Below are 254,001 nucleotides of genomic sequence, written 5' to 3'. Positions count from 1 at the left end.
CATATAAAATGTAACCGGCAGCTGTGATACATGAAAATTGAAAATAATTTATAATAAATAAAAGTTTGAGAATAATATACAAAACATGCGAGTACACACTCATATGAAGAAGCAACGAAGTATATAATATACGCGCCAAGCACACACAACGAAGTAGTGGCAGAGAGTAGAGATGGACAGAGAAAACGGCATGACATGCCTTAACCCCAAGCCGTTCATTGTACATATGTTTCAATAAAAATCTGAACGACTAATTTGGATTACGACGTAATATTCGAAATATGACTTTTCCGCAAAATTATTTGATTATATTTATAGATTAAAATATAAAAATAATACATCAGAACATTGGCCGTGAAGCCAAGTTTTTAATCAGATTCATTAGTGTTTGTTATCGGTGTTTACGTATATGTTGTTTTATTGCAACAAAATGAAAAGCCCAATAAAATGTCGGTTTTATATAGAAATGGCAATAATGTTGAAGAAAGATAACAATATGATTGTCCGCATTTGTGATAGTATATGTTTATAATACAGGTTGATAGAAAAAAATGTATTATAATAATGCCAAAGTTTTATATCCTACATATCTCACAAACTTTCGACGCGGTTTGACGGAGCTTAGGAAGGACATGACATTGGGTTCAATGGTATTAATACTTAGTCCTTCTGTTGCAAGAATTAATTCGCTGTCACAGTAATACATATATCATTTTTAATGGTTTGTTGTCATCAAAATTGTACGGCATCATATCGTACTTCATTAGTAAATATACATGGACAATTTTTGAATATTAATAAATATCAGATTTTTCGTTCAGAATACATAACATAAATACATATTATTTTGATTAGATGTTTATCAACACATTCCATTATCTCTGAGTGTACCGAATACTAATTATTGATCAAAAATGCGTTGATAAGCATTCGTATACGTCATAGTTATGATCGTTAGCCGCACAGATCAAACGGTTAAAATTTTAAAGAATTGCATCATGTAATGTTTATTGAATATAAAGAAGCTGAACTATGTTATCACGCATTAAAGTATACATATTATTTTAATTATAAACTACGTGGTCGAACGAAAGAGTTGTTGCTAATGGTAAAAGTCATTGAAAACATGTAAAGATGCAAATGTTTCATTGTAATGTACTATCGGTCTGACATCCTTCGCTTCGTAGAGGATCATCGATCGTACTAAGCCGATGTTAACTTTTTCTCTCGGTTCAACGCGGTCTAATAAGTCTAGTTATTAGACAGCATTTTACGTATGGCACTTCCTACTATTCGAAGATATTTTCTATATCTTTAAATACAAAGGTGAATGTGGTTTTAGTGCAAATCCTGGACGGTTTAAAGAAGCGATATAGAGAACGGTGCAGGTTGGAGAGTGACCCTGTGGTTGATGATACGACCCGTATTCAAATCTAACCAATGAGCATGTTAATAGACCATAATTTCATTATTACATCTCAATGATCACGCTCAGCAGATTGTGTGTCATTCTCGTATCGTAAATTACAGTAATGATGTGGGAGCTTTATATTTGCCAAGATATATAAAATCACACCAGAAAAAATTCAAGGTACAACTGTACCTTTAACTGTAACTAACTAGTTAGGTATTATCTAAACATCAATCAATTTTCTAAACAACAATTCAATATAATATTTTATTTTGGTAAGTCCAAGGATATCCAAAAAATAATTAGCTATTTACGACATTCCTTGAAGTATTTAAAAAAATATGCAATCTGTCTTAACACAATATAAGAACATTTTAATCACTCATATAAATAAAAGTATATCGGGATAGATATGATCGCCGGTTCTTTACCGATTTCTGACGTCACACTTGCAGTCGCTAATAATAATAACGTATTTTCTTCGCGTTTAGTAAAATCTTATTATATGTCTTATCGTTTAATTGTTCTTTTACAATTTTTATCCTTGTATAATTCACTGGCTCTAACCATCGTGACTCCATCCAAACTATTTAACTGCACTGATAATTTGCACTATATATATTCGAATTATCCTAAAATTATATATTAAAGGCAAGCCAATCAATAAATTAAACGAATTAATGAAATTCTTTTAATAGACTTATTGAGTTTTTGGAAAGTTTGACAGATAGAAATATCTAACACGATACATGGATTTTGTCAAAGCGTTCGAGCTGTCTCTGTAACCCTACTTATATATTTGTATAAAATATAGATTGACGGATGATACAATTCGGTGTAAGAAAATTTATTAAAAAATACTGTATAATAATCGACGTTACTAGTACCGAAACATTGATTATATTTGGTGTACCTCAAGAACGTATCTCAGGGCCAACTTTTTTCATCATTGACATAAACGACCTTGGTGCATCCTAGATCTTTATTGTAACATTATGCACGTGAAACTTTACTTGCCATTAAGATCGATTGATTAACAATAAGTAATTGTACATAATCTCTTTTAAATTTAGGAATTTGATTAAGTTTTGAGCTCCTAGATATAACAATCTCCTTTTACACAGTTTTTATAGCTAACTTATAAAAGAAAGAGGTTATCAATCCGCCTTTTGTGTTTATGACACTCGATATCACCGACGATCATAAATCGATTAAAATGATTCTTCTTGTATTGAATAAGAATATACCTCAAAGGAGTTATTGAAGTAAAATGTTTCACTTATAATAAATATTATATTAATTGAAGCATTTTTTAAACATTATTTTTTCCTATGGTTGATATCATCCAATGTCATTTATATAAATATCAATAAGCAATCAGATTATCAATTGATATCATATCTAAAAAAATATTGAACTTTATTTTATAGCATTGTGTGTCATCGTTGAAATTAAAAAATATTGCGAAAAAATATTAGTCATAATAGTTTAAAACCAGACGTGCAAAACAATGTAAATATTTCCATTACATTGTTACGATAAATATTAAAGTTTTACGCAACATATACACATATGTTATTTATAAAAATCAGATAAAGCTGGTTAATGCGTAGCAAATAGCTCTTTGTAAACAATCATATGACACTAATACAATACACGAGTGGGGTGTAACGCTTTGTGCAGGATCATTCGGGTATACCCGTATACCCATACGTGTAACGTATGACATTCTCACGGCGAAAATCATTACAGGGAGCCAGTATGGATATCACGCACAGTATCATCTTATTTTCTACCGTAATTTCTACGATAATATCAATCTACTGCTTATTTGACGCTTTTAGAAACCCAAACTATCGTAAAAATAGCGTAAGCTGATTTTGTCCCAGTGATTATGGGACGATGGCTGCATATAAAAAAAAACGTTTATAGTCTCATTTTGAAAAATTCCAGCCGTAGATGTGCAGGGAAAAGTCTTGATTGCAATTTACTAAATTGTTACGATTTAACAAAGAATTAATTTCAGAACACGGAAGAAAGTTACTCGCCGGTCAAAGAGCGGTACTACCGCGGCTGTATAAGAAAAAAAATGAAAACATAAACATTCTAACTGAACTAATATATATTTGACTATTTGATATTAAAAAAAAATATTTAAAAGAGGTTTCATCATTTTGGCGTCGAATCTAGATAAGTGACTTGCAGTTCACAATGAAATGAAATCAAAACAAAACCTGTCATAAGTTTCAAATTTCCTAAAAGATCTTTTGAATAAATGCGAAGTTTCGCGGGAGACCCACTAGTTCTTTATTATAGAGATTAAAAAAATATGATAATAAATTATGTTTGATACATAAAAAAATTTGTCCGGCACGTTACTTCTGGCGGATAGGGACCATCGAAATCGATGGTAATTAATCATTAAAGTAAATAGTAAGTAAAATAAATAGTAACATTGAGTTTTCGTTGTTAAATACGAGTACGTGCAAGAGATAGAGAGCGGCGGAATACGCGTCTATAACATTCACATCATAATATGTAAAGATTTTTAATGCGATATTCCGAAATTTGTACTTTGTTATCGATCTCGACTTTCTGATGTTATAATTAGCTGTTTTTTGCGATATTATTTAAAGATTATTTCAATTTAAAAACAAATATTATCAGACATGAATAAAGAAGTATTTAAATGACAAGTGTAATGTTGTTTGGATCTCATTGGTTGTTAAAGTGAAGATTGCGTGTTCAAACTCGGCCAAATACTAGTGGTTTTTCATATGCTAAATTTGGACCGTGTTGTGCAGAAACGGTCCAACATACAGAAACACTCAAACTCAAACTCAATATGAGTTATTAAGATTTAAAAGAGAAAACATTTTAGTGACAGTAGCTTTTACAAAATGCTTTGCAATGTAAATTATGTACTAGCATTATTAGGAATTTCTAATAATCACATATCGTTCATCATTGAGAATGACAGCGGTGGCTGAGATAGGGTAGCGCGGCCGGTGAAATGTAAGAATTACAAATATTTTTTATTTATTTATGAAGTTAAATATTTCCATTATCATTTCAATTTATTTGATTGAATAGTGATGATAAGATTCGATTAAAAATAAAAGATTTCCTTCCTTCGGCTAAAATTATTGAGCAATTCTTGATAGATGTAGGTAGACTATTCTTTATAATTAATTATTATTAATTTTATGTTAATGTACAGTCAGAGTAAGAAAACCTTCGTCAATTTTTTAAATTCATTCCTTTATCAAGTCGTAAACTCTTAGTACCTTTTGAATCTAAAGCACTAAACAGACAACTGCATATAAAATTAAACCAACATAGTATGATAACATGGTTCAAAATAGTGTAACATCTTTGGACTACGTCTAGTGTCATATCAACATAAAAACATTTTTATGGCCTAATTAGTCATTACAAGATTTAAATTATATTGTAGATATGATATCTTAATTGTCAATTGTCAAAGTCTTTGAGTGTCATATATTTTCTTACAATATATTGCAATCTTAGAATAAAAATGATTGTAATGTTATTCGGCCGTTATTTTAAGCGACGGTTAATGTAATGACGTGACGTGTGATGAGTGGTTCCATCGGTACCGGGAAGTGACGGTAATTCGTTGGCCTGCAAAAGCGGCGGATATACCCTATCAAAAATCTATGGGGTTTGATGGTGCAGCGGTGGATAAATAATAACGATAGAATCAAAACAGCTGTCGTAAAACATTGCCGAAGTGTCTGGGAGGGCTTCAGAGGAATCGACATATACTCTCGCCTTGTTGGATCAATGCGACAGCGACTACAAGCTGTGATTGATACGAATGGCGGATATACTCGTTTTTAATAAAATAAATAAAATTTGTTTAAATGAATAAATTTTACCATAATTACTATTTATTATTACTATTTTATTTACTACTTCCGTCTTGTGGTTTCACCCACGTTCCCGAGAGATTTTATGTTTTCCCGGGCTACAAAATATCCTATATGTTATTCCAGTACATATTCTATCTGTGTGCCAAATTTTATCCAAATCCGTTCAGTAATTTTTACGTGAAAAAGATTTTTACGAAACAAGCATCCATCCATACCTCAGAGAAATCAGCCAGATCCATATACACAAACTTTCGCGTTAATAATATTATTAGGAAGTAGGATTACTACTATGCACTCTCTTTTATAAGAGACAAGACAACGTCCTAATCTCCAATGTTACACGAGCATTCACGAAGGCCACATACAAGGCCAAATACACGGATTGTAAATTATTTAAAAAAAAATGATATAATAGCAGAAAATCTATTTAGCTTCCAGACAGGTAAATCAACTGCAGATGCTGTAGAAGCTCTGACATCGGTAGTCGTGAACGATCTGGATGCCAAACGTAAATGCCTTGGAGTATTTGTCGACCTAAAAAAGGCATTTGACACGGAGTGTATCCCTATCCTTGTGAAGAAGTTAGAATGTATAGGTTTTAGAGATACTCCACGTAAACTCATCAAGGACTACCTCAGCAACAGAACTCAGAGGGTTAAAGTTGGTGATGCGATGAGTAATCGGGAGACTATTGACTATGGAGTACCACAGGGCAGCGTGTTAGGACCTATGCTGTTCCTGGTCTACCTCAACGACTTCTGCAACTTAAAAATAAGAAATGCCACTAATTTTTCCTATGCAGATGACACCGCACTGATATTTTCCAATAAAACATGGGATCTAGTTAGAGCTGATGCAGAAGTAGGTCTTGAGGTAGTTGCGGAGTGGCTAAAAAATAATTTGCTCACCCTCAATACCCAAAAAACAAATTACATTTCTTTTTCACTCAACAATAGAACGCAACCGACTAATTTTGATGTCAAGGTACATCATTGCACAAATACCTTGCGAGCCACAGGATGTAACTGTTCTTCTATAGAAAGGATGGATAACGTGAAGTATTTAGGTGTTATGATGGACTACAGGCTCTCATGGCATGCCCATATTGAGCTGGTGGCGGCTTCTAGGTTACATAAATTAATCTGGATATTTAAAATCCTTCAACATGTTGCAACAAAATCATAAATTAACCAAATTTATACTGCTTTGGCCCAATCTGTCTTCATCTATTGCATCACAGTATGGGGTGGTTCAGCCAAAAGCAAATTAATACAGATAGAAAGAGCACAGAGGGCACTACTTGAGGTAGCTTATTTCAAAAAGCGTAGGTTTTCCACTCAGAACCTTTACACCGAAACTGATTTACTCTCCATTAGAAAGCTTTTCGTATTACATATAATATTAAAAAAAACACACAAAATTAGATTACAACCCAAAAAATATGAATAAGCGAAGAAACACTAGTGTTGCTAAGAAAATACAGACACATACATAATTTGCTCAATCACAGTTACATCTTACATGGCACTTGTATAATAAATGCAATGACTCAAACTCCTACAAATATAACCTTTAACTCTGCATGAATGTAAACTTTAAAGGCTTAAAAGTTTGAATTATGAAGATACTGAATTACTACTTTATCATATTTTGTAGATTGAATCGGATGTCTATACAGTTAGCCATTTACAGATGAACATTTAACGCGAAATTCACATACGTACTCACACGCATACACATACACGCACACACATACCCACAAACACAAACAAACACACACACAGAGACACACCCACGCGCGCGCGTTACTACCATTAACTATTTTCATTAGTATTTTTGTAATTCTTAGCTTGTTTTATCTTATAACTTTGAATTAAACTATGAGGGTGTTGAGGAAGAGCGACTTCTTCTGGCGCGGGAGCTCACGGCACTCAAAAGAAGAAGTCAACCTTTGTGATGTTATTGTACTGTGTCGGTTATTGATGAAATAAACATTTATTATTATTATTTTTTTTACAAATTCGAAACTTGTAACAGATTTTGTTTTGATTTAATTTCACTGTAAACTGACGGCGTCTGTTCGCACGTTTTACAATAGTTTTTTTTATACAGCCTTAGCGCCACTCTTTACATGATATTTAATGTGCAGCCATCGTCCCATAATCACTGGGACAAAAATCGGCTTAAGCTATTAATATATAAGATAATAATGTTAGTAATTTTAAACAACAAACAATTTTGACTTGTGACCCATTTTGTGGACGACGGTCAATGTTAAAGGATGCTAACCAGCTGTGCAAAATATATAAAAGTGCGCAGAGTGCTCTTACCAACGGCTTACTGAGCCATGGAATATAAACACTGCTGCACTTCTGCCTACGTATATAAGATCATGAGTGACGTATATAATTATGATTTATAAAGTGAAAAATCCAATAACTAATATTGACCTAATATTGGCCCAATTTAATGTATTTCACCTCTTTGTTGTAATATTTTATTTTTAAATATTAATTAGGTAGACGGACGCGCAAATGAGACCGTTTATAAACATTTTCGCTTTAAGAAATATTACCCATTCCTTGAACCTTGAACGCGAAGATGTTAAGAACCTTATTCGTGTTACATTAGTTCACGCACCGTTCAAACCGGAACCCAACAACACCAACAACTGCTGTTGGCGGTAGAATATCCGATGAATACGGGACCGGACCGTAAGTTTAGGGGGACATGGGCTAAAACTACTCAGGGGCCTACCTAAGACATATCTGAACGTAGACTTGAATTAATTTAATTAAATGGATTTGATTAATTGCAGGACTCGCAGGGCTGCAGACCATACGATCTGTTTAATTTAATAAAGTTATGTTAATTTCTTCGCATTATCGCCTATTTTTGACTTTGACTTGACTGAGTGGGGCCCGCTTGAATCAAGGCTATTGGACTCAAGGCTGAAACCCAAAAAGCCATATGGTAGATCCGGCCCTGGATGAGTGCATGTACCAATGAGATGGGCTTGCAAAAAGTGGTACCAAGAAAAACCTTACCATCAAATAAATCAGTGACAAAACCCTATTTGAATTACGTATGTAAATATCATTATATCGTTCATTTATTCATTCATTTCAAAGACTTGAGACATAAGACTTAAAAACGAAAGCGATAATTGTTACTTAGAAACAATAAAAATTATGTAAACTTCAAAAAAATAGGATATTATGATTAGATACTAATATTATGTATAAAAGTAGTCTATCGTTAATTTGTAATCAAACATAAGTAATTAACTCAAATATTTGCTCGTTAATTGTATTTTTTCTGCAATCAAAATGATACCGCTTTGTTTTTATCTAAAACGATATTACATAAATTCTAAGCATATCAGCAATCATATTTATAACATAGTTATATAAAGTAGTAACTCCGAAATTGTCAGAATGTCATCCTAATATTATATTTTTTATTGTTTTTATTCCGCCAAAGTTAGTGATCCTATTCTCATGAAACCCTTATATTACGAAAACAATTCTTGTCAGAACGAACAAACGATATTATTTATATACCATGGTATCACTCCCATTTATTATTATTTATTGAAGTTAAAATTTCAAATATTCTCTCTTAGTGAACGTCTTCATAACGGCTGGACTACCTATGCGAAATTGCAATTCAATCGAACTATAGTTTTGCTGATCTCGTCATGCCTATATAAAACAGTTTAGAGTAAATAAATTCACATCTGCATTTAAATTTAAATATAGTGTTGTGTCCCTTAAAATTTTCGGTATCTGTTCTGAAACTATTCTGAAATTTATGTCGATGGAAGGACCCTAGTCCTTCGTACTTGTAACACTGGTACTCTCAAACATCATACCAATACATTGGATAGTAAGATACTCGGACTTGGAGTTTGTGTACCAGGGATCACTTATAAGCAATTAATGAGGTTGTTACGGAGAGATTTGGAGACATACGTCTCCTACTACAGAGAACATATTAGAGTGCTTATACGTGATAGGACCGGTCGAGCCTTTATATGCTGATCTACAAAAAATATATCAAAGATGCGTATCTGTTATCAAAGTATTACATATTCACGAATCATATAAAATAAATATTTAATCAGTTTCAATTCAAGTCATGGTAGGCACAATTACCTGTCATAAAATGGCATACAAATCCTTTCTTAAACTAAATAAAAGTAACTTTATTAATAATTTCGTGCAGGTCTACGATAGACCCGTTGAAAACCTATCCACAATTTTAGTTGGTTACAAAATAATGAGTTTTAAGTCGCCAACATCTCCGATCTAAATTTTACGTCCATTGCATCTATGAAAAAGATCGTACTGGGTCACAAAAATTATGTCTAAGCTGATGCATCCTTTCTGATATACATATTTTATATTCTTTATTATAAAGTTGTTTTTTAATTTCTTTTTTTTTTAACATTCATTTTTAAGTAGTTTTAAAATTAAGAAACTACATTAGGTTAAGATGTTGATTTGTTTTCTTTTTGTGCATGCTGCGTTATTCTTTAAGTAATTGTGACACTTAGAATATAATTTTACTTTATACTTTACTTATATTATATTATTTTTATTCACATTGTTGAAGAACCAAACAAAAGAAATAAATAAACATATATCCGCAAAATTCGCATGATCGAGTTATTTCGATATAAAATAGATAAAATTCAATGACATGAATTTCAACAGGCGGCCATATTTGAAGTTTACGGGTGCGTTCAGTGTGTTCCATATAATAATTTCGTGTAAGTGTTACACGCATCACACTACCATCAAATTAAATCAAATCGATTTTTTTTAAGTAGACTTCACGATGAAGCGTTTTTGAATCGTCGGTATTTAAATACTACCATCGTATCCATACGTAACCAAACAAAAAAACGATTATAAAAAATGAATTATAAATGAGTCGGAATATAAAATACAATCATAAAATACCTAATAAAAAGAAAAACCGTCATATAACCATTGTTGCTGTCTTGTTATTATCATTTGTCTTAAAAAGAAGACGGTATAGTATAGAAATTTTCAATACACAAGCAAGTTTTCTGAAAAGTAAACGTTGTAACATTTTAAAATGTTACAACGTTTCAAAATTCACCGGCTTAGATTTTGGTAGATTTTACTTTTATTTTATTTTGCCAATGTTCTATATTTTACTTACTAGTGGTCAAAAGTCACCTCAATATTTATTATTTTAATGTAGTTCTTTAAATTGCAAGTGTTTACCAACAATTAAGTTCACGAGCACATTGAAATGAGAACAATCGAAGATCGGGAAATCGGAGTTTGGCAATTAAATACAAAGAGCGGTTAATCTGTCACCCCAGCAAATTCGCTCGCCAGCTCACCATGGACCAGTATGCGAGACGAAAGTTTTTATCGTTCTGAAATAGGGTCGTCTGCCGAATGTAAGTTTAGATGGAATTTGCAGGACGCCGTATACAAGGCCTTACCGAGGATGTAACTGTAACGGAACCCTAAAAAGGGAGCCGATTATTTCAAATGAAAATCAGGTAGCTGTCATTAACATTCAGATTTTTCAGATAAGTGATTGCGAAAAAGAGATTATTATAAATACATATCAAAGAATTGCATATAAGATTTTAATATATCTGATAATATCAATTTATGAAATTCTAAGAAATCGTTCATTAATAACAGATGTAATAAGATTATGTTTTCATATATAAATCACCGTCTTCGGTGTTTTAGATGTAGTTGTTATTTGTCAGGATAAGTGCACTAGCGTTAAGAGGAAATAATAAGTGATCATAAAAAAATATGAAAGGTATGAATTTTGTTTAAATTTTGTTCTTTTTCAAATTTAATTTAATAGAGTTTTTATCTTTACTTTTTAGTTTATTAATGCGAGTTTTCATTAGTTTTTTTATAAAATTTATTAATTATTTCTCATTTCAAAGAAACTCCTTTTTATTGTGTCGTTCTTAATTTTAAATATGTGTGATCCGTCTCTTAGTTTTCAATATGTATGGGTTGCTAAAGTGCCTATCTTTGGGAGAATAAGAGTTAGGAAAGAGAGTGCAGTGTTTCTGAATACATTTATGCACTGCTATACTTAATATAGGCGACTAATATACTTTAAATATAAGCTTGTAAGACCCCATGAATCTATGATTAAAAATGTGGCTAGTGATTTATGTATTTTTTTATTTTCAGTCGCAGCCTTATTGCTGGTCTGCGCAATCAGTTTAGCTCAAGGTGATGATGATATTGAGCTAAACGAGAATGGCTGCCCAATAGACCACAACATTGAAAAACTTTATCCCCATGAAAATTGTAACAAATTCTACCAATGCACCCACGGAAATCTTGTCGAAAAGAAGTGTGCGTCGAACCTCTATTTTGACATCGAAAAGCAAGAATGTGATTGGTCAGAAACAGTAGACTGTGGTGATAGGTTTGTCCCAGACGAGAAAGAAGATGAAGACTGTGATGAGACCGAAAACGAGGATGGAGACGACAGTGAAGATAATGATGATAACGATGGTTCTTGCAACTGCAACCCAGGCGAAGCACCTTCCATTTGTGCTCAAGATGGTTCTGATGGAGTTTTAATTGCTCATGAAAACTGCAACCAGTTCTATCAATGCTTCAACAGCAAACCCGTTACAATGAGCTGTCCTGGTAACCTTCTTTACAATCCTCACAAAAGACAATGTGATTGGCCAGAAAATGTTGATTGTGGAGACAGAGTAATTTCAGAAAGTGATGAAAATGACAACGATAATGACAACGGTGGAGGTGACGCCGGCGGCGATGGTGGTGATGAAGGTGGTGATGACGGCGAGGATGGCAATGATGGAACTTGTAACTGCAATCCAGGCGAAGCTCCTGAGATTTGTGGTCAAGATGGATCTGATGGAGTATTAGTCGCACATGAAAACTGCAACCAGTTCTACAAATGTTTCAATGGCAAACCAGTTACGCTAAGCTGCCCCGGTAACCTTCTCTTCAATCCATACAGAAGAATATGTGATTGGCCAGAAAATGTTGATTGTGGAGACAGAGTAATTCCAGAAGGTGATGAAAATGACAACGATAATGATAACGGTGGAGGTGACGCCGGCGGTGATGGTGGTGATGAAGGTGGTGATGACGGTGAGGATGGCAATGATGGTACTTGTAACTGCAATCCAGGCGAAGCTCCTGAGATTTGTGGTCAAGATGGATCTGATGGAGTATTAGTCGCACATGAAAACTGCAACCAGTTCTACAAATGTTTCAATGGCAAACCAGTTACGCTAAGCTGCCCCAGTAACCTTCTCTTCAATCCATACAGAAGAATTTGTGATTGGCCAGAAAATGTTGATTGTGGAGACAGAGTAATTCCAGAAGGTGATGAAAATGACAACGATAATGATAACGGCGGAGGTGACGCCGGCGGTGATGGTGGTGATGAAGGTGGTGATGACGGCGAGGATGACAATGATGGAACTTGTAACTGCAATCCAGGCGAAGCACCTGCCATTTGTGGTCAGGATGGATCTGATGGAGTATTAGTCGCACATGAAAACTGCAACCAGTTCTACAAATGCTTCAATGGCAAACCCGTTGCAATGAACTGTCCCGGCAACCTCCTCTACAACCCTCACCAGAGAATATGTGATTGGCCCGAGAATGTCGATTGTGGAGACAGAGTAATTCCAGAAGGTGATGAAAATGACAACGATAATGATAACGGTGGAGGTGACGCCGGCGGTGATGGTGGTGATGAAGGTGGTGATGACGGCGAGGATGGCAATGATGGTACTTGTAACTGCAATCCAGGCGAAGCACCAGAGATTTGTGGTCAAGATGGATCTGATGGAGTATTAGTCGCACATGAAAACTGCAACCAGTTCTACAAATGTTTCAATGGCAAACCAGTTACGCTAAGCTGCCCCGGTAACCTTCTCTTCAATCCATACAGAAGAATATGTGATTGGCCAGAAAATGTTGATTGTGGAGACAGAGTAATTCCAGAAGGTGATGAAAATGATAACGGTGGAGGTGACGCCGGCGGTGATGGTGGTGATGAAGGTGGTGATGACGGTGAGGATGGCAATGATGGAACTTGTAACTGCAATCCAGGCGAAGCTCCTGAGATTTGTGGTCAAGATGGATCTGATGGAGTATTAGTCGCACATGAAAACTGCAACCAGTTCTACAAATGTTTCAATGGCAAACCAGTTACGCTAAGCTGCCCCAGTAACCTTCTCTTCAATCCATACAGAAGAATTTGTGATTGGCCAGAAAATGTTGATTGTGGAGACAGAGTAATTCCAGAAGGTGATGAAAATGACAACGATAATGATAACGGCGGAGGTGACGCCGGCGGTGATGGTGGTGATGAAGGTGGTGATGACGGTGAGGATGGCAATGATGGAACTTGTAACTGCAATCCAGGCGAAGCTACTGAGATTTGTGGTCAAGATGGATCTGATGGAGTATTAGTCGCACATGAAAACTGCAACCAGTTCTACAAATGTTTCAATGGCAAACCAGTTACGCTAAGCTGCCCCAGTAACCTTCTCTTCAATCCATACAGAAGAATTTGTGATTGGCCAGAAAATGTTGATTGTGGAGACAGAGTAATTCCAGAAGGTGATGAAAATGACAACGATAATGATAACGGTGGAGGTGACGCCGGCGGTGATGGTGGTGATGAAGGTGGTGATGACGGCGAGGATGGCAATGATGGTACTTGTAACTGCAATCCAGGCGAAGCACCAGAGATTTGTGGTCAAGATGGATCTGATGGAGTATTAGTCGCACATGAAAACTGCAACCAGTTCTACAAATGCTTCAATGGCAAACCCGTTGCAATGAACTGTCCCGGCAACCTTCTCTACAACCCTCACCAGAGAATATGTGATTGGCCCGAGAATGTCGATTGTGGAGACAGAGTAATTCCAGAAGGTGATGAAAATGACAACGATAATGATAACGGTGGAGGTGACGCCGGCGGTGATGGTGGTGATGAAGGTGGTGATGACGGCGAGGATGACAATGATGGAACTTGTAACTGCAATCCAGGCGAAGCACCTGCGATTTGTGGTCAGGATGGATCCGACGGAGTATTAATCGCACACGAAAACTGCACCCAGTTCTACAAATGTTCCAATGGCAAACCTGTTACACTAAACTGCCCCGGCAACCTTCTCTACAATCCTTACCGAAGAATATGCGATTGGCCCGAAAATGTTGATTGTGGAGACAGATTGATTCCAGAATGTAATGAAAATGACAACGATAACGACAATGGTGGAGGTGAAGCCGGCGGTGACGGTGAGGATGACAATGATGGACCTTGTAACTGCAATCCTGGTGAAGCACCTTTAATTTGCGGTCAGGATGGTTCTGAAGGAGTTTTGATTGCACACGAAAACTGTAAACAATACTACATGTGCGTCCACTATAAACCTGTAGCAATGGACTGTCCCGTTGATCTTCTTTACAATCCTTACAAAAATGTGTGTGATTGGCCTGATAATGTAAATTGTGGAGACAGAATAGAAAGTATCGCCCTGAACAAACATTTGTACGGGGGTAGATTGAGAGCAACACGTATTTAAAGCTTTTTTTCTTTATAGTTAATGAATTATATTATTGAGAATATTTAAAAATTATTTATTTAAAATAAACGATTAAATTTTATGATTCGTTTCCTTCTAATCAACCATCAGGTCACCCATTTGCTCGTCCGTCTACCAATGTCATTAAAAAAGGTAATTAATAGTAAGATATCTGCAATATTACGTCCGATATTATTTTTATTCCTGTGAAAAAATACTGTTGAAAATAAAATTTATTATTATTGCACTTTCTAATATTACAACGAGAAATGAGTTCCATAAGTATATTATAAGTCATTAAAGTTTATATAAACAGCACACATTTTACCATACTTTATTCAAATCCAGTCTTGGCGGTAGGGCTTTGTCCAAGCCCTTCTTAGTAGGTACCACCCACTTATCGCTAATTCTGCCATCTAGCAGCAACACTCAGTATTGTTGTTTTCCGGTTTGAAGGGTGTGTGAGCTAATGTTCCCAAGGTTGGTGGCGCATTGATGATGTAAGTGGGGTTAATATCTCTTACAGCGCCATTGTTTATTGGCGGTGGTGACCACTTACTGTGTTGATAAAATTGATGAAAATCAAAAATGTTAGACTTCATTCATAACTCTCTGATAAGTTTTCGACGAAAATTCGATATCTAAGCCTAACTTACTGGTAGTAAAGAAATTATCTGTTTCAGTTTAACTAGATTATGGACATACTGACTAAATACCATCTAAACCAGCTGAGGAATCAAAGACCAAGGAAGATAACTCAACGTAGGCGCCTTTTATATCAATGAAGAAGTAATTGTCGTAGTGTTCAATACAACATTTTGCCGAGACATTACATTATTAAAAGAAATAACCTCATCAAATCAAATCAATTACATCAAAATATGCTTCATTCAAATAGGCTTTTACAAGCACTTTTAAATCGTCATTTTACAGAACTATATTAAGGAAACCTACCGGAATGTACATATCGAGAAGAACCGGCAATAAACTTAATTATATGTAATAATCCTTTTTGAAAGTCACCAAGTACTCGCACCACGCTTTATTATCATATATACAATCTAGTGTTATGGTTTTTTATTATTGATTTTTTAGCAAATGAGTAGAATTTATGAATCGGAAAAGTTAAAAATATCTGCGCAATTTTATTATAGAAACGTATACATTACCCAATAAGGAGTTATTGACTTTGCGGAATTGGAAACATGGCATTGTAGGCTTATCTTGACGTCTCATGTACAAACAATGACTATCACTGATTCTATCAAATTAGTCAATGTTGCTATGAATATACATAACATTGTTATAAATATATTGTGAAGCTACAGTTAGTATTTTTACTTTGTTAAAAACGTACCGAAAGGAGTTTCTCCCCTCCCTTTTGTAAAATAAGAACAGATTCAATATCAATACCAAGACATAATACTATGAAAATAACTAAAATATACTAGACGAGAGATATTAATATCAGTTAGTTATCTAACTTCTCTAACCGCGTATGCTGCGGAGCTGAGTCATCCTGTTAAGGATAAATGAAGATTTCACTAGCATTTAGAATCTAATGTTATTCCTAAAACTATCATCAGTATCACATAAAGATAGTAACTGTTTAATGATATAATATAATTATGCTTTCTAACATTAGGCAGTAGAATTCAAAACTAAATTATTTTTTCTAAACTAATTGTGAATATTATACTTTATTGAGAAGAAGACCTTATTGATATATATAACAAGTTAAAAATTATCGTGGAATCTTATTATTTTCGAATAATTCTCTATATTTACGAAACCAAGTCCCAGGAAGGACCTATTTAATTTGTGAAGTCGAAATCAGTTTTAAGTTTACTTTTACTTCTCGTTTTTAAACAATGGTTAGTACAATTTCTTTCCAAAAGATAAAATATTTTACTGTATATATAAAATAATTGGAAACATTTTGTGTCGCTGTTAGTATACCCACATCATTAAAAACACAAAGTGAATCTCGAGGTTTAAGGTTATAAATAGACCGGACACCTCTTTTTTGCGGAATGAAAACTGATTCAAAACGGTCACGTTACATAAATCAAAAACTACAAAGGGCCCAAAATTGATCCTTGTGAAAAGCCCATTTTAAAACAAATCTAGAAAACTTTATTCCATTAATGGACACCCGTTGTATTATTTTATTTAGTTTATTAATTGATGTCTGAAGCAATGAGATCGAGAGCTTTTATCGTTATCACCGTAATGTTTTATCTTGTACTAAATAGTTTCGTCCTTCACACAAATGCATTACATAAACACACAATACGCCAATAGAATTCAACACATCACATATAAGAAACACCATTCTAGCATCAGCTGCCGTTGAGTGACCCCTAGAAAAACCAAAATGTTCACTATGAGAAATGGTAGAAATACAGAAAATTACAAGAAGTTGATTTATCCTTATATTTTTCAAATATCTTGCTCAACGACGAAAGTCTTTAAAATTCCTATAATTACACGGATGGGTTTTTGTTTTCAATTTTAAAAATAGTATATGTAAAATAACTACATTTTAATAAATCAGGAAGTGAACACATAGAAAAGTTACTTTAAATAGTATCATCGGTAATATATATATAAAGTCAAAATCTTTATTCAATATAGAAGAGTTAAACTTGCTTATTAACTGTCAAAAATCTACCGCCGATAGACCGAAATAAATACCTCGTATGTAAGAAGAACCGACGAAAGAAACTCAGCGGGCTTTCTTCCATTTCAAATTTAACAAATGCAATGTGAAAAAGCCTGGATGGGGTCGTTGCATATTTATATCTAATGATTCATATTTATAAGTACATTTTTACACTGATATTTATCTTTATCTTTGTGCTATTTAAATAGAAAAAAAAACAAAATATATTAAATTCACTACTCATTTCAGGAGAGCATTATTCACCTCGTCACGTATTGAAATGCGCCTTTTTATTTTTACTAAAGAAGTATCAAGTACAACTATTTCGTTTTTATTAGCTACAAGATATGGCAAGTCATTAATATTAACCAAGAAGAGAAATGGACAAAGAATTGATCCTTGAGATCCTCCTTGGGGATCCCCCACGCTTACTGAAGCCTCGGGAAATCTCTTTCCACTGACATCAATCCTTTGAATCCGATTGCTTAGGTACGAAATCAGAAGTATTAGCTGCACGCTTTTTTATCATCTATATCTATATAATCTTGTTTTGAATAATATGCCTTTTTTTACCAATGTTTTTTTACAAATCATTTGAATTTATGAATCGGCAAAGTTAAAAATATATGCGGAATTTTATTATTGAAACGGATTTATTGACTTTGCGGAGTCGGAAACTTGGAGTTATAAGCTTATCCTTACGTCTCGTGTACATACAATGAATATCATCGATATGCCATATGACATAATACTATGAAAATAACCAAAATATACTAGACGAGCGGTATCAATATCAGTTAGTGTCTAACTTTTCTAACCGTGTATGCTGCGGAGCTGAGTTTTCCTGTCAGGGAAGATAAATGAGGATTCCACTGAAGTATGGAATCCAATACTATTTCTAAAAACACCGTAGTATCGCCTACATCAAGACAGCTACAGTTTAATGATATATTATAAATAATTTTGCTTTCTAACATTTGGTGGGGTAAAAAACTACACATTTAATTTTTTGAGCATTCAAAACTAAATTATTTAATGTGAACCAATCGTGTATCTGTGATAATGCGGGTATTGATTCACACCATCATAGTTCGTTTTTTTTCCTGTCGACCTGAAAAATCAGTGAAGTATCGTCAGCAAACAACACTATATCACAACCTTATATATCACAGCCTTTAACATAGGAATTAAGATTTTTCATATATACTAGAAATAAAAGAGGACCCAAAATTGATTCTTGTGGAACACTCATATAATACTAAGATATCAGAAAATATAATGTTTTTATCATTTCAAAAATTTAAAAGGTTTATTAAGACTAAATTAATCATTTAATCTCAATATTGACAATATATATGTATATGTATTTAAATATATATGCACGAGTGTTCTGAGCTTTAGGCTTTGAGTGTAGCCAAATTGGTCAAGAGAACATCAACAGTTCATGAACCGGATGTGATAGTAATAACAATAATCAGTTATGTTTGGATTGGGATGGAAAAGCGACTCTTAGCGAATTACTTCCATCATATACCACAACTAACAAAAATATGAGTATTCGTTGGCAGTGATGGTGTTTACGTCAGACTTGGCATTTCTGCGCGAATACCATCAAGTTGCATCCTCAGTTGAACAAATTAGATAAGTATAAAATTAAACTGCAGACTATTACTGTTGGTATGGCCTATCCATGGGCAAATACTATCAGATTTTTTCAAAGCATTATGTAACGTTAAAATTTGGAGGGGGGTTTTATTGAGTAAAGTGTCAATAAAAAAAAATTTAAATTTCTTTGAGGCAAAAAAAATTAAAAGTCGGTAGTTATGGAAAAGTTTTTAAACTAAACAAATCCTCAAAAGAAAGTGCTCCGGAAGTCAGATAAATTCTTTTAACGTTACAAATAGATTTACAAAAACAGCAAATCTATGTTCAAAAATATTTTATTAAAAAAAAAATGAAAAGATAATCTCTTATAATATTCTAAATTTATATCTTACATAATCGGGCGCCAGGATGTTTACGTCCGTTTAAATTATGCTTAAACAAATATTTACTTAATTGAAAAAATTTAAAGTTCAACAAAAATATTTAAATACATGTCAAATTTCAACTTTAGGTAAAATTATTCAAAATTGACAACTAAGTTACTTAAAGTAAAGTTACAAAAAAGTCAATTTTATCAACTTGATTAGACCAAAACTCTAAATAATTATAAATTAATATAAAGAGTAAATTTAAATAGTGAAAAATTCTGTTTGAATAAAGTTTCAATAAGGTTTGAATAAAGTTTGGATGCCAAATTTTTTATAAATGTAAATAAATTTTTAATTAAATCTCGCGCGGTTAAGTTTCGGCAAAAATAAATATGTAAAAATTACATACTGAGATCCGGTAATATAAATTAGTGTGATAAGGTTTTACTTCCTTAAAAGTTTCCAAAAATCCATCTTCACCAAGTAAATTTCAAATTATAAGTTTCCCAGAAGTAAACTTCTACTTAATGTTTAAAATATCCAACGAAATGTAGTTGAAATGTTCATCGAAAAGCATTGAAAATATCCAATCGAAGATAATGCCAAAGAAAATAATTCCCGAAAATTATTCAAGAAAATCACCCCAGTAAATAACTGTAGAGATTAATCCATGAAATAATTGAAGAAAATAAATGACGAAAAATATCGTTGAAAAACAACTGTAAAAGGAGAAATAATTCTGATTAGAATCTATTACAAATTTCGAAATCCTATACTTTTAACTTAATATTCCAAACGACTTACTCGGTCAATCCCGGTTATTTTTCACAAATAACAAAATGCATCGTGGAAAATATTCTAAAAATTGCCTGTAAAGAGCCATAGTCGTTGTTACGACACAGTACAATTCGAATAAATTCAAATTTCGAAGAAAGATTCTAAACTTACCACGAGGCGACAAATATCGGAATTAATTTTGATAATCCGACATGGATTTATTTCCAATTCTTCATAATAGAACTCATTGTTCATTCAAACAACTATTTTCAACAATATTCTAAGTTTAAAACAAAATAAAAGTTATAAAAACTTCGAAAATAAATTAGCTTCACATTTCGACTCAAAAAGCGGAAGGAAAGTGAAGCTTTAGACAAATGTCAAAGATCATCTCAAGAATAACATAAAGATAATAAATCACAATTAGTTCAGAAATGCATAATGCATAAAAAGTGCATTTTTATTATAAATGTCAAAATTAGCGGTAATTTTAAATTATGCGTAAACATAACCTTAGAAATTGTTGTCAAAGTCAATTGACAGATGACATCCAATATTTTATGTTAGGAATTGAATCATTTTGTAGAATTTATTTTAAAAGAATGCAACCATGTAACGTGCGCCAAAATTACGTTAGAATTATAAGGAATAAATATGTAATACCTTATCATGATATTATTATTATTTAATTTATTTCCAAAAGTGTTTGTTAATTACAAAATTGAAATTCGACCATACACATTATTGAAAATTTTCGGAAGACATACGTTATCGATTATTTATTTTTGTACGCTTATTAACATATTTTTTTTATGACAACACTAAAGTATATCGATGTCTACATAACAAAAGAAAAATAGGTTTTCTTTTCTTTTTTTTTTTACAAGTTAAGAAAGAAAATGGTGAAATGTTTTGTCTTTGCTTGTATAGATATTTATTCGATTTGAAAATGAATTACCACACACACAAAAATATAACCTATTCTCTTTCCAGATAATAGTAGAAACTGATCAACTTAATTTGCTCGAAGACAAGGATTGTTCGTTATTATATATATTACATTGCACACAATGGCAAACTAGTTTCAATAGCGTAATGGTTTTCAGGCTGCCTAGCGATGTAAAAAGAAGGTTCGATTTTGACTCCGTGGGCTATTGTCACCACTACTAGCTTAAAGCTCCTTAAAGTTTAATTAGAGGGATAAATAGGAATATTAGTAATACCTTAAAATGGTGTAAGTATTAATAAAAAAAAAAAACACAATCCAAGACGAAAATGCCCAACAATCTAAATTGATTTAAAAAAAAAAAAACGGATTAGTGTAACATACTTAGAACTGCCTACAAATATTTAATACAGGATATTTACAATTGCCCGTATTTACTAATATTTTGTTTACGAGAACAAGACATTCGTAGATAATGTCGAAATATCGAGCTCCGTCAAATAAAAATAAAAAAACATGGTAAATATCCCGTATGAAATACTTGTAGTAATAAAAATAACCATGTTAATTTAAAATCTTAACAACTGCCTAATATGAAAATCATAAAATTCATTTAGTTACATGATAAAATCACATTTGTAAAAATTTAGTTAATTATATTTTGCAGATAACATAACATAACTTATCGACATAGTCTAGAAATATAATTAAAATAAACAAAACAAAAAATAGGTAAATGAAGATGTTATGTCCCTTGTGCCTGTAGTTACACTGTCTCACTCAATCTTCAAACTGGAACACAACAATACTGAGTATAGCTGTTTGGCAGTAGAATATCTGATGATTGGGTGGTACCTACCCACATGGACTAGTACAAAGACCTGCCAAGTACAAACACCACATGGTGACTATATCCTCAACTTTTTGAAATTTTAGGACCGCAGTTGTTCTTTAGTCAGTAATGTCATAGTTGTAATGAAAACGGTGAGGAATTAGTAATATATTAGATTAGAGGAGAATTGTAAGGACATATCCTTTTTACTGTTGTTTAATATTATAATGTATATAAGTGAATGATCATTTGTTCATACTAACTTTGAAGCAAATTCTGACGTGCTCTAAACTATTATTTACGTTATATGTCATTCAAAAATACTGCAATAAACAAAAATTTAAAGCATAACAAATTATATCAATAAATCAGTCTAAATTAATCTTGATTTTAACTGATTTTATCAAGCATATCTCTATCACATAGAATCGATAAACGAAATGCACTGTAATTGCATTACTAGATAGGATCTATTTAATGGCAATTTGAATAATGTGATCAGTATCAGTATATATCAGATGCTATCAGCGATTGAAATTTATCGTTGTTGATAGATATTTTTTGGTTATGATGGTGATGTCCTCTTGACCGATTTCATCCACGGCGGAATGTCTTAAAGGAAAACAAGCGGGCCGCTAGCGAACTTCGCGTTTATTTAAAAGATTTTTAGGAATCACGTAACCTATGACAGGTTTTGTTTTGGTTTTATTTAATTGTAAACTGCAAGTCCTACATCAACATTTTGCGTCAAAATTATGAAACATTATTGAAACTATATTTTTAATATCGAATAGTATACATCACTTCAGTTAGAATTGTACTTTGTCGATAACAATTTACTTTAATTTTGTATACGTATTTCATTTTTTATTATACAGCCGCTGTCTCACCGGCCAGTAACTTTTTTCCTCTCTCTAATATTAATTCTTAGTTAAATTAGTAATAATAATAATTTAGTAAATTGCAATCAAGAATCCTCTTTAAATTTCTACACATCTACGGCTGGAGCTCTTCAAAATAAGGCCATAACCGACTTTATGTGCAGCTATCGTCCCATAATCACTGGGACAAAGATAGCCACCCGTGAAAGATATAATGTTCAACTGTATATGCAAACACAAATGCATTTCTATAATCTGATGGGAAGGCGATGCGTCCATTGCAGCTTAGTCGTACCACCAGCAGCTTCATGACATGCTTTTTGAGATGAAATTTTCAAGACCCATAAAGTTTAATTCTGTCATCTTTTAAACTTTGGGCTGCTACTGAGAATTTAATCTAAAGGAAGTCCAAGGCCTATCGATCTACAGCCTCATAAGTTAACCACTTGACCAACGAGGCAGGCTGTGTCAGTTATAATATTTATATACATCTATAAATATAGATATTCTTGAAAGAGCGACATTCGCATTATACATACGAAGTGTAAAGCTAAACTTGTAACACCTAGTTTCCGTATTCGCAAAATCAGTAATCAAACATCCTTATCTATTATCTATGTTAATATATTTTAATCAAAACATAATATAGATTTACAGATGATAAAAAGCTAAGAGTTAGTATTCGATGTTTTTTTTCAAGGTGTACAATAATTAACCGGTATTTAAAATACCTACATATTGTATTTTTTTTTAGCCTGTAAATTTCCCACTGCTGGGCTAAGGACTCCCCTCCCTTTGAGGAGAAGATTTGGAGCATTTTCCACCACGCTGCTCCAATGCGGGTTGGTGGATTCACAGAATTTCGTTGAAATTAGACACATGCAGGTTTCCTCACGATGTTTTCCTTCACCGCCGAGCACGAGATGAATTATAAACACAAATTAAGCACATGAAAATTCAGTGGTGCTTGCCTAGGTTTGAACCCGCAATCTTCGGTTAAGATGCACGCGTTCTAACCACTGGACCATCTCGGCTCCATATATGTATATATTAACGAAAATAAAGTAACAAAAAGTTACTTGGAAACTATATGTGATTATAATAGTTTCTTATAGCAAATTTATTTAATATTATATACTAATAACGTCAGGCTATATTTGATCATCTTAAGTCATCGAAAAATTACTATTCAAAGCGGATTTAAATTTTGCGTTTGCGTCTCGTCTCGTATGAACGAGACTATCGCTGCTTCCTAATAATTTCAATGATATAGGTGGGCCTAGTCCGGTCCTACTCTTCCATAACTTATTAAACTAATGGACCACACTACTTAGTGTAATTGTGTTCGGATTAAAGGGACGAGTGTGTCAATGAGGCATAAGTAACATAACTTGTTAGTCCCCAAGGTTGGTAGCGTATTGATGTAGTTATTATTACAACCAGTATCTGGAGGTTGTTTATCACTTATCATCAGGTGGTCCATTTGCAAGACCTACCGTCTACCCATTATAACTAAAAAGACTTTCGGAAAATATTCTCTAAATTCTCTAAAACCTCTTTTAGTAAAACGCTTTATTAGTATTATTATTTTCACAGACAGTTTCAGTTAAAGTACTCAAGGAAAGCAATTAAATTCTATAAAATAACTTGTAAATGTGTATCATGTTGCGATTTTCGGATTCCATGGAAAGGTTAATAAAGTTTTACTCTACTGGGTTCCGCGATTCAGTTCGAAAAAAAGCGGCGCTGCCTCTAGTATTGAATGACTGCAAGCGTTTGCACGTATATTACAATAATATTTAAAATTATTTATTTATTATATTATTTTTAAAAACCAACGTATTATGTCTCCATAATATATTTGATAAGATAGATTAATACGACCTTATCGTAAAAATCATTATAGGTACATATTACTTTGCATGGATACTATATATATATATATATAGTATCCATGCAAAGGTTAAACTTTTGTGTCTTAGTTTTTTCGTTAAATTGGTTGTTGTGTTATATTTAAACATATTTTATAAATAAGTTAAATAGACTTAATTAATAAATATTTTGTTTGTTAAAAATCTTCGCTAACAATGTTGAGTTAAGCCTTACAAAATATTATTTTGTTTGATTAGTAGAATATATTATAAGGTTAGGTTAGATTACTAATAAAAAAAATCTGTAGGTACTTACATATTATAACTTTGCTTGGATATTCTAGATATATATAGATATATATAGATAGGATAATCTATCTTCTATCTTCTTCTATGTATATAAAATAACAAGTCCTGACTGACTGATTCATCATCGCCGAGCGTAAACTATTGAAGTTAGGGCCTTGAAATTTGGCAAGTAGGATTGTTTTTTTGAGTAGACACCCACTAAGAAAGGAATTTTAGAAAGTCCGTCATTTATTATTAAGTACGATACTGATTAGAAATGAGTAGATACGTATTTAAGCGTTTCTGGATATTCTACCTATAAGGGTTGAAATAGAGGTTGAAATTTCGTACATAGGTTAGTCTTGAAGTCCGTCATTTTTTAAGTTATAATATTGGCCTACCAATAATGTCACTGAGGGATTTAAGACCTCCAAAATTATGCAATGGCATCAGACTAATACGAACGGCACTCCATCGTAATGTCATAGAGGCTACAGTTAACAGTTATCACTGGATGATGGATGGATGAGAAACAGTGAAACGTTTTTAAGTTCAAAAGAGTACTTTCGAATAATAGGTAATTAACGATAAAACGATATAATTTTGGAATCTTGTTATACTAAATGTGATTTTTATCAATAATTATAATTTCCAAGTAGGTAGGAAATCCTAACTTTTAATGTTCATAATAATGTTCTTAGATGATTAGAAAACGCATTTTTTTAGATGATAACACACTTTGGAAATTAAATTATAATAAAATTACGATGAGAAAAAATTTAATCCCTACTCATTTTCGATTTGTAATTGTTTGCAGAACTGGATTTATACTAGAAGCACTCGGGGCTAGAGTCCAAAGCGGTAAATTTTCAGGGGCGATAATTCCTACAATATTGGTATCAATAGAAAGTGCTTGCTGAGAATAAGTCAAAAAATAAAGTGACGTCACTATAATATATATTGCTAATACGGCGGAGTAAGTTTTTAGTGTTTGTCTATAATATGGGTATCAAATGAAAGGATTTACAGAGAATACGAATGCGAATTAAATTACTAAAAAGTAAAAAAAAATTAAAAGTAAAAAATCTTTCAAAAAAGTAAAAGATCTAAGTTTCGTAGGAATATAACCTTACATGGAAGTAGTTTAAGTATTATCATACATTTTCAATAGTTTTTTATTGCCACTTCTGAATTTAAAATTCTAATAAAGTTTATTATCGGTTTATTACCTGACACAATAACTTCTTATAATGTAAAATTTATTTGTTTTCGACTTAACATGTATTTAGTGGTACACGAAAATTTAAACCGAATTACTAGTCTCTACTAAATGACAAGTACATTAAATTAATGTCTGTTATTTGAGTAACTGCGAAACGCAGCAGATAGATAATAATATTTTATACTCTAACATTCTCACGAATGCGCTGCATCTCATCTTAAATTATTTTGGTTCAGTTGTTGTTTTTTAATTTGGCATCACAAGTAAAGCGTCTCCTCATTAACAATCTGTAAGATAATTCCAAGAAATTATGATGTATACGCTAGCATTGATTGCTAAATGCAATTACAATATTATCTTTGATAATGATTTTCCTTGAAATGGAAAATCATGCGAATTATTTCTTGATTTTTTGTATGACGATGTCCTAATAATACAAATTATAACTTTACGCGTTTATCGGGACACTTAAGTATTTTTGATCTTATCTTAAAATTTCCTTTAAAAGTTTATCTACCGCTAATAAATGGCTAGTTTTAAAAAATATCATAAAATAATATTATAATTTACATACATTTTGTATTTCGTTTAAGTCTCTGAGTGAGTCAGCATTGTAATCACGCTTGACAGTACTATTAAGTGCGTTTTTTCTCTTCAATTAAGTTCTTTTCTAGTAATTTTCTTTCCACCATCATCACCTTATCATCTCACTTAATAATAAAATTCCGCAGACATTTTTAACTTTGCCGTTTCATAGATTCAAGTCAATTGTAAAAAATACATTGGTAAAGAGGGCATATTATTCGATACAAGATTATATTGATGACAAAAAAGCGTGGAGTTAATGCTTATTGATTTCCAGGCAGGAGACATAACATACATATATAATTGTATTTAACTAACATGACTGTATTTTTAGATGTTGAAAAAGAGTAACTACTGAGTTTCTTGCCGGTTCTTCTCGGTAGAATCTACATTCCGAACCGGTGGTAGCTTTACTTTAAATAGTTTGTTAAATGACGATTCAAAAGTGCTTGTAAAAGCCTACTTGAATAAAGTATATTTTGATTTTGATTTTGAAAAAAACTTACCTATGTTTCCACCTCATTAAATAAGTATTTAATTATTAAGGTGATGATTACTTATACATAGTACTTCAGATCCCAATAATTATAGACCTATCTCTGTACTACCAACTATTATCATAATCTTTGAAAAAACATTACTAAATCAGATGTTAGTACATTTTAATACGAACAAATTGCTACACAATAAACAATTCAGATTTAACGGGTCGCTCGACAACTGCCGCTGGTGTTGAGCTCGTTAAAAATATTCATATATTCTGGGAGGAGTCACATGTTGTTATTGTTTTGTTATTCATCGAAGGCCTTTGATTGTGTGCAACACGAAACATTGGTCAGGAAGCTACATCATTCACTCAATCTTCTGATTTCCTATCTGAGAAATCAGATTCAGAAGGTTAATGTTAATGATCTCCGGGGCTCCGTTACTATGGGAGTTCCTCAAAGAACAATTTTTGGTCCATTTCTCTTCGTCGTTTATATAAATGACCTGCCACATCTTTATGCCCATAAACACACTATAGTATTGTTTGCTGATGATATTTTTTTCATTTTTTAAAATAAAAAGACGTGTTTCAATATATGACGATGTGAACAATGCTTTCTCTGAAGTAGTAACTTATTAAATGCACTACTCCTAACGTAAGATGTGTTAAAACGAATGTCCTTTTAAATGGGGAAGCATTAGATGATTTAGAAACAAAAGAGTTTCTTCGTATCACAATAGAATCTAAACTCCAATGGAGACCCCATATAAATTGATTGACGACTAGTCTCAGCTCTGTCAGTTTTGTTCTGGGCCTGAAACCTGGGCTCGAAAGATTCATTAAGATGTAAATTTAAAGAATTTAAAATAATGACGCTTCTCAATTTGTTTTTATTAATGTCATGTATGTACGCAAAAACATAAATGATTTTTCCTGAGATTCTGACGTACGTTCTATTAATACTAGGAGCAAACATAAACTTGTTATTTCAATTACCCGATTACAAAGGGTTACTAACTCTTTTGTGGGGCAATTCAAAGTTCAAAAATATTCAATTTTGTAAAATTAAAAATAGTCGCTAAGGAGCGCTTGTGTGTAGGGTATTACAAAGCTAATGACTTCTTAGTTGACTGGGAATGATAATATGGCCTTAGGCTGTGTCAAATCATGAAACTATATTTATTGTTATTGTACAAAAACAATAATTGTAAAACATAAATTTAAAAAAATCCTTCTTAGTTTCTTTCAGTTCCTCTCAGGTCGGAGGTGTTTAATTGGGAACCGATGGTAGGTTTTTGACTATCAATAAGCAAATGTAACACTTCTATATTGAATAAAGTTTTTTGACCTTGACTTTGAATAAATTATTATCTTGTTTAACTGTTATTAAAGATTCGTTCAGTATGACTCAATCAAATACTATAGATAGATAGTAACTAATCACAATCAGATTTAGACATCATGATATGGTGCTCATGATTATGCCATAAGGAAGACGATTATCAGTATTTCTTCATTTTCAATCTTCCATATCGTATATACTTATTTAAATTATCGATTACAAATTTAAACTACCGAGTTTTGCATTTAAAAGTAATGATAGTTAAATATAAAAAAAATTTAAACTTTATACAAATAATAATTAAAAATAATTACTGTTTAAATCATGACCGCGTGAATCGCAATTCCGATCCTCGGGACAAAAATCAACCAGCTCCTCTGTCACCAGAGCAGGTATAAGGCGAGATGTTCATATATTAGAAAACTAAGATAAAAATGTTAACTGAATAACATTGGTAACACTTAATGAAAAATGATTAAAAAAAAACTTATATAGTATAGAATATAACAGCTTATATGTACGTTATCGTGGAGTCCTTTTTACAATTGCTAAACTGACACATAAGCAGTTTTTATATATTTATAACTATAACCAATTATTAAGATTGTTTTGCAAAAACAAACAATATTATTTTATATGCTAATCATCCATTTACGCTTGTACATTAATTCCAAAATGCAATATCTTTATCCTTAGCCAAAAACATACCATTACAAGATACCTAATCTTGGTCAATATAAACATATAATTTTCAAATTATCTATCCAAAACAAATCATTTGTAATTTAAAATCTCTGAAACGATTACCAATAAATGCTGTATATCAGTAATTGTTTAAGCAACTGTGATCCGTGAACTGTAATCACAGTCAGAGACGAAGCCATAAGACCAATTTCTAATAGGGAAAGTAGAAAAATAAAGGTATATAAAAAATTTGGTATAATATCGCATTTCATTCGCTTAATATCAAAAATAAAATAATTTGACAACTAAAGATAAGTATGATTACAACAGATTCAATAAATATGAAATATTACTCATATATCACGATAATAGTGATTTCATATTTAGTTTTTAATAACTTATAATTGTTACTGTATGCCTTGATAGATTTCGCAAAATCGGCTACGATTATTGAATTAAATAAGATTTAAATCGACTCACGGGTCGGAATTTAGATTCTACGAAGAAGTTTGTTACCCTTAACCACAAATTAATTTAGGTATAGCCTTTTACATGTGATTTGCTAAAAGCTCTGACATATAACACATTAGAAACAATTCTTAATTAATATTTTATTTATACTACAAGGCTTCCACTTATTGTCTTATACATGTTAATCTGATTCGCAAAGCTCCGGTAAAAACTTCGCCCCCGCTTAAGAATTCATTTTTCTAGGAATCCATGAACACTACATTTTATTCTATTCTTCAACCGATGATATCATGGCAATTCAAGGTTATTTTATTTTATATATTTTACCATTGGAATAAGGTATAGATATGTTATTTAAAATTACCGGTTTGTATTGTGGAAGCGAATACTTTGTCCAAGGATAAACATTTCCAAATCAATCTCTATTTTTCTCGTATCTTAATCTATGCACGTAAAGGCACACTGGGTGAATTCTTAAAATACCAATAATTCCGATTGACAATATAAGGCATCGTTAATATTTCTTACAGTGCTGAGGTCCATGAACGATCTACTTACTATCCGGTTATAATATAAAAAAGAAAGATTAAAACAATATAGGTTATTAGGGATTATAACTAATGAGGATATGACTGGAATAAGACATAAATAAAATATACAAAATCACTACAACGATTCCAAATAAATAGTAAGAGAAAGTGAAACACTTTTTTTATCTTAAGCTGATTAAGGCTTCTGCCTCATTTCTAGTACTGGTTAGTGGATAGAGGAGTGGCAGAATTTCATTGTATTTATTAGTTAGCAAATTATTTGGGATTTTATTATTCCCGTAAAGGATAAAAGTAAGTAAGAATCTATAAATGTCCTATTGTTTGGCTAGCCCACCCTCTAAAAAGCCTTAAAGCTTATTCCACCACGCTGCTATAATAATGCGGGTTTGTCGATACATAAAATTTGGTAGATTTTTATCTTTGATTATAGTTTCCTTATGCTGTTTTCCTTTATCGCCGAGCATAAGATGAATTACAGTTTACACATTACAGCATTTACAGCATTACAGTTCTGGGCCTGTAATCGTAATCTTCAGCTAAGAATCAAATGTTCATAAATCAAAAAACAGACCAGTATTTAGAAGTTCTGTATGACTTAACCCAGGTAGGTATATTCTCCGACAACTTCGAAAGGTTTTCCTTCAACGTATCCGACATTTGTACGTTCCGGTACGAAAAGCCTCTTGAATATAACCTTAGTCTTGTCGAAATTCATACGGAGACCATTTTACATTCCTGTATTTGGACAGTCATTGTAACGGCGTTATATAGCCAATACGATAACAATTCACAAGTAAATGTCGTGGTTAATTAGAACAACTAACGATTACGAATAGACGATAACTAACACTGCTATATCTAAGCGATCTGTTATAGAGTTATCTAGATCATTTTAAATAATCTCCAGAAACTTTGAGAAGGTATAATTTATATATATATTGCTTGCTCTATTTTTGTAATTGAAAACAACTATTTTAAAAAGTATAACGAGCATTGGTTATAAAGAAAAGTATACAGCAAATAAATCACACATAGTTGGGTATTTTTGGCGGAGATTGGGCGCATTTAAACATTCCTTCAGAACCCAATAACAATTAAGTGACTGCTTAACAATTAATAAACCGTTTGAATTTACAATGGTTTGTCCGACAGCCAATCATTATGTTCAGATCGATAAAAGTGTTCTTGAAGCCAGGGCGGCGTTGACAGGTGCTTCGTTGAAATTTTTGTGAGATATATATAAGGCTTTTAATAGCGCCTTTATTTATAGATCTATTGTTGGCCCATTCGTATTCCTAATTTATATAAATAACTTGCCTAGTATTTTCAGTAGCAAACACCAGATAGTATCGTTGATGACATTTATCTGATTTTATAATAAAATGCCAAAATAAACAATACTCTTTCTGACCATAATATAGGTATATGCAATGATATAGTGCCCACAGCTTACTTTTTAATAGTAATAAAATAAAATGTCCTAACATCACTACGCCTAAACTAAGACGTGTCAAAACAATTGTACTTCTGTAACTACTGATTTAGTTATTATTTTTGTATACAATTTATACCGGGAGTGCCTCATTTAATTTTTTTGAGCATTGATGTAAGTAATTGTGTCATCATGTCACCGTGAATTTGGATGTCTTAATGACCTGTATCGAATTTATTACTTTGAAGACATATTAAAACCGACTTCTAAGTTTTTTAAGTATGTTTTCCCCTTGTAAGCCTCACCATCTTACTACAACTTTCAAAATGATGTTCTTAGAACATTGTACGTATTTAGAATTCCATTATTGTATTTATGTATGAGTATGTGTAGCAAGTATTATATGACCATAGAATAAATAGTTTTCCCATACAAACGATTGTATCTATTTAGGAATCGAAAAAAAAGTAAATAAAATAATACTTGTTAATTTATATTATATTTATTTTTATTAAGTAATCAATTAGTGGTAATTAATTATTCTGTTTATTCCACTATGCTGTTGCAGGTTGGTGAAAAACCCTTCATTAAGAGGAGCTGACATTTATGGATTGACTTTTAACAAATATATAGATAGGGTATCAGATTTGAAGTTCCATGCACAAACTATTAAAAAACGGTTCATAATATAATCGATTCATACTTGGTAATATATTGGCCAAGATATAACGTGACAAACAAAAACATTATTAAATTTTAATAAGATTTCATTGACTGATTTTTGTTAAAATAATCGAAAATATCAACTCTATATCGAAACCTTATCAGAATCCGTCTGTCAAATTTTCTAATATCGGGATCTCGGTTGTACTACTCAGTCCCATAAACTTACTTGTTCTAATGGTAAAGACAAATATTGGGTGGAAACTTGTACCTGTCTACTACTTGTACTTGTAATTGTCTAGTCCCCCTTACTATTTGCCGCCGTGGCCGAAATCGGTCATCATCATCATTTGCTACACCGCAAAATACGAAATAATTTTTTAAACAACAAATAAAGTCAGTGGTGCTTATCCAAGTTTGAACTGGCAATGTTAAGTTAAGATTTAAGTATTCTACCTACTGAGCGATCTTGGCTCATTATGTTTTATTTGAGACATAATCTACAGAATAAAAACATGTTTTATAGATTAGATAAACCGTTAATAACATTAGTTCTTATCGTTTGTTGTACTTCTAGGCCTAGTTCAACGTCCCAGTGCCTTCAGCTAAACTTTTCTACCAATAATAGATTATCATCAACTTGATCTACTTAAACTACCAATCGCACGGATGAATAAGGGTCTACAAAAATGTTTATATCATAATATACATCTCTATTGGTAGGTTTGAGTTTATAGCGTACAGACGGGACAGGAAGACTTTACTTTATAATACGTAGTGATAAAGGAATACTCTCGTCTGGAATACCGTCATCATTCGCTGGCATTTGCTTAGGGCCGACGCGGTATACTTGAAAGCTTGGTATACATATTTTAAATGATCTTTAACAATGATTTTCCTAATGGGTTCATTTTCCACTACTAGTCATTCCGGGTGATTAGGTCACTTACATGCTGCATCAAATTTAGCTGTAAGATTTTGATATTCTTATACCAGCATCGTTAGTAAAAGCCTGCGGTAGGTAGCATGATTTCAACGCCAAATATATAAATAAAGCTGTCTCGATTTGAATATTTGTAATTCTGCCTATATATGATAATTTTATATAAACCTAGGATACCTGGATATCACCTTTTATGCGATATCCTGGATGGATGTATCTGTCATAAATAAAGTTTATCATTTCTAAAGATCATGATTTTTTATGACATGACATGACCTAAACATATAGGATACATCTGCTTAGAAGTTTTTTTGTGATTGTGACTTATGTATAAACTATGTATGTGTTCTTATGTCATTGATGGCGGTCTGGCAAATGAGTCATCCGATGTTCAGTGGTCACCTCAGACCATATACATTGGTACTGTAAGAAATATTAATCATAGCTCATAACACCAATGCTCCACCAACTAAGATGTGAGGTCTGTAGTAACATTGGCTCACTAACCCTTCAAACAGGAACACAACAATACCAAGTATTTATTGCTCTTTGGAGGAAGAATATAATATGATGAGTAGTAGACCCCCCTTTTCATGCTTGCTTTACCACCAAGTAGTTTGTAATTAAGTATTATAGCATTATGAAAAGAAGGCTTTTTATTCTTATTTATTTATGGCAATATTTTATGTTATCTAAATATTAGAGTTTAGTAATAGATTATTAATTATTAAACCAAACTATCTTTATAAATATTATTGTAAGCATCTATTAATAATGTTATACTAACTATTTTAAAGTAATATTTTTATAAGAATTTTAATCGAATTATATCGATGGAAAAAAAATCAGTATGACGACTGTCATTGCGCAACGTGGTAGAAAAAGGTTCAAAACCTTGGTCCCGCGGTGGGGCACTTAGAGGCTGTTACCATTATTTGTTACCGTTATTATGTTACGGAGGCTTTATTTCCATTATTCTTTTAACACGATACTCATATATGTACCGCCGTGTATTAATTTAAGGTATAAAATAAACGTCGGTTTTGTATTGCGTCTATTTATTGGTGCTGTAGACGAGCAACTAAATTTGTTAAAACATATCGATGTAGGTACATCATATTCGTCCCAAATGTGGAAGAGTTTATTATTAGGGCCTGTGCACACGGCACAGACGTGTACATAAAACTTATGCCACTGTTTTTGACTTTTACTTTAGCGAGATAAACGAGCTGCTGGGATGGTGGTTGTCGATCACCTTTGCCAGTAAGCAGTTCTGACAATGTAAAAGATATACGATGCCTTTTCTTCGGTACCTGTGCTTTTCAGTCACTCGCCATTCAAATTTCAGAATACTTGGTATACTATATTTTATATTTGTTTTTCAACCATGGTGGATTAATAATTTGGGTATCATTAAAACTTTTAGATAGTAGTTTCAAATGCTGTTCAATAGCTCATTATAATTTTATTTATAATCTTTAAAGTTATTAATAATCGTTTTAATAATTTAATACACCTTTTCACACGAAAGGCAAATTCATAATACGAACAGATAATCATCACGAATTCCAAAAAACTTATCAAATATATGCATTACAATACTGCCAGTTGCAACAACAAAATTAATTCACATATTTTATAATTGCTATAAATTTTAATCTACTCTACTAATATTCTGTGAATAAAATTCAAGTAATACTTCAAATACGCTATACCACAAACACTTAATTCTGAGCTTTGCATGGGAAATTATGCACTATTGTATCTACGAGTACATTTACAGTTACCCTAAATGTCGATTTCTGGCCGAAGCTGAATTCAAAACCTTTTTTTAATCAATTAAATTCAATTCAAATTGTCTTTAAGTGTATACTCGTACATATTTTTTACATGTTTCTGGAGACTAAGTAAAAACAACTTAACGAGTTTATTAAAATCGCCTAGAAACTTGTATAAAGTTAACACTTCGAAATAATGTCAATATTAAAGTAATTTGACAGTTGCAATAAATTTTAGTTTTTCTAAAATAGTGTGGAACTAAACTAACAAATTTATGTATGTATCCTAAAAACTGTATAGTGAGGTGCGCAATAGTATATTTTAAGGAATAACTGCTTTTCTATTTATTAATTAATTAGTCAATTATAGATTAGTTAAAAAACTACAGGTTATTTGTGAAGCCATGTTCTGAAATTAATTATGAGTATGTTACTTAATTTGGGCATTTAATATAAATTAAAATGTATACACTATATTTTTCGAATGAATACTTTAAAAATATCACTGATACCAAATAAAGTGCAACAAGTACATTCGTACCCCTAGAAGTAAATGAGGTATGGGATCAGATATATGCAAGCATAGGCGTTCTGGAACACTAAGATGTCACTCCAAGCCAACATGTCGGATGCCAATGGACCGTGTCGTAGAAAAAGCTTTTCAAGGAACTCGATAGGATTCCGGGCGTCCAATTGGCGGAGATTCAGATCTCGATTAACTGAGGAGAGACAAGATTCTTAGTCTACCATTGCCGACCTATTGATTGACCGTGCATGAGCTGACATTTGCGATCTATCGCATGTGAACTTGTTACACTGCACCTTGCCCCGAAGGGAATCCAGAGTGGACTTTGGCGCTAGCTTCGGTTTCGGGAGTAGGCTGAGGTGACTGTTCAACGGCTGCCTCTGTACTGCCACGTTTCCTAAGGATTTTTTTCTAGAAAGAGATGAATCACGTCTCTTTAAGAAATGTCCAAATACTTTTTGGGACCTCTGTTGTAGAATCTCGAGAGGACCGTAGCCTTCTTCTATAAGACCGTGATGGTCTAGAAGGAGACGGCGGTGTGGAAATGAGCTAGAGCAAATTTATTCTCTGTGCTTATGTTCCCACAAAGGTGTCATAAATGAGTGAGTGGTACCTACCACAGATTTGCATAAAGCGCTGCCACTAAGTAGTTCATCTTAGATACTGAAGAAATTGACTGAACCCTGAAAATTCGATTATGAATGAAACCAGGTAGCTGTCGTAAGCTATCGTCAGATAAGCAATTCCGAATAAGAGATTCCAATCAATAAATCAGTTTTAGCATTTCATACTTTTTATCATATACTCGTATCTGATAATATCAATTAATTTAATTCGTAGAAATATTATTTTAATCACAGAAGTAAAAAGATTATGTTTTCATATATATAACACTGATTTCGTTGTTTTTTTATGTATTTGTTATTTGACAGTGTTAGTGCACTTGTGACAAAGAATTGGTGTTTATACAAAATATGAAAGGTACTATTTTTTATTACCTACTTGATACAATTTTAAAATTATTGTCATAACAAAGCACATTTTAAACCAATGGGTCTAACAAGATGAAATATTGCATAGGAATTCCTTATGGAACGTAGATAAGCTTTATACGAGGTATTTTCAAAATTAATCTTCTAAAGGCTCTTAATAGATTAAAGTTTCTATGAAAATTTATAATTTCTGATGCTAGAGACATGAAAATTTTTTTCTTTAATTTATCACCAAACAGGGAGAAAATAAGGATGAGAGTGTACATGGAAGTTAGTCAGTTTTTATGTAAGAAACATAGAAATCGGTATTTATGCTTTTGTTTAAGTAAAATATGTTTATAGCATATAAAACGTCTATATTTAAAAAATAATACTTAATAGGATTAAATGAGGAATAAAAGCTTGTATAGATGTTCATCATTTATAAAAATCGAAATCGTGACATTTAATATTTAAGCATCAGAAGCATTAATATTAAATAATTAATTTGGTTTCTTAGGTTTCAGAAACCTAAGAAACCTGTCTTCTTAAATGCTTAAATTTATTTCAAGTGATAAACCTTTAATAATTTACCAATAACTTTATGTCGTCTAGCGTAAAAAATATTTAGCGTTTCAAAATTATTAAAGGAACTACACAATCAAAACAGTCTTATGTCGGTACTGCACCTGCATAAAACTGAGTTAGTAAATATAATTTGATTATTATTTAACTTCAATAAGTATACTAAATCTAATGTAATTATTTACTTACTAGAAGGGCATGAAGATATTTGTATTGTTATTCAATTATACAAAAAAAATATTACGATTTTGCTTTGATACCATTTCACACAGCTTTAAGAAAGAATACTATTGGTATTCATTATGATAGATAGCGTTTCGGATGAAAATTGCTAGCTCAATTTAAGAAGTATAATTAATGTGTTTATAAGTAGTTAAATGGAATAGTAAAATTATAAGCAAATATATATGTAGTGCAAAATATAACAGAGCTATAAGGGAGACGCATTCCATACGTTAATCTAAGGTTTGTTAATTACTTCTCCTTATTCGAATGGGCACCTTTTATTTTTACGTGTTAAAAATCTTCAAATATCAAACTTCGCAAAATAAGGAAATTTTCCGTTTTCTCCCGAAGAATAAACTGTAAAATAAACAGATAAAAGATTAACTTATAAAAAATATCTCAATTTAATAGACTGGAACAAAGCAGTTAAGTTCAGTTTGTTTTGTTATAATTTTAAATGATGTGTAAATATTTTGAAGATGCGAATAGGAAAAAATGATTTCCATAAACCGTCAACACTAAAACTCCATTGAAGCTATGATTAAACGAAATAAGTCTTAAGTAAAACTTAAAATGTATAACTAATTCATTAACTGTATATTATTTTCTCATTTTCAGTCGCAGCCTTATTGCTGGTCTGCGCAATCAGTTTAGCTCAAGGAAAAGATATTGAGCTGAATGAGAATGGCTGTCCGATAGATCACACTTTTGAAAAACTCTACCCACACGAAAATTGCAACAAATTTTATCAATGCACCCACGGAAATCTTGTCGAAAAGAAGTGTGCCTCGAACCTCTTTTTTGATGTTGAAAAACAAGAATGTGATTGGTCTGAAACAGTTGATTGTGGTGATAGGGTTATACCAGACGAGAAAGAAGACGAAGACTGTGATGAGAACGAAGGTGAGAATAATGACAACAATGGTACTTGTAACTGCAATCCAGCTGAAGCGCCAAATATCTGTTCTCGCGAAGGTTCCGATGGAGTATTAATCGCTCACGAAAACTGCAATCAGTTCTACAAATGCTTCAATGGCAAACCCGTTACCATAAGTTGTGCTGGCAACCTTCTCTACAATCCTCACAAAAGAATATGTGATTGGCCCGAGAATGTCGATTGTGGAGACAGAGTAATTCCAGAATGTGATGACAATGACAACGGCGCAGGCGGTGGAGGCGATGGAGGTGATGGAGGTGGCGGAGGAGGTGGAGGCGGTGGAGGCGGTGGAGGAGGCGGAGGCGGTGGAGATGGCGACGGCGGTAGTGATGACAATGATGGAACTTGCAACTGCAATCCCGGTGAAGCACCTTCGATTTGCGGTCAGGATGGTTCTGACGGAGTCTTAATCGCACACGAAAACTGCAACCAATTCTACAAATGCTTCAATGGCAAACCCGTTGCAATGAACTGTCCCGGCAACCTCCTCTACAACCCTCACCAGAGAATATGTGATTGGCCCGAGAATGTCGATTGTGGAGACAGAGTAATTCCAGAATGTGATGACAATGACAATGGCGGAGGCGGCGGAGGCGGTGGAGGCGGCGGAGGCGGCGGAGGAGGTGGAGGAGGCGGAGGCGGTGGAGGTGGTGGAGATGGCGACGGCGGTAGTGATGACAATGATGGAACTTGCAACTGCAATCCCGGTGAAGCACCTTCGATTTGCGCTCAGGACGGTTCTGATGGAGTCTTAATCGCACACGAAAACTGCAATCAATTCTACAAATGCTTCAATGGCAAACCCGTTGCAATGAACTGTCCCGGCAACCTTCTCTACAACCCTCACCAGAGAATATGTGATTGGCCCGAGAATGTTGATTGTGGAGACAGAGTAATTCCAGAATGTGATGACAATGACAACGGCGGAGGCGGTGGAGACGGTGGAGGCGGCGGAGGCGGCGGAGGAGGTGGAGGAGGCGGAGGCGGTGGAGGTGGTGGAGATGGCGACGGCGGTAGTGATGACAATGATGGAACTTGCAACTGCAATCCCGGTGAAGCACCTTCGATTTGCGGTCAGGATGGTTCTGACGGAGTCTTAATCGCACACGAAAACTGCAATCAATTCTACAAATGCTTCAATGGCAAACCCGTTGCAATGAACTGTCCCGGCAACCTTCTCTACAACCCTCACCAGAGAATATGTGATTGGCCCGAGAATGTCGATTGTGGAGACAGAGTAATTCCAGAATGTGATGACAATGACAACGGCGGAGGCGGTGGAGACGGTGGAGGCGGCGGAGGCGGCGGAGGAGGTGGAGGCGGCGGAGGCGATGGAGGAGGCGGAGGCGGTGGAGGTGGTGGAGATGGCGACGGCGGTAGTGATGACAATGATGGAACTTGCAACTGCAATCCCGGTGAAGCACCTTCGATTTGCGCTCAGGACGGTTCTGATGGAGTCTTAATCGCACACGAAAACTGCAATCAATTCTACAAATGCTTCAATGGCAAACCCGTTGCAATGAACTGTCCCGGTAACCTTCTCTACAACCCTCACCAGAAAATATGTGATTGGCCCGAGAATGTTGATTGTGGAGACAGAGTAATTCCAGAATGTGATGACAATGACAATGGCGGAGGCGGCGGAGGCGGTGGAGGCGGCGGAGGAGGTGGAGGCGGCGGAGGCGGCGGAGGAGGTGGAGGAGGCGGAGGCGGTGGAGGTGGTGGAGATGGCGACGGCGGTAGTGATGACAATGATGGAACTTGCAACTGCAATCCCGGTGAAGCACCTTCGATTTGCGCTCAGGACGGTTCTGATGGAGTCTTAATCGCACACGAAAACTGCAATCAATTCTACAAATGCTTCAATGGCAAACCCGTTGCAATGAACTGTCCCGGCAACCTTCTCTACAACCCTCACCAGAGAATATGTGATTGGCCCGAGAATGTTGATTGTGGAGACAGAGTAATTCCAGAATGTGATGACAATGACAACGGCGGAGGCGGTGGAGACGGTGGAGGCGGCGGAGGCGGCGGAGGAGGTGGAGGAGGCGGAGGCGGTGGAGGTGGTGGAGATGGCGACGGCGGTAGTGATGACAATGATGGAACTTGCAACTGCAATCCCGGTGAAGCACCTTCGATTTGCGCTCAGGACGGTTCTGATGGAGTCTTAATCGCACACGAAAACTGCAATCAATTCTACAAATGCTTCAATGGCAAACCCGTTGCAATGAACTGTCCCGGCAACCTTCTCTACAACCCTCACCAGAGAATATGTGATTGGCCCGAGAATGTCGATTGTGGAGACAGAGTAATTCCAGAATGTGATGACAATGACACCGGCGGAGGCGGTGGAGGCGGTGGAGGCGGCGGCGGAGGTGGAGACGGCGGAGGCGGTGGAGGAGGTGGAGGAGGCGGAGGCGATGGAAGTGGCGACGGCGGTAGTGATGATAATGATGGAACTTGCAACTGCAATCCCGGTGAAGCACCTTCGATTTGCGCTCAGGACGGTTCTGATGGAGTTTTAATTGCACACGAAAACTGCAACCAATTCTACATATGCTCCAATGGCAAACCTGTTACAATGAACTGTCCTGATAACCTTCTCTACAACCCTCACAAAAGAATATGTGATTGGCCCGAGAATGTCGATTGTGGAGACAGAGTAATTCCAGAATGTGATGACAATGACAACGGTGGAGGAGGTGGAGGCGGCGGAGGCGGTGGAGGAGGTGGAGGAGGCGGAGGCGGTGGAGGAGGTGGAGGAGGCGGAGGCGGTGGAGGTGGCGACGGCGGTAGTGATGACAATGATGGAACTTGCAACTGCAATCCCGGTGAAGCACCTTCGATTTGCGGTCAGGATGGTTCTGACGGAGTCTTAATCGCACACGAAAACTGCAATCAATTCTACAAATGCTTCAATGGCAAACCCGTTGCAATGAACTGTCCCGGCAACCTTCTCTACAACCCTCACCAGAGAATATGTGATTGGCCCGAGAATGTTGATTGTGGAGACAGAGTAATTCCAGAATGTGATGACAATGACAACGGCGGAGGCGGTGGAGACGGTGGAGGCGGCGGAGGCGGCGGAGGAGGTGGAGGCGGCGGAGGCGATGGAGGAGGCGGAGGCGGTGGAGGCGGCGGAGATGGCGACGGCGGTAGTGATGACAATGATGGAACTTGCAACTGCAATCCCGGTGAAGCACCTTCGATTTGCGGTCAGGATGGTTCTGACGGAGTCTTAATCGCACACGAAAACTGCAATCAATTCTACAAATGCTTCAATGGCAAACCCGTTGCAATGAACTGTCCCGGCAACCTTCTCTACAACCCTCACAAGAGAATATGTGATTGGCCCGAGAATGTCGATTGTGGAGACAGAGTAATTCCAGAATGTGATGACAATGACAACGGCGGAGGCGGTGGAGACGGTGGAGGCGGAGGAGGCGGCGGAGGTGGCGGAGGAGGTGGAGGAGGTGGAGGAGGTGGAGATGGTGGAGCTGGCGATGGCGGCAGCGATGACAATGATGGAACTTGCAACTGCAATCCCGGTGAAGCACCTTCGATTTGCGCTCAGGACGGTTCTGATGGAGACTTAATCGCACACGAAAACTGCAATCAATTCTACAAATGCTTCAATGGTAAACCCGTTGCAATGAACTGTCCCGGTAACCTTCTCTACAACCCTCACAAGAGAATATGTGATTGGCCCGAGAATGTCGATTGTGGAGACAGAGTAATTCCAGAATGTGATGACAATGACAACGGCGGAGGCGGTGGAGACGGTGGAGGCGGAGGAGGCGGCGGAGGTGGCGGAGGAGGTGGAGGAGGTGGAGATGGTGGAGCTGGCGATGGCGGCAGCGATGACAATGATGGAACTTGCAACTGCAACCCCGGTGAAGCACCTTCGATTTGCGGTCAGGACGGTTCTGACGGAGTCTTAATCGCACACGAAAACTGCAACCAATTCTACAAATGCTTCAATGGCAAACCCGTAGCAATGGACTGTCCCGGCAACCTTCTCTACAACCCTCACCAGAGAATATGTGATTGGCCCGAGAATGTCGATTGTGGAGACAGAGTAATTCCAGAATGTGATGACAATGACAACGGCGGAGGCGGTGGAGGCGATGGAGGTGGTGGAGGCGGCGGAGGAGGTGGAGGCGGTGGAGGCGGTGGAGGAGGCGGAGGAGGTGGAGGCGGCGGAGATGGCGACGGCGGTAGTGATGACAATGATGGAACTTGCAACTGCAATCCCGGTGAAGCACCTTCGATTTGCGGTCAGGATGGTTCTGACGGAGTCTTAATCGCACACGAAAACTGCAATCAATTCTACAAATGCTTCAATGGCAAACCCGTTGCAATGAACTGTCCCGGCAACCTTCTCTACAACCCTCACAAGAGAATATGTGATTGGCCCGAGAATGTCGATTGTGGAGACAGAGTAATTCCAGAATGTGATGACAATGACAACGGCGGAGGCGGTGGAGACGGTGGAGGCGGAGGAGGCGGCGGAGGTGGCGGAGGAGGTGGAGGAGGTGGAGATGGTGGAGCTGGCGATGGCGGCAGCGATGACAATGATGGAACTTGCAACTGCAACCCCGGTGAAGCACCTTCGATTTGCGGTCAGGACGGTTCTGACGGAGTCTTAATCGCACACGAAAACTGCAACCAATTCTACAAATGCTTCAATGGCAAACCCGTAGCAATGGACTGTCCCGGCAACCTTCTCTACAACCCTCACCAGAGAATATGTGATTGGCCCGAGAATGTCGATTGTGGAGACAGAGTAATTCCAGAATGTGATGACAATGACAACGGCGGAGGCGGTGGAGGCGATGGAGGTGGTGGAGGCGGCGGAGGAGGTGGAGGCGGTGGAGGCGGTGGAGGAGGCGGAGGAGGTGGAGGCGGCGGAGATGGCGACGGCGGTAGTGATGACAATGATGGAACTTGCAACTGCAATCCCGGTGAAGCACCTTCGATTTGCGGTCAGGATGGTTCTGACGGAGTCTTAATCGCACACGAAAACTGCAATCAATTCTACAAATGCTTCAATGGCAAACCCGTTGCAATGAACTGTCCCGGCAACCTTCTCTACAACCCTCACAAGAGAATATGTGATTGGCCCGAGAATGTCGATTGTGGAGACAGAGTAATTCCAGAATGTGATGACAATGACAACGGCGGAGGCGGTGGAGACGGTGGAGGCGGAGGAGGCGGCGGAGGTGGCGGAGGAGGTGGAGGAGGTGGAGATGGTGGAGCTGGCGATGGCGGCAGCGATGACAATGATGGAACTTGCAACTGCAACCCCGGTGAAGCACCTTCGATTTGCGGTCAGGACGGTTCTGACGGAGTCTTAATCGCACACGAAAACTGCAACCAATTCTACAAATGCTTCAATGGCAAACCCGTAGCAATGGACTGTCCCGGCAACCTTCTCTACAACCCTCACCAGAGAATATGTGATTGGCCCGAGAATGTCGATTGTGGAGACAGAGTAATTCCAGAATGTGATGACAATGACAACGGCGGAGGCGGTGGAGGCGATGGAGGTGGTGGAGGCGGCGGAGGAGGTGGAGGCGGTGGAGGCGGTGGAGGAGGCGGAGGAGGTGGAGGCGGCGGAGATGGCGACGGCGGTAGTGATGACAATGATGGAACTTGCAACTGCAATCCCGGTGAAGCACCTTCGATTTGCGGTCAGGATGGTTCTGACGGAGTCTTAATCGCACACGAAAACTGCAATCAATTCTACAAATGCTTCAATGGCAAACCCGTTGCAATGAACTGTCCCGGCAACCTTCTCTACAACCCTCACAAGAGAATATGTGATTGGCCCGAGAATGTCGATTGTGGAGACAGAGTAATTCCAGAATGTGATGACAATGACAACGGCGGAGGCGGTGGAGACGGTGGAGGCGGAGGAGGCGGCGGAGGTGGCGGAGGAGGTGGAGGAGGTGGAGATGGTGGAGCTGGCGATGGCGGCAGCGATGACAATGATGGAACTTGCAACTGCAACCCCGGTGAAGCACCTTCGATTTGCGGTCAGGACGGTTCTGACGGAGTCTTAATCGCACACGAAAACTGCAACCAATTCTACAAATGCTTCAATGGCAAACCCGTAGCAATGGACTGTCCCGGCAACCTTCTCTACAACCCTCACCAGAGAATATGTGATTGGCCCGAGAATGTCGATTGTGGAGACAGAGTAATTCCAGAATGTGATGACAATGACAACGGCGGAGGCGGTGGAGGCGATGGAGGTGGTGGAGGCGGCGGAGGAGGTGGAGGCGGTGGAGGCGGTGGAGGAGGCGGAGGAGGTGGAGGCGGCGGAGATGGCGACGGCGGTAGTGATGACAATGATGGAACTTGCAACTGCAATCCCGGTGAAGCACCTTCGATTTGCGGTCAGGATGGTTCTGACGGAGTCTTAATCGCACACGAAAACTGCAATCAATTCTACAAATGCTTCAATGGCAAACCCGTTGCAATGAACTGTCCCGGCAACCTTCTCTACAACCCTCACAAGAGAATATGTGATTGGCCCGAGAATGTCGATTGTGGAGACAGAGTAATTCCAGAATGTGATGACAATGACAACGGCGGAGGCGGTGGAGACGGTGGAGGCGGAGGAGGCGGCGGAGGTGGCGGAGGAGGTGGAGGAGGTGGAGATGGTGGAGCTGGCGATGGCGGCAGCGATGACAATGATGGAACTTGCAACTGCAACCCCGGTGAAGCACCTTCGATTTGCGGTCAGGACGGTTCTGACGGAGTCTTAATCGCACACGAAAACTGCAACCAATTCTACAAATGCTTCAATGGCAAACCCGTAGCAATGGACTGTCCCGGCAACCTTCTCTACAACCCTCACCAGAGAATATGTGATTGGCCCGAGAATGTCGATTGTGGAGACAGAGTAATTCCAGAATGTGATGACAATGACAACGGCGGAGGCGGTGGAGGCGATGGAGGTGGTGGAGGCGGCGGAGGAGGTGGAGGCGGTGGAGGCGGTGGAGGAGGCGGAGGAGGTGGAGGCGGCGGAGATGGCGACGGCGGTAGTGATGACAATGATGGAACTTGCAACTGCAATCCCGGTGAAGCACCTTCGATTTGCGGTCAGGATGGTTCTGACGGAGTCTTAATCGCACACGAAAACTGCAATCAATTCTACAAATGCTTCAATGGCAAACCCGTTGCAATGAACTGTCCCGGCAACCTTCTCTACAACCCTCACAAGAGAATATGTGATTGGCCCGAGAATGTCGATTGTGGAGACAGAGTAATTCCAGAATGTGATGACAATGACAACGGCGGAGGCGGTGGAGACGGTGGAGGCGGAGGAGGCGGCGGAGGTGGCGGAGGAGGTGGAGGAGGTGGAGATGGTGGAGCTGGCGATGGCGGCAGCGATGACAATGATGGAACTTGCAACTGCAACCCCGGTGAAGCACCTTTGATTTGCGGTCAGGATGGTTCCGACGGAGTTTTTATCGCACACGAAAACTGCAACCAGTTCTACTTATGTTCCAATGGAAAACCCGTTGCATTGAGCTGCCCTGAAAACCTTCTCTACAATCCTTATAAACGAATTTGCGACTGGCCAGAAAATGTGACATGCGGAGATAGAGTTATTCCAGAGTCGAATGAAAATGATAGTAATAAGGACGATGGAGCCGAACAAGGTGATTCTTGCAACTGTAATCCTCGTGCAGCACAAAAAATATGCGATGCAGTCAACTCTGATGGAGCTTTGATAGCTCATGAAAATTGTCATCAATTTTATAAGTGTAATTTCGGATCACCGATAACATTTTCTTGTCCTGCGGGTCTTTATTACAATCCCTATAAAGAAGTATGTGATTGGCCCGTAAACGTCGAATGTGGAGACAGGATAGAGACTCTAAGTGTCTCCCTGAATAAGCATTTGGACGCAGGTAGATTAAGACCTATACGTATTTAAATTACTACACTACAAACCAAGGGGAAATGAATAGTGTAAAATGAACTTTCCTAGTCGTTACGTATACTTACGGAGCAAGCCATCTATTTATTTCATTTGTCACTGCTCATCCTTATCATAAGAATTAAATCTATGATATTTAATGTTTTGGCTCTAGTCAATCGAGTTATCGGAAAAAAACACTCAAAAATTGTAATTATTTGAAATAAACGATTAAAGCATATTTACTAATTTTTTTTATTAACTTTTTAATATAAAACTATGTCTATATGGGATTATAATATTTAATTATTAAGGAAACATTTGATACATCGTGATTACAATTTTGGGAATACATTATTTTCTAAAACTCAATATTGTGCACAACAAACCCTTATTTTATATTGAACATTAAAATTATTTAGATATAATCAAAGGTTTAACTCAAAGCTTGTAAAATAATCCTCGACGTTGGCTCTACGAAATCCGATATGTAATAGTTCTATGGACTAATAATACCACAGTTATTCATGGACTCTTATAGTTGAAGTATAGTCTTATTCAATTGAAGTAGAAGTGATTAACAAACCTCTGAATTTCAGTTATCAAAATAATTGTTTAGCCGAACAGTGATACATGCACATAAAATACAGATTCATAAAAGTGAAAAATAAATATAAATCTAATCAAACACAAAAAAGTGTAACCGTGCAATCTGTAATTTAGAAAACATAAACAGTTGTAGAGAATATTTTAGTAAATTAAAAATTATGATTAAAATTATACATCTATGACTCTGTAACCTTTTTGTGAGAAACCAAAATTTATTTCATAAGCTCGACAACAAACGCCGTCCATTTCAGTATAAGTTCCCTTCTATAGAACTATTGCAAATAATCGAAGATTTTTCATTGCAATTATTAAAATATTATAAATTATAATAATGACTGATATTTTCTTTACTTTTTTTATCTTTTATTTTACCTATGAGTTTAATCATCAGATTGACTATGTCAACCCCGTTCAAGCAAAACCCAATAAACAAAATCAAAACAACTTAACATTATTTCATTAATATATACATAATTAATCTGTTATTTTCTTTTCATTTAACATATTATTAAAGATGAAGTATACTTCAACAAACATACTCAGACAATAACGGTGATAGTGTCGCCTTGTGGTAAGACTACTGCTGAAGTACGCGATATTTCACGAAGATATTCCCGTAGGTATTGATACAGAAAACCCCAACGCCGGCATCATCAACAAGGTTCAACAGATTTGCTACACTGACATTGTTGAAGGCATTATCTATATCCATGAAACCAACCGTTGCGATACCTTTAGTAAAGCGGATTCGATCAGATTATCGTAACATGAACGCGACTTCCTAAAGCCTACTTTTTCGTTTGAAAAACAATCATTCTTTTCAAGGCACTAATAATATTTCACAATAACAAGATATCAGTGCAGTAGGCCTCCATCCGGATATTGATCTTTTTGCCCCTTCCCAATTTCACTACAGGAACTATCTTAATTTCCCTGCATTGCTTTTGGATGAAACTTTCTGATAAAAATTGGTTATATAAATTCACAAGTATATTCTTATCAGAATCGGGCAAATTGTAAATCATTGAATAAGCTAAATCGTCTTGGCCTGGTGCTATATCTGATCGTTTTAAGCAGGTATTTAGTTCGTGTACCGTAATCGGAGTTTTGAGATTTACATTATCGGAGTTAATTATTAGGTGATTCGGTCATACAAAATCTGGTGCTAAATTTCGTAACAAATTATCTGAAACTTCGTTAACTATATAATTCGGGCAGGATCTGTAGCCCTTGATTCACTTCATATTTAAATCTACCACGTTTGATATATTTGGTATCTGTCCTATCTTTTCTTATAGTCTACTAAGATTGTTAGGTGTAGGATTTCTTCAAACATGTGCTAAAACTAAGCGCCTCTTAGCCACTGACCACAAACATGTTGTGTCCAATAAGGCGTTGGCTTAAAATTACTGGTTCTAACTAGATTTTCAGATATTTGAAGAATTTTAAAAACTTTTTATATGCAAGTTAATTGTTACTTGGAATTGTATATTAATGTAGGGGATGTTTGATGACATCTCTATAAAGTGTACAATTTTCTTTTTTTTAAATTTCTTTGTTTCCTAACTGTGTATCTTATTTTATGACTAGTTTAATTGTTATTATTAATCGCTCACTTCCCAGGCTTTCATTCAAAACATTCCACCTTAATTTGATAGTTATGTCTTTAGATGCTAATGATCAGGAGTTGTTCTCTGAATCATACCATTGACTATTTTTAAATAAGTATCACTGCTATCATTCAGAGAAATACAATTATATTCTAATAGTGCATTAATAATATGACAGCCTCGTGTATCTTGTTTCCTCGACCAATTACGAAGATGTCCGTCGAAATCTCCTGCAATTATTATCTTGATCCCAAACTTAGAGGAAATTCCATACCATGCCTGGAAAAGAGGTGGTAACTGTTGGGGAGTAATATACACTATGTTTTAAATATCACCCAATTAAATACCTTAGAGTTTAAAAACGATTTGCGCAAAGTTCGTCGAAAACAATTCTTAAACACATTTTTTGCGCTTACATTGCAAACGCTAGCTGAACCTTACGAGATAGATAAAAAGATGTCCTACAGTATTGTAAACGTCATAAACGTTTTAAAAAAAGTCCGCGATGCTATTTGTCTATCTCTTAGGGATTAACCACAATAAACATTTATTATCCTTTACTCTTTACGAGAAATAATGGCTTATTTTCGAAGCCATTTTAAGCAATACAGCATTAATCCTTATGTAATTAAGTAAATACATTGTACATTTAATATAGATCCATATGGCCCTTTACAGCATGTTATTTAAATGAATATTTTCGAAGATATTACAGATTTAAAATGCAGGGACATAACGGTTTGCATTGTCTAATGACCAAAAAGCTGTGAACGTTGTTCTGTATTATAATTAGTATCAGCATTGCACCCGTGCGAAATCGGGATAGATCGCTAGTAAATAATAAATCTATATGAATATGTCATTAACAAGTATGCATTCAAACTTCGTTGTTACAATTTTTTTCCATAAATTTAATGTAGGAGTAGTCTAGCAACAATGATAAGTATCTTAATGTTCTTTTATTTAAATGATTATTATTTGTATAATGAGGTATTACTATACAGCTTCAAGTCAGTATTCTCTATACAAGAGGTCAATTACAAGTTCAATATTCATAAGGGGCCATTCATTTATTACGTAAGGCTATTTTCGCTTGTTTTTGGACGCTCTCCCCCTACTATTATAAGAAGAAATAAGAATAGGCCGACCCCCTCTCCCTTGTTTAATATTTATTACGTAAGAATCTAAAGGAAAAAATTAATACACGTTTGGTTTATTTTAATGTTTATGTTTCAAAGAATCAATCTTTTGAGATTTTTATTCGTAATCTCAAAGGTACTAATAATCTTTATTTTTTGGCCCACCCGCTGTCATGGATATGGAAATATCCGAGCGAACCTCGACAATCGAACTTTTTTCAAATAATTTTAACTTTGCGCATTTTTTTTATCTTACATAAGAACTATCGAGACTCCTTCCCACCCCCTTGTAAGAAAACATCAGACACGGTTGACCCCACTTCTCCCTTAAATCGTTTTACGTAATAAATGAATGGCCCCTAAATAAAATTAAATTAAATTTTAATATCACATACAATAATTAATTCATTTTAAAATGTTATCTCGAATATTAGTAGTAGCTGTCGCCCGCGGCTTAGGCCTAAAAAGTAGCCTATGTCAGGTGTTAAGCAAAGAAAGTAATATCTAGGCTTACCTAGTAAAAGCTTATTCCCTCCTTGGAGTTCAAGAAAGCTTCTTACCAATTTCATCAAATTCGGTGCAAAGGTTTGGCCGTAAAAGAGCAACAGACAGACAGACAGAAAGAGTTACTGTCGCACTTGGAATTTCAGTTAGATTTTATTTACAATCCGAGGATCAATCGTTCTTCCAACGCATCCGCAAGATTGATCTTCGTTCCGATCATTCACACCATTAAAATCCTTCAATACCTCCATACACAATAGAAGCTATAATTGTTGTCTAATATAATAAAGTTGTTTACGCAAATTATACGCTATTAGTCACTTTAAAAATATAACATTATCATTTACTTTATTATGCAATGCGAATACTTATGTATTAAAAATATCACTGACCTTAATATGTAAACTGTTCTTATGGCTTGGCACGATGTTTTATATCCCAGCTTTATATTTGTAAGATAACTCAGTTATAATGTTCCTGTAATTACTGCTTTGTTTTTATTAATTAATTTATTTATGTAAAAATACATATATTGATATGTAGGCGTTAACAAAAATTTGAGAAAATATCATTATTATAACAAAACTTTACCGATCACCATATAAATAAACAATAATCAATAATATTTGAATTTATAACATTAATTAGACGATCGCCATTTGTGATAAGAGCCCGCCAAAAATATCCATATATTTCCACAGATAATAAAATTCTAATTTTTGTTACATTCTATTCATCAACTCTTCTTTCAGCACCCTCATCGTAAATAACGTGCACAGGATTAAAATGATAAGACAGGATTTTAATCCTTTATCCTTTTAATGATAATACAAAATATCTTAATTGTAACTTAGCTACTGAACTGTTTATGTATCTAAATTTATTTTAAATTTGTATTAAGTAAGTAAGTTAAGTAAATAAGTAAGTTTTTTTACATTGATTATTATTTTAAATCAATTTTGTGGGAATTTTAAAGAGCGACCTTTAGTACGAATTCGGTCATGTTCGAATACAAATTTTCACCAGCGTCCTTTCTGATCATTTTATTTCGGTTGCTTTGAAATAAATTCCTAGTTTTTATACATTTTCGGAAATCTAAGTAAACGATTATGTTTTTAAAATAATCTGCAGAACAAGTTTCATAAAAATTTTTTTTGTTTTTCAGGCATATTAGAGGGAAAAAAATAAAAAATATATTGAAATAAAATCGTTTTCCGTCTCGCATTTTTAAATTTGGAGGGATAATTATTGTTTAAATATTGAAAAATATCCAATGTTTAATCGTTTTTATAAATCAGAAGAAATAAATAGATTTTAATCGATACTTTTTTTTAAAATAAATTTTTGAAGTTGCAATTTTGACTTATTTTGAAAAAATCTAAAAAACGCGATAACTCAAAAATGGTTCACTTTTGCATTATGCTATCGGGGTTAAAATAATCGCAAATAGTCACCCCTAATACCTCCTAACGGGAATACGTGGAATTACCAATAACCCTGTATGTAAATTAAATTATTGGTTTAAATATGAAATATGTGATAAATAATAATAATTACTAAAATATAATATTACAGATTATTATCATTTTCTCATACGAGGAACTATAAAAAAGTGTTAAAAGTTTTTTTTTTATTTAGAACTAGCTGTTACCCGCGGCTTTGCTAACGTAGAATATGAATATATTTACAAATTAACTTAAAATATTACGTTAATGTAAGACCTCTTTGTATACCATACTGGTGTATATTTCAGCCCTTAGGGTAGAATATACAGAAACTCTTAAATGCGAATCAACTCATTTTTAATCGGTAGCCCAAAAATCAAATTTTGAGCATCGAACTTCAAAATGATGGACTTCCAGACTAACCTGTCTACGAAATGTCAACACCTATTTTTCCCGTTAGGCCTTAAAAATCAAGAAACGCTTAAATACGTATCTACTCATTTTTAATTGGTATCCCAAAAATAAAATTGCTAGCTTCTAATTTCAAAAATGACATACTTCCAGACTAACCTGTATAAGAAATATCAACCCCTATTAAACCCCTTAGAGGTAGAATATCTAAAAACACTTAAATACGTATTTAATCATTTTAATCAGTATCACAAAAAAAATAGTTTCATATTTTTAACTTAAAAAAAGACGGACTTTCATAAAAACTTGCATCCTTTATTTCACCCCCTGAGAGGTAAAATATCAAAAAACGCTTTAATACGAATCTACTCATTTTTAATCAGTATCCTAAAAATAAAGTTTCAAGTTTCTAGCTTAAAAATATAACGGTATTCCCTACAAACTTTCAATCCTCATTTCACCCCTTTGGGGGTAAAATATCCAGAAACACTTAAATACGTATCTACTCATTTTAAATTAGTATTTCAAAAATGAAGTTTCATGTTTCTAACTTAAAAAATGACGGACTTTCAGATAAACGTTCAACCCCTATTTCACCCTCTTAGGGGTTGAATGTCCAGAATTCCTTTCTTAGTGGATGTCTACTCAATAAAACGATCCTACTCACCAAATTTCAAGGCCCTAAGTTGAGTAGTTTAGGCTCGGCGATGATGAATCAGTCAGTCAGGACTTGTTATTTTATGTATATATATATATATATAATCAAATATATTTATATAGTATATATTATTTTCATTTTAATTTTTTCTTTATTATTAAAGCCGGAATACGTACACAGTTCTTACTGTATCCGGTTTCATCCAAATACTTTAGACAGCGTATTGAATTCCTCAAATAGTATTGAGGACTCAATTTGATACGGCGCTGTGTAACATATGTAAAAAAAACATTGACACTACGATTGCTATTAAAAAACCCTAGGAGCGAAATGTTCCACTCAATAGTAGGATTGTTAAATTTTATTTTTTTTATAAAGTGGTGGCAAACGAGCCGGAGGCTCACCTGATGGAAAGTGACTACCACCGCCCATGGACATCTGCAACACCGAGGGGCTTTTTTTTTTTTTTTATAGTAGAGGTGGCAAACGAGCAGGAGGCTCACCTGATGGAAAGTGACTACCACCGCCCATGGACATCTGCAACACCGGGGGGCTTGCAGGTGCGTTGCCGGGCTTTCAGGAAAGAGTACGCTCTTTTCTTGAAGGTTCCTAAGTCGTATCGGTTCGGAAAAACCGCCGGCGAAAGCTGGTTCCACAGAGTGGTTGTACGAGGCAGAAAGTGTCTTAAAAATTGCGCTGTTGTGGATTTTCGGACATCTAGGTGGTGCGGGTGATATTTGGAATTTTGACGAGATGTCCGAAGGTGAAATTCAGCAGCCGGGATTAATCCGAACAATTCTTCGGAACATTCCCCGTGATAAATTCTGTAGAAGATGCAGAGCGATCCAACATCTCTACGCAAAGCCAAAGGATCAAGCAGATCGGAGAGGGCTTGATCGTCGATAATTCGAGCCGCTCTATGTTGGATATGGTCAAATGGAAGGAGCTGGTACTGGGGAGCACCCGCCCAGAGGTGAGAGCAGTATTCCATGTGAGGCCGAATTTGCGCCTTGTATAGTCTTAGACGATGGGCCGGCGTGAAATACTGTCTTGCCTTGCTGAGCACACCGAGCTTTTTTGATGCCAATTTGGCTTTGCCTTCCAATTGACCGCGGAACTGAACGAGGCTCGAAACATCGACGCCAAGTATTCCGATACTAGCTGTGGCCGGTAGTGTTAGCCGGGCCCAGTTCGAGACTTTGTTTAACGAAGACTCGATTTCAGACATAAGTTTGTTCCGGTTTTCTTCGACGTTTTCCCAAGAAATATTAGCACGGCCGGTGTATGAGGTATCCACGATGCTGTCGTCTGCATAGCAGTGAATGTTACTGATTTTCAACAAGTCATTGATATGCAGAAGAAACAGAGTGGGTGATAGAACACAGCCTTGTGGAACACCAGCATTGACGAATTTTAAGTCAGAGCATGCACCGTCGACAAAGTGTCCATATCGGACAGTGTTTATGCAGCAAACGTACGAGAAAGGAGGTAGTTCGATATGGACACTTCTAATGCCGTCAAAATCTACCCGCAAACGTCAGTCTCGTGAACAAGACATTCGTAGATAATATCGAAATATCGAGCTCCACCAAATAAAAATAAAAAACATGGTAAATATCCCGTTTTAAATACTGTTAGTAAAAGATATTATAATTCTAGAGGATTTTAATCTAGGCTTTATAGATCGGTCAGATAAATATAATAACCATGGAAGACCTAACCACAATGCTCGATGACCTCGGTAAAGCCTCCGAACGAGTGGGTCTTAAAATGAACATGGATAAGACGAAGATTATGTCGAACATCCATATTGTGCCCAATCCCATAAAAATCGGAGAATCTACACTCGAAGTTGTCGATGACTACATATACCTGGGACAAACGATCCAATTAGGTAAGTACAACTTCGAAAAAGAGGTCAGTCGTTGAATCCAACTCGCCTGGGCAGCGTTCGGGAAGCTACGAAAAATCTTCTCGTCCCATATACCGCAGTGTCTCAAGACAAAAGTCTTTGACCAGTGTGTGTTGCCAGTGATGACTTACGGCTCTGAAACGTGGTCCTTCACAATGGGCCTCATAAGAAGGCTCAAGGTCACCCAAAGGGCAACGGAGAGGGCTATGCTCGGAGTTTCTCCGCGAGATCTAATCAGAAATGAGGAGATCCGGACAGAAGAACTAAGGTCACCGACATAGCCCGAAGAATTGCCACACTTAAGTGGCAGTGGGCGGGGCACATTGCTCGAAGAACCGACGGCGGATGGGGACGACGAGTTCTCGAGTGGTGACCATGGACCGGAAGAAGCAGCGTGGGTAGGCCCCCCACAAAGTGGTCCGACGACCTGGTGAAGGTCGCGGGAAGCCGCTGGGTGCGGGCTACACAAGACCGGTCGTTGTGGCGATCTTTGGGGAAGGCCTATGTCCAGCAGTGGACGTCCTTCGGCTGAGAGATGAGATAAATATGATAACCATTTTATGTCTGGTTTTAATTACAACTATTACAGTTACGCAAAAACTTCTTAAAATTTAACAATGTAAAAAACCGAAAGCTGTTGAAATATCTCCATAAATGAGAGACTTGGGCCATTAACAAAAATTGATTTACGTTATTCTGCTTCATAAATTGGCTTAAACCTAATATTAAATCACATACTATTAAAACAGCTTTCTTCGAATAAATTATAAATCAGATTATGGTTCTTTGTAGGAACAAAGATTTTCATCATCATTCATCGGCACGATTTAGACTTAGGCAAAGAAACGTTCCTTGAGAGTAAGGTAGATCAAACTGGTGAGGATATATATATATATAATCTTTCATAATCATAAAACAAATTTTGTTAAACATTCCAAAGATCTCACCCATTCGATCTCGTAATTTATAAGTAATATACTTATTTAAGTTTATTTTATTTTCAATTTGCTCTCTAATTCATCACTTTAATATTATTATATAGGTTAATTTTTGTTTATATTATTATTAAAGGTCAATATTGATTACAACTTTAAAGACGTATCACTTCGAATGTTACCCACATCAGTATTTGCTGTTAATTTTAAGTGTTTAGTTATACATGTAACTATATAAATTAATTAATTAAATCAATAACAATGCAATAGCTTCGTACGACATTTACATGATTAATTAAAAACAAAAACGAATATCCATTTATCGAAGGATTGTCTCTAATATGTTTTACGAATATACTATTTTAAAACATATTATGAAGACAGATACAAAAGCGCTCTGGGGTAGAGCAGACAAGACTGTGAAGTCGTGGATGCCCAATTCGATTCTATCATAGTTCTCTGCTACCTAACTTTATTTGATCATTACTGCATTTTAACTCAGACAACAGACTCTATACGAGAATCATATATAACAAAGGAAACATTTAATTATGTAATGACATTTAATAGTACTACTGATTAAAACAATTAAAAAAATTAACAAACAAAAATGTAGAAGTTGTAAAATATATTTTAATCCTTATAAATCACATACAATAATACTTTTGTTCATAAATCTAATCCAATGTAGAGCTTATTTCCTTTCGTGTGATCATTTACAAGCTGGCTATCAAATCTCTCCTACTGTCCAGGTGTTTGCTAAAGGAAACAGCGCAGCCGGCATTTTGTGGCCAATCACATACCTGGTAAAAAAATGGTAGTTTTAATTTCGTAATATACTTTAAATATATTAAACATTATATTGCTAAAAATATTCCAAACATTTCATCCATAATTATTATTAAGACCAATCGATATCATAAATTATGATAACTAAACAATTGCAATTATTTTTTTCTAGATATAATTTTAATATTAAATAATGTCTCATTTGTGCATGTTTATTTACGAGTGAATCCATTTGTTCTTACGGTATGATAAAATGTAAATGACATACCTGAATTCTCCTGTTAAAGTGGAGCGTACTGGGACAACTTCTCAGCACTTTCTTACCCCACACACAGTAATAAAATTGATTGCAATTTTGCTCGTGAGGAAGTAGCCAATGAATGTGGGGATCAACTGGACATCCATTTGCATTCAGATCAGGATAGGGTGAGTTCGTAGTTGTAGATGGTCTCGCTGTCGTTGTCGTAGTAGTCGTTGGTCTTGCTGTCGTTGTTGTTGTAGTGGTTGGTCGTTGTGTCGTTGTTGTAGTAGTGGTTGGTTGTTGTGTCGTTGTTGTAGTAGTGGTTGGTCTTGGTGTCGTTGTTGTTGTAGTCGTTGGTCTTGGTGTCGTTGTTGTTGTAGTCGTTGTTGTAGTAGTGGTTGGTTTTGGTGTCGTTGTTGTTGTAGTCGTTGGTGTTGGTGTCGTTGTGGTAGTAGATGTGGTTGTGGTTGGAGCTTTTGTTGTGGTTGATGTTATTGGCCTGCTTGTTGTAGTTTCATCGGGCACAATCCTGCCGGTACAGTCTACATTTGATTGCCAGTCACATTGCCAAGTTTCTAAATTGAAGTACAGATCAGCTGGGCACTCCATAGCTACAGGTTTTCCGAAAGTACACTTGTAAAATTTATTACAGTTTTCGTGCCGGAGAAGCTTTTCAATGGTCCAGTCGTCGCCTTGTTCAGGTGGACACTGGTCATCTGCGCCATTTGCAATGGCAACAGCCATAAATAAAACGGCTACTAGAGCTGAACAAACAATACAATAAAATAAATTTTGTTTATGTTAAATAATTAATTAAATAAATAATATCACCAGCACCAAACGTATGTGACCAACATTTTGACGAAATCATTCAATAACTCAAACAATTACTTTTACGGACGTACCTCTCATGTTTGTTTTGAATTTCGCAATGTAATTAGTAATAATCGCCGTAACGGTGTTTATATAGTCACGACATTTAATCAAAACGTTTTATCGTACAAATCTTAACTATCTAACTAATTTGATTAGTTCTTATCGTTTGATTATCACGTTCTTTATCAATAAAATTAATCATATCCAGAAAATAACAAAAACATATAATATTATAACACCATATGCTATAATATTATAAAATACTATTCAATAAAATAGATAAAATATAGAGACTGAAGAATGAGGAGACTTTTTAATGCAATGGCTAACTGTCATGGTGTGTAATATCATAATATACAAGTACCTACCTATGTATTAAGATAATAAGTTTACTAAAACATTCTTCGCAGTTTCCCTTATAATTTAGACTTTTAATTTCTTATCCTTTTATACCTTATTGATACGCTTAAAATCATGGGTGATAGTTCACGCAAACCAGTGTATTTGAAACTTAGATCACCATCTTCGAATGTAGGTCAGATGTGATTCGCACTGGCAAGGGGAGAGTGGCGCCGGAATGGCGGGAGCCTCGTTCCCTACGCGTCGCGGAGTCTGCACCTAGTTTGCGCTATTGCCGGCCGCCTCACGTTGCTCTCCAAACCAAAAATGTCCGTCCACTTAACTATTAATAAAATTAATTAATTATATAACATGCATAACAATTTAAAACTATTCATAATTTTACTAATATATTATTTTTTCGTAAATGTTACAAATGCCTCAATTAAAACCAATTCCATGGATACAATAAAAAAATCTCTCGAGGAACACCAAGGGCACTTGTTAGTGAATAAAAGTAAGACCAAAAGCGTACCATTGAAAATAGCAAATGTAACGAAAATAAATTTTGTGCGTCCAAAATTAAAAAAGAAAAAGACTGAAGCGAAAATTATCACACTGGAACAGTAAGTATTATTCTAAGAACATTATTTACATATTTATAATGAACAGATTAAATATACCAAGATCTGATTAAAATTTACAATAACATCAAAATGAGTTAGATCTAAATCTTTAAAGAAAAATCTTAGCAATATAATTAGTACAACTTCTTCATTGAGTTTTAATTTTTGCATCTTAATCAAGAGTACGGAGTTGGGCAAAGGCAATATCAGATAAACTGTTCGAAAATGAAAAGCAGTTTGTGCGACGAGACATTCTTTTAAAAGGATTTGCCGATATAAAGTCCGAAGTCCGTAACGGAACAGCAATTGTGGATAAAACTACAAATATCTTGAACGAATTATTAGAACGGCGTGGTAGAGCTGCCGAATCAATCATGCGAAAAGCAGAAGAGCTGGCTGCAAATAAAATTCCCCCTCCGTCGGATTACACCTTTGTAAGGAGTGATGTAAGTAAGATAGTTACTTAGATATTTAACAATATATATTAAAAAAAAAAAACAGACAAACTTTAAAGTAATTCAGCTTAAGAACATGTTAATGTTAACGTCCTATCGTTATAACAAAAAATGTTTAAAAAATAAACATTCGATTTGCTAGAAAAAAAAACAACTGAAATAAGAAGAAAAGTAAAAAAATCATTACGTAAGAAAAAACGATTATGAAACTATTTCAACAACTCTAAAGCTATAATAAATACTGTGTTAGGCACAGTATGTATTATGAGAAACCTAATATTACTTAAGCAAAAAATGTATTTTAGGACATAGATGTTTTAAAACAAGAGGAGAAACAGGGGAAAGAATTGGAGCTTCCTTTGAATTGCAGCAGTCTGAACAAAGTGAAACTTACGAGTAGCGTACACTTTGATGCAAATGTATCTTTAGAGTACACCAGCGTTCACGTCGCTTTAGAAGTATTTGAATGTGGTAAGAACAATTTCTCATATTTTTACTTGTTTTGAGCGATAAATCTTTGTGCTTTTATTGAATAGACATACTATTTTGTATTTTTAGAAATTATATAAAATTGAGTACTACTTATTGATATTAAACGAAGATCAAGAATTCTATTCTGGTGTCTGACTTCGAAATTTATATTTGAGCAATTTATTTTTTATTTTGTACTGAAGAAAAAGTATTTATGGGAAGCCCCCATTTCTAAATGACTTTTCTATTAATTTTGCAGTGGCGTAGCGGATATCATTTTTATTCATTCTCTCAATATGTTTTAATACTTTATAATAATCATATCTAATAAGTTTTTATATATTTACAAGCTACAGGTTACAAAATATTAAACATTCATGTTACCATACGTCCTATACAAATTCTTTAAAAAAAAGTTAAGGTCAAAAATACCTAAATTAACGAAAATTTTAATTATAATGAGTTTTATATGCTCACTTAAGAAATCAAAGATTCTCCATACAAACTTTCATCCCCTTTTCACACCCTTAATTCATGATTTCCATAATAAAACCTAACCTATTTCCTTCCCTGGGTTTTAAACTACCTTCATATGATACCTCATCTAAATCGTTTTAGTAGTTTAATCGTGAAGACCATTACTCAAAATCAAAATCAAAATATACTTTATTCAAGTAGGCTTTTAAAAGCACTTGAATCGTAATTTAACCAACTATATTAAGTTAAGCTACCACCGGTCCGGAATGCAGATTCTACCGAGAAGAACAGTAGTTACTTTATTACAACGTTTAAAAATACAAAATCATGTTAGTTAAATACAATTATATATCTAAGTCTTTCGCATGTATAATGTTATTAGGGATTTATCTTTGTAGATCCTCGGGTACTTGAACATGTATATTGGACAGAAGGACTACTGTCTACGTTCAGAGAAAATTACGCTCAAGATGCCACACTCGACTTTCAATACATGTGTAGTGCACAAGGTTTCTTAAGACATTATCCTGGTATGATAACAATTTACTTTAATACTCTGTTGAAAATGATTACAAGAATTTCTCATATTTGCAAATCATTTGCTAGTTCGCAATTTTGTGTACAATGCAAAATAGCTTATCAAAAACACGAATTTCTAATTAAAATATTGAAAAAATAATATGTTTTATATCTTAATCAAAATGTAAAGATAAAATTTAATGAAATATATTTTTAGCGGCCCTATGGCAAAATATGTACAAGCTGAAAACGGATGGCGAATATCTATACGACTGTAGACTTCGTCCATGGTACGTCAGCGCTAGTGGCGCCCCCCGAGACGTACTAATTCTTCTCGACGCTTCTGGTTCCATGAACTCCTCAAACTTAGTCATCGCTGAACAGTTCACACTTGCACTACTCAGCGCATTGACAGATGATGACCAAGTCAATGTACTCCGTTTCAATGTTGTGGTGGAATCGCCCATTCCATGTTTCAACGAAAAACTGGTACCAGTGAGTAAGCTGATGCTATCAAATTAAGGAACTTTGTTTTTTTTTAAATGTAGAATCGATAACAGCTGATAAATTATAGGTAATGTTTTCTTTAATGGAATTATTTTTGCGTTTGATTAATATTAATAGAGCTATTTGACATATAAAAAAAAAAGTTTTAAAAGTATATTTTATAACAGGTACCCAAACGAATAAAAGGCATTGGCATTGATTTTTAGAGATTTTTTTTATATGTATTTTTTCGATTCTGTAATTGCGAACATAATTTCCAATGCACTACAATGTATTAATTTTATAATAGAAGGTGAGAAATATTTTGTACATTTTTGACGCATTTGAATACAATTATTTTTTATTAATTACTTTTATATTTCTTCCATGTTCATTAGGCGAACCATGTGAACTCTGCCGCAATGATGGCCGCGCTAAAACACCAGAAGGCGGTGAATGAAACGAAAATGGACAACGTCCTAACATACTCGGTGCACTTACTGAATAAGCAGCGTAAGGCAAAAGACACGCCAACGTCCTGCCAACAAGCTATTGTTATGTTAACAGACAGTCTATACGATAACTATACAGAACTCATGCATCGAATCGACCCGGACGGTAGTATCAGGTAATGGTTTGTGAAGTTATTCAATATAATTTTCTAACATTATCAGCCAGCCTACTGGCTCAAAAGTGGTATAAAGTACAGAAAAAAATTAAAATAAAATATATTTTATATTTTAACGAGCTTAAGAGTCTTAAAATGATAATAATAAGCTATTTATTAGCGCTGTGCTGTAAACACAATCATTGAATTTTCTAAATGGCTTTATCATGTATGTACAGTTGGTGATACCAAAAACTAAGGCGGTGCTTTTGCATTAAGTAGCGAACGTTTTGAATACAAAAAAAATAGATATAGACTTAGTGTTGCGTTAAGTCGACTTTAAAACATTTTTTTAAAGAATATATTTTATATATACTATAAAAATCAAAATATATACTAAATATTTTATTTTAAGTTACAACATAATTCAACATATTACATAATTTTTTATGAACATCAAATTCGTCAGACTCTTCGTCCTCTGGCTTCACGATCGCTTCGGCGTGCGTGACAACACGCGGCTGTACGCGGGATCCGCAGCGTGCGAACGGGATGGGTACTACGCGGAGCTGGTCACGGACTCCGACGTCACGGAGCAGGTGATGAGCATACTGCGGGTCATGGAACGCCCACTCGTGGCGCAGCGCAAGCATCGCCTCAGGGTGTACAGCGACGTATATGCTAATGTAGAGGTGAGAGTAGGATTTAAACATAGATATATTTAACAAGAACAAACTTATTTAATAAATATACGAAAATATTTTAAAATATTTCATTAATTATATAAACTATCTTTACATATCTCAACATCATCATCAATTTCGGCGCAGAAATGATATTCTAACATTACTATTACATTACAATGGTACACGTGCCTGCCATTTTACTTAATCTATCCTTACGTCAAACCAAGGTCGAGGCAAAAAAATGGGTGTATTGGTCATGGAACACCATTCCATATCTCTTACGTATTCACCTATTCTCATTATTTTATAATACTATTAATTAACTATCTATGTATATACATTGAATGTATAATTCATAGGACCCAAGAAGGAGTGAATACTACTGGCAACAGAAAGAAAATGCTGAGCAAACCTTCCGATATGGAGAGTTACGGCGAAATAAGGACAAATTTCTCGCAACCGAGAAATTGTACGGTGACTACATTCACATACGCCAATTGGTGAGATTTATTTATGGCATTAATGTTATTCCTAGGTAGGTTACAGTGGTATTGACTAATTTAAATGCGAACTAGGCTTTCAGATAGAGTTTTACCACTAACTAAGATTGACAACAAATTACCAGGGAGTAGGTAGCCGGCCAAAGTTGGAAGATAATTTTGCAATCGATCAAATTTCTCTTAACTTAACGAAAACTAATTCCTCTTAGATTGTAGGTTTATTCTAAACTGAACGTAGAAATTGATCATATTATGTCCAAAAGCAATATGCGATGTTTGCAATAATAACTATAATTTGTTAAGGGTACTTTCATTTAAATAGCGTATCACCATTAATTGACAGAGATGTCATCTCATATTTCTATTTATGTTTTCTTCTTACCATCTTCTTCCTTGTTTATTGATGTTGTTATTGTTTCAGGATAACTATGGCCACTATTATGAAGGTGAAGATGTAAACTACCGACTGCAAATAAGCGTTTCAGTTCCCATCTTTGATCACTCTACATCAGAAGTAAGTACCCAGAGTATTAACCAAAAAGTTATAAATTTTTATCTGCGTAGAGATTCGACTTTATATATCGCCAAATTTAATTCTTTAATTGCGTGAAATCGTACCAACGAGGTAGCCAGATACTAATTAATTTGTAGAAGGGTTATATTCACAAAGTAGACCAGCAAACTGGGTACCTCTTTGATCTGTAGTCACATTTCTAAACAGATGAAAAACGTCGTAGGTACTTGGAAAATAAGATCTTCAGGCTACGCCAATAACGCGCCAGCCTTGGCGACCACGTACCCGATGTCATATTCAAACATATAAGCAGTAAATACTGTAAAATAATCTGTCAAAAAAAAACGAATTTCATGAAGATTAAAAACATTTTTTTGTATTTCATTTCAATTTGAATTTCTCCGACTCTAAAAAAATACTTTATATACTTAAATATTTTTTAAAAATTCAGTAGTTCTTGTCTGAATCCACAATCGTTGGTTAAGATTAACGAGGTCTAGCCACTGTGTCATCTCGGCTATCAATATTGTTTCAATATAAATATAAAATACTCAATTATAAATTGTCATATAAATACTATCATTGGAACATTACTTTTATAAAATATTATTTAACTAATATGTATATATATATACTTTTTTCAGAATATAACGAAAATCCTGGGAGAGGTAAGTTTTAATGCACGTGCTATAAATCAATTAGTATTTCGACTATATTCCATAAATAAATTCTAGTTATCTATGATATTACATTATTTTTTTTATTCATAAAGAATGTCTCTAACTGCTTACAAACGTAGATGAGCAATAATATTTTAAATAATCGTCCTAAAAAAAAAATTAATTAAAATTTTCGTGGAAGTACTTCATTATTAAAATAAGAAATAAATAAATATGTATTTAGATTTAAGATGTAAATTCAATTAATGTAATGATTCCAAGCAATTACGCAAATTAATTAAAATACTATCAGAGGTTGTGACTTGTGAAGTATTTGTATTAAACGGCGACACCGTGTGAAGTCACCACTTTCAGTTAAAACGAGTAGATATTTATTCAATAAATTCTTCCAACTTCTATAAAACCAATTTATCAATGAATGAATCAATACATTAATCAGTATCTCTTAGTATCTCTCATGTTTGATTAACGAATATGTGTTAGCTATTAATCATTACAATTGACATTTTTATCATTTAATGCGATACCAGGAAAAACAGAGGAATTCAACAAGAACGGTAATTATAAAGAAATATTTATTTTCGAGACTTAAAAAATTAAAACATAATATAGAATGCTAATTGCTAACAATATTTCCCGTTGAATCGCAATTTTGATTTTACGTAGAAATGACTGATAGTCGTTCTTCCTGCAGTACCCCGTTAACAGATTGCTCGGAGTGGCGGGAGTCGACATACCCATAGACCACCTCAAGCTAATCCTACCTTACTACCTGGTGAGTCTACTAGTTTGTTTCCTTTTTATTTTATAACCCGTTAATCGAGGAAGGTTATAGACCCAGTCGGATTTAGGGAAGGACACCCGGGATACCCACAATAGATATATCCTAAACAAAAAACATCCCAATCCCGACGAACATTTAATATAGCATATATGTAGATATTATAGTTCTACGTGAATTATGCGTTTTATGTCTTAATAGTTTGTTTTTATAAAGAATCAAAAGAATGATATATAATATTTATATAGATAAAAATAATTTGATATCTGAGATTTGAGATCTATAAATTATTCAAACACCTGACTGAAAAAAAATATTCATATTATTTGGAAAATTACCGGTCCTCTGTTGCTTCTATACCTATAAATCCGGCCTGTTTATAATATATAATATCTCACTACGACCCCCAGCGTCGATGTAGTAAACGTTTAACGCGGTCGACACCTCGCAAGTCGTAATACACGTGTAAAAATGAATGATTACATTTTGTCCCGAATTTGTTGCGACTCATCCAATTACGTTCAAACTTTGTAATATACATTGACATTTTATTCGACACTCAAATGAAGATTTCAGACACTATCATACAATTATTGGGACTTGAATCGTATCACATAATAAGCATAGACAATGGAAAAAGCATAGCGTGGATTTAATTAATAAAATATATTGTAATAAGAATAACTCTAATATGACCAATGCTGTTCCAATGTGGGCTGTACGAATACAACCCCGTTTCCTAAGTGACGTACGAATACAATTTGTATTGGACTCTACAACGACGACTTTTCAATTCTTAATTGTCTCGGGATGTGTGTCAGATGTTTTGCGGTAGTTTAACTCGGTGTACTTAGATGAGTGGTTATCTAGTCACACGAGCGGTACTAGAGCGAGGGTCACCAATAAACGGGTATTTCCCCTTTAACCTTGAAAATAACTTAGTAACAAGAGGTAGGATTTGTTTTAAGTGCGTCAAGATAAACCTGTTCAAATCATTCTCATGTAGTTAATTTATCTGGTGATAAATTACACTCACATTAATTTAAATTAATACTTGGTGGTAGGGCTTTGTGCAAGCCCGTCTGGGTAGGTACCACCCACTCATCAGATATTCTTACGCTAAACAACAGTACTTTGTATTATTGTGTTCCGGTTTGAAGGGTGAGTGAGCCAGTGTAACTACAGGCACAAGGGACATAACATCTTAGTTCTCAAGGTTGGTGGCGCATTGGTGATGTAAGGAATGGTTAATATTTCTTACAGCGCCATTGTCTATGGACGGTGGTAACCACTTACCATCAGGTGGCCCATATGCGTCCGCCAACCTATACCATAAAAAAATACCGCTTCGGACTGTACGAGTAGTTTCTGGTTTGAAGAAATGTCATTTTTGTCAGCTCAGCGGTTATTATTACATATTATAATAAAAATAACAACAGCCTACATCAACCTCGATATCATCATCAATCTTATTTCACCTTAACCCTGTTAGTTTGTTATTATTATATGTATATATATATATATATATAATATATAGAACGACGCTCACGTGACACTAAAGGTGATGAATATTCCTTAAATAATTTAAATGTAATTAATAAGTTGAATAAAGATTAAGATATTTTATGTGAGCCAGTATAATTAATAATTACAACATCCCTACTATGGTTAATAACACAATGGAAACAGGAAGAATGGGTTATACTTCTGGTATTTGTTTTATCAATCAGCATTGAAAAGGCTTGACTTGCTTTATCTCACCCCACTTGCTTTCGTTCTCCAGGAAAACTGTACGTAGACAGAAATTCGTCAACGTCGTAAATAATTTCTTATGAATAAAAATCACAACTAACTACGTAATAATATCTAAATCAAAACATGTAAATAAAATATAGACAACATACAGTTCTGATAATAGATAATATTTATGACACGATATTGGTCATCAGAATTGTATGACGCAAAATTATTAAGTGTCTGCGTTATGCGTTCGAACACTTATATTTACTAAGAAATTCGTTTTAAAGATATAATCATTCAGATAAATATTTCTTTTTTTAATGGCCGCGTGGTTCCTGTTATGTACCACAGCCTTTAGGTATCGTAAGATGTTTTCTTGTCGTTCATCAATCAAACAAATGTCTCTGACCAGCCCGCCTTAATAAAACTTTAGCAAGAAAGTTTGCCGTCATCCTAATCAAAGAGAAGAAAAGCAAAAAAATAACAACGAAATTTACAAAAAAAAAAAATCATATACTTATTAGAATTTCTACTTTTTCACTGTTATTAATCATAGTTTATTCATGATAAATGTAAATCCTCTTTTTTACTTTTACCACCAACATAATAACACTCACTAAACAATTTTAAAAAAATCACAAGTGAACACGAGCTTTTGACCCAGTAGCTGGGCATTTACTGGCCGTTAGCTTATATAATCAATTTTATTATTAACATTTTGATATAAACTAATAAATAATTCACAAGAAATCTATAATTTCCTTTATTCTATTTAAAGCTAGGTGCTGGGGGCTCGCTGTCTATTGTGGACCATAGAGGCAACATTGTAATACATGAGAACGCCAAAGTTGTGGTGAGTAATATACAATACATAAAAAATATATTTAGATGTTTTGATTAACACGTAAAACAAGATTAAACACTTAAATTGAATGCAATCTTTACAAATGAATTTATGAATCAATCCATTTCATTTCGTATATTTAGGAAATAATCGAATTCAACAAACTCATCTAATTTTACCACTAATATATGTTATAGTTTAGGTTACGGTCTCCTATTAAATTATAAACGTAACGTCCAACTTTAGCGCAACCGTCGCATCATTGGTTAATACACATCTCAGCAGCGAACGACGTCTTATAGAGAAGTCGATAAACAGTGTTCGCGTGTAACGCTTTTCGGGGAGCTAGTATAACTTTCCCAAGACGATTTTATACCGAATAGGCAACAACAGGAAAAGGAATACACGATGGAACTTGTCCCTTTCCATCGGACATTCAATTACCTGGCACGGATATAATCTTACCACAATTGGTGATCGACCATTTAAAATGATGCCACCTCTTATGAAACCATTTCTAATTTCTCAGAGACAAGACAATCATCAGAAAAAAAATATAACTAAAGATTAAGCAGAGCTCTGTTATATTAAGAAAATATTTAAGAAAAATAATGTAGCACTCACTAACGACAATACAAATATTTGGCATACTGACACTCGATCTTTACGCTCCAATGATAATAAGTCTGAATGACTATTTATATTTAGTTATAAATATATATTAATATAAGTTTCGCCTACGGTGACAAAATATAGAGGACGATTTACAATAATATATGTATAAAAGCAGACTAGATAGATATTGTGCCCAAGGGTGACAAGACACAAACCAAGACACAAACACAGTGGCATTTCTTCTTCGAAATTGTCAAGTATCTGAAAGACATATGCCAATTTCGACGATCACAAAACAACAATATCGCGATAACACTCAGGCCAGCATATGTTCAGTAGAGTAAAACAAACTTAATTTATTACCTTGAAACAACAAAACCAAGGCGTTCCTCACTTTATGTCTGGTTATTAGTATTGTTAGTTTATGTAATAAAGGATGAAGGACCCATTTTTTGATAAATACATTTTCTAGTATCTTTCATATAGAAATTTCATATCTAATTAGATATGAAATTATTTCCTGTCTACACGTTTGCTAAAGCGACACTATTTAAAGAAAGTAAATTCGATAAAAATTAAATACTAATAAAAATAAACAAATTCGCATTAAAAATTAACAAGTTAATCATTAATTCTGTATAAAAGTCAAAACTATTGTAGCTTAGCGTATAAGTGGTCGGATATGCCAACTGATAGTAAGCGATTACCACTGCCCATAGACTTTGTTGCTATAATAAATATTAACCACTTTTAACATGCGCTACCAACCTTGGCAGCTAATATGTTATGTCCCTTGTGGCTACAGTTACACTAAACCTATTCGAAAGAAAGTAGGAAAAAAGATTAACAAACCTTAGATATTTCATGCGATTTGCTAATAACACAGCTATATTTTGCACTACAAAAGTTTATGATTAATACATATATCTTTATTTATAATACAACACTGTTACACTACTTATTTCCACTTTAATTTTACTTCCAAAATTCCGATAAGAGTTTCGGCGACGTCCAAAACGCCATTTTTTCGCAAATTCATAGTGAATATCATTACATTACATTAGCAACCTGTAAATTTCCCACTGCTGGGCTAAGGCCTCCTCTCCCTTTGAGGAGAAGGTTAGGAGCATATTCTACCACGCTGCTCCAATGCGGTTTGCTGGAATACACATGTGGCAGAATTTCGTTGAAATTAGCCACATGCAGGTTTCCTCACGATGTTTTCCTTCACCGCCGAGCACGAGATGAATTATAAACACAAATTAAGCACATGAAAATTCAGTGGTGCCTGCCTAGGTTTGAAATCGAAATCATCGGTTAAGATGCACGCGTTCTAACCACTGGGCCATCTCGGCGGATTATATGATGAATATCATAGATTAAGCAATCTCTCAACCAATGCTATCACGTTAATTTGCTGTCAAATGTTATTTATTTGGCTTTTTTCTGTTATGGTTTGAATGGATTGTAGCTAACTCACCCTTAAAACAAGAACACAAAAATACTAAGTATTGCTGTTTGGTAGTTGAATATGTGATGAGTAGGTAGTACCTACAAAGACAAGCTTTCAGAAAGACCTACTACCAAGTATTAGAATTTCATCGTTGGGAAATCATTATTGATTTTTAAATAGATTATCCACGTAAAGAACTGACTATGATCCTGCAGAGACCCTGGAACCAGTTGGTGCTTTGCCCGTTCGGACTCGGTTTTAGTATTAGATCCTTGTAATGGGTTAAATATTTACAGATTACTTTTAATGCTATTATAACGTTATAATGCTTCATAATCAGGGTAGAAGATCTCTGAGACTTGAATTAAATGTAGCAGATATTACCAGACCCGGCCCTGGTTCTGCCACGTAATAGCTAGTCCACCTTCGATGAAATTGTTTATTATAAGAAAATATTTTAATACTCATCATGTCTGGCAATCTGCATATAGACAATTTTATGAGCTCAATAATTCCTATTATATGATTAATATTTTGATTTATAATCATTACAATTATCTTATCAATAAATCAACAAGCAAACATTTGGTGTCGCTATTTGAAGTTTTTGTAATACTTACTTAATCTATTGTTCACAATTTGAGCTACTTTGTTCATTTTTCTTTGGAACAAAAGCGCGAAAAATGTAGTGTCACTGCCGCTCACACAAAATAGAGCCGCCAACTGCTAAACGGCGTTTCTCGCGTACCTATAATAACACTAGCTCACTTACATTTCCCTGTTAGAATACGTGATTCTAACCTAGGTGAGCACTGAGCCCGATTTATATGTACGTAATTTGTGTATATACACATAATAAATTATATAATTTATCTCGTGCTTTACAGTGATGAAAGACATCATAAGAAAGCTCATCGTAAGAAAATTCATAATCTTTTATTCCGAAAAAGTAACAGTGATTTTGTTATCTTACGTTATTGATAAAGTTTTCAATCGTCATCATACTAATATTACAGAGGTAAATTTTGTTTGTTTGTTTTTTCCGGATTTATGCAAAACCAAGTAACCGAATTGATGTGAAACTCAATTTTTTTTAGTTTTTTAGTTTCAATACATTAAACTTTAAACAAAGTATTAATCTTTACTCCTCGTAGAACATACACAATTTGTACATGCATAACACAACTTTTTGCATAAGGTGGATCAAACTGTCTAATGACCAAAGATTTGATGAAGGAATGAAAAAAGACTGTATGATAAAATATTTTAACAAAGAACTGGCGGTGACATCAATTAACTTGATACTCATTATGGCAATAGTATTTATATCGTATAATCTCGAGGGAGACCAGAGAACCGGTAAACTCTCTGTTCTCTCCCTTTCATCCGATGAGACGGATGAAGAAGAGACAAATATATTTTATGTTAGGTATATCATTATGGGTTTGGGTAATTTTTTCCCCGCATAAAGTCAAGATATATATCTAAGTGTACATTAATTTCGAAGTCATTTATTAAATATAATATGAATAATAACGATAAATTTTCATAAATCACAACATGATTAAACACGCTTAATCTTTCTAATTTTCAAATCACTAATGTGAAATATTTCATTGTTAAGACTCGAGTCTAAGCTCTTAAGTACCTTTATCAATTATTATTCACAAAATTATTCATGAAGAGTTACTCATTAATAAAACATGATAACATTTTGATTTAAATGTTTTTTCTATTATTGTCTTGTAAAATATATAGGTTTAACGTAACGATTTTTTTTGTTTTTAAAGCAATTTTGAGGAAAAAAAAACAAAAACAAATTGAAATAATATCTTTTTCTGTCTCGCATTTTTAAATTTGGACCGATAATTATTGTTTTAATATTGACAAATGACCAGTGCTTATTTGTTTTTATAAATCAGAAGAAAAAAAATAGATTTTAATTGATACTATTTTGTAAATAAATTTTTGAAGTGGCATTTTTGACTTATTTTGAAAAAATCTAAAACACGTGATAACTCAAAAATGGTTCACTTTTGCATTATGTATATGGGGGTTAAAATTATCGCAAATAGTCACCCCTATCATATCCTAACGGTAATTCGTCGAATTACCAATAGCCCTGTATATATATATATTAATTATCAATGCGCATTTGTTTACAAATAGAAGCAATCGTACATTTTCATAAAAAACCAAAGGAAGTAGACACGATTTCCTCGCAGTCCGCTCCTCACTTCACATTGGCAAGAAACAAAGTAGTAACTCTTTTCCGCCAATTTTTGTGTCCATTAATACATCGTGTACGTTTTATTATAATATCCGGATCCCTTCATAGTGTTGAGATGAGAATACACATTATACAAATGTACTCCAATTTATTTACATATATGTTAATGTCTTTACAATACGAATTTTAATCAGATTTGATTATTTTGTATGTTCTAAGTTTTTTGGTCTCTGTGTCTTTTTATCTTTAATATAATCTTTTATTGAGTAATATGCCTAATCTATTATTTTCTTTTGATATTAGATTCGAATTTATTAAAAGACCCAGTTAGAAACAACTATGGTAGGATGGATTGTCTTTGCAAAGTCAAAAACGAAGTGTTATAAGTTTACAATGATTGTCACTGTTTATTTTAAAAATAATAATATTAATAATATTATTGTGAACATACATAATATTATTAAAAAATATATTGTTAAGCAATTCTAAGTATACTTACTTAATTAAAAACATCCTGAAAGGAGTCACGAGGTCAAAGATTATAAGTAGATCAGCTCTCTTTTACAGAAGGAAAACAGTTTCAATACCGTTACTCCATAACGTTACAAAACGTAATACTATAAAAATTGCCACAGTTTACTAATCGAAGAGTATCAACATCAGATAGTTGACTGAGCTTTCAAACCGCGTATGGGGTGGACCTGAGTCTAATGGATGGAATTGATACAGTTGTAGAAAACCCAAATTTAGCCCGTAAGACCAAATTCGACGGCAAGAATTGTAACTCGAGAGTTTTGCTGATGATGATTTATTAATAATGTATTTCTAATTTGCATATCTACTATCAAACATTCGCGTACATCTTAATGTTATCTAGCAGATAATACAGTAAATATTCATATAAAATATAACATTTCATCTAATCATTAAAAAAGCATGTGTTAGATTTTTTATTAAGACTTAATACATTATGTCAGGATATTTTAAGAATAATTTCCATTTCTTTATTATTTTATTATATTTTAAGGTTATAAGACAAAAAAAGATCATATATAAAACACAAATATTTATTTAGCCATTATAATAGCTGTAGTAATCGTTATATTGTATCAATTAATAATTGCAATAAAACCAATTACCAAAATCAAAATATACTTTATTCAAGGAGGCTTTTACAAGCACTTTTGAATTGTCATTTAACAAACTATTTAAAGTAAAGGTACCATCAGTTCGGAATCAATTCTACCGAGAAGAACCGGCAAGAAACTCAGTAGTTACTCTTTTTCAATATCCAAAAATACAGTCATTTTAGTTAAATACAATTATACTAACTTTGTATATTGATAATTGCAAAAACACAATTCATATATTCATCAATAATTTAACAAGCAATAACAATTATATTATATCACAAAATTATATCGTACCTTACTTGTTAGCAGCAGCTTGCTGGTCCAGGATCAAAGTGAAAAGTAAACGTAAAGTGTTCTGTACCGAGCTTCCATCACTTATATAAGCCTTACTACAGATCACGTGACTCACAATAATGAACAGAAAAGTCAAAGTACCCTCTTATTTAATATCAATGTTATCAATACAATTCAAAAATAACTTAAATTAAATTATTATTATTACAGAATTGATTAAAACATACAATACATAGTGTAAGCCTTGTTTGTGTACTTCAGTTATTTCCACAGTATAATGTCGTATGGCATCCTACTCTGGGGTAATGCAGCTGACATTAATACTATTTTTGTACTGCAGAAGAGGACTATTCGTGCAATTTATAACCTGGGCCCAAAAGATTCGTTAAGAGATAAATTTAAAGAAATTACAATAATGACTGTCGCTTCTCAATTTGTTTTTGATAATGTTATGTATGTACGCAAAAACATAAACGATTTTCCCAGAAATTGTGACGTACATTCTATTAACACTAGGAACAAGAATAAACTTGTTACTCCAAGTACCCGATTACACAGGGTTAGTAACTCTTTTTTGGGGCAATGTATACGTTTTTACAACAGGATCCCAGAAAACGTTCAAAATTATTCAATCATAAAATTCAAAAGAATCGTTAAAGAGCGTTTGTGTGCTAAAGGATATTACAACACTAATGACTTTTTAGTTGACTGCACACCTTGGGAATGAAATGATCGCCTCCAGGCTGCTTCAAATAGCTAAAATATAATTATCATTGTACATGGAAAATGGTTAAATATATATATCCCGCTGAGTTTCTTCCGCCTGTTCTTCTCAGGTCCGAGGTGCTAAATTCCGAACCGGTGGTAGATTTTTGACAATCAATAAGCAAGTGTAAACACTTCTATATTGAATAAAGATTTTTGAGTTGACTTTGACTTGACTTGTAATCGTCTAATTATTTATTTATTTCTTACTTTAATCTGACACACGCGTCTTTTAATGATTAGATGAAATATATTTTTATTAGAATATATATAAATATTTATATAGAAATACATTTAGTATAATTTTTATTTTTCAGTTCGATGGCGACATATTAAAACCAGGGTACCGTACAGTCGACTTTTTAGATGTCGAGCAGCCCGCTGCAGATCGTTTGCCGCGTGATTATCCACAAGATTGGTACGAGGTGAGGTTATTAGTTAGCCAATAGAATAACTTGTAGTATTAATAGAGGGAGTCTCAGCTCCTCACACTTGCAGTTTCTTTCAAATTGTGTATAGTTAGTTTATCATTTAATTCGACATACAGGTTATAAGAAACAATCACATACAAAAGTATATAATATTATTATATAGTATTATAATAATCCACTATCCATTTTCCTGAGTAACTACAGTTATCCACGGGGTCGTAGGCTCTCTTATTGCCCGTGCGAAGTCAGATGATTTTTATTGTTCTATTATTGTGTGTTTAATAATAAAAGTTATTGTCGCGTTGTCTTATACTGAATATCTTGCTGATAATCAGATGGAGATTATATATTATTGCGTCTGATTAAATAAAATTAAACAAAAGCAATTACTTATAGTAATCTTCTTCTAGATTCGTATTCGTCGAAAAATAAATATTTTTTCGCAAATCATGATTTTAGGTACATATAGGTATATATTTAATTAATTACAACTATGTAATGATCTAGGCAATTATCAAACCCGGACTGACAGAGTCTGCCCGAGGAAGCTTGAAGCATCGTCGAGAATAAGCACTAAATCTTCTCCTCCTGCAAAGGAATACTTTGTCACAGCTTATGACATTTAGTTTACTCATCTATTCACCTTAAAAGTACTGAATTCTGATTGAGTTCGCCAGAACAATATCAGGCACAAACGTCTTAACAGCTTAGTTCCTATAGGAACTAATTATAATTAGCCGTGGTTAATATTGTTGTTGAGCGATTGTGACCAGGAATTTCATTTCTTCTGTTTAAATAAATCGAATTTAATATACAATAGTCAAGGTTATAAATTTATTAATCGTATTAAAATACAAATGTTTCGGACTATCTGCAAAAAGGTGCGGGTAATGCTACTTAGGTAAAGGTCAACAGATAAATATATCTTCCGGTTATTAACTATGTCACAATTTATTATATTTATCAAAAGTTTATACGAAATACAATGATATAAAGGGATTATTTATAAGGAACAAAAAAAAACAAATCTAAGCTCGTCTGAGCTAAGTGTCTACTTACGGTCCGTGTGTGTTTTGTTTAATTCGTCAATATTTTGACTCTTTCTGTCATCTTCAATTTGTCATTAGAAAGGAGAAGACAGAACAATGTTTATCTAACCCCTAATTATAACGGCTTTAACTGTAAATGTTCAATTTAAGCTGTTATCATTTAAAGATATTTTTTTATGAATATATAGTTGGACAGGCAAATGTGCCACCTGATCGTGGTGAACACTACTGATAGAAATTTTAACCATTTCTTATATCTTCAGTGCGCCACCAAATTTTAGAAACTAAATTTTTATGTCTCTTGTGCCGGTTACACTGGCCCACTCACCCTTCAAACCTCAACACAATAATACAAAGTATTGCTGCTTAGCGGCAGAATATATGATGAATGACTAGTACCTACCCGAACGGGCTAGCACAAAGGCCTATCACCAAATGTATCATGTAAGAACTAATTACTGTAAAGGAACCAGCATCTTTAATTGCTGAATATATATTGATATTTATTAAACTCACCGATACATACGAGTATCCAATCACGAAGATCATGCAATAATTACTATAAATAGTTGAATTTGTATTTTCATTTTAGAAAAGACTAGCTACCTAGTAGACTAACTTCTTAGTCTTCTCGATAGAATCTAAATTAAGAACAGATTGCGGCATTAAATTCTTTACATGCAGATTCAAATGCTTATACGAGCTAAGGCTGAGGCCGCATTACGGTTTTTTCCAGCTAGCGGTTAACCGCTACAACCGCGAAACCGCTTGACACGCACGCGCAACGATTAAAAACCGCGAAACCGCCCGCGATTCTCACAGTTTGAAGATGGATTTCAAGATGGCAGTATGTGTTGTTGCTCTGATATTAAAAAATAGAAAGAGAAAACGTCAGCGTAAATTTCACAAATATTAGGTTCATCCAATATTTTGTTCATATTCTGGTTCGTTTGAAACAGACTCCGACTCTGTTGACGACATAGTTGCAACGACGCGCCAATGCACCCTCCTTACGGCGCGGTGGTCTACCGAATACTGACCAATAACCGCCCTCTGTCACTTGCGATAAGTGCGTGCGCGCCAACTAAATTCTATGGGTTACAAATTTTGTTGCAGTTTTTACCCGCGAGCATTTTGTAAAATTTCACGGTTTTGAAATCAGTCGCGGGTGAAAACCGCTAGTGCGGTCGCTTGTTTTAGTTTCCTGGATACACAAATTCACGCGATTAAAAACCGCAGCGGTTTAATAGAAGTGCCGCCTCAGCCTTACTTGAAATTAAATTTTTTATTCCTTCTTCTTTATTAGTTCCGAAAAGAGTTAGTTGTCGATCATCCCAGTGGACACAGAACGATGGAAACTAAAAGCATCTTCGAAAGTGGCATGCGAGCGATCATAGAGAAAAAAGACTACTATTGGAAGAGAGTGATGGACCATTACACGGTAGTAGTTGCTCTTCCAAAATATAACACGAGACACGCCGTTCCTGACGCAGCATTCACACAGCAGCTAGCTAAAGAAACATTTAAGATATTGCACGACACTGAGTTTTCCGTACATCCAGAATGGTATGTATATGTATTAGCTAAACGAGCACCTTGTAAAATACAATGTAAAAATGAGTTCGTGTAAACAAGTGCACTTTATTCCATCACTCAGAATCCGATGGGAAGTAAAATCCGTCACCGTAACCGGACACAAAAAACCGGAAAAATATATCAACGTTCTTCAAGTAATATTAAATAATTGAATCGTGTATTCTTTAGGGTTTGTTTATTTTTGACTATACCTAAGTATACATTGCATATAATCTGTGCACTAGAAACTTTTAGCATATATAAACTGAAAAAGAAAACTACCTTAGTATTATTATACTTTTTTTATATGATATCGGTAGGCGGATGAGCAAATGGGCTACCTGGTGGAAAGTGGTCACCACGCCCACAGACAACGGCGTTGTAAGAAATATTAACCATTCCTTACATCACCAATGCGCCACCAACCTTGGAAACTAAGATATTACGTCCCCTGTGCCTGTAGTTACACTGGCTCACTCACCCTTCAAACCGGAACACAACAATACTGAGTACTGCTGTTTGGCGGTAGAATATCTGACGATGAGATGAGGGTGGTTCCTACCCAGACGGGCTTGAACAAAGCCCTGCCACCAAGTTAAACTTAAAAAATATATACAATACATTATATATATACTTTTATATAAACATATCAATTAATTGAATACATTTCAGGTTGTACTGTCAATATGTCGACCCACATTTTGAAACAAAAAAAGAAGAAATAATCCACTTCATCAAACGAAGACGAGACGAAGCGAACTTCGCTATGAGGAAAATAAAGCATCTCTTTTCGCCAATTAAGCCGTCTCTTCTGGAAAAAACTTACCAATGTAGTTATAATCTTATATATTAATAGCTTAAGCCGATTTTTGTCCCAGTGATTACGGCACGACAGCTGCCCATAAAAAATCGGTTATGGTCTCATTTCGAAGATTGCGCTTTACTAAATTGTTACGATTTAATAAATAAATAATTTTTAAAGAGCGGAAATAAGTAACTGGCCGAGTAGAGAGCGGTACTATAGCTGTATAAGAAAATATAAAATAAAAACGTTAACATCATTAACGTAAATTGTTTTCGACAAACTCCAATTCTAACTGACCTAATGTATACAAAAAAAAAAACTCATTTACATAAGGTTTCATAATTTTGTTGCAAAATTTAGAAGAGTGACTTATATAAAATTAAATAATCATAGGTTGAATCATAGATGTAGAAATTCCTTGAAAATGCAAACCCAAGCGATTGAGTTGAAATTTTGATAATAATATTTATCATTCGCAGCAATCTTTGACATTGCAAATAAACTTCGATTAGCACAAATTATACCATACATATTAACTTATTGTACAGAATATATAGTGCTAATGTTATCTTTACTCAGCACATCAACTATCACTGCGATCAGCGTATCCTCGTTGACGGCACAGATAATACAATTATTATTAAATTATGATAAAAACAAAATCAAACCATCCAATTATTTTATCTAAAAATTTAAGCATCACTACATAGTATAAAACAAAGTCGCTTCCGGCTGTCTGTCTGTCCCTGTGTATACTTAGATCTTTAAAACTACTACGGATTTTGATGCGGTTTTTTTAATAGATAGAGTGTTTCGAGTATAACGTACTACAGTATTGCACACGATGAAAAGGTCTACAAAAAAAGTCCGGTATGGTATAAGTCTATCTGTTAGGGATAACCCACAATAACCATTTTTATCCTTTACTTTCGGCGAGAGAGCCAGGCTTATTTACGAAGCGATTCTAAGCAATAAAGCATTAGTTCTTATCCAATTAAGTACCTTAAATACATTGTGCATTTCCATAAATCAAGATGACACTTTACACCATAAAATTTAAATGAATATTTTCGGAGATATTACAGATTGAAAATGTAGGGACATAGCGGTTTGTATTGTCTAATGAGTAATGACAAAAAAGCTGAAAGTTGTATATACAGACATTCTGCATTATATTTAGTATCAGCATTGCACGCGTGCGAAGCCGGAGCGCTAGTTTAATATAAATATTAATTTAATACAATTTTGTCCAGGTAATGAGGACTTAATGGCCCGTCTATGCAAGGAGATTATCGCCACTGGCCCGTGGATGGAGATAGACAACATCGAGGGAGAACATTCGCTGGGCTCCATTATGACATTCTTTGCTAGTGGTATTTATATCAACCGATCGTTGTGCTCATGATATTGCTAGTCTAGGTTTATCAATTTGGCTGACATTTATGTCGGTTTTTGATTGAGATGTTCTTTGGTTATTTTATTTCATTAAACGTTATTTTACAACTTTGTTACTGTTGGGGTTCAACTGCTAGAACAATCAGAAATCCCATTTAACAGATAAAAACTTAGTAAAAATCGTCAGACAACATACCGTCTGTGAACTTTTATAACAATTATCGTAGTACATATTTCTCCTATGGATCAAACATATCACTCATTATATGAAATGAAAGTTAACTAAAGGCATAATTGCAAGTCATCTTAGCCTGATTAACGCCGAGAAACAGCGCGAACGTGAGTGTGAATAGATTAGCCGTCTTAATCTTACTTTAATTAACCAGTTGGGCATATTCGTTACAAGGGTGCAATCACAGCTTACAGTATGACATAAAGGTTTTCCCCAGAAAGTGGTTTAATGCGATGGGCGGTACACCGCGCGACTAGTGCTCACGCGGAGCCTCCCTCCGGTGACCTGTGGTCGCACGGCCCCGCCGAGCCGTACTACCGCCGCGCCGCCGCCGCGCCTGACACGCTTGTCGTACACACGCCCGTCGCGCCCGCGCGCGTACACAGAAACAGCTTCCTGCCGCCACCGTCGGTGAGTTCGCCTACTCCCCCTAACATAACTAATCGGCTAGGATGTTACAAACCACAGCAGCTCCAACACTAAGCCTGCTAGAAACACAATAGTCTACAGGTCAGTAATGAGAGTTTTTGATCTCATGATATATACTAATCATATCTATTTACAGACATAACTTTAAGACGAATCATTATCATAAAAAACTGAATGTAACTACACCAAAAATAGCGTTGAACTGAATACTGGTTTTATGGTTGCTAAATAATTAGGATGGTAACTTTAAAGTTAACACACTACTCCACAGTTATAATCCTTTTCAATTAAAAAGTATATAAGCTTCCGTGAATTCCTTTCGCAAATGAAATAAATATATGAATATGCAGCAGACGAATGTATTTATTGTGATGAATATGTGTAATGAATGATTAGGGTACATGAGAACTTAAGATAAATTTGTAGGAATGGTACAGAATACTCAAAATTGATACATATACGGCCAATTAATGGCCTCTTTTTTCTAAAAATTGGCTAAAAACTAACTGATACAATACTTCAACATAAATGAATACGAAGAAAAGTTTTATATTTTTCGTGCAACTCCATTTGCGAATATTGTAATAATTTTCAGATTCCATCATCATCGTTATCGGATCTTTGTATCTTTGTATCTTTAATGGAATCTATTATATGAAAAAAATTTTAGCGATAATGGCTCAGTTTATAAACACATTATGTACGTTTATGAATTATTATTACCTACAGGCTAAAAATCGTCATTTTTGTCGTATCACCACGATTTGAAAACATTCCCATTGCTGCCACAGCTAATATCGGAATACTTGACGTTGATGTTTCAAGTCTCGTTCGGTTCAGCGGTCAATTGGAAGGCAAAGCTAAATTGGCAAAAAAGCTTGGTGTGGTCAACAAGACAAGACGGTACTTCACGTAAAACTCGCCTATAACAACTATACAAGGCGAAAATTCGGCCTCACATAGAATACTGTTCTCACCTCTGGGCGGGTGCTCCCCAGTACCAGGTTTCTCCTTTTGACGATATTCAGCGCAGCGGCTCGAATTATCGACGATCAAGTCCTATTCGATCGGCTTGATCCTTTGGCTTTGCGTAGAGATGTTGGCAACATTAGGAATTGCCAATTCACATAAAGAGAAACGTGGACAATCTAAGATCATTCTTTCCACGCACGCGCTGATTGTAGAATTTCACCTGAGCGTAATAATCTAGGAGTTTCAAACATTGAGTATAAACTGGTGGGCGGTCAGCGCATAGGCAAATTCCCTTATGTTGCGGGTGTCCAAGTTAAACGATGACTTCTTACCAGAATTTTACCAGAAGAATTCTAATATATTTTTAACTTTTTTTCTATTTTATGAATTTTCTGACATACTAGCTCGGTGAGCGATATCAGTGGCTCACGGCAGCTCGCACTCTGGGACATACCAATGCGGGAGTTTTCGGTGTCGCCGGCTTCCACTTCCATCCCAAACATTTAGAGGACCTGCTCAACTCCGTTACTAATTTACGTATACTGGATGACGTAAGTAAATTTAAAGTATAAATATATAGGTATTTCTCGATAACACATTTTCATTATCTGATCAAAATTATGCCCTTTTTATTTAGAAATTTTAGTATGAGTATCTGTCTGTAAATATTTTATTTCATTTACCTACCTGTTTCAATGGCAGGCACGATTTGAATATTTAGCCATATATATCGTTTGGTTAGGCCTTTATAATATTATTTTTAATTTGTGGTAGCATTTGTAATATAATACATACATTAAATACGTACAAACTTAAATTGTTTTAACTAATGCTAGTGCGATGAGGAGGATGAAGATGATTGCGACGCGCGTTGCGACGGCAAGGACTGGTCCTGTGTTCTCATCGACGAAGGAGCGTGGATAGTCTCCAACGTGCGGGAGGACGACGAGGAAGAAGAGGAGGAGCCGCTGAGAGAACACCTCGCTAACTCGCACCCTGCAGCGATGGCAGCGCTGCTTAATGCTAATATATTTAAATTGAGCTGGATACACGATTATCAGGGTGTTTGTTTCCCGCCTAAGAATGAAAAGATATATTCGAGAGCTCCGGTTAGTGAGGGACGCGTGAATTTATACTTACAGTTTGTTAATATTACAAAAGCTGAAAAGCAAATACATCTAACTACCTGAACAAACCTAAACCATCACCACCTTCCATGAAGACCGTCAATAACCACCAATTATAGGAACTAAGATGTTACGTCCATTGTGTCCGTAAATGTAATTTTTGTAAATATGTATAATAAAATATTCTAAATATCCCCCTGCTACACACTCTCTCCTCTCGCTCTCAAGCACATAAAAATACAGCAGTATTTTTACTTGCTGAATGAAATGGAAAATAGGTAAAAGTTTACTTGGTGGTAGGATTTTGTGCATCCACTCATCAGATATTCTACCGCCAAACAATAGTATTGTTGTATTCCGGTTTGAAGGGTGAGTGAGCCAGTGCAACAAACAACAGGCACAGGGACGTTACATCTTAATTCCCAAGGTTGGTGGTGCATTGGCGATGTAAGGAATGGTCAATATTTCTTACAGCACCATTGTCTATGGGCGTGGTGACCACCATGTGTATTTTGACGGGCAAATGGTCCATTTGTCCGTTCGCCTATCTATAAAATAAAAAAACACATTTAAACTAAAATTAACTATGAATTATTTACTTTACAGTCGCTACCTTCTTTAGTGAAGTCAGCTTGGCATTCTGTGAAGATGCTCATACGCGCCACTGAACATGTTCTCACAGTTGTAACTTTACTATATTCCAGTGAGTTTTCACATCTTATTTCTAGTTACGACAGCGTTTGAACACAGTATCCATCACGAGCAGACAATCCAGTGACACTTTGTCAAAAGAGTATCGAATAAATAAAAAAAATATAGAAGGTTCGTTTTCAAATACTTGAATATAATATATTTTAAATAAATTATTACTAAACTGAGTTCGATGCTCCAAAAGCAGCATAGTTGATACATTTTTATTTCATTATTAATGATTAATTTTATCAACTTTACATTAATAACTTATGTTTAATAGCACAAAGAATCGCTTTTATAGCTTGTTTGGCCACGGTAACAGCAAAACGTCAAGATCGACGTGCAATGTTAATATCTTTAAGAGCAAAGTTACTGATGCAAGCAGTTCTATTTTACGCGTTTACTTGAATGATTTCGGTCGTTGATAAAGTAACACAAAGTACATGTCCCATTGCTGGACTAAGGCCCTCTTTAATTTTAAAGGAGAAGGCTAGAAGCTTACCCCACCACTGTGCTCCAATGTGGATTGACGGATACTTGTAGATTTCCTCACGCCGAGCATGAGGTGAATGGTAATCACAAATGTGCTTAACATAACAATTCAGTGGTACTTGTCCGGGTTTCTACCTGCAATCGCCGGTTAAGTTTCACATCTTCTAATCACTTACCTAGTAGGTATATATTTAAGTTAAATAGCTAATATAACTTTTGTGAAATTCAGGTGTTCTCGTAAAGAGTGATACGGAAGCCGAAAAAGAAAAGCGCCGTAAACGTCTGCGCCGCGACTATGAGCGCGAGAAGTACGAGCGGCTCTACGACAAACGAGTGCTCGTCAACAGGACGCGCTTCACCGCCTGCGACCGCTCTCGCGCACTCTACGAGCTGCAGGTATGCTACCATCTATCTACCTATCATGCCAATTTTTTTTTGCAAGATTTCAGTGAACGCGATCTTTCAACAGTATTAAGCTAATTCATTTTAGCTTTGCCATTTGGCAAATATGCCTTATATAGATAATATCACGAACAATGATCTTCTCAAAGTAATTTTAATATTTAGTATACTGAAATGAAAAATATTTTTGGCATATATTTTTTTTGTTTTTCACAGCGTACTCCAAAAGCAATGGAAGCTTTAAGGCGGACCCCCCACTTGTGCAAGTGGCCTCTAGTCGGCGCAGAAGTTCCGAATACCAACCTGCTCCTACTGGCGATCTACAACGGATGTCAACACTCTGGAAAACCTGTCAATGATCCATTCACCAATGAACCGGTATAAATATATTTCAATAGCATCAGTGAGTACGATAGCATAAGTATGACATTCGTCCAGTACGAACGAGCTGAAGCGACTCGGTCGCAGGTGCCGCTGTCGGAGCTGTCGCAGGCGGCGGGCGGCGCGCGGCGCGGCACGGCGGCGGCGCGGCTGGCGTGTTGGCGCAACCGCGTGCCGCTGCCCGCGCGCGCGCCGCACACGCGCTGCTTCCCGCACGACTTCGCTTACGTGAGCGCTCCTCTGTGCACCCGTGGTGCCCGACCTTTGGAGTTGGCCGGCACTAAGCCTTTACTTTTTAATGAGAAAGAATATTTGCAAGAATATCGAATATCCAATCACGTAAAATACAAAGCAGAAATTATTTTATTGTTATATAACAAACTCGTAACCCGCGGCTGCGCTCGCATTTTAGGTGATTAGATTGGTCGCCAGGAGTTAGGTATAAAAAAGCTTGTTGTTTAAGCTTTCTTCGTATCAAATTTCATCAAATTCGGTTCAGTGGTTCGGTCACGAAAGAGCAACAGGCAGTCAGACAAAGATACTTTCGTTATTTACAATATTAAGTATAGATGAAGTTTTTAACAGTTTATTTTCTCACTTACTTAAAGCGGTATTACCGTTGCGAACCAGTGACTTGACAAAGAGAAATCAAAATCTTGGAGCTTGTCACACGATAGATAAGATGAAATCCATCGATATTGAATGATTTGATCAGATTTAACTAAGATAAGATATTAATTAAACTTGGACAAGGATTTGTCAGACAGTAGACCAATAGACAAAACTATATTTCACCTTTATCAAATTAGTTACATCGTTTTATAGTGTTTATTCGCGGAATAATATTCTCGAAAATGTAGATTATTGCTACTTCGCTCTATTTCGATAAAATCTATGATGCTATCATTTAAGAATTATTCTTATCACATGATTTAAAAGTTATTTAACCAAATAACGTTGATACGGTATTTGGATACATGTATTCTTTGAATGTTTAATTTTTATAATCAAAAACACATATCATCCTATAATAAGATTCCACAGTTATTTTTAACTTGGCCCATTAAAAAATTTAAAGCTCATATCAAACGCATATTACTCAATACAAGATTATATTAAAGACAAAAAAGCATGGACTTAGTATTTATTGAGTTCTGGGCAGGATATCAAAAAATACAATTACTCTTTACTGACATACTCGGTAATTGAAATGGTGGAAAAGAGTAACTACTGATTTTCTAGCTGGTTCTTCTAGGTAGAATCTACTTTCCAAACCGGTGCCAACTTTAAATTTAATTCAACACTGTATCATGACGATTCAAAAGATTTATGCCCACTTGAATAAAAAATATTTCGATTTTATCACTTCACGGATAGCTCTACTGACCGGCTAACTAGTTATTTTTATTATGTTTTCAGGAAGTGGGCTATCGACAATGTGGCCCCTGGCTCCCAGACCCCGACTCCGCTAGCAATATTCATCTATCAATTGTTCTATCAATGGTTATGTTTTTAAATTTTTTTTATATAATTGTAAAAATAATATAAACAATATGCATGTATAAAATATAATTTAAAAAACGCTGCTGTTATGTGTTAAAAATGTTGAAATGATACACGGTTACCACATTCCTTAGTTCGTTTTATTAAATATAATTATTTGGTTCGGAAATGTATTACATACTTATAGTGATAAAGTTAGCAAATCACCAAGCTGTCGACATTTCCTTTGAGAACTTTAATTAGCCGTTAATTTACTTTTGGAATGTTCAAAATTTCAATAGAATAGAATTATTTCAATAGAATTCTTATATGTGACACAATATTATACTAAAATTACATTTTTAATTAAATAAAAAGAACTAAATACATAGTTAATATTAATGTTACGACTTACTTCTTCGTAAGCGTAATGGCAGCTTTAGGTAAATAAATTAACTGAAGCGAAAGTACATTAACAACATTATTCCTTACTTCCATAGTTATAAGTCCTCATATTATAATTCTATTGAAATAAATCTTACATAAATTGGTGGGATACAGTCACTACGAATAAACGTTATTAGTAGCATAGAAAAATAATTAATTTGAATTAGGTTCCTAAAAGGCTATTTACTTACGGAACGAGAACATTTAAATTATTGGCAAATTATTAAACATTTCATTCATTATGAATGAGCGAATTCATTAGTAATTAACATTTCTCGGTCTGTAGAAATTGTAGTAACGGCCTAATAAACACTGAAAAACGCTTGAATAGTTAGTCAATGGTTTCTCTCGTTCTAACATTAACCATTTCACTTCCGAATGAAGGAGACAACGCATTGTATATAAGTACAAAAATTGTACAACAATTTTTAGTATGAGGATAATCGTAATGACAATAATTAATAATTAATAATCGAACAATTGCAACAAAATTAAACTTAAACAATACGATACGTATAAGTAAGATAATTTAAAAAAAGAACATTTCTGCAACCAAATCGAAATAGAATGATGATTAATGTTCCAGCCGTGCCTCATTCATTCGTTCATTCGGTTAGCCTTTTAGAAACCATTTATGTTTGGTAATCCATTGTTTCAAAGATTGATTTATATATTTAAATATACATCGTTACGAAACACAACAGTTAGCATGACGGATATTTCCTCCGCATTATTATTCTACACTTCGCTTGTCATTGTGTTAATTATTCGAGTCATGAGATTTGCTACCTTGAATTACTAGACTTCACAAACAATTGCATCGCTTTATTTTATTTCGAGATTCATTCAACTTAATAACTAAATCACAATAGGCTAAGTTTCTCAAGTCGAAACTGAACCTTTGAATAAAATTATTATTCAATTCTAATTCCAATTTAATTGGTTCTCAAATCTACCGACACAATCCAAATATATTAACAATGTAAACAGTATTAGTTTATAATTATTGAATTACAGAATTTAATATTTTTAATTTAAATGTAACATACGAGTGAATGACACGAGTAGGTACAGAGAACACAAAATTTACTTCATTGAATGTCTTAAAAGTAAAACGTAATATTTTAAAATTAGAACATCGAATGATTCACTATTTAAATATCGAATTTAATGAATATTATTATTATTAAACGTTACGGATTCACACATATTTATTATCGAGGAATGAACCGTAAACTTCCCAATATGTCGAGAATTCCTCGACAAACGATAATAAAACCGGCCCGTTTAATGGAGTGATAAAATTTCATAATTCATGATAATTAAAGAATGAAATTGTAAAGAAAACAATGAATTCGCTGAACCTTAATTCTAATGAATCCTTATACAATTTTATTAAAAAATAGATTAGAATTTCCATATTATACTTATACATCTTAAATTTAACGTCCGAAAACTGTTAATTATAGAGAAATGTCATCGTAATAGTAAAATGAAAGTCGACGTAAACCGTGTCGATTTGTAAATAAAATATATTATGTTAGTAAAATTAAGTACATCGCTTTTAAATATCGACACTAATGAATACATTGATAATAATGCCGGTCCTGTCGTACACCTCCGAACTAAAGTAATTTGACAGATTAAACATAAAGCTATCTCTTTCTCAAACGTCGAGTTGAAAAAGACAGCAAATAGTCTTCTCTCGTCCTGACTCCTCAGGACTCAAATTTGAAGCTGGAGACTCGTAAACATTAATAAAGTCAATAGTTATTACGCAGTCATATAATCGAGTCCTGTCAAATTACTAGAGAGTTTCAGATGGTGGATAATTTTAGAGACTAGCCAACTACGCGGAAGATATTACAATGCAATCGTGTCGTACAGTACTCTATTTCCTCAATGTTATAGTCCGATGGGACAACAGTCCAAGACCAGAGGCGCAGGTCGCTACAGACCGCAAGTATTTACGTGCGCATCGCCACCACCTGCCAAACTCGGAGCTGCTGGTCAGGGTTTCTTGACCAATGACCTAACACGAAGCTGTACAATAGAATCGGCCCAATACCTACTGCTTAACGTATATTCCGACTTTAACTTTAACATAACCTATTCAAACATTACACGGAATTATATCGAACGCTATTTAAGTATTAAAATATAATTTGAGCTTCTACGATTGGGATATCGGATATTTTCTCCCGTTAAAAATATTTTATTTTATTTAAATATATATTATTTCAACAGCTCTTGAACGTGGCTCGATCGAAACTATCTTTAGAAAAGATTAAATTCTTGAATGTCTACCTAACTACAGTTTGTAAAAACATGAATTCGATCTCAACATCCGCGTTTCCTTGTAATCATTTCATAATTTGGCACCATTTATTCTATTTTAACGCTAACAACATCTACAATTTTAAATTCATCAAACTGTATTACCTAGAGGTCTAGCAAATCATTCCGAAGGGATCGAATTACCGCTGCTTCTTAGCTAAATGCGTCTTTTACATCGAACCATAAATTTAAATAAAAAAAAGTTTACGAAAATATCCTTTTCTCCACAATTATATTAAGCTTTACCGCTATAATTATAAATAAAATCATTTTTGTAATTGTGCGTTGTATATATCTAAGTATGTCGAATAAAACGTGCATCCAAATGTATTCTTAAAAAAAGAAGATAATAATTTTAACGATATTGGCGATAACATTAAAGACGCATTCATTGCAGCTTTTATTTGACTAATAAAATTCGAGAAGGATCAGTATCTTTGAAAAACTTCACGCTATTATATGAAAAAAAAAAACACAAAGTGTTGCCATGCTTACATTTTTCGTCTCTCGTTTCGTATTTTACAATATCCAACTGTTGTTATATTATTGACTTAAAGAAACTAACATTTAATGTCAAAAAAAAAACGAATTAAAATAATTCAACCAAGGATTAATAAATTTAAAAATTATCTTTGGTAAATAAAAAAATATGATAAACTTAAATAAACAACAACAAATAATTAAGTAACTTTGATTAATTCGAGTAAATAAACGGTACGGCAAGTTATACTTGAAAATATAGAATAAGTTACTGTAAAATGAATATGACTTTAAAATCAGACAAATTACAAAAGAAAAGAGTCCATGACCCTATTTACAGAACAATCAATTGTGTATCTAAACTAAAAACAACTACGTTAATCTATCACTGAACTATTGTATTGTCATGGTAGGTAATACAACATAGGGTATCACATCAAAATAATTAACATATAAACAAATATACAAGACATATAAACTTACAACTACATATTCATACTTTATGACGAATAACTTTGGCTTCATATTAATTATTATTAATGGTTTAAATTATTAATTGCTTTATTAAAAAAAAATATTTTCTTGTGTCCGAATTGCATTCGTGATTAAAAACTGTTATGTTTATAAACAATACATGAAGTACATAAAAAATAGGACACAACGCGTGTTTAAAACGAAACAAACATTTTCTTTGGTAAAATTATGCCACTCAAAAGAGTTTTTTAAGTACATATAATAATAACTTATAAATAGTTAAAACAATCTTGTGCAAAAAATATCAAATCGATTGTGATGTGTTATTAAAGTATAGAGGAATGTGATTGTGTTTCGATAAAATAGATAGTAATATCTGTTTTTGCAAATGTTTGCAATTTTCCAGAAAGACGATATTACACGGAATAGTAAGAAGCTTTGTTAACGACTTAGGTTATTAATGACCGGCCGAAGAGCGAATAGGTTTCTGACAGGTCCGTAATCGAATGGTCGATAAACTTTGAAGTGACGAAGAATTTACGAGAAAAATACTATTATCGTTTATTTGTCCTACTAACAAATAATAAATCACATTTAGTTTTAACAATTTACACATTAGTCATTACTACAAATAGAAACTATAAAATAATTTCAAATTAAAAAGAAAATTTTAGTTTAGAGATAATATAATTTTTTAATAAATACCGTAAAATATATTTTTACCGCAATATTCTTATTTTATTGTGGCACTGGTTTATTTTTATAGGGCATCACTAGTCATGACCAACTGACAGACGTCAGAGACGCAGTCTCTCAACGACCGGACTACACAGAAACTATTGTCACTTTTATGAATTTAACACATAAAAGCTGTCTATTTATATGTGAAACTTTAGGGAATGTCTTGTATTTTAACCTAACCTTAAATATTATTTTTCAAAATTAAGAAAATAAGTTTGCATTTTAAATCAGCCCTAGATTTTCTATTAAGATAAAAAGAAACACGAACGCCCGTTAGTATATTAGACAAGGTACGGAAAGTTCTTTTCAAAAAATATTAACGCAAACATATTTTCTCACAACCGCATGCAATGTAATGCAACATAGTAATCATATTTTTTGCCATTTGTCAGTAACAGTTTTCCTAAGACAATTTTTCTTTCTGTATGTATAAACTATCGAATAACAAGAAAAATCGAATAATTCCGGTGCCACACACGCGAATACATTAGGAGATACTTCTGTCGAAACATTTCCTTCGTTTGACAACAGATAAAGAAATTTAGAAATAGTCATTAAAAACATTTGCACGAATATTTGCACTTGTGTGGCGCCGGTCTAAGGAGCAAAATAATATATGACGGTTCGAAAATTGCAAGTCACTACATTAAAGGGCTGTTTCTCTGTCGATGTCCATACATCGGTTCATTTCGTTTCATTCTTCTTCAGATTCTGTATCAGAATCAGGTATCGTGTTGAACCAATTCTCCCAGTTAGACGGATTGCCCATTGTGGTTCGACTACAGACAAAACAGTACGATAAATAAGCACGCCATAAATAATTACGAGAAAATTCATAATTATAAGGATATACATATAAATTTATATAGAGAATCGCTGCCGTGGCGGTGGCGGGGGGCGGCGGGTGTGGGTGTGTGCGGTACCTACCCGTGCCTGGTGACGGGCTGCGGCAGCGTGGCGGTGGCGGGGGGCGGCGCGGGCGGCGGGGGCGGCGGCGCTCAGAGTGCAGCGCGCGTGTGGGTGTGTGCGGTACCTACCCGTGCCTGGTGACGGGCTGCGGCAGCGTGGCGGTGGCGGGGGGCGGCGCGGGCGGCGGGGGCGGCGGCGCTCAGAGTGCAGCGCGCGTGTGGGTGTGTGCGGTACCTACCCGTGCCTGGTGACGGGCTGCGGCAGCGTGGCGGTGGCGGGGGGCGGCGCGGGCGGCGGGGGCGCGCGGCGCTGCAGCGTCTGCGTACCTCCCCACCCCGCACCCTCCGCTCCACCACCTTCCTCCCACCTGTAACAACGACGAGAGAACATTTTTATAGATTAAAGAATATCTATTTAAATTAATTAAAATTGAATCAGTTGTAATTATGTACATATTTATTTTGTGTAGGGGGTGGTCTCCGAACTACTGATTCATTTTTAAATCACTGATCGCGAATAAATAGTTAAATAGTTTTTAAAACTCAATAATTAAATCAACGAAAAAAAAATCCAGCCAAGTGAAACCTGGAGGAACATCTTAGTTCAATTTTCGATATGCATCGCTGTAAATATATAGACAGATAACGTACGTTGAATTGTTATTGGTAGAGTGGCAGTTCTCGCACTCGCTGCGGTAGTCGTCCGCGTCCTCTGCGCGTGCGCTGCTCTCGTAGCTGCACACGCACGAAGGCTGACGGTACAGTGTAATATTTCATATACGACTTCCTACTATACTCCAAACTCTCGACATCCGTTTAAAGCTTAACGCCAATCGAACTTAACAAGTTTTCTATAAATATTTTGTAAATACTCATAAATAATAAAATTCGGCTTCGATGACCTAAGTAATTATATCGACTACGGATGAACTACACAATGACGTACACTGATATCTCATTTAAATTTGGGCAGAATATTGTATAATAATAATGTTTTATTTACTAATATAAAAGTGAGCACTTGTGACGTTGTGACGTTACCTTGTCTACGGTGAGAGGCAGAGTGGGGGGCGCCTCGGGCTGCTTACTCTTCGCGTCCTGTTCGTCGCTGTGCGCGCGCGGCCTGCCCGCGGCGCGCCCCGACGCCTGGCTCCTGAACGAACACGTTACATGCCGTCAGCGAGGGCGCAATGGGAGCGTACCTTGAGTTACAACTACCTGTCTACACGCGTCTCATCGGTGGATGGATGAATGGATACATTTTAAACTTACAACTTGGCAATATATAATGGAAGCTGCTTTCCGATGCTTAACGATGGTAGTATTTAAATGGTTTATAGAGTAGTCTTCAATTTCAAAAAGTGATAGCTGTCGTGAGTGTATTCATATTCCCAAGTGAATATTCGTCATACTCACGCGTCGTCGGACTCTGCCGCGAGAGTGTGCACGGAGTGCGGCACGAGGGGGGCGTGCGCCGCGAGGGGGGCGTGCGGAGCAAGGGGCGCGTGCGGCGCGAGGGGCGCGTGCGGCGCGAGGGGCGCGTGCGGCGCGAGGGGCGCGTGCGGCGCGAGGGGCCCGTGGGCGGCGAGGGGCGCGTCGGGCGCGGACGCGATGTTGAGGTTGCGCGGCACGCTGCGGCCCGAGTGCACGCGCTCGATGCGCTCGCCGGGCCGGTGGAAGGAGCGCCGCACCTCGCCCGCCAGCGAGCGGTCCGCGCGCGAGAAGCCCATCGCCTCCAGCGTCGACGTGTCCACCGCCGTCGAGATGCGCGGGATCGTTCGGTGCCTGCGCAGCATGTCAAACGATGACCTCGAGCACCCTATTCGCCGGTAGTGGGAGGGCTAATATTGCGATTTAATGTTTGCTCGAACTCTAAAGAATACGACAAAATGTAGACGCTCGGCGTGACAATACATTAGGGCGCGCGACTAATCGGGGAGTCGGAGGATCGGGGAGTCCGCCGCCGACGTATAGCATCACTCACAGGGCGGCGTGCGTGGCGTAGAAGCCGGGCACGTTGTGCGGGCGCTCGTGGTCGTCGCGCGGCACGCTGAGTCGCGCGCTGATGGCGCCCAGCGAGCCCGTCAGCCGGGCGCCGCCCCCCACTGCGCCCACTGATAGTATTACTACATATGTAAACGCTTTAAACACTCGTATGTGTATGGTTCGAGAAAACAAAGCGGCCGATAACCACCAAGTTATTCATTAAAATATACGTACTGTTTGGAGCCAAGGGATGAGGAATATTAGACACGTCTCTCACTTCCGGCGGATGTACGGATTGCAGAAGAGGAGCGTTGTAGCAGTTTTGAGTATTCGCAATCTGCAACCATTGGCACATGTTTTACAAGATCTATTTTTGCAGTTGAATCATGATGTGTGTTCGATGGATATTGCGTCGATTAGAATTAAGAGGCGGTCGTATGTTAACGTAGATGGTAATGACTACCATGATAAATTTAAAATCAAGATCTAATATTTAAATATATTCGAAACTTTAAATTCATTGATTATTCTCATTGTATCAAGTACAGGAGTAAAAAAGACAAAAAAATTACGTCAAAATCAGATCGAATTGACGTGATACCGTCGCTCAAGATCTTAAATTATCTTTTATGGTCAATATGGATAAGCGAAAAAAATCGTTTTGAACGTCAGCGAAGTTTTTATTAGAACATTGGAAGTAAAATCAAAGGGAATATAAATGGTTAAGTGGAATAGAATCGTAGTAAAAATGAAGATACGGTAATCAAGAACTGTTTCCAGTGCATAATTATATAGCAGAGCTACTAGCAAATCGCATCGCATATGTAAAACTAAGGTATTTTATGTGTTAAACCAACAAACATGAATTGATCGTGCTCTAGTTAAAAGTAGGTTCAGTGTGGCGAGTGTCACTGGAGGGCGAGGCTGACTGACCTGCGCGACGGGGCGCGGCAGGTTGTAGGCGTGCGACGCGCACACGTCGTCGGCCGCGTACGTGCGGTGGAACGACGGCTCCGTGCCCACTCTGACGACCGAGCGACTTCATTTGTGTAATGAACACTTTTTAATTACTTACTACTTAAAATATAGACCATGATATACTGACTGCCTTCATTGAAAAAGCTTCGTAATTCATTGTAAGACTTTGCTTTTTTTTAAAAAACGAATACTATTAATGCTCCAAATTAATTAAGGAATTACTAATATTCCTATTTACCCCTCCTTTTAAGCTCATCACTTGGGTTAGGAGTGACGACAATAGCCCAAGGGGTCAGGATCGACCTTGCTACTTTTTACATCGCTAGGCGGCTCGTGAACCGTCCCGCTATTGACGCATTGTAATCATAACTTATCCCTTGGAGTGGGAATAGCAATTGATCGTTTTTCTGTTAGCCTGTAGTGTCTTAGGAAACACTTAGGAATGTTGAGCCTTCCTCTTATCTCAATTTAAACGTTTCAAATGACCATCCCATCGGACTCCTAGTCCGGTAAGGTCCTTACCTCACCGGCACACATGGTGTGTTTGATGACTCACTTGTGCGTTGTCATTTCGTTATCAAATGCCATCACATATCTGTGATACTTTAGTCGGTATAGATACTGACAGAGCAGCACATTATTAGACACACACACTATTAGACAAAGCCCTTGTCTTCTTTTAATATGAAGTTCTTATCTATCACGATTCGTCACTGTTAGTCGATAGATTTAAAGGTGGCAAAATATCCACAGTGGCTTATGACTACATACGACCTCGCAATGTTTTCCTTTACGTTGGAACCCGACGTGAATTAGAATCATAGATCAATGTGTTCTATTCACTGAGATATGTCGGCAATACTTAAATAATATTTTCTAAAAACTTCGAAAAATTAAAGCATTTTTCAATTTAAGCATTTCGATTGTATATGCATTTCAATGCTAATGTGACAACAAATTCTACAAATATTAATTAAAAATATGTGTAACCTCATAGGATCAGAACGGCACTGTGCCATGGCCTCCTCGTAAGGCGGCGGCGCCTCGCCCCGCGGCAGGTAGTTAGAAGGAGGCTTCCACGCTCCCATCGGCGCCGTCTCGCAGCTCCCGCCCATGTAGCCCATACTGCCGCTTATATAACTGAAATCATAAAACGTTTTTACGTGTACCTACTACATTTTTACACCTATTTTAATTTTTTTAATGATTAGTGTCAATATTTTCAATGTCTATCTTACCCAATACTCGTCAGACTCCTCTGATCTTCCGTGTGCGGTGGTCGACGTCGTTTCTGTTTTCTAACTCTGTAGACAACTAAGGCTACAGTGAGCAGGACTATTGCCGCTGCTCCTCCAGCCGCTACTCGGACATTAGCCTCAGCACCCTCGGCGGGTTTTACTACATCGTCGAGACAAATAAACTCGCAGCACGTAGTACCCACACGAAATGAACGACAATCCTGCAATTATTTATATATTATAATTAACTGACGTACAAAATATACGTAAATATTTTTTATATTAACTTATTTATCCACCTAAAAAGTAGTCCTAATAACAGGTATTTTTTATAAGTTATTACTTATTTTGCAAAATGTTTAAGAAATAACGTTCACGGCATAGCGAAGCGGAAGCTATAGATACAACATAGATATTATTATTAATTTTAATTTATATTCGCCATTTCACATAGTGTTGTTGACATACATTTTTGCGCGATATTATTTTATCGATATTATCTAGGCTGAGAAATGTTTATGATTCACATTAAAACTATTAATATAAGTTATTCGTGTAATTAACTAACACAAATTATACACAAATGTGACATATTGACAGCTGTATCTATCAATATGTACTTTATATAAAAAAAATCAATATGAATAAAAACTATCGACTTCAACTGTCAATATTTAATCAAAACCTACATTTTTGTAAAAAATACGTAATTAAAAAAAATTACTTACCTGGGGAGGTGAACACAGAACAGCTTTACACACTTTTGGCACGCCATTATCACAAATACATAACGTGCATGTATCAGGGCCTGGAACATAGTGCATCCCATTTGTAATGAGCCTTCCCCTTAAATCGGTGCATTCTCCTTGTGCTGCAACACCTACAACACCCAAATGTCATTATAATACTCAATAGCAATTGTATTATTGATACATATAATTATTTCTTTTCACTTACTATAAAAGTGTAAGGTCGATAGACACAACACTGCTTTATTAAACATTTTGTTTTTACACTGACACAAATTTAACGTCAGCTCTAAGTCCACATTTTTAGGGCTTTAGGACTTCTGTCCTATTTATTTTAAATCGATAGTCGTTCGCTGACCGTGGGAAATCTTTACAAAAGATAGGGACAGACAGAAAATTGATCATGCGTCTTAAGCCAAGGTGGTACAAGTAGGTACTAAAGGCCTTTCGTAAAGTAATATTTAGTCCTGCTTTCTGACACACGGTGGCGCTAAAACTGATAAGCTTTATTAACTTATTGCTTAACTTTACAAAGTACTAGATATCAATACTAATAGTTAAAATAATGTTTAGTTCCATTGTTCGTTTATTAATTTTCTTAGGTATTTTACTTTCAACAAAAATTACGAAGTTTGCGCTATGATCAATACGTCAGTCGTCAACAGGGTACACAACTCTCGACGCTAAGTTTATGTCACGAACGACGTTATGTATTGAAAGTTGCTATTATATTATCCAATTTATACATATGTAATAATAATAGTAACATTAATGAATATAATAAAATATCAGCTACTTTAAGACTTGAAAAAGCAAACAATTTTAAACAGATGAATCATAGAAAAACGTGCCTATTATAAATATTTATTTAAATAACTAAAATTATACATCTAAATTGGTAAGTTCTTACAAATATCTCTGCTGTTAGTCATCAGTCAGTAGAGGGTTATTTGTTTTTAGTCTTTAGTGAAAATGATTGTTCATTCTTCGTATTCTGAATATCGTGTCTAAGGCTTGGTACAGATCGGCGTATTGCCTTCGTAACACATCAGACAACATTATTATTTTAGAACAAGAACCCTGTATGATTTTTATTAAATCAATGTCTTGTTGCCCGTTTTCGTCTCCATCGGAATCCTAACTCTAAGCCAAAATGTATTTAAAGATGAACATACTTAAATTATATGTATATGTCATATCACATATGTCATCTGTCAAATACAACTAAGCGCAATTTTAACGTTTTGAACATCATTATTGCTATAATTTATAATCGTTCCATTTTTCATATTTATTTGTATAAATATTTCCTAATACTGTTTTTAATAATTACAAGGCGGAAGTAAATTACTGTCAGTTATATGAAGAAACGTATAGAAGAATGTACTAATTGTTAGATAATTATAAAATATGGCTGGTTTTGGCGATTACAGTGGTTATAATCGGCCATACGGATTAGATCCTAATAGGGAGACTAATGATATATATGACACCCGTTACCAACAAATTTACGGCTACCATACCCCCTTAACTGAAGAATATCAAGGTCCGCCCTTGGTAATGGACGATGCTCCAGATGAAGGTAAGTTTAATAATTTAACACATTTTTCTAAGTTTCGTAATTAACATTTTAATACTGAAAGATGAACTTGTTTCAAAAGTACATCAGTACAGTTTAGTCTAAAAAGCTTTTAAGATTGTAACTTATAAATTTAAATTATTAAGAGTCATAGAACAAGTCATAGAAAATATTTTCTTTCAGAAAACAATGCCTATGTAACTACAGCCATAAGTGTCGCAAGTCTTGTAACTGAAAATTTATTAAGTCATCCATTTATTGTGCTTAGAAGACAATGTCAGGTTTGTTTACTCATTATTATCTAATTTTATTTATATAATTTAGCCTAAACAAACTTGGAATCCCTAAAATTAAATCTCACATATGTAAATAATAATATTTTAAAATAATACTACAATAAAGCTGAGACTTCTATAACTGATTACAATTAGGTACACAACAGCTTGAGGAACTACCATATTGTGCCATACACTCTTCTACCGGTTGTGGTAAGATTGCATAGAAGGCAAGACTTCACCACACTGTGGAAAGGAATTGGCTCCACATGCATTGTGAAAGGTCTTAATTTGGCTGTTGAAGATGTAATGTCGAAGGGAACAGGATGGCCAAAGTTGGTATCTTACAATCTTATATACCTCTGCTTATATTTATGAATTTTAAGAATTTTATAAAAATATCTATTCTTCTTTCTATCTATAATTCTTAAGAAATATATATTTACATACACAGAAATCTTCTCAAACATGTCTGTACTTTTTTATGATTTTGATTGAATTAATAATGTAAATCTTAAAGTAATGTAAATATAATAAAATAATATAAGTAAATATTTATTATTACCAATTACAGGGAAATTGGAAAGTGCAGCTCAGTTTTACAATTTCTACAACATTTGACTTTGAAATGGTAACAAATAATAATTATTTGTTTTAATTGTATTTGACATCCTTACATACTGTGTATTAAATTTCTAACATTATTTCAGTATAAGTATAGCAATAGTCACTCCTTTCTATTCTGCTAGTCTAGTAGAGACAGTGCAAAGTGATATTGCAAGTGATAAACCTGCTTTATTGGATGTATTCAGAGAAGGTTTTGTGCGGATTCTGGAATGGGGAACTCCGAGTCGTGGCAGAATGTTACCCATATGGGCTATTGTATTGCCGACAGTCTCTCTTGGCATTTCAAAATATTTTGCTCAGTGAGTAATTCGATCTATTATTCTATTTAAATTGGTCACAATAATTTATATTAATTTTTTTATTTTCATTTTCAGTATTTTATTAAGAAGTGTAACAGTAAGAATCTTACGCTTCCAACAGAGACACAAACATGAATTGAATGATTCATATAATGTCAATTATACTAAGAATGCACAAAATCCTCTAATAGAAGATATGAATTTAAAGGCCAATATTTTCTCCTTTATAACCATGGAAATCCTATTCTACCCAGTTGAGACTATCATACACAGACTACATATACAGGTATGCTATTAAAGATAAACCATCATAATTATTTTTTAATTACTGATAGAACTTATCGATTGTCTATTACTGCTAATAAATCAAAAACACTTTTGGGTTTTAAAAGAATTATGAGTAATAAATAGTAAAAAAATGCTTTTAAAAGAATTATGAGTAATAAAAGCTGCAATGTGTGAATCAAATTTTAACATTGTTTTTAGGGAACAAGAACAATAATAGACAACTTAGATACAGGAACATCTGTGACACCTATCCTAACAGGTTACCAAGGGTTTATGGATTGCTACAACACAACCATCGCCAAAGAGGGCTTGGGTGGCCTGTACAAAGGTTTTGGTGCCCTAGTGCTACAGCTTGCTGCACATTTAGCTATAATAAAACTAACAACATTGGTAGTATCAGAAATGTCTAATCTCCTTAAACCAGCTAGCACCCCAACTAATTCAGAGGATTCTGTTCATTCACAACAAAAGTATTTGTTTAATTGATTTAAGGCTAGCTATGAGCAGCAAATTGTTTGTATGCCCTGATATACAAATGTAACTCATTAAATCTACATTGTACTAGTAAATTGAGTTTACTTTTTTATTGTTTTAAATAGTTGTGATTATATTTTTTTATCTTAAGGTAGATCAAAGATATCAATAGATAAAAGTTTTTTTTAAGTTTGTTGCTTAGATTTAAGAAAAATGGCTAAGTTCTAATTTATCTGTTGAAATGAAAATAAAACACATAATATTTATTTTATATTATTTCTACAATTAAACCTACCCTTACTACAACAAATCAATGTGACAAAACGTGTCGGCCTTTTAAGAACCTTCTCATGATATTTCTTCGACCATTTGGAGTTGACATTCTAGCATTCCAGCCATGGCGACGAACTCTTCTCACTTCGTTTGGACGTGGAAAATAACATCTTACCTTAGTTCTAATAAGTGATAACAAGGGATTTTCGGGTTTTACTAAACTGGTAGTTGGTGAAACGTGTGCGAATGATTGTAAAGTTTGGCTCACGCATCTGAAAATCAGGAATGAACATCAATAAAAAAATATATTGTTCATAAAATTTCCTATTGTTAATACACACTTTAACGGTTGTAGAACAGCTGTCATAAATTTAGACATGCTTATTGCTTATAATATGTTTACTAAGATTAATAAAACATTAAACTAACTCCTATAAGGTTACAAAACCCCATCTGATAATTTTGACATTACATTGTCATCTGTAATTCTGTACAATTTGAAAACTTGTCTATGGTTCATCTTAGACTAGCACTACACGTTATTAAAACTTTATTATTATTTTTTTTATGTTAGAGGTGGCAAACAAGCAAGAGGCTCACCTGATGGAAATTGACTACCACCGCCCATGGACATCTGCAACACCGGGGGGCTTGCAGATGCGTTGCCGTCCTTTCAGGCCTTTTGGCGATATTTTATTTATCAATAAATTTCTTACTTATATTAAATACATAACTTACTTTAAATTAAACGTATTTTTAAATAATGTGCAAAAATTATCACAAGTCTCAATTATCAATGTTCCAGAATACTATGCCTTACTAAATGCAAATGTAGTTTGTTCTAATATTTTACACGTGTAGAGGCGGATTTTTTTATGTTGTTTTGAAAAGAACGCACCTCATATACCAATGTCGATATGAAATTGAATATGGCGGACAAAAATAACAAGGGCGCTAAAAGATTATTTTCGTTATTTAATATAATTTCAGTTCAGTGATTAGAAACTATTATCACTAGTGATATTCAGAAATTTGTTTAATCTTAGCAGTAAACATTATTTGTAAGTAATTAAAATGGGATTTAGTCATTTTATATCTAGTAGTTGTTTTATTTTTTAATGCGTCGAGGTTGATATATGAACTTCTATGTTAAATACAGTTTTCTTTAACATTTTTAGATTCAATATGTCGGCAGTTAGAGTAAATATAGAAATCGGACATGAAGCTTCATTGAAATCTAAGAAAACCTCTGAAGGCTTCACTCATGATTGGGAAATTTTCGTACGCGGTCAAGAAGGCGCTGAGATAAGTCATTTTGTCGAAAAAGTAGTTTTTAAACTACATGAAACTTTTCAAAAACCAAGACGAGGTACCCAATTTAAACTTTTATACAACTATATCTCTAGTTAAAACTAAAATAATTTACTAATAACACCTAACTCATTTACTTTGTTAAAGTAAACAAGCTGAAATAGGATTTTTTTTATGATACTATATTCTTTTAATTGATAAAAATCAATTGTCAATACTTGAATGGTTTGTTAACATGTAGATAATATTTGTTTAATTGCAGTTTTTCACTGAAATAGTATTTACTAATATATCGAAGATTAAAAATTAAGTTGATAAGACATTGTATAATTTTTTTTTCAGTTGTAAAAGAACCTCCTTTTTCTATTAAAGAATCTGGCTATGCAGGATTTAATCTTCCAATTGAACTATATTTAAAAAATAAAGACGAACCTAAGAAAATTACTTTTATCTATGACTTAACACTACAGCATGGTGGATTTTTAAAAGATAGATATATATTTGAAAATCCTAATGAAGAGTTTAAGAGAAGACTTTTAAAAGGCGGTGGAATGATTGTTGACAAAAATGCATTTTATACAAATCCTGACCAAGAGAGTAGAAGTAGGGATTCATTTACCGATGAAAAGCCACAACTTGTCAGTAAACCTAAGCTATCATCAGATAATAACAAGAAACATAAAACAAAAGAGTACAAAGAAGAACCTAAAACTAGCAGTTTTGAAAATTTATTTGGCCCCCTTATTAGGAAACCACCTAAAGTGTCTCCAGATCCTAAAAAACTTGAGAAAAATTTGACATCAGCAAAATCAGACAAAAAAGATAAAGAACGATCAAGTTCTGATAAGAAAACAAAACATGAACACAAAGAAGCAAAATCCGATAAACTTAACATGAAAGAAGAGAAACAAAAAGTAGAAAAATCTAAAAACCATAGCAGAGAACAAGAAAGAATTAAAGAGAAAGCCTCTAAAAGACAAAGTGAAAGGCCACCTTCTCCTGAACCACCAAAGAAAAAATGTCCTACTCCAAACAGAAAAGTTCCGAGTCCTTTACCTAGATCTAGTAGTGCATCTAGTATGAAAGAAGAATATAAACCAACAAAGCATATTTCTGAAAACTTTGAACAAAAGAAAACAAAATCTGATGAAAGAATACCCGAAATTAAAATAGAAAAAGATACAAAAGAGAAAAAGAAAAAAGAAAAGAAGAGCCATGATAGAGATAAAGAAAGAAAAGAAAAGAAAGATCATAAGAAGGAAAGTCACAAAAACAAAGATTCTCCAAAAGAGCCATTGAAAGAATTAGTAAAAGAAGTACCAAAAACTAGAGAAATAGTAAAAGAAAAAGAAATAGTTAAAAATTCTCCTGTAAAAGAAAAACTATTAAAACCAGAAAAAACTAAAGAAAACCTACGAAAATCTCCTCAACTAGATATTCCTGAACGTCATGAAAATCACAAATCTAAAGATAAAGGTGAACCTGAAAGGAAACATAAGCACAAGAAAAAAGATAAAAAAAGAGATGAATCTAAAGAAAAGCACAAAGAATCTAGCAAAGATAGAAAACAAAAACATGATAAAGTTCGTGAAATAGCAATTGAAAAACCTGAAGTTATAGAACTCAGAGAAACTCCAATACAAAAAGAGCGGGCTCTTCCTGAGCCAGCTTCCCCTATATCTATAGATACTGCATCTCAATGTAGTTCTAAAAGTGGTCTTAATAAAGGTATTCTTATTGGAACAGAAGATATAAACAGCAGCCATTCAGATTCCGAAGGTTCTATGATAGCAGATGAAGAAGATATGAAAGTAAAAATAGTAAATCCATCACCAAAGCATGTCAAACGCGAACCTTCTCCAGAACCTGAACCGGAGCCTGAACCGGAGCCAGAGCCAGAACCTGAGCCTGAGCCTGAAATTGAACCAGAACCTGAGCGTATAGTTGAAGTACCTCCAGTACAACCTAAAGAAAAGTCCAAAAAACATAAGGACAAATCTAAAAGAGAAGAAAAGCGACGAAAAAGAAAAGCTGCTGTGGAAGAAGATGCAGAAAACAGAAAAATTGCTAAGGCTGCTGATTCAGGACCCTCTAATAATGAAACTGAACATGGAGAAAGCAGTGGCTCTTTATCAATAGAGACCAAAGTGCAAGACAATGGAGTGTCAAGTAGTTTGGGTGAAGATGCAGAGCCAGGAGATTTATCACCAGACTACATGGTACAATTGAGAGGCTTGCAGCAACGCATAATGACAATTAAGAACAATGAAGATCTTGAAAGGGTTGTGAATCTCATAGCAGAGACTGGAAGGTATGAAGTAACCACTCAAACATTTGATTTTGATCTATGTTTATTAGACCGTTCAACAGTGCAGCAATTGATACAGCTTGTGGGTTGCTAGCCATCAAAAATGGACCTTATAAGGGCAAATGTAAATATATGGCTTTGTATGCGATAAGACAGTTGTACAATATGAAGTATCATCTACCTTGAGTGTGAGGTAGATCATTTTATGATTATTTTGCTCTTTTGAAAACTAAAATTGCTATTAAATAAAGTGCATTTGCATGTAGAGCTATCTGTAAGCATAAGAAATAATCTCAAATGTCTACTATTAACTATTTTATGTTCTTATATTTTAATGGAGTTGTAAGTGCAATATTGTATAGGTTACATAAAGTTATAAGACTGTTAAAAGATTGTTAAAGGTGTTGTATATTTTGTACATTATATTGTATTGATTTATTATAATGTAAGTTAATTACTCAAGAGTTTTTAATTAACCTCCCCAAGTCAATGGGACTGAGAGAGATTGTTAATGATTTGTATATATCACACTGGTTGTAAACTTTTGCACCATAAATACTTTTTACAAGGTAATGATACTTACAAGTTACATTGCACATCTTATAAACCTTTTAGTTTTTTTTTACTTATTGGCTTTATAATTTTTTTTTAAAGATTGTTATTAATATCGCAATAGTGAAAATGTAGGTAATACGACTTTTAAATCATTTTTATGTAGACTTAATTTAAATTTGTGCTCATTTTTTCAGTTATTTTTAACGTGAGCCATTGTAAATTATGTTTTGTTATGTAACTTATTTTTTTTTTAATTTATCGCTTATTTTAGATATATATTTAAATAAAAATAGCATATATTAATATTTTTTGTTTCCAAACCCTCACATTTACATTTATAATCTTTGACCTGTAGTATGAACTGTGCCAATTTAACTTACAAAAGTAAGTAGAAAAAAATAATTGTGCAAATTGTTTCATAATACTGTTTCTTTACTCAGATTCAAAACATCCTATGACATCATTCATTTGATGCGTTTTATTTAAGGAAATACTATTCAAGAATTTTTCTAATTCAGTATTCATTTAACTTGCAATTTTTTGTCATGGAATATTTTCCAAATAAAATAAGTTTTGAGTTACAAATATTTATTATGATGACAGATGAAAAATATATATCCAAATAATGCACAAATAAAATTGATCCCGATTATGAGTTATAAAAAAAATTGCACCCCGATAGTGTAACGTGTGGAAATGAATTAATAATGATTTAAAATGACAATGCTTGTTAGACAGAGGGCAACTTTAATTCAACGTCGAATTATGGTTGAATCAACCGTTGCTAATGCATTATTACGCTCGCGGTGAGCGTGTACAAATCCTATCACTGAACGATAATGATCTGTTGGCCGTTTGAAGGGCATCGCGTCAATTCCCTTTCCAGCGATCGAGTCCTGAAGGCAGAGCTTTCTCTTTCATCTCTTCTTGCCGCTCTTGTGCATCGTTTGACGCCATTTCGTGTAGAAGTCTCCGATATACTGCACAGTGATACCCGAAGCCTGCGCCGCACCAGTCAGACTAAATTCTTTGTATTGCTCATCAGTCTTTCCTGGTTCGTTACCGACGAGCAATATTAATAGTGGAGCTGATTTTCCGTGCACTGAATTGTCGGGGTCGCCGTTACCTCCTTGGCTTTGTTTCTCATCAGCCGTGAAGTGGTTGCAAAATTCCAGTATCTGCATGAAATTGTGTACATGCGGCGGTGCCTTTCGTGGGCACTTCAATAGAGGCAGAGGTCTCGACTGGCCGGGTCGCTGAGTTCGTAGAAACCGCGAGCCGCTCTTGAGTTGTATTTCAAGCCAACGGATGGCGTCACGAGCGGAACTGCGCTCACGCTTCAACTCGTCTAGTTCCTGCAACACTAAACGTTTTGTATTCGTTTATACATTCTCATTAACGATCAATATAACTACTCTTGTCTTCCGAGTATAAAATATATACATACCAACGGTGGGGACGAGAAATATGAAATTCCGCGTGCGCAACAACTGCTTGATTCTTCGAAGGTGTTTGTAGAGGGTCGCGGTGTCCACGGCCAGCAGCGAGGGAACGTCCGCCTGGCCGCTGCGCTCCAGCTCTCGCACTTGTGACGCGAGCCATAATCGACCGAGACGACGTAATAGGCCACTTTCACTAGACTCCATCTGAATAAAAAATAAAATATAAATTCCTATCAATTAACAATAATGAATATATCAATATTAGGTCAAATACATATAATTATGTTATATTTTAATTTTATCATTTAATACGTAAAATATAAAGCTTTCGCAAAAAACGAAACCGAGATAATACATCTTTATCTATATCAATACATAAAATGTAGTAATATCCCGAGTTTGACATAGATATTTTATCTAACTAGTAAATTAAATTTATTAAATATTTTATCAATAAATCTATAAATAAGTGCTAATTGAAAGCTTAATATTTGATACACCTACCAGGAAATAAAGGAAGTGATTGACCATTTTAATAATATATTAAATTGTTAAAAAATATTAAGGGAAAATAGGATTTTCGTTTATTTATGTCACCGAGGATAAAAAATGAGAGGGCGATGAATAAATGATGAATGTCATGGCGGAATTTTGGGCGGAAGCTGTTTTTTTATAGAGTTTGTACATGTGATTTTTTTTACCCTTCCACTCCACTCTCTTATAATCCGATGCGACGGCAATCCAAATAACCGGAGTTACGGCCTGGCCACGAAGATTGGCGGTGCGAACGGCGAAGCGACAATTCGCGCGGCACCTTTTGCGGGCCACGGACAGTGGCGTGGAAATGTCTTTATTGAAATTATCTCGATATTGTTTAGACAGTAATCGTTTTTTAGTTCAAGACCTAATATTTGGAAGAGATTGTGGAGTACATGATTTGAATAAGAATCGAGGTATAGACGGGGAATTCGGATTAAAATAGGTGGTCTAGCTAGTATTGCAGCAATAAAAGTTACGGTACTCATTTTTCGCCGCGAAAAAAACGAAATTCGTTCGATCACAGCACCTATTCGCCGCGACTACCGCTGACTCCGTGGCTTGCGCCGTACTGATTCATAGCTTTGTTTTGCTCGCCCGTCGCGCCGCGAGTCGCCCGCGCGATTCAATTCGGTCGGCTCGGTACAATTCGCCGGTCCCTTCGCCGGTCGCTTCGCCGGTCGCCGTTGCGCGTGGGGCGGTTAGTACTTTGCTATACGTTTATTTCAGTCGCTAGACGCTTCGCCGTTCGCACCGCGCGAAAATTCGCGTCGGCGAACGTCCCGTGGCCAGGCTGTTATACAGCAAATTTCTTAAACTCAATAGTAAATTAGGTTTTATTGTTTAAAGTAGGTCGATATGGTCATTACATTGTCAAGAATTACATACGCTGTTAAACATTTTGTTTAGGCTTCCACAAAGGTAAATAACATAGTAATATTTTCTTCAAAAAGTAATTATATTCTTATCTAGCTCGTTGACATGAAGGAGAGAATAATGGATGACCACAAGGATGGAATGTAACCCCATGTCATAGATATATGTACAACAGTTAATGATAGAAAAACTAGATCACATAAAATCACTGGAATTTTCTATACATACTGAAAATGATTATACTTTTGCCTCTAATATCCAAATGAAATGTACATATAAATCTTATTGGAACTAAAACAAGATATCAAAGATAATTTTATACAACTATGCTTACCTGTTTTTTTGTATTTTGCCATTCTCTAACTTTCTTGTGGTTAATCTTTGTTGTCACTTTTGGAGGAAGAGATTTTTTAAAGTAGAATATTTTTAATGATCTATTGAATCTTATTCTCGGGATAATCTTCGCAATTTGGTATCCAAAGTCAATAAAATTCAAAATGCGGATGACATTTTCTTCAATTACAGTTGGCTTAGATTTTTCAATTATTTGCCATTCAGCAGCGTCTTTGTCAAATTTACAAATATTGGTACCACGTAAATTAATGTCTTCAGGTAATGGTATGGACTTATATTCGAGTTTTAGTCGTTTTGCAATTTTTTTAGCACAATCTAGAATTTTATACTCTGTGCTCGTAATAATTTCATTGCCTTTTGCACTGAAATAGTAAAGAAAGATATTTAACAAATCTACCACACACTGAAACAAAGCCTCTCCACTGTCCCCACAAGACAAAATTAGGTCTTTTTCTGTCAGCACCCAATCCTGCAAGAGTTTTATACTGGGTAGGAAATTATCACCAAGTAAAAATTTTTCTATTTCTGAAATATTAACTTTATTTGTATCATCAAGTGGTTGTAGTTTGTCATGATTTTTAATTGTAGCTTTTATATTAGCATTGATTTCTTTATTGTTATCATCAATACCAGTGTTTATATTTTCTAAAGTGCCATTAATTTTAACATCTAATTCATTATCCATGCCATCATAAACAGACCCATCACTTTTTGAATCATCGTCGGAGTGAAGGGGTGAATCTGAGGCATCTTCTTCTTCGTCTTCTGAATCCGATTTATCTGTATCAACTCCACTGCTTTCAGTGTCCACGTCACTCATATCTGAGCTCTCTGATGAAGCAACACGACGCCTACGACGGCGTTTCGCGACAGATTTTTTATTATTTTTAACATCGCCATTTGTTACAGTGTTTATTTCTTCAGAGTTATTTTCTTTACTTAATGTTTCATCATAGGAGTTTGTATCACCATTTGTCAAATTCACTTTATCTGGTACAGTTGCAGTTTCTAAGTTTTTTTCATAATCAATATCTTTTTCGATTTCCTTATTTAATGATTTGTTGAGTAAATATCTTGAATTATATTTATGGGCAGGATTTTTTAGGCCAAATGATTCTAATTGTTTCAAAAGTTTTTGTAGTATTTGAGATAAAAAGGCCAGTGTAAATGCTTTACAAGCAAAGGCTTTACTTTCATCTGAATCATTTAATTTGGCAATAGTAAATAAACAAATTTGAACAATATTATGAATAATGCTTGCATTTAAATAAGACGGATTAACATTTTCTTCTTCAATTGCTTGAGTGTATTCGTTGTAATTTTTGTTAATATCTGGAAGGGGCATTTTTGTAAAATTCATAGCTATTTTAAATTGTAGAGCTATTGTGTTGCATATTTTTGCAACATTATGTTCTTCTTTGCCTAGATACCATATTTCAATTAATGTCAGAAATTTTGCAATGGTAATTTGCATATGTTCAGCTTGAGTCATAGAATCGGTGATATTCATTGATTCACAGAATTGAGAATTTTTCTCAAATATTTTGGTCAAATTTCCTATTGCCCCTTCAAAAGGCAACAAGGCATTGAGACAATGGATGTAGTAACAAACAGAGTCTAAATTATAATTTTTATCCAAATATAGATTACCTAATTGATTAAATGGCATTCCAGATGTTAAATCAATCTGAGCAGCTTGTAGATAGTAACGAGCTGCCAAAGAAGAATCAAATGTGTTGAATATTTCCACTTGGTACCGACTTAAATCTCCAAGATATATCAAACAGGAAAACAAGATGGATTTGCCTAGTTCATAATTTTTCTCAGATTGTTGACATTCTTGCTTAACTTCTTCATTTTCCTCATCAACGAATAAAGGCAAAAAGTCTAACTCCTTTAATTCTACTTGCATTTCAGACTGTATTTTAGTCATAAAATGATGGAACTGACCGATCCCACATAGAATATGGCTGAATAAATAGTTGTCACCACCATTATCATTTGCTCTTAGCTTTTTAGCAACACTTACTGTATCATAATATACTTTACGCCACAGAAGTTCGAGTGATTTTTTACCATAATTTTCTGGATCTAAAAAGAATAACTTCTCACAATAGTCACGTAGCTTTTGACGTTGTGATTCAATGTTTGTGCTGAACAGATCTGGAAGCACACAACAATCTGCTGTGGCCTCACTCAGGCGTCGGGCAATATCACTTACATACCTGAAATTACAAGTACACAAATATAGTACAGTATATTTTTCAGTCTATTTCAATAAACGGTACAAAACATTAGTGAAAAGGTTTTAGTAACCTCACTTTGCATACAATTAAAATATGAGGAAGATCTTGTTTTGTTATTGAATATATATCTTTTTTAATCTGAATGACGGTATTAAAATATATGTAAGTATTATCATGATTTCATTGTTTACATTTCGAATAAGTTTTATTCAAGTTGAATATATAGTTAAAACATTTTCTACGTCATTTCATTAAATGACGTATTATTTTGTCCATTTATATTGCATATACAAATATATTTATTCTTACCTATAGACTTTTTTAGCACGTTCATTGCGCTCAGCTATTTTGGATTCCAAATATTCATTGCATCCGTTCGTCATTTTCAAGTCATTTTACCACCTTGTCAAGATGTTGATTTTAAAAAACATTTAATATTCCTTTGACTGTCACAATTATTACCCAATATATTCATTTCTATATTAACATTGCATCTATCTGCAATCAAGGAGAATTTATTATATTTGTGAAATGTATGTAAATCTAGAAATCATTTTTTTATTATTTCCACCAAATAAATGTCACTTGACAAAATTGATAAAAGTATTCAACACAGGTTTAACAGATTATTCAAAATTTATCAGACTTTGATGACTTGTCACTTCAACTTCAGTTGTAATTTTTTTAAAGTTCAAACGACTTTACATTAAGTGCTAAATTTCCTTTTAAGTTAATTTATATAAAAGCACATTATTAATTTATTATATTAAAATTAAAAGTAATAATTATTAGTCTGTATATCACGTGACCTAAAACACGAGCTGCCATGGTGTGGCGTCAGATACTCAGATTGGCAAAAACTGTCATTTCAATGTCACCTGGCACTTTGATAAACTACTTTTCTGGAGTTTTAATGCTACTATTTGTACATTACACTCTTAGTATTGCGATTGTAATTAATTATTTTTCCAATAACACTAAATTCTTATAGCTGTTAATGTTGAATGAGTGCCAGTCGTACGTATAGACTATTCCAATGGAAGAAGGAAAATAGATAAACAAACCATAGACTTACATATTTCATACGATTTGCTAATAACTCAGTTATATTGTGCACTATTAAGAGTTTATAGTTAATATATCTTTATTTATAATACAACAATATTGCACTTAACCATTTATTTCCACTTTAATTTTACTTCCAAAATTCCGGTAACAGTTTCGTCGACGTTCAAAACGTAATTTTGTTGAGATACGCTTAAAATTTTAATTTTAAATTTTTTCAAATTTACCTATCAAATAATAGTATTGTAATAATAAAATTATAGTTAACTTAATTGGAACAAAAATGGAACTAATTTACACTGAATGATAACTTGAATTGCATGATTATTCATTACATTTATGAAACAACTAATTTTGTAAGCATCTTAATTAGATGCTTACAAAAATAGTTTGTTTTTAATAACAATCGAAAGATACAAATTATACATCCGAATAAAGCTTTATTTATTTTCACTATAAAATCGACTGAAGCTGTAGAATTTTATCAAAAATATTATTACTTGAATCATATCGAAGTGATGAAAAATATGGTTTTAATATTAAAAAAAGTCAAAGCTTACTTCTTTATTTTTACTGAAGTGTACTAGTATTTTTCTAAAAATATGTAGCAACCCTAAACATAGATTAACTATGTTTAGCGTTGCTATATAAATATTTAGAAAAAAACAATTCAATTTCATTACAATAAAAAACCTAAAAAAAAATACTCAAACCTCAAAGATAATATAATAAAACGTAGTCAAGAGTATATAACTCTTCATATATAATCACTATACTTTGTATGTACATTCTTATAATAAGTAGTAGTACCTACGTATTAAATGTATTTTAACTAATAATAAATACACCAGTACACAGAATATTTATTTATTATTTGTTTTATTTTATAAATATTATAGTTCTGAAGTTAAATATCCAATTCACAAAAATCAGCTATTTCAATCCATGCGCGACTCTCCTTTTTTATTTTTTAATAATGCTTTTGCGCGGGAAAACATCTTGTATTATATTGTAAAGCCATACGAATGACGTTCTTAAATCGATTATACTTTTATGAAATCAGATATAATAACAAAATATGAGTTTATTAAATATATAATTATAATATAAATGTAACTACATAAATAAGTATTTCTAACATTCGGCCATTCTGACTATAAAGTTTGTCCCCAAACTTACTCATCTCAACTAATCAGTTGGCGTCACGCCCCTCATTAATGACTACGGTAGCATTGACTGTAAAGATTAGCACCTCACCCCTCGTCACAGATTGTGACCGTGTGAGCCTTCCCAACCACCACAGTCCTAGCCAACTCCCGCAATCACAACCGTGCATGACTTCCCAACATAAAAAAAAATCTTTTCTCTTCTATCTTGTTGGCATTTCACCCCTCATCACCTATGTGACCGTGAGAAACTTCCCAACAAAAATCTTTTCTCTTCTATCTTGTTGGCATTTCACCCCTCATCACCTATGTGACCGTGAGAAACTTCCCAACAAAAATCTTTTCTCTTCTATCTTGTTGGCATTTCACCCCTCATCACCTATGTGACCGTGAGAAACTTCCCAACAAAAATCTTTTCTCTTCCATCTTGTTGGCATTTCACCCCTCATCACCTGTGTGACCGTGTGAAACTTCCCAACAACAAATAATTCATCATCACACTAATCAACATTTTTTATACATTTATATATATTTTTATTCCTTTTATAATATTATATTTTCTAAAATCTAATTTCTATATTAGTATTATATAAATTATTATCAAATCCAAAGATCAAAATCACAATCATATTTTGTAACATTATGCATTTTCTTACACACTTTAAATGAATATATAAAAGACAAAATATATTATTACAATCCAAACAATAAAAGTATTATTATAATCTGTTACAATTTGTTTTGAACGTACATTCATTAAAATTATATAAATTCATATTTATTAAGATCACCCAAATTATAAATTTAATTAGAACTAAGTTCACCATCAGAACTTCCTTCATTATCATCATCATCATTATAAGACATATTTATCCAAGGCTGTATACGATCAGCTGACCAAACATTACTATACCGGCCTTTGGTTATATTTGAACCTGGAATACTAGAAACCTCGTATCGATCATGGTCTAAAACATTTGATATACGGAATGGACCAGTAAATTTGGGTAATAGCTTTCGACTTTTACCGTCATTAGAAGGACAATTTTTTAAAATTTTTACTAAATCACCTATTTTGTAAACTTTAGCCTTCTTTCTAGTCTTATTAAATCTCAAACTTTGTTTTTCTTGGTCTTTTTCGATATAATTATTTATTTCCTTTGTTATAGTTTCTAAATCTTTATCATTTTGTCTCGTATCGGAAACTGTATCACCAAGATTACCTTCACCCTGTCCTAACAAACGTTTACCAAATAGTGCTTCAGCCGGAGTTTTTCCTATTCCCTTATTAATCGTATTATTTAATCCCCATTGTATTTTATTTACTACTTGGTCCCATTTATTCTCTCCTAGTCCGTCATTATATGTTCTGAGCGAATCTAAAACTGTCCGATTATATCGCTCTACTTGGCCGTTGGCCCTTGGAGCTGAAACTGCATTAAGTATGTGAGAGACTTCGTATTCTATGCAGAACCTTTTAAACTCGGATGAAGTAAAACATGTACCCCGATCGGAAATAATTCTGACAGGATATCCAAATAAACTGAAAACATCTTGAAGTGCTAAAACTGTTGGTGCCGTCTTTGTATTTCGAAGAGCTTTAAGAATACAATACTTTGTAAAACCATCTACAATTAGTAAAAGATATTGATTTCCCTTAGCACTTTTTATAAACGGGCCTAAATGGTCAATATGGACCGTATGGAATGGTATGTCAATTTTTGGAATGCTATGAAGAAAGCCTTCTTTTGGACCCGCCGGTTCCTTACTAAACGCACAATGCAAACATGCCTTTACGTATTTAGAGACAAATTTTTTCATTCGTGGAAACCAAAAATCACGTTTAATTTTATCTAAAGTTTTCTCAGTTGAAAAATGGCCTATCTCATCATGGTTACGTTGGCATATTTGCCATCTTGCACTTTTGGGTACTACCCATTTTAAATCTTCCCCTACTTTACGATACAAGCGATTATTTCGTATAACAAAATTTTGTTTTATATCAATTAAGTCTTTATAACTACTATCTTCTAAAACAGATCTGATGTGTTGTATTTTTGGATCTGATAATTGCAAACTAAGGAGCCAGTCATCTTGAGATATTTGCAATACTCGAGTAAAGTGATCATAAGTCTGAGAATCATTTTCACTAAGAATAGGATTGCGACTGAGTGCATCAACATGTTGCATCGAATGCCCCGGTCTATACTCTATAGAGCAATCATATTCCTGAAAAGCTATCCACCAACGAGCAACTCGGGGAATAAGATCTCGTTTTAAAAACGTAGATCGTAAGGCATTGCAGTCTGTAAGGATTTTAAAAGTTTTGCCTATAAGGTAGGGGCGAAATCGGTTGAGGGAGGCAACAACTGCAAGGGTTTCTAACTCGTAGGCATGTAATTTTTCCTCGTCAATTGTAGTCTTGCGACTAAAATAAGCTATAACATTGAGTTTAGACCTATCATTTTCCTTTTGTAATAAAATTCCACCCAAACCTAATTTAGATGCATCACAGTGTAGTTCAGTAACATAATCGGGATTGAAAATACTTAATATTGGTCGTTGCACCAACTTTTTCTTTAATGTTAAGAAGGATTCGTTCTGTTGTTGCTCCCACTTCCATTTCACATTTTGTTTAGTAAGATCTGTCAAGGGCTTAGCTAGAATAGCAAAATTTTCGATAAACTTTCGAAAATAACTTGCTAAGCCTATAAACTGACGGACTTCATGTACATTCTTTGGTTCTGGGAATGAATCTACGGCTGTGATTTTTGACTTGCCAGGTTTTATTCCATCTACGGATATTTCTAGTCCCAAATAATCTATTACTGTCTCAAAAAATCTACATTTTTTAATATTTAAAGTAAGCCCAGCTTCACGAATGAGTTCCAGGGTTTGTTGTAACTTTAAAAAACAGTCTTCAAAATGTTTACCCGTTATTAATAAGTCATCCATATAAGCAATTGCACATTTATTTTGGGATTTATTAAGTATTTTGTTAATTGTACGTTGAAAAATTGCAGGACAATTAACTAATCCAAATGGAGCTCTACGAAATTGGTATAGACCATCAGGAGTAATGAAAGCTGTAAGATGTCTACAGTCTTTCTGAACAGGAATTTGATAGTAACCGCTCGCCATGTCTAAACTAGTATAAAAATAATTTCCACTAAGGAGATCTATCTGGTCATCTATTCTAGGTAATGGAAAATGATCCTTTATAATTTTTCTATTCAGAGCTCTATAATCCACACATAATCTATATCCACCTGTCTTTTTTGATACAAGCAATATTGGACTCGCATATGATGAGTCAGACTCTTCGATTATTTCATTTTCTTCGAGCTCCTTAACTAGCGTTCTAACTATTTCTTTTTCTGATTGACTTAGTCGATAAGGACGATAAACTACCGGAGTTTCATCAGTCAGTTTTATGGTCAACTCTGTTACGTTAGTACAACCAAGCTCAGAGAGGTCTTGAGCAAAACAATCCCTATATGTGTCTATAAGTGAATATATTTTCATTTTTTGTTCGTAAGTTAAATTAGAGTTTAAAGTTATTTCTTCGCGAGGAATGGGTTTCAGATTCGTTCCTATTTTAAAACAGTTTACTTCTGACAAATATCTACAATTTTTATCTTGTCTTATTAAATAAAATCTGGTTATAACAAAGTTACTTGTAAAGTATAATGGACAGTGTGAAAAATTTATTACACTGATTTGGCATTTACCATCTTTTAACATATATAAACCCTCTTGGATACAATACTCTTTATCATTAACGTTTCGATAACCACCTTTTATATAAATTGTTGCATCTACTATTTCATAACTACAACACTTTATTAAATTTATTTTATCTACTTCACAATCAAATGACACATACAATCTATATTTCACATTAATTTCTGGTTCTAAACAAGTTAAATCGTCATTATTAATCTTTGACAATATATTTAGTGAGTCTTCTGTCTTTGTAATAATCACATTAGGTAACTCAGTAAAGTTTTGCCCTACTAACATCTGCGTATGTAGAAAATTTTTAGCAACCACATATGCCATAATGTTTGCTTCTACGGAGTCTAAACGTAATAAAAAATTTGTTTTCCCTAAAGGTTGAACTCCAACATTTGCTATCCCACGTATAATTGGTAAATTATCAGTAGAAATATTTAATCCAAATTCAGAAGTAGTTTCGAGTCGTATAAGCGTGCAGTCACTTCCCAAGTCAACAAAACATTCAATTGTAAATAAAGAATTTATTACTGCCTGTTTATAATATTTAGATTTTTTTACGCTTGTACTTTCTGACAATAATACACGTTTTTCATTGTTTAACACATTGTTAGTTTTCTGCGGACAGTTTGAAATAATATGACCGAATTTATTACATCTATCACATTTTAAAATTGGTTTAGAGCACTGATAGACTCTATGCCCTTTTTCGTTACAATTAAAGCATAACGGTGAAAAACTATCATGTTCAGAATTTAACTTTGTATTTTTGATACGACATTGTATTGTACGATGCCCAGGTTCATTACATTTATTACAGAATAAATGATTATTTAGTTTATTTCTATTTAAATTAGAATTACGATAAATATCTTTGTGTTCTTTACAAACGTCTTTAAGAAATTTTAAGAGATCTTCAGGTTCTGTAAAACGAGCGGATGACGCTCCAGCACGTATTGTACGATCATCTATACCGTGTATAATGCAATCTACTGCCTTTTTCCCAAAAATATCACACGCATTTATTAAATTTATTTTCTCATAGAAATAATCATCTAAATTATCTCCTACCCTCATTCGTTTTTCAAGCATTTCTGTTAAAATTACTCCGAAGTTAGTTTCGGATGGAAAAGCTTTTCGAAGTAATATTTGCCACTCTGACCAGGTATGCAAGACAGTATTTTGACTATTATACCAATTTTTAGCATTACCAGACAACTTAGGTAAAGCAAAATGCACAATATGAGATTCACTCCATCCGTATATTTTTGCACACTCATTTACTTTTGATAACCATAAATCGATACGATGATTCTTTACAGATGGGTCAAATTCCGGTAACAAGTTATTATTATGCGGTAAACTAGGCTTTATTAATGTTTGAACAAATTTAGCTAAATCACTAAAGTTAAGTATTGCATTCGAGGAATTTAAATTATCTGCCTCACCTAATGCATTCAATGGCATGCGCTTTGGTACGGTCGATGACCTCGGAGAAAAAATTGCCTCAGGTACGTCATTGATCGATTGTTCCTGAACTGGACGGGAATGTCCAGTCTGGAACTCACCTTCATCGTTAACACTATCTCGTCCGGTCGCAGAATAGACTCTTGAAGTCGCAATGTCTCGTCCGGTCGCAGAATGGAGTCTCGGAATCGTAAGATCTCGTCCGGTCACAGAATGGAGTCTCGGAATCGTAAGATCTCGTCCGGTCGCAGAACAGCTCAATCTTCTTCCAACGCCATCGTGTCTCGTTGCATAACTGTTTTCAGTCAAATTGATGTAATCTTGTCTAGTCGCCAAGTCTTTTGTTCTATTGTTATTGCTTTGTATGGGACTTGGTGTTCTTGTTCTATTTCCTCTATAGTGGGTATTCGTATCTTTTGTAGTATGGTTTTTCTTCTTTGCGTTACTTTTATTTTTTCTTGAATTTTTTTTTATTGTTATGAGAAGTATCATCGTCTTCATCAGTTTGTCTTTTTCGCTTATCAAATGGATTGCGAGATCTTGAGCGTGGTCGTTTATAGCGATGCATTTTTAAAACGAAATTTATCCCACTTCTGATAATAAATACACCAGTACACAGAATATTTATTTATTATTTGTTTTATTTTATAAATATTATAGTTCTGAAGTTAAATATCCAATTCACAAAAATCAGCTATTTCAATCCATGCGCGACTCTCCTTTTTTATTTTTTAATAATGCTTTTGCGCGGGAAAACATCTTGTATTATATTGTAAAGCCATACGAATGACGTTCTTAAATCGATTATACTTTTATGAAATCAGATATAATAACAAAATATGAGTTTATTAAATATATAATTATAATATAAATGTAACTACATAAATAAGTATTTCTAACACTAATAACAACAACAACAAAAAGATATAGAAAACAAAATAGCATTTTATATAAACAAATGAACAACAGGGACAAGGTCAAATTGGTTATCAATTATGAATGATTTCAGTTAACAATAATATTTTTAACATATTATGCTAAGTATTCTGTCAATTCAACAGTTTTATATAATGTACAGAGCCAAATATCAGAATAAAATGACACCTAATTAAAGGTTTATATAAATAATATTATCTATTGTGATTTGTCTAGTCTTATTTTCTAGTAAACCGTACAGGCTCAAAACAAAATGGATGAAATCGATTTTACTTTTTTCCTTAATTAATAATTATCTATCGTTTTAATGATTATTATAAGAACAATAATCTGATCAAAGAATATTTTCATATATTTCATCATATCATTCAATGATTTAGCGGAATAGGAATGACTAATGACTTGTTTTGTACACATTATTTCCATGCTATGCTACGTCACAAAGAAGGTTTTTCGCCCACGTTCCAGAAACGATTTCACTGTCTGCACCTAACTACCTATAGCTATTTCAACTATTACTAAGCCCTAGAAAGAGACAAAATAAATGTCGGTGAACTTCGTTGTTCATCGTCAACAATATTGATCGTAATCGTCGCCGTCTATATAAAGAATCGGAACGCTTCTTGCGCATTTATTTTCAAATAAGAGCTCAAATAAGAGAGAACTGAGAATTGAAATATATTGTGTTAACATTAATTTATACTAAGACAAAGAATTACATAAATTTGGAATAGAATTAAACTAAGTGGTAAGTTTTGTTTAACATATTTGTTGTAATTTGCATTAATAAATGTCGGTTCTCGTAAGGACTCTAAATTGAAATAGATACTTCCCTGACCGCCATCTTGTTTTCATATGATCTCGTTTTTCGTTACAAATACTCTTTGTGTTTGTTCGTCTTAGTGTCTAAAGTTTTATACAAAATTAATGAGTTAGTAAGTAGAAACAAAATTAACAAAGCATACTAATAACTTAACGTTCTTTTTTAAAGACGGAATTTCAGGGAAATTATTTTATTGATGCAACAAAAACCTTCCTTACAATATTAACTATTATAGCTGAGAAGATTTCAATGTGTTAATTTCATAAATACATAGATAAGATAAAAGGGGTAGACGTTATAGTTTTACTCAATATCATTTTTTAAACTCCGTATGTCAAATATTTAATATTTTATTCAAGTAATAACTTGTACAAAGTAGTTCATTCATTCATTGTAGGTAGTAATATTAAAATATAATATTCAAAGCAGATAACATTTGTACTCAATTAAATTGTCATAAAAAAATTTTTATGCGGATATGACGCATCTACCTACTAACCTAGATTTAAATATTGAAAGTTTACCAATGAATTCAACGATATTTTTACAAAATAATGCACATTTTTAGTAAAAGGGAAGTAAATTTGCTTATTACGCATATTGCAAATGAATAATAACCTTGATCAGATAATTTTATTTAGATAAGGTGAAAAATATTGTAACAAAACCTGTAATTAATATTGATAAATTTCAAGGATAATTTCTTATATTTATTATTATGTGCTATCATATAATCAATATTTCAATTTAATATATAAGATTCAAGGTTAACGTTTTGTCTGTATTTGATTACAAGAATATTGATACATACTTCTAGGATTGAAGTTGTTGCATATTTTTTAATTTATAGAAGTTTAATATCTGTTATTAAAACTCGTTAACCGAGTTAATTTGTTTTTGAGAGTAGTATTCAGTAATGTAATACTAAAGCTGATAATATATCATTAAGAATACTTTAATAAAGCATAATGTCAGTGTATTGTGTGAATATAGTGAGATTTTTAATTTATATATAGCCAGCAGTTTTTTTAATTTTTTTTAAAAGGTACACCGTAAATAGCACCCTGATGTAAAGTGGTCACCACTAGATCCCATAGACATTGGTGCTGTTAGGAATATGAAACATCCCTTGCTTCGCCAGTGCCACCATCCTTGCGAACTAAGATGTTTTGTCCCTTTTGCCTGTAGTTATACTGGCTCACTCGCCCCTTCAAAGCGGAACACAACAATACCAAGTATTGCTGTTTGGCGGCAGAATATCTGATAAGTGGGTACCTACCCAGATGGTTTTGCACAAAGCCCTACTACCAAGTTATTATAATTTAGTGAAATTTAGGACTCAAATGTGCATAGACTAGTTGAATAGCATTTGATTAATTTCTTGATATTACATTTTGAAATCTTTGTACTCTGTATATTAGTCAATGTTTAAAATAATGATACGTTAAAAACAGAACTATAAGATATTTTTTTTCATTACAGATCATCATGCAGATCTTTGTCAAGACTTTGACTGGTAAAACTATTACTCTAGAAGTTGAGGCATCAGACACAATCGAAAATGTAAAGGCAAAGATCCAAGACAAGGAAGGTATCCCTCCAGACCAACAGCGTCTCATTTTCGCTGGCAAGCAGTTGGAAGATGGTCGCACTCTGTCTGATTACAATATCCAGAAAGAATCGACACTCCACTTGGTATTGCGTCTGCGAGGTGGTATGCAGATCTTCGTCAAGACCTTGACTGGCAAAACAATTACTCTGGAAGTAGAAGCTTCAGATACAATCGAAAATGTAAAAGCTAAGATCCAAGACAAGGAAGGTATCCCTCCAGACCAACAGCGTCTCATTTTCGCCGGTAAGCAGTTGGAAGATGGTCGCACTCTGTCTGATTACAATATCCAGAAAGAATCGACACTCCACTTGGTATTGCGTCTGCGAGGTGGTATGCAGATCTTCGTCAAGACCTTGACTGGCAAAACAATCACTCTCGAAGTTGAGGCTTCAGACACAATAGAAAATGTAAAAGCAAAAATTCAAGACAAGGAAGGTATCCCTCCAGACCAACAGCGTCTTATTTTCGCCGGTAAGCAGTTGGAAGATGGCCGCACTCTGTCTGATTACAATATCCAAAAAGAATCTACACTCCACTTGGTATTGCGTCTGCGAGGTGGTATGCAGATCTTCGTCAAGACCTTGACTGGCAAAACAATCACTCTGGAAGTTGAGGCTTCAGACACAATAGAAAATGTAAAAGCAAAAATTCAAGACAAGGAAGGTATCCCTCCAGACCAACAGCGTCTTATTTTCGCCGGTAAGCAGTTGGAAGATGGCCGCACTCTGTCTGATTACAATATCCAAAAAGAATCTACACTCCACTTGGTATTGCGTCTGCGAGGTGGTATGCAGATCTTCGTCAAGACCTTGACTGGCAAAACAATTACTCTGGAAGTAGAAGCTTCAGATACAATCGAAAATGTAAAAGCTAAGATCCAAGACAAGGAAGGCATCCCTCCAGACCAACAGCGTCTCATTTTCGCCGGTAAGCAGTTGGAAGATGGTCGCACTCTGTCTGATTACAATATCCAGAAAGAATCGACACTCCACTTGGTATTGCGTCTGCGAGGTGGTATGCAGATCTTCGTCAAGACCTTGACTGGCAAAACAATCACTCTCGAAGTTGAGGCTTCAGACACAATAGAAAATGTAAAAGCAAAAATTCAAGACAAGGAAGGTATCCCTCCAGACCAACAGCGTCTTATTTTCGCCGGTAAGCAGTTGGAAGATGGCCGCACTCTGTCTGATTACAATATCCAAAAAGAATCTACACTCCACTTGGTATTGCGTCTGCGAGGTGGTATGCAGATCTTCGTCAAGACCTTGACTGGCAAAACAATTACTCTGGAAGTAGAAGCTTCAGACACAATCGAAAATGTAAAAGCTAAGATCCAGGACAAGGAAGGCATCCCTCCAGACCAACAGCGTCTAATTTTCGCCGGTAAGCAGTTGGAAGATGGCCGCACTCTGTCTGATTACAATATCCAAAAAGAATCTACACTCCACTTGGTATTGCGTCTGCGAGGTGGTATGCAGATCTTCGTCAAGACCTTGACTGGCAAAACAATCACTCTCGAAGTTGAGGCGTCAGACACAATAGAAAATGTAAAAGCAAAAATTCAAGACAAGGAAGGTATCCCACCAGACCAACAGCGTCTCATTTTCGCCGGTAAGCAGTTGGAAGATGGCCGCACTCTGTCTGATTACAATATCCAAAAAGAATCTACACTTCATTTGGTATTGCGTCTGCGAGGTGGTATGCAGATCTTCGTCAAGACCTTGACTGGCAAAACAATTACTCTGGAAGTTGAGCCCTCTGACACAATCGAAAACGTTAAAGCTAAGATCCAAGACAAGGAAGGCATCCCTCCAGACCAACAGCGTCTCATTTTCGCCGGTAAGCAATTGGAAGATGGCCGCACTCTGTCTGATTACAATATCCAAAAAGAATCTACACTCCACTTAGTATTGCGTCTGCGAGGTGGTATGCAGATCTTCGTTAAGACCTTGACGGGCAAAACAATCACTCTCGAAGTTGAGGCATCAGACACAATCGAAAATGTAAAGGCAAAAATTCAAGACAAGGAAGGTATCCCTCCAGACCAACAGCGTCTCATTTTCGCCGGTAAGCAGTTGGAAGATGGCCGCACTCTGTCTGATTACAATATCCAAAAAGAATCTACACTCCACTTGGTATTGCGTCTGCGAGGTGGTATGCAGATCTTCGTCAAGACCTTGACTGGCAAAACAATCACTCTCGAAGTTGAGGCGTCAGACACAATAGAAAATGTAAAAGCAAAAATTCAAGACAAGGAAGGTATCCCTCCAGACCAACAGCGTCTTATTTTCGCCGGTAAGCAGTTGGAAGATGGCCGCACTCTGTCTGATTACAATATCCAAAAAGAATCTACACTCCACTTGGTATTGCGTCTGCGAGGTGGTATGCAGATCTTCGTCAAGACCTTGACTGGCAAAACAATCACTCTCGAAGTTGAGGCGTCAGACACAATAGAAAATGTAAAAGCAAAAATTCAAGACAAGGAAGGTATCCCTCCAGACCAACAGCGTCTCATTTTCGCCGGCAAGCAGTTGGAAGATGGTCGCACTCTATCAGATTACAACATCCAGAAAGAGTCGACACTTCATTTGGTGCTCAGACTGCGAGGTGGTGTTTAATAATTAAAAGAAAAATAAATTGTTTATGCATTTAAAATTGTATTTTTTTTTGCACACAATATAAACATTAAACGAATTTATTACATCTTAGAATTTGTAATTATTATTTTTTCAAAAATGCAGATAAAAAACACATTTTTTTACATAGTCTACGTACTCATCAACGTATAAAATGAGATAAATATTAAATCTGTTATCTATGCAATAAATTTAACATATGTAATCGTAAATTAGCTAGTATCTTGTTTCCAAGACATGTTATAATTATAAAGTTTATGGCTAGATGTTACTCAATCACGCCAGAATGATCTAAAAATTGAGTTGATTGGCACAGGTTATTTTTATACTGGAAAAATGTATCTAACAGCCGGGCCACGGGACGTTCGCCGACGCGAATATTCGCGCGGTGTGAATTCTAGTGGAATTCCCCTCTATACCCCGATTCTTATTCAAATCATGTACTACACAATCTCTCCAAATATTAGGTGTTGAACCACAAAACGATTACTGTCTAAACAATATCGAGATAATTTCGATAGTCATTTTGCCGTCGGACGTCCTTACTGGTCGCGGTGGCGAACGTCACGTCCGTGGCCTGCAAACGGTGTCACGCGAATTGTCGATTCGCCATTCGCTTCGCCGTTCGCACCGCCGATCTCCGTGGCCAGGCCGTAACTGTCGTATCTAGCCATAACCATATGGGTTATAGCATGCATATAATTTTCCCTTATGTTTTAAGTGGTCGTCAAGAATTTTGATTTGCCCAGTTACAAGTTTTTCCCTTTAAATGAATATCGAGATATACCTCACCACTTGTCGCTTTAAAGCGATTATGGCCTGGTGGGGCATGGCATAATTTACTATATTTCCTATAAATTAGAGTCAGAAGTGGTGTCGCCCAAATTCGTAGTCGTCGTATAGTCCGCTCACAGTTATTTTACCTCTGGCTATTAAGTTGGCTAACTTGTGCTATGTTTCGCTATAGCTAGTTTCTAAAATTCCTTCGTATAAAATTATCGTGATAGATGAGGGAATATTTGGTGGTAGTGGTAGAATAATATGAAGCTAGCTGTCGTACATATAAAATATCTATTTACTTCTACCTGAGCCAAATTGAGGATTATATTTTTAACCCGTATACAGTGGTGGTCAAATACCTATATAATTCCGTGCAACCAGTGGTAGTAGCTACAAGAGACATGGCATGGCTTAGTGTGTTATACATATAATTATAATTGTTTTTTGGTAATAAATAAAAAGAAGTACGAATTGATCAAAGTTTTTATTAATAATAAGAATAATCTAAACGGACATCATCAGACGAGAACGAATAATCAGAAGTACTATCAGACTCTGTATCCAATTTATCGTTCACTTGTATAATAAATTTTTCAAATTCATCGTCTACCTATCCATCTTTTTATCCTCAGTATGATGAACTAGTTTACATTTCTCTGTAGTAATTGATTGGAAAGATTCATGGGTCAGCTTTGCTATATTTTCTGCTAATTAGTTATGACTTATGGGGTAAATTAGGTATAAGTTTTTCTTGCAGACATTTCCTGAAATTGGTTTTATTCATGTCATCGTGATAATCCCGTCTTTTATTGCGATTTATATATTAATTGTGCATTTGGTAGAAAACGCATTTCACCTCCGGCATGTCTTATTATCCAGCCAGCACCAACAGAATCGAATTTTAGAACGCTATCTTAATCCTCAATTTGCCAACACTTTGAAGGGAATGAGAAGCGTGGATATATGTCTCGTCGAGAACCACCGGTCGGCTTTCAATTCGATTTTGCCGTATAACGATGTCTCCAAAGTACTATGTCAAATCTTTCCATTAGAATTTTTCTTTTAGAGTCGCATTTTTTAAATCGAAATCCTATTTGCCGAATAATTTTCCACAATATAGTACGACCACCTTTAAAGACAATATTGATCTTTAACTCTGCTAAAAGTTTCGTTAAAGTTGAAACCTCTTTTCTGTATTACTTTTTATTAAATAGGTCTTTTCCTCGTTATAGAGATTTTTCGAGACGTGGAAGCAACAATTTCACCTTCTTTAGTAATGGTGCTGATGATTTTCTCAGACAAACCTGAAATTTAAAAAGCCTTAATTAATAAACTTACAACATTTAATTTACAGTCACACATAAAGGTAACGTTTACTATTAACTTAACGATTTCACTTGTACGCACTTAGAAAATACTTTTACTACATATAGTGTGTGCCGTGGATGGAAGGTGAATAATACTATAACCCATATTGGTACAATCCTATTTATTTGTAAAAATTATAATTTTATGTAATTATCATTAATCTGAAATTATAACATTTCACCGAAGTAGAGAATTATTTTTCAACATACGGGAAATGTGTAATAGCAGGTAACATTATTTTACATACCTGTCATGGCAGCTACCCGTTTCAAAGCGAATAACAGGACCTTTATTAGCTTTTTTCTTTTCACAAAATTCACGCACAGCTTGCACGATCTTTCTTCCGAATTCTTTTTGGCATGATTAAATGTAATTAATCACTGAATTTATCATTTAACTCGAGGAGCTCTGAACAATTAGACAGTCAATAATGCCAATCTAATGCCGGTCATACACGCTACGGTCTGCCGGAAAGGTCCACCTGAGCAAGTATGCCTGCGCAGGTCAACCGAACATTGGTAGCGTGTATGGGGACATTCCGGTGTACCGGAGCGGTCTTCAGTTCTTTTTGCGATGGCATCGAATGAGGACGATGACGCGCTGGCATTGGTAGGCCTTGCTTTAATTTTGAAGATAAAAGATACAAAAACAGTGAAAAGGAAGCGAAAAAAGTGGTGTAAGCATTGGTTATTGAAAAGGAAAACATATAGTCATGTTAATTTATTGAATGAATTAAAATTTGAACCGGAAGATTTTAAAAACTATCTCCGAATGGACGAGAAAACATACCTTAAATTACTTGAAATGGTTACTCCTATGATAAAAAAAGAAGACACAATTATGAGAAATAGTATTTCTGCGCACAAGAGATTATCAGTTACATTGAGATTTCTCGCAAGTGGCAGAAGTTATGAGGACCTAAAATTTTCTGCAATTATTTCGCCTCAGGCGCTTGGAAAAATTATTCCCGAAACATGTGAGGCCTTGTATAAAGTTCTTAGAAGAGATTATTTGAAGGTAAGTAATTGAAACACTGTTATATTACAGATAATATTTATTGAAGAAATACGTATTATTCATTGTCAACATTGAAATTATTAACGAATGTCGCTGTCGAATCTGGAATTGATAAAACTACCTCTGTTTCACTGGGCTGATTTCCCGGAATCGTATGTGATCCCATTTGTGTAGAGTAGGGATTGCCTTGGGAACTGTTCAGTAGATGACTATTTTGAAATGATTGAGAAAGATACTCTGAATTTTGACTGGTGGGAAATGGAAGGCAGGGTGTGCTAGGACTAGGAGAAGAAACAAAACTTACAGGGGTATATGCCCTATTGGAAGTAGGAGAGGATTGATATACATGTTGTCGATATTGCTGAGCAGGAACATAGCTTCGTTTATTTTGTTTCAAAATATCTCTCATGTTAATATAGGTGTGCTCGGGAGTGAGGTGTCCTATTTCTGCTTCAAAGAGTAAATCATTAATTAGTTTTTCTGCGACTAATATTTGTTTCGCATCTAAAGCACTCAATTTCATCGCCACATTTTCGCCAATAACATCGCACCTATCTTCTGTTACAATTGGGCGAGGTCGCTTAAAGTGATCTCGTACCGATTCCAATACTTCATTTGCTATGCTTTCATCTTTTGTTTTTGTTTTACACGGTTTTGGTGGGCGAGATGAATTATTATTCGATGATCTCGATGGGGCCTCGTTGTTGTCGGTAGATACGCTGTTGGATAAATATTCTTCATCGGCATTTGAAGAATCTTCAGTATTGTCTCTCTGAAAACAAATAATTTTGATACATGTTTGTGTCCCGCTGCTATAGATATTTCACATCAAAAATAGCTACTTATTGTATAAATGATAAATCTGTTATTTTTATTTTACAGTTTCCAACATCTGAAGAATATTGGAAAGAAATAGCAAAGATGTATGAAGAACGATGGAACTTTCCTCATTGTCTTGGTGCAATAGATGGAAAGCACATAGCGATTGTTCCACCAGCTAATAGTGGATCATATTTTTATAATTATAAAGGGCAACATAGTGTGGTTCTTATGGCAATTGTTAATGCAAAATACCAATTTGTATACATAGATATTGGCATGAATGGTAGAATATCCGATGGAGGGGTTCTACAAAACACAAAATTTTTTGATAAATTAGAAAATAGTGATTTACATATTCCAAGCAGTGAATTGTTAACAGGAAGTAACCGAAATTTACCATATGTACTTGTGGCAGATGACGCGTTCCCATTACGCCCCGATATGATAAAACCGTTTCGGCAGGCAGATTTAACATCGCGAGAAAGAAAAATCCTGAATTACAGATTATCTCGCGCGAGGCGCACTGTTGAAAACGCTTTCGGGATAATGGCATCACGATTTCGGATATTTTATACTCATATACATTTAGAACCCGTAAATATCGATAAAGTAGTGAAAGCATCTTGTGCATTACATAACTTTTTAATTGAACACTCAAAAAAGTCTTATGCACCTCAAAAATGTTTTTATCGAGAAAACTCTGAAAACGGGACTATAATTTCTGAAGGACATTACAATACACTAAAGACTTAATACACAAAATAGTACCATGGAAAATTTGGATAGAAGAAACCCAGGAAATACTTTGAACAACGCGAAGATAGTCCGCAACAATTTTATGAATTATTTCAATCAGGAGGGAAGGGTACTATGGTAAAATGATCATGTAAATTAGAAAAACTGTTTTGGAAAAAATATAACCGACTCCAGAAAAACCTACTAAAATAACCTAATTACGGAAGTCGGTGACTTGTTTAGGTATTTTTGATAGATTTTAGTCACCGACTTCCGTAATTAGGTTATTTTAGTAGGTGTTTTTTGGAGTCTGTTATATTTATTGCAAAAAATATTTTATTTTAACATTTTTAATTGTAACTAGATATACATAGCATCATATATCGTCATTGGAAAACGCTCTTTCAAACATAACAACAAACATACACAAAACAATGTTAACTAAGTTAATAATAATAATTAAATATGTTCTACGAGTATGTACTTAATAAAAAATTATACTACGAAGTATGAAATATTTTACTTAGCTCACAACTATTTTCGTCATCACTAAGTTTAAGTTGGATGAAGATTCCCTTGGAGTGCATTGATCATGAACGAAATTGAACAAATCGTAGTACCACAGTTTAATCCGGTACACATCATCAGCAGATGCCCCAGACTTTAAAGATTGGTCATATTTCTCCTTTTCCTTTCTAACATTGCTTCTTAAATTATTGATAATTTTCACAACTGTTTCTTTGTTCGCATCTGGCTCAATTTCTCTCAATTTTTCTATGAGTAATTTATAAGCAGCTTCTTTTTTGTCTCGATTATGGTAATCTTTGTTCTTAATTTGCCAAAGAGATGGATGACTTTTATAAATTTCGATAAAATCTTTAAGGACTTTTTTAGTTGAATTTGGTGGCGCCATTTTGAATTGCTGTATCACGTGGCAATACGATGCGAGCGACGAGACAACCGTCCGAAAGAAACACTAGAAAACAACTGACGCGACCTGCGCAGGCGACCCCGACCGGAGTGCACGCACACACGCAAAGGTACACCGTACGGCGTCACTCGAAAGAATCGATTTTCGATCTTGCGCCGGTCGCCTGCGCAGGCTCAAAAAACTGCACAAGTCTATTTTCCCACACACATTCCGGTCTACCTGCGCAGGCATACTTGCTCAGATGGACCTTTCCGGCAGACCGTAGCGTGTATGGCCGGCATAACGCGCAGCCTTTTTGATAGATGTCAGAGGTAAAATAACTGTGAACGGACTGTACATACCTACTACAATATAATTTATCTGTGATGACACTTGACATTTTAAAAATTTAAATACAAATTTATAGGTATACAACTATACAGCAGTCCGTACTCCTTGCATATTGTTTAATAACTTTATAAGAATAGCTCTATTTTATTTCATTTATTATAGATTTTGTATTATTGGGTACAAGTAACAAGTCTAACAATAAAAAATAAATAGTTACGTCGTGCTTTTTCTGTATTTAACAAAATTGTTAATGTTAGATAAGTAATATTTGATGTAATATTTGATCATGGAAATAAATTACGTGTTTTTATTTACATTAGTAGCGTCATTTGTATGTTTTTCTCATTGTAAGTACATATAATTTAAAACAAGAAATTATAAATATAGATTATATTATGAAACATAAATATTGTTTTTATGTGTTTTAAGGTTCGATATATCAAAATTTAAAGTATTTTGAAACGTTGCATGCTTCAAAATTCACGCATCACATTGTGAAACGAGGTGTGAAGTTATCTCATCATCCTTTTAATATAATCAAGGAGTTGCAATTTCAAACTCTCGGGAAGAGCTTTAGACTTATTCTGCATCCGCACAACTCAGTTCTGCATTCAAATTTTAAGGCGTACTCTGTGGATGCTGATGGAAATAAAAGTATTATTCATATCGGTAAGTATTACTATTATGGTCACTATTTTGTGTAAAATACTTATTAAAAGAACTATAAAATTTAAACATGATTTTATTCCTATTCATGAAGTCATTGTATTTGTAGTTTAATAGTACATCAAAACCTATGTTATTTTTCGCAAAATCGAAATATTCTTAATTTAAGCTGGCTCATGAAAGCACTTTTGAATCATCCTGTTACATAACATAACAACTTAGTTCCTAAAGCTGGAGCTGCATTTGCGATGTAAGAAATGTTAATATTGCTTAAAGAGCAAGTGTCAATCTTTATCATCAGGTGCCATATTCGCTTGACACCCTACCTATATCACAAAAAAAAAACATCTTTCAAGACCACTGCTCTACGTAGAGCTGTCATGCCCTTCCCAAGCCATTTGTGCAAGTTCTTAAGCCATGAAATTCTTCACCACCGAATGATAATGATGTATAATTGTATTTAGACTATGATCACTTTTATACTGGAAGAGTTTTTGGAGAGAAATCATCAGATGTAAAGTTACACATTGAGGATGGAGTCATTACAGGCACCATTCACACTCCTCAGGAAACTTATCACATTGAGGTGAGTCATTCTTTAGTAACTGTTTATCATTTATATATATATCTTTTTGATAACTAACTACAAAAGGCAAGAAGAAAAATTATTTGATATAAACCTCTTTGGCTGTCCTTAAAGTGAAATTCAGTAGTACATGTACATGTTAATTAATAATTATTCATGTTTCTGTAGCCATCATGGCGGCACCTACCACACCTTGATGATAAAACTATGATCACATACCGGTCATCGGATATAAGATTTAGTTGGACCAATTCGAGAGATAGCAAGCCACGTGTCTGTGGTTATGTTAAGGAGGGGAAAGGTATAAGAGATAATAAAATTTATATTTGTTTTATGATAACAGAAAATATATTAATATAATCTATTTTTATAAATAGAATTAGAAGACGACGATGATGAAGATGATTACAATGAAAATTTAGAGTCTAAGCAGGAACAGTTAGAAAAAGACAAATATTTTAGTCAAAATCAAAATACAGATGATAAAAAACCATCACTAGCCCCGAGTGAGGGGAACCAGGGGAAGAATGGAAAGAGAGTTAAAAGACATGACAAGAGTGATTATGAGTACACTCCTACCAAGACACGGTGCCCTCTGCTTCTTGTTGCAGATTATAGATTCTTTCAGGAAATGGGAGCCAGCAACACTAAAACTACAATCAGTTATTTGGTTAGTTTTTGTTTTTTCCATGTCTTGAACATGCCTTGAGCATTGAGTATATGAGCATTTTTTTTCTGGGAAACAGTCTTTATCTTCCAGTAAGGACAATACTTTGATTTCATTTATTTATATATATATTTTTTAATTTAATTTACAACATCCACGGGCTCACAGTTGTACGTGCCCTTTTTTACATTTTATTTTTATAAATTTTCATTTATTTATATTATGATGATGTTGTCAAGATGTCTTTCCTTTTGAGTCTCTTTTAGTATTGATTGCAAGGTCAACTTTGATCTAGTTTAGTAGGACGAGTCTTTATGATCCTCCAATATAATAATATTTTTTCAAAATCGGCTGGACAGAGAATAAAAAAACAAAACACTCCTCAGCTTTATTACAAGTATAATATTCGTAACTACTTAATTTTTATCATATGAAAAATAATGTTGAAGCTATTAAGAATAGACTTTTAACACTTTAAATGTTCGTGATGTACATATTTCTATATTTAATTTGGGGTTTTATCGCGTTTAGACATTTTTCTGGATTCTGTTTCTAATTCGACAAAACTTGAGATAAAATTGTAAAATAAAGCTAGAAGCACGCTACGGACAGTCTTCTCCTTCTAATAGTGGTGTCTCTGTTACAGATCAGCCTCATCGATAGAGTTCATAAAATATATAACGATACAGTTTGGCAGGATCGCCAGGTCAGTACGTTGCGTACGCTAAGTCCATCCTTTCAAAGAGCGCTCAGAATGTAACGCAAGCGATTTCAGGACGCCGATGGGTTCAAGGGGATGGGCTTCGTGATCAAGAAGATACTGGTGCACTCCGAGCCCACTCGCGTGCGCGGGGGGGAGGCGCACTACAACATGGTGCGCGAGAAGTGGGACGTGCGCAACCTGCTCGAGGTGCGGGCGCCGTACGCTCTATTCTAGTAGTCGTAGCAGTAGCAGGCTCCTCGAATAGCTTCAGAAGATTTATACGTATCTAGCGACCCGCCCCGGCTTCGCGCGGGTGCAATGCTGATACTGAATATACTACACAATGTCAACAGCTACGTCCCTGCGTTTTGAATCTGTAACATCTTCGAAAATATTCATTTAAATGACATGCTGTAAAGGGCTATATTGATCTAAATTGAATGCGCAATGTATTTAAAGTACTTAATTGGATAAGGATTCATGCTGTATTACTTAAAATCGCTTCGAATAAGCCGTTATTTCTCGTAAAAGTAAAGGATAAAAATGGTTATTGTGGGTTATCCCTAAGAGATGGACATATACCAACTCAGATATTTTTGAAGACGTTTATAAGATGTAAAATACTCTCTTTTTTTTCTATCCTTTTTTAGTTGGTTCAGCCAGCGCTAGCAATGTAAGCGCAAAAATGTGTTTATTTCGACATCACTTTAGAAATCTCTAAAATCAGTGTCTCTTTACTATATTGTGCATGTATTATACGTATAAATCCTCTTTAATCAATCTATCTATTAAAAAAAACCGCATCAAAATCCGTTGGGCAATTTTAAAGATCTAAGCATCCACAGGAACAGACAGACAGCGGTAAGCGACTTTGTTTTATACTATGTAATCATAAGCAAATTTAATAGTTATTTTGTTTGCGAGAGTTTTTGTTAAAACAACAGATAATTTCCTAAAGACGGCTTCCGTAATGAGTTGAAGCTTAAAGTCCAGTTGTAAAGGTGCGTTTACACCGGGCGACTCATATTTGAAAAATAATTCGCTAGCAAAGGAGATGCTTCTGTATTATCAAGTCATTAAAATCGGTCATTATCTCAATTTATTTTTCAAGATTCGTTCTACGAGAACGTCACTCGTTCTGTTAACAGGTGTTCAGTCGCGAGTACTCACACAAAGACTTCTGCCTGGCGCACCTCTTTACCGACCTTAAGTTCGAGGGCGGAATCCTCGGCCTCGCCTACGTGGGCTCCCCGCGGCGGAACTCCGTCGGCGGCATCTGCACGCCGGGTACGTGCGGCGCGCTGAGCACTGTGATCAGCTGTTCATATGGAATTATGTTTAGTCTCCGTCATAGCGGCCAGTCTCAGAGCAGCTGTGCACAAGTGTGCACAAACACCATTTCTCGTTCGACTCTTACTATCTGATAGGATTCATAAGGCCCGACCCGGGATTTGAATCCGAGACTTGCATTAAACCAGGTCGATAACTGTATTAAAATATGGTCAATGAACGAAGTGATTGAAAAGTTTTAATTGCCACAACCGCTATAATTTTTTTATCATTCAATTATTTTTATTGTATTAGTAAAATTATTATATTTATTATGTGGAGTCTTGTAGTGATGTAATCAATACCGATTACCGATAATGATATATATCATCGGTAAAATTACTTGTAATATTTAAATAAGGATTCTTTTCATAATTCAAAAAAAGTAACAATGTTCGAAAAATACTTTCGATATTGAATACGAATATTCGTTACATCACTAGCGTGTCGTATTTATTTATGTTGTTATTATTATTTTATACCTGCTTAGATTTTTATTTTTGTTTTCAGTTAATTTGGTGCAAAATGTGAGTGTTCCTTTATGTTGCTTTGTTCGCTTTGCGTGTTCCTTTTTATAGCCGTAATATTTGCTATCATTACCAATTAATATTTGTCGTTAAGTTCTTCGCTCTTGTCATTCCCTTTACATTATTTTATTTAGTATTGTTACGAGTCTCGTTTATCCCCCATGAATATGCCAACAGAATGTCGGAGAGTAGGAAGGTATCCTAAAATTATAGACCGGGCAGAATATGTTCTGTAGAAAGTGCGTTAAAATATCCTCCGCACTCAAATGTTCACCAAATAAAATAAAGCTGCGGATAGACGAGACTCCGCGTAGTTTATATCGGAATGTTAGACTCATCCAACCGCGTCACGCCGCCGCCACAGAGTACTTCAAGAACGGGTACACGCTGTACCTGAACTCGGGGCTGTCGTCGTCGCGCAACCACTACGGCCAGCGCGTGATCACCCGCGAGGCCGACCTGGTGACGGCGCACGAGTTCGGCCACAACTGGGGCTCCGAGCACGACCCCGACGTGGCCGAGTGCTCGCCCGCCGCCAGCCACGGGGGCTCCTACCTCATGTACACCTACAGCGTTAGCGGGTACGACGTCAACAACAAGGTGAGCGGGTCCAGTCGGCGCAGCACAGGTGCGCACACAGACGGCCGTTAACGACTCGGTCTCTCGCCAGAGGTTCTCGCCGTGCAGCCTGCGCTCCATCCGCAAGGTGCTGCAGGCCAAGTCGGGGCGCTGCTTCTCGGAGCCCGAGGAGAGCTTCTGCGGCAACCTGCGCGTCGAGGGGGGAGAGGAGTGCGACGCGGGGCTGCTCGGTTAGTGATGGAATCTCTTCCCCGTCGTATTTGCGGCCCGAAATTTGCTCGAGGCGGGAACGTTGCCCATGAAGCCACATAGTAATGTACATAAATAATTTATACAGTATCAAAATGTAATCGATTCGAGTAGGTTTTTACGAGCACACTTGAATTTTCATTTCGTTCGCAATGTAGATTAGATTAGATACCGAGAAGAACCGGTGCTCTTTTTTAACAGTGTTAATGACAATTTTCTAGTAAAATATATGTACATAATAAAATATCACGTTTGTTTACTTCATGTTTAAACATAAGCAAGTGTGTGTTTTGTTCGCGCTGGAGAGGTTAAGCTGGTCGCCGGCAGAGGTGCGAGTGAACCGACCGGTGTCGGCAGCGCGCGGCGCTAACGGTAATACACGAACGTTCCGCTCTCGCAGGGACCGAAGACAACGACATGTGCTGCGACAAGAACTGCAAGCTGAGGAAGAACCAGGGAGCCGTCTGCAGGCAAGTGCGCTCCCCTGCGGCGGCCGCGCCCGCGTGCGGAGTGCGGAGTGCGGAGTGCGTAACGAGTAACGAGTAACGAGTGTCCCCCGCAGCGACAAGAACTCCCCGTGCTGCGCCGGCTGCGTGTTCGCGGCGCCCGGCGTCGTGTGCCGCGAGGCCGCGCACTCCGCCTGCGAGGGGCAGGCCGTCTGCACCGGCGCCTCCGCCGACTGCCCGAAGGTGCGCCGCCCCCGGTCTACGTACGTATGAGTGCCTCCGACGCGGCCACTGACGCGGCGCTGCGCAGGCGCCGGCCATCGCGGACGAGCACGAGTGCGGGGAGCGCGGGCGCTGCCGCAACGGCTCGTGCGTGCCGTACTGCGAGACGCAGGGCCTGCACAGCTGCATGTGCGACGTCGGTACGTCGCGCCGCCGCCGCTTAGCTAACCTAAACGGGGCCGACAGGTCGGTCCTTTCCGTTATTTAGCAGTCGGTCGCTGTTCAAAGTCGATCCCTTTTAATCGTAACGTGATCGTGATGTCGACTCTGATCACCGACATTACTGTGAACGTTCTTATTTTGGACGTATGTGACCTTTTGCAAATATTTCTCAGAAAACTATGAAAACATTTTTTAAGTCTGAATATTAATCATAAAGTTTATATATGTGTTATTTCTAGGATATATTTTAAATTTGTGTTCCCAAAGTAATTAATGATCGATTAATTAATTGTTATTTTCAATTTATAACGTCCGGTTCCTATATTTAACGAACCATTACTGTACGTCAATAACCAACCGTTAGACTACTCTCATGAGTGGTCACGACCCGCATCTTCAAGACAGCCTCAAACCGTGCGACGCCTACCATTCGTAAGCAAAAATATACGTTTTGAATATAGTAACCGGACGGAAATAGTGTGAGGCACTGGTCGTTTTTCATGTTGTCTGTGGCCTTGTAGTGGCGAACGCCTGCAAGCGCTGCTGCCGCAAGAGTTTGAACAAGACCTGTTTCCCGGACGCGCACATCGACATCTTGCCGGATGGGACACCCTGTATTCAAGGCTTCTGCAATAAAGTATGTTACGTATAATAACATCATTACTTTTGAAGGACGGCGAAGTTGATATCCGATTTTTAAAGTGAAATTCAAGTGAGTAAAGATAGTCAATACAATTCTAGTGTTGCATTACTGTACAGACATATCAATCAATAACTGTTTGTACTTTAAATACGGAAGCTATCAGCGAATCGCATCCAATCGGATATGGAAGTGTATATTTTATGGTTTGTTTATCTCTACCTTTATTTCTGGATATAGTGATCTCGTAACTCAGAGGATTTACAATGCTTACATAATACATTGAACTAACTGTGATATTAACTTATCTTACTTACCTTATAACACAATAAATTATAAACTAAATCAATTTATTTTTAAATAAAATGTATGTTGTTTGTCCATGAATTAGCAGTAATATAAAAATAGTAATAACTTCAACGCTATGGCAGGGAGTTTGTGAAAAGACAATTCAGGACGTGGTGGAGCGGTTCTGGGACATCATCGAAGACATCAACATCAACAACGTGCTGGGCTTCCTGCGCGACAACATCGTCGGCGTCGTGGTGCTCGTCTCGGCCTTCGTGTGGATCCCCGCCAGCTGCGTGGTGAGCTCGCCTCCTTACCCTACCGTCCGCACCTTACCGTCCACACCTCACCGCGACACCTTACCGTCCACCGCCCGCTTCGGTGGGAATAAGAAATCATTTAAAATATACCCACCTACGGAACTTTCCCCGGCGATTATTCAGTCTCATACCGATATGGTCATTAGTTTTCATGGACACAAAAAAGAACTTGATTTAATTATTAGTAAGAGCGTGGTACTACTAACGAGTATTTTATTTTTATTATCGTATATTATTTAATATTTTTAGAGTGTCTTTGAATATTGAATATAACGTAACGGTTTAAAAATTACATTACATTAATAATTAAATCTATTTGTTTTTAATATTCAAATAATCGAATATATACATTTTTAATGTATATTATTTTGTCTATAATAGATAAAATAAGACTGTCTATTTATTCGACCTTGTGATTCGACTAAAATTACGATGTTTTTAAACTAATATGTTTTTCATTATAAAACATACAAAAAAAATTTATCACCACCTTTTATTAAAAAAAACACACCATTACAACTAAAGCTAGTCTCTGTCATGTTTACTTTGAATGTTTGGATTTAAATAAAATTATAATTTATTTTGTCCACATGTTTTCCGTCTATCTGACTGCGGTCGTAAGGTTTTTCTGATACCTTTTTGTACTTTATTACTAATTTCACTTGTGTGTTTGTTTTGGTTCAATCGTTTTAATCTGATACATTGATAAATATCTATACGCTTTGTTCAGATAAGTTACGTGGATCGTCGACGACAACGTCAGCACCAGAAATACATGGAGTGGGAGCGACAACACGACCTCGTGCATCCCTCGTCTCCTCGGAAAATAATATATACTAGGTGAATTATTTACGCGACGTGCACTTATCTTTTAAGGAAAATTTTTTTTTGATTTGAAGGGAGAACCAGTGGAAATTAATGTACATATATTTAATTACGCTTTGTCAATATAAAATATATATTATTTTTTACAATTGGTAGGTATCCTCTGTCTCCTTACATATCAAATTGTGAAAATTTAACTACTTCGAATAAATTTGATAGTTGAATTTAAGATTTAACTTTATTAACATTTAATTTTATTTCAGGTTGCCGAAGCAAAAGCCACCCGGGTTAAAAACAGTCATCCAGGGTAGCAGCCAGCTTTAACTCATCAGTATCGTTTACTCTGAGAATAGTTATAAAAACCATGTCACTATTGTAAAACGTATATTATAATTTTTAAAAATATTCGCCTGGAACTCGTTTACTGTATAATTATGGGATAAATAAAACTTGAAATTTTTAATGCATCGTTTTATTTAGTGAATAAATATATGTGAGTGCGAAGATTACGCACTGTCGGCAACGAACGGCGAGAGCGCCGCGTGCGTGTCGGTGTAGGGGTGGGGCGGGGGGTGGGGGGCTATGGGGTCATGGGTGTCGTTGCGCACTAGTTGAGCGCGGTGGAGGTGAGCAGCGCCACGCCGCGCTCGTAGAAGGCGTGCGGCTCCTGCCCCGCCGCGATGGGCAGCCGCACCGTGAACAGCAGCTCCGAGCGAGCGCTGTTGAGGTACACCGGCAGCGTCAGCGCCTGCCCCGCGCCCGCCGGCTCCGGCCCGCTGTGGGAGGCGCGCGTCAGTGCTACCGAACCCTAGGCCGCCGCCGACACGGGTCGGCCACACGTGTGCAGATACGTACCGTATCCAGGTGAGCACGGTGAGCGGGAGGTCGACCATGATGGTGTTCGTGAGCAGGAGGCGATTGCCCTTCACGGTGGCTCCCTGCAGCTTCAACCCGGTCACCGAGAAGGACCACTCGGTCTGAGCGTTCTCCGTCGGGGTGCCCGGATCCGGAATCGTCACCTTGAAAAATTGACATAGAGTACACGTAAAGGTCATCGTTTTAAATTTCGTTTCGTTTCGATCGAACGCCGACCTCGGGCGACCGGGCCTCACCTGCAGGTTCAGCTCCTCGAGGGACCAGGAGTTGGCCTGCGCGACACACTGGCGCGTGGCCGTGATGTAGGCCTCCGGGTTGAGCAGGCCGCCGAGCCACACGGGGATGCTCTGCAGGCGCTTGGCGCCCTGGTCGGCCACGGTGCGCGACACGTGCGCCAGCTGCGCCACGCGGCGCGCGAAGTCGTCCACCCACTGCTGCACCGTGCAGCCCCGCGCCACGGCGTAGCGCCGCCAGCCCGCCGGCAGCATGCCGCGCACCAGCGAGCCCACCATGGCGCGCGTCTCGTTCGTCTGCTTCATCTCGCCCTGCGGACTCGAGCTTGCAGTGACTGCGGTCGGAGTCACGAAATACTCTAAGCGCGAGGTGGTCCCGCTACCTGGCAGATGGCGCTGACGTTCCGCAGGTCGTGCAGCACCTGCTGCAGCAGCGAGGCGCCGGCCGCCACTTCGCGCTCGAAGAAGCGGTACAGCGGGTCCTTAATGTTCTCGACCGTCCGACGGAGAGTCTATGAACATAAACGGGAAAAACTTTAACAATAAAAATGATAGAAATCAACATCGATACGATACTTTTATAGATAGAAAAACATATTCTACGACTATGTGTATCTGAAACAGTCGCTCGTAGCCTTACATGAGCGCCCTAACTTTACAATGAATCAAATAGCGGCAGGTTTGTCGAAAGTATGACCAGCTCGTACTCACTGGTAACTCTTGCGGTAGAAGTTTCAGCCAGCTAGTAGAAGTTTGATGCAAAACCTTCATCCACGCAGGACGTCCGTCGCCTTCCACGACTACTGCGACTGTTTTGTAAACAAACCGTACAATAGTTAAATCATCAGCTGAAAACTTAATAGTATATAATTTCATAAACGAGTAGTTTCTTACGCGGGTCGTGTTCTTGAGTGGCCGCGTTATACGCCAGCTCTTCTTCATCTTCAAGTTGCTGCATCTTCAGAAGCTTAGAAACGAGGTCACTGCCTTGTGTTGTCAAGAGAACCTAACGGGAATGTTATTAATTAATTTAATTAAAAATAATTGCTGCTGAATCTTTATTATGGTTGAAATTCCGAGCATTACCTTCTCAGCATTGTTGGGAAGTCCGAGCCACGAAGGCGTCTGCCTGTCCGACAGTTCTTCGATCCATTTGAGGAAGTGGTCGCGTCGGTTTCCATCGGGCATGGTGATGTGGCGTTGGTTGCCGGAAGCCTGAGAATTTAAATTTATAGTTAACATTAAAACTATCAGCTGTATGTAGTCGCAGAACATTCCCAACTTACACCATCGACATTAGCTACGAGAGCGAAGTCGGCTTCGAATGACCGCGGAGTGAAGAGCTTGCAGAGGAACGAGTGCAGTAGGCGCTGGTCGAACAAGTTGTCGATCTTACCGCCGTATATGCACTGCGACAGCAGTGTCACCAGAGCGTCCCATGGAACCTTCTCCGGCGGCAGGTTGGTACGGCCCTGTGATTACGATGTCAATTAACTTGACGTAGTTTGCGCATACCAAGTTGAGGTTGATTGAGTCTTTACATACGGAACACTTATCTCTAGGTAAAATAAATAAGGACCGAATCTAAACTCGACTGGTAATTTCGCTACTCTTCCAATTCTATGGACGGCAAATTTTAGGAATGCGCATTTCGCATCTCGTATCGGAACTAGTCTCTGATTACCATACACTTAGTAACCAATACTTCCTTATACTCACCATGGCTGTGGAGTCAATCCAAGTATCGAGAGTGTCGCACGCCACACGAAGGTCAGACTCGTTGAACTCATAATACTTAGCCCATCCTAACGGCACGTAGCGCAAGCGCTCCTGAACGATGCCTACACGAGACAAATATTATGTTTTAGAACTTGACGTTAGATGTCAGATGTCAGTAAATTCTGTAAGTATGCAAGCGCTCGTGTACCGTGGAACCACGCCAGCAGGAAGTAAAGCCTTGCACGCTCCGAAGGTTGTTTCATCATCCGAGACGCCGGAACCTGCAGTAACAACGAGGGGTTTAATCTTTTACTAAAGGCTATTGTAGCAAATGACGAACTGTCTCGAGCTGGCTACTGACGGTGGCGAAGGTGCGCAGCAGGTTGGCGCGGATGCCGGGAGGCGGCTCGAACACCACCACTCGCCCAGCTCGCAGCAGGTTCACGGGCAGCTTGGGGCTGATCTCCGTCGTCAGGAACAGCCGGAAGTTCGGGTGCGGCTGCAGCGAGTGCAGCTTCTTCTCCAGCTGCACCAGCCATACCGGTGCGAGGTGCACGTTCTTTAGCATCACCCATCTGGGGATAAAAGTGCATTTTGGTAGAGTTCTTTTCGAAGGGGTTACTTTTGGTTTATTATAATGATATATATAAGAAAGGAAAAAAATACGACCCGAATTTTGGTATTTGTTTACATTTAAAGGTTAATTTCTCTATAAACGATGTACCGATAAGGTGCGAAACGATATATGACGGCGTGAGGTGCGCCATCTTGGGTATTTACACTCGGCGGAAAGAGTGTCTGGGGTTTGGACAGCGCGGCGTCGATGGTAGCGGGCGGCCATCTTGAATCGACGGTTACAATTAAGTTTTTCCGCGCACCACGTGTTCGTCGAATCGCTAATTTCCGAGATCATCTTTATTCTTTGACATGATTGATTAACGAATCGATATCGATGACTATTGTGAATTAATCTGTGTAATTGATTCGTTAAATTAAAGACTTTATATCCTTTCAAATCTATACAAATAATATAAAAATACAAACCTTCCAGTCTTGCAAGCAGTGTTAATAGCACGCTCAGCTTGATTGAAGCCTTCCGCCGAACCGATAGCGATACTCGACAGCGGCTTGTTCAATTCGGTGGCCATATCGTCCACCCGCCCTGAACACATCACGTAAACATTAATTCAGATCGAACCACTACGAGAGTTCGAAATGTAATTACATTCCCAAATGTTCCGTACCGCTCGCGTCGTATCCGGGCACGGAGCACAGCAGCGCGGGAGTGGTGGCGTTCAGCTGGTTCTCCGTTATGCTGGAGAGCTCCAGCTCGGTCTCCGCCTTGGCCATGAACGTGGGCCCCAGCACCGAGGCGACCAGCTGCGTGGCGGCCGCGATCACGCGGTCCGGCCGGAACGCCTGCGGAGCACGCGAGTGAGTACGGGGCCGCGCCGAGGGGGGCGCCGAGGGGGGCGCCGCGGGCGGGAGGGCCCACCTGTATGAGCAGCAGGCGGTACATGGCCAGCGTGTGCGGGCGCGCCGCGGGCTCCCCGTCCCACAGCGTGGGCACGCACTGCTCGGGCGCCGCCTGCGCCAGCCACGCGCACAGCTCGGGCAGCTCGCGCGCCTTGTCCAGCAGCCGCCGGAACGCCACCAGCCTGCGGGGGCGAGGGGGGGGGAGGCGGTCAGTCCGGGCTCGGGCCGGCGGCGCCGTCAGCCGCGGACACTCACCGGGAGCTGAGCCTGGCCGCGGCGTCGTGCTGCTGCTGCGTGAGCGGCTCCAGCGGCGGCGAGTCGGCCACGAAGCCCTCCCGGCCGCGCAGGAACACCCCGAACTGCTGGTCCAGCGTGTCCTCGGCGCCGGTGCCCTTGAGCTGGATGCGGCACAGCAGCAGCGCGAAGGTGAGCCGGTCGGTGTGCAGCATGCCTCGGGCCACGCGCTCGTACACCGCCTGCGCACGACGGGAGATGCACTTGGCGCTCGACGCGGACGCAGTAGCGCGCGCACAGCGGAGGGGGGCCTACCGTGAAGAGCTCCTCGGTGATGATCATGAGCCTGGCGGTGTAGTCGCTGACGCCGGCGAGGCGCGGACACACCAGCACGGTGCTGAATATGTCGAGGAACATCTTCAGCGAGTACTGGTACAGGAAGTGCACCTGGTGCAGAGACTCCATCGTGAAGTATATGCTGCTGCAAGCCTGAAATAATCAAATATCGCAATAAATATACATCTATTAAATGGAATAAGTTTTATAAAAAATATTCATTTTTTGCGGTGGTCCTACTTGAGACAACGGCAAATACTGTTGGCTGACGGTTTCTATTTCACCGATAACTTTATCGGTTTCTTCGACCTGAAAAGGTAAGAGAATACGTTAATTATAACATAAGAAGAAGATACTCATAATAACAAGAATAAAAATATTCGCTACCTTCTGTCCGATATCATCGGCCTCTTTCTTGAGCGTTTCGAGAGTTGCAATGACAGAATCATCGTCGAGAATCTTGCCCTTCGCATCGTTCAGCGCTTGCAGCAGAGACTTCTCGAGTTGCCGGAGACGTAAATGGAATTCACCTGGTAATAGATATTAGTACATAAAATCTAATTTGAGGAGCTCGGAGGGGATTTTCATTTGTGCCCAACAAATGAAGTATGTATACTCTATTCCAATGGGAATAGGAAAGAAGGTAAATAAACAACTTTGACTTTGAATTGACATGACATTTTAGTTACACTAGTGAGGAGAAAACTATTGAGTGAATGGGTAATGAATGCTAAGGAACGATATATTTTATTGGTTTTACGTATTTTTTAAAATAAATTTTATATAAATTGCAGGAATTTTTAGATAGCAGCATTTTGAGCCTTAAATACAAATTAGGTCGTAAGTTTTAATTTGGATTGATTGGATTTTCAGTGATAAGTCATAGAAACACACTCACAATTTCATTTATATGAATACATTTTTATTCCCTCATTAATAAAAAGAAACATTGTATGTTTCAATAATGAAGTGGCATTTTCAAGATATATTACGTATTGTTTAATAATAAGGTTTTGAACAAATAAAATTTTATATATCTTTCAAAGAAACTCTTACTTTATCTTATATCTAAAACGACTTTGACCTTGAAATACATTTCTTAGCATTAAATTTTTTTTGAAAAAAAAAAAAAAAAAAACAAAATGTAATTAAAAATAACATCTTATCTTAATCTTCAAACCGAAAAAGTACTGTTCAATCAGCATAGTCCGTGTTGATGGCAAATCAAAAGTCAGTAGGCAAAAACAAAACTGATCTATATTTTAAGATTTTTTATTTCTGTAAAAAGAATTAATTCTTTTAAATTTTTTGTCTATACCTTACTATATAAAATAATAACATTTTTATCGAACAATATGTAACTTTCTATATTTTTATATTATATTATAATCCATATTATAACCAATTAAATAAATATATATTTAAAAAAAAAATCTAAACTGCATGTTAAAACTAAAATAATATATTTTTTATCTGTATAAATTTATTCATTCTCCATTCGTTTAGCGAACATCCTTAGTGAGGCCTCCATTGTAATTGTTCGTTCATCGAAAAATGGCGTTTTGAATGTCGGCAAAACTGTTTTCGTTACTTTGGAAGTCAAATTTAAGTGGATTTACGTAGTTAGGTGAAATATTGTTATATTAAAAGTGAAGATATATTAATCAAGAACTGTTTGTAGTACATCATATAGCGGACTTATCAACAAAACACTTGTGATATTGAAAAGTACGGTTTGTTTTGGTTCTTTCCAATTCCCATTGGAATAGAGTATAAATATTGAATGCTTTGTATTTTTTATTTTTTTTTTGCATTAAATTGTGCTACTTGCCTTGCAATTTGAGAAGATCTGAACGTTTAGTGTCAATGTCTGGTCTCTCAGCCTTCAACACGCGATGCAGGCACTGCGACTGCAGCGACGAGCGAGTTACCGTGAAGTTGACGAAAGTCACCCGGGAACACATGTCGGGGGGGAATTCTACCGTTGGATCCCTTGAAACAAAATATATTTATATCTATGAACATTGAGCTTTTTGTAAAAAGCTATATAAGTACGCGAATAATCTCGTACCTGGTACTTAAGAAAATGACGAACGAAGGACTGAGATCAATGTCCTGGTCTCCGAGTGTGATGAGCACTCGGCCGCCGGTACGGCGCAACTCGCGATTCAGCACAGGGTTCAGGATGGGGTCGTAATTCTCTACGTCCTACACAAATATAGACCGATTCAATGAATATGACCGATCAACTGTTCATCAACAACGTCATCGCGTTACATATGCGTATACAATAGGTATCTATATGAAGAGAATCACGACTCACCTGCACGAGCAACGGATTACCGAAACGCAGAGCCGACTCCAAGTTCTTCCTGAACGAGTCGTCGAGGAAGGAAGTCTTCGTTATCTTGCGCTCCTTGAACTCGCGCATTATAAACTCGGTCGCCTGACCCGACGGGTCGATGATCAGCGGGTATCGGTTGAACCGCTGCAACGGAGGGATCGGATGAGTGCCACTCGAGGTGTCACGTGCGAGTGCGCGTGCGCAGGGTGGGGGGGGGGGTGTCTACCTTGAGCATGATGGCGTTCTCCACGCAGAGCTCGTCGGTGGGCAGCGCGTTGGCCTGCCAGCGCAGTCGCTCGTCGGGGTTGCTGAGGTACTCCGTGCGCGCGATGTCGGCGCGGAACTTGATGTTGGCCGCCGCCAGGTGGCTCGTCCACGTCGAGAACAGGTTCTGGCGGTACTGTGCGGGACTCGTTATGTGACCGAGCCTTTTTAGGGATCATGTGATAAATGCGAGTCGAGAATGGTTCGCGGCGTACTCACGTGCTGGTCGAAGTAACCGCCGTAAGCGATGAAAGCGGCCGATAGGAGGACGTCTCCGACGATGGTGCTCATTTGTGAACGGAACGTCTCGGAGCTCGCCTCCCATCGTTCGCGTTCGATCACCAAACTCTTCAATAACGCTATCGATCGATCCACCTGCAAACGATTCAGTGTTTAAAAACTATAAATTACAAATACTAAAATATAGTTTCGAATTTGATTTTAGAAGATTTTAGAAACATTTTTTACCTTGGCTTGGACATTTTCGAGATCAGTCTTGATGGCCTGAGCTTGGCTGATGAGCTGCGCGTACTCCTCCTTGTAAGAGGCGATGGATTTCTCGAGCTGCGCGATGAGATCGCGTACTTCATTGCCAGCCTTCACGTTGTACTGAGCCTGGTCTTCGAGAGCTTGAAGTTCGCTCCGCAGCGGTTCCACACGTTTCAACATATCGGCGTATTCAATCTAAAAAACCCACAGCCATATTAATGAACATTTTGTAAATGAGGATTCGTTATTGCCAAACGTGTCTATAGTGATACTTACCTGAGCTATAGCCCACTTTACCATCGGCCCGCAGGCCATACTGGCTCGGTTTACTTTCTCGAAGTTATAGTCAGGGTTACTGAGATAACGAGTCTTCATTTTTTCCCTTACATCGTCACTGACAAATGAAAAACGGTGATTAATAATTTGTACAAAGTTCTTCGTTACTTTCGAAACGATCTTTGTGCGTTATGTGAAACCAATGAACCAAACCAAAAAAAAAAAAACAAAAAATGAACTTTGACCATTTGTTTCATGCACATTCGGATTTCCATCAACCTTTAATTCCTTCAACCCGAATGATGAACGGAATGAAAGTAACTTAAACAAAACATTTAACAGAAAAATAAATAAAGAATGAATGACTCACGGTCCTGTTTTAACAATATAGATAGCAAACAAACTAACATAATGATGATAAAAAAACAAAGCAATTCACTGCCGTTAGTGATTTTCAACAGCGTTCTTGGAGACCAGTTACGGACGGACATTATTTATTGGCAAATACATTCATGCAACTCGAAGATCTGTGTGTATGACACCTGGACAATCTGCGAACCGAGTACTGGTATAAAAACGGTTTTTCAAACATTTGCCACATCAGTGATGTAATTAAACAGAGTATTACCTATCAAGGTAATCACATTTTATTTTTTGGCAAATGTAACAAATTTGATAACCCATAAAACTAAGTCCTGAGTAGGAGATTACTTTATTTTTAGTACAGTCCAACACCACAAACCTTTCCAAACACATGCAACTTAACGGTGCAGAACGAACTATCTTAGAATATATTTGGCATTATATGAAATGTCTAGGATGCGGCGATCTTTTACTGAATGCAATGATTAATGTTGAACTACATACATTGTCAACGTGGAGGATCTAGTTGTTAAATTATGGTTTCATATCTATTTCATATTTATAGGGGTCGGGTTTCCAACGGGCACTATGTCTACTCTAAATAATATTCTGGAAAATTCGTTATGCATTTAAAATACAAACAATTACGAATGCAGACATTCACCATGCAAAAGCAAGCCCGAAGCGACTAAATAAACGTATACGCTTAAACGTATAAAACCTATTCGCTCAATACTTCCCAGTGATACCACTCATCATTCGCCTCTGCCGACAGCGTACATTACTACCAAGCAATCGGGGGCCACCGGCGGCCTCGAACATGATAAGTAGTATCATCTTCACCGCACCATCACCGAACAACAGTTCCAGGGTCGGGAGACGAGACGGGTAAGCGTGGAGGCGTGCTCACGTGATGTCCTCGGTGGAGAAGTTGGAGACGATGCTGTTGATGAAGTTCTCCCGCATGATGACGGCGCGGATGGCCTTCCAGTCGGTGGCGTTCTCCCCGAGCAGCAGGCAGATGGACTCCAGCGCCACCTTGACGAGGGCGGGCGGGTTGCCCATGGAGCGCACCTCCACCAGGTGCTGCTTCTTTATAGATTTCACCGCTGCAGAGCCGACACCCGCCAAGCGAGAGCGAGATACGAGAGAAACAAAACGGGCTTTAGCTGAATGTGGACGCTCGGCCGGGTTAGTCACGGGGTTAATGTGTGCGCCGGCGCCGGCCGGGCCGGTCGGGCCGGTCGGGCCGGGTTGCGTTGCGGTACATTAATAACATCGGTCACATATGCGAGCAAGCTAGGCATATTTACAATATTAATCATCTAATTCGTTTAAACATCATTCACGATAAAGAATATAGAACTTATAAATACGTACAATGCTTAGTAAAACCTGTGTTACAGACAATATAGTATTACAATGTTCGATGCACTAAATACACTAAAATGTTTTTGCCAATAAATATCGGACTGAGAAGGACTAATTTATGGTTGCTATCTACAGTAACATTCGTGTGAAATGAGGACTAGCGATGGACTTTTACATATTTATCTATTTCTTTATTTATGAAAAGATGGCACGTTTTCTGGAATAGCTCGGTACTTATTGTAACTTGGAACGCGTCTCGACGCGAGCACGAGAGAGGGAGAGGGAGAGGAACGTGCGATCTTCCCAGCCATAACTGAACTGCACTAACGTGATGTTCTCAGTCTCGAAGTTAACAATAGTGGATATGAAGTTGTCCTTCATGACAACGGAGCGGATGCCCTTCCACGTGTCCCCCTTCTCGCCGAGCAAGGTGCAGATGGACTCCAGCGCCATCTTGACCACGGAGGGCGGGTTGGCCATCGACCGCACTTCCACCAGCTGTTGCTTCTTGATCGATCGGACCGCTGTTTGGGATCAGCTTCGTCTTTACTACGAAACGTACGCTCCGCAGACGTTTATACGATCCTTTTCGTACATCGGTGTACGACTAACGAGGAGCTAAGCCTATGACCTCACATCGGATCTCGTTTAGATGGTAAACACATATCTACGTCTACATGAGGACTGGGGATATTTGCGTATTAAACTACATCAATGTACAGCCACAAAAACAAAGCACTAGAACGATTTCATTTCAGGGATATCATTTTCATATTTTTGTGGCTGAATTTTGCTATTCAAGCTTGAAATATTATGGTGTGTTAGACATAGAGGGAAGAAAAATAAGAAATGAATCAAACCGTTTTGCGCCTCGATAACCGCCGGCTCGACTTGGGCCAAGTCCGCCATCACGTCCTTACGTTTGGCTTCGATTTCTTTCGTTTGCTTTTCGAGAGCAACCTGGATCATTACAAAGTTACAGAATGATTGTTACATCTGTTTCGAAATTAACATTAATTTTAGTACAGACTCAGTTTGTTTTCAACTGATTTCAAACCTGGATCTCCTGACTTTCGACTTTCTTCTTTTCGGCCTCCTGTTGATCTTTAACCATTTGTCGGAGTTTCGCGTTGGCAGCTTCATTCTTAGCTTGGAGCTCCTGTGATATTGTAAATAAACCACACCAAACTGTTAAAATACAGTTCATTTGCGACTTGCTTCGCACGGGTGCAAGTTAACAATAAAGAAAATTATATCGTATAACATAAAATTTATACCTATGGCAATCAGGAATAGTGTAAAGTTTTGTGATTTTTTTGGCTTGGGTTTTAGTTCCGAAGATTGTGCCTACATTGTAACAAAATTTACCTCTTCATAACATCAGTGTCCCAGACGATTCATCCGAAATCAAATTAATTAAAAAAAAAGGAATCATAGAAGTTTTGTGGAACGGTGACCTTAAGACGAATATAAGAATCGGCATATCCGAGCGTGAGAAGCCGCGACGCACCTGCGACTTGACGGCCAGGCTCTTCTGCATCTCCTCCACCTGCTCGACGGTCTCGGCGATCTTGCCGAGCCCCACGTTGAGGTGCAGCTGCTGCTCCTCCAGGTCGGCGCGCTTCTCGGCGTAGAGCTTGACCATCTGCTGGATGAAGTCGAGGTAGTGGCGCGGCGTGATGGCCATGGTGCGGTTGGCGCGCTTGGCCAGCCGCGCGTTGGCAGCGTGCAGCGTCTGGTGCACGTACACGCACGCGTTGACCACGGCGGCGCGGTGCGCGGGCCGCGGGCCCAGGGCTCCGCACGCGCGCGGGAACTCCGCCGGCGGCGCGTACTCCGCCCAGTCCAGGTCCATGCGCGACGTGAACTCCTTGCCCACCTGGCGCACGCGGCGATTGACGGTGTTATCGTATTAAGTATTCAGTGGCTAGCAAATAAGAGGGGAGGGGGCCGCGGGGCCGCACCTGGAAGAGGGCGCCGTCGCTCCAGTCGCCGAACCAGTTGAGCACGCAGCGGTTGAAGAGCGCAGGCGAGGTGGCGGCGCGGTCCTTGAGCCCCTCGGACGACGGGTTCATGGTGAACACCACGTGCAGGTTCCTCATCACCTGCCCGGTGAACCTGCGCACCGAACCGTTACTTGCTTTCTGTTTACGAGCACCAGTTCAGGTTCTGTTTCTGCGTCGACTCGGAATTAGCTCCGTTGGCACCTTTTAGCCCTTTTTATTTATTTTATCTCAGAATCTTACCACTTATATAATTCATCATTAGAATCCAGCATCAGTCCTTCCCTCTGGGCTCCTTCTTTACACTGTGTCATGAGAGCTGCGAATTCATCACCTTCGAACAGACCGGGCACCTGTGAACAGTATTATAAATATAGTATGTATTCCCTCATACGCATAGATCATAAGTATCATTTGTTGATGAGTAGGTCGGAGACCTCTCCGTTGGCCAGGAGAGTGTTCATCCTCTCGAGGAAGCCGCTGTCGAGCACGTTGGACTCGTCTAGGATGAAGGCGACCTTTTCATCGCGACACCCTGCACGACGCAAAACCGAACGGAGATCTTCGTCGAAATCAGCGCCGGTGTATTTGTTGTGGACCTACAAAGTCGATCACCATTAACTGAGTATCTGAACTGAGCAACTTAAACTCGATAAATGTCAGTACATCTGTGTCGGCACGTTTGTGCCGTGTACGTTTATCTTGCGTACCTTGATTTGGAAGATGCTAAGTCCGTTCATCCAGGCCACGAAACGGCTAAGCGTGGTTTTGCCGGCACCAGAGACACCAATGAGCAGCAAGTGTCCCTGCGGCTGTCGGAAGATACGGTCAATACGCAGCACGTGCTCCAGCACCTCGTCGAACAGCACCAGCGGCACGTCCAGCTCCTCTTCGTAGAACACCTGTCGCAGTCGAAGAAGATTACACGAGGAATCTTTTAATAATATTCGACAAGCACTGAATGAATATCTACTGTAATTTTCTAATGAATTTCTACCCAGAATTTATTAAGATTACTACAAATGTGAGTGAGCGAGTTTACCTTCAGCCTAGCCTTGACATATTCGCGGAGCTGATCTCTCTGGACCGGCACGTAGTCCTTGCTCAGCCAGTTGCTGTATAGAATGGGCCGAGCCAATGCTTGCTCTCTGTTGATACCTGAACGAAACAGCGCGCCATCAGGGAGACACGGTCGACACTGATATAAAATATCCTCGATAAAAATGTTAACTCACCCGGGAAGAACCTCATGGCGAAGTTGTCAATGTTCTCCTCGGTCCACTGGCGCTCGGAGTCCTCGACCAGGCGGTCCTGGAAGAGGCGCAGCGCCTCGTGCGCCCAGAGCCGCACCAGCCCCTCCACGGCGAGGCTGTCGAGGGGGCGGATGGCCTCGCAGATGCCGCGCACCCAGCGCGTCATCTCGCGCGGCGAGTACACGTAGTGCGGCTGCATGTCCTGCGTGAAGCGCTCCTGCGAGGCCAGGTACAGCTTGACCATGGCCTGCGTGAGCGGCTCGGCGTACCCGCGCAGCGCCGGCTGCATGCGCAGCATGGCGCGCGTGAAGGTGCCGTAGATCTGCTCCAGCGACGTCTCCCCCGGGTAGTCCACGTAGATGACGGGCACGTGGCGCAGCAGGCGGTGCGACAGCGGCTTGCGGCCCGGGTCCGTGGGCGGGTTGCAGGCGCCCACGAACTGGATGCGCTCCAGGTGCACCCACGAGTGGTCTGCGGGGGGCGGACGCTCAGACGGACGCTCAGACGGACGCTCAGGGGGGTCGGCCCTCGGCGCCCCGGCGACTTACCGCTCGATCTGTAGAATCCCTTGTGCTCGAGGAGCTGTCTCAGGAACGAGATGACCCGCTGCGTGCCGTACTGGTCCATGTCGGGCAAGTTGATCTCGTCGCAGAACAGCACGAGCCATTTGCCGAGCTGGAAGCGAGCGATGTGTCTCATTATCAAAATGTCAAGCATTCAAGTCGCCTCGGAATGTAAACAATGCCTGGTTGTTATTGTGCTGTACCTGCACAGGAGCGAGGACGACTCCGTTGGGCGTCTTGCGGTACTCGCAGTAGTGGTCGAACGTCTTGAGCAGCAGCTCGGGAGTGGTCGCCGACGAGAAGTTGAGACCGACCACCTCCATATCCGGCAGGGCTCGTAGCGCGGAGAAGAGGGTCATGGTCTTACCGGAACCGGGTGGACCACACAGTACTGAAACGGACTCACACGAATAAAAAATATAGCCTTGTCATAAGTTGCCATAAAATTTGAGTCAGTCGTCTGCGTACCGAGTGGCTTGTGCTCGGCCAGCCAGGTGTAGAGCAGCGCCTCGTGGCGCACGGTGTCCAGGGTGGGCACCACCACGTCGGGCGCCGCCACCTTGTGCGTCTCCACCTCGATCTGCGGCACCTTGGCCGACCACGGCACCCACTCGCCGGTGATCGACACCTGCGCATAATCCGACCGTACACAAGGAATCGATACGGACGCTCCCTCGCCTACTTCGCTCGACGTGACGTCGCCGTACCTCAAAGTCGATGATGTGTTGGTTGGCCCCACAGTTGGGCAGGAGCATCGTGCTGGCCGACCTAATGAAGTCGCCCAATTCGTTGCGGTCCTGCGGAACGGTTACATATATGGTCACGATAATGTCGTTCCTTATTATTTTTTCAAATCGATCACCAAAACTATCAGAAATAAATATATATAAATATTAACATTATTAATATTTAGAAAGTAGGCAACCTTAAGTTTGGCGTCGCCGGCGAACGACCACAGCAACGAGTACACGAGCCACTTGGGTACGTAAGCTTCCAGCTGCTCGTTGGTGATGGGGAAGTCGGGGTGCTGCCGATTGTAGGCGAGGATGTTCCTAAAATAATACAGCACCCGTCAGTGACGATGGGGGAGTCCGAGCGGCGCGCAGGGAGCACTACAGACCTGACGCCGCGGTTGAGCATGGAGTGCAGCGAGGACAGCGCGCGGTGGCGCGTGAAGTCCATGATGTGGTCGAGGCTGGCGGCGCGCTCCAGGCACTTGACCACCAGCCCGTCGCCGTAGAACAGCGGCTGCAGGATGGCCGCCACGTCGCGCTGCGTCTGCGCCGACACCGACATTCGTCTCTTAGTACGAGCGACTCCATTTTTACCCCTCCCCCCATAATTCATTGTGATCGATCCGTGTTTATAATATTAGTGTAGCGTCCGCAAAAAAAAAGAAGACGTATACCTGAAGTGCCGGTGATAAGATGTTCTCAGTGGCATTTTGATCTCCGCCTGCGGTCGGCGCTGCCATCACAATGCTGAAGGAATCCTCTTCGCCATCCTCCAGGGGTATATTCCTTAACCTAAAATGAAGCAACACGTTAGCGATATGGCAAAATATGCGTCGGTACTGTGAACAAAAAATGTATGTACATAAATTATCATGGAAACTGCAATGCGTCAGCCATCCATACGGGCATGGCTTTGTGAGAGGAGTTAATAATAAAAAAAAGTGATATTGAATAAAAAAGACTAAAACGACTATCATTATATCTATATTTCGAATTGTATTTATTTCTTTTAAATATATATATTTACCTGAGTAAGTAATTTTCGAAGATCATTTCCGTCGACAGCACGTCTTGCGAGAACCACACCATGCCGCAGCGGGACACCGTCGCGAGGGTCGCGTATTTTAGATCTTGTACCTGAGTTATACGATTATTTTTGTTAGTTACGATTTTTCTGAAAATCAAGATCCTTAAATTGCCTAATCGGATATATTATTATTTATTCATATATAACACGCCACGCGGTATCAACAAGTTTTCAAGTGAAAGTTTAACTATAACGATGACACAGTGGGGGGGCGCACCTCGAACATGACGCGCACGTTGTGCGGCAGCGACAGGCGCTCCCCGTTGGGCAGCGTGAGCAGCTTGTTGTCGTCCAGCACGGAGTTGAGGTTCTCCACCCACTCGGGGTCCACGTCGCCGTCGAAGATGATCCACTGCCGCTTGTTGATCTCGCCGCGCACGTTGTCGATTATCTTCCTGTGGGCGGTGGGAGGTCTTAGTCTACCGGCTCGGCGGGGCTCAGGCACATGACCGACTTGTGTGACCGAATTGTTATTACTGACCTTAGTATATGAGTAAACAATCCGTCGGTCCACTCCCGGGTATTGGGATCGAGTACACCGTACAGGGTTTCCTTTGACATCGCCTTCGGATCGATGACGTGAGCGACGCCCTCTACTCCCTCAAACCTGAATTTAAACGGTAGAAAAATCAAGTCTGAAACTCCAAAATTATCGATAAATGCTCAATGAAGACTGGGAGATGACTTACGCTAAAGGTAAAACTACATTTTTAAATAAAAAAACATTCTGTATTATTATGTTAGCCTTTAATTGTGTTGCTAATAAAGGTCAATTTCTGTCGGTTACTGTATTTTTGTGTTTAATATAGTACTTACCGTTCCAAAGCTTTAAGCAGTACACGCCAGGCCGTAGATTTGCCACTTCCCGAGGGTCCGACCATCATCAGACCGTGATTTAACTTGCAAATCTGGTACAATTGGAGGACCTGCACGCACCATACTCACAATAAAAACGAAGTAAAACATCTCAAACACAAAGTATAAGGAATACAGAAGAAAGAACAAAATATATATAAATTAATAAAAGTTGGATTTAGCAACAGGAAACAAACTCTTTAAAAATCTACTAAGCTATTTGAATTTTGACTTTTTAATAAAGGAACTAAGGCAGAGTAATGTCTGTGCAATGAAGAGGTGTGCTCAGCAAAAAAAAAAAAATATTGCGTGGTGTGTCTCGACAAAAAGACTACTTATGCGTAGGATGAGCTATAAGACTTTTTACCAACGAAGAAGACACATATTTAACTATAACTATCGTGGACAGCGTGACGTCTCATCGCCTCCGATCGACCATCGGCGCGACCAGAGCTGCCGGCATGCCAGTTGCTACTGATTAAAACTATGTTAGTGTAATTAGTACAGGCTACTAGTACGAGGCGAACAATCGAAATCATAAAATGTGTCGGAAGTCAGCACAGAAACGAGCACAAGGACGAAGCGACAGGCACAGCACAAGCGCACACGCGGGCCGGCCGGCCGGACTGACCTTCTCTATCCACGTGCTGTGCTGCGCGCGCGAGCCCGCCCTGCGCCGCTGCCGCGCGGCAGCATGGAAACCAATCCAATCGCAATCACAATCACTCTCGGCCAGACCGACCTCATCATTAAGCAAAACCTTATCGCTAGTGTCATTCTGTTGATGCCGACGTGAACGAATCCCGTTTACCCCTCCCCGACCCTTCCCTCCGGACGACAGTGGCTGTGGGAGCGGTGGTGACAGACTCGCGTATGCTTCATGTCCATGAGTAAATAATAAACAAAAGTGCTCCATTAAGCTTCGTTGGATTGGCACGGTTGATCGACGATGAGATGAATGACTTTATCGCACTTTGTCATCTAGTGATCCTTAACCGAATTAGTAATATTAATTTGTTTTAAGTATTAATTGCAGCATCAAACCATTGCATTCATTATGATTAGTGTAAAGCATATTTATATTTTACCTTCTCCATCCAAGTGTTGCCGTGCTCGTCTCCTTCACCACAAACCAAAAATTCTTCGGCGCAGACTGCCCGAATTTCATTCTTCAGACCTAAAAAGTACTATATATGAGTAATTATAGTAAAGGAATAGGAGATCCATTAAACCTCTGTCTCCCTCCTCTGTAACCTCACCGGTCATTTCAGCCCTGGTGTAACCGACGTTAGGGAAGACATCGTTCAGCAGGGAGAACAGCAGCGGAATGTCCTCAGCCACAAGTTTAGGCACCATGGTCTCGCAGACCGACTGGATCAGGATGTCCTGCTCAGGGAGGGACTCCGCTATTGAAGCCTCGTCGGGGGCTTCCGTGCCGCGCTCGATGAGGTTCTCCTACAATGATACCTTGTTAGTTTAAAGGCACCTCTTAAAATAAATGTTAAAAGACGTAAAAATGTGTTCAATACCTTTATCTTTTGAATACGGTCACGCTTGACGTTGCCGGCGGACACGAGAACCGACTTCAGTGCACGCAGACCAAAGTCGTAGTGAGATTGATTTGACAGCTGTTCATCACAAAGTCTGTAAATAAAAGCGGAAAATTATCCTCTTTAAATTTCTTTGTAAGCAATTTCAGATACGACTTTCAAGTCATACGTTTGAATATTAATGATACAATGCCAGAAAACATCAAGTAAATGCTAGTAGACTGCCTGAACATTTTGACGAGGAGTCAAGCGGTTTAGTAGAAATTTCCGAAACTAATTTAAAAAAAATTAAGAGATCACAGTGCTCACTTGAAGAAAGGTACGATCTTGCAAGCGAGTTTCTCTGCAGTCCTGAACCCTTGGCTGAACAACATGACTTCAGCGATGAGTTGTCTGTCGGGCGTCGTCATGGCCAAGCTTCGGAACAGTTTCTTCAGATTGTCCGGCAGGTTGGAGCGACCCGCGTAGCCAGGGTTCATAGTAATGAATATGGCCATGTCTTGGCTGACGCGCACTTGCTTACCCACCAATTCCACTGTTATAGATTTAGCTGAAACAGAAATATTACCATAGAGTTGTATATACAGACAGATAAAAATAAAACAATGAAAAGCGTAAATATATGTACCCGTATTATCTCCTTCCTGGTGGCTCTTGAGAGCTTCCTGAATAGTCTGTACTTGTTGCGATACAGCGGACAACATTCTTTCTTCAAGACGATTGAACTCGTCGAAACAACCCCACGCACCCACCTGTGTATTGAAATAAAATAAATAATAATTTCAACATAATATAGAAACTATCAGTGGGCTGTAAAAAAAACATTAATCGCAAAAAAAGTAGCCACGAGAAAACAGAGATTAATTTATTTATGTATCATATACACATTTTATTTTACAATTGTAAAGTGTGTATGTTATTATTTCGAAAAATAGTAATTATTAATAACGAACCTGACAAAGACCCACGAAGATCCTTCCCATGGCTTGAAAGTCGAACGTTTCGTCGCAGTTGAACACCAAGACGAAGCGGCCGAGCTGGTTGCCGAGGGCCTTCACCGACTCCGTCTTACCCGTACCGGCGGGGCCTGTAACACAGGAAATTATTGTAAATGGCATATGATATGAAAAGGATCATTTATATAGATAATCAAAGTACATAACACATAGCACGCTTTCAAAGTATATAATTCATTTTCTAACTTGTTTACGAGAGTAGATTATACTTTTTGACATGATATAAATAAATATATAGTTACATATAAACATGAGTAGTAATTACCGAATGGGGAGCCTCCGAGCCTGGCCTCCAGGGCTTGCGTCATGGTGAGGTAGCAGCGGTCCGTCAGCGGCGTCTGTACCAGGCGGTCTTGTACGCCCAAGTATTCGAACCCGTAGAGGAACTTAGCGTTCGCCATGTGGATCGTCAGTTGTTGTAGCACCTGCATTACACAACTTTCTTATAGTATAACCCGTTAAGTTTGTTTACGTTGCTCGTTGAGTTTATTTGGATTGTCGTGTGTATGTAAATAGTCGTGAAAGTTAGTATCAATCTGTTACAACTCACATCGTTATTTCGGGGATCAAAGTAGAAACGCATCTCGCAGAGCCACTCGAAGGACCGACAGTTGTTCACCTCGGACGCTATCAGGCGGCGCGTCACCGTCCGCTTGTGGACGAACTCGTTGATCTGTTCGCAAGCCATTCGAGAGTTAACAAGTTGCCCTTCGCGTCATGTACGATCGCCTCCGAAGCGCGGACTCACGAGATGTTCGAGCTTCCTCCTGCGCAGCGGCGGCTGCTCCTGCAGCACGGAGTCGGCCAGGATGTTCAGCATGTTCTCGACGTGCTGCAGCACGCGCTGCAGCTCCGTGCCGCCCGCCAGCGCCGCCTCCACGTCCTCGGACCACAGGATCTGCACGGCCAGCACCACGATCTGCGCCTGTGGAGCGGCACCGGCGCGTCACGACCACCCCCCCTCGCACGCACACGTGCGGGTGGGCCGACACTCACCTGGTACTTGTCGCACCAGTCTATGAACTTCTGCGGGTCCACGTTGCCGTCCTTGAACTGCTTCACGTCGTACACGGCGTCCTTGAGCCGGCACGCCAGCGTCACGCGCATCTCGCGCTCCACCATGGACAGCCACGAGTTGATCTTCGGGTTCTCCACCGTCGACACCGGCGACGTGAAGTACACCTGCGGGCACGGCTCGCGATTAGCTCTCCGCGCGGAAGTCGCCGTGGAGCGGACGGCCGGATGCCTACCTCCTCGCCTTCCCGCGAGGCTATGCCGTTGATGACGGTGTTGTCCTCGTTGAGAATGATGGCCGCGACTCCCGCGAACATCTTTTTGAAATGCTTTTGGAGCCGAGCGATGTTTTTGCTATTACCGATAATTTCCAGGAGATCCTCATCGCCGACGAAGTAGAAACTAAAATACAATAATTCATTAATATCTTATTGCTAATTACTTCAGACTTTTCGCTAGGACATGAGTGATTACTTTTTACGACTTACCGAGGGAAACTGCTCCTCTCCCTCTCCAGGTATTCTCCTAACGCCTTCTGTATCTTGCCCAGTAAGTCCGCCAGCCGCTCCAGGGAGCGTTGCACGCCGGGGATGTTGAGGACATCCATCACCATTGGGGATTTACCTACCTTCTTCATTAAGCCGAGGAATTCAGAACTGGAGAAAAATATAATTACTTTAAAAAAATTCTATTAAAATTATAAGTAGCAAGAAATTGTTACCAACAAACAGGAACAATTGACACACCAGTTTAGTTATTATAGTAGGACAAGCTTTTAATATATGTATATTACCTTATACTCTGGAAGCGGCTAGTTTCGACCGGCAATAAGGTCTTAATATCTGCAGAACCGCTAAAGATTCCCTCCAGGTATACCCAACGTCGCTGGACATCAATCCACACGTCGAACAGAGCGTTGATACGGTTCAGTTTCTCCTCCCAGGTCAAAGCTTCCTCTTCGAACACCTGACGAATAATGTGATTATTGGTTGGCGAACAGGGAACTACGATCGGCCCTCGGTCGGCGCACGGCGTACCTTGTAGTAGGGCGACAGCTTCATGGCGGCGACGCTGTTGATGTGCTCCTTGACCTTGTTGAACAGGTCGTCCCAGCCGCGGATGATCTTGCACTTGCTCTGGTAGTGGATGAGGTCGAGCTCGTAGCTCTGCCAGGACTCGCGCACCTGCTTGAGGAACTCCTCGAGCGCCATCTCGCCCTGCGCCACGGAGACCACGTCGCGCACGGTGTGCTCGTTGTGCAGCAGGTCGGCGTCCCACACCTGGCCCAGCGACAGCTCGGACAGCGCCCAGTCCACGCGCAGCGCGCGGCACAGCTGGCGCCAGTGCCGCTCCTTCAGCGCGTCCGACTTCAGCTCCACGATCAGCATGTTCACCTTGGTGTACGACTGCAGCAGCTTGCGCACGTACTCGTAGCTGTCGTACATGCGCAGGCGCGCCGGCAGCTCTTTGAGCTCGTTGAGCATCGCTTCCAGTTGTTGTCTGCGATAAAACGAACCTTCAATTATATCTGCTCTTTCAGGGCGTATTTACATTATTTCCATCCGATTCAAAGTACGTATTCACATCACCATGCGATTCATGTTTAATATGAGTATGATTTGTAATGAGTATCATGACAACGCTCACCTCAGCTTTCTGGGCTGTACCGAGAGCCACGGTTTCTCCCTAATGTCGTCTATTTGAGTCCAAATCTTGCTGAGCGAACTCCAAACTCCACGTAAATCTTGCAGTTCCTCCAAAGCTACCGTCATGCGTTCATTGTTCACTGAACTACCTGTAAATCACAAAGTTTAGTTTTACAACATTACATTTAAACAAGTCACTTTTACTGATTAAAAATCAGACTAGTAATAGATTTTCCCTAATTCTTTGAAGATCTCCAAAAGTTTGCTGCTCCTTTAACGAGGGAGCTAAATTTATTAAAAAGGATTATATTTTGTGTCCAAGGAGTTCCAAATAAGCAAACCTGTGTCGTGCAGTTCCAAGGCCTCCTTCGCCTTGGCCACGTTGTCCCTCTCGTCCTTGAGGCGGGTGTAGCGCGTCTCCATGGCCTGCAGGCGGGTCAGAGCGTCCTCGGGCCTGGTGGAGCCGTCCGTGGGCTTGCTGCGCTCCCACTCGCCGAGGAACTCCAGCGTACGAGCTTCCACTGCTTTGTCTTCGGCGACGATCTTTTGTTGCAGGGATGCCACCTAGGAAAACAAATTATGATGGTTATATCTATATATTATTTTACGTTATGCATGTGTTGTGTGTGTGTTTGTAAACACACTTGTGCACGTTGTGTAGTCTGAAATTGGCCGATTAGTTCAAAATTGGAGCAGGAAGATTTTATGTATTTTATATAATGTTGTTTTTTATATGATTTTGTTAATTAGTGCTATTTTGTCTGGTTTTAATTAAGACTAATTTATCGAATAGGATGGAACAGCGTCTTACTTGGGTCTGGATGGAAGAGTCCTTTCTGCGCATAATTTCGTTAAAGGCGCTCCATTCGCCCTCGATGTTGTCCACGTGCAGCCATTGCGCAGGGAATTGGAATCTACACGAACATTTAGACATTATAAAATATGACCTTACAGATAAATATAATAAGCAACTGAATAATGATGTATACCTCTGCCTCTCGAGAATGCGCTGCGCCTCCCTGTAGACGTCGACCTGCTTCTCCCACGCCAGCACCTCCCGCTTCAGCTGCTGCACGTACGTGATGAGCGACACGGCGTCGCTCGTGGAGGCGGCCTCTGTAACAGGCGGGTTACAGGCGTTGCCGGGGGGAGGGGGGGGGGGGACTAATAACGGGGGATGTGTCCTCAGGGCGCGGCATGTAATCACGCTAATGTTTAAGCAACGCCGTACGCTTCATTCAGTTACTCTGTAGTTACGGAATGAGTTAATAATTACGAAAATGTTAAAAACCCGAATCTTTGATGTTGTTTGTAAAAATAAGACAATCACTATGAATGTTACGACAAATGACTACTACTGGTTTTTATCATCGGTTAGTTGGTAGTTCAATGATTATATTTGTTATTAAACCATTTTTAAATGTAGTTTTGCGTGTTGCATAATTGTGTGTACCGAAATTTTATCGGTATATTTATTTTCATTCGTTCTATATTCGCCCTCAGTCAACACCCGTAAGTTTCGTTTCGGTTCCATCGCAACGAATGTATCTCAGCCACCCCAGTGAGGAGACAATATGAAATCAGAGAGTCAAGAGGTCCTAGGCCCGCACCGATGGTCTGCTGCTCCAGCTGCCCGCGCGACTTGGCCAGGCGCGCGTGGAACTGCACCATCTCGCCGGCCAGCAGCGCGCCGAACTTGCCCAGCACGTCCTTGTGCCAGGCGTCGTACTTGAGCGCCACCTTGCTCTGCACGCGCGCGAAGTCGATGACGACGGGCCCGTACTCGCGCCGCGTGTCCGACGTGTCGAACGTCGTGCGCGACTTCTTGATGTCGTTGAGGCACTTGATCCACAGCGAGATGTCCTCCCCCAGCCGCCCGTACAGGCTCTCCGGCTGCAGGTCCCACAGCGCCTGGTAGCTGCCGGGGAACGGTCCGTCAGTGCTCGCTCGCTCTCCGAGTGCCGCCTTTAACAAAAACTAAAATATGCGTACCGAAGCCACTCGTCGACGTATTCGCGCACTTGCGATATCTTCTGCTCGATCGCGTCGTATGCGTTCTCGACCGGAGACGACCCGCCGGGCAGCTTGGTCAGCAAGTTCCTGTAGGTGGCGGTCTGCGCTCGCGCGACGCCCACCTGGTATCTGTCGATACACATAAAGTTAGAAGTTAGAACGACGTCGGGCGAAAAGTCCGAGAGTAAATAACTGAAGATGTGAAATATACCTGGTGCTCTGCAGACGGTGCTGGCTGGTGACCACGGCCTGCCAGGCGAACATCTGGCGCATAAGTTGGAAACGCGCCTCCTCCAGCGACGGGAACAGGTACATCTGCTGGTTGGTGATGCGCACCTCGTGCACCACGCGACCGATCTGTACGTGTGGGTCAAATCATTATTCAAATCGAAACTATTTAGTTGTAATAAATATATTATCTAGTAGATAGATTTAGTTTTTTTTCAAAATGCATTTAGTACATTAACATTACCTGAGGTTCACCGCCTGGTTTGTGGGTCTGTTCAGTGGGAGAATAAGTATCCATAGAGAGATCGAGCTCATTTGTCTTGCCTAACAGAGCCATGGTCCAAGCTTCGATACCGGCTTGCAAGCGAGCGGCAAGACTCTTTTCGACCTGCAAAATAAATTACTTTTTTGTATACATACTTCATTTGATTCCTTCACTCATTCCATTTGTGGCCTGAGAAGTCTAATTTGTACTGTAAGGAGTAAGCTGACTCATAGTCGCTCACTTAGGTTGCTTCTAACCACTTTGGGAATGTTTTTTCTATTGTGTTGGTTTCTCACCACCAAGTGGTGCTAGATTGTCTTACAAAAATAATCAAAAACAAAATGAACTCATATGGCTCTATTCATCTCTGTCGGTATTGTGTATGCTTTCGCATATACTAAGTGACCACACTGATTAGTGCGATTGCGCCGTACCTCCTCGTCGAGGCGCTGCACCCAGAGATGCAGGTTGCTGTACTGGCGCAGGGACAGGTCGTCGATGGCTCGCTGCAGGCGGCTCAGGATGTCGGCGAGGCTCTGCGCGGAGTAGGGACACGTCTCCAGCGACCGCGCGTCCACCGATATCTGCTCCTCCACGGCCAGCAGGTCCTCCACCTGTTCGGACATACGAGTATTGTAAAAGTGTAAGCAGAAGACACGAATACCTGCAAATCATATAAATATTTTTTTCTGAAAATAGTGTAAAATTATCGAACTCAAATTTTCTAGAAGGAGGACTTGTATTTTTTATATTATTACTTTTTCTTGGAACAGCAGTACGACTTCGCTCAGCTTCTGCACGTACGGGTCGAGTTTGTACGACTCCCACACCAGAGCCATGCCCTCGGAAACTTGGAACAGAACATCCCGACGAAGCCCCGCCACCAGCGGTATGATCGACGCCTTATCGCGAATCTGAAAGACATTAAATAAATTAGGACGTATTCGAACAAAAAGAGCCAAAAATTTCATAAGCCAAATTTAAAAAATCGAAGCCAATTTGCACTATCTAGTTAAGCAATGCTTATTTTCAAACTCTAAGAAACATTACGCACAATGTTAAATACAGCACTCAGATAAAATGTTGCTTTTACAATAGCAACGCAAATATTGAAGCTTTTTAACGCATAATAATTAAAAAAGCAAACGGTGCTCAGTTTATCAAGCATTGTAATAATATCATGCGGCCTATAAATAAGCTACCTTCGTATGGTTCCTATTATTTAGCTGCATAAATTAAATACACAAGTGTTAGTGACGTCATTATAATATATGTCAAGTGTATTTTCATTTTCCTTCGCGATGTATTGGAAGGCATACAGAAGTGGCAACTATTATTATTCTATGTTATTTCGTGGTGCTTACGTTGTGAATATGTTCGCATATTTTTAAAATTATAAGACAGACGATAAAATAAATACCTTTTCGAGCGTACGTTCGTAAGTGCGTACGCTTTCGATGAGCGAGATCGCGAAGGGATAGAGCTGATTCGCTTGGTGAGCCTTGTTAACTATGGCGAGCGGTACTCTGAAAATTAGATATATATTTATGTACTTTATAAAATCGGGAACGTGGCCGCCATGGCTGGCGCGTACTTTGAGTAACTCGGAGGTTTTATTTTCCCGACACTCGTCCAAGTATTGCATATTGCAATGTTTGTGCTTTATCTGCATACACATGTGACTCTTTGCAAAAAATAATCCAATGATGATATATGGATAACGTAAGTGAGCAGCTAGAAAGCACTTTTGACGATCTTTTATAGAAACGGTTTAAATAAAAAATGTCTCAGTTTGTTTGATAAGCCGTTTTAGCAGGTGGTAGGGTCTGTACAAAGCAGAATTGTCTGGGTGTGCCTCACCCCCTCAGCTACCACCAAGCCATAATACATCATTTATAGTTAAGTAAATGACCACTAACCATCAGGTAGCTCGGGTCTGCCTTAAAGAAATAAAAAACACACTCACCGGAATCCCAAGTTCTTCAAGTTACGAACTTCCTTATAAAGAGTAATGATTTCCGGCAAAAAGTTGACTTTCAATTTGAGTACCGTGCCGGTCTTGCTGGAGCGAGCGCGAACCGATTCTATTGCGAAGATCCGACCAGATACGCCCAAGTTACGTTGTTGGACCTGAAATTAAGAAAAACAAAAAATAATATCTCGACCAATTTGTTAAAATTGTTTTTTTGTTTTGTATATCTTACCTTACGAGCCCAATCGTCGAAAACTTCCTGAGTGTCCAGTTTAAGTCGGAAGCTGTCGCCGTCTGCTTTCAGCTTCTGTCCCTCAATATGATTTTCCCAGCCTTTTCCTATAAAAGTAACGTAAGCGTTAAAAAATGGATAAGTCGCCAAATTCACATCGACGGTGATAACGCGAGTCAAGGTTACCGAGCACGTCCTCGACCCGTTTCAGGTAGGCCGTGAGCTGGTGGTCGATTTGCTTGGCCCATATGATGGAGCCGGCCACGGGGGGCAGGTCGCGCACCAGCGACAGCCGGCTGCACTTCGACTGCGGGTACTGGACCTGAAAAAATATTCATTATATTAAAATTAAATTCAATCTCTAGTACCAGAATCCTAGCTGGTTTCAATGGCAGGAGTGAAGAGAAATTACCAACGTTGATATACAATTTAATTTGTTAAGGATTCTTGTATAAATGACGACTTGAATGTCGGCGAAGTTGGATTTTACAATTTCGGAAGTAAAATTATAGCGGTTATTAAAAATGAAGTGCAATAGTGTTGTATTTTAAATATCGGCATATTATGTGAATTGTAAATCAAGCAACGGCCTAGCAATTCTCTCTCGGTGCCATCGGAGAGTGAGGCAGCGTGCCTTGAACTTCTCGTGCAGCGCCTCGATGTCGTCCTTGACGCGCTGGATGAGCTGCGTCTGGTACTCGCGGATGGCGCCGCGGATGTGCGGCCGCACGAACAGCGCGTTGAAGCGCGAGAAGATGCGGAACATCTCGTTGGCGTTCTTGGCCGTGCCCAGCTGGTCGCGCAGGTGCGCCGTGATGCGCGTCTCCACGCGGTCTGGGGGGGGGGGGGGGCGAGGTTAGCGGTGTCACGTTGAGCCATCTCATAGCGATGTAATGTGTAGTCGCCGTACCGATCCTGTCCTCGTAGCGTCTCACGGCGGCCTCCCAGGCGTCGCAGCCCTCGCGAGAGATGTCCAGGCAGTCGACTTCCTTCACGTTCTCGTACGCCAGGTTCACCTTGAGTTTGGAAAATAGATCTATTATGACAATTTTATGATTAGCACTGTATTGATTTTGCTTCAAATCTTTAACATTTTGAATTGGAAAAGTAGATATCGCACACAACATAAATTTAGAAAATATCCAGGCGAGTCGACCAGCTCACCTCTGCGATGGCGTTGGCATCAGCCGCGTCCATGGTGAGCGAGTGCGGCTGCGTGGGTTCACCCCCCGCTCCGCCCTCTGCATTAGCGGTGGCGCGCGGACGCAGCACCTGCACACACACACACACACTCAGCACGGGTTTCGTTACCGGCTCGCGTCTAAATAAATAAAAATATCTCCACGTCTCCATTAGTCTAGCTTTAATTTAACTTTCCTTTCCGCGTATAGGAACGTACCCGCAGCATGACGGTGCGCAGCTGCTCGTGGTGCCGGCGGAAGCGCCGCATGTGCTCCATGCGCGCCTGCAGGCGCTTGTGCGAGGGCGACACGCGCCACACCATCTTCAGGTGCTCGTCGCGCTTCTTCTTCACGATGTCTCTGCGGACGGACGAGCTCGCATTCATAGCCATCGACGACTTCAAACACTATCCACTCGACAGTAGTGTGCCGTAGGACACTTACCTCAGGAGGCCCTGCAGCTTTTCGTACTCGTCGTCCCAGCAGGAGAACACCTCGAAGCACTGGGTCATGACGCGTTCGAAGTCCTCGAAAGGTATATGCATGAGGCGCCGAGTTCCCAGCACCTACGAGAATTATTTTATTTAGTGGACAGGTTTGTGAGTTAAAAATCATTTCCAACCTCATGCTCTGTTCTAAATAATCAATTACCACATAAACTTGCCATCAATAGCTTTGTAAGAATAATGTGTGTAAATTTGCTGAAAGTTCCTTACGATCAATATATAATTATAATTTAATATCTAACAAATTATGTCATCATTGTATGTGGTAGATTATGTCACCTTTAAGAGCTGCTGTCCCAAGTCTCGAGATATAGCTTCCACCAGTCTGAGGCCACGCTGTATGGGATATTTAGTGGAACGAATTTTGCGCAGATGTGAGAAGATTTGTTGCACAGCCAATCTGGAAGGAAGTTTAGTTTAATACATCATAGTAGTTATGCAAACTTGCAATAGGTACAGCTATTATACCATGCAGGCAGAACCCGGCCAACTGCTGCCTGTATATATACAACAATAGTCATGGTGGTTATTTTAACGGTACAGAAGTAGTAACGTTACATATAAGTGGATAGTATGTAAAATCATATAAACTGGTCAGTGTATTTTCCAGACTCCTCCAAGAGGCTGGAAAATAACTGGCATAGATCTAGGTATGGAAATCATTATAAAAGCAAAGAGTTCATAATTTCTTCACCTCAAACTGTGAAATAAATTATGAAAACATTCAATATTCACATGCTACAACCACTGAGCTAACTCAGTTTACGAATAGAAGAAAACCACCACCTAAACATATTAATCAAAATGATTTAGACTCAAACTCACCTGATCCTTTCCAGTTCCGTGGCACTGAGCAGATCATTGATGGGAAAGTCTTTCATAAGTGGGTTGTAATCAGATACAGTTGCAAGAGCTTGTTTTAAGCCTGTGTCTGTATCAAAAGACACTGTAGCATGAAATCTCTTGCCATATTTGAGGATATCCAGTGTCAAGGCAACCTGTAATAAATATTTAGTCATTAAATAAATACAATTTTATTTAATACATTTTATATCATTTATTGATATATAAATACCTCAATGCTTTCTCTTTTTTCTTGGATGCGATGGAGAGCCCTCTCAAGGTTGAGCCAGAAAGAAATTTCTTGCAGAGCAGTGCCGTTAGATGGGTCACGGTCAAGTTTGGTAACCTAGATGGTATTAGATCAATATAATATTTACCCTAAAGTATTAATTTGGTGAAATATCGTTACTAGTATGCATTAAATAATATTAAAATTTCCTTAAATTAACATTTGGGGTTATTAGACTACTTAATGTACTTTAAGTAAGTATTGTTGGAAAAGAGTAACTAGTGGTAGTTTCTTGTCAGTGAAACTGCCTGTTCACAAGAGTTTGCTCTTAGCCTGCTTCAATACTATACATTAAAACTTTGATGAAATTTAACTTTGAAAATATATACCTTTTGAATTTCTTTGATCCAGCGGTTAACACCATTTTGCAATTGGTTGAGGAATGTTGAATCTTCTACTTTATCACCAAAATCTGCCACACGGGGCTTACGACCTTCATCAGCAGCCCTAGAAGAAAGTATATATTAAGATGTAGATATTATGCTGTTTAACTAATCTCAAAATTTTCTTAACAAACCTTTTAATGACTGCAGCAACAAGTTGATGAACAGGGAGAGTGATCTCAGGAATATCAATATTTTGTTGTAGATGTAGCAGCCCCATTTCTAACTCCGCAATTTTTTTTTCAACTGATGGCGCCATCTTATCACCATCTCTGTAAACAATGAACCATTATTGGTTAATATATTAACAGCTGCAATTTCATAATGAGATGATGATTACTACTGAAAAATATAGCAACCTGTCAGCCCTGCCGCTTTCTTTAACATAGCTTTTGAAGAATGGAGCCATTGTTTTGCTGATAAAAGCATGAAGGGTCTCGTATGGAGATCCATCAGAAAGGTTGATGAGGCGCAGTTGGCTGTGGATTGACTTGTCAGCTTCAATCACAATACCACGCTTGATGCAGACAAATGCAGCAACTCGGGGTGATGTGAAGTGCACCTGTGATTTTAAATATTTGTTAATATATTTAATTGAAATATACTTTCTTATTTTTTTGTTATTTCTTGCATACCTCATTGCTAATTTGGTATGAGACAGCCTCTTTCTCTTCTTCCCCCTCTGTAGGCTGCTCATTGTCATCCTCTGTAAAAAAGATATTTCAATAAATAAATATGGATACTAAATGAAACATAGATATAATAACTTCTTTAATACAAATTATATATTTTTTTCTTTAAATTGTTATAGATATGGTAAATGATGGTAAATTATAACTCGTATCATCTCTATAACAATTTAAAAAAAAAAAAACCAATACACAAATTCCAAGTATTATTTGAATTATAGTATATTGTTTGCTATTTATACAAACAGAACTATATCTATGATCAGTGATAGTTTATTGGCTTGATTTCTATGACTCATTAGTCATATGTGGGTAACACATAATTTGCATAATGCGTCAATGCAGTTGAATAAAGATCTCATGCGATCGATAGTCTTTAAAGTACGCATACCTTTCAATGAAAATCGCTGAACATACAACGCTGAAACTTGCGGATCTGTAATAAATTTTCTAATGCAATCTTGATTCACTTTGTCGTCAAGTGCAGCGGTGAGAGCCGGTGGAACGATGTCATCTTCAGGCAAAAGTACCGTTGCAGCTCGACGCAAGTAGTTCGCAAAATCTTGGAATTCGACTACTACTATATTTTGAGCCTCCGGGGCATTTTCACTCCCATCAAGGGAATCTCCCATGTTGTTGAGGGATATCTAAGGTTTTCTTATTCGATTTACAATGATAATATCCGGCTATAAGAAATTACAGCCGCAGTAGACAGCTTTTGACAACTAGAAATAAAAGGTAGGGCTTGAATTTGCAGCTGGTGACGTATTATCTGATGTTGCCATTATAATTATAATTTTGGCTTCATTGAAGGCTCGAAAACACTATAATTTTTTCAGGCATAGTAATATTTACATAATTATAAAACATTATTGGAGCCATAAAATATCATATATAATTAAATAAAAAAGAAAAAATAGAATTTATCACACACATTACCAGATGGTAATGTTTTATGTTAAAATATTATTGTTAAATAAAATTCTGAATCTATGTCTTTAAACTTTTACACTTTGATTTTAAATGTTGTGTAGTGCTGCTTGAGGAAATTTAACAACGAACAATTTAATGGTATGGAAATTTATGAACTTGATTTGGTTCGAGGAAAGACACAAATATTTATTAGCTTTTTATTTGGTAAATCATTATAAAAAGAAGGAATATAATTAATAACTTCAGTATATAAAATTAAAGTGAATGGTATATTACTAATTATATACATACAACAAAAGAACTATATAAGACGTTTTATTATCTTGGCAACTATACGTATTAGCTTGACAGCCGCAAAATGTCATTCTATTTTATTTTCATATTAAAGTAAAATAATACACTTTTTAAACTATTTCTTTACAAATAAAACTAAAAAATAACGACTCTTTACTTAAATTTATTAAAATCTACGAGACAGGAATTTGACTCTCTCATATAATATAATATATTTATATGCTTATTCTACTACATAATCAATACAACAAATAAGTGATTATTGTGTCATGATTTTTTAAATATACTTATATAATTTTAATTGAAATAATAATATTTAGTACTGCTTTGACTTTTAAATATATTTTTTTTAAATTGAAATAACATGTATGAAGTATGATTATTGATTCGGTTATCGACACCGTGTTGTGGCACTCCCGTCACTTCCGTTTCGTGGCGTGGTGAGGCGAGCTGGTACTGCCTGGCATGGAGAAGCGCGGGATTTTTAAACTGGAGAGAGAAACTGAGGACGAAGGACGGATTTGCTGTTAAAGTTATAAGTAATATATGTATCGAGTGGTTTTAATATAATGGAAGTCAATGTGATGTGATTTGTTTTATTTTAATTGTTACACTATTATTTGCAATAATAACCTGTATTTTTAAAAATTAATAATAAACAATGCATACAAACTAAAAACCGATTTTTTTAAATTTAAAAACATAATAAAAATTATTCAACGGCAAAACATGATGATCGAATCGATAATCAAAATATTACGTTGCGGCAATCTCTAGTTCCATTTGTCAAAATTCAAAAATCGAATAGGTGGTTGGACAGGTTATAGGTATATAGGTAAAGTTACTAAGTTTTTTTTATCTACACATTATAACTTCGGAGAGTCCATCTAGACATATAAATTATTATTTATGTTTATATGACCTTTCAGAATTTATTATAATCTAAGAGAATAAAGGAAAAATCCAATAGGATCATCCTTATGCTTCTGTCATGTTCTTATATGTAATAAGCACACTCATTTTGTTTTAAGAAGCATCATTGAAAAAAAGAATCTATTAAAGCATTTCTAAAAAAATAACAACGTATAAGCGATATTTGGTTCTATTATTAAATGAATAGGGTTGAGTTCAATCTTTCCACTACATTGTTACATGCCTTATTTTAAACATACTGATACAGATCACATGTCAAAAGTCACCCTTTCGTTAAAAATCTAACATTATTATCATTTCACTACAAATATTGCTATTTCTTCCTCGTACAATTTTATATACCTACAGTTGCGTTTCCAATGTTAAAATAATTTTGACAATATTTATAAAATTGTACAAGTTTTATAGAGGATTAAATTTTCGAATTCGAAACTTATACATGTAACTTAAAATAGTGTGGCGTGTCGCCAGTAAAATTTCGAAATGAAATAACTGCCTACAGCGACCAAGTTCTGTGTGTCAATTCCGCATTTCTAATTTCCTGGATTTGGAAGTTAGTAATTTTTCCGAAACAGATTTATGGTAAGTATTATCCAAAACTACTACATACTGCACCTTTTAGAAAAAAAACTGAGCATTTATCCTGACTTAACATCCACAGCAATGTGAACTAATGCTATGTACATACAGCAGTGGTCGACTCGAGACTAACACTTGGCTTGAGCGTCTTCGTGAATTGAACTGACTGATCTGTGGGCACCAGATATCAGACTTGATAGATATATCATTATGTGCAGTCTATAAAAAAGTTCCTTTCTATTGTGTATTATTTTTTAAGATTATACTCCCATTCCTGGCAACTTATGGAAGGCCGTCGGTATTGCGCATTTGCCATTTAAGGTCGTGTCGAATTTGCCGTTCCATCGAGTTACAAGACTGATGGAATAGAGAGCACTTTTGCGCACCCACTTGTGCATATATTATGTCCTGCGAATATCCCTTGAGAATAACCGCCTCGGCAGAAAATGGTCAGGGGAGTTTCATATATTTTTAAATTGATTTAAAGAAGTTAGGTAGGTTGGATAACGGGCCACCCGTTAAGTCGTCACCATCGCCAATGAGCCATTAACCTTTTTAACTAAGGTGTTATGTGCCTGATATTTACCTGAGTTCATTTCTCTTTAAATAACAATATTTATATAATATAATAACTAATTACGAGTATTTCTGTTTGGCTGTACCCTATACCCAGAAAGGTTTATTCGAATAATTTTATTTTAATATGGGCTAAAGTTATTTTAAGTCTAAAATAATTATCTATCTTATTAAGGTTGAAGCTGTTCATTTGTTGCTCGAAGAAAACATTACAATTCTAAGAATCTAAATTTCTTTATTTTATTACAATAGAGATATTTAAACAAAAAACGTAGAAATACCGCTTTTGAAAAACCCCGTAAAGCCTTTTCTCTCTTTAACGGTATTTTCAATCAAGACGCCTCCCGTTTCTTCGCTTTATCCATCACAGTCGACAAAAAATCTGCCTATACCAGGCTATACTCTTGGTTACGATTGTCAATTGATTCAAAACTTTATCATTCAAAGCATAAGATACATTTTTGATACAAGATTGTAATGGCTGTAGAATGTGAATATCGCAACGAAGGCTATAAAAGCAGTGATTCGAGGAGCGTTTCGTCAGTTTACAAGCTCGCTGTAATAAGATATCGGACGCTCTATCACCCTGGAAAATGTCTTTATTATGTTCGCTGAAACAAAGCTACCTTAAAAAGCGTTGAAACTTTAACGATACATGGCTGTTACGCGATTTTGTACAGTTATTAAATATAATTTGTGTGTACAAATAATATTATAAAATGTAATGCATTGTATGACATTTTTAACTTTATTTTCCATCATTATATTAGAACAGTACCACTGGTTTTGGAGACGGCGCTCTACATTTTTAGCAGAAATTTGAATTTGTAGCACCTTGATATCCCGCGTAGCCTTCGAATTGCTGTTTCGGCATGTATCTGACTTATCGAAACTGCCGTTCTAAGGCCTTCACACAGTATGTAAAAATTTGCTATCTCGATTCACTTGCATTTCAATAACTTCCGACGTTATGACTGAATTAATACATTAAAAAGCTCTTAAAGAAAATTGAAGAATAAACTTGTTACTCCAAGTACCCGATTACACAGGGTTAGTAACTCTTTTTTGGGGCAATGTATACGTTTTTACAACAGGATCCCAGAAAACGTTCAAAATTATTCAATTATAAAATTCAAAAGAATCGTTAAAGAGTGTTTGTGTGCTAAAGGATATTACAACACTAATGACTTTTTAGTTGACTGCACACCTTGGGAATGAAATGATCGCCTCCAGGCTGTTTGAAATAACTAAAATATAATTATTATTGTACATGCAAAATGAGAGGTGTTAAATTCCGAACCGGTGGTAAATTTTTGACTATCAATAAGCAAGTGTGAACACTTCTATAATGAATAAAGATTTTTGACTTTGACTTTGAAGAAGAACAATTAATTCAATACACTGTTGTTGAAAATGGACTAGAAGGGCCTTCAGATATGCAGTTGATGTTGTTTTTTAAATAAAGATTATATTAAGTACAGAATATTTTAAATGTATGTGAATAATAAAGATAAAAGCGAAGGTTCAATAGGTTTCGTTTTACGAATTAAATGACATATAAGTATTTGGAAATCGTAAATTAGGCAGAATACTGGCAAGGAATCAACAAGCGTCATCCCCTACTTTCCATGAAATAGTCTTTGCTCTAAATGCGAATTTCAATCAGGAATTAATTATTCCGCGAATCGCTTAAGTTAAAACAACATAGATAATTTCAATTGTAATTACTCACGTAGTATACATGCTAAATATGTCCAGTAAGCTCTATTAGGTGATGATCATTCAGAAAGGAGAACACTTTAAAGCTGTAAGTTCTCTTTAAAATCATTTTATATCGTGACATGGAAGTCGAATCAGCCTCGGGGGCAAATACTTTTAAGTTTGATATTTTGTTTTTTTTTCTCAATATCACCTTTATCAAATAAGTTATAGATGGATTTTGCGAATGAAGCTTCAATTAATCCGATATAGATTTTTTAAAGAATGGAATGGAATATTATAGAATAACGTTATATAAGAGTAAAACAATATTATGCTTCACCATGTTCATGCAGATTATTGACCCCTTGCATTAGAGCACTTGTTCTTTCTGCAATTGTAAAAAAAAAAGAGAAAATCATAAGCTAAGTACAATACAATGTATATTGCTCGATTAGATTTGGTTTGAGTTACAAATATTTAATTTTTTTAGGATAAAAAGTAAACGGTGTTAATAATTGTGTTCACGGTAATGATTACCGAGAAAAAAGGAAGGTAACTCAAATAAAACCATTTTACGGTTTTAGTATAATGTTGCTGATTTTCAGACTGGATATATATGTTACTGTAGAAGCTCGAACTACGGTAAATCTTAAGTTTTTCCAGTAAAATCTAAGATTTACCGATTATGAATTGTAAATGTCCATGAAACTTTGGGATTCGAACTTTTGCCATCATTCACTTGGTAAATCTTAGGATTTACATGTTAGGTTAGGTTGGAATGGTAAAAGTCCGAAAAAGTCGTCCCTTTATAATAAATACTTAATTACCAACTCATGTCGGTAAATCTTAGGTTTTACTGGAAAATCTTAAGATTTACTGTAGCTTTTACAGTAACATATATATATATATATAGCGAAGAACCACGTTCTTCACGGTACTTACTTTTTAACTTAATCTACTTTCCGGACTGTAACATAATAATTCACAAGTTTTCCTTGGTGGTATGACTTTGTGCTAGCCCATCTGGGTAGGTACCACCCACTCATCAGATATTCTGCCGCCAAGCAGCAATACTTGGTGTTGTTGTGTTCCGGTTTGAAGGCCGAGTGAGCTGGTGTAACTACAGGCACAATGGACATAACATTTTAGTTCCAAAGGTTGGTGGTGCATTGGGAGTGTAAGGGATCGTTAATACGGACGGTGGTGACCACTTAACATCAGGTGGCCCATTTGTCGGTCCGCTTACCGATTACATAAAAAGAAAGTTTTTATGAGCCTACTTGAATTAAGAATATTTTGATTTTGATTTTTCATTTTGGTTATACAGTCGAATAGTTAATGAGTCAAGAGAAGAGAGCAAGCGGGAGAATGAAGTATACATTGTTTTGTGATACACCGACACAGATTTACGGAAATGCAGTGTATAATAGTCTGACGAATGTTATTGGCTGAAACGTGGCTTTTCCTCGCTCGACACGGTGTCTGTCTGTGGCGAAGCGCTCAGATGGCATTGAGCGCTGATACCGTTTTAGGGTAGCTGCAGTACACACGACTTCGCTTTATCCTTAAAGTAATACTAAGTTATAAGCGTAGTAATAAATAAAGAACTTATCATACTAGACGAACTCATTCAACACTATTTTTCGAACTTATCGAAAAATAGTGTTTTTTAAAATTATTCAGAAATCTATCCGATATATTCGTATTGTATATTTTAAATTAAAAAAAAATGTTATACTTTGATGTGCAAAAAGGTACATACTTGGGACGCAGCTTTATAAATTCGATTCACAACGAATTATATGAATTATACTGATAAAATTATAATAAATGGTATCAGTGTTCAGAGGTAGAGGTTAAGTAATAATGACTATTTTCAAGCACCGAATTCACAGTTATTTAATAATTAAAAGTATGTATGATTATATTGATTTTAGATTTATCGGCGAAAACGGCTTAGCTCATTATATCCCCCATGTAGCTATTTAGTATGCAATAGTATTATCGAAAAAAGAAATAGGGCTACATTATTAATAAGTTTGTAAAGCTGTACATACCCTTAAGTTACGTAATGAGAATTTATAAACTCAGTCCAAAATGAGAAATGTTAGAGAATTAGGTTAGTTGAGGCGCGGTAAGCTTAGGGAGAAATCCACAATACACAGTCAGAAGATTATTTCTTATTATTTAATTTTTTTTATGAATTCTAATTTAAATTATATGAAGGTTTCGTGTTTTCCGATTTCGAATAATTATCGTACTAATGGTTAAATTGTCTAATATATTGGCAGTTCTGTAGGTTACAGATTAAGTTAGTTTTTATTGTATTATAAAGGAACCAACACAATGACATTAAATCTGTCCTAAAAAAACAATTTTAAATATTGAGATGTTTACTAACAGCAATACAATACAATCATAAGACATAAATTATATAACACAACGAAATTATAACGCCAACTCATCATGCGATTATATAGATCCAGTTTTGTTAACTCCAATTTAACATTTTTTAATTAAAACTTTAAAAAACAATGTGTATTAATATAATATTAAAGTAAAATAATATGTGAAAACAATAATAATATTTAATATATCGTAATATGATAAAAAATTAAACAAAAGCGAAATAAAAATATCGGTATAAAATTGGTGTTTAAATTATGGACAATACGAGGCAGCATTAGAGGCAGTACCTTTACTGTATGTGTATAAATTGTCGTAGTATTTGTTATTTATATCTTTATGCTTTAATGATAACACTATAATGAAATAAGACTATAGCCGCCTCTTTATAAATCTATATCTATATAATATTATAAATGCAAAAGTGTGTCTGTCTGTTACCCCTTCACGCTTACACCGCTGAACCCATTTAGATGAAATTTACTGTGGACATATTTTAAGTTTTATTAATTATCTTTTCTAAGGGTTAAAATGGAGGGTAAAGGTTTGTGTGCTATAAAGTTTTATATATTTCGCGTAGGCAAAGCCGCGGGTTCAGTTAGTAATATAATATGATAAGTTTTAAGGCCTATTTAAAGTCGCTGTTATGCCTACATTTGTTCTTGAAAACCGACATTTGAAAGTCGGTATATTTATAAACCTTGCATTTTCTCTCGGAATAACTAATTTAATTTCAGTCGCGTCGGGGTAACCTTTATTATCTGATGATATTTTATGTAGAAAACACAAATCCATCATATCTCTGCGACTAACAAATCATGTTGTAATGTAATGTTTTAACAAATCAGAGTGTTTATTCAAATATTTTTTAATGTTATCATTTTGTGCACTCTTTCCAATCTTTCTTTATAGGTTCGATATAACGAATTCCATGCAACTGAGCAAAATTCTAACTTACTTCTTATAAATGAGTTACACAAGTACTAAATGGTTACTTGTGTAACTCATTTAACGTGTTGTTTGATTTCTTAATTTTTTTTTGTATACCCTGCAGTTAAATTCTTACTTATGATTTCGTAAATATTTGGTATAAAATTAATTTTGAATTATCCCTAAATATTTTATTTGGTTTATTTTTTTTAGAGAATTAACATTAGTTAGTAAGTTTCCAGAATTCAATGTCGAAATGATTCCACGCCTTTTGAGGTTCCACTCTTATGTTAACGTGACTTAAAATCAGTGATAGTCATTGTATGTGCAAAAGAAGGATAAGCTCATAACGTCAAGTTTCCGATTCCGCAAAGTCAATAAATCCTTCTTGGGGCAAGCTATCTGTTTTTATAATAAAATTCCGCAGACATTTTTAACTTTGCCATTTCATAATATCAATTAATTTGTAAAAAATACATTTTTAAAGAAGGCATGTTATTCAATATAAGATTATACAGATGATAAAAAAGCGTGGAGTTAATACTTGAGCTAATAGTTGACTTCCAGGCAGGATATATTACATACATATGTAATTGTATTTAACTAACATGACTGTCTTGGACTGTGTTCTTGCCGGTTCTTCTCGGTAGAATCTACATTCCGATCCGGTGGTAGCTTCACTTAATATAGTTTGTTAAATGACGATTCAAAAGTGCTTGTAAAAGCCTACTTGAATAAAGTATATTTTGATTTATATTGAAATATGGTATGACAATGGATATATTTATAAAATTTATGTTAGAAAGGACGACGACCATGGTTTTTATGGTATGTGGGTAGCTTCGTCCAAACACTTTAAAGATGTTCCTTGAGCTCGTGTCGCTCATCTTACAAACTGAAATACAAAACAAAAACAAGCTGATGGGTAGCAGCAGTAAAAAGTCCAACCGTTGTGTTTTAAGGTTCGTTTCTACTTAAATTGTTAGCAATGTCTGTATTTGTAATTGTTCAGAAAGTTACCAACAACTACACAAACTTTGGTCATCAACTCGTGTAACACAAAAGTTGCCAGCTTAAGACTTAATTGCAAGACTAAATGACGTGCACCTAAATTAATTTAAATCATTTTAAGGCGTTCGTTTTTTTTTATTTTGGTTTTAAAATATATATTGTACGACTCATGATGCGAAGCATCGCAATTACGATTTTTTTTTCCTTATTTCGGAACCATATTTATTTTTACGCTCTTGTCAGTTGTCACGGTGTCAAGACTGTTTGCTTATCTTTGTTAAGATATTTTTATGGCGATCAAAACTCTTTTCAAAAAGCTATTTAATTGGTTCAGAGGGGCTTACGTAAAAAGAAAAATTACGAAATATTTTAAGAACGTTCTGCAAAAATAAGCCAAAGGCTTATTTAGTATAGTGTTACTTAATATTCTGATATTATTAAAAAAGCTAACAACAACGAAATCAGAGTGGACTTTGCATATTTAGTTTTATTCTTTTGGAAGCCAAGAGGAAATACTTTATGTCATGTAGGTCAATGTATTATTTAATATTTCCCGGTAATTATTACTGGGAAAAAAATAATAATATATAATATTCCGTAATAATTACCGGAAATAGAAACGTAAAAAAAACTTTAAAATATCCCAAAAACTTTTCTCATCAAACAAGTGTGAATTCTGAAAATACTTATATACTAAATCAGTCTATTTTGTTTTACAATTTTTTTTTTTGGATAAATCTTACCAGTTACCAAATTATAAATAACATAGCAGATTTTTTTAATCAAAAGGTAATATTATCCATGAAAGAAGGACAAATAAACAACAAAAAATACACTAAGCAATTATACAGACAGCTGTATGTATAACATTTTGGTTCTTACAAGTTTTTTCGAATTGAAATATATCATGAACGCTCCGTATACCACAAAGCCAATAACTCAAAATTGGATTTCCGAAAATCTATGACGGGGCCCCCTCGTCGAAGTGCAGGTAGAAGGCACGAAAGCGATAATATTCAAAACACTTCCTAACTTTAACTATGAACTATTGTCCACAATTTCATTTTGCTAAGTATATTCAGAGTACGTTGTAACTTGTAGCTAAAATGTTAATTACAAAAAACAACTTTTAATGAGACGAGAGACATGCGAGGTTCAAAAAAGTATTTAAAAGTAAAATAAATTTTATTCAAAAGTAAAAGTTTAAATGCTCGTAAGGTTATTTTTCTTATTATACAGATAACCGCTGTATAAACCACCCGGTTTTAGATAAACGGGTAAACCCCAAGATTGTTACAGTTATGGGAAAAGAGGGTTTTTATACTTTTGGTATCTAGAAGAGTATCGTTTTAAAACGTTCTTAGTAATAGAGTCATTTTAACAAACATTTTAATCTCTATTATCTCTACGTAGATATATTTTATAATTAATTTTTTTACATATACTCCATGAAAATCAAAAAAATATTAGCTCCATGCTTTTAAATAATCAGAATATTTTATTTAATTAATAGAAGTTAATTATTTGACTCATATAAAAACGAAATAATCCCATTCCAAGTCATTGAAGATTTCGTCTGGAATTTACTACTTTATATTGCATATGAACACCATATTTCTGTCAATTTTTAATACTGAAGGTTAAATTTTGATAAAAATCTGGTAAAAAACACGCAACTTTACAACAAATTATTTTTATAAATACGAAATAGAATCCGTGCCCAAATTCTTGTTCAAAATTAAAGCTTTAATCGGGAGCGATAACATATATAATGCTTATAATTCAATTCACTGAAATACTTCATAGGTCATTCGGTTTTTAATAACGAAAGCTGGAAATACTTTTATGAAATCTACTGCAGCGACTATTTTAAATATGAAGTCAATACTATATTTGGAAACATCGGTTAATATTTAAGCTGAATTGAATTATAGTGATTTGAAGTGCGATGTTATTTTAGTAGGTATTTTATAAATTATAAATTATCTTCGAGTGGCACTATTTGCTAATTAGGTTTCGCATTGATTAATAATATCGCACGAAACCTAGATTCTGTCATTGGAGTTTGTGATTTAATTTTAAACGTATATTTAATTTATAATATTGTAACTCTCAAATCACTGAATCGATTTGATGAAACTTAGTACGAAGAAAGCTTAAACTCCAAGGAAGGTCTTAGGATTAATACTTTGTTATTTTTGAAGTGCTTCTTTAGCCGCGTTGGGCACTTTTTGGTAGAGGAAAATCTTACGGGTAGACGCGTTAGACGCTTTCGGATGGTTGAAATATCGCGTGTTCGCGTCACCGACATGCTTAATAAGAGTATTTCTGTAGCTATATATCTGACGTATTGTGCAACATTAGTACTGTGTATATTGTGTGTTTTTGTTTTATATTTATTTAAATTGTTTAACTGTAGAATCAGTACAATAGTACTACACAATGATTCTACAGTTTAGTTAAACAGTGAGTACTAAATAAATATACTAATATTTTTAAAATGAATAATAAATAACAGAAAAATATTTTAAGCCTTCGTATTTATTTTGACGTTTGAAAATTTTATTTTCTAATATTATTAATCTAATATTAATTTAACCTCAGCAATGTATCACGTAAGTTAGTTTCACAGTGGCTTGGGCGTTTTCTTACTAGCGTGGTAAACCAGATTTATAGTTGGATTTTTTACTGTGGATTGAAATTAAAAAATTTATCAAAGCTAATAATAATTTAAGATTAACGTTTTAAAATTTAAAATATGATTATTAATTCAAAATTAAAGTTTATTACCTTCTATTATTAAAATCTTTAGTTTAAAATGTTTTCAATATTGACATTTCATTTCATTAAATATTTTAATTTATTTAAAAATGTAATATTTCAAAATCAATTATTAATTTAAATTGTTAAAAATAAAATATGTACTTTGCTATTTTTTGCAAAATGATTATATCTATAATTTTATATTATTAGATTTAATTAGTAGAAATTTACCAAAAAATATGGTCTTGGAATAAGGGTTATTTTATAATCAAAATACATACAATATATACTTTATTCATGTATCATAATTTCACATATTTGTTTAGATCCTTGACCCTAAAGATCTCTTCACGGTGGTAAAAGAAATAATTGAACTTATAAATGAGACATTTTATTTAAATCTCCATAATCGAAAAATCAAAATATGAAACGACGATTGATGCGATTTTTACGCGATACTTAGATAACTTTCAATCGAACATTTTAATTTCTTACTTTAGTTACTATAAGTCTATCATATCTATTTTGGAAGACTCACACAATTGAAAGTACAAAAAGTCTTAAATATTGTTGAAATTAATCATGACAATGACGCAAACTATGAAAATAATGTTGAAAAACAAGTACTTTAACACTTACATAAATACAAATACTATTCATAAATAATATGATTTTATATTATCTGTTATTTCAATTAAATTGTATTTATATTTTATCATGATCTTGTAGCGCCCGTAATATATTTGAATAATTAAAAACCACTTAAACATGCATATAATTGTTACTCGGTGTGTCAATGTGAAAACCATTTTTGATTGATGTTGATAATTGTAATTTGATCATTAGGAAATTAATTTTAATAATTAAGGTTCTAAGTTTTTATTTCTATCGGCAGTCCCTATAACTGCCAATTGGTTGTTTATTCAAGGGTACAAACAGAACACACATTAAAAAATTAAAATTACAGACTTATCAATTTTGAGCTAGAATACACTCAGGTGCTTTTATATAATAATCAAAAATATATAATAACAATAATATTATAACAGTAAATCATACTAAATAAATAAATGAAAATGATGTAACAATAATTATTAATAATTTAATTATCTAAATAAAATTGAATTTTTATATTGTCATAGCGTAAGTGGTTTTTTTTTCATTCCGTTTTGAAGGATGAGCTGGTGTTTCTAACATTGATAGCGCATTGATAATGTAAGGGATGATTTGAAATTAGTATTCTGCCAATGCCTATGGGCGGTGATAACCACTCACCGTCAGGTGGTCCATTTGTTATCCACCCTACCTATTTTATATAATTAAAAAGCAATCAGATCCAAAATCAACATGTTCTTTATTTAAGAAGGCAAATAAAACCAATTTTGAATCGTCATTTGACGGTTCGGAAAGTAGATTCTACCAAGAACACCGGCAAGAAACTCAGTAGTTACTCTATTTACAGAGTTTATAAATATTTTAATAAACGAATAATCAAAGTCTTATTTTAATAAGCGTAAATTAAATTCGCCACATATAATTATATTGTTTAAACATATTTAATGAGCAACAACGATATCACATTCTCTTACGAACGTACTTGATAATGTTAAATATTTTGAATTTACAATATGTAAAAAAATAAATCCACTGATGTGCAGCAGTGCGATTCTTTAAGAACTCACTTCGTATCTCACTCGTGACTTACAATGATACGCCATTTCGATACGTGTAACTTATAAATTTGATTATTTTCGTAGTCAATGTCGCATATCAAATGCTGACTTTCACGCGGTTTTCGTGTTTAACGGTGAGTTCCGAGATGCTTCTTGCTTCCATTTCGTTACTACATTCACAGCACTTTTAAATATTTTTTTTACAACAAAAATGTTATTGTCGGTTTTTAAAAATGAATCACTGGGCTTTATGGTTAGCGTGCGTAGGAAAAATAATTAATTAGATTCTCTTTGGGTGTGTTAACATTATTAATCGTCGGCCGAGCTAGTCTAATAGATCACCGAAGGCGCCCCTCGCTTTATCAATCATTCACATCGCGTTAGTTTCTCAGGAACTTTTATGATAAAGCTGAAATTTTGTTATTCATTGTTCTATGATTTCATGAGAATCATGAACACACTGGATCATCGTAAAGCCTTTAAATATTCCAGAGTTATTCAAAGGCTCCTTGAAGCGATGGCTAGGTGGTTACGCAGCTGCATGCAAGCTTGGGGGCTATAAGGTTTAATTTAATCCATTTAAATTTAGAAAACTATTTAGTATTATTGACATTGTAAACAGTTTTATTTTACTCGGTTGGGTGGGAATTGTATTAATATTTAGTTGGAAGACTTAACTTACCCAAAATAACCCAGATAATTAATCAGCTCACTAATTTCCGAATATCAGAATTAGATAACTCACTATTTTTACTGCTTGTGGGAAATAAACATTCGATAATGAATTTGTTTTTAGTCGACAGGCAACTAATGTGTAATCTTATGGGAAGCGATTTTTCTAGGTAAAGTTTTCAAGACAAATTCTTACAGAATAATATATTATTTTCTTAAAAAACGAATAGGTGGACGGTCAAATTTGCCACCTGGTGGTTACTACCGCTCAATATTTCTCACAATGTCAATATCTATCGGTAAGGCCACCTGATGGTAAGAGGTCACCACCGCCCATAGACAATGGTGCCGTAAGAAATAATAACCATACCTTACATCACAACTACATCAAATTGTGCCTCCGACGTTGGGAATTAGGAAGGAGAAATAACATCTCATGTTATGTCCCTTGTTCCTGTAATTACGCTGGCTTACCCACTGTTCAACCCAGAATACAATATGTGTAGAGTGAGTGGACGGACTCAGGTTTTCACAATGCCCTACCACCACCAACAACAACAACAACAACAACAACAACAACAACATAACACGACTAGAAATATTTTTTTACATTAGCAACCTGTAAATTTTCCACTGCTGGGCTAAGGCCTCCTCTTCCTTTGAGGAGAAGGTTTGGAGCATATTCCACCACGCTGCTCCAATGCGAGTTGGTGAAATACACATGTGGCAGAATTTCGCTAAAATTAGACACATGCAGGTTTCCTCACGATGTATTCCTTCACCGCTGAGCACGAGATGAATTATAAACACAAATTAAGCACATGAAAATTCAGTGGTGCCTGCCTGGGTTTGAACCCGAAATCATCGGTTAAGATGCACGCGTTCTAACCACTGGGCCATCTCGGCTCTGAAATATGAAATATTTTTTATTAATGTCCAACCGAACACAGAAGAGTTTAGTGGCAGGCACCTGTATGGTGAACTAACCCACCAGCTGAATTATTGCACAGGATTGTAGGCAGATTAGTCTCTCCAAAATCGACCAATTATTTTTTCATGCTGAAAAGACGTTGCCAATATATTAAGAATATTAAACTAGATTAATTATATTTGTATTAATTTCTCTCATAAAACAACTGTTTCAACAAAAAATAGCACACATCTGGTTTGTCAAACAAATTATTGTGAAAGAATATTATTTTCAAATCGAATATATGATATAATTAGAACGTTGCTAGATATGAACCTACACAATTCCACCTGTATGTTTCGTAACTTATTTGATCAGATGACTGGCATAATCATTTTATGACACAATAGTACTGTGCTGGTTGTACCCTTGAAAGACTTATTTCAGACTAAGAGAAACCTATCTCTTTTATGAATTTAGTATTCATATCAGCTAATTAGCTCTCAGCGTATACTTAGATGTAATCCTTTGCATCATCACTAATTCATCACATATTAAAGTTTATTATGATGAGTTAAAACATGTTCAGCACATTTGTCCGCGATATAATGGCACGCGTTTAATTCCATAAGCTAAATAATAGCAATTAATTCATTAAATACATACATCACGCTATTACATAAACGCATTAACAAAGAACAACAATAGTAAAACGTAAAACAACAATAGTTAATTACAACATTCCAATAGTACAATAATATATATAAATGAACCGTAAGAAAACCGTTATTGATTTTCAGTAAAAACTTCTTGGTATGATGTCGTTTCTTAACCTTCTTCTTACCTAACCTATTCTTGAATTTTATTTATAAGCGTTTCAACATTTTATGTTCCGTCGGCTAAACACTCGTAGCTTAATGCGAGACCGTTGAAATATGAAGTATTATTAGAATACTCATTATTTATTTAAGTATCTCGTATCGTTATGTATGTACATATCAATAAAATAGTACATATCAATAAAATTACTTTGAAAATGTTTATTCCACTCCACCACGACACTTCCTTGCGGGTTTGTGGTCTCGTCGAGATGTTTAACTTACCGCCGGGAGCAAAAATTCAGTGGTCATTACAATTCAGTGCTCTCCCGAGTTCCGCCTTTTGGCCTGAGGCTTCGCCCCTTTTGTTATATGAATTATTGTTAGAGGTGAGTTTAGGTCACTTTATGTTATTTGATTATTTACCGATATTGATACGACTCGTATATTTCAGTTACTTTCACGGTATATGGTCTTACGGCGTTATGCTTAGGCGTAAAGCAGCCGCTATCCTTACGATATTTGTGCTGCAGATAAGGGAATTTGATTTGATTCATTAAAAATATGTTCACACAGTCCAACTGCAATAAGAAAAGTTATTGTCTTAGCAGTTTTATTTTTATCCTTGAATATGTTTTATTGGTGTAACTCGTCAATGGAATACGTCTTTTACTCAAGGTTACAGAAATATTATGCGCGTATCTTGTATTATGAGGTTATGATTAATAGAAGGGATGGAAAATTTCATTATAACAACTAAAAGATACAAATGTTTTCTAGTTTAAAATGAAAGTAGGACATCGTACGATATCAAGAATATTATGCCTTCATGCAATATCTTCGTGACATAAAGTCAGAGAAATGGAGTTAAGGGTCTGAAACCAATACATCTTCTATAACAGAATTTGCTTTTTTATCGACTGTAGTCGAAACACTCCGATATTGGAGTGCTGGTGCACTTGTATTTAATTAATTGAATTTTTCTTACACTAGTTACAAAAGAAATTAAGAATCGAAATTGTAATCGGAATTCTCGGTAAAATCTACATTCCGAACCGGTGGTAGCTTTACTTTAAATAGTTTGGTAAATGACGATTCAAAAGTGCTTGTAAAAGCCTACTTGAATAATGTATATTTTGATTTGATTCGATTTGTAGTTCAATTGGAAACTCTTTTAGCTTTCTTCTCGTTTATGTAATCACTAGTTCCGACTCCCGGGTTCAACCGCGTATGCGGGGAGGAAGGGTGCAGGTATAAGATGTACGTGTTATTTCAGATTATAATGTCTCTGCAGAGCCATCTCCAGCTATGTTGGGGCCCTTGGACATACATGAATTGGGGGCCCTTTTACTAGATATTTATTAAATTATATAGGTATCTAGCAAAATATTTTACAAAATAACTATGAAACAATTTATTTTTAATTGAAAAAAAATCGTCTGCTATGTAGAACTAATTTACTTAATTAGCCAAGCTTTAAGATTAGTTTCAAATAAACAGTGCGGTAATTTTCGTAAGTTCTTAGGAATCTGATTGGTTGTACTATCTTATGGCCATAGTATATCTAACTTTTGATGACAACATGTTAGTTTTTTCCTAAAAATATGGCAATTTGGAAAATATATATAGTAGTCAATGTGACCACAAACGTGTGAGAGAAATTGTTGGTTCTTCGGTGCCCCCTCAGGATGGGGGCCCTGGGCACGTGCCCCGTGTGCCCTTATGGTAAAGACGGTAATGTGTCTGTGTCAAATATCGTTATGCCGTTCTATCGTGATTGTGTAATAAACATCTATCTATCCAAATTTTTCTATTTATAATATTAGTAAGATTATTTAGTGCTAATTTAAGTATAATTAATTAAGTTTTTCCTTTTTATTTATAAATTTTATTTTTTATAATTTATTACATTATAACGCAGTTTGTAAAACTTTTAATAGAATAGGTGGCCAATGAACAGGAGGCTCACCTGATGGAAAGAGACTAGCACCGCCCATGGCCATCTGTGTGTGTTTGTGAGTTGCCGGCCTTTATGAAGTGTGTACGCTCTTTTCTTGAAGATCTCTAATCTCTCGACTATTAAAATAGAATACATTCGTACATGAAACTGAAATGAAGTAGTATTGTTGACAGTTTATAAAAATAGAGGATAAATTATTTTATCCTAAAATAAGAAAACGTCGTCACTCGACTTATCGTATTTTTATCGTACTCGTCATCTACCGTACATATGTGTACGTATTACGCAAGTATCGTTGTAGAATTTACGATTTTTGGAACTCAGTGATATCGTTCAGGGCAATGTTTCATTGAGTAACATTCGACTCTACCGCAGTCGTTTACGATTGAAGGGCTCATAATATATTTTCATTATGATCCATTTATTCGTGGGTTGACGACATTCGCTCTTTGTATATAAAAGCGTACCTTTAAATGCCAACATTGTATATCGACGAATTTGGATGAGAAGGCTATTTCATATTTACATAACGTCGTCAACAAAAGGGTGCATTCCACGAAAGCACGACATACTATGTCTGATTTTATTTGCATATTTTCAATTTCTAAGTTAAACTTCTATCGATATCAGCATGTTAAAGGTTTTGAATAATAATATCAAATATATTTGAATGTAAATTTACAAAGATTTTGGCTCAAATAATCAACCCACCAAATATTATTGGTTTGTCTCGAGAGGTTCCATAAATAATTTGTTGTTATGCGTGTATCCAGTTATTTACAACTATAATTAATTTAATTAAAGTGTTTCAAATATTAAATACAAAAAGTAGACACTCGTACGAGCAGTGTCTTTTATTATGATCGGTTCAGTCATTATGATGGAATAAACAGAGGGAGTTACTTTAGCTACACTGGTTAGTTATAGTTGAGACGCAATCTAGTGGGTACTAAGTTCGTAATTAAAACGATTTTTTAAAGACAAAAGTTTCTTATTGTACTGTATTGCTATCTACTCGAATGTTCCTTACTTATCACCGCGTCCGCCGAGACGCTGCAGAAAAAGTTGGAAATAAGTGTCATTACCGCAGCACCTGCTACAAGCGGTCGGCGAACCTTACGAACTTGACAAACTTCTTTCTATGCATAATACTTTTATAAATCGTCATAACTTTTAGCCTTATTTAATATATTTTGCCTCGTTCGTCTAGAGACTAGTTTATAAAACTCCAACGCCCTGGATCAAAGCCTCAGTCAGGTTGAGTAATTGGATTTTGCTGATATGAATTTTTTAGTAAACCGGTGTCTAAAAGGTAGGACTGTTCACATTCTTGCGCATCGGAGAGCATCTAAAGCCACCTTGCCCCTACGTAATTTTTAATATCTTTATCTATTTTGTTAAATAATTTTAATATCTAAATCGAAATTTAAATACACACTTCATACAGGTATGCTCGTACAAGAACTTTTTAATTATCAGTTATCTTTCAACATTTTCGGGATAACATTTCAAAATAATATTACTAGAAATAAAAATTATCTCAACTGTACGGTGAAAAGTTTGCTCCATAAAGAGTTTCAGATAATGGTCATCAGCTAGTTGGTGGTCGCGGTAATTAAGGTAACTATACCGTTGCAGGAACGGCTTTAATGAGAGAGAATTTCAACGGAATACAAATTACTATACGCGGGTAAAATGCTACTTCTCATTTAGGTATTTTGAAGTGAAAATTAAAGTGGCACTTTACAGATTTTTCTTTCGCTACCGTAAATTACCGTCTCGCTACTCATTCTGTTGTTAAATATATAGATAGTTAGATATATAATGTATTGTATAAACCACACAACAATAATCACTTTTGTACAATAAGACCCCATTGTTTTATATTGCTTTGTTCCGGACAACTTTAGGGTTATAATTTTGTAATTAATGAGATCGGTATAAGGTCAAATAAATATATATATATATGTACTACAATTAATAAATACAAAATTATATGTAAAAAGTAAGGGCCCGTAAAGATCCCACCACTTGACCTCTAATCCATTTGAGGAGAATGTTAAGAGTTGGGTTGAGTATGCGGATTGGTTATACATGAGACCTTCAACTACACAAGAACTTTAACTGTAATGTTGTTTACACCTTTAAAGACGCATGACTTTGAATTTTACCTTTATCATTTGTTAATTTTAAGTGTTCAGTGATGAGTTCATGGTGTATCTATTTCAATAAATATGTAACAAAATATTTTGCATGATCATCAACCGCAAGATGAATCATGAATACAAATACATGAAAATCTAGTGGAGCTTGACGTGTTTCAACCCGTAATATTCGGTTTAGACTGAGGTGTTCTAACTACTGAGCATTTCAATTGTATACACACGAAAAAACATAATACACATTTACCTATAGATAAACTTCTTTTTTTAGTGTCATTGACATCGGTACTGTAAGAAATATTAACCATTCCTCATATCACCAATTATAATCTTGGAGCTCGAGACTGCCTTCGGGAGTTTTTAAAGTTACACTTATAGTATATTCTTCACTTCACTTCACAATATATTTACAACAATATTATGTATATTCACGATGATGTAGATCTTTTTGAAAGAAACGGTGACAATCATAAACAAAATATTCTTTATTCGGGTAGGCTCATAAAAGCACTTTTAAATCGTCATGTTGATTTAATGTAAAGCTACTAATGTATTGCCGGTAGTAACTTTTTCCATCATTTTAATTACGGAGTATGTCAGTAAAGAAGAATTAAATTTTTATAAATACTCTCTAGAAATAAAAAAAACACTAATTCCACGTTTTTTATCTTTAATATAATACTATGCTTTATTTATCAATGTTTTTTTTTGGCATGATCTTTAAATTGTTTAAAAGGCCAAGTTAAAAATAGCCGTGCGATCTTGTTATAGAAACGAATACCGCGCCCCGGGAAGGATTTATTAACTTTGCGAAGTCGGAAACTAGGTGTTATTAGTTCGCCTTTTTTCCTCGTGTCTATACAATGATTGTGTAGACACGAGGAGAAAAGTATACTATAATGAGAGATAGTGGAATCACTAGACTACCTCTGTGGCACATGTTAAGAGATATTCGAAAACTTAATGTTACGTTAAACATTTCTACGTTAAACGAAATACTATGAATAAACGCTCTATTCAACTGAATAAATTGACATGTCATGACAAAGAATGGGCGAGATGGCCCTGTTGTTAGAACGCGTGCATCTTAACCGATGATTTCGGGTTCAAACCCAGGCAGGCACCACTGAATTTCCATGTGCTTAGTTTGTGTTTATAATTCATCTCGTGCTCGGCGGTGAAGGAAAACATCGTGAGGAAACCTGAATGTGTCTAATTTCAATGAAATTCTGCCACATGTGTATTCCACCAACCCGCATTGGAGTAGCGTGGTGAAATATGCTCCATACCTTCTCCTCAAAAGGATAGGAGGTTTTAGCCCAGCAGTGGGAAATTTATAGGCAGCTAATGTATTTAAAATGTAATGTAATGACAAATAATTTTAACTATTACCCTTGATGGTACCATCGTGTCATATCAAAGTATCTTATAATACGTGTGCCTTAACACTCGAGGGTTAGGACAGTGCATCTTAAGGGTTAGGACAGTGAATCTTAAGTCTCAGTGATATACTACTCGATGTTATAAAATTCCAATGCAGAAAGCTTGCCCCGATTTTTACTCTGAAAATACGTCTTAATAATAATAATAAATAATTTATTTCGGACTATACATATGTCAATTTTTGTTAGTACAATAAATAATACTGAAGAGAACAATCCATACAATCCTCACTTTCTCTGTGATATATTATATCGAGTCATTTTATATTATTAATGTATTTTTGAATCAATTATATGTATGTAATCATACAGCTCTAGCCTTTTTCGAGGTATTTTTATGACCTACGATTCAGTAGTAAAATTTGTTGCATCTTTAATGATGTTTTCTTTTGCTAGACGCTTCAGTCCTTTCATTGAGTCGTTTATTTACAATAAAGTAGCCAACGCTTGTGATATTAAACATTGCTCCGTTAAACAAATAATAAATAAAAAGTTTTAAATTCAAATAAATAAATTGTACCCACAATAGGTATTCCTGTGTCGTGGGTGCCTATTGATAGTTTTACAGTACATGTTTATTGTTGTCGCTCGGCTTAGAATATATATTATATAATTGTTTAGCATACATTGCATAATTTAAGTAGGATTAACTTACAGATGGTCTTATGTTAAAGAATAGGTACTATACTAAGTGCAAGAAAAGTTTTTCGGTGGTATCATAGGTCAATGAGGAGAGCCAAGAAATAATTTTTGTTTTGGCTTGTTTATTTGTTTATTTATTTTTTTTTGTTTTTTTTTGTTTTATACGTACGCTGTATTAGCGGCCCGTAAGTGACTTTTACTGGTTCGCTTCTTTTAACGGCTCGATTAAAAAATAAAAATAACAAGTTGTTGTCAGTTCTAATACCTGATATATAATTTAAGCTTGCTTCATACCCAATTTCATCAATTGTCGGCCGACAAAGAGCAACATACAGACAGAATTACTTTTGTATTTGTGATATTATTATAGATTCTCTATTTTTGTTAATTTATAGACAATTAAAAAAATACAATCTTTATGCAAAAAAATCTTAAATTGAGTTAAAAATTGTTACGATAAGTAGGCGGAGAAAATGGTCAGTCACGAAAAGCGACTTTGTTTATACAGTTTAAAGATCTATATAAGAAAGTCGAGAGATTCTGTTAAACTTAATGTATTAGAAGTGCTGGTAAAACCGTTGGTGTAAGTAAATTGCAGCTTTAGAAATCTTTTAACAGGATTTTAAGATAAGGTCGCTGAATAAAGTGAGACCGTCGAAATCCATCGAGTCTGATAAGAAAATTCCGCGCCACACGCGAAGGAATGTCTTATACGAGCTCGCATGTGAGAAGTATGCGCTGGATTTCACTTTAATGAAATAAAATTGCTAATACCGTTTCCGTATTTATTGTTTTTTAGACGGAATTATTTATGGACGTTTAAATATCAAGTTTTGAATGAAATTAAAAAAAAACGCGGTCGAAATATATTTATTTCGCTCTCTCTTGAGATTTTGACGTTTGAAACAAGAAGACAATGCATTATATCACAATTTAACCTCTAAGTCATGTTTTTTTGTTGAAGGCATAGCTTACAGCAATAGTTATATAAGATAAAATATCATGTTCTATAAATAGCTTCAAATATTTTATATTTGTTGAAGTTAGGTAACATACCTTCTGAAAATTATTTAGCCGTAAATGTCGTAGGAGCGATTGCGGTGGCGTTGAGGTGCGGGTCTATGACGAAAACACGAACAGTGTAAATTATATAGATATCTTTAGAATTTTTAGATATGAATTAAAAAAGTTACTAAGTGATACGGTTTCATGTAAAATAAACCCATTTTTTTTTCAAATAGTAAACCAAATTGTAAAACAAAGTCACCATCACGATCTCACAAATAACCTACCCGGACGAGTTTGCTCTAAGCCTTACCACCGATGCCACTGATGTTTCACCTAAATAATAAAAATTACAGTACTATACTTCAAACAACTAAAATTTTATAAAGCATATTTTTTAGAACCGCCTACGGAGCGAACACGCTCAACAAATTTCGGGCCTGTATAATATATACAATAGTCATATCATATACTTGTTGAGATATATTTTAGTAGTGGATTTTCGGGATTTAAAATCTTCGTAATAGAAAACATTCCTTCCATGTAACGTTTCATTTTAAACGTCTTTGAGCGCCAATAAAAATATAAGTTGAACATCAAATTTGAGTGCAACCTAAAGTGTTACGCTTAAGTTTAACTTTTAAATTCAAACATGTTTCAATTCTTTCACTTCAAATATATTGTCTTGTACAATATTTGATCATCTCGAGACAAACTCGCTAAATAGTTCTATGATAATGAAAGTTTTATACATCTGCAAAATATTTCAAATAAATGGTAGCTGATTATGTAAAAAAAACGAGATAGCAGTGATTAGAAAACGTGAATAGTAACAGAAGATAATGGGTTCAAACCCAAACAGGTTTTTAATACACGGCGTAGAAAAATGCCTCCAAGTAAATGATTAAATTCTGCTACAAAAATAGAGTGAACTTTATAAAAAAGATTTAAATTTAAAATATATTCAGTGACGATATCATATAAAAACGAAATAGATATCTAATATTTATGTAATACTATAGATATCTGTTCAGATCGTCTATTGTTTTGGGTCCAAAGGTCGCATCTCGATAAGAGTGTGTCCGCCGTGCGTGGTGGCTATTTTCTATCCAATCAGCCTTTGTATTTGGATTGCAAACTTACTTGAACATTGAGTTAGGGACAGATAACATCAAGTAACTATGGAAATTATTATTTGTAATAGAGTCTGCCAGGCCACTTAATAGTTTCGTTAGGATATCGTAGACATAGCACGCCCGCCAACTAGTCAGTACAACTTGCTAAGTAAATTGAAGAGTTGCTCGAGTTATTTCTATTAAACAATCATTATCATTATCATTATATAGTATAAAATAAAGTCGCTTACAGCAGTTTGTCCCTATGTATGCTTAGATCTTTAAAATTACACAACGGTTTTGATGCGGTTTTTTTAATAGATAGATATATTGATTCAAGAGGAAGGTTTATATGTATAATACATGCACAATATAGTAGATAAACACATTTCTTGAGCTTATATTGCAAACGCTGGCTGAACCCGACTAGATATATCAAATTAATGTACTATAGTATTGTACACCTCAAAGGTCTATAAAAAAATGATATATATCTATCTCTTAGGGATAACCCACAATAACCATTTTTTATCCTTTACTTTTGACGAGAAATAATGGCTTATTTTCGAAGCGATTTTAAGCAATACAGCATTAATCCTTATCCAATTAAGTACCTTAAATACATTGTGCATTTAATATAGATCAATATGGCCATTTCAACAATGTAATTTAAATGAATATTTTCGAAGATATTACAGATTTAAAACGCAGGGACATAGCGGTTTGTATTGTCTAATGACTGAAAAATTGTGAACGTTGTAAGACATTCTGTCGTATATTTGGAAATTAATTCCTCACTCACTTTACTCCAACTTACAGGTACTTGGGATTCACAAACTCACGTTTATTTTATTACAGAAAGCAGTCAATACATGTAGAATTGTGCGGAAATTCTTATCTAATGATTAGGTAGTCCTAACCGTTTTTTGTTTGGAGAAAATCCCGCAAAAACGGAAAATAAAACCTCGATAAAACGAAACAATTGAAAAAGCAAAAAATATAAATAATAATAATTCATGTCACACCTGTGGAGCTCCTTTGAACCTGAGATCAATTTTAAACATATATTATAATATTCACTTAAAGGTAGTGCACACGGATAAGGGACATGGCGATGTGAGGAATGCTTAATAATTCTCCCAGCGCCAATGTCTTTGAACGACTCCGTATAATAAGAGAGGAAAACTACATATTATGTCCGATGATGAAATTCTGCCGCATAATTATACACCAACTAAAACTGAAGCGGTTTGAATAAATTGACCCTTAATCTTAAGATGTTTGAGCACTATTTGCCCATTTGCTTTATCTCTCTCGTTTCCTTATTTATTAAACAGAATTATATAGCTTATATCAAATAGTAGAGACATTCTGTAAGAAGAAATTCGAAACCCTGAAGTCAAAATGTAATATGCGACATAGACTTGTGACTCTAATAATAATACAGCATACACGTGTCAAAATTGCGTGTCATAGTAAGTCGGTTGTATGTTTCAAGGGTTAGTTATGAAATCTTATAGAACCGCATTGCTGATGTCAAAAAGAATTAAGATATATTCTCGCATTAAAAAAGTCGTAAGTATTTGATTGTAAACAAAACAAATGTTTCTTTTTAAACGAAACGCAAATGTTGTACATTAATATGTATTATTTGGTTGAACGTATTCGGCATTGTGCAACATGCGACGCTCGGTAAAAAAGTTACAAATACACAAAAAAGCAGTTATTTTGATTACGTTTAAAAATGTAACGTAACTATGTACGTCATTTATAAAAACTCGTTGCAGGTTTTATGTTTATATTTTATTAATATTCATTGTGACTGCAAACTCCCATCAGTGTGATATTCATACTTACTTTTTATATATTTATATTGCAGATTTTTGGCAAACTGATGGTTATAGAAATCTGATGAGCATACATTTTTATAAAATGCGCTTTTAATAATCTTGAAGTGTTTTGTTTAGGTTAGGTTAGTCAAATCTTGCAAGCTCGTTAGAATGTAGAGTTCTGTGACATTGGATTTTTATAGTAAGCAAGATCTGATACTTCATCCAGGATTGGGTCTATACGAAGGAACTTCTTTGTGCTAATTCTGAGAGCCCGTTCGAAGTTCTTCCATGACGTGACTCCTGCAATAAGGCTTTGGTATATTTTCTCCTCTTTAGAGCATTCCAATAAAAACTTCTTTATAAAAATGTATGTACTGTTATTATATTATTATAAAAACAAAAGATTTGCACATTTATGAGGAATATATCATTCTTACATTGACGTTTGCTATTAAGATTATCAACTCGTAAAAGTGCGCGGGCGTTAAATTTATTAAAGGAAGGAAGGAGTATTTTAAATCTTACGCGGTTACCGTATAGATTAATAATTTAATAGATGATTACTGAGCTACAACTTATATCAACAACGTGGCCGGATTCCAGTTAATTCCATACACATGGAACACTATTGCGTCAGCTAGCGCAACAATCGGTCAAATTCCCAGCTCAATAATTAAAGTAATTATTAGTTAAGTATGTGTTTGGATTATTGTTAACGATAAAACTTTATTCATTTGTATATTATTCAATCATATCGCATCGTGTGTGTAAACAATAGTTTCTTTTTTTTATTTGTTGTTTGTAGCATAGGGTCATGTGGCAAACTAACTGGAGGTTCATCTGATGGGAAGTGACCATGAACACCGGAAGGCTAGTGAGTGGGTTGGCGGCCTTTAAGAAATAAGTACAAGAGAAAAATATATCTACTGTCTAAATAATACAAAAAATAACAATTTAAAACGAAATGTAGCTTCAAAGTTTAAGTGTACACGCGTACACTTAAACTTTGAAACTAAATTTTCCTGTTTCCGTCCGATTACAAAAATAAATAATTTAGTTATTGCAAATATTTAAGTATTAAGATTTATTAGATATAGCCCGAGCTTTATTGGTGGATTTTTTTCTTCTATCTTACCTGTGACTTAATGTATAAAGAAAAACAGTTTTAACCCTTTTTCAATTTTGGATAAAGCATTTTCTATTGAAATTGGAACGTATTAACAATTGAATATCAAAATTGATAATCTCCTTCAAGTCATCAAAAATAATAAATGTTTTCGTTAAACAATATTTAGTTTTCTAATAGTGCTGGTGTCAGTCACAAATTCTATAACTAGAATTCGAAAACTTTCCCCAGAAGGGTAAAACACTTTCTGCCGGTAATTTGTCTCTAAAATCCTTATTTATTGCAACAGAGAAGTTGGATCGGCCCCGGGGGCGAATTCGCAAAGTTGGCTCCTTTAATTTCGCTTCACTACACCTTGAGCACATATTGAGGTTGAATGCTCGTTTTCTTGTTATGGTTGAAATATGGTACCTCCTACGAATACTTTAATACGATTTCGGCGGAACTTTGTCTTTACTCTCACTCTCGGGTACAGTTTTCCAGTTACTCATAATAGGAATATTAATTTAAATAACGTTATACGATTTCATTTAATAAGTCTTAGTAAGACTTCATTCTTTTCAATTAGGTTTTTTTATATTTAGTAACTTTTTTAATTTAGAAATAATCAGATTAGACGTTAAGGTCCGATTGATATATTCAACGATTCGTTTTGTTTATGGTAGAACCGTCTATGAGGCATAATTCAAAAGCGTCCCAAAAACAAAAACGCTGAGTTTCGGTTACATAATAACTTATGATTACAGCAACTTAACGGCCTGTATTTGTAAATAGTAAATGATCGGTTGCTAGTTACAATAACGGTTCGATAAATACAGGAAACGGTAATAGATTTAGACCTTCATCTGATAGACATGACTAATGATCTCATTTGATAGCAAGACATGAGGTATGAACTAAATCACTTGTGGTGCGGTTTTGTGTAAGACCCTCAGGGTTCCCACTCATCATTTATTTAACCGCCAAATAGCAATAACTCGTGTTCAAATTGTTCCGGTTATAAGGATGTGATAGCGTAATCAAATCATTTTTAATAAAGTGCTGACGTCACAATTTGCATCACTTGGTTCGCTCATCACAAATAATGAAACACTTATTTAAACAAAAATCTGTATTTCAAATAATAACCAGCAAATTAAAATAAAAGTTAATTTTATTATTGTAAATAGTTAAACTAGAATCAAAATAACAAATGCTCAACTCACGAGATATAATTGAACACAACACTGACAACTCTTATTTGCACCGAAGCTCAAACAAAAATCAATTCCGCCATCTTTATCGGCGCCTTTTAAAGACCGACTGGAAGATTTGTCCGGCGGAAATACTTTTACATTAGAAAAATCCCATTAAAAATCACCAATTACTATTTGTAAATTCGAATTATAATTTTTGGACAACAATTTCGTAATAATTTGATTTATTTGCTACAAAGCATTTTAGTTGTTATGCAACTGCTATGCCAACGTTAAATTTTAAATTAATTGTCCAAAAATTATGTTTACGCAAGTAATATTCATAATAAATTGCAATATGAATTTACAGCAACATAAAACGGGTTAAAAGATCCGATTAACTATATACGACAAATTAATCAATAATTATTTCCTACGACGTGATTTACGTAAACAAAGTAATCGTTAGAAGACTAACTTAAAATAATTAGCTAAGACTAAAAATGCTTTTGCGCCGACATATATATAAATATTACATATGTAAGATGTATGAGAAAAGGAATTATTGAGTTTCCAGTCGAATCTTCTATAAGGAATATACATATGTTCCGTGTCGTAAGTATCTTTTAATTTAATTTCTCGCGTGTAAAGACGATTTTAAATTTAGTCAGAAAATCCCGCTTTGAATTAAGTAGATATATTTTTGATTTAAATTCTAATTTTCAGGCACAAGGGATACAACTAAGACTGACATTTGCTGGCCATACATGAAATGATAAACATTAATCCGTAAATATGTCTTCGAATAATCAATAAAAATCTACGATGCCTAACTTTAAACTCAACTGGGTAACTAAATTACTGTTGTGGCTAAGTTACGGCGTCGTCCCTCAGGAACCCATTCATTTTCCTGGATATTGAAATTGTTTAGGATTAAATACCTTTGGCTTATAAATAAGAGTTATGAGTGTGCAATATATAATCAAATAAATATATAAAGATTTAATTAGCAATGAGTTTGTAGTTACTCGTTGGTAGGAGGTTTGTGCAAGCCGTTCTAGGTAGGTAGCCTAGGTACCATTTTCTATAATTTTTGTATTCCGATTGGAAGTTTCAGCCAGTGTAACTTTCAGAAGTTACACTGGCTGAAACTGAAACCAAGTATTTATGTCCCTTGTACCAGTACAAGGGATATAAATACTTGGCATCCGAGGTCGCTGGCGCATTGAAGATCCTCACATCTTGGCTAAAAATTCTGACATTCCTCATGTCTATGGGAGTGGTGACCAATTATCTTAAAAATAAAAAAAGGTATTGATTACAATGGCCAGCGAGTGAAGTATGTTTGAAAAGATACTTGTAATAAATAATATAATTCTATGTTAGTTTGAGAATCTTAGTAGTCATAAGCACGTTTTAATATTATTCGAAAGTCAAAATTGTTAATGTAATCAGAATAAATTACATGTGCCCTTGAGAAAATATTTATAAACCCCTTATAATTTAAGGATACTAATAAATGAAAGGAGGTTGTCTTGATGGAGGCGTAAGTGTATTAATATCGTTAATTAAATTTATAATATTTATCTATACTAATAAATAGGCAAAGGATTTTTTGTAAAGCCTGACTGAAAAATATATTCAAACAATATACATAAAACTTATACCAGAAGATCATTTCTTAAAAGCCGACAACACACTTGCAAGCCGCCTGGTGTTGCAGATCTCCACTGGCAATGGTAGTCACTTTCTATCAGGTGAGCCTCCTGCTCGTTTGTCATCTATAACATAAAATAATAATAACAATGCAGCGTCTCTGTCTTATATTTTTAATATTATTGAGTTCCTTTGAAACTAGGATCAAACGCGATTTCACTTACTTGTTATGTAATATTTCTGTATCTTCTTATATATTAAAGAGGGTTCTTGATTGCAGCTTACTAAATTGTTACGATTTAATAAAGAATTAATTTTAGAGAGCAGAAAAATGTAAATGAAAACGTAAACATTCTAACTGAACTAATGCATACTATTTGATATTAAAAAAATCATTTAAAAGAGGTTTCATCGTTTACTACTAATCCAACACAAATAAAACTTAGACCAAGAGATGCAGCGCGTATCGGAGAAGTTTTTAGTATTAAATACGATACGAGTAGCTACAGTTCATCGTTTCACCCGCTTTAATTTAGACGATTGACGTGAAAACCGTCTAAACCGTCACGTTCTTGAGTACATCATATATAGATACACACATATAAAGATGCTAGCTAGGTTTGTTTTTGATTAATAAACTTAACCAGGTCGATCACCCTGAACGCTTTTTCTTGAAGAAGGTTTTTTATTACAAGCTACTTCCTTATCTTGCCAATAGATGGCGTCGCATATCAACTTCAATGCTGGGGTTCAACCGATCGCCATGACAATTGATGCATATGAGCATGGCGAATATTTTGGTGCGAGTCGTATCTGATAATAGTCTGCGATTTTAAATATGTATTTGTGTCGGATTTACCGTCCCATCAAATTACGATAGTGAAGAAGTATAGAGTGCACCTGTATTGTCGCACATAATTCCACTATGATATGTCCTGCGTTGGCCGGACAGCAGGAGCAGCAGCAGGAGAAGCATCGGGACTACTTATAAAATAACATGTCCCGACTGACTGATTCGTCATCGCTGAGCGCAAACTATTAAACTTAGGGCCATGAAATTTGGTGAGTAGGATCATTTTATTGAGTAGACACCCACTAAGGAAGGAATTTTGGAAATTCTAAGACCCTAAGAGGGTGAAATAAGGGTTGAAAGTTTGTATGGGAGTCCGACAATTTTTAAGTTAGAAACATGAAACTTTATTTTGGGTATACTGATTAGAAAAATGAGTAGATTTGTATTTAAGCGATTCTGAATATTCCACACAAAGGGGTGAAATACACACCAATGTGGTATACAAAGAGATCTTAAATTAACGTAATATTTTAAGTTAATTTTTAATACATTTAAATTCCACGCAAGCAAAGCCGCGGGCAGCAGCTAGTGTAACATAAAGCAAACCAAGGGGAGCAGTAACGGTTAAAGCAAGTAAAACCGCGCGACACATAACAATAGCATAACGATTTACGTCACGTCTAAATTTTCATTTACTTGAATAAGAACGTAGGCCGACTTGAATGTATGGCTAAGCGGAATTGGGTCACGGGCTAGTGTCGGCAAGTATCGTTATTTAGCCAAATATTTGCATGGCTCTTTCTACGAATCGCTTAATAACAATGTATCAGTTAACCGACACTGTCGACAATCCGCTGGATTTATGTTTTGTAGTTTCGGATACAATGTACTCCCAATTCACATAAACCCATTCACTCCCACACAATACTGCCGTTCAGTGCATATACCTATTACAATTACAATTAGCTCAGATACTATTGTTTTATGTATAGAATACTTTAAGTATTTACCTATTATGTTTTGATAATTATAAATTAAATAATTATCTTGCTTATTTGATACGACTCTTGTTTCCAGTGGAAGATATTGTCGTCTAAGAAGGGGTTAACTGAGGGTAGGTAACTACACTCAAAAAGTTAGAATAATATCTATCAAGTTCAGGTTAACATTGACTACGAAGAATCAGCAATCGTGAAGATTAATAGAACCGATAACGGGCTACCCTTATCAATCTCAATTAAACTGTAATATAATCCTTGATTTGGAAATAAAAACACTTTCTGCATTTGATTAGAATAGTTAAAACCTAAAATATCCAATTTGGATGCAAAAAACGGGCAATTTCGGATTGTACGCATGCCGCGGTCTTACAATATTGGAAATTAACAATCGGGTTATCGGATTTTAATTAACATTTGTCAGGACGCGATGAAAAAATGGAACTGTTATTAAATAACTTTGTGTCCGTCTGTTGTCGCGAATGATCAGATTTTTAGTCTTAAGGAATTCGCTGTTAGATATAACTAGACAGCTGCGTCGACTTCGTACAGGTGCAATTTATTAGTAAAAAAGTGCACTAACCAAGAAAATATTGAGTAGGTAAATTTATTATATAAAAATATTTATTTATTACTATATAAGTGTATCATAAGTGAGAATTATTTTATAGATTCTAATTTGGATAAGTTTCACTGCCAAGGTCAATATTTTTATGTTGCTGCCACTTATGCGACCACCTGTTTCGCAGCGAACGGTGATCTGAATCTTTTAACGTATTCATTCGCGTTTTTTTTTTTTTACATTAACAGTCTGTAAATTTCCCACTGCTGGGCTAAAGCCTCCTCTCCCTTTGAGGAGAAGGTTTGGAGCATATTCCACCACGCTGCTCCGATGCGGTTTGGTGGAATACACATGTGACAGAATTTCGTTGAAATTAGACACATGCAGGTTTCCTCACGATGTTTTCCTTCACCGCCAAGCACGAGATGAATTATACACACAAATTAAGCACATGAAAAAATCAGTGGTGCTTGCCTGGGTTTGGACCCGAAAACATCGGTTAAGATGTATGCGCTCTAACCACTGGGCCATCTCGGCCTCTCGTTCATTCGAGTACTATTGTGTAATATACATTTTTAATCAATATTAAATGACTAAGGTAATTAACGTATTTATCTATAAAGGATTAACAATGAATTGGAGAGATAGTTATTAAGAGTGTAGCTTTGAAGAGGAACGCAAGTTATTGAGGACTTTTATGTGGGCCTTTTTCGGACCTACAATTTTCTGGTACATTCGTTTGATGTGTGTCCTGTTGTCCATATAAGGGTGAGCATTTTTGGATTAAAAATCCCTCGCAGTTCAGCCATATCGTACAATATATATTTAATATTATTAATACAAAACTCTTCGTATTTCATCTCTTTATTAATGAAAATCGTATCAAATAAAACAGATAAAGATACCGATGTAGACAAAATCGGATAGCGAAAGAGCAAAAAGCCTTCTGTGAATATTGTATTTTTAATTTTAGTTACAGACCCTGTTAGGGTTATTATAACAATCCATTACAAATTGATTTACACACATGTAAGGTAATCGGTACTAATATGTTTAAGTAGGATCTATGTACATTGTACATACATAGAAATTGTCCTCTAATCACGGAGATGCGTCCGCAATGTGGACAGTGAGCGCCAAGACACATACAAAATTAACACTATGTGTAATTTGCTTAATTATCACAAGACCACATTACGCAAATTAAAACGGCTCTGAGATAAAGACTGTAGTAATAAAATAATGTACGAGTAATATTATATTTTAACTTGAGATCTGAGGTTCAAAACTACGCACCACATTTTTAAGATGATTCATCTGTGATTATATTTAATTTCAAGATTTGCCGCGGAAGAAAACATTGTGAGATATTCTGCACGAGTCTGATGGAGTGTTTTTTATGACACAGGGTCATGTGACAAACTGGCAGGTGGCTTACTTGATGGAAAGTGACTAAAATCGCCCATGGAAATTTGTAAAATCGGAAGTTTAGCGTAAGGTCCGATTCCAGTAGGAGAGTTGCAATAGTACCTTTTCATAGTTGTAAGACATTTATGGGCTTATACTTTACTTTCTTAGCTAAGTATATTTTGTTAAAAGAAAAAAATAACATCCCAATTGCTGGGCTAAGGCCTCCTCTCCCTTTGAGAAGGTTTGGAACTTATCCAATAGGGGTTAGTCGACATACATATAAATTAATTGAAATTTCATACAGACAGGTACCCTCACGATATTTTTATTCACCGTCGAGCACAAGTTAAATTATAAACACAAATTAAGCACATGAAATTTCATTGGTGTTTGCCTAGGTTTGAACCTGTAATCATCGGCTAAGATACACGCGTTCTAACCGCTGGGCCAGCTCGGCTTATATTTAGTTGGGATCAATATTTTATACATAAAAATTGTAAGGCTATTCTCGTGTTCATTATTATTTCCTCTTTAATTTTAATAATAATAAGTACCGCCTTTTGGAATATTTTGATTTATTTATTTTTACTTGTTCGTTTCGTTTCGTTCCTTTTGTCTTGGTGTGTAATATAGTATATTATTACTTCATAAGACATTTTTGTATCGGATATTCAATTCAGGTTTTTTTTCAAATGAGCAGTATAGTAATGTTTTAATAAGTATGTACATATTATTAAAAATCGTTAAGAGCAAAAATCGATTCAAGAACTTTCAACGATTGTTGGTCAAGTAAAATATAGATATATATATATATATATATATATATATATATATATATATATATATATATATATAGAACCGTGTGGACTATTGTACTATTATAAATGTGTTAATAGGTCGGAGGGTGAAATACGCTTTCACGGATAAATGCGGGGGAGTGAAGCGGCGGGAAGAACTACTAGTGAGAGTTATATAAAAACTCATTGTCAGCGGGAGGGATCGTGAAAATTTCAAATTACCGAGATTCACAGTTTTAATTAATTAGAAAGCCTAAAAGCTCCATTCATCATCTAAACTGGCGTATTTCGATGCTTTATAACGAGACGGGATTTGCTAGATATAAAAATAGGAGTAAGAATTTAAAAAAATATGCATAATATTTTTCAATGTTTGTTGTTCCAAATACAAATGAAAACAAACATTTTCACGCTAATTACAATTATTGTACCAGACAAGCGTCACTTGGTGCGCCCGCCTGGCAAGGTACCACTTCACTTAGTATTTTTGTGTTCTGGTGAGTAAGCCACTGTAACTACAGGCATAAGTCAAATAACATCTTAATTTGGAAAGTTGCTGGCGTATTGGCGGGATGCAGGAAGTATAATATTTTTTTATTGGTCTGACTCAGAGATTGAACCTATGACCTCGTGATCTACAGCCCCATATGAAACGGTTATCTGCATATGGCCACAGCTGTCATGAATTTTTCAAATGTTTCGACAGAGGTTTTTTTCTTTTAGTCCGTCGTGAGATTTCCAAATGTTTGGAATATTTGTTAGAAAATTTGTGACCAATGCGAGTCGAGGGTATCCCCGAGGAATGTTAGGTGGAATTGGAAAAGTTAAAGTGTAAAAATTTTCGATGGTTGTATTTAGAATTTAATACAATTCGCTTGAAAAATAATGAATTACACGGATATACTCTCAGTATCGTCTATGCTAAAATAAATCTGGAAAAATTGTTCGTTTTTTTGTTTATTTGAAGTCACTTACTTCAAGATTTTACCGTGAGATAACCCATTTATGTCGACCGCAGCTTCGCTGGCATTTTAGGGGTTTGATCATCAGGTGCTAGGCATATATGTCTTTCCTTGAAGTTCAAGCTTGATTTATATCAAATTTCATCTAATTCGTATCAGCGGTTTAGTCGTTAAAGAACAACAGACAGACAGAGTTACTTCAGCATTTATAATATTAGTATAGATGGTATATGCTGCCAGTGAATCGCGGACAAATGTATCCTATCATTGTATATGTCAATGTATAATTATAAATACGGTTAGATTATAATCTATCTCGTAAAATTGTAAACTTTCGAAAAATTGTAAACCGAAACTGCTTACAATTTAACGCATTACTTTTCGGTAGATTATAATCTATCGAAGAAAATTAAAATTAAATTATAAAACCTCTAACCTAACTATCGAAATTGTATAAGTTTCATTGTAAGTAGAATAACCGTTTACAAAATTTTGACAGTTTGCAATTTCGCGAGATAGATTATAATCTAACGGTATTTAGAACTTTATGGTGATATATATACGCCTACTAGTTGTCCGTCTTACGTCACTACTTTACACGACCAAGTGTGTGATCATTGGAATTTCAGATTACGCCACGCACGAGCCAGCCACAGCGGCCACGATGGCCATACCTGAAAACATATTCAATATAAATCAAAATAATTTTCAGTGTTTTGTTTAAATATTTAAGTTCTCCGTCTCTAATAAAATACGTGTCAACTTTTATGGTAAGTCGTCAAACGGTGTCGAAGTATTTTTTGTTATTTTATAATAAAGGTAGTTACGGGCAAATGGGTCACATGACGGTAGGTGGTCACCACCGCCAATAGACGCTGTAAGAAGTATTAATCGTTCCTTACATCTCCAATCAACCAACCTTGATAGCTAAGATATTATGTCCCTTGTGCCTGTATTGGCTCAAGCTACCCAGGTGGGTTTGCACTGTAATTGCACCACAACCAATAATAATACTAAAACAAGTACTAGTAAAGTACTAGTAAGTACTAGTAATACCATCAAGTGTAATGTAAGTCTAGTAATCTCATTTCATATATGCATTATATATATACAAGAATATTAAATACACGCTTATTACGTTAATAGTTTAAAATTAAAGCGGATGAAACTGCAAACTGCAGCGCCTTGCATACGAAAATCATAATATTTTACTGAAACGTTCTCCGAAATAACTCTTCGTATAAGTTTTATTTATATTTAAATAGTGTTTTTTCAATTAGGTATCACAAATTACTCTCTTCTTCGATACATATATAAATATTACATAGCCAGTAGTTGCAGTCACGTGTAATAGTAGTATCAAAGGAACTTAATAATATTAACATTTCTAAGACAGAGTTGAGTTAAATACTTTTAACTAAATAAATATAATTACTGCGATCGTGACATAAAGTGCATAGTTAAATGAAATTACCCGATCCCGACTCCTCGAGACTATTCAGCTATTGATATTTTAAACGGAATAAGTCGCTCTAAGATAAACAGAGATGGATTACTAATTAAACATCATTCCGAGATCTTATAAACGCTATGTTAAATGACCGGACGATTACTCGGCTTGAGTATTATATTCGTTTAATAACTTAGGATTATGGAAAATGACTGGAAAGCTATCATTTTGAATTTTTATCGTACTACAATATATTAACGAAATAATATGCATATTAATACGTATTAATATGCACGGAGGAGTGCAGAAAGTTAAAATTTAGACGTAATATGCGTAACAAATACATTATATGAGATATAATTAAAAATTTGTAGTTTACATACTACCATTCTCAACACGTCGTGCCATCATGCCGTCGTCGGCGACGGTCGTGGCAAATCAATTATGTATATTGTAATCTTTTTTTTTTGTAAGTTGTAATAATAACAAAGTATAGTCTAACTGAGCTAATTAAACTGGTATGATAAATTAGACCCCGTGGTTAATTTATATATATTATAAAGGTATTACGTAGTTCGGGTATAGCATTTTTGTTTATGAACCGATAATGTTGATTGTATTTGAGATGAATTCAGCATATTTCCAACGTAGTTCTATCTCAATATCACTCGTATTGGACATTGTGCTTGGTAGTAGGGCTTTGTGCAAGTCCGACTGGGTAGGTACCATCTACTCATCAGATATTCTACCGCCATACAGCAGAATGGCATATCATTTCAAGTTTAGTGGTACATTGACGATGTAAGGAATAATTCATATTTCTAAGTGGTGACCACTTACCATCAGGTTACCCATTTGCCGGTCTACCTACATAGGTATATAATGAGTAAAAAAAAAGAGTAAAGTTATTTGAAGCATATTTTCATGTAAATTTGTTGTTGATAGGATGTTCTTCTAAAATAAATATTTTTATATTATTAAGAGCTCCTCTAAGATCTATATTAGATAAGGAAAAGAACGAAACTATAATTACATCAAAGAATGAACGTGCGACCAACAGGCGTCGCAGAGCAATTTCTGCATTCATTGTTAACTCTGAGCGCCTCGGGGAGTAATTAAGCTGTCGTCGGTTATCTTCATTAACGGTGATAATCGTTAACATTTGGGTAATTAATTAGCTTAGCCCTTGTGTTACGGTCTGCGTTCTGGAGTGGTTGCTTAATGCGTTTACGAGATCAGATGGAAATTGCTCTTTTGACAATTTATAACATTTAATATAATCAGATCGTGAATTTTATGTTTTATCTCTTATTGAAGACTTGGAACTCATTTCATCGTGCGGTACCAGTATGGGTTAGTGGAATTTCATTCAAAATGCAAGTTTGCTCACGATGTTTGCATTAAACACAAACATACACCCACGTTTTCCACTGAGATATATAATATGTTAATTTGGAATTTACATAAAGTAATATATTGCAAGTAGAGCAAACTAAAACAGTTTTTAATTATAACGCATTTGACCAAAACCTCTTTTGAATAAGACTCGAGATCGTGAGTGTACTGAAACATTTGTAGTTTTGTAAGGGAGGCACCTCCTACAATATTTTTCATCGCAAGTGTGAATATCTCGTAGAGACGTTATGCGGCTCACGATCCGTTCCTCCGTTTCTACTTTCAGCTCACGTCGGCCAACGGGGTAAGCCGTGAATTCACCAAATTTTACTAATGGCTGTCATTAGACCTCTCTCTCTCCGCGTTTTTGATGACTTCATTGTAGTTCCGCGCTATTATGTAAATCATATGTCTTGTGATACTCATCAACATATCACTACGTTATAAGCATCAAAGTCGGATTTGACTGAAACGTTTCTATTTTTAACGTCTGCCGTAAAAAGTTTGACTTCTGTTTTGTGTACTGATTACATTGCCTTGTGTCTTGTCATGACGCCCCTACGCCGCCGTTCCCAATCCCCTATGTGGGCGGTGCGCTAGTACTATACAGGGGCTATTATTTGATATTATTATTATTATTGATAACTTATTTTAATTTGTTTTATCTATATCAGTTTTCTTGAATAATAAATTCTTTCAATAACCATCATTTTTGATTTTTGATATCGGGCGTCTAAACTACTAAAGTTAAACATGTAGGAGGTTAGCAAACACAGTAGCGGAGGAGCAAGAATGGTCGTGCCTCAACAACACTACCTTTAGAGGGAACACAATAAGCTTCCATCATACGTTAAACACATACGTTCGCTCAATTTTTCATTCATTTACACATTCAAAACTCACCTATAAAAATATTTAGCTGCAGAACAAAGACAAAAGAACAAGACAAAGGAAAGCTTTCGTTGTGTGGCCTTTGATCGTGTACATGCGAATTGACGAATATATAATTTCAATTTATAAAGGATTTTTTTTTTATATAATTTAAGAAAACTTAATAAATTGGAAAAGAGTGTCTACATAGTGTGTTTTTTTTTTTTAAATATTTATTGGCATTGGTTGGCAGACGAGCATATGGGCCACCTGATGGTAAGTGGTCCCCACCGCCCATAGACAAAGGCTGTAAGAAATATTAACCATTCCTTACACCACCTATGCGCCACCAACCTTGGGAAATAAGATGTTATGTCCCTTGTGCCTGTGATTACACTGGCACACTCACTCTTCTAACCGGAACACAACAATACAGAGTAGGTACTGTTATTTGGCGGTGCAATATCTGATGAGTGGGTGGGACGTACCCAGGCGGGCTTGCACAAAGCCCTACCACCAAGTAAAAAAAAAAAAACATAATGTGAATTACTCGTCAGGTCTTCTTGGTAGAATCTAAATTTCAAATACGCTTAATGTTTGCTACACGACCCTGAATAAGTATATATATAATATTTTTGCAAGATATAGCTGCTATATAGAAAAAAAAATAGCCGGTTTATTTAAGTAATATATTTCAGTAAAAATAATATTATGATATTAACAAATTAGGTTGCGTGGGCCGAAAGTAATTAAATGGCTCTGAAAGCAGTGGTCGTGTACATAATAATAATTATTTATCGTGGACTAAGACGTCGGCTGACAGATCGTCGGAGGCGCTTACATATTAAACAATCTTAGAATTGATGAAACGATTTGGTTTATTGGTTAGAATACGTTAGTCTTCACTAAATATAGCTGGCAGTGGCGCACTAAGCTCGTCAGACGCCCGGGCGGTAAAGTTGAATGAGGCTTTAAAAAAACATGTAGTTTTACAAGCTTTTAATTCAATTTACATTTGTATAAATAAGTGTTTATGTGTAAAAAGTCTAGATGGCGGTAGAGTGTACCGTTTTGATCTTGATGAAATTATGTAGGTACTGAGCATATTTTTAAAGTCTTGTTTAGGATTTGATCAGGGGAACGCGAATGCATTTGGGGTCCCCTCAAGACTGGAGATCCGGGCCGCCCCTTCTGCCCTAACAGGTGTTAGTCCGCCACTGATTGCTGGTTTGAAGCACGGATTGCTGTCAAAGTACTACCGATTTTTTATGTGCTTAATTTATCGAACACGAAAACATTGGGAGGATAATTGCTAGTGTATATTGAACGTGTGTATCCACTGACCAGCATCGGACCAGCGCGGGTTAAGCTTCAAATCAAAACCTCAGCTCAGAAGTGCAATTTACAGGCTGTTACTAGAAAAAAATTTCTTTGAAATTAATTCTTATTTTCATATTCAAATTAGCAATTATGCAAGAGATTTTTTATCATTTATGGCATCACTAAATAGAAACACCTTGTATTACAATAAGGTAACTTAAGATAGACCTTGGTAAATAAATTCACAGTTTTAGATGTTATTTATACTTCATACAATGCAGACTACAGCGATTGTGACAACTAACCATAAGGTGATCTAAATGCTCATATCATGCTAAAATAAATAAAAAAAAAAACATTAACAGCCAACTAATTTAAATAGGTCGGTTAAATAATAATTCACGTTACCTTTTAAAGGGATATTAATACGATTCATTATAAATCTGAGACCTTCGTTAGCGAATCGCCATCTATGTTACTCAGGGAAAGTCTCTGAACCTCAGAGGTCTCCCCCTATTTATCTTCTAATGCGATCTGCTGTAAACGTCGAAAGCGTCCTCCTTATCTGTAACACGAATAATGCACGCCATCCGTCTCCGTCCAATGGCTCATCATTCGGTCCAATCATATTCTTCTTCATCTATCAGTATCATTAAGAAATACGGCCCCGATAAAATGTATTTTCATCGATATGATATCTTAGTAAGCGTTTTCTTATGTTCGGATCTGTAAATCGAGCTCATTGTTTCAATATGTTCTATAGAGCCTCTGTTACCGGAACATACATTTGTATATAATAATATACTTTATTCATGTATTTTGTATTTATTCATTTTTATTATCTAATATTTCTATAAATAGTGTAATAAAAAAATCGTCTGATTCTATGTCTCCGCTTACTTTTTTAATCCGCTCAGCAGATTTTGATTGATTTTGAAAGATTTGATTTGAATTTTATAGGGTAGAAGACAAATTTAATCTATATATATAATAAAATTGGAGTGTCTGTTTGTAATATTAAAATAACTGTGTTTTACTAAATGCATATGTATGTATACATGGTACATATACCAAAATGACATTTTTTACAATTTTTGTCTGTCTGTCTGTCTGTTCCGGCTAATCTCTGGAACGGCTGGACCGATTTTGACGGGACTTTCACTGGGAGATAGCTGATATAATAAGGAGTACCTTAGGCTACTTTTATTTTAGAATTATATGTAAAATAATAATAATAAAGTCACGATTTTTTATTAAATTCAAACGCGCACGAAGTCGCGGGCACAGCTAGTCTATATTAAACTTAGACATTTATTAAAACGAACATTAAAAATGAATTAGATAATAGTTTTTTATTAATTTGTAATGCAAAAATAGATATAAGAATACCTTAAAAAATGTTGTGTACTTCTATGAAGGATTTTTTCAGACCTTCGATTTTCTAGTGCAATATTTTGATGATTTTCCTAAGGTTTAGCCAGTGGTAGCCTTGGAGGCATATGAATACAGTATTTTGATAGACCACTGTCATAGTTCAGCTATTTTGATTATTTATAATTATATAAACAGAACCTTTTTCGTTTTTCGACCTTTCTTTTAGCTTTATTACCTTATCAAAATCCGTGGCTTAGAAGATGAAATCGAAGACACGGACAGAATCCAAAGCGACATTGATTTATACAATTTATAGATTGTTATGTTAAACGACTGCCACGAATTACAATCTTTTAACAAAAAAAATTTAGTAACGGGAAATAATGTTAGAGCTAAATATATTTTATGCGTGTGAGTGTGTGTATAATTATATTTTTAACCATTTAGCTGATTATAATAGTATTTTACAGTCGTGGGAATTCATTAAACATATATTTAGTTTTTCTTTATATATTTTTAAATAAACGACGAGAACTACTACTAAACTACAAGTAAGTTAGCAAAAACACATTCGCGTGATAGGAAAATACAAGTCAGTGGTCCTTGTCAGCGTGGCGTATCAAACAGCCGCCCACTTCGAGCCACTAATACCGAGCCCGGACGTGAGCGCGGGTATTACGTGTGTCCGCGGAAATAGCTCTCTACAACCTACTGCCAACTTATTGTTACGTACGTACTTTACTTGAATTGTGTTACGTGTTTTAATTTTATGACACTACGTTCGTATTTTATACAGTCGTTAGTACAATAAAATGGAGTTAAAGTTTAAAAAAAGGGCGTCGTGGAATGACCCAGTTGGAACGAAGGTGCTTTTGCATTTTATTAGGTATCAATAAAATAACAGACAATGAAAGAAATCAATATCAATAAAATTGTTTTTAAAAAAAAATGTGTTAAATACAAAAAACTAAGTTTAAATAGTATTCAATAAAAGTGTATATAATAGGTAGATATAGAGAGAATGGAAGGGGAAGGGAGAGGTCGCCTGGGGGCGCATAACGGTTTTCCTTGCGTGACGTTTTCTGACAGTTCACTGTACTGTAAGCCGCGTGAAAGAACTTCGTTCCAAAAATAATAGTGTGCAAATGTGCCATCGCTCTGGTCTGAAGCTTATTCCGCTGCACAAACATGTGGCAGAATTTCAAGCGGCACGTGCCGTTTTCCTCATGTTGTTTACCTTCCGCCGAACTCGAGATGAATTAAAAACACAAATTAAGAACACGAACATTCAATGTGCTCGTGTGTGAATTCGCAATTTTGAGTCGAATTTAACTTGTTTTGGTCACTAGATAGTATACAACAAAGTCTCCACCCGCTATCCGTCTGTCCCTGCGTATGCTTAGATTTTTAAAACTACGCAACAGATTTTGATGCAGTTTTTTTTAATAGATAGAGTGATTCAAGAGGAAGGTTTATATGTATAATAGATGCATAATATAGTAGAGAAACAGTGATAATTTTAGAGGTTTCTAATGTGAAGTCGTAAACAAACCCTTTTTGTTCCGCTTTCATTAGCCTGGCTGTACCCTACGACATAGATCAAAACTTTGTAATACGGTATCGCAGACCTTAAAAAGGTCTACAAAAAAATCCGTGGTAAAACTTAAATGAAGGGTTATAGCGGTTTGTATTGTCTAATGCAAAAAAGCTGTAAAAATTCTATATAAGGACATTCTGTTGTATATTTAGTATCAGCACTGCACCCTTGCGAAGCCGGGGCGGGTCGTTAGTCTATACTAATATTATAAAGAGGAAAACTTTGTTTGTTTGTTTGTAATGAATAGGCTCAACGATTACTGGACCGATTTAAAAAATCTTTAATCCATTCGAAAGGTACATTATCCACGTGTAACATAGGCTTTATTTTGGAAAAAATAGGGTTCCGTTAGGATATTTGGGTTTTTCGGACACAAGGTATAAAAAATCAACCAGAATTTTCATCATTAACAACTTTAACATCCATCCACATAAAGACAATCTATGCAGCCTGCGGATAATGACTGCGTCGTCGATGTTAGTGTCGGTGTCTGTGAATTGACCTGGGAATCATTTTGCTGACCGTGTCTTTACTGGGTAGGTTTTTGCAGCGGTAACCGACATCCACGCGGGCGGAGCCGCGGGCGACCGCTATTAAACATATAAAAATATAATAAGCTTTGAATTTTCAAACAAATATTCAATGTACACCTACAGATTCGGTCGATTTACTCCTTACTTATATGTATCGAAAAAAATTGTCGGTAAATAAGTTTACAAAATCAAAAATCAACTCATAATATAACTATTTACATCACATCCATGATCTGTATAGTCTTATAAAGTTTTCATAATTTTCGCAAAGTTTAAAAAATTCATCTTCTTACTTAGTTTTTTATTTATTTACATTTTTTTTTTTTTTTTTTTATTTTGTATCTTTATGGGGTATTTTGATTTCCTTTTGAGATAAGCAATCCCGTCAGAAATCCGAGATCTACGAGGACGAAGCCGCGGGCACAAGCTAGTAAAATATAAATTGAGTAAGACACGTTAACGTTAAATATTACATAAATAATAATGAGTAATGTGCCGATTTTAAATTGTAGACGTGCCTCCTTTCTTTATAAGTCGAGTTCAAAAAGAAGGATCTTATAATTTCGGTTGTATTTTTGACCTCATGACTCCTTCGTTTATGAATCGTTTATAATTTGGAAAATTCTCGTTTTCTTACCAGGGTCTTCCCGTTTGATCCCGTTTAAATATGAAGTCAGTTATTTTCTTAGTACATCGAGGCAAATAAATATCAGTTTATGGGATTAGGCAAAAGCCTCGAAATGGAAATTCACACATATAGTATTCATACTCGTAACAAACTAAATTTTATAAGCTCAATTTTAGACTCAATTAGCCTTACTGATATTTTCGTTACTAAGTTGGCAAATAATATTATCAAGGTCATTCGTCGAGTCCATTATATTCGCTATCACTCACAAAATATGTAAGCACTTAACGCTTACAAATTACCTCCCAATATGTCATTTATCATCATCAGTCAACCTGAATTTTATGAAATAGCGTGTTCGAGTACCTTTCGATTATAAACATACAACACGAGCCCAGTTTTCCATTCGCTCAATAATTATAACACAAATCAAAAGATAATCAACTCAATAATATGATAAAGATACGACTATCGAGTTTTAAACTAATTTTAAATCCCCGTTATCCAATAGATTTAATATTGGACGATAGTAAATAGTGATTATTTATTTTCTGTCTAGCCGTTGATAATGAAATTGCAATTGTACTCTGAAATAAAATGACTTAGTTCGTCTACAGCGTTGAAAACACCCGCCCCGGGCTTTTTGTGGGTAAATGAGATGTAAAATACGGAATCTTGCTATTTCAAGAGAAGCTCTTAGTTTGCGAACGCAAACAAATAAATCTTCGAAACGTTAACCTCATTTATCTATGAACTACATAAATTCTCTTCTTTATTGTCTTTCCATTGTCGATCGAGTCCAATAGACTTTAATTGAAGCATTGACTAAAGATTTCTTTACCACCTAACGTTGAATGGACTTGCTATGACTTTGAAATGTACTGTATACTTTTGATAAGACGTTATTTTTAATAATTGCTAGAGATGGGCCGAATAATAAGTTATATGATATGCTAAAACGAATATTTTTTTTTAAATATAAGAATTAATTGAACTATTACCTTAACTTTATACAAATAAAAATAATAACTGTACAAATCATGGCCGCGTGGAATGGTGGCAAGAATGCTCGCCGCATTTTCCCGTTGAATCGCAATTTCGATCCTCTGAACAAAAAATGGACCAGCCCTGCTGTCACAAGTAGACGCAATAATCTTATAAAAAACATTGCCATCGTATTTCAGCACACTTGGTTGAAATGTATCACTCAATTTTATTTAATAATCTCTACTAAAATTATATATTCGGAAGTTACTCTGTCTGCCTATTTGTCCGTCTGTTGCTCTTTCACGGCCAAGCAAATGAACCGAATTTGATGAAATTTGACACCTGATGACAAACCCTAAAGCGTGAGGGAAGCTGTGGGCGACGACTAGTTATTAATAATCGTATATCTACCGTTTGTTGCTTCTAAGCTATATTTTTTGTTAGTTATTTAATATTTTTCAATAAAATAATAAATAATGGAGATTCATCATGTGCTCGGCGGTGATGGGAAACACCAATCCTCATCTGAGCAGCTTGCTGGAGTAAGTTACAAACCTATTTAACGGAGAGGAGGCCCGAGCCCAACAGTGGGATATTTAGAGACTGTTACGTTACTTTACTTTTACTTTGCGTCCTTTTTTGAATGTATATCTGTATAGCTATGTCTCATCAAAATAAATTTCAATATAAAAAATATAAATAAATACCGACCTTAAACATTTTCCTTGCGTAGGTTCAAACTAATAATTTTTAGAACAATATTTTAGTATTATATTGAAGAAAGTATATAACAGGTCAATAGATAAATTAATTTTCATTTTTATGATAATATATTGGGAGTCTACACTCAAACAAAGGCACACTTAATTAAATATATCATACGTATATGTGCGTTGTTTACAATCTGTGTTGGTACAAAAAACGAAAAATCATCTTTTTGATTTTTAAATAGTTGTTTTTTATCTTTATTATTTATTTTTCATCAACAAGTCCAACAAGTCCACTTGGTAGTAGGGCTTTGTGCAAACCCGTCTGGTAGTTACCACCCATTCATGAGATATTCTGTCGCCAAGAAGCAATACTTGGTATTGTTCTGTTCTGATTTGAAGGGTGAGTGAGCCAGTGTAACTACAGGCACAGAAGACATAACATCTTAGTTCCCAAGGTTGGTGGCGCATTCGCGATGTAAGGGATGGTTAATATTTCTAACAGCGCCAATGTCTATGGACGGTGGTGACCACTTAAAATCAGGTGGCCCATTTGCCGGTCCGCCTACCTATTTCATAAATAAAATATATAATCGGTTAGAAGACGTAGGAAAAAATCATGTCAACCAATAGAGATGTGTAATACGAAAATAAAAAACGATTAATGTAGCCTTATTCGACCTGTAAGCCTTATGTTACCCGCTCATCATGTGTATAAAATTATATGTTGAATGAAAATACTTCTTTTATGTATATAATTTGAAGTATTTGTATTGAGGAAGAGTAAAAAAAGACTTTCTTGACAGAAAAACTCAATAATTTAAATTGATTTGACACAGAGCTTGTATCCAAGATCTTAACATTTGCATAAGCAAGCTAGCCACTAGACCGAGGCAGTCGACGAAAAATAAGGTACCTGAGGAACGAGAGAGGTCAAGGAGTGACAGACTAAACTCTAGCAGGACAAAGTCGCACTCGTAAGCTAGTATTTGTCTTGAATATATTTTGGCTGAATTGAAATGTTTCTACCGTTCAATTGTAATATGCTTGAGCGCTAATTTCAGTATTAACCAGTTCAATTTAAGTTGTAATTTGCGTGACAGATTATCCGTTTGTTGAAAAAGGTTTTACTTTATAAATACAAACTGAACACTAAAACCTCACGATGCGGAGTAACTATATTATATAAAATCTATAATTTGCTTTGTGCAAGTCCGTCTGGGTAGGTACCATCCACTCATCATATATTCTACAGCCAAACAGCAGTACTCGGTTTGAAGGGTGAGTGAGCCAGTGTAACTAGAGGCACAAGAGACATAACATCTAAGCTCTGAAAGTTATCGGTACATTGGCTATGTAGTATATATGTATGGTTAATATTTCTAACAGCGCCATTTTGTATGGCCGATGGTAACCACGTACCACTAAGTGGCTCATTTGTTTGTCCGCCAAAATATATCATTAAAAAAACAATAATATAGGAAATTATTAGAAACGAACACATGTTATTGAAAATGAACGGCGATGGAACCGCGCGGAACAGATAGTTATTTATAATTTTGATTCGACGAGAAAATTTTCTTAGTTTTAAAAACGCTGATATTACATTGTCGTAAGCGATTTTTAACGTTTATCAGAGTAAGAGGCAAACCGCGACGTAGGGGAAACAGTTCCCCTCAGGAAACATAAGGGGAGATCAAATATGCTCTAATGAAGTGGCGCGTCTAGACAAAAACATACCTTGCAGTGTGATAAGTATATAACTATTTTAATTAATGATGTCTGACTTATGAATTTTTTAATTCAAAGATTTTTTTTACGTTATGTTTATTTTTCGAACTTTAGATCGTTATGAAGATTTTATAAAAGATAATGAAGCTTCTATTCATGGCTTATTCGACTATATTTATACGTCCTCTTTATGGTTCTGAGAACGTCCACAGAAGTCTATATTGACTTCACGCAGACAGACATCGTAGATGGACTTGAGCTTCAAGATTCATCTCTTTTTTTGACTTCCACAGACTTTTTTTGGTAAAGGGGGAAAACGAGCAGGAGGCTTACCTGATGGAGAGGATTACCACAATCCATGGATATCTGCAACAGGTGAAATTCAGCAGCCGGAGTTATTACAAACAATTCCTCGGAATATTCCCCGTGAAAAATTCGTTAGAAGATGCTCATCGTTTTCCTTTTTCCCTGGGGATGCCAGTACATCTGCATTTATGTAGGTTATACATACAATTAAATATGTGAATGAGAATAATCTCTTCTTGCTTAATAAGTGTGACAAGTTATTTATTTGCAAAATATACCTTAGATATTTATGAGATACTTGGCTACGTTAGGAGTATTAAGCTCGCCAAATATTGTTACTTCGTGTAACTTTTGTGTAACTTAAAGGCATAACGTCACAGGTTCATTCGTCGTAAATATTACTTTTAGCTAAAAAGATTAGACAGACCTAAATTGGTGTGACTTCTTTATGCAGATCGTTTTGATAAGAAAGAAGATAGGTATCCCATCCAGTTATTATTATTAGTAATTATTTTACACCGTCAAATATCAAATCAATGTATTAAGGTTTGGGGGCTGACTCAATCAGAACAGACACAGGAACCTTAGATCTCATAATGGGTAGCTCATTTATTTATTTATTCATAGATACACCAACAAAATACAATCAGAACATACTTAAAAATTAAAGAATTACACAATTTTTAGCTAAGTAGATTACATTCCGCACTTGTACATGTTACGCGTTGCTCATAATCAAATACAATCAAAATATAATCAATTGTAATAAATAAATAAACGAAGATCACATATTATTAATACTTAATAAATAAATTACCGAATTAATATTGAAATTCAATAGTGAAACAAATAACAATACATTCATCCATTTAAATTATTCGACTAAGATAATAAATAAAATTCAAACGATACAATTATCGAACTTTATCGAAATTTATAAATTCAGAAATAACTTTCAATTAAGGTAATTTAAAGTCAATCATTGAATCGTAGATATAATATGCCTTAAAAGTTTCTTGAATTTCGGGATATCGGAATTGAATATGTCCAATATGTTTTACTGTGTGTGTGTTTTAAAAGTAAATCGTTCATACAATTGGATTATAATATGATGTAATATTAATGTGAACACTGAGTACAAAACTATTCAAGAGTGGACGACGAGATCTAAAAGTTGATATCAATATACGATAAGAATATATTTAAGAGTTTCACACATGAGACTTTGTTTAAATGTAAGTAAGTTACAACAACTGATTTTGTCGTCACATAATTTTTAACTTAATTTGTAATCCCAATTTATGACATAATAAATAAATAAACCTTTCCTTGGACACGTTCGATGTTATCGCAGTGAGTGTTATAGACAGGACACCAAACAGTTGAGTTATACTCCAAGATGCTACAAATTAGTGACTTATAAAAACGAATGTTGTAAGGATTCTTGGAATGCTTAGTTACTCTCTAAATAAAACCGAGAAGACGTGTTCTTTTATTAATTATGTTATAATTTAAGAACTAGGACGAAATATATACGACGTACAGTGCTAGATCAAGTGGTCAATTTGCTCGTCTGCCTCCTTGAAATAAGTAATCTTTAATCCGTTCATGTACACCGCTATTACGATAAGTTATTTAACAAAAACAAACACCTAATACAGAAAGTTCGATTTTATCTCCTAGTTTCTGTTTCCAGTTTTGTCTTTCTCAGATAGTTATGCAAGTGAAAGCTTTGTATGTTTTTCTAATTCAAAACTTCAACATGTACAGAAGCAGAGTTCTCTTAAAGACAGTCTTCCATTCATTATAATCATCAAAGAGCGCAATGTTAAGATTTATATATTGTTAGAAGACTTCTAAGGAAATAATTATAATATTTTGAAATTTAGTTATATGTAGCTGTAACTATGACGATAAGTAACGTCGATGGCGTCCGGTGGAGTAGAATAGTCACCCTGTCTCAATGTGGAGGTGTCATAATAGGCCGCTTTTTGTTTATTCAAAATATGAATACACTATTTGTCACCAAAGGGCTAATTGTAAGACTGTCAAATGATTGTCTTAAGTGCCATAAAGGCAAGCGAACGCTGACGACCTAACTTAAGTATCTGGTATTAATCATTGCAGCTGGATAGATTAAGCCGATATTTGGCACCGCATCACTGAGGGTACGTATATCGGTATTGTCAGATTTATGTCTTGTCGAAATGAGCTCAATTCGCGCTATCTCGTGGTCTATAAAAATCGTAAAATTTGACCTATCATGCTGTGGACATTGTATGTTATTGTTAGGTTTTCAAAATTGTATTTATCTTATTTGGAATTCTAACATTCCAAAAAAACAAATATGAAAAAATATTTTTCTAAAATTCTTGGTATTTTGAGAAATTCAATACAAAGTAATAATAATAAGAGTCGAGACAAACCAGTTGATAGAAAACGTGTATTTTAACAGAAAATAGTAAGTTCAAATCCATCCAAGCATCGCTAAGCTGTCGTGCTCGTTGGCATTGCATTGCATAAACTGGAGAAGTGCAGAATATAAGCGTTATTTTTTGACTCAAGAGCGGGACAGCCTTCTGTTAATTTTTTTCAATAGAAATAGAAAATCATCGACGAAGAAATGTTAATCGCGACACTCTCTTGAAAATTGACTCACCCTTTTCTTTATCCGTTTGCTTTTCATTTTAATTCAATTTACTGGATGAAGGCGAAAAAGTAATCTTCAGGGTCGGGTCGGGACACGCTCCAGAGAGATTGGAAGTCATCGGCGCAGTATTGGGACGAACTCATACACTTTTATGACTCAGAAAGTTTTTATTCGCGGCACAAGAGATTCGCAATCCGCGCGAACCCTCGTGTATGTGAATGGTGTATATAAAACTCTAAACGCAAGAAAACTTATATAAGCAATACATGCTCGCCCGAATATATACAAACAGTTCGATCTTTACTTAGAGAGATTCACTGAAGAATATTGAAACATCTTTAGTATTTTCAACATTTCAACATTGTTTCTTGTACATAGAAAACTTTTAAATAAGACGTTTAGTTATTCGTTTGACTTTAAACTTTTACATTACTACGAAGAATATTAATATACAATAGATTTTTGGTACATGATTTTGACAAGAAATTCTGTAAGAAAATGGCACTGATTTTAATAAAAAAAATATGTATATTTTTGAAGTCAGGTAATATTCTTTTCTATTTTCACCGAAGGCGTAGAAGCGAGTATGGTCTAAGTAAATTGTTTTACACGTAACATAAGCAAAGTGCAGTTTTATTATAGTGATTCAAGTTAGCTTATTAGTAAAGTTTATTTTTTTAAGTGCACGCTGCTCTTAGAAGAGTTAAAGCATTAAACTGTATTGCAATTTGTAATTTGGAACCGTATAAGTTTCTTTTTTATAAATAATATATGAAATATATTGGCGGACTAGTAAATGGAACAGGTGATAAGGTAAGACCAGGTGAGTGGTCACGACTGATATAGTACATTGGCAGTGTAAAAATTATTAACCATTCTTTGTGAAAAGAGACGAGCACCGCCCATTTACACCTGCACGTCAGGGGGCTTCAGGTTTGTTGAGAATCAATAAGTGATGCCTTCTTAAATTGAATTAAGATTTTATCTTTGACTTTGTGTATCAAATAATTCAACCTCAAGTGACTTTGAAGTTTGCGAACGTTTAGTAAGTGTGCGCTAATATTAGCTTTAATATTATATTATAATCGACCATTCACTAAAAGGTTTAAAATAAATATTGATAAACACTATTTATATCTAAGTTTCATATTTAACATAACATAACATAACATAATCAGCCTGTAAATTTCCCACTGCTGGGCTAAGGCCTCCTCTCCCGTTGAGGAGAAGGTATGGAGCATATTCCACCACGCTGCTCCAATGCGGGTTGGTGGAATACACATGTGGCAGAATTTCGTTGAAATTAGACACATGCAGGTTACCTCACGACGTTTTCCTTCACCGCCAAGCACGAGATGAATTATAAACAAATTAAGCACATGTAAATTCAGTGGTGCCTGCCTGGGTTTGAACCCGAAATCATCGGTTAAGATGCACGCGTTCTAACCACTGGGCCATCTCGGCTTCATATTTATATTAACCAAATATTATGAAATTCATCAAGAATGCAACTGACAGATACAAACTTGTTACTATGACTAACCAAGATGGATGCCCTTTTCTTTTAGTACGTCTCAACGGTGACGTCACTTTCTTGACCACGTCATTCAGTTTTCGTTCCACAACAGTATAATAAAGAAACTACTGAACTGATCCTTATAAAATAGACGTCATTAACAATAAATGTACCGCTTTAATGCGTAAGTTTGACGTTTCAAACGTCTCCTATTTTTGAAGTCGGTTAAAAACTTCCACAGGCATTGCGTCACCATGTACCTTAATGTTTGTATAATCATAAACACATACAAATTTTAAATTTTAAACTATTTTATACCGAAACGAATATTACCTATCCTGATATTTCGAAATCCCTTATAATTGAACGTTTTATATTAAATATACTCGAGGAAGAGATAGATACTTTAGTATATTCTATTATATAATTCCTTACTTAAAGTTTTAATACAAACTATTTCCCAACTCCCGCGCAATCTTTTATGCGACCGTGCCAGTTTCTAAAGCTAAGCAAATACAACCGCTGCAGGCTTTCAATGCAACTCAACACAATTATATTGCAATTTTAAATTTAAAACTTAAAATGCACGACTTAACTGTTTTATTCCCATTCACATTTCTCTATTTTATTCGCAAACGAAGTACGTATTCTATTCGCGTAGCGATGTAATTATCACATTCATATAAACTACGTTTAAATTACTCTTAACCTAAAACTGGGATAGCAGCATCGCATCGCTTGCCGCAACGCACTTAATCTAACGCCCACAAACACTAAACGATGCGGCTAATTAAGGCTGTGCAGAATCACTGCACCTTCACGTTTTATTTAATAATCGTATAAATACTTTACTTGGTGGTAGGCCTTTGTGCAAGCCCGTCTGGGTAGGTACCACCCACTCATCAGATATTCTACCGCCAAACGGCAGTACTCAGTATTGTTGTGTTCCGGTTTGAAGGGTGAGTGAGCCAGTGTAACTATAGGGATAAGGGACGTAGCATCTTGGTTCCCAAGATTGGTGGCGCATTGGTGATGTAAGGAATGGTTAATATTTCTTACAACGCCATTGTCTATGGGCGGTGGTAATTACTTACCATCAGATGGCCCATTTGCTGGTCCGCCTACCGATACCATAAATATACATATATTTATATATATATTTATATTTTTTCACATTTCTTTTGTTACGTATAATTTAGGAATTTAATTTCAGAAATTTTAGGGCAGGCTTAGTTTTTGTACCATATGCTTAAGTTACGTTAAGTAGTCACTTTCGATAGTACTGTAAGAAATTTAAGCCATTTAATACACCATCGATGCTTGTAATTACAAGTTAAGTCCATTCGTAATACCTACTAAGTATATGTATTAGATTGAAAGCCTTTAAGACATGTTTGAATAGGCATCGTCATGATTTCATTGCTGCTTTCCGTCGCGCACGATGTTCGTCACTACCACGAGCTCAACTCGAATGAAAATGATCTGTAACTATGACTTTATCTATCTTTTATATAAAGACCTCATTTGGAAAGTTAAATACGTTAAAAGTGAAACGTTATATTCGAAACGAACGGAGAACATAATTTAAAAGTAAAATAGTACACAAAAAATACTCGTGAGAGAAACTAACTGTTTTTTCTATACTTTGTTAAACTTACGTCAGGCTCTCTGTAAAAGGTTACCGTTTTTGCTTTCAAGATAAAACCTCTCTAAAGGAAAAGTTTCAGGTGAAATGGTGCCACAAAAATTTGTTCAAACCACATCTCACTTCCAACTTATTCGAGAGATTCGGTTTCTTTTGGAATCTACATATCTCCTACTTTCTCTTACGTCTTTTACCATTGAGAGGAAGTTTTATTTGATATATCATGTCGAAAAATTATCAGATATGAATACTACGAATATATATGACGATAGGATTATATACAGACGGACTGTCGACTTGACTGATAGTCCGCTTAAGTTTTTAGGGAATAGACAGAATAGTATACAATTTGAATGAGACCGTCATTTCGTTTTGTACAGGTGGATTGAGCTGCTAAATTTGTGTATAAAATGAATTAATTATTTATTATCATATCGAGACAAATATGTCGCGTTGAAAACGCAAACCGTAGTGAATGTATTTCGTATAACTAAACCGATGTAAGAACATAAAATAGTGCTTTGCTTTTATGTAAAGTGTAACTTAAGCCGAGTAACATTATGCTGCCTGTTACTGTGGAACTGTGTCATTGTAAATAATGAGTAAATGATATATGTATTACTACGTATGTATCTCTTATAAATAATTGGTTGTAGTAGTTTTTCTATGTTATTTTAAGATAATGTGTAACAAAATACAATTTACTTACCTAGTAACGTCACCAATGATATAATTTCGACGCGTCGGTTTCCTGGAGATAGGCTCTAGAAAAATGTCGAGTATACAGTACTTAATGTTAATTCAACAGTGTAGCATGTCGATTCAAAAGTGCTTTTATGAGACTACTTGAATAAAGAATAAAGTAAACTAGATCTGCGTTGTCTCAGTCGTTAAAAAACTCGAATCTTAACATGAGATTGTTGATTCAAATAGATACGCAGCACTGATTTTCATGAGCTTCATTTGTGTTAAGAAATAATACCACATGTTTATCCACCACACGTGTTGCAACAAGGTGGACTCAAATCAAATGACATTAACTTATTGATTGTCAAATTAAAAACTACATCCAGTCCCGTAATAAACCCCTGACCTGAGAAAAATCGATGAATGAAACTCAGCAGTTCTTTTGTTTTTGGTTTGTCAATTTGTGAATGTTTACATAATATAATCAACCATGAACTCACTGATTGTATAATTACCTTTTGTTAAGGAGCGTTCCTTTACATTTTTTTTATTAATTCGGCAACATTATCATTTTTAATGCTTTCTGGGATCCGATTGTAAAACCGTATGAAAACATTGCCCAACAAAAGAGTTATTGACTGCGGTCGACTAACAGGAGTAATTACTGACAGATCAGAGCAATGTTTTTAATTATTATTTGTACCCATTGATAGTACTTGACTTTTGATAGACATTTTCTTCAAGTCAATTCAAGGAAGTAAAACTACAGATGTAAGTCTCATAAATATCCTTGACAAAACAAATAGTACGTATTTATCCAATGTGTATTTATGATTTTCGAAGTTGCACGTTGCCTCACATATTGAACCCGCAAATGTACTTGGCGAACGTAATATTGGACCGGTGGAGCGTTCGTGTGCGGAGCACGTGGCGTCCATTGCTTCACCTATATGTCAACGAGCGGAACTTTAATCATAACTCTAAGTTCTCTATACACAACTCAGAACCGTATTTGCTGGAGCAATTACCGCAAGCTGCACCTAACCTGCCAGTTTCTACTTGAATTTAAGCGTTCGAGCGTTCGAGCTAACTAACAAAATGAAAATGAAAATGGAAATTTGGGATTTTTTTGTTACTAATTAGAAAAAGTGATAGGTCAATATCTCACTGCTGGGTAAAGGCCTCGACTTTTCTGTTACTTGGTGGTACGCTTTGTGTAAGCCCGTGTAGGTACCACCCACTCGTCAGATATTTTACCGCCCAGCAGCAATACTCAATACGGTTAATATTTCTAACAGCGCCAATGTCTACTTAGCAGAAGGCTCCTTTGTCCACCCGACTACATATATTATTGTTCACTGGATGTACATAGATCGCAGCTCGAACCCATCCTGCGCCTCTGTGTTCGCACGCGCTACGCGAGTCAGGCAACGACTTATAAAATAATATCACATACTTTTAAAATTATTTACATTAGAGATATAATTTGAAGATTATTAATAAGTTGTACAAGTGCTTAATGACATTACAATAAGGTAGATAATTGTAGAGGTAAAATAAGTTACAAGTTTTCGTGGAATCGTTAATCATAAGTTCGTGTTACATGTTTTAATAGACCCTCGTTCGTAGATTGCGAATTGTAGTAATGCGATGTTCAAGGACTTCTAAGTATACAGCATAATAGTTGAAATAATCATAATAAAAATAATACAGACATACATCATTATTAACATGAAGGCCTAAACTGTATACAAATAAATATAATGACTGTACAGATTAACATAGAATAGACGCGCAGAATGGTGGCAAGAATGCTAGCAGCATTTCATTTCAAAATATCATATTACAATAATGTACAAGTATTATGTTTACGGAGTGTCTCAAGAGTTTGACGATTTTAGTGTTTGACAAATACATTATACGCAAATATAACAAACTGGTTTTACTATGTATTTTATGTATTTATTCGAATAAAAAAATATCTTATTACAAATTCTATTGCGAGAACTTTTGAATTGTCATTTTACGAGATAATTTAAAATTAATTAAAGCTTCCATTTCGGAATGTCGATTCTACCGAGGAGAACCGGCAAGGAAATCAATAGATACTCTTTTCCGACAATCCGATGCAGATAATTAAATACAATATTCAAAACATGAACCCATAAATGTATATGAAACCTTAATCGAATATATTGTAAATACACAGGTTTATTACTGATTATTAAATGTCATATATTATATAATAATCTAAAAGGTGTAATATATAATAATAGATATCATATCATATGTTATAATCATATCTGGTATATGAAAGTTGTTAACGTACTTTTAATATTTGTTCTTTTTTATTTACAAAATATTTCCATATATTAAAAAACAACAATGATAAAATATCTGAATTAATACTGTTTAAAATTGGAAATTGTATCTCGCCGTATTTATAATATTCATATGTATATTTATATGTATATATTATGTTCTTCTTTTATTTAATCGTACGATTAATTTTTGTGTTGTGTAAAAATGAAGTATTAAATTAATAAAACGTTTATTCATCAAATAAAATAAAAAATATAATGTCCTATTTAATCAAAGAATAAGTTTTTTTTTTATATTTTAGGTGGCCAACGAGCAGGAGGCTCACCTGATGGAAAGTGACTACCACCGCCCATGAACATCTGCAACACCGGGGGGCTTGCAGATGCGTTGCCGGCCTTTGAGGAAGGAGTACGCTCTTTTCTTGAAGGTTCCCAATTCGAAATTGTATTGTGTGTTTTAAAAAAATCATAGCGTGTAATTTATTTATTGATAATAATTAATATTAATTTATACAATGCCTACTAAGTCGTTATAATCTGCAGTAACGCAGCGCGCGTATTCCATTTTCCTCTTCGCCAATGACTATTTAAACATCTCAGAATCCTTAAATAATTTAAACTTTAAAAGCCGAAACATTTTCATTGAAATCAAGACTTCATTAACGGAAGATTCGAAGAGCTTACCGAAATACTCATTATTTTTAATTTTATTTCGAAACAATTTACAATGAATGAAATAACAAAAGAAGAATATTTAAATATATTATGCTATAACATTTATAAACAAGTACTTAACCATCTTCCCACATTCAACGCGCCGCTAACTATGGGAACTATAATAAAAACTCCATTGTGCCTGTCATTAGAATGCTTGAAACTGAAACCCAGCATTACGAAGTATAACTATTTGATGATAGAATAATTGGACAGTTGTTACGACTGAGAACTACTTCTCACCCAGATCGAATTCGCAGAACTACGGGGGTAATACAGTACAAATAACATACAATACGTATTTGCAATTAGCGACCCCCCCCCCTTCGCGCGGGGTCAATTTATTTATAAAGAATATTATATGATATAAATATAATGTGTAGTATAGAACTTAGGTAAAATATTTCTTAATTAATTAAAATGAGTTAGTTTTCTAGACTAGTGGTAGCGGGGGTAGCTTTACTTAATATAGTTTGTTAAATGACGATTCAAAAGTGTCTGTAAAAGCCTACTTAAATAAAGTATATTTTGATTTTATTTGATACAAACAAACAAAAGTTTATTTTTTATAAAAATGAGTATGGATACAGTTTTGCGTTAATACATTTGCAGAATAAAATTTGATGGTGTAGGCATTTACAATTTGCCAATATAGAACATATTATATAAAATTAAGTCGATCTCCTCTCTAGTATATTTAAATGTTAGGGCAACATTCCTTCAATAAGAATATAATTTCGTATTCCCAGACCCTAACCCCTTTGGGTTCTGTATCTTATACGAAATGAAATCATTCTCTTCGCGTACATCATACCTCTTAGGTTAAAACATCATTTATTCATGAAGTAACCTATCGCTAACACGCAATGCGTATCATTGAAATATTCAGCATTTGCATGTGGTACAGAAATCCTTACCCGATAAGCTGTTGTGAGTTATCGGGATCGAAGATCTCATTCATATACTTAAGTCTGTGCGTGACCTGTGTTACATGTTTACGAGCTTAGATACTTTATTGATAAAAAAAGGTAATGTGTATCTTACGAAACCAATATGTACACGCATTTTTATAACATAAAAATATTTATTATGTATCAGACAGGTTCGTAAATGAATGTGCTTCAGATTATCAAATGGGCCATCTGATGATAAAGTGGTCTTTACCTATCGACATTTGCACACTTGTCACCCCCAACTTTGCACGGCAACACGACAGTAATAAGTTTTACTATAGGCTTAGAGGTTTGGCTTGATGAGCGGTTTGTACTGACCCAGGCGGGCTTGCACGAAGCCCTACTAAAATAACTATTTACTAGTTGTCCTTTTTTACTCCTCCTTACTAAAATTATTCCCCCTTTCGGTTGAAATTTCGAACTAGTGAGCGTCTAAGGGGAGAAGGGACTAACTGCTTAGTCGATGGTGACTATAGTTTCGGAGATCTCGTGATGAGTCAGTGGTGTTTTGCTCATTCATATATAGATTTCTAGTTGTCGTTTCCGTTTAAGGCATTCGTCGTTAGCTGTTAGGTATGAAAAGTCGAGTCCTTCCTCGGACTTCGAGCTTGCTTCGTACGTGATTCGACCGTAAAAGAGCACCGACAGACAGACAGACAGACTATTCCTTTCGCATTTATAATATTAGTAAAGATGTATCCTTAGAATTTACTAAAAATGTATGTGAGAGGCATCTTTGATTTCATTGATAATAATTATTTGATGCGGGTTGGAGCGCTAACGTCGCCGGTTTGTTGTTCACCAGCATTTAGTCTGTAAACGCAGGTTTCGCTAACTGGTTACAGATGATCATCTCTGACCAAGAGCAACTTGATTTGACATCTAAAAACAACTATGTTAAAAATTTGTTTATTAATTATATCATATTAATATATTTAACTTTAATTTACAGTATATAATTTTAAAATACATATTTTACTTAATCAAATGAAAAGACGATACGTTGAAATTATTTATATATTTTATTTTTTTATGATATCGGTACGTGGATGAGCAAATGGGCCACCTGATGGTATTATGACTCTCGCAACGATATGCGAGTACCTGTAATCTATCAATTTGTTATTAAATAAATTGAAATAATACTTTCTCAGTGATTTGATATAAATGTAAATAACTAGTTGCCGCGCGCGGTTTCGTTCACTTTTTACGGGTTGGTCGTCAGGCGTTAGCATAAAAAAATAGCCTACGTCCTTGGAATTCAATGTTGTTTTATACCAAATTTTATCAAATTCGATTCAGTAGTTTGTCTGTGAAAGAGCAACTGACAGACAGAGTTATTTTCGCGTTAATAGTATTAGTTTAGATATAGATTATATTGGCCTGAATAAGGGTCCATTGAAAAACACTCGACGTATTTTTAAGTAGGTGTGTAGGCGTCTGTAAAAGTCAGCTAAAGCATTTGAGAAGGCCAGTTGGCACTAGGGAGTTTTTATCGATATTTATCCAATTAAGAGAGGCGAACACGGATCGACTAGAACTCGGTGAATCTGTTTGCCAGCACATTGTATTTTAAGAGTAAGTTAATTCCACTAAACTGATGTTCTACACGAGAGAGCACTGTTTAAAGTCATTATATATTCATAATCATCTTATTTAAAAATAATATAATTCTTATCAAAATACATTTCTATGAACATGATTGAACCTTACTTATTTACGACTTTCGAAAAAATGAAACATTGTCGAAAGACGAATAAGAAAGAAATGTAACTTAAATTAAAGATTGTTCTAAATAAGTAGAAAATTGACATATTGTTAAAAAAATACCATTTTATATGATATAAAGCTTATTGCGAAAATACATAGATCTTAACACGAGTAAAAGTAGGAGTAGTTTCTAAGGATTTTTTTATATTTTAACAAATAAATAGTCAGGGTAATCTATTAATTAAAATGAGTTTATTCGTGTTAGCTTAGTTACTCCATTACCGGATTGAAAATCCTTTACCTGCAGCGTGCAATAAGGTTGTACATTTTTAATTTGAATTATTTATTGATTTTGTGCATAAAACAAAGCAAATACTGAGTAAGTTCCTCTGATGACCTGGAAAAGTAAAATAAATTATTATATAACTTAAGTAAATATAAAAAAATGGGCAATTTCACGAGACGAAAAGTTTATAACAATGTCTTACCAAGAGAAATGTCCCATATGTTAGCTCTAGCATTTTGAAAGCCTTCATGACCTGTGGTCGCTGAGCTTGTGCGGACGCTAGGAGCACGAGTATTCCGAGGTTGCGTTGCTGCGGGAACTGCGACGGACACAAGTGCCAGCCGCAATAGAAGATGGAAGATGACAGCAAAGACGCCTTTTGACAATTTACAAGTGCCGTGTAATAGGATATTTGACTGGTTTTTAAAATGCATTTTATATTATTTAATAGAGGTTAAGGAACCCAATAAAAGTTGTGTTTTTTAATTCTAGTACACATTTGCTGAAAAATATCAAATTGAAAATTCCATATTTAAATAGCGAGCGAAAACGCTACTTTGACGATATGGCGCTGCAAAGGGTTCGGTGACGTCACTTGCTTGTATTGTAATCTGTGGCACATATAAGCCACTTTCCAGTAGGCAAACGAGGTTAATAAGCAAGTGACGTCATCATAAGCCCGACCAATCAGGAGCGTTTTGTGTCACGTGACAATCATTTAAAAATATGCATTTTTATTTATGGAATTTTGAATAAATAAATTATTATTTTCAACTTTCGTTGATAAATAACCATTTTTAAACTCATAATATATATTGATTACATTAATTGACACTTTATTTTTCGCATTGTCAAATAGCCGTTATATTATTATTGTACGCGCTTGAGTTCTATTACTTCGGCGTAATTAAAAATAGTTTTTGATTCCATGTAAATAATTAATTACAATAAAATAATCATTATTGATGAATAATGATTGTAATTTCTTCTTTATTCGCCACTTATAATACAATTCACAAATTTAAATATTCACATTTAAAATCTATGCTCATATTACAAATGGGAAAGTATCTCTCTGATGCTTCTTCACGCTTGAACCGATTTAGAGTTAAATTTGGTATGAATTTAGTTTGATTCCCAGGCTACTTTTTCTATTTCACCCAATTTTACCCCCGAGGCGGTAAAATGAGGGTCGACGGTTGCATTGTACAGGTAAAGTTTGATAAATTTCACGCGTGTAAAGCTGCGGATTCAGCTAGTAATAAAATAAACATAAATAAGGGTTCGTTGTCTATTTCGATTGATTTGGCGGTTAATCGGCAGTTTAGCGAGCAAATTCATAATGTATATTTGAAAACGACTTCAAAAATAAAATAATACATATGGTAATACTTCAAAAATTTGTAAAAAGTAAGCAAAATGCGTGTCGGTATAAAGACGTGATAGATTTTATCAGAGGACAGTAGGTTTCTTCAGAATAGTTACCGCAGAACTCGAAATTAATCATAAAGATTTGCACACAGGAATGAATTAAATGCTGCTCGCCTGAGTTGGACCACGCCGTCTAAGGTCAAGATTCACATGTTCTAGTCACCAAGTAATTTGGCACAAATAAATATATTAAATCAATCATATTTACACAGAAAACGTATAATAAAAAAATGTTATCGAACAGGTGTACCTGATAAGTAATTTCTCCTGCATTACAAAGAAAAAGTCCCAATAAGAAAAATAGGGCGACGACGAAAAAACATATCTTCATTCCCGCGACAAATGTTAGCTGATCTGAAAGCTGAAAAAGAAATAATTGAATTCTTCAACTTTATGCGTCTCTCTACAATTCGGTTTCTAAGAATATTCTGAGACACTAACTACACCAGTTTCTTTTTATTTCATTTTATTTGTCATTCGCTAAGGCTGTTTCTAAAAAATGTTAATTCCTTTTCTTACGGTTTCTGTCTCGGGTTTGAAGCATTCAAATTTTTTAAATAACATTACCTATTATCTCCATTCAAACATTCTCGATGTTTCGGCCGGTAAGGATAGTATTACTAATATTAAAAGTAAGAAAGTGCCCGAACGACGGGACAAAAGAAATACTTGTGTAGGTATTAATGTTCGAATAATCCAAATCGGTCAAGTCGTATTCGATTAATAGATGAGCATATTTTTTATGATTTAAGAGGCGGGTGAGCAAATGGGTCACCTGATGTTAAGCGGACCCATTTATAAAATAAGAAAAATACGCGTCAAACTTATAACCTCCTTTTTGATGTCGTTTAAAAGTCTAACAAGACCACGGTCATGAGCTACCAGGATAAATTATTTTATAAAATATCTTACAGCTATCTGCAGAAGCAGTGAGACAGCAGATCCTGAACTCTGACACAGTTGCAAAGCCATAACTGTGCCAAATGCCTTGTCGATTTCCTTTGAGAGTCTAAAATTTCAACCAAAAGAAATAAAACATTTTAATAATACGAAGTCGTTTTTAGTTGTGTTAAATCTATTCATTTTCTTTTTTATGTAATAGCTAGACGGATGGTCAACTGAACCACCTGATGGTAAGAGGTGACAATCGCCTTTTGACATTAGCGCTGTAAGAGATATTAACCAATCCTTGCAGCACATGCGCCACCAACCTTGGGAACTGAGTTGTTATATTCCTTGTGCGTGCAGTTACGTTGGCTCTTTCATCCTTCAAACCGTGATATCAGATGAGTGTGTGGTATCTACCCAGACGGGCATGCACTAAGACCTACCGTCAAGTATCTTCATCTAGATATATGTACGGACACGATTATTATATCTCAATATGAAAACTACAAAACCAATGTATATAAAACTAACCGAAGATGCAGTACGTTTCGAAGATGTTTTTAGTATATAAATGATATTAAATTACACATCAGTTGTCAAATGATGTCATAAGTAACACAATTAGCATTGTCCAGAGTTTGTCAGTCTTTCTACGCAATTAAGAATTAATCGTAAAACAGCGAAACCTCTAGGGATTGTCATGTAACGCAACAATTAATGTGACGTTACTGAGTAACTTTATTAAGAAGATGGCATTGTTGCGTAATCTGATTAAATAGTCGTATTAGGATAATTAGGTCAATACATCAAGCGGCTAAGTGACGCAATATGTTATATGACTCGCGTCTCCGCGCGGCTTCTCACGTTAAACGTTACGGTTCCGCACCCACGGGTCGTAGTCGGTCGTAGTGTTATGGTATATATTTTATAAAAATTACTCGGTGGTACGATTTCGTTCGGAGTGAGTACCACCCGCTTATCGTATGTTACCTTACAGACGAGCTACAACATTTAGTATTATTGTGTTCACCGGCACAAAGTAAGTGGTGCATTGGCGATGTAAGGAATGTTTCAAAATTCTTACGGCGCTAATGTGGTGACCACTTACCATCAGGTGCCCCATATATCCCTTCAGCTATGTTATAAAAATAGTTTCTGCATAAATACTCTAGCTAACGCAATATATTTTTTCATATCTGACTGGGACATTCTTTAGCGCGTTCAAACAAACAAACGATTGGTGATTTTTTTTTTAAATTGGATTAGTTTCTGAGATTACCTCCTACCTACAAGCGATCAATTTATACCTCTTTATAATATTAGTATAGATTAAATTGACGCATAGTATTTTATATTCATTACCTTAAAAGTTCTTTATGCATCTTTATGCCTTCGATAAGGCCTTTCGTCAATTTGTCTGCCGCAATCGTGGAATTTTCCTTTTTAAGCGCTTTTTCAAAACCATCGCTCAATTTTTCGAAATAATTCCTTAATGTTATGAATTTATACTTAAATATGATCAGAATAACTACCGTGAAGCCATCAACTGACATGATCATCGTTAACATCAAGATAAAAAGGACGATTGTCATAAAGACTCGGACGAACGTCGCTAACATCGAATTATCTTCAAAATGCGGATAATACGTCACAATCGTCACAAAATGAGATCCTGCAAAATGTGTTTTATTTAAATAATAAAGTAGAGCGTTATTATCTCATTCGCTTGTATTGGATTAGCTTTCTAAGTATTTTTAAGTGTTTTATATTAATGTAACTTCGTTCTAATTACCTTCAAAAACCTTCCTCAGTCCTTCAAATACAAAGCACGCAGCTGAACCATAAACTACTACGAAGTAAGCCGTAACGTTTATCTTTATAATTCTGTATTTTTCTTTCATAATAATTTCATCCTCGTGTACTTCGCAAACCTTTATAAGATCACTGATCAGCTTCTTCACCAATTCCTTATTCGATAATACTGAGAATATCTTAATCATTACAATTGTATGGCTGACTGCAAATGTAACCGAATCGCTTTTCTCGTCCTCGGGAAAGTCTCCAATTAAAGCGGCCATTATCTCTAACAATGTCATAAATCCGTAAATGGAAAATAAAATATATTTCAACATTTTATAAGAAATACTGTTATCGTCCCCTATTACGTCATCCTCGTACCAAAAATTTCCTGTGCCGATAAGAAATATCTTCTTACACAGGCCTTTCAAAATGCGATAATTCTTCATTTTATCAATTCTGAAATAATTCACTTGATTATTTTACTGTTAGTTTGTAACTAACATTCGTGTTCTTGGACAAACAGATAATAGCGTAGTAGACCAAGTTTTACTCAACGGTAATATAACCGTGTCAGTTTAACGAGGTGTGAAGCGTGTTCTGTTCTTAAAAATAATTACTTTTTGAGGATTTTATATTTTCAACGTTTTTTTAGTCGAAATTTTTGAGTTCCTAGATCACATGAGCTATTATGATCGTAATAAAGTACATGCGATCAAATATAATAAAGTGGTCGTGGTGAAGGAAAACATTTCTTGAGGAAACTTTGCATGTAGCGAATCTGCCATAATATTTAGAAAGTACGGTGTTTACATCGGCTAACTTCCCCACTAAGTTACTAACCTTCATCTAGGAGAGTTCTTCATTTGCTCAGCAGTGGGTTGTTTACGGGCTGTTGCTTCGTTTACTCTTTAAAGTTTCCAGTCAGTGAAATTCAACGTAATAACCGACAAAGTCCGACTTACTATTTGTTTTATCTCGAAGTATTTCCGAACAGATTCATTCTGTTAGTTATAAGGTACCTTAGAAGTAACAGAATGAATCTTGTACAAGTAAATTTAATTCCAACATTGTTAATCATTACATTCTATGAATAAATTTCGCCGGCCACGTCTCTGTGTTAGTTTTTTCGTGCTATAATAACTATGTGCTCAGAAACTATGACGATATTTGGAACGAACTGAACAGCTTGATTCAAGAAGAACGTTTAGGTATATAAGTTGAAAAAAAAATGCTTATGTTATTTTATAACGTGATGATATTAGTCGATTAAGAAAAATACAGAACCGAATAGAGATACAAAAAGTAAACTAAGACTACGATTTATTATGAGCAAAGGTTTTACACAAAGTTTGTGCTTTACAGACCTTGACGGTGCCACACTTGGGTTTACACGAGGTATCAGGTAGGAAAGGTCCGCAATAAAAGGGTTAATTCAGGATATACTACAGTATTTTATTAAAGGTACTTGAACATTTTCTTGACAAAGAAGTAAACAACCGAGTTGGTAACATTAATAGTAAGTATTGTAACACCAGATATATTCTAGGGCTTAAAAAATACCAAATTAAGAGATTGACTGGGACTGGTAGAGAGACTAGTCAAATATTTATATTTTTTTTTGAACGGAATGACTGACTGAGAATTCATATTAAAAATAAAATACCCTTTCTAGTAAACTTTGAAGAGGTTGTATAGACAAAGAATGCTTTGTCTTCTTCTTTCAAATATCTAACTACTGATGAATGAAAGAGAGCAATTGTCGAGACACTATTTCATCTGGTAGTTGCCGATTCTCTTTAATAAGCCATGAATATATTTTGATGTAATGTTCTGGCATTAGTTTGCACTATTTAAATTATAATTTATGTACATAGTTACATATCTAGCGTTCATATATATAAGGCTAATTAATTTTAATAAAAATATGTTTTTTATAACATATCAATAAGATGTTATCCTCTACAATACGAGAGTTAGCGATTTGTGATTTTGATGCAGGATATATATATTTAATTGTACATAATGATTGTCTTAAAAAGATACATTACGTATGTAGCTTAACAATTATTAATTTAGCTCATAAAATGTCCATTGAAAAATGCAAATGCCTACTTAAAGAAGTATATTATTTTTTGATCGATAAAGCTATTACATAGCACGAAGGTATCAATAAGTCATATTTCTTAGAGTAAGTACTTTGTAAAACGAAGCGTTTTAACATTTTTCTATTCATTCCTAAATGTATCGTTTAAAACTTTTGTAATTTGTGAAATAGCCCTAAATAATATCAAAACTAAAAGTTAACAATGCGAATAACTGAATGTTTTATTAGGGGCACGCGGCACGGCAAAACACACTAGGTTTAGCAAATAGTACTTTTATCAAGTTAAATTACTTTTAGCTCTTCGGAAGAGGAAAGTTTTGTACGTATTTCTCACTATTACCGCTGCCATTTTGATTATTTATAATTTAGTTAGTAGCATCGAAATGTAAATATATTATTTACTGGGGCTGTAAATGGAAAAACTTGTATGTTGGTATTTGTTAGTATTTTTTATCACTAAAAGGTTTTCCCACTGAAACAAATGTTAATTATTTTAACTGTCCATAAAAGCAATCTGTAATGAAACATATATAACAGGTTTTGTGATTTACTTTTATATATATTTTTTATATATTGCACTGTTGGACAATGATATCCCCTCCTCAAGGCTTATCCATGCGTTCTATTCCACTGGGCCATCTCAATCATTGACGTAATGATCGGTTCAATGGTTAGAACAAATGATTCCGACACAGGTATAGATTACCTTCGAAGATAGAATTAGAGTTCGATCATTGTATTATATACTTCGCTTATACATTCCTGGTAAATAGATGTAGAATCTATTGTAAGATCTCATCTCTTATTTAGTACTGAGACGTGCTCGTATGCTCCGTGCTCTCAAACCGGATACTGCAGTGGTATGCGGTTTCATTGTAAAACTAAACTTTGAGCTCATTCATGTATCTTATTTGAACTCTATGAATTCATTTTATCACTGATTGGGCTCTGTGCAAGCCAAACGCGTGTTGGAATCGTCAGTCAGAGGAAAAACTAATTGGCTGTACATGTGATGGAAACAATAATACAACCTATTAAATCTTAAGCTTTGATTTTTTCTGTATTCTAAGGTTTAACTTATTTTGTTTTTAAAACTTCAACGGTCTGAATACATTATTCGATATGAGTAGAAACATTTGTTGTGTGTAAGTGTCGTTTTTGTACTTTGATTCTTGACATGGCACTCGGCCCTGACTCGACATTGGGCTAATGAGGCATGAGGCGCTTTACAATAAAATCCCTCCCTCTTCCTAGACCCTTACGGTATACTAATACCAAAATCATAACTAATTCATGTGATCTTAATAATAATAGAAGCCTGAGCTCGCTGCTCCATTGCGTATTCGCTGCTGCTCTCCGTGACAATTTGTTCAAAACATAGCGATGTTGTAAGTCGAGGACTTATCTTTATGACAGTAAGTGTAAAAAAACAGATTCACATAATAATAACACATATTACTAAAATGTAAATTAATTAGGCACACGTCATGGCGAGTAAACAGGTCTATAAAATGATATACTGTCAACGCCGTCTTAATAATCAATAAATATTTCAAAGTCTTGGGTAGCACTAAAGAAGGTCGGCCGGTGAGTGATGTGGTGTTAATTGCTGGGTCAGACCTTTTCCTCACTATATAATATGATTAATATTACATACTACTCTATGTCGATTCCTACCTTCGGTCCTTTGACACATATTGAATTGAATAAAAAACGCTAGAAATAAAAGTTTAACATTTTACAGTACCGATGACGATTCAGATGGGCATCTTAGAGCAAGACTGAATAGCAGGTAATATAAACATCAAAACATCGCGGATAAAAACATATACAGACCAATTCCAAATTCAGTCATTTTTTAATTTTGGTAAAAAATAGATTGAAGAAATTATAAAGACACTAGCGGCACGCCCCGACTACGTCCGTCTGTTGATCGATTAATAATAATTCGGGTTCAATCGAGATCATCCTGGCGATTTTAGGAGTTCAGTTACAAACACACGTTCAGAAGATTTGTATAATATATAGGGATAAATTGTTTTAAAACAAATATTCTTTAATAGCGTTGTAACTTTATTATGTATTATAACAATTACACACAACAATAGTTTAATAATGAAACAGCGAAGTATTTATAATTTAACGATCGAAGCAAACTCATTACGTTTGAGATTGTCTGGATTTAATCAAAATCAAATAACTTTGTATAAACATATTTACCGAAACGCTATTAGTGACTCTTCGTTGTATTTGTTTTGATTAAGATTAACAAACTTTGAAAACAGCTATTGATCAACGAAAGCATTATTTAAATCCTATATATAAAAAAATATTACGAAATTATAAAATTAATAGACTTCGACACTATCACCTTCAAAGCGTAATAGAATATATTTATTTTATCGTGTTAGACGATATTTGTGCTGTCTACTTTGTTGTACCCGCTTACAAAAGCGTTACATTACATCAACTTCTGTGCCGTTCAACCGATTGCCATAACAATCAGTATACATAAGCAAAACCGCCAGCAGACGGCTGTTATAGAACGTAACTTCTCAGCATTTCATTGATTTACCGCGCGGGTGCGGCTAGGCACCCTTTGTATTGCGAATAGTGGTGAGCATGCTCACCGCTCGTACTGCCCTTCCTCTACAGTAAAATTTGCAAACAACCTGTTAGCGAAGAATTGGATGTACGTTCTAAAAGAACTCCATGCAGATCTCGTTAGGCCAAGGCCTTTTAGAAGGTTATTGTGAGATTTCGCTGGTATACCTTTGCTGGTAGTAGGGTTTTGTGCAAGCCCGCCTGGGTAGGTACCACCCACATCATATATTCTACCGCCAAGCAGCAATACTTAGTATTGTTGTGTTCCGGCTTGAAGGGTGACTGAACCAGCGTAACAACAGGCACAGGACATAACACCTTAAGTCCCAAGGTTGTTTTCGCATTGGTGATGTTAGGTATGGTTAATATTTCTGACAGCACTAATGTCTATTAGCAGTGGTGACCGCTTACAATCTGGAGGTCATTAGCCCGTCCTCCAAATGCTCCTAGCATGGTGTCATCGATACACAATAAGTGACGCGCTCTTCGTATGTGATAATTTCTAACAAAAAAACAACAGGATTATTTTTTTTATTCAGAGTATCTTATCTCCACGGTTACTTGTATGTTCTTTTTTGAACAAGACAATTGTCATAATTGTGCGACATAAATGTGTAACATATTATATATTATACATAATTATTGAATAACTATTACAGGTTTTGTTCAATTCTATACACCACGCTGTACTGTGGCACATCAGAAAATGGATCGAAGTCCCGATATTTTTCTTGCGTGCTGCTCCTCGAATTCGTTTATATTGTGAAGCCATAAAGGGTACTTACGATGTGCTTGATTTAAAAAAAATCTTCTAGCTTTAGATAGCCCATACATTGAAGGTAATACAATTTCACGCTACCCTAATGGGCGGACAGTAACCATAAACATAAATAAATCTGGCAAACTTTAGGTAAGTACCCATAAAGTGTTATACATGCAAGTTAATCCTGAAAGTCCACCTGGATAAGTGAGTGTATACTGTATATTTATCACATGCTCTGCCGCTTAATAGGACTAATTACTATTTTTGGGTTCCGGTTTGAAGGGTTAGTGGGCCGGTGTAACTACAGGTACAAGGGACGTAACATCGGAGTACCTAATTAGCGTATTGACGTAAGGGATAGTTCATATTTTTTGTAGTGCCGATGTCAACGGGCTGTGGAATACTTACCGTAATATTAACGTTAAGGTTTTCTTTTTGTTCCAGTCTGCGAGGCACATTTACTCATTAAATTTTTTTTTATTTTTGTGTAGTGAAAGTATATATCAGATATTACATATATATTTTTTTTTATTATTTTTAATTTATTAATTCTGTGGTCTAGACTAATACTCATAATTCAAATTAATCGATTGGGTATATAAGTAAAGTATTATTAAAAACGAGAAGTAGGAATATAAAAAAAAATAAACAACACTCGAGTACGCTCTTATAATTTAGAATAATAAAATCGCTGTTATTTAAATGTTAACACTATTTGTAATGTTACACTTACAAAAAAAAGACACAACCGTTTAATTAATTAGAACAATTGTTACGAATTGCGACCCTAGTATAATTTAATGATAAAATAATAACGACCATGACTATTTTAAAGTCGATTGTCTAGCGACCACTGTTCGCAAAGGTCCGCACAAAAGTGAGTCTGAGAAGGTTGTGATCCCTCTGACGTAGATACTTTCGTCTACCTGACATCTCTTAAACCTTAACTAATAATCAGAGTGTAGGAAATGTCTCATATTCTCGCATTCTCTGCAAGAGTATTTGTATTTGCATTTTATATTTATTGAAATTATATAAAAATAGTTTAAGAAAGAAACAGTTCTATTTAAATTAAATAATTACTGACTGAGTAATAATTATTATAACTCACAAAATAATTTTCTTTGGCGTCAATACATCAAGTTTATAAAATAAAACTGACAATATATGATTGAATGAATTTAATATTTATATTCTATTAAAGTAGAGGCTTGAAGGGGCCAGATCCTCTATAGATGTTACAATTAAACATAACCTCGATTTAAGGTGACCCGAGACCCCACCCTTGTTTAAATAGGGTACTAGTAAGCGTATAAGCAAATTTGATGCTTACAGTACACACAATATATGTAGATGACAGGTTACATAATTATGTGTTTGATTTATTTATATTGACGAGGAGGAGGTTTGAATAAACCGCTTAGCCAGAGCAATAAAGTTTGGATGTACTTTTAAAATAAGTAATTTTGTTCTCAGTATTGTTGTGTTCCGCTTTTAAGGGTACGTGAGCCAGTGTAATATAATAACTAAATTTCCAAGGTTTGCCAGTCTAAATACTTATTACTATCTTTATGATACGATTCTAAAATAAATATAAATATTATGGTATTGTGGTGCATCTGCAAATATTCCTTCTAGAGATCAATGATTATAAATATAGCTCTATTTTGCAGAAGGATAATAGTTTAATATCTTTAGCTTTAGCCCAAAGTAATATGCCGTAAGACATAATACTATGAAAATAACCGAAATATCTGCCAGTATCAACATCAATTAGTTGTCTAACTTTTTTAACCGCGTATGCTGCTGGGCCAAGTCTTCCTGTCAGGATAATTGAGGATTCTACTGAAGTTTCAAATCAAAGTGGTTGCTAAAAATACCTTGGTTCCAGTTTCACGCAGATCAATATTACGTAAAGTTGGTTTTCCATGGATCTTTTTCTACAGGGAAAGATCGTCGCCGTGACGAGTTGTAGTATCTCGTATTTCCGTAAACAGTTTTATTGAATTGTTTTTATCGTAAAAATCAGCTTGTTATTTAAATAATGTGGTTAGGTGAACGGGCAAATGGGCTACCTGACAGTCAATGGTCACCACCGCTCATAGACATGAGCACTGTAAGAAATATAAACAATTCCTTAATATATCTGGTGAGTGGGTTGTATCTACCCAAACGGGCTTGCGCAAAGCCCTTCCACCAAGTAAATATTTTATTTACAATATCACAAACACCTTTTACACAGAAAGGAAGATCAATGATATACATATACGCAATAATTTATTTAATGTCTACTATCTGACTAACAAAACGTTGAGGCTAAGCTGCGTCATCCGTGACTCTGATTATGGGAGGGCCAATAATCCCTTTGTAGAAGATTTGGTGCCAAATATGTAAAAGAATATATATTAAGAGTTAATAGGCTAATAATAGTTATATATAAAATATTTTATTAAATAAATAAGTTTGACATTAGAACAATGTATTTTGATCTTCAAGAACTAATTGGCGTAAAATCGATTCTGCCTCGTGCGCTTACTTCCCTAATTAGTGTTCGAGAACAATCCTAAAAAGTTTCTTAATAAAACTACCCAACTAGTAGATAATTGCTTTATCCTAAGTACCGCTGTCGGCTTACTTGGATTTGTTTGATTCTTTGGATTTATTTATTTTGTAATCCAACAGAGTTTAAATATTACACGATTTGTACCACAATTTTATATGACCTTAGTTCTAAGACTTGATAAAATAAGTAATTTGAAGTTTCTGTGAGTGGTGTCATGACAAGTACTTTGTGTCTAATTATACTGACTCACTCAGCTGTCTAACTAGAACAATAGAAATAATATTTATTCAAGGATTATATTATGAAGGATTGATGAGTATCGAAGTCAGGCCATAAATTAAGAGAAATATTCGATTACAGCACTTTTGATTGAAAACTTTACGTACAGTACCAACAACCAAATATCTAACTAATTGCTTTGATGTTTAAGCCGTTTACTGACCCAGAGAGTGTTAGTCAATATTACATGTACGGAGTAACTGTGTATTTAAGTTCTGTGCTAGCTCCGAAATTGAAATTTCATATATAAAATGAATATTTTGATAAAAGTGAAGTTTCGAAATTAATGTTATCATCTCGAGCGAAGCGACGAGCACTTTGTGGTGCTCGTAGTTACGAATTTTGTTATGAATAGTGTACTATAAAAAATGCTGTAAAGCGTAAAAATATAGTTACGGGTTAGCGTTTCGGGAAAACAGCGATTCGATATTTTTTAGTATAAGTCTTTACTTTTTTAAATACACATAAATTAGTTTAAAAAAAGGATGAACTACGTCTACACAGCTACCTTATTCGCTTGTTCATTTTAAATTCATTATCTTATTAATAAGAATATTCTTTATATTTCAGCAAGAATAAATTAAGCAAGCAAGCTAAGCTAATATTTATATTGTCTACAATTTTATTAAAGCGTTCCTTATATTAATCTTATGTATTAAGTTTATACAGGACGAATCAACTGAGGAGAATAATAAATTTATAAAAAAAATATATAAACTTCTTTCGTGTTTACTACTAAATATTAAGTAATAAAATGTTATAAGCTTTTTAATTTTAATATAAAATTTAACTATGTAATTAATCGTGACTAGATATAATGCCGCAGACCCGACGTTCTAGATTCAAATTCCTGGAAGGGCCGATAAGAAGTTATTGGGTTTTTCATTCAAAAGTCCTCAGGACCAGTCTGGAGTATGGAAGTTAGAAGTGTGTACGGAGTATACACGAGCCTCGGAAAGAATGTGACGTCGTTGGTCCTGTGCCTGAAATCCGACACGACTTCCCGTCGTGTCGGATTTGACGTCCCATCGGGCTATGAGTGTGTATCTACCACCGAGACATTTGCGGACACACTTACGCACTAAATGTCCTGCGTAGTCGACTGGTCTCTTTTGAGTTTGGCCGCCGTGAATAAATCGGTCAGCTCGACACCACCATAATGTACACGTGATAAATTTATGATTATATATTTTTTATGATATTGATAGGCGGACGAGCATTAGGCCGGCCACCTGATGATAAGTGGTCACCACGGCCTATAGAAAATGGTGCTGTAAGAAATATTACCCATTCCTTATATCACTTATGCGCCACTAATATTGGGAACTAAGATGTTATGTCTCTCGTGCCTGTAGTTACACTGGCTCACTCACCCTTCAAACTGGAACACGACAATACTGAGTACTGCTGTTTGGCGGTAGAATATCTGATGTGTGGGTGGTACCTACCTAGACGGGCTTGGACAAAGCTTTACCACCAAGTAAGCAAATAAATAAGTAAGCATAGTGAGAAATTGTTTTATATTTTTGTTTCTTTTTGCGCATTATGATAAAACATCAAAGTGAAAGTGAGCCGAGGTGACCCTGTGGTTAGAACGATGTTTACGGGTTCAAACCCAGGCAGGCACCACTGAATTTTCATGTGCTTAATTTGTGTTTATAATTCATCTCGTGCTCGGCGGTGAAGGAAAACATCGTGATCCTGCATGTGTCTAATTTCAACGGAAATCTGCCACATGTGTATCCACCAACCCGAATTGGAGAAGCGTGGTGGAATAATCTCCTAACCGTCTCCTCAAAGGGAGAAGAGGCCTTAGTTCACTGTTGTTTTTGAGAGTGAATTTACACGAGGGGTGCGCAAAGGGGTACTTAAAAGGTACATTGGTATAGCTGCTCACTAAACCGCCAATTAATAGTCAATTCGTTCAAAATCTACACAACAACTTGTGAAGTTGTTATCTGTCCTTATTTTTAAATGTCCATTTTTAAATTTGTTAGTGTAATAGTGGCGGCGATAAAAGAAGAAATTAAATTTATTTAATAAAAATAATAATTTTATTATCAATAATATTAAATATTATAATATTTTATAGTAATTGATTATTTGCGTGCAGTTGAAAGCTATTACGCCGAAGGAGTAGGTCTCAAGCGCGTACATATGAGTACACGCATATTATTTATTTAAATTTAAGGTGGCAGTCTAGCTATTGGACCGTTATAATTTGATGGTAAGTTCGCCTTCACCCATAGACACTAACTGTATTTGTAAATCTCTTCGTACACCAAAGGGCGGAACCCTAAGTCAGGAGGACGACATCGTCGTCATCAAAACTGCGGTACGAACCGTGAGTGAGCCAGTGTAATAACAGCTAAGCGGGCGACGTGTTTTCGCTCAGAAATATAAAGTATTGATTTATTTCATCGTAGTTCAGCTCAGTAGTTGAGCTCAGCGTCCGTTTCCGTGTTTATATCGGTCACTCTTCCAGAGCAGTACTTTCGGAGGTCATTAAAACTTTTACAATTGTATCCCCGTTCATTTATCTGTTTGTAAGCTGCTCATTTCCTTATATCCCTGATATTGCGGAATTTCTCAACGGAATTAAGAAACATTACGTGACTGTAATACGTTGTTCATTCCGAGTGGAATTTGTATCTTTGTAATACTTTTTAGTAATACGAAGTAAAGTTCATGCGTCAATTAAACGCCGTGTATTTAAATAAACGGAACGTAAAAAATCCTTACTAATATTATAAAGGAGTAAGTTTTTACAAATGAAGAAGTATCACCCAGTATTGATATATTTTACATACTTATTACAATTCTAACATTAATCACAATCTTCTTAAATTTAAATACGAGAAAAATAAATATTTTCCAAAGGCATTTCTACAAACATTGCGGGCGTCACGTAATCCGGATTTAGAGGGATAATCTGCTCAATATCGACCCTTTGAGGATGTTCATCGAAAAGTAAAATATTGATGGAAAATACTACCGAAACACACACATACGTGTTCTTGTGAGTTTCAAATTAACACACACAGGAACTCGCTTAATAAAGTTTGACTATGTTACGTAATCAGGTCTGTCTAAATATGTACACATTCGTCAGTTACGTTACACAAAACATTAATAGTTTTTAATGTTATGTTTCCGTTTGAAAAGTGGGCGAGGCAGTGTAATTACGAATACAAAGAGCATACCATCTTAAATGGACGGTGTAATATATGTTCACTTCCAAAAATAGTTATTTACTAATTCACAAATACTTTTGAACTATTAATTCGAGCTTTCAATGTATTGACTGCAAACGGAGACAGAACACAAATACGTTTGACTCTCTTTTACTTTATACAGTATATTTTACAACAGTAATATTCCTTCGTTATATTCGATATAGAAATTTTAATAACTAAATGACATTGAAGTATCATAAAACAAAGACTTTTATAATAAATCTCTTGTTCGCACTAGTAAGTAAAGTAATATTCTGTAAATGACTCTCTGTGGCCCCAGGGGCTCCTCTAAGGAGACGATTTGAAGCTTATTCCATCACGCTAAACCAATGCGGCTTGGTGGATATACATGTGGCTAAATTTTATTGAAATTAGCCAAATGCAGGTTTCCTCACGGTCCCTTCACTACAAAGCAAGAGATGAATAATAAATACAAATTAAGCACATAAATATTCAATTGTTCTTGCCTGGGTTTGGACCCACAATCATAGGTTAATATGCTCATGTTCTAACCACTCGGCCATTTCAGTTCGTACTAGTAAGTATCACTAATAATTTAAAAACTCTTAATACTTATATTCGAAAAATAATGCTGTTATACACATATCTAGTCATAGAAGATCTTTTAAATATTTTAATATTAACACGGACGCGTAACAATTTCACTATAGCCGGTACGAATTTTAACCAAATATTATTTCGCTGAATTTACACCTTGTTACTAACTATCCGTGACTGAGTAGATAATACCGGCATCATTTGAATTGTATTTGCGAATTTCTGTGTAACTCTTTAACATAGTAGTTATTTATACGACTTTGCACGAATACTTTTGTGGTTTTAAGTTTAGTTTTTTTACTGTTGTTTTTTTAGTAAGATTTATAAAGTATATATTAGCATTAACTTATTATTATTATATGACTCTTGTTTATTTATTTTCAAAAACATACTATCAATTCGCAAAGAAACTCATCCAACCTAAGAAGAATTGGTGAAAGAAACTCATCGATTTCATTTGATCAATAATTTATTTGTTCTTAAATTATTCATTATTTTAGGGCAAAGATATCAGCGACGCCTCTTTAACTTACCTTCATTAAAACACGTTAGAATTTTTGAAGTATCACTTCAAATTACAAAATTCCAAACAGCAATTTTTATTTAACGAAGGTTTTATGGATAAAAATCTATCCAGCGTTACAAAATTCGAGCCGAAGGTAAAAACATAAACATTTTCATTTTTCATATAAAAAGTGACGCGAGTATACCTATTTTAAATATCTACGACTATTTGTCGGCCGCAGCTTTGCTCGCATTTTAGGGATTAGACGTTAGTTGTTAGGAATAAAATGTCCTTTCTCGGGTTCAAATATGGTTCAGTGGTTAGGCCGTGAAAGAGTAACGGACGGACAGACAGACAAACAAACCTACAGACAAAATGTAGGGATAAGTGTCATAGACATTATTAAGATATACTGAAAATATTTTTTCTGAAGTTCTACCGTGTGACTATTGGAACTGTGTCAGCATTTAGTACTATATTCTTGAAAGCAGAGGGAAAGAAATACAAGCAATAATAACTTACCTTCTAAACCAATCAGCTAATTCGATTTTTTCTAATTAATGCCTTAAATAGTTCCCTAAAAGCATCAATTTGTAAATGATTAACTACGCTATGAATGGTAGTTTCGACGCGAAATGTTTTCAGTCATGCAATTTTCCCCGGTTATGTTTCTAGGCTTAATTGCTGAGCAGTGTAATATCCTTTTAACATATTATGTAAATTTTTAACATCTACACTAGTAAATTTTACATATACATAGCAGCCTGTAAATTTCCCATTGCTGGGCTAAAGGCCTCCTCTTCCTTTGAGGAGAAGGTTAGGAGCATATTCCACCACGCTGCTCCAATGCGGGTTGGTGAAATTCACATGTGGCAGAATTTCGTTGAAATTAGACACATGCAGGTTTCCTCACGATGTTATCCTTCACCGCCGAGCACGAGATGAATTATAAACATAAATTAAGCACATGAAAATTCAGTGGTGCCTGCCTGGGTTTGAACCCGAAATCATCGGTAAAGATGCACGCGTTCTAACCACTGGGCCATCTCGGCTCGACTAGTAAATAAGACGACTATTTTGTAATGCCTAACATAAATTAACAACTAAACCAATATTAATACAACTTATACGAGATGCTTTTGATATTATTTATATGTATGTATGTATTTGTCTGGTTGACTTGAAAATTTTGTAGTCTCTCCATTCGTAAAATTTGTACAGTTACATTGAAGTTCGCTAAGAAATTTTGGAAATTTCAACTTCAACGGGGGAAGTGACAGGTGTAACTTTGTATCGATTTACCCGGACGAAGTCGGGGTGGACAGCTAGTATTATAAAAGTAGCAGCGTTTCGCAGTTTCACTCGCTTTACATTTAGACTAGTCACGTGACAATCGTGAATCTTATGATCTTGTACTTGTAAATTTATTGATATAATTATCTCTTTTAGTATTATATCTTATTATATCATTTTTTGTTCCACAAGAAACGTTAATTAAATTATTTGTGTAATTATTTTGAGTCTATCCAGAAATCTAAATCAAAATATACTTTATTCAAGTAGGCTTTTACAAACACTTTTGAATTGTCATTTTACAAACAGTTTTAGGTGAAGCTACCACCTGTTCGGAATGTAGATTCTACTAAGAAGTACCTGCAAGAAAATCAGTAGTTACTCTTTTTCAACATTTAAAATACAAAGTTATAAATTGTATGTTAGCCACATACAATTTATAATATATTATATTTATAATTAATAATAAATAATGATATAATATATCTTGCCTGGAAGTCAACAAGTATTAGCTCCACGGCTTTCTGTCACCTGTATAATCAATCCTGTAGTGAATAATATATATTTTTAATTATTATATTTATTAATAATAATAATAACTCTGTCTTCATGAGCGACCGGCCCCGACGGCCAATTTTAATGATTAGGAGATCTTACTTATTACATATAATCTACGTTTCCTTTAATCCTTGACTCTCATCAACTGAATCGACGATCGGGGACGTTTAGAACTCGGTTTTTCGAGCCACAAGCGTCTAATAAAATTCTTGCATATTACAGAAAAATTCTAAAGAGAAATTTATATAGTAGCCTCCACATCCTCGAGAACTACGCCGGTTCTTCTCAGATCCGAGTTGTTTATTTCCGAACCGGCGGTTGATTTTTACAATCAATAAGGAAATATAACGCTTCTATATTGAAAAAATGTCATATAATATCTGTGAAATTTTGTACAGATAATAAAAGTCAATTCTTTGGTTGAAAAACTTAATACCTTCAAGCTAATTGTGCTTCGGAAAAACAAGGTAATCTAACCCAATTATCCGGTGAAAAATGGCAAAAAAGTAAAGGGATCAAACGGGCAAGATCCAGGGCATTATATTTTACTTTATAACAAAGCGATATTAATAAGTCTTTGTTTTAAAATTATTTTTAATTTAGTTTGAAGTTAGCTTCAAACAAAAGTTAGCTTGTTTCATTAGATTCGCTATAAAAAAAACCTAACGAACTATTTATGTTTTTATAGCATTCATTTTAGGGATTATCTATCAGGATTGTGCAACTGTCCATGTTTTTCAATTTCAAAAACAAATTACATGGTAGATTAGATTATACGGCTTTTATTGATACTAGTTTTGGTAGGATAATTTGAATATTGCCGATGAAATCCACAGTGTTATTGAACTATAAATTAAATTACTTTGTTGGTAATAGTTCGTTAATTATGATACATTATATTGTAAATTCATTCTATTAGTTTCTCATCTGTGGAGATTCGGTGCTTATTTTACTATGTGATCCTGTTGGATATAAATGTCAGTATATCGTATAATTATCATTTTTTTTTATTTAAGGTATGTAGGCATACTGGCAAGTGAGCCACGAGCCATCTGACAGTACGGGATCACCACCGCATATATACATTTTTTTTTCACGCAGTGGAAACCTTCAGTAGGGTACCCGAACTCTTGGGCTCCCCTTGTGGTCCCTGGGTTATATGGGATTCCGACCCACTAATACTGCGAAGGCCGGCTCGGCACAGATTGGAGAGGCTGTGTGAGAGAGTGATCATGTCGCGATCATGTCGCGTCGATCATGAGCGTTCGTTGCGATTTAGTAGCGAGCATGATGCTAGAGCTTTCCTGTTACCCGTACGCAAATCACCAGTGTGATAACAGCCTAAATATTGCTGCCTGATGGTGGAGTTAGTCATGAGTGCGTGGTTCTTACTCAGGCGGACTTGTACAGACGGTGTTGATGAAGTAAAATAAAATAAGGCACATTAAAACTCTTTGGTATTTGCCCGGATATGAACCTACCACGGTTTGTACCCATTGGGTTTAAATTTTTATTAATTAAATATAATTGATTTTATATTCATATTCTGGACATATTTGTGTCAGGTTAATCTGATAGTAGATTTAAGAAAATCCGTAAATATACTTTTACAAATAGGAAATAAATAAATAAAAACATTATTACAAGTTTCTCGAATAACTTTAATTAAAAGTTAACTAATTAGGGCGTATTTTTGTTCAGTTTTGTCATAATTGGAATTACAACCATTAAATAAAGGGATAAAGTTTCAATTAAGACAACTTTGAAACTATTATAATATTGAACAATGTTCGTTTAGTGAACTAATTGGAAAGTTAACTAAAACTGAAAATATCAATTTAATAATAGTATAACCAAAAAATGTTCGAATGTTCTAGTAATATAAGAACGTATTTTAAATCATAATCAATCCAGCAAATTTTAAACAAACGATTTTTTTAAACATATATTGATTTACATTACATTCATTACATTAGCAGCCTGTAAATTTCCCACTGCTGGGCTAAGGCCTCCTCTCCCTTTGAGGAGAAGGTTTGGAGCATATTCCGCCACGCTGCTCCAATGCGGTTTGGTAGAATACACATTTGGCAGAATTTCGTTGAAATTAGACACATGCAGGTTTCCTCACGATGTTATCCTTCACCGCCGAGCAAGAAATGAATTATAAACACAAATTAAGCACATGAAAATACAGTGGTGCCTGCCTGGGCTTGAACCCGAAATCATCGGTCAAGATGCACGCGTTCTAACAACTGGGACATCTCGGCTCTATATTGTTTATATTGATTTATTTATAACATATTACATAACAAAGTCATGTCGACTGGGAGTTTTCGTGACGTGCGTCGCGGAAACCAATTCAGTAATAATATATAATGTGGCTTAATATATTGAATTCTATACTACATTTATTTGAAGCCTATTCATGTTCATATATATAAGAAATACCATCGGAATTTTCGACAATCGACATCGAAAATCGACTTTCATTAATATGGGTAGACAGAAAACACAAAATAAAGAAATGATACGAAATAAAACTTGAATAATTAGTCTAATGTTGATAATAAGCGATTAATTATGTCAAGACGTTTTGTCAATATTTTCTATGTGGAGTAATCTTTCGAGAATGATCGTGGTTTAGTTGGGCTAAGGCGGGTCATTGCCCGGTGGCGTGTCAAGGAAGTGTTAACAGCGGGGCGGCCTGCGCTATCGCGTATCTCGCGTACAGCCATCGCTCTTGTCAGTTTACTTTGGTCATGGCAAAGACGAGCAACAGAAAGTCAAGCCTCATTGTATTGTACGGGAATAAGCGATTAATATACCATGGCGTAGCTTTATTACTCATTAACACTTTCTTACATTCGTTCAAAAGTAATATGACGGTAAGTGTTACGAGAGAGATAAAGTTTTTACATTGCGTACGCTTTTTTATTTGAGTACATTTACTTTTAACTTACGTACACTATGATGAGATTGCCCTATAGTAATATTTTTGTTTGAATAATAGATATTAAAATTAAATTCACATCAATGTCAGAAAAAATATGTGTATGACAGACACGTCATATTAAATCATGTCGTTCGCTCGAGCAAGAGCGTTAGCTCTGTTTCATTTCAACGCTTTGCCTTCACTAAATCTTAGCTCGCAACCCATACACTTCTACGGCGTCGCATTACTCGCGCACTATCTTACAAAGGTTTTAGCACTTGACGATGTAACGAGGCCCGTAAGTGTTCCGCTAGCCAGTTTAAATGTACGGAGCTTGAAAATTGTCGGAAGAAATATTTGCACAGCTAAACATACCGTTTAAGTGGAACCAGTATTTAGCGGAGCGCACACTTTGAATGTCCTTATTTTTATTTTATTGTTATTTTACTTTACATTGATACATTATTTTATGAGAAGATTTACTCTATTGTTATAAATATATTTTTGAGATAAAAAACTTCTAGTCTTAGACTAATATATATTTTATCATCCCACTGAAATTTGAGGCTCACATTTTATTAAAATGATCGGATTCTGATCGTGCTAAGTTTAAACGTCTAGTTGAGAATCGAAGCACGTGTTGAGTATTTGTTGATAGCTAAAAAGATTTAGGATTGATATTAGGTTACTAAAATTTAGATGTAAACCATCTGAGATAAGGTACTTCGTTACATAGTATTCAACTGAAGTTTAGAATAGGAACACCATTTTAAAGTTATCTTTTGTATAATTTGATCATTTAGTGTCGATTCGATTACTAGAACCAAATTCTTCGTTAAATTTTCAAATAATATAAATAGTTTGTAATATTTATAATTGTTTATGTAGCAGCCAATAAAGAGTCACAGCGAACTTCGAGCACACAGATTGGAGACTTCAATTTAGCCCATAAAACACTGTGATGTATGCTCGGATTTGAATCGGCGATCTTGAGTTTAGTTTTGTTTCTTTTATATATTAAGTGTTGAATTTATATTATTGTATTAAATATATAATAAATAAATGAAATCGTAATGTAAAAGTTGATTGTAAGATTTTTATATAATCATATTTGAACACGTGCTCTGTTAATTTAATTCTCGATCGCTGGACAAAAGCTTGATGGAGTAGAGGCCAAAAGAAGTGTAAGGTAAATAATAATCAGAGAATTCCAGAAACTCGGTCTAATGAAGCCAGAGTCGCGCCCGAGGGCCCGGTAAACATTTTTAATCCGCGGCGCATCTCATAAATTTCAGTCCGTAGATGAAGGCGCTTTTGTTTTTCTTAGTGAAACAAAATATTTTTCGCTAAATTGACGCGGCTTAGGTACGACGCGTCGGCGTTATTCAACTGTAATATCGTCTTACATGGTCACATTTTTATCACCTATTACAAAACATAATGTGCACTAAACTAAACTCAGGAGCTATTTTTTTTTGTAATTATGCAAAAAACAATAAACACCGAGCAGGTTTGATTAAACGAACTCGTGTATAATTAGGCAAGCTAGCTTTATCGATAATTTTGATCCAATGAATTCTAACTAGGCTCAACATCTACTTAAAGTTTTCCAACGTGGAATATATTAACTCGAGCGACAAATTTTGCATATGCATTCCAGTTGAATGAGACGCTCGTATTCATATAACTGCATTAATGATCAAGCGATATAGATCCACGAATGCTAAATCAGGCATTCTATATTCAACAACGTAGACAAAATATATTTTATTCAAAGACAGAATAGTAACCGGACATGCTAGCGACATAACCGATTGTGTATTAGGGTATGTCAAGTAATAGCGTGATCGGGAACAATCTTGTAGATCTTGAATCATTGCCTCAGTTGTTAAGCAATATATTACCATCAAGCATTTTCAAAACTTCGCTCGACCGTCTTTTTATCTAATAGACTGGTAACGTTTCAGTAATGGGAAAAAAATTGCATTCAAAACATTTTTAAATGGTTTTGGTTATCAATTCTAACTTCAAAATTACAGATTTTTGTGGTGTGAGAAACACCAAATGAATTGATAAATTTTTGTGTAATATTATATTTTCATATTTTGTTTTTAATTCTGTGTGGTTATTAATTATTGAATAGATTTTATATGATGAGTCTTTAAAGTGAATGAGAATCATTTCATATTGAGAATGGTTTTTACTGGCATATGGTAGCCCCTAGACTATCGCGAGGTTTCATCTCGCGTCAAATTAATATGTAAAGTTAAACCATGGTTATGATTATATAAATATTATATATTTTCTCTTGTTTAAAAAAAAAACTCATTTTTATCACAATTATTTCTCACTCTTTTGTTGTGGGTAATCTCGCTTTATCATTTTACTTGACTCAGCTGCTTCGAACGCACGATTTTTATAAAACCGTAACAAAAATTCTTTGTATCGACAAAGTAACCTCAGAACTCCCATTTTCACGATAACGATCTGTCCCACCTCGTGGCCATTAAGGGTCAGGCGATTGCCAGATAGGAAGCAATTTATGCACTACACACTTAAAACCACGATTTCCTTGTATTTACTTCGTTTTTATGAGTTGCGACTTTACACAGCGTAACGTTTCCAGACTACGAAAACAACATTTGACTAATGGCTATCTATTTGTGAACAAACAAACTAATTAATTAACTCCGGTAGTAAAACCGAACTCCGCTTCGATTCCTTTGTATCGCAAATCACAGTTTACTCGATAAGTATTAGCTGGCAAAGAGCGGTTTATTTGTAAAGTTTCTTCGTAAATACGTGAGTCTGTGCTATTGACGTATCACTTTCCGCGTCATGGCCCGCTGATGCTGATAAATAGAGAGAGACGTGGGATGTTTGCCGATCAAAGGCCTCGCCGGTGTCTGCGGAATACATTTATCTATATTACTCCTTCTCAATGCAGACACGTGAGCCAGGGGATAGGTGTATCGTTACGTTATCATAACGAATGGAATACCTGCTGTTGCCATCACGAGACGCCCGGCCAATAAACCAATAAATATGTCTGTAGTCATGTGTATATTTCTTATTATTATAATAATATAGCAACGATGTAAGTAGGATTATAGTATTATGGAGGGTAGTCAGTAGGAAGCATACCCAAGGGAGCAGAGAACGGCGACGGACACATCGGTTAACGTCTCCCTATACGAGTCGTCCGTTACAGGCGTGCAAATATATTTTTAATGTAAAAATATTTTTTATTCAAGTAGACTCATAAAATTACTTTTGAATCGTCGTGTTACAGTGTTGAATTAAATGTAAAGCTAACACCGGTTCGGAAAGTAGATTCTACTGAGAAGAAACGCAGTAGTTGTCTCAGTAGATGCCTTTTTTAAGTCCATTATTGGAAGATAAATGAGCAATTCTGCGCCGCGCAAGGTTATTTGCACTGTGAGAATTAGGACTGTGTTACTAAGTTTATAAAACGTAGAAATACTAGGTTTTTTTGGTTGAATAATGAATGAGTTGGTGATACCAGCCCAACGAGCTTGCACAAAGCTCTACCCTACCGGTAGAAGTATACGTTTTTATGAAGTATAAGTCTTACCCGATTGAGCTTATTAAGATATTGGATTTTGAAATGCAACGCAAATAACATGAGAATTATAAAAATACTACGAGAAATCGAAGCACTCATTGTGAAATGAAAGCAGCAATTTTCAGAACAACAACGCTGATAAAATGTGAACATTTCACATATCGGCGGGCGAGCCATTACCATAAACAATTTGCGATTCGGCACCTGCATCAACAATTCCATAGGTTTTCGTTCATCGATTCCACGGCTAGTCGGCTTTCACTCTCGATCGCTGTATACGATCATGCAATTGAAAAACTGGTAAATTTACTGGAATAGCTTAGGTACTATTCACAGCGAAATAAGTTGAGCGATATCAGCACGAATTCCTATTTTTCTTTAGAATTAAGAATGTTTTTTTGCTAAATATTTACCCGACTTCATTCTATTATAAATTACATTTTCCTCTGATTTTTAAAAACATTGTAATTAGATTTGTTCGTATATTTTTATCGTAAAAGGGTAAAATCAAAATTAGCGATAGTACGACCACTCTTATAAAATCTTTTCTCTTCACTGACTATCAACGCACAGACAAAATCACTGAGTATATAGTAAGTAGATGATATTTCGAACAT

At 35.8% G+C, this 254,001-nt stretch overlaps 12 protein-coding genes and 1 long non-coding RNA gene across 21 annotated transcripts; 6 read left to right on the top strand and 7 right to left on the bottom strand.

The window, feature by feature from the left end:
* The first annotated feature begins 11,053 nt into the window (after positions 1–11,053).
* On the top strand, positions 11,054–46,737 carry LOC113398757 (uncharacterized PE-PGRS family protein PE_PGRS54-like). The gene is made up of 2 exons (XM_064216985.1): positions 11,054–11,127; positions 38,231–46,737. The coding sequence occupies exons 1-2, from the start codon at positions 11,121–11,123 to the stop codon at positions 46,498–46,500; spliced, it is 8,277 nt and encodes a 2,758-aa protein (XP_064073055.1). The 5' UTR covers positions 11,054–11,120; the 3' UTR covers positions 46,501–46,737.
* LOC135193632 (uncharacterized) lies at positions 14,147–42,270 on the bottom strand. 3 transcript variants are annotated; one of them, XR_010309346.1, is made up of 3 exons: positions 42,220–42,270; positions 38,921–39,033; positions 14,147–14,384 (listed from the first exon to the last, which is right to left on the bottom strand). It is a non-coding gene; the product is annotated as an uncharacterized LOC135193632 (long non-coding RNA). The 3 variants fall into 3 exon arrangements; XR_010309347.1 differs by lacking the exon at positions 42,220–42,270 and adding an exon at positions 41,149–41,185; XR_010309345.1 differs by lacking the exon at positions 42,220–42,270 and adding an exon at positions 39,379–39,417.
* Positions 46,738–56,318: 9,581 nt separating the features above from the next.
* Positions 56,319–57,662, bottom strand: LOC113398565 (peritrophin-1-like). The gene is made up of 3 exons (XM_026637355.2): positions 57,641–57,662; positions 56,763–57,499; positions 56,319–56,508 (listed from the first exon to the last, which is right to left on the bottom strand). Exons 1-3 carry the CDS (start codon positions 57,645–57,647, stop codon positions 56,422–56,424), a joined length of 831 nt encoding a protein of 276 aa, XP_026493140.2. The 5' UTR covers positions 57,648–57,662; the 3' UTR covers positions 56,319–56,421.
* A 538-nt stretch (positions 57,663–58,200) lies between these two features.
* Positions 58,201–85,441, top strand: LOC113398759 (voltage-dependent calcium channel subunit alpha-2/delta-3-like). Its single transcript, XM_064216898.1, has 24 exons — positions 58,201–58,576; positions 58,758–59,022; positions 59,337–59,502; positions 60,378–60,509; positions 60,716–60,993; positions 61,383–61,612; positions 62,061–62,283; positions 62,637–62,777; positions 63,199–63,291; positions 63,936–63,959; positions 64,502–64,528; positions 64,666–64,746; positions 67,271–67,345; positions 74,144–74,251; positions 76,613–76,872; positions 77,554–77,711; positions 78,940–79,059; positions 79,531–79,724; positions 81,119–81,265; positions 81,551–81,823; positions 82,448–82,544; positions 83,256–83,422; positions 83,645–83,806; positions 85,229–85,441. Exons 1-24 carry the CDS (start codon positions 58,323–58,325, stop codon positions 85,355–85,357), a joined length of 3,804 nt encoding a protein of 1,267 aa, XP_064072968.1. The 5' UTR covers positions 58,201–58,322; the 3' UTR covers positions 85,358–85,441.
* A 234-nt stretch (positions 85,442–85,675) lies between these two features.
* Positions 85,676–122,588, top strand: LOC113398760 (polyubiquitin-A). The gene is made up of 3 exons (XM_026637645.2): positions 85,676–85,694; positions 118,139–118,190; positions 119,748–122,588. Exon 3 carries the CDS (start codon positions 119,754–119,756, stop codon positions 122,493–122,495), a length of 2,742 nt encoding a protein of 913 aa, XP_026493430.2. The 5' UTR covers positions 85,676–85,694; positions 118,139–118,190; positions 119,748–119,753; the 3' UTR covers positions 122,496–122,588.
* On the bottom strand, positions 89,812–96,301 carry LOC113398658 (uncharacterized). 3 transcript variants are annotated; one of them, XM_026637511.2, is made up of 12 exons: positions 95,838–96,301; positions 95,609–95,760; positions 94,881–95,101; positions 94,633–94,782; positions 93,598–93,703; positions 92,899–93,001; positions 92,663–92,792; positions 92,095–92,463; positions 91,720–91,831; positions 91,330–91,430; positions 90,918–91,046; positions 89,812–90,549 (listed from the first exon to the last, which is right to left on the bottom strand). In XM_026637511.2, the coding sequence occupies exons 1-12, from the start codon at positions 95,881–95,883 to the stop codon at positions 90,465–90,467; spliced, it is 1,704 nt and encodes a 567-aa protein (XP_026493296.2). In that variant the 5' UTR covers positions 95,884–96,301; the 3' UTR covers positions 89,812–90,464. The 3 variants fall into 3 exon arrangements, with proteins under 3 accessions (XP_026493296.2, XP_026493298.2, XP_064072967.1); XM_026637513.2 differs by having other exon boundaries at positions 93,598–93,688; XM_064216897.1 differs by lacking the exon at positions 89,812–90,549 and having other exon boundaries at positions 91,330–91,413.
* Positions 96,842–99,442, top strand: LOC113398659 (mitochondrial outer membrane protein SLC25A46). The gene is made up of 7 exons (XM_026637514.2): positions 96,842–97,211; positions 97,392–97,489; positions 97,640–97,818; positions 98,058–98,114; positions 98,194–98,409; positions 98,485–98,695; positions 98,896–99,442. Exons 1-7 carry the CDS (start codon positions 97,040–97,042, stop codon positions 99,181–99,183), a joined length of 1,221 nt encoding a protein of 406 aa, XP_026493299.1. The 5' UTR covers positions 96,842–97,039; the 3' UTR covers positions 99,184–99,442.
* Mrpl34 (mitochondrial ribosomal protein L34) lies at positions 99,429–100,347 on the bottom strand. Its single transcript, XM_064217003.1, has 2 exons — positions 100,343–100,347; positions 99,429–99,716 (listed from the first exon to the last, which is right to left on the bottom strand). Exons 1-2 carry the CDS (start codon positions 100,345–100,347, stop codon positions 99,482–99,484), a joined length of 240 nt encoding a protein of 79 aa, XP_064073073.1. The 3' UTR covers positions 99,429–99,481.
* LOC113398656 (protein AF-9) lies at positions 100,313–103,520 on the top strand. Its single transcript, XM_026637510.2, has 3 exons — positions 100,313–100,505; positions 100,623–100,813; positions 101,098–103,520. The coding sequence occupies exons 2-3, from the start codon at positions 100,630–100,632 to the stop codon at positions 103,155–103,157; spliced, it is 2,244 nt and encodes a 747-aa protein (XP_026493295.1). The 5' UTR covers positions 100,313–100,505; positions 100,623–100,629; the 3' UTR covers positions 103,158–103,520.
* LOC113398655 (nonsense-mediated mRNA decay factor SMG5) lies at positions 104,190–109,685 on the bottom strand. Its single transcript, XM_026637509.2, has 4 exons — positions 109,383–109,685; positions 106,808–109,052; positions 105,066–105,264; positions 104,190–104,981 (listed from the first exon to the last, which is right to left on the bottom strand). Exons 1-4 carry the CDS (start codon positions 109,454–109,456, stop codon positions 104,536–104,538), a joined length of 2,964 nt encoding a protein of 987 aa, XP_026493294.2. The 5' UTR covers positions 109,457–109,685; the 3' UTR covers positions 104,190–104,535.
* A 5,997-nt stretch (positions 122,589–128,585) lies between the features above and the next one.
* LOC113398545 (ADAM 17-like protease) lies at positions 128,586–137,216 on the top strand. Its single transcript, XM_026637324.2, has 17 exons — positions 128,586–128,843; positions 128,926–129,165; positions 129,627–129,748; positions 129,917–130,049; positions 130,126–130,418; positions 131,062–131,121; positions 131,191–131,325; positions 132,267–132,405; positions 133,339–133,574; positions 133,645–133,783; positions 134,203–134,272; positions 134,365–134,491; positions 134,559–134,670; positions 135,214–135,329; positions 135,764–135,919; positions 136,671–136,780; positions 137,029–137,216. Exons 1-17 carry the CDS (start codon positions 128,783–128,785, stop codon positions 137,087–137,089), a joined length of 2,310 nt encoding a protein of 769 aa, XP_026493109.2. The 5' UTR covers positions 128,586–128,782; the 3' UTR covers positions 137,090–137,216.
* A 4-nt stretch (positions 137,217–137,220) lies between these two features.
* On the bottom strand, positions 137,221–167,796 carry Dhc64c (Dynein heavy chain 64C). 5 transcript variants are annotated; one of them, XM_064216981.1, is made up of 89 exons: positions 167,460–167,796; positions 167,015–167,085; positions 166,739–166,941; positions 166,514–166,651; positions 166,326–166,443; positions 165,940–166,053; positions 165,690–165,862; positions 165,144–165,264; positions 164,803–164,924; positions 164,577–164,718; positions 164,342–164,449; positions 164,088–164,193; positions 163,812–164,011; positions 163,364–163,499; positions 163,178–163,284; positions 162,940–163,103; positions 162,394–162,499; positions 162,176–162,199; positions 161,732–161,887; positions 161,408–161,587; positions 160,953–161,096; positions 160,692–160,837; positions 160,460–160,609; positions 160,078–160,385; positions 159,457–159,583; positions 159,279–159,381; positions 158,809–159,031; positions 158,469–158,616; positions 157,859–158,321; positions 157,615–157,787; positions 157,310–157,477; positions 157,058–157,223; positions 156,804–156,989; positions 156,556–156,732; positions 156,358–156,480; positions 156,073–156,232; positions 155,745–155,878; positions 155,420–155,543; positions 155,101–155,341; positions 154,771–154,885; positions 154,501–154,696; positions 154,330–154,418; positions 153,873–153,920; positions 153,203–153,312; positions 152,868–152,993; positions 152,604–152,781; positions 152,327–152,436; positions 151,974–152,091; positions 151,686–151,843; positions 151,491–151,617; positions 151,273–151,362; positions 151,034–151,193; positions 150,769–150,956; positions 150,551–150,677; positions 149,985–150,473; positions 149,792–149,907; positions 149,460–149,651; positions 149,187–149,348; positions 148,993–149,102; positions 148,711–148,864; positions 148,257–148,625; positions 147,804–147,905; positions 147,607–147,706; positions 147,075–147,270; positions 145,013–145,130; positions 144,716–144,931; positions 144,467–144,622; positions 144,210–144,383; positions 143,963–144,127; positions 143,711–143,847; positions 143,471–143,631; positions 142,027–142,169; positions 141,880–141,948; positions 141,619–141,792; positions 141,325–141,545; positions 141,089–141,251; positions 140,838–141,012; positions 140,638–140,755; positions 139,955–140,168; positions 139,802–139,874; positions 139,594–139,715; positions 139,161–139,346; positions 138,961–139,089; positions 138,769–138,880; positions 138,586–138,683; positions 138,258–138,386; positions 137,878–138,186; positions 137,621–137,784; positions 137,221–137,541 (listed from the first exon to the last, which is right to left on the bottom strand). In XM_064216981.1, the coding sequence occupies exons 1-89, from the start codon at positions 167,698–167,700 to the stop codon at positions 137,373–137,375; spliced, it is 14,019 nt and encodes a 4,672-aa protein (XP_064073051.1). In that variant the 5' UTR covers positions 167,701–167,796; the 3' UTR covers positions 137,221–137,372. The 5 variants fall into 5 exon arrangements, with proteins under 5 accessions (XP_064073051.1, XP_064073050.1, XP_064073053.1 ...); XM_064216980.1 differs by lacking the exon at positions 147,075–147,270 and adding an exon at positions 146,286–146,484; XM_064216983.1 differs by lacking the exons at positions 147,075–147,270; positions 153,873–153,920 and adding an exon at positions 146,286–146,484.
* A 60,545-nt stretch (positions 167,797–228,341) lies between these two features.
* Positions 228,342–232,849, bottom strand: LOC113398585 (uncharacterized). The gene is made up of 6 exons (XM_026637386.2): positions 232,396–232,849; positions 231,966–232,275; positions 230,628–230,724; positions 229,966–230,076; positions 228,487–228,660; positions 228,342–228,395 (listed from the first exon to the last, which is right to left on the bottom strand). Exons 1-6 carry the CDS (start codon positions 232,847–232,849, stop codon positions 228,342–228,344), a joined length of 1,200 nt encoding a protein of 399 aa, XP_026493171.1.
* Between the last annotated feature and the right edge of the window lie 21,152 nt (positions 232,850–254,001).

This window comes from Vanessa tameamea, chromosome 14, assembly GCF_037043105.1.
Source record: "Vanessa tameamea isolate UH-Manoa-2023 chromosome 14, ilVanTame1 primary haplotype, whole genome shotgun sequence".
Taxonomy (NCBI): domain Eukaryota; kingdom Metazoa; phylum Arthropoda; class Insecta; order Lepidoptera; family Nymphalidae; genus Vanessa; species Vanessa tameamea.
This window is presented reverse-complemented; position numbering and strand designations above follow the sequence as displayed.

Coding starts and splice junctions, on each gene's coding strand:
- LOC113398545 (XM_026637324.2), top strand. CDS start 128,783: ATGGAAATAAATTACGTGTTTTTATTTACATTAGTAGCGTCATTTGTA. Junction 133,575..133,644: donor GGTACGACGTCAACAACAAG/GTGAGCGGGTCC, acceptor GTCTCTCGCCAG/AGGTTCTCGCCGTGCAGCCT. Junction 135,330..135,763: donor TTCAAGGCTTCTGCAATAAA/GTATGTTACGTA, acceptor ACGCTATGGCAG/GGAGTTTGTGAAAAGACAAT.
- LOC113398658 (XM_026637511.2), bottom strand. CDS start 95,883: ATGTTTAATAAAGCAGTGTTGTGTCTATCGACCTTACACTTTTATA. Junction 92,793..92,898: donor TCATCCCTTGGCTCCAAACA/GTACGTATATTT, acceptor TAATACTATCAG/TGGGCGCAGTGGGGGGCGGC. Junction 91,832..92,094: donor GCGGCAGAGTCCGACGACGC/GTGAGTATGACG, acceptor GTGTTCGTTCAG/GAGCCAGGCGTCGGGGCGCG.
- LOC113398565 (XM_026637355.2), bottom strand. Junction 56,509..56,762: donor ACTTTAACAGGAGAATTCAG/GTATGTCATTTA, acceptor TTTTTTTACCAG/GTATGTGATTGGCCACAAAA.
- LOC113398585 (XM_026637386.2), bottom strand. CDS start 232,849: ATGAAGAATTATCGCATTTTGAAAGGCCTGTGTAAGAAGATATTTCTT. Junction 230,077..230,627: donor CACTGCTTCTGCAGATAGCT/GTAAGATATTTT, acceptor TTTCTTTTTCAG/CTTTCAGATCAGCTAACATT. Junction 228,661..229,965: donor CAGGAGAAATTACTTATCAG/GTACACCTGTTC, acceptor AATTGTCAAAAG/GCGTCTTTGCTGTCATCTTC.
- LOC113398659 (XM_026637514.2), top strand. CDS start 97,040: ATGGCTGGTTTTGGCGATTACAGTGGTTATAATCGGCCATACGGATTA. Junction 98,115..98,193: donor CAACATTTGACTTTGAAATG/GTAACAAATAAT, acceptor ACATTATTTCAG/TATAAGTATAGCAATAGTCA. Junction 98,696..98,895: donor TACACAGACTACATATACAG/GTATGCTATTAA, acceptor CATTGTTTTTAG/GGAACAAGAACAATAATAGA.
- LOC113398656 (XM_026637510.2), top strand. CDS start 100,630: ATGTCGGCAGTTAGAGTAAATATAGAAATCGGACATGAAGCTTCATTG. Junction 100,814..101,097: donor TTTTCAAAAACCAAGACGAG/GTACCCAATTTA, acceptor TTTTTTTTTCAG/TTGTAAAAGAACCTCCTTTT.
- LOC113398759 (XM_064216898.1), top strand. CDS start 58,323: ATGCATAACAATTTAAAACTATTCATAATTTTACTAATATATTATTTT. Junction 60,994..61,382: donor TCAACGAAAAACTGGTACCA/GTGAGTAAGCTG, acceptor CATGTTCATTAG/GCGAACCATGTGAACTCTGC. Junction 62,284..62,636: donor ACGTATATGCTAATGTAGAG/GTGAGAGTAGGA, acceptor TATAATTCATAG/GACCCAAGAAGGAGTGAATA.
- LOC113398760 (XM_026637645.2), top strand. CDS start 119,754: ATGCAGATCTTTGTCAAGACTTTGACTGGTAAAACTATTACTCTAGAA.
- LOC113398655 (XM_026637509.2), bottom strand. CDS start 109,456: ATGACGAACGGATGCAATGAATATTTGGAATCCAAAATAGCTGAGCGC. Junction 109,053..109,382: donor CGTGCTAAAAAAGTCTATAG/GTAAGAATAAAT, acceptor TTGTAATTTCAG/GTATGTAAGTGATATTGCCC. Junction 105,265..106,807: donor GGCAAAATACAAAAAAACAG/GTAAGCATAGTT, acceptor TTTTTTATTCAG/ATGGAGTCTAGTGAAAGTGG.
- Dhc64c (XM_064216980.1), bottom strand. CDS start 167,700: ATGGGAGATTCCCTTGATGGGAGTGAAAATGCCCCGGAGGCTCAAAAT. Junction 150,678..150,768: donor TCGTCCTCGCTCCTGTGCAG/GTACAGCACAAT, acceptor GCTCGCTTCCAG/CTCGGCAAATGGCTCGTGCT. Junction 149,349..149,459: donor TTAGCATCTTCCAAATCAAG/GTACGCAAGATA, acceptor TCGACTTTGTAG/GTCCACAACAAATACACCGG.